This window comes from Felis catus, chromosome D1, assembly GCF_018350175.1.
Source record: "Felis catus isolate Fca126 chromosome D1, F.catus_Fca126_mat1.0, whole genome shotgun sequence".
Taxonomy (NCBI): Eukaryota; Metazoa; Chordata; class Mammalia; order Carnivora; family Felidae; genus Felis; species Felis catus.
In genome coordinates this window covers 62303905-62556360 of record NC_058377.1, presented here as the reverse complement: position 1 = coordinate 62556360, position 252456 = coordinate 62303905, and the positions used below count along the sequence as shown (strand labels likewise).

Sequence of the window (252456 nt, the reverse complement as noted above, 5' to 3'; positions counted from 1 at the left end):
ACACAAAACTAGAAATGTATTTGACCTTTTTTGAATTTCTAAAATAATGACATGGAAAATTATTGACCTAGTCAAAAAAACCTAGTTTTTTTGTTTGTTTTGTTTGATTTTTAAGAAGAGGTTATTTGAAACTACATTCAAGAGAGTCTGCCAGAGTTGTGTTCTCTTTTACTTCATTTAAGACCTCTGATTCTTCATCAGTTTATGAGCATGGAAATTCTACTGCATGACCAGAAAGTGTCATAGAGAAATAAAAAAAAAAAAATTTAGATACGGCCTTCTAAATCTTGTAGTTAATTCTATGGGGCACCTGGGTGGCTCAGTCGGTTGAGTGTCTGACTACGGCCCAGGTCATGATCTCGCGGTCCGTGAGTTCCAGCCCTGCGTCGGGCTCTGTGCTGACAGCTCAGAGCCTGGAGAGTGTTTCAGATTCTGTGTCTCCCTGTCTCTATGATCCTCCCCCGTTCATGCTCTGTCTCTTTCTGTCTCTAAAATAAATAAACGTTAAAAAATATTTTAAATCTTGTAGTTAATTCTAGCAAAAATACTGTAAATAGGACAGCATAGATATTCAAATATATTGGTTAGCAATATTCATATACTACAGTTAAATGTTTTGTATTTAGAAAATCTAAGAGGCTAAGAGAGCACACCAGGGCAATTGAATAAGGAGACATCAGACAAACTAATTGTCAAGCTAATCAGTATATTCAAAGCCTCTGACTAAATAAGGTAACAAAGCTTTAGTCATCCACATTCATAATAGAGGAGCTTATCTGTTGGTACTTTAACAAACAAAAATAATATCACATTCAGACATAAGTAAATGTAAAAATTAGTAACATTATTTACAGCAACTTGGACCTTTGGATGAAATAATCCCAGTAAGAAAAAAAAAATGTTCCTGAAGATTTTTGAGGAAGAATATATCACTTGCAAATATGGGTTTTAGTAACACAAGATAAAAATTAAAAATATCTGCTTGGCCCATCTAAGTTAGACATTAATGGTGTTTGGTGATATTTCCAGCTTTCCCATGAACTGTGAGATCCTGACCTGAGCCAGAGTCAAGAGTCAGACGATTAACTGACTGAGCCATCCAGCCACCCCTATTAAGGTTTTATTTTAATTTCAGTATAGCTACAGTGTTATATTAATTTCAGGTGTACAATGTAGAGATACAACACTTCCATACATCACCCTGTGCTCATCACAAGTGTACTCTTTAATCCCCATCACATATTTTACAACTCACATCCAGCATAAAATGTCTAAATCAAGGGGGTATTTGGTACCTCATTATTTTAAGGGATAAAGAATATGAAACTAGGGGAGCCTGGGTGGTTCAGTCCATTAAGTGTCCAACTTCAGCTCAGGTCATGATCTCACAGTTCATGAGTTTGAGCCCTGCTTCGGGCTCTGCACTGATAGTGCAGAGTCTGCTTGGGATTTTCCCTCTCTCTGCCCCTCTCCTGCTTGTGTGCTGTGCACACATTCTCTCTCTCTCTCTCTCTCTCTCTCTCTCTCTCTCTCTCTCTCTCAAAATGTCTTTAAATAGACATTAAAACGAATAAAACCTTAAAAAATAAAAAAAATTGCTCTTTAAAAGACACTCTTTAGGGAAGGAGAAAATAAATTACAGAGTAGTAGAAAATATGTACAAAACATATATGTCATGAAAGGCTTGTATCTAGAATATATAAAGAACTCTTAAAACTCAATAATAATAAAACAACCCAGTTTAAAAACTGGACAAATAATCTGAAGAGGCATTTCACCAAAGAAAATTATATGTATGGCAAATAAACCCATTAAAATATGCTCAGCATCACTGGACTGCAGGGAAATGCACGATAAAACACTATGGCAGCATTAGAACCCATTTTGGCGGTTTAAAAAATGTTCAGAATGCCAATTACTGGCGAGCACGTGGGCCATCCAACACTCTTATACATAGGGAATATCAATGCTCTCTAGCCAACAGCCACCAGGAGTATATTTATACTTTTTAAAAAAGGAAGGTTTATTAGCTGTTACAACAAGAGATACCACATGCAGTGGTGCAATGTTAGGGGTCTCAGTAAGAGTGTTTAAGGAAAGATTTGATATTGGATTTGGACTTGGTTAGGGGATATTTTTCTGAAGCAGATGCTTTCAGGGAAAGAACTAATTCTATTACTGGATATCAATAACTTTTATATAGAAACTTTTCTATATAAAGTGGAGCATGTCTCCACTCAGTGGAGCTCCGGAGCATGTCTCCACTCAGACATGCTTATAGAAGGGTTTATGTTTCACTCCATCAACACAAACACAAAGTGACTTTGCCTGATGTTTATACTTAGTGAAACTGTTTGTATTAAGTGGACATCATTACGGTCAAGATGTTATTATCAGGTCAGCTATCAGTTGACAGATATTAGAGCTGCTATTCTCTTTCTCAGAAGAAAGCCAGTATCTCATGATTCTATACTCATCCAGGCTAAACACAGTACATAATCTTTCTATGATGTCCTCAAATAATTTATGTTTCTCTTTTACTTTGCAGTTTTTATTGTGCCACCTTCTAAGCCTCTTCTAAAGGAAATTGAGTTAGAAAGTCTAGAAAACTCATTAGTTCCCTGCTTAACGTTGGCTCCATATATGTTAAAAAATTAGTTATTTGTGGGGCGCATGGGTGATTCAGTCAGTTAAACGTTTGACTCTTGATTTCAGGTCAGGTCATGATCTCATGGTTCATGGGTTCAAGCCCCACATTGGGCTCTGTGCTGACAGTGCAGAGCCTTTTTAGGATTGTCTCTCTCTCCTGCTCTCTCTGCCCCTCCCTCGCGCATGCTCTGTCTCTCTCTATCTAAAAATAAATAAATAAACTTAAAAAAACTTAGTTATTTGCATATTTATACATGGTTAGTATTAACTATGCAACCAGAATATAAGTTTCTTGGGGGAAAGATCTACATATACAAAACATTACTGACTACATACTTAATTTTAAATGAGTGCTTGCTTAATGGCTAACCTGACTTCTAGATCAAGTAAATGATATTTGCTGGAAAAGAGTGACACAATCATTAGGGGGTAGAACAGCTGTGGATAATGAGAGGGAGAAATTACAGACTGACTCTTGGGGGATTGATGGCGAAAGATTAGAAAGAGTGGGTTGGTAGTAAATGAGAAATATTTTCAAGCTGGGAAGTTAAAGGGAGAAACTTGAATGTCCCAAGGGATTCCTGTGCCCTGTGCTTTTTTTTCTGCCCATAAACCTGTGATGAGAACTTGTGAATTCATTATCTTTCATATTCTCATCCCATGTGAGCCCAGAAGAGCAGCTACTCCCCATCAGGAAGAGGATTTTTCAATCTCAGTATAAACTTTTCTCCTTGAACTACAGTTGTGATGCTGAGACACACTTGGAACAATTATTGGTCAAGATTGTAGCTTCTTCCAATACTGGCTGTCCCTGAGGCTGGTGAGTTGGGTACAGGTTTGGCTGCTATATGTACTTAAACATTTGGTTGGGAAGGTTTGAACTCAGGTCTATTAATTTAATCCCCTCACTAAATTGGCAATGCATATTTATATATGATACAAATCTTAATTTGGAGGACATATTTTACATATTTCACCTAAAATTTCTAATTGGTAGAATTTCAGGTACTTTTGCATATTTTAGTATTTTATCATTTTTTCATAACAAGCATACCCACTTTAATAATAAGGAAAATAGAAAACTAAGCAAATAACTTATTTTGTTGAGGTATTATTGCATTTCTCTTCTATTTTCTCTTTCTCACTCTCTGTTCTGTCTTGCTTCATTTCCCTCTCCCTCTCCCTCTCCCCCTTGCTCTGTTCTCTTTCCTCCTCTCTTGTCTCTCTTCCTCTTCCTCCCATTTCTAACTCTCTTTTAGCCCAATTCTACTTAATTTTATCATGTGATTGCTTATTTCATAATTTCTTTTGTATTTAATATCAAAAAAATTTGACACTCTCAATTTTTTCCCAAATCAGATCAATACATTTTCTATTTTTATTTCATTGTCACTAATGGTGAAGAATACCAATTGTTTAATACCTTCAGCTTCTGAAGAGCATGTATCTTCTTAAAAGTATGCAATGAATTTTTTTCATTCTGATTTATGCATTCTATACAGTACATGTTTACAGACATATTCACCTTTTATCAAGCAGTTTTAGCATTACATATATAAGCTGTAGGTAAAAAATGCAGAACAATTGAAAGAAACAATAGGTTTATTTAAAGACATCACTTTCCTCTTAGCAGAACTCACTCAGTCATCATTAGTGACTTTTCCAGCCTATCTTTTACTATTTTCCTAATACTAGGGCCTCGTTTGATAAAAGTAAGATGATACTCTTTCCCTCCACCACATCATGAACATGTCTGCATTTATTTAGCTCTCCACCTGTATATTTGGTATGGCTTGGGAGCGTGGATCTCATGTGGGTTGATATGAATCTGGCATTTGGCAGTGACTCCTGAACTAGTCCTGCTCAGTGGTGTGCAAAGGAATGATTCCGGTCTCAGAGGAGGCTCCCCCTTTACCCAGCGCTGCAGAATACCTGATAGAACATGTTGCTGATTTCAATACAGTTCTTGAACTTTTGTTGTTCATTCTATGCATGGATAAAAACCTAGATAGAAAGCATAAGCATCTCCTGGAGGTGACATGCAGAATGAGGCTCTTTTTCAGCAATTACTCTTCTACCTCCTGTCCTAATCTATTTGTCTTATATGAGCCTTCCTGAGTTCCCTTGCAAGTCTAAGGCATTGATTACAGATTTTACAAGTCTCTGACCTCATCCTTTTGGACTTGGAACATTCTAGTTGTTTAGGCACTCTAGTATAAATGGCGCTTTTATGTGAAAACAAGTTGACATTGTAAAAGACCAAATAATTCAGATTTTGGAAAATGTACCACTATGAAACTATTTTATTGATACTTTGTTAATGCCACAGAGGAGTACGTAGTCAAAAGTTTCCATGAGAAAAATAAGATACAAATAAAATTCTATTGCTTATTTCTGATTGTCATCCCCTGCTTATACCAAGCTTTCCCTGTAGCCTCTGCTTTGTATTCTTCCTTTGTTACGCCAGAGACCCATTAATTGACCCCTAGTCAGGAAAGCCTCTGATCAAAGAGTTATCTTTCTTATATATATTCAGAGTATCCTCTTATGAGGATCATGGTTTTGCTTCTCATTTCTCTATCCTTAACTGCTGGATACACTGTTTGATTTTTGTTCCCATCCTTCTAACCTGAGGACTTTTGACCAAGAGTTAAAATTAACAATTACCCACCTACCCAGTCTTTCATTCACAAATGTTTTGAGTGGCAGCTATCTACCAGATGTTGTGCTAGAAAAATAATGATGAACAAAACTTCCTGGCCTCCTCAGCAACTCTTCATGAAGCTTACAATTAAATGGGGACTCAGACATTGCTTAGGTAGACACAGAGAGCTGTGTAGTAGACTAAGGTCTTAGGAGAGAGTATTATAAGCCAGTCCACTGAATTCAATGAAGGCCTTTTTGAAAGTGGGTAACTAAGGTAAGATGTAGAGAATTGATAAGAGGATGATGCAGGTTCCTCCTCCCTTTTCTTCACAGCTGTCTTGAGGATCTCTCCTACAGCATATTCCCACCTTTACAGATTTCATCTTCCTCTCTTTTCTCTCACAGAATCATTTCTCTTTTATTCTCAAAAATCTACTTTGATTGTCTGTAATCCCAAGTACATAGTATATTGTGCAACATCCTAACTTCCTTGGCTTGTAAGAAGAGGTCCTTTCTCATATAAACACTATTTCATCCTCTTCAAAGGGCTATTCTTTATGGATTGTAATTAAGAGACACTCATCTTTGGTTCCCTGTTCTTTAGAGTTGTAATGTATAGCAATTATATTAGTAAAATATGCAAGAGATGTAGAGAATGAAGAAGAGGAAATTGGGAACAAACCTAGGGGTGCTTATTATGAGGGCAAAGTAGCTCAAGAAACGAAATAAAGGGCTAAACCCTTGAGACTATACGAAAATTCCATAAATACATGCATTTGGGCAGAAACCTATGAATACCAGATCTAAGAGCTGGTGACTGCAACCAAGCAGTCATTTTGAGGATGGAGACATGCTTCTGTGATCCAGACATAAAAGACATTCATTGATTCAGGAGCTAGAATCTGTCCTGTTTTTTCTGTGTGGCTGATGTGAGTAACAAGTGGTGTAATTTGTCTGAAATTTCTTTGTGAAACTGAAATAAATAATATTGAATGCTTATATAATACTATTATTTCTGAAATTGTTCTCTCCCTTCTAATAGCAAAAATAATAATGATAATAATAATAATAATAATAATAATAATAATAATGAATTCCCATTTAGGGACAAAGTTGGAAATATTATGGATTCTTTACAAATAAAATGAATCCAACTTGTCTGCTATGAGGAATAAGGGAAATAAATGGGGAGCCTGAATGGTTCAGTCAATGCTTTAAGCTTCAGCCAATCTTTCTATAAACGGTGGTTTTATATATAAGATTAATCAATTTACACTGACTTTTGTGAACTTGATGGCTTCCTAAAGCAAGGTCTTTATTTCAAAAACTAAAGAAAATGTCTTCATCCATTGATAACAAAAGTAACACACATTTAGAAAAAAAATATGCTTATATTTTGATGAAAGTTATTTATAAACAAGTTGAGGAAGAAACATAGGCCACATTAAGTAGCAGAAATAAAAGTTCATTGGCTGTAGGGGCGCCTGGGTGGCTCAGTCAGTTAAGCGTATGACTTTGGTTCAGGTCATGATCTCACAGTTCATGGGTTCGAGCCCGCATCAGGCTCTGTGCTGACAGTTCAGAGCCTGGAGTCTGCTTCGGATTCTGAGTCTCCCTCTCTCTCTACCCCCACTCGTGCTCTGTCTCCCTCTCACTCAAAAATAAACATTAAAAGGTATTTTTAAAAAGTTCAATGGTTGTAAGTGGAAATGCACAGAGGAGTATATTGTTCTAGTTAAACAAATGATCTATAACTTTCTTCTTCCTGTTATTATTTTACTGAACTATAGTTGATATACAATGTTACATTAGTTTCATGTGTACAACGTAGTGATTTGACACGTTTATACATTATGCTACGTTCACCAAAGCTATAGCTACCATCTGCCACCATAGTTATATACCCACAATTATATTCCCTATGCTATACCTTTTATCCCCTGGAAGGCTGTATCTCCCCCTTCCCTTCACCTATCTTGTCCATCCTCCCATAACCCTGTCCTCTGGCAACCATCAGTTTGTTCTCTGTACTTATGGGTCTGTTTCTGGTTTTTGTTTGTTTTTAAACAAATGATCTTAAAGGATGCTTCTGAAATCTACAGTATTGTCAGTGCTCACGGACTGTGATAATTTATCTGTGGGATATCAGTGTATACAGATCTTCTCCCAATGTATAATTAAATATTTTTAGTAGTTAGAGGCTAATATAGACTCATATCAACTAGCTTAGTCAATGTTCTCACTAAAATTAATTTAGATAATCACATCCAATATCTAAATATCCATTCATTTCTTAAGGAATATTCTCCTTCATTTGTAATATGCACGTATCAATGAAAGTAAAAGAGAGGAAAAGATAGGGAAAACATGATGTTTCTTCTGTATTCCTAGAGAAAATATAGTATTGACGTCTCTTTTGTTCTTATTCAATATTAGCAATTTTGATGAGGAGTTGAGGAGCCTTATATAAGATGAACAGAGTGTGACTATCAGAAGCCTTTGCCAGTATGTCTCTAGCCAATACCTCATGTTTTCACCCCTCATCTTTCCTGCTGTTGGGAATCCCAGGACTGGAAAATATGCAGCTCTGGCTTGGTGTCCCATTTGGTACAGTCTATCTGATTGCCCTCCTGGGGAATGGCATCATCCTCTTTGTGATCCAGACTGAGCACAGCCTTCACCATCCCATGTTCTACTTATTGGCCATGTTGGCTCTCACTGACCTGGGCCTCTCCACCGCAACTATTCCCAAAATGCTGAGCATATTCTGGTTTGGTCTCAATGAGATTGACTTTGGGGGATGCTTAGCTCAAATGTTCTTCATACACCTGTTTACAGGTTTCGAAACTTTCATGCTTGTTGCCATGGCTTTTGATCGCTATGTTGCCATTTGCCACCCTCTTCGATACAACACAATCCTTACCAACAGAACTATTTGTATTATTGCTGGAGTAGGAATGTTGAAAAATTTTGTTTTGGTGTTTCCACTTGTGTTTCTCCTTCTAAGGCTTTCATTCTGTGGACATAATATTATACCCCATACCTACTGTGAGCACATGGGCATTGCCCGTCTGGCCTGTGTCAGCATAAAGGTCAATATATTATTTGGATTAATTCTTATCTCTATGATACTTCTGGATGTTATTTTGATTGCTATCTCCTATGTGAAGATTCTACGTGCTGTCTTCAGACTCCCATCCTGGGAGGCCAGGCTCAAAGCTCTTAATACCTGTGGTTCCCATGTATGTGTCATCTTAGCTTTTTTCACTCCAGCATTTTTCTCTTTTATGACTCATCGATTTGGCCACAATATTCCACGTTATATCCACATCCTCCTGGCAAATTTATATGTGATAATCCCACCTGCTCTTAACCCCATTATTTATGGGGTGAGAACTAAGCAGATCCGAGAACAGGTGGTGATGATCTTCCTTTTTAAGGAAGTTTGACTCTAAACTCTTGTCTTGTAAAGAGTCTTCAAAATGTTTTCCTTAAAAGAGGGAAGGGTTGTTAAGCTTCTATAGAGCAAATGCTTTACAGAATATGATGTTAAACATAATGTTTCCTCACTTATGTGCAGTATCAAATTAAAGATGAGTTTACATAGCAGATAGTTGTTCCTAGACTAACTATAAACATTATTGTTAAATAAATAGGGGTCACTTATTTCTGTAACTCATTAACATCAGGATTTGGGGATAAAGTCTTAGCGCAACTCAAGTACTATTTTTTTTTCATGTAATATTGTTTAGTCTCTTTACAGAATTCACTGGTTATGGTGGAGGAATGTTGAGCTGCCAAGCACAGTCATGGTTGTAATGGGACTGACTAAACATGCTATAGGGTATGGGCTCCTGGAACAACAATCAAAGAAATCAAATACTGATTTTATTTCTCCCATGGTACAGTTGGCTTCCTTAATCATGTAACCGCAGGGAAGAAAATAATCAACAAAACACCATAGACATCAATGTAATACTCCATTTTTATAAGTTTTGAAATAGCAACTACAGCAACTACATAGAGTCAAATATTTGAAAGGACTCGTGGGACTTCACAGGGTATACTCATTTTAGGCTTTAAGTAAGGTCAAGGTAAAATATAGCAGGAAAAAGAAGCAGAACAGGTAAATGTAGAAAGATAAAAAAAAATGAGGCACAACTCCTAGGGCCTTTCCTAGGTTGTACAGAATGAACTTCATCTTTGTTGTGAATGATTAAAAATATGGAAAAACACTTTTGCTTCACCTAAGCCAACTCACAAGTTTAATGAGAATTTTTTAAATCTTACTAGTTGCATATATGTTGGCCTTACCCAATCAGTTAAAGGCTTGCATAGAACAAAGACTGACCTTCATAGAGCAAGAGAGATTCTGCCAGTTGCTGAGTATATCTATTCACATTATGCATTCTGGAACTAGAGAAAGAACCACAATAATGGTTTTGGAGACCCATTGATCACCTGACCTACAAAGTCCTTACTATGACTGTAAGGACTCCATAAAAATAAGAAATATGTATATTTGTTTTCAAAAGGAGTATACTTATTGTGATGAGCACTGGGTGTTGTATGGAAGAGTTGAATCACTATGTTATATACCTGACACTAATATTACACTGTATGTTAACTAACTGGAATTTAAATAAAAACTTTAAAAAAAGACAAAATACACTACTGAGAAAGTGCAAAATGCAAGTCCAGACGGGGAGAAAATACTTGCAACACATAGACAATGGTTTGTATGTAGACTATATGAAGAACTTCTACAGCCAATAATAAAAAGGTAAAAACCCAATTTAAAAAAAAGGAAGGTAAAATTATAATGGATATTTCACACACAAAAAAAATATGTGAATGGTAGGTAAGCACGTGAAATACGCTAATCTTACTGGTCATTAGGTAAATACAAATTGAAACCACATAGGATACCATTATAATAAAACTGCTGAAATTCAAAAGACTGTCCATACCCAATGTGCTATAACTGGAATTCTCATACACTTCTATCTAGGTGGGTACAAAATGGAAGAAAGACTTTGGAAACAGTTTTATAGTTTTAAAAATAACATTTAACATACACTTATCCTATGAACCAACAAGTATACGCCTAGGTATTTATCCCTTACTTGTTCATACAAAGACTTGTACATGGATATTCATAGCAGCTTTATTTTAATAGCTCTGAACTGAAAACAACCTGATGAATCTACATGATCTTAATTTTTAACACAATCACATAAAGGAAATAAAAACTTTTGATTTATACCTCATACATTATACTACTTGTGTACCTGAGACAACTAGTCAAACATATTTCAGTTAAGCAAGAAATAAACTAAAAATAGGAACACAAAATGGAATGCAAAATTAGCGAGCACTAACTAAAACAAATTTTTACTAATTCCATTTAAGTAAATATAGCCATTATAAATATTTCTAGACTATTGGATATAATTCACAAAATATTCCAATAATGAATGTTGAATATATAAGCTAAAAATATTTAAATATAAATTTATTCACTGAACATGCATAGAGGGTTTACATTTACTGTGTGAATATGTACTCTGGTAGTTATTTGGAGAGCTCTGCTGCAATGCCCTAGTCTAGGTCATTAATATAATCTTTATATGCTTACTAGTTGTGCCTGGAAACTGGACTTTTACCATGCTTATTTGCTTGGTGGTTACCTTTGTGTAGTACTATCTAAAAAATTTTTTTTAAAAAACCTGAAGAAGTAAAAATAGAACTCTTCCTACTCAATTAGAAGAAAGAGAAGCCATTATTAATATTTTTAAGTGTGTATTATATCTTGTAAATTTTTAAAATGATAATACAAGTACCATATTTTCAATAGAATTTATTTTTAGAGAAGTTTTAGATTCATGGAAAAATTGAGTAGAAGGTATGAATATTTTTCTTATACCCTCTGCCTACACACATGCTTAGCCTCCTGCATTGTCAACATCACTCATTTGTTATCATTGATGAACCTGCACTGACTCATCATTATCACCTAGAGTCCATAGTTTACATTAGGGTTCACTCACAGTGCTGTACTCTTTATGGGTTTGGACATATGTATAATGGCATGCACCTATCTTTGCAAAATCATACAGAATAGTTTCATGTCCTAAAAATCTTCCGTGTTTCTGTGCTATTCTCCTCTTCCCCACCCCCAGCTCATGGCAATCACTGATCTTTTTGCTGTCTCCATAGTTTTGACTTTTCCAGGATGTTATACATTTGGAATCATAGTATGTAGGCTTTTCAGATTGGCTTCTCTCACTTAGTAATATGCATTTAATTTTCTTCCATGTCTTTTAATGGCCTAACAACTCATTTCTTTTTATCACTGAATAATATTCCATTGTCTAGATGTGCCATAGTTTATTTATCCATTCATCCATTGAAGGATATCCTGGTTGCTTCCAAGTTTTGGCAATTATGAGTAAAGCTGCTATAAACATCCATATGCAAGCTTTTATGTGGACATAAGTTTTTAACTCTTTGGGTAAATATTAAGAAGTGAAATTGCTGGATCACATGGTGAATCTGTTTAGTTTTGTAAGAAACTTCCAAACTCTTCCAAACTGAGTGTATCATTTTATATCCCTACCAACAGTGTATGAGAGTTCTTGTTGCTCCACATCCTTGCCAGTATTTGGTTTTGTTCATATTCTGGATTTTGACATTCTGACAGGTATTTCATTGTCCTTTTAATTTGTATTTCCCTGATGACATGTGATGTGGAATATACTACATAGGCTTATTTGCCATCCTCATGTCTTTTTTGGTCAAGTGCCTGTTCAGGTCTTTTGCCCAGTTTTTGATTGGGTTGTTTCTTTTCTTATTGTTGAGTGTTAAGAGTTTTTGTATATTTCAGATAACAGTCCTTTATCAGATGTTTCTTTTGCAAATATTTGTCCCAGTCTGTTGCTTGCCTTCTCATTTTCTTCACATTGTCTTTTGCAAAACAAAAGTTTTTAATTTTAACAAACTCCAGCCTTATTGATTCTCCATTTGATGTTGATTCTAAAAAGTCATCACCAAACCCATGGTCAGCTAGGTTTTCTCCTATATTATCATCTAGGAGTTTTATAGTTTTGTGTTTTACATTTAAGTCTGTGATCCATTTTGAGTTAATTTTCGTGGGATGTGTAAGGTCTGTGTGTATATGATGATGAGGAGTTTGCACGTGGAAGAATCATTTTTACAAATACTCACCAAATTGTATAAATACCTCAAAGACTTTTGTTTCTCTTGTTCCTCCTCCCAGAGACCAGCTTTCATGCTAGTTTTATTTTATTTATAGCTATTTAAGCATGTTTCTTTGTCCTCCCACAACTATTTATAATTACATGTTATTGACATATGACATACTGTTAAAATTTTCTCAGTATTCAGTATTCCAAGTTATGTCTAGCCTTTGCTAATAAAAATTATAGAATAAAAAAATAATTCATGGTCAAAGAGGTTAATTTTATATCATTAAGAGGATATTTAAGAGTCACTGGTATAAGAATTTCAGGACCTAGCACAGAATCTGCTCTATAAAATGCACTCCACAAGGGTACAGCAATTAAATGCTCAGTTCCTGGACACTTCTTGACATATTTAACACTGGCATTTAAATGGATGGATAGGTTGATAAAGTGTTGAATGGTAGTATAAAAAATATGTGGTACAGATTATTATAAAGGAAAATTTGGCTGCATTATGAAATCTAAAGTAAGTTCCAAGGGAAGCTTGAGAAATCTCAAATATATTATGGGTAGGAGGGCAGGGACCATTTGACTGATTCCCTGCAGTCTGGTAACTTAAGGATGGGGTTGGCCTCCTGCACAGTTCCATAAAAATTGGATACAGCTAAATGCAAACAGATGAAGGCAACTGGTTTTGGTAAAATGATGAAGTGGTGAATCAAGCCTCTAACATGCTATATCAGATAAATTTCAAGCAGTGTTTGGACCTTAGAGCAGGACCAGATGAAGTTCCTTCAAATGCTGAAACTGTGGAACAGAATTGGGGACCAACTCTCTGCCTTGCAGGACTACTAAAAGAATTAGAATTAGACCCCAGTTGGGGCAGTAAGGAATTTAAACTTCTGTCTGTTCTTCTTCTTTTCCTAGTCTCTTTTTTTTCATTCCCCTCTAGTCACCTTCAGTAAATATGATAACCCATGTCAATAAAAATCTGGAATGATTGCCAACTTTTTCCCACTGATCACTTTGTGTTGCTGCTTTGATGGACCTACTTAACTTTGATGTGGCCTACGATCTGGAATCTTCATTTATTTTTATCCAAACTCCTGGATATGATGTATAGATCCTACCAGATACCAATATTTGTTATTATGGAATTATGGTAATTTGGACAGTAAATTATTGGCACATGGATAGAAAAGTAGATGAGTGAGCCAAGAAAAAGACCTATCTATATGCTAATATCTGATTTACAACAAAAGTGTCATGAAGTACAATATGGAAAAGAAGGACATTTCAATAAATTGTTCTGGATCAACTAGGATATTCATATAGAAAATTTAATACTTATTTCACATCAAACACAAAAATCAATTCTAGATAGATCATAGACATAAATGTAAAAATAAAGAAGTTATGGTATATCTATACAATGGAATATTAGCCATAAAAAAGAACGAAATCTTGCCATCTGCAACAACATGGATAGAGCTAGAAAGTACAATACTAAGCAAAATAAATTAGTCATCAAAATACAAATATAATATGATGTCACCCATATATGCAATTTAAGAAACATACAAATGAGCAAAGGTTGAGAGAGGGGGAGAGAGGAAAACCAAGAAATAGGCTCTCAATTACAGAGAACAAATTGATGGTTACCAGAAGAGAGGTGAGCAGGGAGATGGGTTAAGTAGGTGTTGGGGATTAAGGAGTACACTTGTCATGATAAGCATCAGGTATTGTATAGAAGTGTCGAATCACTATATTGTACACCTGAAAATAATGTTACACTGTATATTACCTAGAATTTTTTAAAAATTTTAAAAATGATATTGACACTAACTTGAAAGAATATTATCATGTTATTGAGTTCAACAAAGATTTCTTCAACAGGACACAAAGAACAAAAACTTTAACTGAAAATATTAATGAATTCAACTTCATTGAACATGAAAACTTGTATTCCTCAAAATTTCTATATGAAGAGTAGAAAGTTAATTCATATAGTGGAAGCAGATATTTTCAGGGGATATATCTAAGAAAGGATTCATACACAGACTTTTACAGCTTCCTAAGAAAAATATAACACATTTCTAAAGAAATGGACACAGACTTTAAATAAAATGATGTTCCACTAAAGAGGACATCCAAGTAGCCAATAGCTATAGTTTTTACAACATTATTAGTGGTAAGGAAATGTATATTAAAACCACAGCCAATAGCATTACATGATGCTAACAAATAATGGAAGCAAATAAACATACATACCTACCCCCGCATAAACACATATACAAAACCAAGAGTGCTGATAAGGATGTGCAGCAATTGGCTTATATGTAACAGGTGAAAGTGTAAAATCATATATATATATATATATATATATATATATATATATATATACATATATATATATATATATGAAAAACTGTTGGAGCTTTCTAATAAAGATGAAAACATACCCTCCCAATCACTTAGCAATCATACACAGGAATTATTACTGATTGCAAATGTCTGTCAAACAACATGTAGAGAAATATTAATAAGAACCATATTCAAAATAGTAAAAAATGAGATAAAACTCAAATGTCCATCCAGAATTATTAAGTAAATTTGGTACATTTATAAAATGGAATACTATACAACAATAAAAAGTAACAAGCTACAGTTAAATGCAATCACATGAATTAATCTCACAAACATAATTTTTGTTTTTAGATTTTTTTTTTAACGTTTATTTATTTTTGGGACAGAGAGAGACAGAGCATGAACGGGGGAGGGGCAGAGAGAGAGAGGGAGACACAGACTCGGAAACAGGCTCCAGGCTCCGAGCCGTCAGCCCAGAGCCTGACGCGGGGCTCGAACTCACGGACCGCGAGATCATGACCTGGCTGAAGTCGGACGCTTAACCGGCTGCGCCACCCAGGCGCCCCACACAAACATAATTTTTGTGAAATAAGCCATCACAAAAGACCTATATGATTTAATTACTATTAAAATCATAAAGTATACAATCTATAGTCGTAGATACAAAAAATGATGAACTCTGGAAGTAATCGACTGATAAAGGGCATGAAGTATTCTGGGTTGTTAGTAGTGCCACATATTTTCTTCTAGGCAGTGGTGACATATGTTCTGGGCTACCTACAAGGTGTGTAGGCACTCAGAAAACATTTTTGTAGGGACTCTGACCACATATACAATTTGAATCACTCTAAATCAGCATGCCAGTACCATTCTGGTAGATCAGCCTTTAGCAATCCCATGAAATAAATATTGCACCACCCAGTGGAGCAATCTGCTCTCCAGGATACCACCCTAGACTTGGGACTATTCAAAAAGCCTTGGGAAACTCTATGGGCATTTCCCCTGGAACTCTCTGGACATCTGTTCAAATGAATGAATGCAGAGTTCAATGAATGCAGATTATTGGGTTAGGGGTGTCCCAAAAAGGAGTGTCCTAAAGTGGAGAAACAGAGAAGGAGCCTGAGAGGGATACTTTGAGCTTGGGAAAGAGTAACTAGTTCCAGCCACTGGAAAGGGACTTAGACACTTTAAAGAATGGTATTCCAAAGTTCAGGACCCTATATATTTTATATGTTCATAAAAAATCCATCAAGTTGTATGTGTAAGATTCTTTAATTTTACTATGTGTATGTTGTACTTGAAAAATTTTTGTTAATATCTTCTAATATTTTTATTGCGATATAACTGACACAAAGAGGTTGTTGCCTGCTTTCTCCTCTAGGGTTTTTATGGTTTCCTGTATCAAACTTAGGTCTTTAATCCATTTTAAGTTTATCTTTGTGAATGGTGTAAGAAAGTGGTCTAGTTTCATTCTTCTGCATGTTGCTGTCCAGTTCTCCCAGCACCATTTGTTAAAGAGACTATCTTCTTTCCATTGGATATTCTTTCCTGCTTTGTCAAAGATTAGTTAACCAAACATTTGTGGGTCTAATTCTGGAGTCTCTATTCTATTCCATTGGTCTATGTGTCTGTTTTTGTGCCAATACCATACTGTTTTGATGATTATAGCTTTGTAGTAGAGGCTAAAGTCTAGGGTTGTGATGCCTCCCACTTTGTTTTTCTTCTTCAATATTACTTTGGCTATTCGGGGTCTTTAGTGGTTCCATACAAATTTTATGATTGTTTGTTCTAGCTTTGAGAAGAATGCCAGTGCAATTTTAACTGAGATTGCACTGAATGTGTAAATTGCTTTGGGGGGTAGTATTGACATTTTAACAATATTTATTCTTCCAATCCATGAGCATGGAATGTTTTTCCATTTATTTGTGTCTTCTTCAATTTCCCTCATAAGCTTTCTATAGTTTTCAGCATACAGGTCTTTTACGTCTTTGGTTAGATTTATTCCTAGGTATTTTGTGGTTCTTGGTGAAATTATAAATTGGACCAGTTTCTTGATTTCTCTTTATCTTGCTTCATTATTGGTGTATAAAAATGCAACTGATTTCTGTACTTGATTTTGTACCCTGCAACTTTGCTGAATTCATTTAACAGTTCTAGGAGTCTTTTGGTGGACTCTTTCGGGTTTTCCAGGTAGAGTATCATGTCTGCAAAAAGTGAAAGTTTGGGTTCTTCTTTGCCAATTTTTATGACTTTTATTTTATTTTGTTGTCTGATTGCTGAGGCTAGGACTTCTAACACTATGTTAAACAACAGTGGTGAGAGTGGACATCCCTGCTGTGTTCCTAATCTCAGGAGGAGAGCTCTCAGTTTTTCCCCATTGAGGATGATATTCTGTGGGCTTTTCATATAGCTTTTATGATGTTTAAGTATATTCCTTCTATACTGACTTTCTTGAGGGTTTTTATTAAGAAAGGATGTTGTATTTTGTCAAATGCTTTTTCTGCATTGATTGACAGGATCATATGCTTCTTATCTTTTCTTTTATTAATGTGACGTATCACATTGATTGACTGATTTGTGAATGTTGAACCAGTCCTGCAGCCCAGGAATGAATCGCACTTGATCATGATGAATAATTTTTATTTTTAATTTCTTAAGGAACCACCGTAGTGTTTTCCATCATGGCTGCACCAATTTACATGCCTACCAACAGAGCAAAAAGGTTCTCTTTCCTCCACATCTTCACTAACATTTGTTATTTCTTGTCTTTTGAGAATAGTCATTCTAACAGGTATGAAGTGATATCTCACTGTAGTTTTGATGTGCATTTATGTGATTATTAGTAATGCTAAGCACTTTTCATGCACCTGTTGGCCATCTCTCTGTCTTCTTTGGAAGATGAATTTTTTAAAGAAAAAAATTGTTAAGCACCTAAGATGTGAGCAGCAAGATACCATGAAGTAAACATTGGCCAAATACATATTATTGATCAAAAACTATAAAATGAGCATAGGATACTGAGGCTTAGCTGATAAGCCATGAGGAATAAGTGAAAATTAAAAAGTGCCAAAGTGCTTAATAATGAATGAATGAATATCTAAAGTTCATGAATCTGAGAGTAATTACTATCTATGGCATTAGATTCGACCTTTGAGAATATAATTGAGATGTATAGGAATTCACCCATTTAGAGGTATTATTCCTGAGCATCTTAAATTCCTTACCATACTGATATTTCTGTGAAGTCCCCCTTCACTGATAGAGATTGATAGAAATATAAATACATTTATATTTCTATAAGTTTTGCAGTATTGTGTATACATGCATCTACAGACAGACTAGTTCACTTTGAACAGTAAGACACTTATGGGAGATCTGCATAGATATGATGAGTCTGGGAAGATTCCACACAGAGTCAATCATAGGGAAATTTTCTCCTAATTCTTTTTCCTATGAGACCTTGAAACACCATTTATATTTTTATTTTTATACTTCTATGACTTATAAGTTTCTGGCATATAATAAAGTATCAATAAAACTATGGATAAAAACAAATAAGCAATTAAGAAAGTAAGGAAAGAATCCGTCACAACTACTTAATGCCTATAGTCCTTGATTTATATATATATATATATATATATATATATATATATATATATTTGGTAATGTGGCCAACAGAGTTAACTGTTTGCAAATAAAAAGAATCATTTTATTCCACATAGTCGTGTCCATAAGATCTGCTCTGTAGAGGTTATACAGGAAAGTAATAAAATTTTGTAACTAAGTTGTCCAAAGCTTTAGGTATTCCATAAATTTTCACAGTGATTGTTTGGACATTAATCCCATTATATGCTCTAGATGGGATATTTAGGGATATTATTAATGAAATAATACTAAGTTTAGAGTCTTTTTTTTTTCTGTTGCAAGATTCTGTAGTTGAGAAACACAATCTCTTTTACCTAGATTAAAATAAATATCTGAGACAGTTTATGTCAGCCTCTTTTCAAAAAGATGCTTGAAACCCTTTCTCGAATTTGCTTGGTCCTCACTCCATAGATGACAGGATTGAGGGCAGGTGGAACAACCACATATAGATTGGCAAGGAGAATATGAATGTATACGGGAACGTTCCTGCCAAACCGGTGAGTCATGAAGGAGAAAAAAGCTGGAGTAAAGAAGGCTAGGATAACACAGATATGGGAGCCACATGTATTAAGTGCTTTGAGTCTGGCATCCTGGGAAGGAAGGCAGAAGACAGCTCGGAGTATTCTCACATAGGAGATGACGATCAGAACCACGTCAACAAACACCAGTGATATAAGAATTAATCCAAATATCATGTTGACCTTTATATTGGCACAGGCTAGGCGAGCAATTCCCATGTGCTCACAGTATGTGTGGGGGATTACATGGTGTCCACAAAAGGGAAGTCTCAAGATGAGAAACACCAGAGGGATAACCAAAATGAAATTGACACCAAACACAACAACAAGGATGAGACCAATCGTTCTGTTAGTGAGAATCAGGCTGTATCGCAGAGGGTTGCAGACAGCAACATGGCGATCAAAGGCCATGGCCACCAACACAACAGTCTCCATGGCAGTGAATATATGAATAAAGAACATCTGGGTGACACAGCCCTCAAAGCTAATCTCCTTTAAATTAAACCAGAATATGCCTAACATTTTGGGGATGGTGGATGTGGACAGGCCCAGATCAATGGAGGCTAACATAGCCAAGAAGTAAAACATAGGCTGATGAAGGCTGTGTTCAGTCTTGATCACAAACAGGATAGTGATGTTCCCCACAAGGGCAATCAAATACACAGAACAAAAAGGAAACCCAATCCAGATGTGCATCTGTTCAAGACCTGGAACTCCCAGCAGGAGGAAATAGCAGGGGTGGAGCTTGGTATCATTTGAGGGGGACATCTTCTTTCTGTTCTTTTGGAATCACAGAGAAAACAAATTATCAAACATTTAAAAAGTCATACTATATCCCATAAAAGAATACAATAAATTTGGAGTGGTGATCAGCGGGAAATTGTGAAAGAGATTTCATGCTAGCCTTGAAAGTATAGATTCATTCAGACATTAAAAAATACTAACAATTCTGCTAAGTGTAGCAAACAGATTGAAGAAAATCTGATTTTATAATATTATTATTCTGGGAATGAGACAGACAGTATCCAAATAGGCAAAAAATAAGTGTGTGTGGGTATACATAATATGTATAGGTGTCATATATGTATATATTCACATATATATCAGGTAGATATTAAGAGATATAAATGACTTAAAGAAAAACAAAACATGATGGTTGGATAATAATGAAGCTGGTGTCACTTTAAATTTATCATGAAGGAAGTTCGCTTTAAGCAGATAAATGAATGCAATATGAGGATAATTTAGTGTAAAGGTAATAATGATCATTAAATAGTTTTTGTTTTTTGAGTATAGTTGACAAACAATGTTACATTAGTTTTAAGTGCACAACTTCTATATTCACAAGTGTAGCTACCATCTGCCCCCATTTCACCCCTACTACAATATCATTAGCCAAATTCCTTTTGTTGTGTCTTTTATTCCTGTGACTTATTTACTCCATAATTGGAAGCCTATATCTCCAACTCCCCTTCACCCATTTTGTCCATCCTCCTCCCACACTCCTCTCTTAAATATGTTTAAGACATGGAATGACACTTGGATTTGAATTCTGGAAAGGATACTCTTTTGGGCCTGTGGTACATGAATCGGAAGGAATAATAATTGCTTTTCTTTGATAAGGCTGTATATGTAATAAGGCCTCTAGGAAAGCTGGTGACTCTCTCTAGGGGATCAGGTAGCAAGTTTGTGAAGAGTAAAGAAGGAAATTGAACTCTTCCTTCTTATTTTCTTCTTTTTCTCTGGTATTTAGTTGGTGTGGTAAGCTGGAGTGAGGTACTGCTGCTTGGAAGGTTTCCCCAAGCCCCTCAGCTCAGTGAAACTCAGGTAAGATAGATCAAGGAAGTATTTATTTCCAAGAGCTTTCTCAAGTTTTCTATTGCAATTTCTATAGAAATTTACTCTAAAAATTCTGGATAGCAGAAACAAAAACAAAAACAAAATACACTTAAAAAATACCCTGGTTGATCTATACTTAAAAATAAAAAAAAAAAACTGAAATTAAGAAGAACCACGTAAGAGACTTTACTCCTACCAAAAATATTTAAACAATACCTACCTTATGCTCTTCTGTTCCTCAGCCCTAACCCTATTTCAGGGGTTTCTTGTTTGCAACTAGTTCTCAGACTTCTATCCCTTATTTACAGTGTCTGGATCCCAGAACACAGCCTTGAGCAGCACCACCTGTCTTAGCCATGACCATGGTTCTTTTAGCATCAGCCTACAGCAATATCTCCCTTTCTGACTTCATTGCATTTGTCATGCCTACAAAAGAACGTTTATACTTGCGCTGCAACAGACTTCCAAACCCCAGCCCATCTCCCACAGAGCCCTTAATCCCTAGGGTCTGGAAGGTTCCTCTTCCTGAAAAAAAGATAGTAATCCCCCAGTGGCTCTATTTCTGAACTATGGGATCTATGGTTGTTACCTTCCATTATTAGTCTCTACTCTGACCATCGCCACAGACTCTATCCCCCAGTTTCACCTCTGGCCTAATAGCATTAAACTTTTAAAAGGTGTTGACTTTGACTTACAATAACAGAATAAAGGTAATATAATTGGAAATGTATCACACAGCCTGGAGAAATAATGAATATAAAAATAATGCTAATGTCATGGCGTCAAAGTTGTAATGGATAGCAGTGAGGAGGAGGCCCCAAGGCCTTCTGAGTTATTCCTACTCTGGTTTAAATTAAGGAAGGTGGCTAGACAGTGTTCATGCCAAATCTTTCAGAACTGTGTAATCCAATGACAGAAATTGGAGCAGTAGTGGGTTTTTAGGTCCTCTGTTACATATTGCATTTTGGATTCATACACAGAGATCCAGTATCCCTCCCATGGGATCCAACATCACTGTGATGTGAAAGAAACAGCCCTATTTTGCCAAGTCAGAATTCAGAGTTAAGACATTCCTTCTCATGCTGTCTAAGCTTTATGTCCTTTTTGTTCAAATCTAACCACTTATTCCAAGGAGTGGCTTCTATTTGTCCTATCCAATTCCATCAGAAACCCAGGCCATTTAAATCCATAATACTGAGAGTCTCCTCACTGACACATTGAAGATGACACTGGTGGATGGTGACAAATATACTCATGAACACCACCAAGGTTCAGTTTATAAGGAATGAGTTTATTCAATGTGTTTATGTCATGATGAATAACATTCATTTAATTCTTCAGGGGAAGCAGGCACTAGGCAAATACAATTTGTCTTTGTATCAGCCTTTCCAGTGGTCTCTTGCTCCCAGACCTGTTGAAGATATAAAGCATGGTATAAAAATTAGATAAGGTTTTGATATTCTAATGCTAGTGAATTATCTTTGCAGTGCTTAAACTAGTATGCAGTAGAGTCTATAGTTGGAAGTCAGTGTCTGATTTGTCATTCAAGTCATCAGGTAACTCCAGGGTCCCAGGAGGAAATTTGGCATGTGATTCTCCCAGGGTCACATCTGTGGAATAACTGTTTGACAATTCTAATCTCTTAGGGGTGAAGTACAATTTTGTAATTCTTATTACCCTTATCTTCCAGATGCTGTGAGTTTAGTGATCACTGAGTACATGAGCTTTGACAATCACGAAGAGACCCCTTAAAACCCAGTGATTTTGCCATAAAACAGAGTTGCGAATATAATAAATCTCAATTGTCACTTTAATCAGGGAAAGTCACTTGTTAGCTCAATGAACTCACTTGGTTTCGCCTTGCAAATTATCAAGTACACAATGAGGGGAAGAAGAAGGGAAATCATAGTACCATACATGTACCATACACAGTAAACCTCTCTTCTTGTTCCCATTTAATGAGGACAAATAGCAGCCCAGCTATGGTGTGCTATCTGAGTGATGCTCTCAGTCTCAGGATGAGACGGGGAATTCACTTGTCTCTTTCCTTTGTTATGACCTATAGATTCAAGTGAATTTCATCACCAGTCTCTTCTACATTTGGATTTCTAAATTGTATTTTCTTCTGCACACTGGAGTTCATCTCCTTCCTCCACATCTAGACGCTAGCTTACCTTGTCCTTCAATAAATCTATGACATCTTGGTTAAGGCCCTTCTGAGCCATTAAAAAAAAAACAACTTTAGAATATTGCTTCTGTTTATGAGATATTCACCACTGCGAAATTGCACATATGGGAAAACAAGTCACCATAAATATTTGATGACCTTCCTCCCCATTCCGTTCCTTAACTTTGTTACTGTCACTTTGACTGTTCCTACCTCTAAAGTGGCTCTTTGATTTATTCTGGAGTAGTATGCAGATACTTTGTGGGGCCAGATGTCAGACTCTAGGAAAAGAACACTGACCCTTGGGCTGTGGGTTCTTAAATTATATTAAATTACCAATCCCTTGCCTGGGATAAGCAGATACCAGGATCCAAGATAATAAGATCAGCTAGAAAATTGGCTTCTACGTTTATTCTACCAGCTCACATTCATTAAATGGGGGAATAATAACTAGAGTGTTTAGGGAGCTTGCAGGGGGTGGAGGTGGAGATGGGTCCAAATAATGCTGATTAAACAGTATGTCACTTGGGAGACTTGACCACTCACCACTTTCTGCCACTCAGTATCAGGGGATGAGAATCAAACCCTTCAGGATCACCCAACGGCTTGCAGCCAAACCTTGTGGTAACTGATTATAACATGGCTGACAAGTGCCCTGATCTGCACATTAGGATACTACCAATATTAACAAGCTTGAACAGTGACTGTTTTCCATGGAACGTTTTAGGAGCCAACTATATTTCTGGAGGGCATCCATGGAGAGAATCCTTCAATTAAACCTAACTTGTAACTCCATTTGATTGTAGATCTCAAACGTCCTTAGTATCCCACTCTATCCGTATTATCTATGATACAGACAAATTCTTCTAGAACTTCTTTCAATATCTATTTGACTTTCCAGCTGGTGAAAGAACTCCCATTTTATAGACTAGCAGTTGTCCATCCAACTGTCCATTGTTCCAACCAATATTTATTTAGCACTTGATATGTTCCAAGAATTGTTCTGGTGAACAAAATCATGTTATTATCATGATTTCCTTTCTCTTTAGTTATTTCTATACTTTCTTGTACTGTGCTAAAGTGTCTGTGCTCAAAAGATTTTTATTTTTCTGTGTTTTTTTGATAAGAAGCTAACCCCTTGAACATTAATGTATTCATATTTTTAATTTTTACTGTAAAGATTAGAAACAATGTAGATGATTACCAACAAAGAACTATTTACATTTAATTACTGTACATCAATATAATGTGATGCTAGGTAGCTTTCAAAAGAAATGAGGAGACATGCATAAATTGGCTCTGGAAGGAATCACAAGAAACTGGTATCAGATATTTTTTCTGGGAAGAGATCTGGAGAATGGAAATCAGTGATAGGAAGTTACTTTATAAACTCCTCTGTGAGGATTTCTTTTTAATTAGTTTATGTTTCCTTGGTTTAGTGGGATATTAAAGTCCCCTGCAATTACCACATTCTTGTCAATAAGGTTGCTTATGTTTGTGATGAATTGTTTTATGTATTTGGGGGCTCCCGTATTCGGCACATAGACATTTATATTGTTAGTTCTTCTTGATGGAGAGACCCTGTAATTATAATATAATGCCCTTCTTTATCTCTTGTTACAGCCTTTAATTTAAATTCTAGTTTGTCTGATATAAGTATGGCTACTCCCGCTTTCTTTTGACTTCCAGTGGCATGATAAATAGTTCTCCATCCACTCACTTTCAATCTGAAAGTGTCCTCAGGTCTAAAATGAGTCTCTTGTAGACAGCAAATAGATGGGTCTTGTTTTTTTATCCATTCTGGTATCCTATGTCTTTTGGTTGGCACATTTAGTCCATTTACATTCAGTGCTATTATAGAAAGATATGGGTTTAGAGTCATTGTGATGTCTGTAGGTTTCATGCTTGTAGCGATGTCTCTGGTACTTTGTCTCACAGGATCCCCTTTAGGATCTCTTGTAGGGCTGGTTTAGTGGTGACGAATTCCTTCAGTTTTTGTTTGTTTGGGAAGACCTTTATTTCTCCTTCTATTCTAAATGACAGATTTGGTGGATAGAGGATTCTCGGCTGCATATTTTTTTTGTTCATCACATTGAAGATTTCCTGCCATTCCTTTCTGGCCTGCCAAGTTTCAGTAGAGAGATTGGTCACGAGACTTATAGGTCTCCCTTTATATGTTAGAGCACGTTTATTCCTAGCTGCTTTCAGAATTTTCTCTTTATCCTTTTATTTTGCCAGTTTCACTATGATATGTCATGCAGAAGATCGATTCAAGTTACGTGTGAAGGGAGTTCTCCGTGCCTCTTGGTATTCAATGCCTTTTTCCTTCCCCAGATCAGGGAAGTTCTCAGCTATGATTTCTTCAAGTACCCCTTCAGCACCTCTCCCTCTCTCTTCCTCCTCTGGAATACCAATTATGCATAGATTATTTCTCTTTAGTGCATCACTTAGTCTCTAATTTTCCCCTCATACTCCTGGATTTTTTAATCTTTTTCTCAGCTTCTTCTTTTTCCATAATTTTATCTTCTAGTTCACCTATTCTCTCCTCTGCCTCTTCAATCTGAGCTGTGGTCATCTCCATTTTATTTTGCAGCTCATTAATAGCATTTTTTAGCTCCTCCTGGCTGTTCCTTAGTCCCTTGATCTCTGTAGCAATAGATTCTCTGCTGTCCTTTATACTGTTTTCAAGCCTAGTGATTAATTTTATGACTATTATTCTAAATTCACTTTCTGTTATATTGTTTAAATCGTTTTTGATCAGTTTGTTAGCTGTCGTTATTTCCTTGAGTTTTTTTTGAGGGGAGTTCTTCCGTTTCGTCATTTTGGATAGCTCCTGGAGTGGTGCAGGACTGCGGGGCACTTCCCCTGTGCTGTCTTGAATACCTTGCATTGGTGGGCGGGGCCGCAGTCAGACCTGATGTCTGCCCCCAGCCCACCGCTGGGGCCACAGTCAGACTAGTGTGTATCTTCTCTTCCCCTCTCCTAGGGGCGGGATTCACTGTGGGGTGGCCTGGCCCATCTGGGCTACTTGCACACTTCCAGGCTTGTGGTGCTGGGGATCTGGCGTATTAGCTGGGGTGGATTGGCAAGGTGCACAGGGTGGGAGGGGTAGGTCAGCTCACTTTTCTTTCCGAGATCTACTTCAGGTGGGGCCCTGCAGCACCTGGAGGGAGTCAGACCCACCAGAGGGATGGATCCGCAGAAGCACAGTGTTTGGCGTCTGCACAGTGCAAGTAAACTCCCTGACAGGAACTGGTTCCCTTTGTGGTTTTGGCTGGGGGATGGGCGAGGAGATGGCGCTGGCGAGCGCCTTTGTTCCCCGCCAAGCTGAGCTCTGTCGTCTGGGGCTCAAAAACTCTCCCTCCCGTTGTCCTCCAACCCTCCCGCTCTCTGAGCAGATCTGTTGACTTATAACCTTCCAGGTGTTAAGTCCTGCTTGCTGTCAGAACACACTACGTCTGGCCCCTCTATTTTTGCAAGCCAGACTCGGGGGCTCCGCTTTGCCAGCGGGCTGCCCCTCCACCCCAGCTCCCTCCTGCCAGTCCATGTAGCGTGCACTGCCTCTCCACCCTTCCTACCCTTTTCTGTGGACCTCTTGTCTACTCTTGGCTCCAGAGAATCCGTTCTGCTAGTCTTCTGGTGGTTTTCTGGGTTATTTAGGCAGGTGTGGGTGGTATCTAAGTGACTTGCAGGACGCGGTGAGCCCAGCGTCCTCCTACGCCACCCTCTTCCAGCTTCGTGTATTTTTTTAGTCTTTATCCCCTAGACAATAGGATTCAGGGTGGGCAGCGGGAGCAGGCATGAGTTAGCCTATAAATGTGAACGCTGTGGGGGATTGTATAACTGCAAGAACAGTGGGTGAAAAAGGTGAAGAAGGGTCAGACATGGGTGATGTCCTATGTGGACAGATGTGGACAGTTCAGGTGCTGAAGGCCTTCAGACTTTGCTAAGAAGAAACTGACCACTGCCTGGAGGATCATTGTCTAGGAGACTGTGATGCACAGGATGTTGAAGTCCCCAATCACAAGGGCAACCATCAGACCATAGATTGCATTGACCTTGATATTGCCACAGGACAACTTGGCCATATCATGTGGTCAAAGTAGGTGTAGGAAATTATACTGCCCTTACAATATAATAGGCATTTGGTGAGTAATGTAAAGGGAATGATGAGTATCACACCTCAAAAAAAAGGTGGGAAACCCAGGCTTGGCAATCATAGAATTGGTAATGATAGTGGCATAGCACAGAGGATAACAGATGACCACATAGTGGTTCAGGGCCATGAATATGAGCACCCCAGATTCCATCCCTGTGAAGGTATGGAGAAAGCACATCTGGGTCAGGTGAGCATTGAAGCTAATATCTTTGAGATCAAACCAGAAGATACATAGCATTTTGGGTACAGAACTAGTACACTGAACAATGTCAATGAAGAAGAATAAGGCCAAGAAATACATGGGCCAGTGTAGGGACTCCTCCAGATGATTGAGATAGAGGAGCCCATAATTCCCCAGTGCAGTAACAAGGCACATGTGCACTTTATAGGCCAGGCAATCCATTCAATAGGAATGATGCTAGTGTCAGTGTAGTACAGTTGTAATCATCCATGGCGACCAGTTAAAGGGTATGTTACATTCTTCAACTTTGATGTTAACTTTGATGTCTCTCTGAAAAGGAACAGTTTAGGCAAATGTATATTGATTGCTTACAATGAATTAATTAGTATTATAAAATTTTTTGCATAAATCATCTCAATTATCTTAATTACCTCATGAGAGATATTTATTATATTAAATAAGGGTAATTATTATGGTATTATAGATGAGTAACTGATATTAGTGTAGTATCATTGACTATAAATCTTGAATACAGGATTCTTGGCTCTTTACCATGAAGATAATCTATCTACTGATAGGTAGATAGATAAATAGATGATTGATTGATAGATAAATAGATGGATAATAGATAGAATTTTTTTCTATACTAAATCTCTTAAGCTCTCGTACTCTGTTCCTAATTAAGCATTATTACATTCTTAGACCAATGAGAATGTATCAAATAGTGAACACTAGGATGGTTGGAAGTCTTTTTATTAGTGAACTTCCAAGTGAGTTATAAGGATTTTTCTATTTCTGTGTATGGATATGGGTAAGGAAATCTGTTTATCATCATGGGTACTAACTATTCTTCAGGTTATGAAATAGGAGATATCAAAGCACAGTAATATTCTTTTATTATTATTATTTTAGAGAGAGAGACAGAGTGCAAGCAGGGAAGAGGGGCAGAGGGTGAGAGAGAGAGAGAGAGAGAGGGAGAGAATCTCAAGCAGGTTCCATGCTCAGCACAGAGCCTGACACAGGGCTCAATTCCATGGCCTTGGGATCATGACCTGAGCCAAAATCAAGAGTTGGATGCCCAACTGACTAGGCCACCCAGGCACCATATATTCTTGGTTATTCTCCCTATAATGTAGATAGTTTTATCAGTAGTGAATAATGAAACTGAACTCATTAATTAAGGAGACTTATTAATGTTTTTACATGGCTAATACATGGAACTAACCCATCAGAACAAATTTACTGACACCACATCAGGTGCTCTCAAATCACTACAGCCACATTGCTCCTTCAGGATGTTATTTGTTTCCTTACCTTTCTCTTCAGCTTCATGTTGGGCTCTCAGTCTTGTTAAAAAACCTAAATGTGGGGCGCCTGGGTGGCTCAGTCGGTTAAGCGTCCGACTTCAGCTCAGGTCACGATCTCGCGGTCCGCGGGTTCGAGCCCCGCGTCGGGCTCTGGGCTGATGGCTCAGAGCCTGGAGCCTGCTTCCGATTCTGTGTCTCCCTCTCTCTCTGCCCCTCCCCCGTTCATGCTGTGTCTCTCTCTGTCTCAAAAATAAATACATGTTAAAAAAATTTAAAAAAAAAAAAAAACCTAAATGTGATTGAGCGCTTTAGATCTGCCTAAGACTTATTACTGAGTGTAGCAACATGTTGCTCACTATACCTTTGAATGAATTGAAAATTTTAACACTCCTTCTGTTTTCAGTCCCCAGTCCTTCTCTGTCTGCATCTATATTTCTTTCTTTCTTTCTTTCTTTCTTTCTTTCTTTCTTTCTTTCGGATGGTGTAACAATGTATGACATTGAAGAAAGCATCCCCAACTGGAAAATTTGCTCATAGATATCATATGTTTATTTGTGCACCACTAGTGTAAAGAAAGAACACTGGCCTAGGAATCCAATGACACTGATGAATATGCCTTCCAGAAATTGCTCCTCAGTTTTCTCCTTCCTCTGTCTTCCTCATGCCACCTCAATTAGTCACACTGATTTTTGTGTCTCAGGCTACACTGCCTCCTAGAATCTTTAGTAAAGTACCAAGGATACTGGCCATATATTTTTCTGTTATAACCTCAGAAGTGTTCTATTTCTCCTATCAGCTACAAACAGTATAAAACTCAAGGTAGAAGTAGAGTAGGGGATTTTATCTTAGAATGATTCATGGAGGAACTAATCAAATAGCCACCTGTTTCCTTTTTTTAAGGCCCTGCTATGTTTCCAACAGTTTTCTCCCTTGTTTTCTCAGTCCACCCAGGAAATTACTTACCAGTTCCCAGCTTCTCTCTCCAAAAAGAACTCTAATTCCCCAACCCATGTATGATGGCCACATGCATCTGTTTTTATCCTCCACAGGGCCAATGCCTCTATTCTTGTTCTTCAAAGGAAAATCCTTAGGGCCAATAGCATTTCTGTATTTCAGACTCTGAGTTTTAACTCTAAGGACCTCAACTCCCCCTGATTACACCATTTCCACACAGGAATCCAGGTTATAGGACTCTATGGAATTCCGGGAGATTGTGTAATCTTCAATTCAGTGAAAGTCAATGAGTTCTAGGTTTCAGAACACTGACTTTGTGTAAAAGCCATAATGCATGAATGCATCACTGGGTAAAGATAGCTTGCTATGTAGAGAAGTGGCTGATTAGTCTGAGGTGTAACAAAAAAGTTACTTATTTTTAAAATTCATATCTCTGCGCAGGGGAAATGAGTTATAATAGGGAACTAAAATCCTAAATCTTGTCACAGCAAAATCACACTTTGTGACCCTGAAGAACATGAATGCACATGACAAAGTTTGGGAAATGTATGTACTTTAATCATGGTATGGCAGAATTAACATCCTCACCCATACTTAAAATGGGTAGTGACTAATATCACTGTGTTAGGTAGGAGTGACAAGGCATAGCCCTTTTTAAAAATTTTTTTTTAACGTTTATTTATTTTTGAGACAGAGAGAGACAGAGCATGGACGGGGGAGGGTCAGAGAGAGGGAGACACAGAATCTGAAACAGGCTCCAGGCTCTGAGCTGTCAGCACAGAGCCTGACGCGGGACTCGAACTCACAGACTGAGAGATCATGACCTGAGCCGAAGTCAGACGCTTAACCGACTGAGCCACCCAGGCGCCCCAGCATAGCATTTTTTATATATGGTTATAATTATTCTACTATGAACAATATGTATTCTTAATATTTCAATTGAGAGATATAAAATGCTGCCATAATCAGTAATTTCCCCTCCCACATATATTTTCTCTTCCATTATAGAACCCCAAACTCCTCACTACCTTCCTCCACCTACAAGTAGAAATGAGATGAGGAACAGACGGACTTTAAAAACAGCTGTACCTAAAAAAAGTTTTGCAATATATGTAGAGTGCAGGGATTTGCTGATTTCTGAGAATATGAAAACTTTTTATGAAAATGGGGCAAGGAGTTAAGTATAAAGAAATATAACATCTGACCTTCATTTGGAAATGATTGATCTCTCTAGGGCAGGAAAAATTTTCCCTTAACCCCTCTTTGTTCTTTGATTGGTCTAATAATTAAATTAACGTGGAACAGATTAAGAGGAGAAAAATAAATTTAATTTCCTAAGTATGGGGGTTCCAAATATATGAGACCCACTGATAAGCAATTGAGGCTTACATGCAGTCCCAAGGTAAGGAGAAGCAGGTATGGGTTTGGGACTTCAAAGGAGATGAAGACAATTCACAGGAGATGAGAAGAGTCAATGTTTGGTAAACAAAAGTTTGCCATGCCATGCAAAATCTTCCCTGTGTAAAAAAAGTTGTCTTTGGCAATAGCTCTCTTTCTGGTGCTGGTCCCCTATCTAAACTCTTTTAGGCAGTTAAGGGGAGGCCAAAAGCTCTCCTTAAGTCTGTTAGGTCTTGATTGTCTTCAGGACCATAACAGGCATGTGAAAGAGGCACTCCTGGGGTCCCCTGTCCAGAACCCATCATCTCCAATATAATAAAATGCAAAAGGCAAATGTCAAGATGAAAGTCTGATAGGATTCTATAAGTGCCTTCTAAGAGATGAATGTGCTCAATTAAAATTGTATGCTGAAGAATTAATATCAGTATTTGAGAGTTCTTATCTTCATGAAATGGAATTTTTTAAAGTTTTAATTTAAATTCCAGTTAGTTAACATACAGTGTAGTATTAGTTTCAGATATACAATTTAGTGATTCAATACTTACATAATCATTAATCTACATCATGTGTTTAACCCATCTTCCTACCAACCTTCCTTCTGGTAACCATCAATTTGTTCTCCATAGTTAAGAGTCTGTTTCTTGGTTTTCCCCCTCTCTTTTTTTCACCCTATGATTATTTTATAGATCAGTATTAACATATGAACATTTGCAATCAATTCTGATGGTAGGGAACAGTAACTTTGAATCCCACTTTTACTTAAGTGAAATGTTATCACAGACAAAAAAGGATTCTCTTCTTACTAGTAGACCTGTGTGACCAACAAAAGGTACTAAATAATTATTATTATGTTTTTAATTTTTGTCAATAAAAATATAGAAATTTGTTTTCTTTTTTGTATAATTATATAATATCCTTAGTTTTGCCTCTTGGCTTGCAAAATTTAAAACATTTATTATTTTGGCATTGAGCAACACCCAGTTTGGAGAACTATGTAGAAAAAAAGTTTCCTTCTAATTTCAGAAGCTTTATTCTTCATTTTCTCTCTCCAGATGTCAATCTAGTATCAGCTTTAATTTTGTCCTTTCAAAAATAATCTATACTTATTTCTTTATTTTTTTACTGCTTTATACTTTTGAACTTTATTTATGTGTGAAATCTTTTTAAATAGTCTTCAGTTAATAGTTATCTATGTTATGTCCAGTCTTTACTAATACAAAACTCAGGCAATGAGTAGAGTAAAAATTTATCCAAATTCAAGAAGGAAAGGTCTTGGCTATTAGAGAGAAAAATGAAAAGTCCCTGAGCTCAAAGCCTTACCCTCAGAAAGAATAGTAAGCCTGTAGTAAACACTGTACATGAGGAAGACTGTTTTATTCAGTAATATATCTTGCTTCCTGTAACAGTATCTGGCATCCAGCAGGTACTCAACATGTATTTGTGGGGTGGATGAACAAATGAATGAATGAATAAATGAATGAATGGGTGAATAAATTCAAGTTCACAAAATATGTATAGACTTAATCAATCATAAAGTAAGAGAAGCGTGAAAATAAAAAGAAGATAAAGAGTTAGAATGTGGGGCACCTGGGTGGCTCAGTCAGTTAAATGACTGACTCTTGGTTTCAGTTCAGGTCATGATCTCATGGTTTTGTGAGTTCGAGCCCCACATCAGGCTCCACACTAGTAGTGCAGAGCCTGCTTGGGATTGTCTCTCTCTCTCTCTCTCTTTCTCTGTCCCCCTCCCCGCCTTGTGTTGTCTCTGTCTCCCTCAAAACATATTAATAAACTTAAAAAAAAAAACAAGAAAAAAAGTTAGAATGCATCATTGCATAATTGGTGAGGGAGATAAAATGGGCACTTAGGAAATCTTGAGAAATATATTCATACTTATTTGGTACTCTATTAGAAGACCTTAGGAGCTCTCTTACTCTTATTGTTTCTTCAGTCATAAAATCTTAGTATGAGTTTAGTATGAGTTTGACTTATAATCTAATACATCCTCCATTTTCAGTATAGCAAGACTGCTATGTACACATTTCTATGAAACTCTGTCTTTGTGATAAGTATTCAAACCCAATGTCTTTTAAGAGGTTAATTCTAGTGAGGTGTAATTTAAGCTAACAGTAAGTATCTGTGGAGAAAAAAGGGAGGAAAGTAGTAATGAAGAATGGTAGTTCTTTGGCTCAGACAGGCCGTGGTGGGTGCAGATGGATTGAACATCTATGCTTTCAGCGTTAGGGACTTTCTAGATTCTAGGATTCTAGGCTTCATATGATCATTACCTTCTGTTAACCTGAAAATAAAGAGCCATAATGAGAGGCAAATGAGCGATTACTTGGGATCAAAGATTTGCAATTCGGGGAGAATAGATTCGGGTAGAAACCCAAATAGCGTCTCACTAATAGAGCAAAAGCAAGGAATTTTTATAAGGAAAAGAAAGGGGCAATTACACGAGGTAAAGAAAAAGGAAACAAGTTGCCATGAGTGTTTTAACAGGGTAAACTACTCTGGGCTATACATTGACAGACTGCTGGTTTTACCTTCAGAAAGTCCACAACTGTTACTGTTGTGATCAGGATGTCTGTTCTCTCGCTGACTTCTCAAGCACTTGCTTAAAACAATTGCCATTTTGCCCAGTCCAGAAGTTTTGGCCCAATGCAAACCAAGGCAGGTAAGGTAATTTCTGTGCAGTACCTGCTCTGGCTATTTTTTTTAAGTTTATTTATTTATTCTGAGAGAAAGAGAGAGAGAGAGAAAGGGAGGGAGAGCAAGCATGAATGGGGTAGGGGCAGAGAGGGGGGAGAGAGAATCCCAAGTAGGCTCTGCACTGTCAGAGCAGAGCCTGATGCAGGGCTCAAACTCATGAACTGTGAAATCATGACCTGGGCTGAAACCAAGAGTCAGATGCTTAACTGACTGAAACACCAAGGCGCCCCTTGGGTTTTATTTTAAAATGACTCTGGTCATGCCATTTTCTCTTAGAAGGCAGTTTGAAGGGAAGTTGCAGCACAGGTATAAATGACCTATGGATATTTCAAACAGACAGACTCAAAAGGAGAGAGTCTGGCAGCAGTGTGTTCCTGAGAGATGCCATGGGCCATGGCTAAGGCAGGTGCTATTGTTCGTGGAAGTCCCTAAACTCAGGTAGTCAAGAGCTAAATCTCTAACCTTCAAACTCTCATTGGAATAATTTGAAGCTTTTGAGGCAAAAATAGAAGAATTCTGCCTCTGTAGCAAAAGTACAATGAGAGGTGTCATTTAAATTTCCTCCATGAAAGGCATAATTTTTAGAAGCTACTCTAGTTACATATGCAGTTGCCCTCCATCCTGTTCCCCACCAATAACTAGGAATTAAACTCATAATGAAACTTCTACTTTGTTAAATGAGATAACAACATTTTTGAAAGCTTATTTATTTATTTTGAGAGAGACAAAGACAGTGCGAGCAGGAGAGGGGCAGAGAGAGAGAATCCCCAGCAGCCTCCACGCTGCCCACACAGAGCCAGATGCAGGGCTCGAACTCACAAAACTGTGAGATCATGACCTGAGCCAAAACCAAGAGTTGGGCGCTCAACTGACTGAGCTACCCAGGTGCCCCACTACTCCATTTGTTTAAAAAGCCATCGTCCCCAATGTTTAAAGCGGAAGCACTGCTAAGCAAGATATTTTCTAATTCTTTCCCACTGCCACCCTATCTGTAGGGTCTCATTTTACTTGTAAGGCCCAGAGCAGCTTCAAAATACATGAAATGCTCTAGCCTCACTTTATTACACCATAAACTTGGGCAGCAGGACAAATTACCAGGAAGAGATAGAGATCAAAATGATCTTGTCCACTATACCTCCCACTAAAGGCTACTTTTTTCCCAGTCTGATGTCTGAATTCTGCCTCCTATTTTTCTTTTATTTTTCATTCAATCTGTTCTTCCTAAGAAAATGGTAGAAAATATCCTCAACATGACAAACAATTGAAACTGAGGAGTCATTGCTGTAAGAGTGATTTTGTCCTAAATTTCCTGGCAGGCTAATAGACTAGACTGGCTTATTGTATTCCGTGGAATCCAGAAGAAAGTTTACACAACTGTATTGAAGTCCTTCAAGCATCCCAGGGCAAGGAATCTGTTATCTTGTTAACTAGTGAGCAAATTCATGCAAAATAAGCCCCATTCATTTTGTCCCTCAAGGCATGGATAGCCAGTGAATTACTTACATTTGAGTGATGGGATTTGGAATGTGGGAGGAGGCATTATGAAATAAAACTTTAATTCATATTACCCACTTAAAGGCCAGGTATTGAAGATGAAAGAGTGGAATTTTAAGTGAACAAAAAGGTAAGCCAAAGGAAGGACGGGGCTGAGTTTTCATTTTGGAAGAAAAAATTGACAAAATTAAACATTTACATTCTGGAAGTACTAGAATTATATTGCAGATATGACATCCTACACATTCAAATAAAAAAGAAGTAATATTGATTTTAACATTTAAAAATGCTTTCTTATGACCTATCTTTTGTTTTTCCATGTTTTAGCCCCCCAAAATCTCTTTCCTGGACCCTGGAATATTAGAAACTTCAAATTGTCTTCATTTCTTGTTTTGTTGGTTTGTAGGGATTATTATTTCAACAATTATTTAACAATTTCAACAATTATTCAACAAAAATATTATTATTCAACAATTATTTGTTGAAATTGAAAAATAGAAACTACATAGCTTGACATATGATATCTTTAAATATTTAGTTGATTCTGAACTTCTTTTAAAGTTTGTTTGTTTACTTATTTATCTATTTATTTATGTATGTATGTATTTATTTTGAGAGATAGGGAGAATGCAAGCAAGGGAGGGGGAGAGAGAGAGGAATCCCAAGCAGGATGCACACTATCAGCATAGAGCCTAATGTGCGGCTCAAACTCACAAACTGTGAGATCATGACCTGAGCCTAAATTGAGTCCGTTGCTTAATTGACTGAGCCACCAGGCGCCCCTACCTGATTCCTAACTCCCAACTGCTATTGTGTTTGATCATTTATCTTTGTCATTGTTCCCACTCACCACCAACCACCTCCACCCCCCCCCCCCCAATTCCAAAAGAAGAAAGGTAAGATATCTCTTTGGAATGGCACTCAGATTCACAGCTCCTGTCTTACTAGTGGGAGTTCTATGGTTGCAAGCAATGTACACCTGAATTGGTTTTCGTTTCTGTTCATGGTAGCCACTGTTGACTTCATTCACATGTACTATCCCCAGGATGAGGGAGATCAGTTTTGAGGATTGCCGTATACAGATGATCTTCATTCATTCGTTCGCTGGAATGTAAATTGTTACATTGGTCATCCGTGGTTTTAGATCATTATGTTGCCATCTGCATTCTACTTTAGGAAAACCAGATCCTCACAGACAGAACTATGAATTTCATTAGGATGTATCCCTGAGGTTGAATTACTGGGTCGTGGGGTATGTTTAACTTCACTTGGTAAGTTCAAAATACTGTCCAAAGTGGAGTGTACCAACTTATACTTTGGACTTCACAGTATAGAAGCGTCTGTTGCTCTATTTTCTGATTAACCATGCTTATTGAAAAATGTTTCCATGTAGCAAATTGCTAAATATGTCAAAACGTGTCATTGTGGTTTAATTTGCATTTCCCTGTTACTAATGAGGTTTAAAATCTTGGTATTTCTTTCTTGGTCATTTAAATTTCTACTTTTAATAAGTGTCTGTTAATCAGTGAGGTCTTTTGCAAACTGACCTTGGGGTCTCCAGGGAAAATTCAGACTTTAAATGACACATCATAAACCTTACTGCCCTTATCTTGTCCCGAAATTAAAAACTATACATCCAGTATCTCCAGAGATAAATATGCGATGCTTCTAGTCAAGCCATAAATTAATTTCATCTTTCAAAACCTGTGTAAAAGCAGCACAATTTCTTCTTGATAGTCGAGATTAACCATCCCAGCTAGGAAAATGCCATGACATATCCATAATGATTGGGGGTAATCTTGCATTTTAATTAAATAGAATCACGGCTGTATTTTCTAGTAGAAGTTTATCTCTCTTGGAAACTCGGACCTCTAAGCTGCCAAATCCATAGTTATGGCGATACAAAAATATATTCTGGATATGCTAAAATTTTTTTCCATGTAAATTAATGGTAATTTCTTCTTTTGCTTTATGCCATTTCAGCTTACAAAAGATGTTATAGAAATGTTTTATTTTTGGTAAGTGAGGGAAACCTATATACCATCCTGAGCTAAGCAGAAGGGGAGAGGGAAATGAGGTCTCAAAGGGGAGGAAGGCAATTCACAGGAAGCTGAGAAGAATACATCTTTAGTAAACAAAGGTTTGCCACACCATGCAGATACATCTTTCCCATATAAAAAGTTATTTTTGGTCAGAGCTGTCTTCCTGGTACAGTCCCCCCTATCTAAAATCTTTTAGGAAGGCAAGGGGGAGGTAAAAAGCTCTTCCCGTGTCTTCTGGGCCTAGACTGTCTTTCAGCTCTAAATAATCCACATGCCAAAGAGGCACATTCTGAGGTGGCCTTCCCTGAACTCCCTCAGTTATGACATGTAATAGTAAGAAAGTTTACTCCTACACCCATCCCTTGGTTACTGGATTTAGAAATATGGCTAGAGAGGATATGACACCATAAATTGTCCTTATTCAAGCATATACCATATGCTGTAGAGAATAGCACCTCTCATTTGAAGATTTTTTCCCAGCTGTCAGCTTTCCTTATCATGCATAATCTATCCTTTTACAACTCTATTTGAAAAATGAGTTATTTGGACTCAGAATAGTATAATATGAACTCTAGGCACAAGTAGTGGTTCTGTGAGTAGTATTGCAGACAGTAAAGGCATATTTGTATTTGACATTCATATCTCCTCACATAAGGAAATGATACCCCTGCTATTACTCTCATCATCATGGAATCCACCAACAATTGGCTGGCCATTCTCCCATGGAAATGGTCTTGTATCAGAAGATCAAACATTGGTCTCTGCTTTTGGATGGTTGGGCATTCAGAAGTATCCATTAACAGATCAACCTGGATCAGGGGAATGCCATGCATATGAATGAGTATGAAGAAATGTGTGAAAATATTATTCATAATGGCCCAAACTTGAAAGTAACTTAAATGCCTATTGATGGTAGAATGGATTAAAGGAATTGTGCTATATTCACATAATGAATTGCTATGCAGCAATAGACATGCCTGAATCACAGATATGTGCAACAACATGCATTATTCTTATGTTGAGCAATAGAAGCCAGGCACACAAAAGAACATATACTATATGGTTCCATTTATATAAGATAGATAACAGAATATATCAAGCTAAACATTTAGGGATGCATGCTAAATGAAGAAAGTACACAGAGAAAACCATTAATATATTGGCAAAAAAAGTTAAGATAGTGGTTACTATTTGAATGTATGTGGAAGAAAAGGTAGTAAGTAGAAAAGTTGTGACAGTGGCTTCTGGGGGCTGGCAGTGTTTTACTTCTTGATCTATGCTGTAGTTGCATGAGTGTTGACAATTTATTAAGCTTAGTGCACTGTTTTGAGTATGTGTTACATTTCACTTATTTTAAGTAGTGAGGGTTAAAATAAAAGAACAATATGGAAGAACATATGGGATAATATTTTTTTAAGTTTATTTATTTATGTATTTGGGAGAGAGGGAATGCAAGTGGGAGAGGGTCAGAGAGCAAGAGGGAGAGAGAGGTAGAATCCCAAGCAGGCTCTGCACTGCCAGAGCAGAGCCTGACGTGGGGTTCGAACTCACTATCTGTGAGATCATGACCCAAGCCAAAGTCAGATGCTTAACCAACTGAGCCATCCAGACACCCCAGAGGATATTTTTATTTTAATAACCTCAGATGAACAAAAACTATCCTAAACTTACAATAAAACTGAGTAGCCATTAAAAGAAAGATCAATACATTTCACTCTTTAAAAAATTCCCAGTGTGCCTGGATGGCTCAGTTGATTAAGTGCCCGACTTCAGCTCAGGTCATGATCTCACAGTCTGTGAGTTTGAGCCCTGCATCAGGCTCTGTGCTGACAGCTCAGAGCCTAGAGCCTGCTTCAGATTCTGTGTCTCCCTCTCTCTCTTTATGCCCCTCCCCTGCTCATGCTCTATCTCTCTTTGTCTCAAATATAAATAAAAACATTTAAATGTTTTTTTTTTAAATTCCCTGTGACAAATAGCCACAAACAACATCCATAGAGAGACCCAAGGGCACAGAAGGATGTGTTTCATATCACAGGCAAAGGAATGAATACCTAACTAAGTAAACAGCTGTAGAAAATCACTTTCAAATTCTTAATAAAACAGCAAGTGAAGGTAAGGATAGATAGTGCATATAAAAATCAATCAATTATAAATATAAGGATGTATGGTTAATTTCATTCAAAAGAAGAAAACATGTAAATTACAAAGATATATTGTTTTACCTCTCCAAATGGCAAATATTTGAAAACTTGCTAAAACACTTTTTAGTGGATGTAGGAAAAAAGTTGATCTTGTCCTATGCTCATGGGGGTGTGAATTGGTATCACCTTCTGAAGAAAGAGAAGATAACCTATGATCTGAAATTCCTCCCAGAAATAATTTTTAAGCTTCATTTAAGCTAAAATGGATAAAATGAGATTTGTACAGTTCCCCCCCCCAACATTGTCAAGATATACTCCAAATGTAAAAGAGGAAAATTATCATGCAAAGATAAGAGAAGTTGTGTATAAAGAGATATGGCATATAGGAATAACAAAATATATTATAAAATGAAAAGGAGTGAAGCACTGAGTATACTACCATTTAGATTTTAAAAAGTCTACGCACATGGAAGAATCTGGAAAAACATGTAGGATCTGATGATGGTGGTTGCCTCCAGAGAGGAGTTTTGGGTTGTGAGATATTTTATTTCACTATACAGTGTTTGGTAATTTTGAATATTCAATTTCATTCCTGTATAAAACTGAAAGACCAGAATCTGTAAACTCACAATATGCCTCTTTGGCATAAAAATTACTTTGAGCTAAAAGCAATTAAGAAGTAAGCGCAGAATAAGTTTCCCCTTATCTTGAGGCAAGAAATAAATTCTTTAGGTGGAGACAGACTTCCCAGCCCGCAATGGCATCATAGGAACCTATAAACAAACCTTGTTACACTGTTACCTTTTTATTTACTTCTTCACCTTTTACTTCCCAGAGCCCAAACCTCTGTGTCAATTCTCCCCAAACCTATTGTTTCTTTGTCTATAAAGTATAAAAGCTTCCTGCTCTGGTCATTTCTTCACTTCATTCTCTTGTGAAGGCTCCCATGTACATGTAAAAATTCAATAAAATGTGCATGCTTTTTTTTCTGCTATACTCTCTATCAGTTTAATTTTCAGACCAGCCTAAAAAGAAACTTTTCCGTCCCTACAAAACAAAATATATGATCACTATCTAGAACAAAAATTATAAGTTGGGGGTATACTTATTGGCATGAAAATGTTCATACTATGTTATAAAATAAAATGAGAGTTTCATAATTTACAGGATAACTATATAATAAGACATGTCATATATGGATCATTTTGTTTTTTTGTCTAGTTGGCTCTTTGTCTACTTTCAGGTGGCAAATGAAATGTCCCTTTCTCAACTCTGAGTCTCCTACTCACCTTGTCTAGATTAAGTCCCTGATGAAATGCTTTCATTGCATCTATCATGTGACAGACTATCATTCTGGAGTTTGAAACACATCAGTAAACAAATAAGGTAAAGGTCTGTGTTCATGATACTAAAATCCTAAAGAGCAGAGTTGGGAAGGGCGTCAAAGAAACAGTAACATAATGAATAGGTAAGATGTATCATAAAATAGAGGTGCCTGGGTGGCTCAGTCGGTTGAGTGTCTGATGTTGAATCAGGTCATGATCTCGCAGTTGATGAGTTTGAGCCATGTGTCGGGCTGTGTGCTGACATCTCAGAGCCTGAATCTTGCTTAGATTCTGTGTCTCTTGCTCTCTGCCCCTCCCCTGCTCATGCTCTGTCTCTCTCTGCCTCAAAAATAAAATAAACATTAAAAAAAAGATGCATCGATATATTATCAAGATTGCAGTGGAGACGATGGTGGTTTAGGAGGACTCTGGGCTCACCTCATCCTGTTGATCACTTAGATTCCAACAACATCTGCCTAAATAACCCAGAAAACCACCAGAAGACTAGCAGAACGGACTCCGGAGCCAAGCATAGACAAGAGGCCCATGAAAGAGGGTAGGAAGGGCGGAGAGGCGGTGCATGCTACATACACTGGTGGGAGGGAGCCAGGCAGTGGAGAGGCAGCCCGCCTGGCAAGGCAGAGCCCCTGAGTGTGGCTTGCAAAAGCAGAAGGGCCAGACTCCGTGAGTTCTGACAGCCAGCAGTACTTAACATCAGGAGTGTTATAAGTCAACAGCTCTGCTTGGAGAGCGGGAGGGCAAGAGGACAATGGGAGGGAGAGCTGTTGAGCCCTGGAAGACAGAGCTCAGCTCTGTGGGGAACAAAGGCGCTGACCAGTGCTATCTCCCTCTCCCATCTCCCAGCCGAAATCCGAAAGGGAACCATTTCCCATCACCAAACTTGCTTGCACCATGCAAACACCCAATGCTGTGTTTCTATGGATACCTCCCTCCCACGGGTCGGCCTCCCTCCCAGTGCTTCAGGGCCCCTCCAACAGGAGATCACCTAGGGCAAAGTGAGCTAAGCCTGGCCCTCCTACCCCTGTGCACCTTGTGGATCCACTCTGGCTAATAAGCCAGATCACATCAAAGCAGCACCACAAGCCTGACAGTGTGCAAGTAACCCGGACAGGGGCCACACCACTCCACAGTGAGCCCTGCTCCTGGGAGAGGGGAAGATAAGGTACACACCAGTCTGACTGTGGCCCCAGCGGTGGGCTGGGGACAGACACGGGGTCTGACTGCGGCCCCACCCACCAACACAAGTTACTCCAGACAGCACAGGGGAAGTGCTCTGCAGTTCGGCGTCACCCCAGGGACTACCCAAAATGACAAAATGGAAGAAGTCTCCTCAAAAAAAAAATTCCAGGAAGTAGCGACAGCTAACAAATTGATCAAAAATGATTTAAACAATATAATGGAATAAGAATTTAGAATAATAGTCATAAAATTAATCACTGGGCTTAAAAAAAGCATAGAGACAGCAGAGAATCTATTGCTACAGAGATCAAGGGACTAAGAATTAGTCATGAGAAGCTAAAAAATGCTATAAATGAGGTGAAAAATAAAATGGAGGCAGCCATAGCACAGATTGAAGAGGCAGAGGAGAGAATAAGTGAATTAGAAGATAAAATTATGGAAAAAAGGGAAGCTGAGAAAAAGATAAAAAAAATCCAGGAGTATGAGGGGAGAATGAGAGAACTAAGTGATGCAATCAAATGGAACAATATCCGTACAATAGGAATTTCAGAAGAGGAAGAGAGAGAGAAAAGGGTTGAAGGTGTACTTGAACAAATCATAGCTGGGAACTTCACTGATCTGGGGAAGAAAACAGGCATTGAAATCCAAGAGGCATAGAGAACTCCCTTCAGACGTAACTTGAATTGATCTTCTGCACTACATATCATAGTCAAACTGGCAAAATACAAGGATAAAGAGAAAATTCTGAAAGAAGCTAGGGATAAGCAGGCTCTAACTTATAAAGGGAGACCCATAAGACTAGTGGCAGACCTATCTACTGAAACTCGGCAGGCCAGAAAGGAATAGCAGGAAATCTTCAGTGTGATGAACAGAAAAATATGCAGCCAAGAATCCTTTATCCAGCAAGTCTGTCATGCAGAAAAGGAGAGATAAAGGTCTTCCCAAACAAACAAAAACTGAAGGAATTCATCAACCACTAAACCAGCCGTACAAGAGATACTAAGGGGGACTCTGTGAGCGAAATATTGCAAGGACCAGAAAGTACCAGAGACATCATTACAAGCATGAAACCTACAGACATCACAATGACTCTAAACCCATATCTTTCAATAACAACAGTGAGTGGAATGGACTAAATGCTCCAACCAAAAGACATAGGGTATCAGAATGGATAAAAAAACAAGACCCATCTATTTTCTGTCTTCAAGAGACTCAATTTAGACCTGAGGACACCTTCAGATTGAAAGTGAGGGGATGGAGAACTATCTATCATGCTACTAGAAGTCAAAAGAAAGCTGGAGTAGCCATACTTATATCAGACAAACTAGAATTTAAATTAAAGGCTGTAACAAGAGATGAAGAAAGGCATTATATAATAATTACAGGGTCTATCCATCAGGAAGAGCTAACAATTATAAATGTCTATGTGCCGAATATGGGAGCCTCAAAATATGTAAAACAATTAACCACAAACATAAACAACCTTATTAATAAGAGTGTGGTAGTTGCAGGGGACTTTGATACTCAATTTACAACAATGGATAGATCATCTAGACACAGGATCAATAAAGAAACAAGGATCCTGAATGATACATTGGATCAGATGGACTTGACAGATATATTTAGAAGTCTGCATCCCAAAGCGACAGATATACTTTCTTCTCGAGTGCACATGGAACATTCTCCAGCATAGACCACATACTGGGTCACAACACAGCCCTTAATAAATATAAAGTAATTGAGATCATGCCATGCTCACAATGCTATGAAATTTGAAATGAACCATAGGAAAAAGACCTATGCTTTTTCAGACCACAATGCTATGAAATTTGAAATGAACCATAGGAAAAAGTCTAGAAAACTTTCAAAAGATGGAGGTTAAAGAATGAAAGAATGAATGGGTCAATGGGGGCAATTAGAGAAGAAATTAAAAAATATATGGAAACAAATGAAAATGAAAATACAACAATCCAAACGCTTTGGGATGCAGCGAAGGCAGCCCTGAGAGGAAAATACATTGCAGTCCAGGCCTATCTCAAGAAACAAGAAAATCCCAAATACAAAATCTAACAGCACACCTAAAGGAAATAGAAACAGAACAGCAAAGGCAGCCTAAACCCAGCAGAATAAGAGAAATAATAAAGATCAGAGCAGAAATAAACAATATAGAATCTAAAAGAACTGTAGAGCAGATCAATGAAACCAAGAGTTGTTTTTTTGAAAAAATAAACAAAATTGGCAAACCTCTAGCCAGGCTTCTCACAAAGACAGGGAGATGACCCAAATAGATAAAATCATGAATGAAAATGGAATGATTACAACCAATCCCTCAGAAATACAAGCAATTATCAGGGAATTCTATGAAAAATTATATGCCAACACACTGGACAACCTGGGAGAAATGGACAAATTCCTAAACACCCACACACTTCCAAAACTCAAACAGGAAGATAGAAAATTTGAACAGACCATAACCAGTGAAGAAATTGAATCAGTTATCAAAAATCTCCCAACAAATAAGAGTCCAGGACAAGATGGCTTCCCAGGTGAATTCTACCAGACATGTAAAGCAGAGATAATACCTATCCTTCTCAAGGTGTTCCAAAAACTAGAAAGGGAAGGAGAACTTTCAGACTCATTCTATGAAGCCAGCATTACTTAGATTCCTAAACCAGACAGAGACCCAGCAAAAAAAGAGAACTACAGGCCAATATCCCTGATGAATATGGATGCAAAAATTCTCAACAAGATACTAGCAAATCAAAATCAATAGCATATAAAAAGAATTATTCACCATGATCAAGTGGAATTCATTCCTGAGCTGCAGGGCTGGTTCAACATTTGCAAATCAATCAATGTGATACATCACATTAATAACAGAAAAGAAAAGAACCATATGATCCTGTCAATCGCTGCAGAAAAAGCATTTGACAAAACTCAGCATCCTTTCTTAATAAAAACCCTCAAGAAAGTCTGGATAGAAGGAACATACTTAAACATCATAAAAGCCATTTATGAAAAGCCGACAGCTAATATCATCCTCAATGGGGAAAAACTGAGAGCTTTCCCCGTGAGATCACAAACACGACAGGGATGTCTACTCTCACCGCTGTTGTTTAACATAGTGTTGGAAGTGCTAGCATCAGGAGACAACAAAAGGAAGTCAAGGGCATCAAAATTACCAAAGATGAAGTCAAGCTTTCACTTTTTGCAGATGACGTGATATTATACATGGAAAACCAGAAAAGTCTGCTAGAACTGATACATGAATTCAGCAAAGTCGCAGGATACAGAATTAATGTACAGAAATCAGTTGCATTAGTGTATTCTTATACACTAATAATGAAGCAACAGAAAGACAAATAAAGAAACTTATCCCATTCAGAATTGCACCAAGAATCATAAAATACCTAGGAATAAACGTAACCAAAGATGTACAAGATCAGTATGCTGAAAACTATAGAAAGCTTATGAAGGAAATTGAAGAAGATACAAAGAAATGGAAAAGCATTCCATGCTCATGGGTTGGAAGAATAAATATTGTTAAAATGTCAATACTACCCAAAGCTATCTACACATTCAATGCAATCCCAATCAAAATTGCACCAGCATTATTCTCGAAGCTAGAACAAGCAATCCTAAAATTTGTATGGAACCACAAAAGACCCCTAATAGCCAAAGTAATATTGAAGAAGAAGACTAAAGCGAGAGGCACCACAATCCCAGACTTTTGTCTCTACTACAGATCTGCATTCATCAGGACATTATGGTATTGGCACAAAACCAGACACCTAAACCAATGGAATAGAATAGAGACTCCAGAATTGGACCCATAAATGTATGGCCAACTAATCTTGACAAAGCAGGAAAGAATATCCAATGGAAAAAAGAGAGTCTCTTTAACAAATGGTGCTGGGAGAACTGGACAGCAACATGCAGAAGAATGAAACTAGACCACTTTCTTACACCATTCACAAAAATAAACTCAAAATGGATAAAGGACCTGAATGTGAGACAGGAAACCATCAAAACCCTAGAGGAGAAAGCAGGAAAAAAAACCTCTCTGATCTCAGCCGCAGCAATTTCTTATTTGACCCATCCCTAAAGGCAAGGGAATTAAAAGCAAAAATGAACTATTGGGACTTCATCAAGATAAAAAGTTTCTGCACAGCAAAGGAAACAATCAAGAAAACTAAAGGGCAACCGATAGAATGGGGAAAGATATTTGCAAATGACATATCAGACAAAGGGCTAGTATCCAAAATCTATAGAGAACTCACCAAACTCCACACCCGAAAAACAAATAACCCAGTGAAGAAATGGGCAGAAAACGTGAATAGACACTTCTCTAAAGAAGACATCCGGATGGCCAATAGGCACATGAAAAGATGTTCAACGTCACTCCTCATCAGGGAAATACAAATCAAAACCACACTGAGATATCACCTCATGCCAGTCAGAGTGGCTAAAATGAACAAATCAGGAGACTATAGATGCTGGCGAGGATGTGGAGAAACGGGAACCCTCTTGCACTGTTGGTGGGAATGCACACTGGTGCAGCCACTCTGTAAAACAGTGTGGAGGTTCCTCAAAAAATTAAAAATAGATCTACCCTATGACCCAGCTGTAGCACTGCTAGGAATTTACCCAAGGGATACAGGAGTGCTGATGCAGAGGGGCACTTGTACCCCAATGTTTATAGCTGCACTTTCAACAATAGCCAAATTATGGGAAGAGCCTAGTGTCCATCAACTGATGAATACATGAAGAAATTTATATACACAATGGAATAGTACGTGGCAATGAGAATGAAATATGGCCTTTTGTAGCAACGTGGATGGAACTGGAGAGTGTTATGCTAAGTGAAATAAGCCATACAGAGAAAGACAGATACCATATATTTCACTCTTATGTGGATGCTGAGAAACTTAACAGAAGACCATGGGGGAGGGAATGGAAGAAAAAAAAAAGTTAGAGAGGGAGGGAGTCAAAACATAAAAGACTCTTAAAAACTGAGAACAAACTGAGGGTTCATGGGGAGTGGGAGGGAGGGGAGGATGGGTGATGGGTATTGAGGAGGGCACCTGTTGGGATGAGCCCTGGGTGTTGTATGGAAACCAATTTGACAATAAATTTCATATTTAAAAATAAATAAATAAAAATTTTTTAAAAATGTATCTTAAAATAGAACTACCACTATAAAAAATGAGAGCAAGGTAAAGAAAATCAGGAGTACTAGGCAACACTTGCAAATATGGTCTTCGGGTCATCTTTGATTTGGTCCCATTGGAACAAGGAATTGATATTTACATTCATGGTGGGAGCAAGTCCAGAAGTTTCAATGTGAAGTATTTACTTGCAAACATTTGTCCTCAGGCTCTTTGTAGCAGTCATCTGTCAGAGTGAACCAGAAAAGAGGCAATAATAATGTTTGCTCAGGACACTCTCCTGTGAGGCACCTTGAAGAATCTGATGTCGGGCCTCTGTATTTTAGTATGTCATTTTGTCCAAAAAAATATAAAATAAATCATTTGAGGTAGTGCAGGGTCATCACGGGACTTTTCACTATCCCAGTCATAAAGAGTGAGCCACAAACCCTTAAGTTTTTGATCTCTTGGGAAACCACACAGTACATTATAGACATTACAATCAAAGACTCTGGAACCAAATGGCCTGAGTTTAAATCCATGCTCTGTTTCTTACTGGGTATGTGGCTTTCATTTAGTCATTTAACCTCTCTGTGCCTCAGATTGTTTATCTGTAAACTGGGCATAAAACAGCATCATTCTGATAGTTGTTTTTAGGATCAAATACGTATACAATTCTTGGAAAAGTACGTGGAAAATAAATGCTGGGTATGTTTCTTGCTGTTCTTACTATTTTCTTGAAAGCAATTTTTCTGTGGGGTCAAGCTGTCAACTCTTTGACAGAAAGTAACTCAGGAGGAATACATAAGGAATCTTCCCTTGGCTGGAATGACTCAAATGCTGGGAAGCTCTTGTGGGGTGCTGAAGAAGTGAGTAGAAATTGAGAAATGGACTTTCTAAGAATGAGAGAAGAACTTTGGAGAAGGAAGAAAGAGAGCAAGACAGGCTTAAGAGGCAGAGGTTATGTTGGAGATCTGAGGAGTCCAGGCAAGTGACAAATGAGGCCATAACTGCTTTCGGGTCAAGGGCAATTCTAAGAACTTAGTATCTCTCAAAGTTGAAGAGCAGTGGCTGGCCTACTGAGATCATGCTGAAACTCATAGGGCACTTCCGGGTGGTGCCTCCATCTGCCTTTCCAACCCAGTCTTTTGCTCTTCCTTCTTTCTTGTTTATCTCCCGTCACTGTGAAACATCTCTAGGCTCAGAATGGCGATGATTGTTTAGCCTCACTATTTTGCATTTTTAAAAATAATAATCCCCATCCACTCTTTCTTTTAAAATACTTACACACATATCAAGACTCAGCTCATCTAGTGCCTTCTCTGTAAAATCTTTACCTACCATCCCTAATGGCCGTTGATAAGCATTTAATTTTCATGAATTTTGTAATAATGTCTTTGTACAATGACCTTGTTACCATTTTAAAATAATGATTCAACTGCATTTTATGTCTTCTACTAGACTAGAAATGCATTAGTGTTCTTGTCTTGATTTATATTTTTCAGTGCATAACATGGAGTCAGTCACATAGAAGGTATCCAGAAAACCTTATTGGCTGATTTTGATGACATGTTTGGGAGATAAAATAAAATTGATTTTCTACTGCCTATATAATTGGAAAGATTTCTCCTCAAACTACAATGTTCAGAAGGAATCAGAGTTGAAACACATAGGTTATAATAATAACAACAATCTCAGTATAACTTATTAAGTAGTTAGTATATATTAGAAATTATACTAAAGTTTTGTTTTTGTTTTTTGTTTTTTGTTTTTTACATTAGAGCATTTAACCAGACAGATAAATCTTTGTGGTATGTTTCCCCCCAATCAATAGAAAGTATAGAAGCTGAAATTTAGAGAGATTAAAATAGCCTGTTAAAGTCTAATGACTAGAAATTAAGACACAAGATTTAAATTTTGGGACTATCTGAATACAAAATTCATGTTTCCCCCAAATCTTCCCTACCAACTTTTCTTCTTTCCATACTGCATAAATTTTTATCACACCTCTTCTTTCTTTCACTTACGATTCCTCTTGTGCATCCTTGGCCAGAGCCTAGCTTCTGAGCACCCTGAGGCAAGGGGTGGTCTCATCTTCATGAAAACTAAGGTATGACAAATAATATGACCTAAATAAGCTTCTCAAAAAATTAATGAATTAGTGAATGAATTATAACACATACTAGCAATTAATTCATTGCTTTTGTCTGTTTCGCTGAAAGATCAAAATTATATATCATAAGCACATCCTAAATGGAGGTTGAACTGTTGAAATGGGGGAAAAATAACTCCTAGACATGTCTTGAATAAAATATAGGGTATTTAAAAAAAATCATTTATCCAGGGGTGCCTGGGATTCAGTCGGTTAAGTGTCCGACTTTGGCTCAGGTCATGATCTCACAGTTTGTGAGTTCGAGCCCCGCGTCAGGCTCTGAGCTGACAGCTCAGAGCCTGGAGCCTGTTTCAGATTCTGTGTTTCCCTCTCTCTCTGATCCTCCCCTGTTTGTGCTCTGTCTCTCTATGTCTCAAAAATAAATAAACGTTAAAAAATTTTTTAAATCATTTATCCAATAATTAAAATTGGATTTACCCAATTTTAGATGAGAGAAAACATCTAAATCCAGCTTGTCTTTAAAATACTGGAGGATGTTGCAACACTGGCCCTATTACCCATGGCAATAACATGCTTCATTTGTGTAAATTTGTTCTTTACAGAGAGCACATCCTTGCTCCCCATCACTACCCATAGCCTCCGCTTCTCTCACACAATAGAACTTTGACACCAGATCTGCATCAGTCATCTTACTACCTGCTAGTTCTCACTAGACATGAGTCTGTGAACCCTATGTAAAACATAAAACTTGTAAAGAATGTGTATATAATTTTTTATTCTGCATTCTCTTCCTTGACAGATCTTTACAGGAGAAATGTTTCATAGTATATATTTGCAAAGCCTTCAGAGAATCTACGTATTAGAGGGACTCATGTGTTTAATACCATTTTAGTCACTTTTTTTATCCCCCCCCCCACCCACTAAACAATATGTCTATTTTCCAATTCATTTGTCTTGAGTAAAGACAACCTTGTCTCCAAGTAAAAACTTGAACACACCTTCTTGGATCTGCTTGGTCTTGACTCCATAAACAATAGGATTCATTGTAGGAGGTAGGAGCAGGTAAAGGTTGGCTACAATGATGTGAATGTGGTGGGGGATATTGTGTCCTCCAAAACGGTGGGCAAAAAAAGTGAAAAAAGCTGGAACATAAGTGATCACAATGGCACATATGTGGGATGTACAGGTGCTAAAGGCTTTTTGACGAGCATCTGCAGATGACAGGCTCACTACTGCTCTCAATATCATAGTGTAAGACACAGAAATACAGCAGATGTCAAACACACCAATAAGGAGAGCAACCATCAGACCATAGACAGCATTGACCTTGAAATTGCCACAGGACACCTTGGCCACAGACATATGATCACAGTAGGTATGGGGAATGAAGTTGCCCCGGCAATAGGGCAGACGCTTGGTGAGGAAAGTGAATGGGATAATGAGCAGCACACCCCTCAGGAAGGTGGCAAGACCGGTCTTGGCGATGACAGGGTTGGTGAGGATGATGGAATAACGTAAGGGGTAGCAGATGGCCACATAGCGGTCCAGGGCCATGAGCATGAGCACCCCAGACTCCATCCCAGTCAGCATGTGGACGAAAAACATCTGAGCCAGGCAGGCATCAAAGTCAATCTCCTTGAGGTTGAACCAGAATATGCACAGCATATTGGGTACAGTGGTGGTGCACAGGGTGACATCTGTGAAGGCGAGCAGGGCCAGGAAGTAGTACATGGGGCGGTGCAGGGCATCCTCATGGCTGATTAGGTAGATGAGCCCGCAGTTCCCCACGACAGCGATGACGTACATGAAGCAGAATGGCAGGGAGATCCAGGTGTGTGCAGCTTCCAGCCCAGGAATCCCATTCAAGATAAAGAATCCCGGGGTCAGGCTGGAGCTGTTTTCCCCACACATGACTGTGGAGAAGAGGAGAGCATTTTATGCTCTTTATCAGCATTTGCTTTCTGCATAGGAGAGAGAGAGGTGGGCTTAGAAACCACATAAGAGGGAGTAGTTCAGGTAATAATACTCACAAATGCCATGAACCTTGTCATGGTAGCAGCTTGTTATTTTTTTCCTCTACTCTAGCAAGACAGTCTTTGAACTGTGGTGTCTAAAAATAACTAAACAGTACTACTTGGAGTCTCATTGAATATTTTGTCTAAGTATCTACCCTCACTTTCTAAAGTTCCAGCACACCTCTTATATTCCTCCACATTCTGTGAACTGGGCCATAATTGTCTTCCAATATGCCACTTTTATTCTCTCCTCTCAGATTCTTTCTGAGTCTTGTCACTATGATCATGTGAGTATGTTTCGAGGATGACCCTAATCTGACTAGTTCTTATCAACAGGACTTTTGTCCTGCCTTGAAGATTATGAAGAGAGCTAATAATCCAGGTAAAGTCTTCCCATAATGTTCCCTATAACGTGCTTAAGGGAACACATTTTAGATACTCAATAAAAATATATATGAACAAATAATTGTTTGAATTAGTAAGAACTTAGTATCTGATATCAATATCATGCTTTTTTTACACAATGAAATTTCAAAGGAAGTTCTTGAGAAGAAACAAAGTTCTTCTGCTTCTAAATCATTAGCAAGTTTTATGGAATTTTTGTAAAAATTTTACTGAAGAGATGAATTCAATCAGATACCCCCAACTTCTAAAATGGCTTCTCTGCTTTTCCACATTTTCTTAAATTAGTTTCCAAGCCATTTTTAATGCAAGCTTTATATTTAGGAAGCCCTTGAAGTTCTAAGGATTACTAATTGTCTATAATGCTTAATGTAAATAATATTTCTTTTATTATAACTGGACAGTTTATCAGTAAAAAAGATAATACCATATTTTTGGATTGCTAATACTGGTAAAGAAAATAGAACTGAGGGATGGTTCAAGGAATTTACAGATTCAGGGATGTTTGAGGAAAGTTGTAGTTACCAAATGGTCAACTATTTCTCTCCATTGAAAAAAATAAAATGGTCCTTAAGCTCTGGGTGGGCACCTTTCCATGCAGCAAATCAATGCCGAACAATCCCCCATCCAGCAGGACTGTGTAGAAACTTGCAATACGATGACATGTAGCACATGGCTCTAAAGACACAAGACACAGATTCCTGTTACCTAAATCATCTGGAAATCACTCTTGTGTCCACTCCTATTGGCCAGGGTACATAGAAGTCACCACGGAAAGAGTATACAAAAGAATACAAGGTTCACTGGCTCATGGTCTTTGGCTCCTAAGGTGATTGCCTCTCATGTAAATAAACTCTTCTCGTGAGAGCGTTCTCCCAGACCTCTCCAGAAATGTCCCCCCATGGAGGAACCAACATTTCATTGCCCTAGACCAGAGAAATGTAAAGATTACAATCTCCCGTGTCCGCTGTCTTTTATGTGAACACCACACAATAAAATGAGTGGGTGACTGGAAAGTAAGAGTCCAGCAGAAGCCACACAGGAAGAAAGAGACTCATTACCCCTGCAGAAGTGAAAGGGAAAGAGGAATTCACTGCCCCTTGCTAATGTCTATTTTTAAAACTGTCTGCATATTCTAGGCCATTGTGTTCTTAGCCATCAATGTTGTTACCTTTCCTAAAATAACCATTTGTGAAAATTTCCCAAACTCACCTCGGTGTTAGGCACCATTCTATTCATGGCTGAGAATACTTAGGAGTTCTTCAAAATCTGGGATGACATCTTCTTACATAGGATTTTTGTTTCCCTGGAGAATCTCCAGTGAGATGTCCCAGGTAGACTGAGGCTCCAGAATTAGATGTCTCAGAGGGATTCTCATTGAAAGAGAAAACAAAACGCATTAAAGTTAATGCCTTTTCCCACGTGAGAAATGTGACCACCAAATGTGGTGATGAACATCAATAACTTCCCCCCCCCCCCCCCCTCAGGGCACTTGTGTGGTGCAGTGGGTTAAATGTCAGCCTCTTGATTTCTGCTGAGGTCATGATCTCCCGGTTCATGAGTTGGAGCCCCACATCGGGCCACGCTGACAAAGTGGAGCCTGCTTGGGATTCTCCCCCTCTCTTTCTACCCCTCCCCTGCTCAAGTTTGCTTGCTCTCTCTCTCTCTCTCTCTCTCTCTCTCTCTCTCTCAAAAGACATAAATAAACTTAAAACCTGTTTTTCTCTTATTACTAAAGAAATACGTCCTTTATGTAGAAACTCTGGAAAACACAGAAAAGTATTAAAAAGTTAGAAAATCACTTGTAAATCCAAATGCAGAGGAATAACCACCCTAAAAAGTTTTCTATACCTCAGGAGTGCCTGGCTGGCTCGATTGGTAGATCATGCTACTCTGGATCTCGGGGTTGTGAGTTTGAACCCCACCTTGGGTATAGAGATTACTCAAAAATAAAATCTTAAAAAAAAGTTTTGTGTACTTCATTTACTCATTTTATAGTTATTGTGTGTAATATTCAATAACTATATACTTGTAATATAACAATTAATATAGATGTTAGTCTAAATGAAGTGCCTATACTTGTAGTAATAAGACGTGGAGAATATTGCACCCCTCCTCCAAATCTGTCCTTTTCCTTTCCTTAAAACCATCGCTGCTTGTTCTTTTGCATTGTACCATGTCTTCCTGTACAATATTCAGAGTGTGATCAGCTCTCCTCCTTTCCCTTCTATTCCGCCCCTTCTCTCTCTCTCCTTTGTCCCTCTGGACTGTCCTCTTTTATGACCCCCAAACTCCTGGCTTTAACTGCAACCAGAGTTCTTATCACTACAGCAGGTTGCAGTACTTCACTTTTGAAAACTATACTTAGGCAAATGCCCCCCTCCACATCTACAATTTTTCTTCCCTGCACAATCAGCACCACTTAGTGCACATTAGCCTACTGCCCTCTTGCGATTTAGAAGTTTATGGTGTGTTGCAGTACGTGAAGATGGCATTGGGCTGGATAAAAATATCTTTGCATTGATAATTTAACATAAAGGTACCCAACTGGTAGATAGATGTGAATAATTATCTAGTTTCTACACATATTTATTGCTTCACAGGAACCAGGGGGAAACCCCAGGCCAATATCAAACCTCTTTCCTGTTGACTGGAATGCCTCTGACTCCTTATCTAAAATGTAGAATGTTGAATTCAAAATTCTCACATATAATCATCTCACAAAATAATTGAGTCAATCTTGTGCAGTCTTGTTCATTTTTCAGATTTTCTGTAAAACTTCTTTAAAAAAAGGGTTTTTTAAAAATATTTATTTATTTATTTTTGAGAGAATGTGAGAGACAGAGTGCAAGCAGTGGAGGGACAGACAGAGGGAGACACAGAATCTGAAGTGGGCTCCAGGCTCTGAGCTGTCAGCCCAGAGCCTGATAGGGGCTCGAATTCACAAACCATGAGATCATGACCTGAGCCAAAGTCAGATGCTTAATTGACTGAGCCATTAGGTGCCCTGAAAACAGTTTAAGTTATTTGAAAATACAAGCAGTGTCTTTGATATTTTTCTTTTCAAGGAAAAGCAAATTTGTTATTCATTGATACTAAGAGACAGAACTCAGGGAAAGGGTGAGATAAGATTCCAAGCATATTTTGGCTTAATTTTGCCAGTTCAATAAAAGAGAAACACAACTTGTGCTTAGTAGACACTTGTGGAGGGGTCATGTGGAATGCTCGCTGTTTGGGTCCCTCCATCTTTAAGGTTTGTTTTGTTGTTCCATTGTCTCAATCTCTGTACGTCTGCATATATGAGCAGTCTGAATGGTGGGCCAAATGGTTCTGGAGATGCTTCAGGAACAGGATAATTTCACTATGCAAGGTGACATATCACCTTGTCATTTCTTTCCATTTCCTTCCTTTTGGGAATATTACTATCTCTTAGTTTGAAAAGAATTTTGATTGAATTAAATTGAAGTCTAAGTGTGAGTACTCTATACCTGATACCTTGTTTCTGGAGCTAATCAAACTATGTGAGGTTGATGTGGGGGTGTGGGGCCTCTCCAGGCACATTGAGCTGTGCTCACAACTTGGACCTGGGCAGGACCTTGGGCAGGAGATGGAATTTGAAATGAAGTGTCTTCCACAATTTTTTGCTGTCTTTTCCTCTCCTGTACTTTAATCCTCTCTCTCTTTCTCTCTCTCTCTCTCTCCCTCCCTCCTTGCCTCCCTCCCTCCCTCCCATGAATACTGTATAGAACTTCCTTCCATCATGATCTACCTTATAATTTAAAAATCTCAACTATTCTGGACTGCTGGTTCTAGTTCAGTTGTGATTCTTTGTTTTCAGAGTTATACTGCTGTTGTTGTTTCCCTTAACCCTTTCTTTAACCCTTCCTTAACCCTTAATTTCCATTAATTTAATGGCATAAAATTAATTGGGGATTGTTACTCAGGTGCCTCAGATAAATGTTATTTTTTACATTTTATTTCTCCACATTTGTAACTTTGTGTTCAAGTTTTGCTTTGCTGCTATTGCAACAAATAGCACCCCCACACTCTCACCCCAAAACATAGGCCTAGTAACATGATTGCATTTAAATTTTAGTCTTAATCTTATGAGATTCATCCAGTCCTGCTGTTGTGTGGCTCATATTCCTCTTCTATATGAGGACAATTATAGCTATCCCATGATTTTGACTTAAAGTTCAATGAAATACTATACATGAAGCATTATTATAGTACCTGACCCAATATATAATTAAAAAAAAATTAATGTTTATTTATTTTTTGAGAAAGAGAGACAGAGTGTGAGCAGGGGAGGGGCAGAGAGAGAGGGAGACACAGAATCCGAAGCAGACTCCAAGCGGTCAGCACCAAGCCCGGGGCTCGAACTCGCAAACCGCGAGATCATGACCTGAGCCAAAGTCAGATGCTTAACTGACTGAGCCACCCAGGCGACCCCAATATATAATTTTTTAAATAGCAGTTTAGGAAAAGTGTTTTATTTTAGTTGCTTAAATAAAATTCCCCAATGAGTAAAATTTACAAAATCCAAAAACATAATTCCAAGATACAGCAACTTTACTGCTTTTAAGTCCACAAGTTACATTACATAGAGGCACTGTTATGTTAGTATTAAATAAAACAAAACAAAACAAAATGGGTTTTTCTTACAAATGTGAAATCACATTGCAAAATACATGATGTGAATAATACATTTTACAATCATTTCACTATATATAATGTAATAAAATATATTCAACATATTTGCAGGTAATATGAATATAATATTTATCAATATAATTAATATTTCCACCTAATTATCTATTTGTGTCCATTCCCTGATCACATTCTATTACTCCAATTACTTCTTGGGTTATTCTCTCATTCTTTTTCACTTTTCACTCAGTCTCACTCTTTCTGAATACTACATTTATCATTCACTTCTGTTACTTTTTTCTCTGGTATTTCCAGAAATCTAAATAAAATACTCCTTTCTTCAATGTCCCTGATCACTGTTTCTCCCCCAGTATTAAAGTCAAATAAAGCAGTCAAGCCCAGACACCCTTGACTGGAAAATTATATAGATTTTCTTTAAGTCTCCTTTCTTCTACTCATGAAGACTTTACTCAATACCTGCCACATATGTCCATTGTGTTTCTCAAAATTCTACTTGATATCAACTCCAAAGGGTACTTCCCAGATTACAATGAATTCCAATAATCATATTTACTCCAGCTTCATTTGTATGTACATGAATACATAAATAGAAATCCAAATAATTACCCAAGCAGCAGAACATCAGTAATAAATGAGCAGACAAGGAGGAATTTGTTCTCTAAGCTATACAAGTTTCACATAAATATGGCTTAAAAGGGATGGCAGTACCCTTGGAATTCAGCACAAACATTGTGGGCGAGTGTTTCTGGCTTCCCTGCACCTATGTAAACTGTCCATTCTTCTGGAGTCTCTCAGCTATCTGACCGTCTTTGTTCTTTTCTATACACTCCCACAGAGTGCCTTAGATGAAAAACATTAATCATCAAAAGTTTACTTCAAATTCTAGATTTTTCATTCTCTGAATTCATTCACCAGGACTAACTAAAGTTTACCTGTGTGGAAAATAATATTTTTTCCTATCGATTTTATTTTTCTTTCAAATTAAAAGTCTCAGATTAAAAGTTTTGTGATTATTTCATAAATATTATAGCAGAATATTGACAGGTAGTTTCTCCTGACATCATGGTTGTGAATTCTGCATCTATTCATTTCCTCCAGAATGTTTTTCTTTACCCTAATACTAAATGCAGAATTTTATAACATAGACTTAGCTCATACTCAAAATATCTTTCTCTGTAAAAAATAATTTGATCGCTCCTTCACGAATCTGCTTGGTCTTCATTCAGGGACAATTGGATTCAAACTGGGAGGCAGCAACATGTGGAGGTTGGCTATGAAAATATGAACATGGTGAGGTATGGAGCATCCCCCAAAGCGGTGAGTGAAGAAGTTAAAGAAGGCTGGGACATAGGTGATAACAATAGCACCTATGTGTGATGTGCAGGTGCTAAAGGCTTTGTGGCAAGCATCTGCAGATGACAGATTTACTACAGCACAGATAATCAGAGTGTAAGACATGCAGGTACAGAAAATATCAAATCCTGCAATCAGTATGACAGCTACTAGACCATAGATAGCATCAATCTTGAGGTTGCCACAGGATAATTTAGCCAATGACATGTGGTCACAGTAGGTGTGGTGGATGAGGTTTCCCCTGCAGAAGGGGAAATGTGTGATCAGGAAAGTAAATGGGATTGTGAGCAACACACTTCTACTGCAGGTGGCAAACCCAACCTTGGTAATCGCAGTGTTGGTGAGGATGGTAGAATAGTGCAGAGGATAGCAAATAGCCACATAGCAATCCAAGGCCATAAGCATGAGCACACCACACTCCATACTTGTCAGCATGTGGATGAAAAACACGTGCACAAGGCAGGCATTAAAGTCGATCCCTTTGAGATTGAACCAAAAGATACATAACACTAGGGACATGCAAAGTACATGCATTAGCATCTGTAAGGGACAGCAAGGACAGGAAGTAGTACATGGGCCGGTGCAGGACCTCCTTGTGGCTAATGAGGTGGATGAGCCCACAGTTCCCAAGGACAGCAATGATGTACATGATGCAGAATGTCAGGGAGATCCAGGTGTGTGCAGCTTCCAGTTTAGGAATCCCATTGAGAATGAAGTATCTTGGTGTCAGCCTGAAGCTGTTGACTCCATACATGATAGTCAATTGCAAAGCATGTTACTTTCTATACCAATAAAAATGTCCTATACAAGAAGATGGTAGTGACATTAATTTCATTCTGAGACAAAAGAAGAACAAGCATTTTGCACAATATAAATAAAATTTAGGAGAAAAATAATCTTTTTGTACACTGTTATTTGATACTACTGAGGTACTCCTGGGCCTCTTAATGAATCAAAAGGACACTAACATAGTGCATACGTTATAGCAGAGACCCGATCTCCTTTGATTTTATTCTGTAAAGGCTGTCTTTGTGCACATGCTCATATTCTAAGCTGCTCACTAGTGCTTGTTTCTGCTCCCTTGACCAATTTCCAATTTATCGTTCTGGTTTAAACAACACTCGTTCTCTTGACTTCTCACATAATCTCCTTCTTCCAAGAAGACCTTGAAGATGTGTTTACTGCATTATAATCAATTAAATCATATGAGCCCTTATTACATACAGATAAAATGTGTCTACTTATTACACACAGGTATGATAGGGCTAAGCATGATCTAGACTTTGCAAGTCTACACCTTTCAAGTTTGGATTTTCCAAGTCAAAATAATCAAAGACATGATTTCATGGGTCAAAAATTACATAATAGGTTATGACTTACAAATGATGGCCACAGTCATTTTGCACTATATATCTGGCTGTTTCTTGCTGGTAAATGTGAACGATTTAACTACTTGCATTTAACCAATGACATTGTTAAGTTCTGTGTAATCCTCACAATTTCTCTTGCTTCTCCCAAATTTCCATGTAGATAACCATGCTATATAAATATTCATAATTATTTTAGTTCCCTTTAGTATATTATGTTTAGCCTCAAATAACTCTGAAGATTATACTGGATAGGGTGAAAGGTTTTCTAAATAATTTGTTTTTGAAAACAATTAGCTTTCTACCTTTCTTTTATGTCTGGGAAGTTGTTTTAACCTGAAAGTTTTTTTTTTTTATTTTTTTTTTCAGCGTTTATTTATTTTTGGGACAGAGAGAGACAGAGCATGAACGGGGGAGGGGCAGGGAGAGGGAGACACAGAATCGGAAATAGGCTCCAGGCTCTGAGCCATCAGCCCAGAGCCCAACGCGGGGCTAGAACTCACGAACCGCGAGATCATGACCTGGCTGAAGTCGGACGCTTAACCGACTGCGCCACCCAGGCGCCCCTAACCTGAAAGTTTTTTGATTGAAATTATAACTTTGGGTCTCTTTCTTTCTGTTTTGTTTTTGAGAAAACTCCTCTTTATCTTATATTTTTAAAAGTTTTTCATGAGTTTTTGTTTGCAACTTGATTTATTCATTTTTCCTGCAGCAGTATATTGTATATTTCATTGCATTTACAAAAACTAATTTATATATTCCTTTGTTATATTTCAGTTTACCCCCTAAACAGTCTTTCCAAAGTTCTAACATTCATTGTCCATATTTCTCTCTCTCCATTGTGTGTGGTGGGGGAGGGGGTAGAAAAGAGAGAAATTTACCCTAAGGTTGTTTCTATATAAGTGGCTGGTTTGTGTGTTTTCACCCATTACCTTTTTTTTTTTTTAATTTTACCAAAACCTGTATCCCTGGGTATGTCTTTTTTAAAATATGAAATTTATTGTCAAATGGGTTTCCATACAACACCCAGCGCTCATCCCAACAGGTGCCCTCCTCAATACCCATCACCCACCCTCTCCTCCCTCCCACTCCCCATCAACACTCAGTTTATTCCCAGTTTTTAAGAGTCCCTTATGGTTTGCCTCCTTCCCTCTCTGTAACTTTTTTTTCCCTTTCCCCTCCCCCGTGGTCTTCTGTTAAGTTTCTCAGGATCCACATAAGAGTGAAAACATATGGTATCTGTCTTTCTCTGTATGACTTATTTCACTTAGCATAACACTCTCCAGTTCCATCCACATTGCTACAAAAGGCCATATTTCATTCTCATTGCCACATACTATTCCATTGTGTATATAAACCACAATTTCTTCATGCATTCATCAGTTGATGGACATTTAGGCTCTTTCCATAATTTGGTTATTGTTTAAAGTGCTGCTATAAACACTGGGGTTCAAGTGCCCCTCTGCATCAGCACTCCTGTGTCCCTTGGGTAAATTCCTAGCAGTGCTATTGCTAGGTCATAGGGTAGATCTATTTTTAATTTTTTGAGGAACCTCCACACTGCTTTACAGAGTGGCTGCATCAGTGTGCATTCCCACCAACAGTGCAAGAGGGTTCCTGTTTCTCCACATCCTCGCCAGCATCTATAGTCTTCTGATTTGTTCATTTAGCCACTCTGACCAGCATGAGGTAACATCTCAGTGTGATTTTGATTTCTATTTCCCTGATGAGGAGTGATGTTGAGCATCTTTTCATGTGCCTATTGGCCATCCAGATGTCTTCTTCAGAGAAGTGTCTATTCATGTCTTCTGCTCATTACTTCACTAGATTATTTGTTTTTCGGGTGTGGAGTTTGGTGAGTTCTCTATAGATTTTGGATACTAGCCCTTTGTCTGATATGTCATTTGCAAATATCTTTTCCCATTCTGTCAGTTGCCTTTTAATTTTGTTGATTGTTTCCTTTGCAATGCAGAAGTTTTTATCTTGATGAGGTCCCAGTAGTTCATTTTTGCTTTTAATTCCCTTGCCTTTAGGGATGTGTTAAGTAAGGAATTGCCGTTGCTGAGGTCAGAGAGGCTTTTTCATGTTTTCCCCTCTAGGATTTTTATGGTTTCCTGTCTCACATTCAGGTCCTTCATCCATTTTGAGTTTGTTTTTGTGAATGGTGTAAGAAAGTGGTCTAGTTTCATCCTTGTGCATGTTGCTGTCCAGTTCTCCCAGCACCATTTGTTAAAGAGACTGTCTTTTTTCCATTGGATATTCTTTCCTGCTTTGTCAAGATTAGTTGGCCATACATTTATGGGTCCAATTCTGGAGTCTCTATTCTATTCCATTGGTCTAGGTGTCTGGTTTTGTGCCAATACCATAATGTCCTGAAGAATACAGATCTGTAGTAGAGACAAAAGTCTGGGATTGTGGTGCCTCTCGCTTTAGTCTTCTTCTTCAATATTACTTTGGCTATTAGGGGTCTTTTGTGGTTCCATACAAATTTTAGGATTGCTTGTTCTAGCTTCGAGAATAATGCTGGTGCAATTTTGATTGGGATTGCATTGAATGTGTAGATAGCTTTGGGTAGTATTGACATTTTAACAATATTTATTCTTCCAACCCATGAGCATGGAATGCTTTTCCATTTCTTTGTATCTTCTTCAATTTCCTTCATAAGCTTTCTATAGTTTTCAGCATACTGATCTTGTACATCTTTGGTTACGTTTATTCCTAGGTATTTTATGCTTCTTGGTGCAATTGTGAATGGGATCAGTTTCTTTATTTGTCTTTCTGTTGCTTCATTATTAGTGTATAAGAATACACTAACGCAACTGATTTCTGTACATTAATTCTGTATCCTGCGACTTTGCTGAATTCATGTATCAGTTCTAGCAGACTTTTCTGGTTTTCCATGTATAATATCACGTCATCTGCAAAAAGTGAAAGCTTGACTTCATCTTTGGTAATTTTGATGCCCTTGACTTCCTTTTGTTGTCTCCTGATGCTAGCACTTCCAACACTATGTTAAACAACAGCGGTGAGAGTAGACATCCCTGTCGTGTTTGTGATCTCACGGGGAAAGCTCTCAGTTTTTCCCCATTGAGGATGATATTAGCTGTCGGCTTTTCATAAATGGCTTTTATGATGTTTAAGTATGTTCCTTCTATCCAGACTTTCTTGAGGGTTTTTATTAAGAAAGGATGCTGAGTTTTGTCAAATGCTTTTTCTGCAGCGATTGACAGGATCATATGGTTCTTTTCTTTTCTGTTATTAATGTGATGTATCACATTGATTGATTTGCAAATGTTGAACCAGCCCTGCAGCTCAGGAATGAATCCCACTTGATCATGGTGAATAATTCTTTTTATATGCTATTGATTTTGATTTGCTAGTATCTTGTTGAGAATTTTTGCATCCATGTTCATCAGGAATATTGGCCTGTGGTTCTCTTTTTTTGCTGGGTCTCTGTCTGGTTTAGGAATCTAAGTAATGCTGGCTTCATAGAATGAGTCTGAAAGTTCTCCTTCCCTTTCTAGTTTTTGGAACAGCTTGAGAAGGATAGGCATTATCTCAAGGATAGCTTGACAAGGATAGGCTTTACATGTCTTGTAGAATTCCCCTGAGAAGCCATCTGGTCCTGGACTCTTATTTGTTGGGAGATTTTTGATAACTGATTCAATTTCTTCACTGGTTATAGGTCTGTTCAAATTTTCTATTTCTTCCTGTTCGAGTTTTGGAAGTGTGTGGGTGCTTAGGAATTTTTCCATTTCTTCCAGGTTGTCCAGTTTGTTGGCATATAATTTTTCATAGTATTCCCTGATAATTGCTTGTATTTCTGAGGGATTGGTTGTAATCATTCCATTTTCATTCATGATTTTATCTATTTGGGTCATCTCCCTGTCTTTGTGAGAAGCCTGGCTAGAGGTTTATCAATTTATTTATGTTTTTCAAAAAACCAACTCTGGTTTCATTGATCTGCTCTACAGGTTTTTTTTTTTAGATTCTCTACTGTTTATTTTTGCTTGAATCTTTATTATTTCTCTTCTTCTGCTGGGTTTGGGGTGTCTTTGCTGTTCTGCTTCTATTTCCTTTAGGTGTGCTGTTAGATTTTGTATTTGGGATTTTTCTTGTTTCTTGAGATAGGCCTGGATTGCAATGTATTTTCCTCTCAGGACTGTCTTTGCTGCATCCCAAAGCGTTTGGGTTGTATTTTCATTTTCATTTGTTTCCATATATTTTTTAATTTCTTCTCTAATTGCCCCGTTGACCCATTCATTCTTTAGTAGGGTGTTCTTTAACCTCCATGCTTTTGTAGGTTTTCCAGAATCTTTCCTGTGGTTGATTTCAAATTTCATAGCATTGTGGTCTGAAAGTGTGCATGGTATGATCTCAATTCTTGTATACTTATGAAGGGCTGTTTTGTGACCCAGTATGTGATCTATGCTGGAGAATGTTCCACGTGCACTCAGAAGAAAGTATATTCTGTTGCTTTGGGATGCAGAATTCTATATATAGATAATTCTAAATTTATATATTCTATATATATCAAGTCCATCTGATCCAATGTATCATTCAGGGCCCTTGTTTCTTTATTGATCCTGTGTCTGGATGATCTATCCATTGTTGTAAGTGGTGTATTAAAGTCCCCTGCAATGACCACATTCTTATCAATAAGGTCCTTATGTTTGTGATTAATTGTTTTATATATTTGGGGGCTCCCATATTTGGTGCATAGACATGTATAATTGTTAGCTCTTCCTGATGGATAGACCCTGTAATTATTATGTAATGTCCTTCTTCATCTCTTGTTACAGCCTTTAATTTAAAGTCTAGTTTGTCAGATCTAAGTATGGCTACTCCCACTTTCTTTTGACTTCCATAACATGATAGATAGTTCTCCATCCCCTCACTTTCAATCTGAAGGTGTCCTCAGGTCTAAAATGGGTCTCTTGTAGATAGCAAATGGATGGGTCTTGTTTTTTTTATCCATTCTGATACGCTATGTCTTTTGGTTGGTGCATTTAGTCCATTTACATTCAGTGTTGTTATTGAAAGATATGGGTGTAGAGTCATTATGATGTCTGTAGGTGTCATGCTTGTAAGTGATGTCTCTGGTACTTTCTGGTCCTTGCAACAATTCACTCACAGAATCCCCCTTAGTATCTCTTGTAGGGCTGATTTAGTGGCAATGAATTCCTTCAGTTTTTGTTTGTTTGGGAAAACTTTAATCTCTCCTTCTATTTTAAATGACAGACTTGCTGAATAAAGGATTCTCAGCTGCATTTTTTTCTGTCTATCACATTGAAGATTTCTTGCCATTCATTTCTGGCCTGCCAAGTTTCAGTAGATAGGTCTGCTATTACTCTTATGTGTTTACCTTTGTATTTTAGGGCCTATTTATCCCTAGCTGCTTTCAGAATTTTCCCTTTATCCTTGTATTTTGCCAGTTTCACTATGATATTTAGTTTAGAAGATCAATTCAAGTTATGTCTGAAGGGAGTTATCTGTGCCTCTTGGATTTAAGTGGCTTTTTCCCCTCCAGATCAGGGAAGTTCTCAGCTATGATTTGTTCAAGTATACCTTCAGCCCCTTTCTCTCTCTCTTCTTCTGGAATTGCTATGATACTGATATTGTTCTGTTTTGTTGCATCACTTAGTTCTCTAATTCTCCCCTCATACTCTTATTTTTTTTCATCTCTCTTTTTCTCATTTCCTGTTTTTCCATAACTTTATCTTCTAATTCACCTATTCTCTCCTCTGCCTCTTCAATCTGTGCTATGGCCACATCCATTTTATTTTGCACATCATTTATAGCATTTTTAATTTCATCATGACTATTTTTTAGTTCCTTGATCTCTGTAGCAATAGATTCTCTGCTATCCTCTATGCTTTTTTCAAGCCCAGCGATTATTTGTATGACAATTATTCTAATTTCTTCTTCCATTATATTGCTTAATTGGTTTTGATCAATTCATTAGCTGTTGCTACTTCCTGGAGTTTCTTTTGAGGAGAATTTTCCTGTCTCATCATTTTGGGTAATCCCTGTGGTAGCTCCAAACTACAGGACACTTTCCCTGTATGTGGAGTGGTGTGGACCCTGTCTGGGCTGCTTGCACACTGCCAGGCTTGTGGTGCTGCTTTGATGGGATCTGGCCAAGGGCATATTAGCCAAGGTGGATCCACTGGGTGCACAGGGGTGGTAGGGGCAGGCTTATCTTGCTTTGCCATGGGTGGTCTCCTGCAGGAGGGGCCCTGCAGCACTAGGAAGAAGGCCAGCTGGTTGGAGGGATGGATCCACAGAAGTACAGTGTTGGGCGTTTGCGTGATGCCAACAATTTTGGTGATGGGAAGTCGTTCCCTTTGGAATTTTGACTGGGAGATGGGAGAGGGAAATGGCGCTTGCCATCGCCTTTGTTCCCCCACTAAGCTCTGTCCTTCTGGGACTCAACAACTCTCCCTCCCATCATCCTTTCACCCTCCCTGCTCTCCGAGAGCAGAGCTGTTGACATTTAACATTCTAGATGTTAAGTCCCACTGGCTATCAGAACTCACGAAGTCCGGCCCCTCCGCTTTTGCAAGTCAGACTTGGGGGCTCTGCCTTGCCCAGCGGGCTGACCCTCCACTGCCCTGGCTCCCTCTCACCTGTCCATGTAGCATGCACGGCCTCTCTGCCCTTCCTACCCTCTTCTGTGAGCCTCTTGTCTATGCTTGGCTCTGGAGAGTCCGTTTTACTAGTCTTCTGGCAGTTTTCTGGGTTATTTACACAAATGTGGGTGTAATCTAAGCGATCAGCTGGACGAGGTGAGCCCAGTGTTCTCCTATGCCAACATCTTCCCAAAATTCTGTCCTCACCCATTACATGAACAAGTGGAAACCTTTTGAAATGATGCCATAGAAACAGTATATCAATACATAAAAATGAGGAAAGCAATTTTCTTTCTAGAAAGCATGAAAAGATTAGAATTGATGGCTTCTTAAAGCAAATTGCCCAACTGTAAAATGAGCAAACCATGGAAACATTAAGTATACCATGGAAATTTTCACCACAACTTGGAGGATAATAAGCAAAATATATAGTGCATTCATAATTATTTTTAGTATTATTACATTATTTTGCTTTACAAAATAATTGAGACAAATCTAGGCATTCCATAAACCTTTAGGCTCCTTACATCTCACTCAGAGCAAAAGTGACATCCCTGTATTTATTTACAACATCCTGTACAATTAGAACTCTTTGGCATCTCTAGGATTGCCTCCCACTGCTCTAACCCTGATCCCCTCAGCCTCTCCGTGCCTACTGGATTCTTCTCAAATTCAGCAAGCATGTGTACAATCCATGGCATTTCCACTTGCCACTTTCACTGCCTGCTTTGTTATTTGCCAGAAAATACCATGCTAAATACCTTCACCAGTTCCAGGTCTGATCTCAGTGTCAGACCCAAGGTAAGGCTTTTCCTTACCCTAATCCAAAACCGCAAACCCTAGACCTCTGCCAAACTTGGCATAATCTCTTCCTCGCCACATTTTATGTACTCCACAGCAATTACCATGTTCCTTGGTCGCTCACCAGAATTTTAAAAATCTATATGCACAGGAATTGCTGTCTATTTTGTTCACTGCTGTGCCTCTTGCACTTAACATAGTAACTGGCACAAGAAAAGAGTTGTAGAATGAATGGATGGATGGATGGATTTCAAAATGTCCTTTTTGGTTGATCCTCTTGCTTGTATATAAATACCTTAACAAATTAGTGTGTGTATGGAAATATCAGAGTATCTGGAGTATGGGAAATATGGTTGCAAGATGCTTGGAATCCTAAAGATTTTGTTTGTTTGTTTCTTTTGTTTCTTTTTTTCTTTCTTTTTGTTGTGAAATTGGAGAAAATTAAAACTGGTTTGAGTACTTTCAGTAAAGGCAAGTAATTGCCTTTTGTATTATTTTGCACACTTGAAGGTCATACATATGATGAACAAGAAAAGTTATAGGAAAGTAGATTAGGGTTGTCGGATTGTTATTCAATCATGCAGATAGAAATCCCTAGTAAGACAAAAAGATTCCTGTCATCAGATGTATTAAAGCAAAGGGAGAATGACATATGTCACGAATGTTGTCATGGGGAAGTTGGGGTCCACTATCACTGGAATTCCTTCCAACTCTTGCACTAATTCATTTTCACTGCTAGAGATTTTACCACTTCCCAAGGAAGACTGTTCCATCCACAGGGAGAAGACATTATTATGCAGTCTTTTCCAAAGTTCTGATTTTGATTGCTTTTCTATTATTGTGCAGACATTTGCTTGCCTATAATATTATCTCTTTGGTCCTTATCACATGAGCACTACTGTGCCTAAACCACACTTAATTTTTCCCCCACGTCTCCTCCCTCATAAAGGCAGTTTGTGAATCCCTTTGGTTTCAGAAGTTTAAAGAATGAGGTAACTAGTCCTCCACATTCAGCCACCCTCTATATCCAATCCCTGCTATCTAGTTGCAGATTTTCTGTGCATCTTTATATATATTTTTCCCCCCTGGATCACCCACACCCACCCTGATGTTTTGAAATCTCCATTTGTAACTGGTATTGCTCAGGAAATTGTACAGCATTGGTTAGGAACACTATATAACAACTCTTAGTGGTTTCTCTGGGGGCTTTTCCAAGAAAAGGGGGAAAATGTTTCTGATGCTATACAGATAGATGTCCCATAGGTCATCTCTGATGGGGGAGAAGATAAATTTAACTTTGTTGAAACTAGATCTACACAGACATCTCCTGTTATCTGAATATGGAGTGTTCCTATGAAATGGTATGAAGCAAAGAAGCAATTACGATGTATTTAAGTGGAAAATTTTGTGAGCATTTCTGGACCTGTCTTGGGCTTTTCTGATATGTTAGGGCACATCTTGTTAATGGATGCACAAAATAAGTGGAGATAAAGCACAGATGCTCACAGACACACTTCAAAGCTGTGAGAGCTTGATGCTGACATGCTGAGTGTGGTTCCCAGGGAAGGAGCTTGGCAGGGCCACTCTGTCTGCTCAGGTGTTCATTGCCTCTGCAACAGGTCACTGTAAAAAGAAACACTGACTGCTAGTATTGCTTTGAGCCTTTTTTTATACAAGTGAAAATCTTTGATTTCTTTTGTTTATCAAAAAGAGTACCAATGTGAGTCTTTTGTAAAAGTGAGGTGGCATAACACAAACTTTCAAAAAGTGGGGAATACCTGTATTTAGAATATATTTGAGCCAGGAGGAAAAGTCTCAACAGTTAGCCTTAAATTTTATCAACTTTTCTCTAATGGAACATGTGAACTGTCTGGTATCCATTGCAATATAAACGTCGAACTATAACTGTCTTCCCAGTGTTTCTCAACTGTAGCCTCAAAACTGAATCGTGCACCTGCTCTATATACATAAGAAACCTGAAAATATATGTCTATACAAAGACTTGCTCATGAATGTCTGGAGCAGATTTATTCATAATAGCCCCAATCAGGAAATATATGAATATCTAATAATGCAAGTAAGTGAATAAAGGAATTTTAGTAAATCTATACATAGATATACAAGAAGTAAATTAAAGAGAATATGCCACCAATACTCACCAAGCTGGAAGCATCATGCTCCCTGATTTCAAATTATATCACAGATCATAGTAATCAAACCGTATGGTACTGGCATACAAGCAGAATAGACCAATGGAACAGAATCAAAAGCCCTAGACCCCTATCTTATGTCACTCACAAAAGTTAACTCAAAATGGATTAAAAACTTAAATGGAAGATGTGAAACTTTAAAACTTCTAGAAGAAAACATAGGGGGAATTCTTGACTTCAGTCTTGGCAATGAATTTTTGGGTATGACACCAAAGACATTGGAACAAAAAAGCAAAAATCAACTGGGACCGGGGTGCCTGGGTGGCTCGGTCGGTTAAGTGTCTGACTTTGGCTCAGGTCATGATCTCGTGGGTCGTGAGTTCAAGCCCTGCATCGGGCTCTGTGCTGACAGCTTGGAGTCTGGAGCCTGTTTCTGATTCTGTGTCTTCCTCCCCCATTCATGCTCTGTCTCTCTCTGCCTCAAAAATAAATAAATATTTAAAAATAATTTAAAAAAATCAACTGGGACTTCATCACACTAAAAACTTTTGTGCAGCAAAACGGGTTATGAACATTAAGAAGGGCACTTCTTGGGATGAGCACTGGGTATTATATGTAAGTGACCAATCACTGGAATCTACTTCTGAAACCAATACAACACTGTATGTTAACTAACTTGAATTTAAGGAAACAAATTACAAGAAAAAAAATCTACACAGCAAAGCAACAATGAAATGAAAAGGCATCCTGCAGATGGGAAAAATATATTTGCAAACCATACATCTGGTAAGGGGTTAATATCCAAAATATGTAAGCAATTTATATAATTTATTAGCAAAAACACCCCTAATGATTATATTAAAAATGTACAGAGGACTTAAATAGATATTTTTCAAAAAAAGACATACAAATGGCCAATTAGTACACAGAAAGGTGCTTAACATCCCTAATCATCAAGGAAATGTAAATCAAAACCACATGGAGATCACCTTAAATCTGTTACATTGGCTACTATTAAAACCAAACAAACAATATATAACAAATGCTGGTGAGGATGTGGAGAAAAAGGAGCACTTGTGTACTGTTGGTGGGAATATAAACTGGTGCAGCCATTGTGGAAAACAGTATGGCGTGCCCTCAAAAAATTGAAAATAGAAATACTATATGATCCAGCAATCTCACTTTTCATGAGATAAAATCTCTGAAAGAGATTGAATCATTATCTCATAGAAATATCTGCACTCCTATGTTCATTGTAGTATTATCACAACAGGGCAGGACAAGGAAACAACTAAGGTATCTATAGATGGATGAATGGATAAAGAAAATATATATATATATTTGATGGAATATTATTCACCCATATAAAAGAGGGAAATCTTGCCATTTGTGACAACAGGATGGGCCTTGAGGGATTATGCTGAGTGAAGTAAGTCAAGCAGAGAAAAACAGTATGATCTTATATTTGGAATCTAAAAACATCAAACTCATATAAACCATAAAATGGTGGATGCCAGAGAGAGAAGGGTTGGGAAAATTAGGAGATGTTGATCAAAGGTTACAAAATTGTTGTTATAAAAATAATAGGTTCTACAGACTCCAGTGTGCAGAATGATGACTATAGTTAACAATATTGTGTTGTATTCTTGAAAGGTGCTATGAGAGTAGAGTTCTGATATTCTCAACATAATAACAATAATAAAGTGGTAACTGTGTGAGGTGAAGAATGTTAAGTAACAGTGCTGAGGTTAACATTTTGCAATACATACCTGTATCAAATCATCGCGTTGTATACCTTAAAATTACGTAATATTTTATATCAGTTATATCTCAGTAGAGCTGAAGAAAGGTACCTATAAAAATCTATAGCAAATATCATACACAATGGTGAATTCTTTGAGGTTAATCCAGAGTTACTGTCTCAGCAATGGATTACACTTTGCTAAACATCCCAAACACTTTTTTCAGGGTGTGTGATAAAATTCTAAGCGAATTTTATCAACCAGCAAGCACAGGGATGTTATTAGAAATTACATATGTTATTATAAGCACTTAGTCAAATAAGATTTTTTCTGAACTTCACTATGCCTAATCATGTCCCTGATCACTCCTCCTGTTAAACATTGCACAAGAAGCATATTGTAGCTAGTGCCATGAGGCAAGCAATAAATGCAAAAACAACAACAACAACAATAACAACAACAACAACAACACACACACACACACACACACAAGAAAAGGAAAACAAAGTGTTCTTCATTCACAAAGGGATGCTATATGGGGGAGGGGCCAAGATGGCTGAGCAGCATGGAAGTTCTCTGCTTCTCTCCTCCATGAAATGCAGCTAGATCAGCACCAAACCATTTTGCACACCTAGAAAATTGATCTGAGGACTAACACAACAATCTGCATGATTTGTGCCACAGAACTCAGTGGGTATGTGGCGTAGAGAGGTGAACTGAGAGAGAGAGAAGCCGCAGAGGGCAGGGAGCTGTTTTTACGGAGAGAGGACAGAAAAAGGGGGGAGAGTACAGGAAAAACACTCCCCCCAAAAGTACCTGGGAAAAAGAGAAAGGGTGGAAATACCCACAAGTGACTGAACAATAAAGGGAGACAGGAGAAAAGAGAGGGTTTAAATACCATTAGGATTCTAGAAACAGGGGAGACCAGAGTCAGAAATTCCACAGCTCCATACATGGTGGTGCTCTGGTGGGAAGGGCGAATCCCCAGGAGCAGGCAGTGAGGTCTGAGGGGTCTGTGGGCCACATGGGGAGAAGCAGTTCCCCTGCTAGTAGGGTATTTGTTAGAGGCCCTATGGCCTCCCACAGGCAAAGCTCCAGCAGACCTGAGAACAGATGATTCCTGGTATTGGAACAAAGACACCAGGGTGTGGTGAAACCTGGCACCAGCTGTGTGTTGTGATTTACCATAATCCCTTAACCACTGCCACTACTGGATCACATGAACTCTTTCTGGGGCAACCCGGCAACTGGCCACAATCTCTGAGTCTCTCCCCAATGCAATCACACAAATGCTCCTGCGGGCAAGCTGATACCTGGACATTGCCTGGTCAGACCTTCCTCCTGAGGGTCGGAGCAGGTCCAAGTCATAGGGCCCTCAGAAGTGAGGGGTTTGGAAACACAGCCCCATCTGGGATAAAACTTGGGAGGGAGGTGCCTCCTGGCAGGCTAATGGCTTGGATGCAGACAGTGTAGAAGCAGGGAGTGGACGGAAGCTGAAGACAAAGGGAGTGGTGCTTGAATGCCAGTGGGTGAGAGCCCACAGTTCTGGTGCTAGAGACAGGGAAGTTGGGTGACACCATTTTCACCTCTCCTATGCATGAGCATACCCATGCACATGTGCTACACCAGTCCACCACAGTAATCTAAGAAGCTACACCTAGTGGAGAATGAAGACTTTACATCAAGCCTCATCCAACTGCATCAACCAAGCCCTAGAGGACCACCACAAGTCTCTCAGCCTGCTTTGAATACAGAATATAAACTGCTTCATACATTGACTTCCAGGGGAAATTGGATGTGGTGTCATGCAGATTTCATTGTGTTCACTGGTCATCTATTCAGGTTTTTTTTTCTTTTTCTTTTCTTAATCTTAGATTACAGAAAGAGAAAGAAATTATTTTTATTTTCTATTATTATAAAACATTTTTTTCTATTTTTTACTATATTTTTTATTTTTTGTAAAATTTTTATTCTATTTTACTTTCTTCATTTCATTTTATTCTATTTTATTGTATATATATTTTTTAATTTTTTAACGTTTTCTTACTTTTTTCTTTGTTTTTCATTCTCTTCTTTCTCTATTCTATCAAACTTCTTTCTTTTTTTATTGAATTCTTTAAATGTTTGTTTATTTTTGAGACAGAGACAGAGTGTGAGCAGGGGAGGGACAGAAAAAGAGGGAGACACAGAATCCAAAGAAGACTCCATGCTCCAATCTGTCAGCACAGAGCCCGATGTGGGCTCTAACCCACAAACCGTGATATCATGACCTGAGCCAAAGTCGGACATTTACCTGACTGAGCCACCCAGTCATCCCTCAACCTTCTTTTTTTAAAAAATTAACTAATTAGTTTGTTTGTTTATTTATTTATTTATTTATTTATTTATTTATTTATTTATTATTTTTTTAAATTTACATCCAAGTTAGTTAGCATATAGTGCAGTAATGATGTCAGGAATAGATTCCAGTGATTCAACCCCTATGTATACTATTCAGTGGTCATCCCAGTGCCCCTTGCCCATTTAGCCCATCCCCTCACCCACAACCCTTCCAGCAACACTCAGTTTGTTCTCTGCATTTAAGAGTCTCTTATATTTTGTTGCCCTCCTTGTTTTTATATTATTTTTGCTTCTCTTCCCTTATGTTCACCTGTTTTGTATCATAAATTCTACATATGATATTTGTCTTTCACTGACTAATTTCACTTAGCATAATACCATCTAGTTCCATCCACATAGTTGCAAATGACAAGATTTCATTCTTTTTGATTGCCGAGTAACACTCCATTGTATATGTATACCACCTCTTCTTTATCCATTCATCCACCAATGGACATTTGGGGTCTTTCCATACTTTGTGTATTATTGATAGTGCTGCTATAGACATTGAGGTGCATGTACCCCTTCAAAACAGAACACTTGTATCCCTTGGATAATATACCTAGTGGTGCAATTGCTGGGTAATAAGGTAGTTCTATTTTGAATTTTTTGAAGAGCCTCCAAGCTATTTTCCAGTTTGCATTCCCACCAGCAGTGCAAAAGAGATCCTCTTTCTCCACATCCTTTGCCAATATCTGTTGTTACCTGAGTTGTTAATTTTAGCTATTCTGACAGGTGTGAGGTGGTATTTCATTGTGGTTTTAATTTGTATTTCCCTGATGATGAGTGATGTTGAGCACTTTTTCATCTGAATGTCTTTTTGGAAAAGTGTCTATTCATGTCTTTTGCCCATTTCCTCACTAGATTGTCTTTTGGGTGTTGAGTGTGATAAGTTCTTTATACATTTTGGATACTAACCCTTTCTCTGTTGTTATTCACAAATATCTTCTCCCATTCTGTTCATTGCTTTTTAGTTTTGCTGATTGTTTCCTTTGCTGTGCAGAAGATTTTTATCTTGATGAGGTCCCAATTGTTCATTTTTGGTTTTGTCTCTGGAGACATGTTGAGTAAGAAGTTGCTGCAGCCAAGGTCAAAGAGGTTTTTGTCTGATTTCTCCTCTCAGATTTTGATGGTTTCCTGTTATGTTTAGGTCTTTCATCCATTTTGAGTTTATTTTGTGTATGGTGTAAGAAAGTGGTCCAATTTCATTTTTTTTCTGCATGTTGCTGCCTAGTTTTCCCAGCACCACTTGCCGAAGAGACTGTCTTTATTCCATTGGATATTCTTTCCTGCTTTGTCAAAGATTAGTTGGCCATATGTTTGTGGGTTTATTGCTGAGTTCTCTATTCTGTTCCATTAATCCAACTGTCTGTTTTTGTGTCAGTACCATACTGTCTTGATGATTACAGTTTTGTAATACATCTTCAAGTCCAGGATTGTGATGCCTCCAGCTTTGGTTTTCTTGTTCAGAATTGCTTTGGCTATTCGGGATCTTTTCTGGTTTTATACAAATTTTAGGATTGTTTTTCTAGCTCCGTGAAAATGCTGGTGTTATTTTGATAGGCATTGAATTGAATATGCAGATTACTTTGGGTAGTATCAACATTTTAACAATATTTGTTTTTCCAATCATTGAGCATGGAATGTTTTTCCATTCTTTTGTGTCTTCTTCAGTTTCTTTCATAAGCTTTTTATAGTTTTCAGTGTATGATTTTTCACCTCTTTGGTTAGTTTTATTAGATATTTTATGGGTTTTGGTGCAATTGTAAATGGAATCAATTCCTTAATTTCTCTTTCTATTGCTTCATTACTGGTGTATAGAAATCGGTATAGAAACCGATTTCTATGCATTGAGTTTATATTCTGTGATTTTGCTGAATTCCTAGAGCAGTTCTACCAGTTTCTTGGTGGAATATTTTGAGTTTTCCATTTAGAGTATCATGTCATCTGCAAAGAGTGAAGGCTTGACTTCCTTCTTGCTGATTTGGATGCTTTTTATTTCTTTGTGTTATCTGATTGCTGAGGCCAGGACTTCCAATAGTTTGTTGAATAACAGTGATGAGAGTGGACATCCCTGTCACATTACTGACCTTAGGGGAAAAGCTCTGTTTTTTTCTCATTGAGGATGATATTAGTGGTAGGTCTTTCATATATGGCTTTAAGATCTTTCTCTCTAAGTTTTTTTAATGGTGGTTCATTTTTGAGAGACAGAAAGAGACAGTGCGAGTAGGGGAGGAGCAGAGAGAGAGAGAGAGAGGATCTGAAGCAGGCTCCAGGCTGTGAGGTGTCAGTTCAGAGCCCAATGTGGGGCTTGAAGCCACTAACTGCAAGATCACGACCTGAGCTGAAGTCAGACACTTAACCAACTGAGCCACCCAGGTGCCCCTGGCTTTGCTTTTAAAATCTTGAGGTATGATCCTTCTATCCCCACTTTCTTGACAGTTTTTATCAAGAAAGGATGCTGTATTTTGTCAAATACTTTTTCTACATCTCTTGAGAGGATCATGTGTTTCTCATCCTTTCTTTTATTGATGTGATGAATCACGTTTATTGTTTTGCAGATATTGAACCAGCTCTGCATCCCAGGTATAAATCTCACTTGGTCGAGGTGAATAATTCTTTTAATGTATTGTTGGATCCAGTTGGTTATTATCTTGTTGAGGATTCTTGCATCCATGTTCTTCAGGGAAATTGGCCTATAGTTCTCCTTTTTAGTAGGGTCTCTGTCTGGTTTTGGAATAAAGGTAATGCTGGCCTCATAGAATGAGTTTGGGGGTTTTCCTTCCATTTCTATTTTTTGGAACAGCTTCAAAAGAAGTGTTAATTCTTCTTTATATGTTTGGTAGAATTCCCCTGAAAAGCCATCTGGCCCTAGACTCTTGTTTTTTGGGAGGTTTTTTATTACTAGCTCGATTTCTTTACCAGTTATGGATCTGTTCAAATTTTTTACTTCTTCCTGTTTCAGTTTTGGTAGTTTATATGTTTCTAGGAATTTGTCCATTTCATCCAGATTGACCAATATATGGACATATAATTGCTCATATTATTCTCTTATTATTCTTTGTATCTCTGCAGTGTTGGTTGTGATCTCTCCTTTTTCATTTGTGATTCAATTTTAGGTCCTTTCCTTTTTCTTTTTGATCAAACTGGCTAGTGGTTTATCAATTTTGTTAATTCTTTCAAAGAACAAGAGCCTGGTTTTATTGATCTGTTTTACTGTTTTGTTTTTGTTTTTGTTTTTGGTTTTGATAGCATTGAATTCTACTCTAATCTTTATTATTTCCTATCTTCTGCTCGTTTTAGGTTTTATGGTCTTTTTCCAGCTCTTTCAGGTGTAAGGTCAGGTTGTGTATCTGAGACCTTTCTGACTTCTTTAGGAAGGCGTGGATTTCTATATACTTCACTCTTATGACTGCCTTTGCTGTGTTCTAGAGGTTTTGGTCCATAGTGTTATCATTTTCATTGGCTTCGATGCACTTTTTAATTTCCTCTTTAACTTCTCGGTTAACCCATTCGTTATTTAGTAGGATGTTCTTTGATCTCCAAGTATTTGTTGTCTTTCCAAATTTTTTCTTGTGGTTGATTTCAAGTTTCATAGTGTTGTGGTCTGAAAATATGCACAGCATGATCTCGATCTTTTTGTACTTGTTGAAGGCTGATTTTGTTCCAGTATGTGATGTATTCTGGAGAATGTTCCATGTGCACTCAAGAAGAATGTGTATTCTGCTGTTTTAGGATGAACTGTTCTGAATATATCTGTTAAGTCCATCGGGTCCAGTGTGTCATTCAAAGCCATTATTTTCTTGTTGATTTTCTGTTTAGATGATCTCTCCATTGTTGTAATGGAGTATTGAGGTCCCCTACTATTATGGTGTTATTATCAATGGGTTTCTGTATGTTTGTGATTAATTGATTTATATATTTGGGTGCTCTGATGTTGGGGGCATAAATGTTTACAATTGTTAGATCTTCTTGGTGGATAGACCCCTTAATTATGATACAGTGCCCTTCTTCATCTCTTTGTTTTAAAATATAGCTTGTCTGAGGGGCGCCTGGGTGGCGCAGTCAGTTAAGCGTCCGACTTCAGCCAGGTCACGATCTCGCAGTCCGGGAGTTCGAGCCCCGCGTCAGGCTCTGGGCTGATGGCTCAGAGCCTGGAGCCTGTTTCCGATTCTGTGTCTTCCTCTCTCTGCCCCTCCCCCGTTCATGCTCTGTCTCTCTCTGTCCCAAAAATAAATAAACGTTGAAAAAAATTTTAAAATATAGCTTGTCTGATATAAGTATTGCTACTACAGCTTTCTTTTGGTGACCATTAGTATGATAGATGGTTTTCCATCCCCTTACTTTCAATCCAAAGGTGTCTTTAGGTCTAAAGTGGGTTTCTTGTAAACTGCATATAGATGGATCTTGTTTTCTTATCCATTCTGTTACCCTGTATCTTTTGATTGGAGCATTTAGTCCATTGACATTTAGAGTGAGTATTGAAAAATATGAATTTAATGCCATTGTGTTGCCTATAGAGTTGGAATTTCTGGTGTTGTTCTCTGGTCCTTTCTAGTCTTTGCTGCTTTTGGTCTTTTTTGTTTGTTTCTTCTTTTCTCCCTTCAGAGAATCCCCCTTAACATTTCTTGCAGGGCTGGTTGAGTAGTCACAAACTCCTTAGTTTTTGTTTGTCTGGGAAACTTTTTATCTCTCTTTCTATTTTGAATGACAGCCTTGCTGGATAAAAAATTCTTGGCTAAAAATTTTTCTGATTCAGCACATTGAATATATTTTGTCACTTCTTTCCAGCCTGACAAGTTTCTATGGATACTTTTCCTGCACATGTGGTCTGTCTTTCCTTGTAGGTTAACGTCTTTTTTTCCCTTGCTGCTTCATGATTCTTTCTTTGTCTGTATATTTCATGAATTTGACTATGATATGCCTTGTTGATGGTCTGTTCTGTTGAGTTCTCTGTGCTTCCTGGATTTTGATGTCTGTGTCTTTCCCCAGGTTAGGATAGTGTTCTGCTATGATTTGCTCACATAAACCTTCTATCACTTTTTCTCTCTCTTCATCTTCTGGCATTCCTATGTTCCTTTTTAATGAGTCACTGAGTTCTCTATTCCTTATATCATGGTCTTTTGCCTTAGTTTCCCTCTTTTTTTTCTGCTTCATTATTCTCTGTAAGTTTGTCCTTGATATTTCTGATTTGCTGCTCTGTTTCATCCATCTTTGCCACCGTGGAACTCATTTGAGTGTGCAACTCATTTACATTTTTACTTTCATCCTGACTAGATGTTACTTCTTCTATCTCCATAGAAAGGGATCCAATGCTTTTTTTCAACCCCAGCTAGTATTTTTATTATTGTGATTCTAAATTCTAGTTCAGACATCTTGCTTGTATCTGTGTTAAGTCCCTGTCTGGCATTTCTTCCTGTTCTTTATTTTGGGGTGAATTCCTTTGTTTTGTCATTTTGCAAGAAGATATAGAATTAATATAATAATAAATAAATAAAAATTTAAAAATGAAAAACAACACAGAAAAAAATGACATAAAAATGCTACATCCTAGGTGTGTTTTGGTCTAGCTGTTGAAAGAAGCTTAATAGAATAGAGGAAAAAGGGAAGGAAAAGAAAAGAAAAAAAGAAAAATATTTGAAAAATTTTAAAAATGAATACAATAAAATAGAATAAAATGAAACGATGGAAGTAAAATATAATTTAAAATATTTACAAAGAAGTAAAAAATTAACTAGAGAAAAATTAAGGAAAAAACTTTTCTATAAAAACATAAAATAAAATTTTTTTCTCTCTCTGTATTTGAGAATAAGAAAAGAAAAAGAAAAAAATGAATAGATGGACTAGTGAACAGAATGAAATATGATTGAAGTTACATGCAGCTTCCCCTGGAAGACAAAATATGGTCTGCAAACTAAGCAGGCAGAGACTTGTGGTGTTCCTCTAGAGTGTGGTTTTGCAGTTGGATGGGGCTTGGTGTAACTGCTCCATTCTCCACTAGATGATGCTACTTAGTTTATAGGGGTGGATAGTTGTGGAGTGTGTACACATGTACACATGCTCAGGAGTGGTGAAAATGGTATCTCCCAGCTACCCAGTCTCTGGTATCAGAACTCTGTGCTCTCGCATACTGGAAGTCTAGCACCCTTCCTTAGTCTCTGGCTTCCATCTATTCCCCACTAATACACTGTATGCAACCAAGCCATCAGCCTTCCAGATGGCACCTTCCTCCTGAGTTTTATCTTAGATGGGCTGTGTTTCCAAACCCCTCCCTTCTGAAGGCCCTGTGGCTTTGACCTACTCAGACCCTCTTAGGGAGGATCTCACTGAGCAATGGCCAGGTGCTGGCCACCACCAGGAACATTTCTGTAGCTATGCTGCTGCAGATGCCCAGAGACTGCAGCCCAGTGCCAGCCAACCCCAGAAAATTTTCATGGGATCCTGTAGCAGCAGTGTTTCAGGGATACTGGTAAATCACAACACACATCTGGCACCAGTCTTCACCCTTCATGTCCTTGTTCCCAAATCAGCAAATGTGGCTGTTCTCCAGGGTCCGCTGGGAACTTTGCCTGTGGGGAGGCCACACAGCCTCTACCTAATGTCCTCTCAGCAAGGAGACCACTTCTCCCCATGTGGCCCAAGAACCTTTTAGACCTAATTAATTATGCTCCTGGAGATTCACCCTTCCCACCAGAGCTCCACCAGGTATTGAGCTGCAGTTTCAGATTCTGTGCTCCCCTGTTTATAGAGATTTAATGGTATTTAAAGCCTCTCCTATCTCCTTTCTTCCTTTTTTGTTAAGTCCCTTATGGGTGTTTCCACTGTTTCTCTTTCTCTCCAGCTGCTTTTGGGGGGAGTACTTTTCCTTACTCTTCCCACTGTGTCCATCGTATCTCCCCAAGCAAAAACAGCTCCCTACACTCCACAGATGCTCTCTCCTCCAGTTCACCACTCTGTGCCATGTACCTGCTGAATTCTGTGGTTCAAGTTGTGCAGATTGTTGTGTTAATCCTCACATCAGTTTTCTAGGTGTGAAAGATGTTTTGATGTTGATCTAGCTAAGTTTCAGGGCTGAGAGAGGCAAAAAAACTTCCTATACTTCCCCGCCATCCTGGCCCCTCCTCTTCTGCATTTTTGATACGTTCTTTAGTCTTTTTAATCTAACCATAAACACTTCATTTACTGTTACAATTTCAATTAATTCATCAGCAATTCTGAAATTGTGAGACCGTTTCATTTTTCTGCATGCTATTTCTTCTCCCTTGTTTACCAGGACATTACAATAGGCACAATAAAATTATTCTGTGATGGTGTTGCTATCCCCTCTTTATTCATCTTCAACCAGAATTACATTTGTATATTCTCAGTGTTTTTCAACAAGCATGTATCAATATCTTTGTTTCTTTTCTCTCTCATTTTTGTCATATGTACACATGGAGAAGAGAATAATATTCAGATTTCTACATCAAATGTCACTTTCAAGCCAAGTTTAATCAGTGTTTCTCTCCTCCTAAGGGAGCATTCTTCTATTACCATGCTGCTAGTGCACAATATACAATTACCAGAAGTTACTGCAATCAGGGTCCACCATACTTAGAACCCACCTATGATAATTATTAGTAAAGATTTGTAGACTAAATGTACTAATAGATACCCTTATATATTTATCCCTCCCTTTCAATATCTACTTCCTGTGTGAATGTTTTCTATACTCGCAATTTTTCTCATTATGCTGAAGGTGGGTGTGTATGTTTTGTGGGGTTAAGCACAAAGATGCATTGAACGTGTAGCAAAAGACTATTGCCAGAAAATGTCTTTGTATGCATCTATCTTTTTTGGATCCATCTGTAGTGATATGTGTTGCATTGGTATTTCCTCAGCTTATCATAGTAATACATTTTTTTTTCTGTTATCTTGGGCTGGCAGTCATAGATATTTTAGTTCCCACTCAAAGACTGTAGTTGGGGTGCCTGGTTGGCTCAGTTGGTTGAGTGTCCAACTCTTGATTTCAGCTCAGATCAAGGGCTCATGCTGGTGGGATTGCCCCCTCCAGGCTCTCTGCTGAGCATGGGGCCTGCTTAGGATTCTCCCTCTCCCTCTCCCACTGCCCTTCCGTTGATGAGTGCACTTGCACACATGCTCACATATGCGTGCGCGCTCTCTCTCTCTCTCTGTCAAAAAAAAAAAAAGAAAAAAGATTGCATAGTGATTCCTTACTCTAGACTTCTCACATTGTACAGCCTTCACACATAGGCAAGAGTCTCAACACTGAAGTCATTTGAGTAAGTCTTTGTATTGGTTATGAGTTCTCATTTCCTCATTGCTTCTGTGATTTTCTTCATTGTTAAAATCTTTATTAGTTTATTTATTTGATTTTCGTTTTTCTCTAATTATTCTAAGTGTAATTAATTCAGTGTTTCCATATGTTTGGAGCTTTGGGGGAATTGTATGCTCCTGTTTATACTCAAACTGTCACCCTGACTAGAAACCCTCAAAATACCAACATAGTATCATCTAATAACAAACTAGCATTTTTATTGCAATATAATTTCAGAAAACTCCATGTTATGTATTGCAGTCTTCAAAATTACAGTGGAAGAAGAGAATAATTTTCTGCCAACTTTCAATGATGCACTTAAATGTTAATAAACGTGCATTTTACATCTACCAGTGGTGGTATAGGTTTGGATTGGCAATGAAATTACAAAACTCAGAAAGTTTTCATCCAGAACTAGATTTCCTTAGTGTATAGATGGGTATAGGGAATGGAAATAAGTATGCAAGGTATATTCAGGCCTGTTAAGTCCCCATAGTGATGTGAATGCAGGTTCTTAGTTCTCCATATTTTGCTGTGTGGGAACAGGGCCTGGTTACTAGACATAGGGCCGATGTTTGCAAATGACTTGATTGCTATGTAAGCTTTCTTTAAGCTATCAACTTCACTTTAGAGTCAAATTATAGAAGATTTTCAGCTCTGGTGACTAAGGCTGGAAAAAAAATTCTATAAAGTCAGCCAAACCCAAATGTTTATCAGTTTTGCTGGTGAATCACCTCTGTTTTCTGCTACCACTTCACAGCCATTTATAAGACTTATTCTATGTCTGCTTCAAAAATCTCCCAGAATTATCTTCAAAAAATTGATTTAAGATTTTATGGTTTTATTCCCTTGCTTATTTTCCCATCTTTTAATCACATTATATTGATAGAAATACATGAATATTATTCTCCTTGGTAGTGGAAATTCAATACAGCTTAGACAGACATGAGATCATTTATACAACTGAACCAAGTTAGACAAAATTACACAATCAAAGGAATAAAGGGTTAATGCAGTCACTAAACCATGTTTGAAGGGCATTAAGAAACAGACATTGAGATTTCTTTTTTAATGGGTTTCTACCAAGAACAGATAAATCCCCAACATAAGATCAGGAATTTTTTTTTTTCCAATGTGCATCCTATTTGCACTTTGTTCTACATGCAAAGCACATTAGGAATCTAAGCAAGTCCAGTGATTTCCAAAAAGGCTTGATATTACATTCATGTGAATTCCTTTTAAAAACTATGTCCTCAAGTTCAAGAAACATTTCCTTAATTATGTAATTAATTTTTATCATTGATGAGTTTTACCCCAAAAAAAGGAAAAATTCAGTTATCATTATAGTGGATATTTAATGAACATTGCTTTCTGCAGTGAACCAATTGGTTTTAAACTGACGCTCAAGAATCTCCTCTGAAACATTTGTTTTCCTTTGATTTTGCATATTAACTCATGAGTCTATCTCATAACTAAGATAGTTTTCTCTTTAAAAAATAACTTGATCACTCCTTCCTGGATCTGCTTGGTCTTGGCTCCATAAACAATGGGGTTCAGAGTAGGAGGCAACATCAAATAAAGATTAGCAATAAGGATATGAACGTGGTGGGGAATGTTTTGTCCCCCAAAACGATGAGTAAAAATGGTGAACAGGGCTGGAACATATGTGATCACAATGGCACATATGTGGGATGTACAGGTACCGAAGGCTTTCTTCCGAGCATCTGCAGATGACAAACTCACCACTGCCCGCAAGATCATAGTGTAAGACACAGAAATACAGAACATATCAAAGCCCCCAATTAGGAGGGCTTCCAAGAGACCATAGACAGCATTGACCTTGAAATTGCCACAGGACACCTTGGCCACAGACATATGATCACAGTAGGTATGGGGAATGAAGTTGCCCCGGCAATAGGGCAGACGCTTGGTGAGGAAAGTGAATGGGATAATGAGCAGCACACCCCTCAGGAAGGTGGCAAGACCGGTCTTGGCGATGACAGGGTTGGTGAGGATGATGGAATAACGTAAGGGGTAGCAGATGGCCACATAGCGGTCCAGGGCCATGAGCATGAGCACCCCAGACTCCATCCCAGTCAGCATGTGGACGAAAAACATCTGAGCCAGGCAGGCATCAAAGTCAATCTCCTTGAGGTTGAACCAGAATATGCACAGCATATTGGGTACAGTGGTGGTGCACAGGGTGACATCTGTGAAGGCGAGCAGGGCCAGGAAGTAGTACATGGGGCGGTGCAGGGCATCCTCATGGCTGATTAGGTAGATGAGCCCGCAGTTCCCCACGACAGCGATGACGTACATGAAGCAGAATGGCAGGGAGATCCAGGTGTGTGCAGCTTCCAGCCCAGGAATCCCATTCAAGATAAAGAATCCCGGGGTCAGGCTGGAGCTGTTTTCCCCACACATGACTGTGGAGAAGAGGAGAGCATTTTATGCTCTTTATCAGCATTTGCTTTCTGCATAGGAGAGAGAGAGGTGGGCTTAGAAACCACATAAGAGGGAGTAGTTCAGGTAATAATACTCACAAATGCCATGAACCTTGTCATGGTAGCAGCTTGTTATTTTTTTCCTCTACTCTAGCAAGACAGTCTTTGAACTGTGGTGTCTAAAAATAACTAAACAGTACTACTTGGAGTCTCATTGAATATTTTGTCTAAGTATCTACCCTCACTTTCTAAAGTTCCAGCACACCTCTTATATTCCTCCACATTCTGTGAACTGGGCCATAATTGTCTTCCAATATGCCACTTTTATTCTCTCCTCTCAGATTCTTTCTGAGTCTTGTCACTATGATCATGTGAGTATGTTTTGAGGATCACCCTAATCCGACTAGTTCTTATCAACAGGACTTTTGTCCTGCCTTGAAGATTATGAAGAAAGCTAATAATCCAGGTAAAGTCTTCCCATAATGTTCCCTATAACGTGCTTAAGGGAACACATTTTAGATACTCAATAAAAATATATATGAACAAATAATTGTTTGAATTAGTAAGAACTTAGTATCTGATATCAATATCATGCTTTTTTACACAATGAAATTTCAAAGGAAGTTCTTGAGAAGAACAAAAGTACTTCTGCTTCTAAATCATTAGCAAGTTTTATGGAATTTTTGTAAAAATTTTACTAAAGAGATGACTTCAGTCAGATACCCCCAACTTCATAAATGGCTTCTCTGCTTTTCCACATTTTCTTAAATAGTTTCCAAGCCATTTTTAATGCAAGCTTTATATTTAGGAAGCCCTTGAAGTTCTAAGGATTACTAATTGTCTATAATGCTTAATGTAAATAATATTTCTTTTATTATAACTGGACAGTTTATCAGTAAAAAAGATAATACCATATTTTTGGATTGCTAATACTTGTAAAGAAAATAGAACTGAGGGATGGTTCAAGGAATTTACAGATTCAGGGATGTTTGAGGAAAGTTGTAGTTACCAAATGGTCAACTATTTCTCTCCATTGAAAAAAATAAAATGGTCCTTAAGCTCTGGGTGGGCACCTTTCCATGCAGCAAATCAATGCCGAACAATCCCCCATCCAGCAGGACTGTGTAGAAACTTGCAATACGATGACATGTAGCACATGGCTCTAAAGACACAAGACACAGATTCCTGTTACCTAAATCATCTGGAAATCACTCTTGTGTCCACTCCTATTGGCCAGGGTACATAGAAGTCACCACGGAAAGAGTATACAAAAGAATACAAGGTTCACTGGCTCATGGTCTTTGGCTCCTAAGGTGATTGCCTGTCATGTAAATAAACTCTTCTCGTGAGAGCGTTCTCCCAGACCTCTCCAGAAATGTCCCCCCATGGAGGAACCAGCATTTCATTGCCCTAGACCAGAGAAATGTAAAGATTACAATCTCCCGTGTCCGCTGTCTTTTATGTGAACACCACACAATAAAATGAGTGGGTGACTGGAAAGTAAGAGTCCAGCAGAAGCCACACAGGAAGAAAGAGACTCATTACCCCTGCAGAAGTGAAAGGGAAAGAGGAATTCACTGCCCCTTGCTAATGTCTATTTTTAAAACTGTCTGCATATTCTAGGCCATTGTGTTCTTAGCCATCAATGTTGTTACCTTTCCTAAAATAACCATTTGTGAAAATTTCCCAAACTCACCTCGGTGTTAGGCACCATTCTATTCATGGCTGAGAATACTTAGGAGTTCTTCAAAATCTGGGATGACATCTTCTTACATAGGATTTTTGTTTCCCTGGAGAATCTCCAGTGAGATGTCCCAGGTAGACTGAGGCTCCAGAATTAGATGTCTCAGAGGGATTCTCATTGAAAGAGAAAACAAAACGCATTAAAGTTAATGCCTTTTCCCAAGTGAGAAATGTGACCACCAAATGTGGTGATGAACATCAATAACTTTTTTTTCCCCCCCTCAGGGCACTTGTGTGGTGCAGTGGGTTAAATGTCAGCCTGTTGATTTCTGCTGAGGTCATGATCTCCCGGTTCATGAGTTGGAGCCCCACATCGGGCCACGCTGACAAAGTGGAGCCTGCTTGGGATTCTCCCCCTCTCTTTCTACCCCTCCCCTGCTCAAGTTTGCTTGCTCTCTCTCTCTCTCTCTCTCTCTCTCTCAAAAGACATAAATAAACTTAAAACCTGTTTTTCTCTTATTACTAAAGAAATACGTCCTTTATGTAGAAACTCTGGAAAACACAGAAAAGTATTAAAAAGTTAGAAAATCACTTGTAAATCCAAATGCAGAGAAATAACCACCCTAAAAAGTTTTCTATACCTCAGGAGTGCCTGGCCGGCTCGATTGGTAGATCATGCTACTCTGGATCTCGGGGTTGTGAGTTTGAACCCCACCTTGGGTATAGAGATTACTCAAAAATAAAATCTTAAAAAAAAGTTTTGTGTACTTCATTTACTCATTTTATAGTTATTGTGTGTAATATTCAATAACTATATACTTGTAATATAACAATTAATATAGATGTTAGTCTAAATGAAGTGCCTATACTTGTAGTAATAAGACGTGGAGAATATTGCACCCCTCCTCCAAATCTGTCCTTTTCCTTTCCTTAAAACCATCGCTGCTTGTTCTTTTGCATTGTACCATGTCTTCCTGTACAATATTCAGAGTGTGATCAGCTCTCCTCCTTTCCCTTCTATTCCGCCCCTTCTCTCTCTCTCCTTTGTCCCTCTGGACTGTCCTCTTTTATGACCCCCAAACTCCTGGCTTTAACTGCAACCAGAGTTCTTATCACTACAGCAGGTTGCAGTACTTCACTTTTGAAAACTATACTTAGGCAAATGCCCCCCTCCACATCTACAATTTTTCTTCCCTGCACAATCAGCACCACTTAGTGCACATTAGCCTACTGCCCTCTATGCCCTATTGTGATTTAGAAGTTTATGGTATGTTGCAGTACGTGAAGATGGCATTGGGCTGGATAAAAATATCTTTGCATTGATAATTTAACATAAAGGTACCCAACTGGTAGATAGATGTGAATAATTATCTAGTTTCTACACATATTTATTGCTTCACAGGAACCAGGGGGAAACCCCAGGCCAATATCAAACCTCTTTCCTGTTGACTGGAATGCCTCTGACTCCTTATCTAAAATGTAGAAATGTTGAATTCAAAATTCTCACGTATAATCATCTCACAAAATAATTGAGTCAATCTTGTGCAGTCTTGTTCATTTTTCAGATTTTCCATAAAACTTCTTTGAAAATAGTTTTTTTTTAATGTTTATTTATTTTTGAGACCCTGGGATAGACAGAATGCAAGCAGCAGAGGTGCAGACAGAGGAGGACACAGAACCGGAAGTGGGCTCCAGGCTCTGAGCTGTCAGCCTGTGTGCAGCTTCCAGTTTAGGAATCCCATTGAGAATGAAGTATCTTGTTGTCAGGCTGGAGCTGTTGACTCCATATATGATAGTCAATTGCAAAGCATGTTACTTTCTATACCAATAAAAATGTCCTATACAAGAAGATGGTAGGACATTAATTTTATTCTGAAATAAAATATGAACAACAATCATAATTATTTTAGTTACTTTTGGTATATTATGTTTAGTCCCAAATAACTATGAAAATTATATTGGATAGGGAAAAGCATTCTTAATTTGTTTGTTTTTTGAAAACAGTTCCATCTACCTTTCTTCTATGTCCTGGTATGTGGATTTAACCTGAAAGATTTTTGCTTGAAATTATGACTTCAGGATCTTTCTTTTCTGTTTTGTTTCTGAGAAAAATCCTCTTATGTTTAAAAAGTCGTTCCTTAGCTATTGTTTGCAACTTGACTTATTCATTTTCACACAGCAACATATTTTATATTTTATTGCATTTATAAAAATTAATTTATATTCCTTTGTTATATTTCAGTCTACTCCATTAAACAGTCTTTTCAAAAGTTCTAATTTTGATTGTTTCAATTTTATCTCTCCATTGTGTGTGTGTGTGTGTGTGTGTGTGTGTGAAAGAGAGAGAGAGAGACAGACAGACAGAGAAAGAGACTGAGAGGGAGAGAGAGAGAGACAGAGAAAGAGAAAGAGAAAGAGAAAGAGAAAGAGAAAGAGAAAGAGAAAGACAGAGCAATTTAGCCTCAGGTAGTTGTTTGTGTGATTTTACCCATTACTTTTAACAAGTGAAAACTTTCAAGTGATGCCATACAAAAATATGTCAACATATAAAAATGATAAAAGCAATTTTCCTTCTAGAAAGTATGAAAAGATTAGAACAGATGGCTTCTTAAAGCAAATTGCCCCCACTGTAAAATGAGCAAACCATGGAAACATTAAGTATACCATGGAAATTTTCACCACAACTTGGAACATAATAAGCAAAATATATAGTGCATTCATAATTATTTTTAGTATTATTACATTATTTTGCTTTACAAAATAAATGAGACAAATCTAGGCATTCCATAAACCTTTAGGCTCCTTACATCTCACTCAGAGCAAAAGTGACATCCCTGTATTTATTTACAACATCCTGTACAACTAGAACTCTTTGGCATCTCTAAGATTGCCTCCCACTGCTCTAACCCTGATCCCCTCAGCCTCTCCGTGCCTACTGGATTCTTCTCAAATTCAGCAAGCATGTGTACAATCCATGGCATTTCCACTTGCCACTTTCACTGCCTGCTTTGTTATTTGCCAGAAAATACCATGCTAAATACCTTCACCAGTTCCAGGTCTGATCTCAGTGTCAGACCCAAGGTAAGGCTTTTCCTTACCCTAATCCAAAACCGCAAACCCTAGACCTCTGCCAAACTTGGCATAATCTCTTCCTCGCCACATTTTATGTACTCCACAGCAATTACCATGTTCCTTGGTCGCTCACCAGAATTTTAAAAATCTATATGCACAGGAATTGTTGTCTATTTTGTTCACTGCTGTGCCTCTTGCACTTAACATAGTAACTGGCACAAGAAAAGAGTTGTAGAATGAATGGATGGATGGATGGATTTCAAAATGTCCTTTTTGGTTGATCCTCTTGCTTGTATATAAATACCTTAACAAATTAGTGTGTGTATGGAAATATCGGAGTGTCTGGAGTATGGGAAACATGGTTGCAAGATGCTTGGAATCCTAAAGATTTTGTTTGTTAGTTTGTTTTGTTTCTTTTTTATTTCTTTCTTTTTGTTGTGAAATTGGAGAAAATTAAAACTGGTTTGAGTACTTTCAGTAAAGGCAAGTAATTGCCTTTTGTATTATTTTGCACACTTGAAGGTCATACATATGATGAACAAGAAAAGTTATAGGAAAGTAGATTAGGGTTGTTGGATTGTTATTCAATCATGCAGATAGAAATCCCTAGTAAGACAAAAAGATTCCTGTCATCAGATGTATTAAAGCAAAGGGAGAATGACATATGTCACGAATGTTGTCATGGGGAAGTTGGGGTCCACTATCACTGGAATTCCTTCCAACTCTTGCACTAATTCATTTTCACTGCTAGAGATTTTACCACTTCCCAAGGAAGACTGTTCCATCCACAGGGAGAATACATTATTGTGCAGTCTTTTCCAAAGTTCTGATTTTGATTGCTTTTCTATTATTGTGCAGACATTTGCTTGCCTATAATATTACCTCTTTGGTCCTTATCACATGAGCACTACTGTGCCTAAACCACACTTAATCTTTCCCCCACTTCTCCTCCCTCATAAAGGCAGTTTGTGAATCTCTTTGGTTTCAGAAGTCTAAAGAATGAGGTAACTAGTCCTCCACATTCAGTCACCCTCTAAATCCAATCCCTGCTATCTAGTTGCAGATTTTCTGTACATATTTATATATATTCTTTCCCCTGGATCACCCACACCCACCCTGATGTTTTAAAATCTCCATTTGTAACTGGTATTGCTCAGGAAATTGTACAGCATTGGTTAGGAACGCTATATAACAACTCTTAGTGGTTTCCCTGGGGGCTTTTCCAAGAAAAAGGGGAAAATGTTTCTGATGCTATACAGATAGATGTCCCATAGGTCATCTGATGGGGGAGGAGGTAAATTTAACTTTGTTGAAACTAGATCTACACAAACATCTCCTGTTATCTGAATATGGAGTGTTCCTATGAAATGGTATGAAGCAAAGAAGCAATTACGATGTATTTAAGTGGAAAATTTTGTGAGCATTTCTGGACCTGTCTTGGGCTTTTCTGATACGTTAGGGCACATCTTGTTAATGGATGCTCAAAATAAATGGAGTTAAAGCACAGATGCTCACAGACACACTTCAAAGCTATGAGAACTTGATGCTGACATGCTGAGTGTGGTTCCCAGGGAAGGAGCTTGGCAGGGCCACTCTGTCTGCTCAGGTGTTCATTGCCTCTGCAACAGGTCACTGTAAAAAGAAACACTGACTGCTAGTCTTGCTTTGAGCCTTTTTTTATACAAGTGAAAATCTTTGATTTCTTTTGTTTATCCAAAAGAGTACCAATATGGGTCTTTTGTAAAAGTGAGGTGGCATAACACAAACTTTCAAAAAGTGGGAAACCTGTATTTAGAATATATTTGAGCCAGGAGGAAAAACATCAACAGCTACCCTCAAATTTTAACACTTTTTTTTCTGAAGGAACATGTGAACTGTCTGGTATCCATTGCAATATAAACATCAAACTATAGCTGCCTTCCGTGAATTCCTCAATTCTAGCATCAAAACTGGAACATTCACCTGCTCTATAACTCAAAAATTCCACCCCTGGGTATTTACATAAGAAATCTGAAAATATATGTCTATACAAAGACTTGCCCATGAATGTTTAGAGCAAGTTTATTCATAATAGCCCCAATTAGGAAACAAAGGAATATCCAATAATGCAAGTGAGTGAATAAACGAATTATAGTAAATCCATACATAGATATACAAGAAATAAATTAAAGAGAATATATCACCAATACTCATGAAGTATCATGCTCCCTGATTTCAAATTATGTCGCAAAGCATAGTAATCAAAACCGTATGGTATTGACATACAAACAGAATAGACAAGTGGAACAGAGTCAAGAGCCATAGACCCCTATCTTACACCACTCACAAAAATTAACTCAAAATGGATTAAAAACTTACATGGAAGATGTGAAACCATAAAACTCCTAGAAGAAAATGCAGGGGACAATCTCCTTGACTTCAGTCTTGGCAATGATTTTTTTTTAATATAACACTGAAAACAGTGGAACAAAAAAGCAAAAATCAAGCGGGATTGCATCAAACTAAAACCTTCTGTGCAGCAAATGGGTGATGAGCATTAAAGAGGGCACTTCTTGAGATCAACACTGGATGTATATGCAAGTGATGAATCACTGGAGTCTATTTCTGAAACCAGTACAACACTGTATGTTAACTAACTTGAATATAAGTAAAAAAATTTAAAAAAACCCTCTGCACAGTGAAAGAAACAATCAACAAAATGAAAAGTCAACCTGCAGACTGGAAGAAGATATTTGCAAACTATATATCTGGTGAGAGGTTAATACCCAAAATATATAAGCAATACTCACTCTAAATGTCAGTGTCAATAAGCAAGCTTGTACAAGATGTATACAAAGAAATTTTCCAGGCTGGAAAGGAGTGGCAGAATATATTCAACATGGTGAATCAAAAAAATATTCAGCCAAGAATTCTTTATCCAGCAAAGCTGTAATTCAAATAGAAGGAGAGATTTAAAAAAAATTCCCAGACTAACAAAAACTAAAGGAGATCATGACCACTAAATCAGCCCTGCAAGAAATTTTAAGGGGGATTTCCTGAGGAGATAAAATATGAAACAAAACAAAAAAGACCAAAAGCATCAAAGACTAGAAAGGAATAGAGAACACCGCCAGAATCTCCAACTCTACAGGCAGCACAATGCAATAAATCCATATCTTTCAGTACTCACTCTAAATGTCAATGGACTAAATGCTCCAATCAAAAGACATAGGGTAACACAATTGATAAGAAAACAAGATCCATCTATGTACGGTTTACAAGAGACCCATTTTAGACCTAAAGACACCCTTGGATTGAAAGTAAGGAGATGGAAAACCATATATAATGCTAATTAATTAGCATTCACCAAAAGAAAGCCAGAGTAGCCATATTTATATCAGATAAGCTAGATTGCAGAATAAAGACTTTAACATGAGATGAAGAAGTGCATTATGTCATACATAATTAAGTAGTTTATCCACCAAGTAGATTTAACAATTGTAAACATTTATGACTCCAACATTAGAGAACCCAAATATATAAACCAACTAATAACAAACATACAGAAACTCATTGATAATAATACTGTAATAATAGGGGACCTAAGCACCCCACTTACAACAATGGACAGATCATCTAAGCAGAAAATCAATAAGGAAACAATGGCTTTGAATGACACACTGGATTGGATGGTCTTAACAGATACATTCAGAACATTTCATCCTAAAGCAGTGGAATATACATTCTTCTTGAGTGCACATGGAACTTTCTCCAGAATAGATCACATACTGGGACACAAATTGCCATCAACACGTACAAAAAGATTGAGATCATATTGTGCATATTTTCAGACCACAACGTTATGAACCTCAAAATCAACCACAAGAAAATATTTGGAAAGACAATGTATACTTTGAGATTAAAGAACATCCTACTAAAAAATGAATGAGTTAACCAAAAAGTTAAAGAGGAAATTAAAAAGTACATTGAAGCCAATGAAAATGATAACACCATGGTCCAAAACATCTGGAATGTAGCAAAGGCAGTCTTAAGAGGGAAGTATATAGCAATCCAGGTCTTCCTAAAGAAGGGAGAAAGGTCTCAGATAGACAACCTAATCTTACACCTTAAACAGCTAGAAAAAGACCAGCAAATAAAATCTAAAAACACAGAAAGTTGGAGATAATAAAGATTAGAGCAAAAATCAATGATATCAAAAACAAAAAAAAAAAAACAAAATAAAAAAACCAGTAGAACAGATCAATGAAACCAGTAGCTGGGTCTTTGAAAGAATTACCAAGATTGATAAACCCCTGTGCATTTTGATCAAAAAGAAAATGAAAAGGACCCAAATAAATAAAAAGAAGAATGAAAGAGGAGAGATCACAACCAACACTGCAGAAATACAAAGAATAATAAGATAATATTATGAGCAATTATATGCCAATAAATTGGGCAATCTGGAAGAAATGGACAAATTCCTAGAAACATACACTATCAAAACTAAAACCGGAAGAAATAGAAAATTTGAGCAAACCCATAACCAGTAAAGAAATTGAATAAGTAATCGAAAATCTCCCAAAAACCAGAGTCCATAGCTGGAAGGCTTTCCAGGGGAATTCTACTGAACATTTAAAGAAGACTTAACACCTATTCTTTTGAAGCTATTAAAAAAAATAGAAATGAAAGGAAAATTTCCAAACTCATTTTGTGAGGTCAGTGTTACCTTGAATCCAAAACCAGACAAAGTTCCCACTAAAAAGGAGAACAATACACCAATGCCCCTGATGAACGTGGGTGCAAAAATCCTCAACAAGATACTAACCAACTGGATCCAACAATACATTAAGAGAATTATTCACCAAAATCAAGTGGGATTTATACCTTGGATGCAGGGTTTGTTCAATATCCACAAATCAATCAATGTGATACATCACATTAATAAAAGAAGGACAATAACCTCATGATACTCTCAAGAGATGTAGAAAAAGCATTTGACAAAATACAGCATCCTTTCTTGATAATAACCCTCAAGAAAGTAGGGATAGAAGGATCATACCTCAAGATCATAAAAGCCATATGCAAAAGACCCACCACTAATATAATCCTCAATGGGAAAAAACTGAGAGCTTCCCCCCCAAGGTCAGGAACACGATAGGAATGTCCACTCTTGCCACTGTTATTCAACATAGTATTAGAAGTCCTAGCCTCAGCAATCAGACAACACAAAGAAATGGAAGGCATCCAAATTGGCAGGAGGATATCGAACTTTGGCTATTTGCAGACATCATGTTACTCTATATGGAAAACCCATAATATTCCACAAAAAACTGCTAGAACTGATTAATGAATTCAACCAAGTCACAGGATATAAAATCAATGCACAGAAACCTGTTGCATTTCTATACTCCAATAATGAAGCAACAGAAAGAGAAATCAAGGAATCAATCCCATTTAAAACTGCACCAAAACCATAAAATATGTAATAATAAAACTAACCAAAGAGGTGAAAAATCTATACACTGAAAATTATAAAAAGCTTGTGAAAGAAATTGAAGAAGACACAAAAGAATGGAAAAAGATTCCATGCTCCTGGATAGGAAGAAAAAATATTGTTAAAATGTTGATAGTACCCAAAGCAGTCTACATATTCAATGCAATCCCTATCAAAATAACACCAGCATTCTTCACAGAGCTAAAACAAATAATCCTAAAATTTGTATAGGGAACCAGAAAAGACCCCAAATAGCCAAAGCGATCTTGAAAAAGAAAACCAAAGCAGGAGGCATCACAATACCAGACTTCAAGCCATACTACAAAGGTGTAATCATCAAGAGAGTATGGTACTGGTACAAGAACAGACACTCAGATCAATGGAACAGAATAGAGAACCCAGAAATGGGTTCACAAACGTATGGCCAACTAATCTTTGACAAAGCAAGAAAGAATATCCAATGGAATAAAGACAGTGTCTTCAGCAAGTGGTGCTGGGAAAACTGGACAGCGACATGCAGAAGAATGAACGTGGACCACTTTCTTACACCATACACAAAAATAAACTCAAAATGGATGAAAGACCTAAAGGTAAGACAGGAAGTCATCCAAACCCTCAAGGAGAAAGCAGGCAAAAACCTCTTTGATCTTTGCCACAGCAACTTCTTACTCAACACATCTCCAGAGGCAAGGGAAACAAAAGCAAAAATGAACTACTGGGATCTCATGAAAATAAAAAGCGTCTGCACAGTGAAGGAAACAATCACCAAAACTAAAAGTCAACTGACAGAATGGGAGAAGATATTTGCAAACGACACATCAGATAAAGGGTTAGTGTCCAAAATCTATAAAGAACTTATCAAACTCAACACTCAAAAAACAAAGAATCTAGTGAAGAAATGGGCAGTAGACATGAATAGACACTTCTCCAAAGAAGACATCCAGATGGCCAACCAACACATGGCAAAATTCTCAACATCACTCATCCTCAGGGAAATAACAAATCAAAACCACAATGCGATACCACCTTACACCTGTCAGAATGGCTAACATTAACAACTTAGGCAGCAACAGATGGTGAAGATGCAGAAAACAAGGGTCTCTTTTGCATTGTTGATGGGAATGCAAGCTGGTGCAGCCACTCTGGAAAACAGTATGGAGGTTGCTCAAAAAACTAAAAATAGAACTACCCTACGACCCAGCAATTGCACTGCTAGGTATTTATCCAAGGGATACAGGTGTTCTTTTTCAAAGGGACACATGCACCCCCATGTTTATAGCAGCACTATCAATAGCCAAAGTATGGAAAGAGCCCAAATGTCCATCAATGGATGAATGGATAAAGAAGATGTGGTATATATATATATATATATATATATATATATATATATATATATATATAAAATGCAGTGGAGTATTACTCAGCAATCAAAAAGAATGAAATCTTGCCATTTGCAAATACGTGGATGGAACTAGAGGATATTATGGTAAGCGAAATTAGTCTGTCAGAGAAAGACAAGTATCATATGACTTCACTCATATGAGGACTTTCAGATACAAAACAGATGCACATAAGGGAAGGGAAAAAAATAATATAAAAACAAGGAGGGGGACAAAATGTGAGGGACTCATAAATATGGAGAACAAACAGAGGGTTACTGGAGGGGGTGTGGGAGGGGGGATGTGCTAAATGCATAAGGGGCACTAAGGAATCTACTCCTGAAACCATTGTTGCACTATATGCTAGCTAGTTTGGATGTAAATTAAAAAAAAAAAAAGAGTTAGAAAGCCATAGGATGTACATGCCCATGTAAACTGGCCAAAGGCCCCCAGTATAAGACAAACGGGGCAAAGGCTCCCAGTATAGAACAAACGGGGCAAAGACCCCAGTATAGAACAAACGGGGCAAAGACCCCAGTATAGGATAAAGGTATAGGAATAGGAAATCTCTGGGTGGAACCATCCAAGATTGGGTAAATAAGATTAGGTAAATGGGGCAAAATCCCCCAGTATAGTACAAAGGTATAGGACACTAGCAGAAAGCTCCTTTCACAGGAAGGAAGGGCCAAATTAAGTAAATAGGCAAATATGGCTATAGACTGTAGGTAGGCAAAGTTGCCCAGAGCGGAGCTAATTAGCAAAAGAAAGATGCCTTGTTTACATGCTCTGTCTTTCTTGTCCCCTAAGACAGTTTAGGTAAACAGAGTTGGGGTCTCATATCTGTTGTAAACAACCATCTGTCAGGAGCCAGGATTTTGTTTTGTATGACCCAAACCCCTAACACCACATTATCTTCAAAATCCCCTTTTCCCCATGCCCATGAGTTAATGTTCACGGTTTGCGTCTCTTTGTGCACATGCATCACACTTGTAAGCCTTCTGATTTTAATAAAAACAGAGCAACGACCCCTATCCGGGGCTCTTGTCTCCTCCCAGACATTAGCCTCTCTCATATTTTCAATCCTGAATCCTGCTCTCTTGCTGGACAAGAGAGAATTTCAGACCCAGAGTCTATGACACTCATCAAGATAAAAAGCTTCTGCACAGCAAAGGAAACAATCAGAAAAACTAAAAAGCAACCAATGTAATGGGAGAAGATATTTGCAAATGACATATCAGATAAAGGGTTAGAGTCCAAAATCTGTAAAGAACGTATTAAACTCAACACCCAAAAAACAAATAATCCAGTGAAGAAATGGGCAAAAGACAGGAATAGATACTTCTCCAAAGAAGACATCCAGATGGCCAACTGACACACAAAAGAGTGCTCAACTTCACTCATCATCAGGGAAATTCAAATCAAAACCAGAATGAAATATCACCTCACACCCAGAACAGCTAAAATTAACAACTCAGGCAATGACAGATGTTGGTGATGATGTGGAGAAAGAGGAAATGTTTGTCGCTGATGGTGGGAATGCAAAGTTGTGCAGCCACTCTGGAAAACGGTATGGTGGTTCCTCAAAAAATTAAAAATAGAACTACCCTATGATCCAGTAATTGTACTATTAAGTATTTGTTCAAAGGACACGAGTGTGCTATTTCAGACAGGCATATGCACCCCAATTTTTATAGCAGAGCTATTGACAATAGCCAAAGTATGGAAAGAGCCTAAATGTCCATTGACAGATGAATGGATAAAGAAGATGTAAATATATATATATATATATATATACACATACATATTATGAAGTATTACTCAGCAATCAAAAAGAATGAAATCTTGCCATTTGCAACAACCTGAATGGAACTAAAGTGTATTATTAAAATTAGTCAGAGAAAGACAAATATCATATGACTTCATTCATATATGGAATTTAAGATACAAAACATGAACATAAGTTAAGGGAAGCAAAATAATATAAAAACAAGGAGGGGTACAAAACATAAGAGACTCTTAAATATAGAGAACAAACAGGGTTGCTGGGTGGGGGGTTGGGCTATATGGGCAAGAAGCATTAAGGAGGGCACTTGTTGAGATGAGCACTGGTTGTTATATGTAGGCGGTGAATCATTGTATTCTCCTGAAATCATTATTGCACTATTTGCTAACTAACTTGGATGTGAATTTTAAAAATAATAATAACTAAAAAGAGATGCTATATAGTCCAAAATAATCCATACAAAATGCTAAAAATAATGGGTAAATTTATGAAGAACATTAAACACAAGATTACACATAAAGCTCATTTTTTTACAAAGCTTATTTAATTTTTATTCCCAATTTTTTCACCACCAATTTTGTACATGACATTGTGCTAAGCTTTGGAAAAGATATGATAGGTCTGTCTTACAAAAGGAATTAATTCTGAAAGTCTACACCATTTCAGATCTACTATGCTATGTTGTACCTATAAAAAATATGCCTTCAAAAGTCCTAAGCTATGATTTGGGACAAAATAATTCCTAAGACAATTCCCAATGGCTAAGCTAGGTTCCTTGGGACCCAGATATATCCGATTCCTAATTATCTTTTTTTCCTTATTATAAAAACACACATGGGAAATAAATTCTCCTCTGAGACTGTAGTAGAAATAAATGGGGCAATGAAGTTTTTCCAGCTCCAAAATTTAGAATATATCACACACACACATACATGCATGCACGAGCATACGCACATGCGCCCAAACACAGACACAGAATAGAAAAGTTCCCACCTACACCTGCCACTTTACGGTGTCAATATAGGTATTAGATTTGTCTTGCAGGACCAAAATCATCACATAGAAATGATTATGACTTGATCTGTGGATATGTCTTCAGTGTCTCGAAGAACTCCAGTAGCTTTCAGGGTGAGCAGATTTCTGAATTTGGGGTGCATTCTTATTAAAGGGGTGGGTGCTAATTATGATAGCTGACCCAGGAGGAGGCATAAGAGAGTTGCCATATAGGGTTATTCTCCTGACCTTTGAAAAGCCACAGTGTACCCCACTATAAGGCAAAAAGAAAATGATTTACACTGCCATGGGAGAAAACAAAAGAGTGATGACAGCCTTATTCCGTAGTTTTCTGTTTCTCGTCTACTGTTCCTTTTAGGGAATTGCTTACAGTTCATCTCATAGTTATAATCGTTGAATTATTTCACAGTTCACAGAGCTCCTAGATTTCATATACTCAGCCTTAATCTTTTAAAAAATAAAGATAAAAGATTTTATAAAAGACATATGAGGAGAGAAGAGTCAAGTTTATACAATCTTAGATTTCCAACAGACACATCTCTGAGGTGGCAGGGAGGTCACCTCTCATTTGTCCAGGAAGTACTATAAATTTTAACATTGATATTTTTTATCCAAAGAGATGGTTTTCCCTTCAACAGTCCCTCTATAGGACCATCTCCTGTATTTTACTACTTGTAGTTTTCCCCCTAAATTAGCACATTCCAGCCCAACATAGCCCTCGCCCTCTTTTTCAGACTTCCACATCTTATTTGCATCCATCATATGCTCATAACTTTGTTCTTATCTCCTCACAATCTACTATCACACCAAATATTCTTTTTACTCTTCATAAATGTTTTGTCATTCCTTATTCTCCCATGGCTTCCTTTTCTATGGGCTTTAAAAAATGTGTGGAACATCTCCTTTATACTAGAATAAATTAGTTTGGGAGACGATGTAGGCTGAGAAATATTTGATTCTATGGCTCCCTGAAATTGTGGTTTAGAAAGAAAATAAAGTGCTGTTCTAAAGGAAATGTCAATTGTTTTAGTTTCAGATGATGAGTATTTCCATTCACCCTAGGGTCCACTGGAAGAGACGGTAGCCTTAGCACATTAATGTCTCATAAGTTACTGCATTCCCAGTGATACTTCACCCACTATTTATGACGTTAGTGATCCAAAAGCAGAAATAGGTGGCCATTTGATGATATTAGAAGGGGATTACTATGTTTTTTACCTTTAATATTATGATTCTAGTTTTCTGAATTTAAGTTTCCTCCAAACCAAAAGGGGGCGGGTGTTGGACTAAAATTAGCCCACCAAAATCATTGTCAGGGTGTTCACCAGTTAAGACTGATTACCTTAAAGGTGAGTCCACAAGAACCTTTGAAAACTATTAACATTTCCGAATGGAATAGATATATCTGACTAAGATAATGAGCCCTTAGAACATGTCAAATATTTCTTCAATCCTTGATCATCCAGTTAGTCACTTAGTGGCCAACTCAGCCTGGAGAATGGACTGTAAATTATGATAACCAAAAACCCTGGACACATCCAGATTCAGCACATCCACTAAATTCAGTCAGTTCATCTTCCCAATATCTAATGTGTAAGTAATGGACCCAAACAGTGTATATGTCACAAAGTCAACATAAAAGATCATATTTAGTGATTGACCTACAAGAAAGACAAATTAGCATTTATGAAGAAGAAAATCCTGCTGGTGAGTTACTCTCCGGACCTTTCTTTTTTCCTGCTTACAGAGCAATTCTGTAACTTCTGTACTATGAACTTCCAACAGGTGTTATGTCATTCCTAAATGACACCAGCCTAACTCCAGTTTCATTCATCCTAAATGGCATCCCCGGGCTGGAAGAAGTACATTTGTGGATCTCCTTCCCCCTGTGTACCATGTACAGCATTGCAATCACAGGAAACTTTGGTCTTATATACCTCATTTACTCTGAAGAAGCCCTACACAGACCTATGTACATTTTCCTAGCCCTTCTATCCTTCACAGATGTGCTCATGTGCACCAGCACTCTTCCCAACACCCTCTGCATATTGTGGTTCAACCTCAAGGAGATTGATTTCAAGGCCTGCCTGGCCCAGATGTTCTTTGTGCACACTTTCACAGGAATGGAGTCTGGGGTGCTCATGCTCATGGCCCTGGACCGCTATGTGGCCATCTGCTATCCCCTGCGCTATGCTACTATCCTCACAAATTCAGTCATTTCCAAGGCTGGACTCCTCACTTTTCTTAGAGGTGTAATACTTGTTATCCCTTTCACTTTCCTCACCAAGCACCTGCCATACTGCAGGGGCAATGTCATACCTCACACCTACTGTGACCACATGTCTGTGGCCAAGATATCCTGTGGTAATGTTAGGATCAATGCCATATATGGTTTAATGGTTGCCCTCCTGATTGGGGGCTTTGACATCCTGTGCATCACAATCTCCTACACTATGATCCTCCGGGCAGTTGTGAGTCTATCATCAGCAGATGCCCGGCAGAAGGCCTTTAGCACATGCACTGCTCACATCTGTGCCATTGTCATCACCTATGTCCCAGCCTTCTTCACCTTCTTTACTCACCGGTTTGGGGGACACACCATTCCTCCACATATACACATTATTATGGCTAATCTCTACCTGCTCATGCCTCCCACAATGAACCCTATTGTGTATGGGGTGAAAACCAAGCAGATACGAGAAATTGTTATTAGATTCTTGTTTAAGGAAAAGGACAATTCTCACAACATTTAAGTAGAGTCTTCTTAGAAGTTAGAATTCTCTTATCCAGGTTGAGATAACCAAGTCTGTAGGGAACTCTACAAATGAAAGCAGTTATCTGGCCACAGGAAATACTTTCATGGAACTTTAATTCTCCTACCTCTGTTTATTTTTTTTATTTTTTTAATGTTTATTTACTTTTGAGAAAGAGAGAGAGAGGGAGACAGAGTGTGAGCAGGGGAGGGGCAGAGGGAGAGGGAGACACAGAATCCTAAACAGGTTCCAGACTCTGAGCTGTCAGCACAGAGCCCAATGCAGGGCTTGAACTCACAGACGGCAAGATCATGACCAGAGCTGAAGTCGGATCCTTAACTGACTGAGCCACCCAAGCTCCCTCTTCCACCTCTTTTTAAAGAGGTGGACACTATGTTCATGTAGACAAAGACTCTCTCTTCTGAAATTCCATGTTCTTCATAGACTTACTCTTAGGGGAGAGTGGTTGGGTCACTAGGACGGGAGTTGAACTTTTTTAAGATTTTAAATCCCTGCTAAAACATGAGCTGTGCTCATCAAAGTCTTTATCTCAGCATTCTCCAGCGAAAACCATTTGGAGTTCATTCCTCTTTCCCAAGTTCTTTTCTCCTGCTTTCATTCCTGAGTTTATCAACTGTATATTCAGCAGTGCATACATATGTTCACCAGAGAACTTTTAAAAGATGTAAGTTGCAGCATATTCATAACACACAGAATGTATGTCCATCAATATCCAAACTGAATAAATAAGTAATTGTGATCTATTCAAGTATAGTGTGGAGTGAGAGAGACCAAATAATATGTATTCTATGATTTCATTTAGATAAAGGTCACAAGCATGTAAAATTAATTTGTAGTCGTAGAAATCAGGATGATGTTTAACTTTGAGAATAAAGGCTCAGATAATGATGGAACAGAGTATGAGGGGTGCTTCTGAGGTGCTGCCACTGATTTAGTTCTTGATCTGAATGGCAATTACAGGGTGTATCCGCTTGGTGATACTTATGATGTGTGCTCTTTTTTGCATGAATATTATAGTTCAATAAAATATTTATTTAAAATAATATGTCTTGGGCACACTCTCTGATCTCTCGATACTGAAACATTTTCTTCCTGTACTCTCTGTCCATGACTAACAAAGTATATATATTTTGTTTTTATAGGATGCTAAATTTAGTGTAAATAATACGTATATTTGTACAAATTATGATCAAACAACACACACAAGAGAATCATAAAAAAGTAAAAAAAACTCCATCTTGAAAATCTCTTCCATTTAGTTTCTTTCCAGAGATAGCATCGTATGTGTATTTTTTTTCTTTTTGGTGATTTCTTCTTTTACTCCAAGCTATGTTTACACTTCAATTTGGCAACAAACTACCCTGTTACAGACAATGAGGATTGTAACTCAATTACAATGTTTATCACCTTTGTGTGATAATATCTGTGTGTGTGATTTATGTATGTGTGTGTATATAGTGTATACATGTATATACATGTACATGTATTTATATATTTATTAAATGTGTTTTTATAATTTCCTTCTTTCTATATTTCTTACCTCAATGTTTATAAAATATATTTATTTTATTTTATTTTATTTTTAATTAAAAAATTTTTAATGTTTATTTATTTAGAGAGAGAGGGAGAGGGGTGCCTGGGTGGCTTAGTCGGTTGGGCATCCGACTTGGACTCAGGTCATGATCTCACAGTCCATGACTTCAAGCCCCACATCAGGCTCTGTGCTGACAGTTCAGAGCCTGGAGCCTGCTTCAGAATCTGTGTCTCCCTCTCTCTGCCCCTCACCTGCTCACACTCTCTCTCTCCTTCAAAAATAAACATTAGAGAGAGAGAGAGCACGAGTGGGGGAAGGACAGAGAGAGAGGAAACAGAGAATATGAAGACTGTGCTGGCAGCACAAAGCCTGACATGGAGCTCAAACCTATAAACCATGAAATCATGACCTAGGCTCAAGTCAGACATTCAACCGACAGCCACCCAGGTGCCCCAAATCAGATATATTTTTGACTTCCTAGTCTTAAGATCATTACTACTGTTATGATTCCAGAAATCTTCTTAGATTTGTTTATAATTTGATTGTAATAGTTGAAAGCTAATAAACAGTACTTGAATTCCTATGATTATATGAATATTGATATAAATATTGAGTATGAATATGTATTACTTTACAATGAAGTCAGGATTACATTTCTTTCTATATTTTGTCCAATGTCACCATCCTTATTATTTTTGTAGGAGAATATTTCCAGCATCAATATTTTTCAGAGATATCTGATAATATATTTGACCCATTAAAAAATGAAAGGATTTCTATGGAAAAGGGGCAAGCAGACAATTAGAAAATAACTTTTATAACAGAAAAGAATGAATGATGGCAAAAATATTTAAGGAAAGGAAAACAGAGTTGCAGAAATCTCACAGAAAGAAAAAAGGCAAGGATATAAAATATGAAAGAAAAATAAAGACATATAGAAGTTCTGTCCAAGAGGGCAAAAGTCTAACTTTTAGGATTTACATTAGGAGAGAAAACTGTTCAGGCAAATGGAGAATTTATCCAAACAACTATGAAATAATATTTCCTATAACAAAATTAAAAATGTGTATTTTAGGAAATATCAAGAAATACCAAAATACCTAGAATATCCTGTATAAAAGATTCAAACCTGGACATACTACTGTGAAATTAAAGACTACAAATATAATGAAAAGATGCTTAAAATTTTCAGGTGGAAAACAAACATTAAAATAATTTAAAAAACCAATGCATGTTTACATAATTGGAAAGGATACCTACCAACAAATATTGATGTTGCAAGGTCATAGAGCAGTTTTCTTACTTATAAAAATAAATAATTATTAGAGTAGACTTCTGCTTTCAATTTAATAATCACTCTAATAGTGAATGGTAAAGTTATTTTAGATATGAAAAAATGAAGAAAGAAGATCTGCATAACAACTTTTCTTAGAAAGTTATTTGAGGATGGGGCACATGGGTGGCTCAGTTGGTTGAGCATCTGACTCTTGATTTCGGCTCGAATCATGATCTTGCAGTTAGTGGGATGCAGCCCCATGTTGGGCTCTGCACTGGCAGTGCAGAGGCTGCTTGGGTTTCTCTCTCTCTCTCCCTCTGCCCCTCCCCTACTTGCTCTCTTTCAAAATAAATAAATAAACGTTTTTTAAAAATAAAGTTATTTGAGGATGTACTCCAACAATATGAGAGAATAACCCAAAATATGCTAATACACCATGGAATTTGGGGGTTAGTGGTTTCAGTCTAAGAAAGGAAAATAAGAATTCCCACAACTCTGAATGAAGAAGATTGAAGATGAGAATAATTTCTTGTAAATCAAGTTTCAATGATTATTCTTGTGTTTGGTCACTTTCTTATTACATCACTAGAAACTTACAATTGTTGCCATGACCTGCCTCAAGGATGGTTTAAGTAGGTCAATTCTAAAGATCCTTATAGCTCCTTTTGCGATTTCTTACACATTATTTCTCATTCTCTCTCTCTCTCTCTCTCTCTCTCTCTCTCTCCCCATAACAAGATTAACCATCAGTTTTTTTAGACACAGTAAGAGCTAATTTATTCTAGAGCTTTACATGCATTATCTCTGATTTTGAATCAATTCTGCAGATAGTTATTATTCACTGCATTTTATTTTTTATTTTTATTTTTTTTCAATGTTTATTTATTTTTGGGACAGAGAGAGACAGAGCATGAACGGGGGAGGGGCAGAGAGAGAGGGAGACACAGAATTGGAAACAGGCTCCAGGCTCTGAGCCATCAGCCCAGAGCCCGACGCGGGGCTCGAACTCACGGACCGCGAGATCGTGACCTGGCTGAAGTCGGACGCTTAACCGACTGAGCCACCCAGGCGCCCCACACTGCATTTTATTTTTAAGGAGACTGAAACTTGGATGGATTCATTAATTTGCCATAGTCTACAAAGATTTTAGGTAGAAATCTGGGATTAAAACCTAGAAAATTCATGTTGTTGTTGTTTTTTAATTTTATTGTGTTGAGGTAAAAATATTTAACATGAAATTGATCCCCTTAACACATTTTTAAGTGTACAATATATTTTGTTGACTATATATACTACATTAAGCAGATCTCTAGAACATATTCATCTTGCTTAACTGAAACTTGTGAAGGTTATTTAGTTATTTCCCACTATCTGCTACCTCTGGAAACCACCATTCCACTCTTTAATTCTGTGAATTTGACTATTTTAGTTACCTCATAGAAATAATTTTTTTTTCAACGTTTTTATTTATTTTTGGGACAGAGAGAGACAGAGCATGAATGGGGGAGGGGCAGAGAGAGAGGGAGACACAAAATCGGAAACAGGCTCCAGGCTCCGAGCCATCAGCCCAGAGCCTGACGCAGGGCTCGAACTCACGGAACGCGAGATCGTGACCTGGCTGAAGTCAGACGCTTAACCGACTGCGCCACCCAGGCGCCTCTTGGTCCCACCAACTTCTGCTCCATCAGTGAGCTGATTGTTTCCTTCACTGTGCAGAAGATTTTTATTTTGATGAGGTCCCAGTAGTTCATTTTTGCTTTTGTTTCCCTTGCTCCAGAGACGTGTTGAGTAAGAAATTGCTGTGGGAAAGATCAAAGAGGTTTGTGCCTGCTTTCTCTTCTAGGATTTTGACGGCTTCCTGTCTTGCCTTTAGGTCTTTCATCCATTTTGAGTTTATTTTTGTGTATGGTGTAAGAAAGTGGTCCACGTTCATTCTTCTGCATGTCGCTGTCCAGTTTTCCCAGCACCACTTGCTGAAGACACTGTCTTTATTCCTTTGGATATTCTTTCCTGCTTTGTCAAAGATTAGTGGGCCATACATTTGTGGGTCCATTTCTGGGTTCTCTATTCTATTCCGTTGATCTGAGTGTCTGTTCTTGTACTAGTACCATACTGTCTTGATGGTTACACCTTTGTAGTATATCTTCATGTGGGATTGTGACGCCTCCTGCTTTGGTTTTCTTTTTCAAGATTGCTTTGGCTATTCGGGGTCTTTTCTGGTTCCAGACAAATTTTAGGATTATTTGTTCTAGCTCTGTGAAGGATGCTGGTGTTATTTTGATAGGGATTGCATTGAATATGTAGATTGCTTTGGGTAGTATCGACATTTTAACAATATTTGCTCTTCCTATCCTGGAGCATGGAATCTTTTTCCATTTCTTTGTGTCTTCTTCAGTGTCTTTCATAAGCTTTCTATAGTTTTCAGTGTATAAATTTTTCACCTCTTCGGTTAGATTTATTCCTAGGTATTTTATGGTTTTTGGTGCAACTGGAAATGGGATCGATTCCTTGATTTCTCTTTCTGTCGCTTCATTGTTGGTGAATAGGAATGCAACAGGTTTCTGTGCATTGGTTTTATATCCTGCAACTTTACTGAATTCATGAATCAGTTCTAGAAGTTTTTTGGTGGGATCTTTTGGGTTTTCCATATAAAGTAACATGTCATCTGCGAAAAGTGCAAGTTTGACCTCCTCCTGGCTGATTTGGATGCCATTTATTTCTTTGTGTTGTCTGATTGCAGAGGCTAAGACTTCCAATACTATGTTGAATAGCAGTGGTGAGAGTGGACATCACTGTCTTGTTCCTGACCTTAGGGGGAAAGCTCTCAGTTTTTCCCCATTGAGGATACTATTAGCGTTGGGTCATTCATATATGGCTTTTATGATCTCAAGGTATGATCCTTCTATCCCTACTTTCTTGAGGGTTTTTATCAAGAAAGGATGCTGTCTTTTGGCAAATGCTTTCTCTGCATCTATTGAGAGGATCATATGGTTCTTGTCTTTTCTTTTATTGATGTTATGAATCACGTTGTTTTGCGAATATTGAACCAGCCCTGCAACCCAGATATAAATCCCACTTGGTCATGGTGAATATTTTTTTAAATGTATTGTTGGGTCTGGTTGGCTAATATCTTTTTGCATCCATGTCCATCAGGGAAATTGGTCTATAGTTCTCCTTTTTAGTGGGGTCTCTGTCTGGTTTTGGAATCAAAGTAATGCTGGCTTCATAGAAAGAGTTTGGAAGTTTTCCTTCCATTTCTATTTTTTGGAACAGTTTCAAGAGAATAGGTGTTAACTCTTCCTTAAATGTTTGGTAGAATTCCCCTGGAAAGCCATGTGGTCCTGGATTCTTGTTTTTTGGGAGTTTTGGATTAAGAATTCGATTTCCTTACTGGTTATGGGTCTATTCAAATTTTCTATTTCTTCCTGTTTCAGTTTTGGTAGTGTGTATGTTTCTAGGGATTTGTCCATTTTTTCCAGATTGCCCATTTTACTGGTGTATAATTGCTCATAACATTCTCTTTTTATTGTTTTTATTTCTGTTGTGTTGGTTGTTATCTCATTCCTCTTTCATTCTTGATTTTAATTATTTGGGTCCTTTCCTTTTTCTTCTTAACCAAACTGGCTAGTGGTTTATCAATTTTGTTAATTCTTTCAAAGAACCATCTTCTGGCATTAATTTCTAGCTCTAATCTTTATTATTTTCTGTCTTCTGCTGGCTTTGGGTTTTATTTGCTGTTCATTTTCCAGCTCCTTAAGGCAGATAGTTTGGTTGTATATCCTAGATCTTTCTTCCTTCTTTAGGAAGGCCTGGATTGCTATATACATTCCTCTTATGACCGTCTTTGCTGCATCCCAGAGGATTTGGGTTGTGGTGCTATCATTTTCATTGACTTCTGTATACTTTTTAATTTCCTCTTTAACTTCTTGGTTAGCCCATTTATTCTTTAGTAGGATGTTCTTCAGTCTCCAAGTATTTGTTACCTTTTCAAATTTTTTCTTGTGGTTGATTTCGTGTTTCATAGCATCGTGGTCTGAAAATATGCATGGTATGATCTCGATCTTTTTGTACTTACTTAGGGATGATTTGTATCCAAGTATATAGTCTATTCTGGAGAACGTTCCATGTGCAGTGGAGAAGAATATATACTGTGCTGCGTTAGGATGATATGTTCTGAATATATCTGTTAAGTCCATTTGGTCCAATGTGTCATTGAAAGCCATTGTTTCCTTGTTGATTTTTTGATGAGATGATCTGTCCATTGCTGTGAGTGGGGTGTAGAAGTCTCCTACTATTATGGTATTACTATCGATGAGTATCTTTATGTTTGTGATTAATTGATTTATATATTTGGGTGCTGCCACATTTGGCAAATAAATGTTTACAATTGTTAGGTCTTCTTGGTGGATAGACCCCTTCATTATGATATAATGCCCTTCTGCAACCTTTGGTACAGTCTTTATTTTAAAGTCTAGGTTGTCTGATATAAGTATGGCTACTCTGGCTTTCTTTTGTTGACCATTAGCATGATAGATGGTTCTCCATCCCCTTATTTTCAATCTGAAGGTGTTTTTAGGTCTCAAGGGGTCTCTTGTAAACAGCATATAGATGGATCTTGTTTTCTTATCCATTCTGTTACCCTATGTCTTTTGATTGAAGCATTGAGTCCATTGACGTTAGACTGAATACTGAAAGATATGAATGTATTGGCATTATGATGCTTGTAGAGTTGGAGTTCTGTTGGTGTTCTCTGGTCCTTTCTAATCTTTGCTGCTATTGGTATTTATTTATTTATTTGTTTATATTTTTATCTTTTCTATCCTCAGAGATTCCCCCTAAAATTTCTTGCAGGGCTGGTTTAGTGGTCACAAACTCCTTTAATTTTTGTTTGTCTGGGAAACTTTTTATCTCTCCTTCTATTTTGAATGACAGCCTTGCTGGATACAGAATTCTTGGCTGCATATTTTTCTGATTCAGCACATTGAATATATCCTGCCACTCCCTTCTGGCCTGCCAAGTTTCTGTGGATAGGTCTGCTGCAAACCTCATCTGTCTTCCCTTGTAGGTTAGGGACTTTTTTTCCCTTGCTGCTTTCATGATTCTCTCCTTGCCTGAGTATTTTGTGAATTTGATTATGATATGCCTTGTTGATGGTCGGTTTTTGTTGAATCTAATAGGGGTCCTCTGTGCTCCTGGATTTTGATGTCTGTGTCTTTCCCCAGGTTAGGAAAGTTTTCTGCTATGATTTGCTCACATAACCCTTCCACCCCTATTTCTCTCTCTTCCTCTTCTGGGACTCCTATGATTCTGATGTTGTTCCTTTTTAATGAGTCACTGATTTCTCTAATTCTTAAATTGTGCTCTTTTGCCTTCATCTCCCTCTTTTTTTCTGTTTTGTTATTCTCTATAAGTTTGTCATCTATATCACTGATTCTCTGTTCTGCCTTGTCCATCCTTGCTGCCGCTGCATCCATCCGTGATTGCAGCTTAGTTATAACATTTTCAATTTCATGCTGGCTATTTTTTACATCTTTTCTCTCTGCAGATAAGGATTCTAATCTATTTTCAACTCCAGCTAGTATTCTTATTATCGTGATTCTAAATTCTGGTTCAGACATGTTGCTTATATCTGTGTTTGTTAACTCCCTGGTTGTCATTTCTTTGTGCTCTTTCTTTTTTGGTGAATTCATTCATTTGTCATTTTTAAGGGAGAAAAGGAATTAATGAGGTAGAAAAATTGAGATTTAAAAATATAAAAATTAAAAAAATATTAAAATTAAAAATTAAAAACACACACACAAAAAATCGAATAGATGATGCTAGATCCTAGGTGTGTTTTGGTCTGGGTGTTGAAAGTAGTTTGACAGATTAGAGAAATGAAAAAAAAAGGGGGGGGGGATAAAATAAAAGGAAATCATTTCAGACTTGAAAAAATGAATACACTGAAGTAGACTAAAATAAAATGATGGAAGTAAAGTAGAATTTGAAAAAATTACACAAAAGTAAAAAATATAGTAATAAAACAAAAAAGATATTTTTAATAAAAATTGGAAATAAAAATGAATTTTTCTCTTTTTGTATTCAAGACAAAAGAATTGTAAAAGAGAAAAAGAAAAAAGAAAAAAGTAAACAAAATTGAATAGATGAACCTGCTAACAGATTGAAGTAGGACTGAAATTGCTTCGTTTTCCCCTAGAAGTCAGTCTATGTATCTCTTTATTGTCCATAAATCAAGCTGTCAGTGAGACTTGTGTTTGAAGACCAAAGTTGGCCCATTTGGGCGGGGCTCTGTGTAACAGCTCTGCTCTCCACTAGATGGCGCTGCTAGCTTACTCAGGTGGATTGTTGCACGCTTGTAGGTGCATATGCGCATGCATGGGAACAGTGAAAATGGCTCCACCCAGCTACCCAGTCTGTTCTCTCGGATCAGCAATTGTGCCCCGGTCCTCTGTCTTCAGCTCTTGTCCACTCCCCGCTTTTTCATTCTCTGTGACCAGGCCCCAGACAGTACCTCTCTCCCAAGTTTTGTCTCAGATGCAGCTGTTTCCCCCGGCCCCTTACTTCTGAAGGACTGTGGCTTTGATCTGCTCCACCCCTCTGCAGGAGGATCTCACCAAGCAATGGCCGAATGGGCAATGGCCAAATATCGGCTGCACCCAGGAATGCCTGCTGGACCCTGTTGTTGCTGGTGCCACGAGACCGCGGCCAGGTGCCAGCCTGCCCCAGAAAAAGTTCGCGAGACAGAGTAGTAGCAGCATTTCAGGGTTTATGGTAAATTGCAACACACATCTGGCACCAGGCTTAACCCTTAACAACCTTATTCCAGCACCAGTGAATGTGGCCATTTTCTGGAGTCTGCTGGGACCAAGTGGCTTCAACAGTCTCTACCAAATGTCCTTCCAGTAGTGGAACTGCTTTTCCCGTGTGGCCCGAGAAATTCCTGGACCCCACTCTGTTCCTGGGGATTCACCCTTCCCACCAGTGCACCGCCAGGTATTGAGCTGAGGAGCTGCAGCCTTTGCGCTCCCCTTGTTTACAGTCTTAATGGAATTTAAAACCTCTCCTTTCTCCTTTCTCCCTTTTTAGTTTAGTCCCTGCAGCTGTTTCCAATTTTCCACTTTCTCTCCAGCTGCTTTTGGGGAGGGCTGCTTTTCCCGTATTCTCCCCCCCCCATCTCTGTCTTCTTTCCGCTTGCAAAAGCACCTCCCTTCCTCCTCCTTCTTGCTCCCCAAGTTCACCTCTCTGCACCGGGTACCTGCTGAATTCTGTGGTTCAGGTTGTGCAGATTGTTGTGTTAATCTTCCAATCTGTTTTCTAGGTGTGTAGGATGGTTAAGTGTTGGTCTGGCTGTATTTCATGGATACGAGACACACAAAAAGCTTCCATCATGATCCACCATCTTGGCTCCTCCTCTCTTTAATCCCATTTTTAGTTTATTTTTGTGTATTGTGTAAGAAAGTGTTCCATATTCATTCTTTTGCATGTAGGTGTCAAGTTTTCCAGGGACAATTTATTGAAGAGATTGAATTTCCCCATTGTATATTACCATCTCCTTTCTCATACATTAATTGACTATAGAAACATGAGTTTATTTCTGGGCTCTCTATTCTGTTTCATAGATCTATGTTTCTTTGTGCAAATACCGTACTTTTTTGATTATTCAGCTTTGTAGTATATCTGGAAATCTGGAATAGTGATAACACCAGCTTTGTTTTTCTTTCTCAAGATTGCTTTGGCTCTTCAGGGTCTTTGTGGCTCCATACAAATTTTAGGATTATTTGTTCTCGATTTGTGGAAAATATTGTTGGTATTTTGATAGGAATTGCAATGAATTTGTAGATTGCTTTGGATAGTATGGACATTTTAACAATATTCATTCTTCCAATCCATGAACATGGAATGTCTTTCCATGTATTTGTGTGTCTTCTTCAATTTATTCCACCAGTGCTCCATAGTTTTCAGAGTACAGATTTTTCACCTCTTTTGTTAAGTGTATTTATAGGTATTTCATTCTTTTTGGTGTCATTGAAAATAGTGTTGTGGGTTTTTGTTTTTAAATTTCTCTTTCTGTTAATTTGTTATTAACATAGAAATGCTACCAATTTCTGGGTATTAACTTTGTACCCTATAACTTTACTGAATTAATTTATTACTTCTAGTAGTATTTTGGTGGCATCTTTAGCACTTTCCATGTATAATATCATGCCATCTTCAAAAAGTGACAGTTTAACTTCTTTTCCAATATGGCTTCCTCTTATAGACCAATGGGTTTTAATGCAACAGAGGACTAAAATTTATTGATAAGCTTTCAGATTATACATTGCACTAATCTTTTTTAAAAAATTTTTTAATGTTTATTTATTTTTGAGAGAGAGAGAGACAGAACTTAAGAGGGGAAGGGCCAGAGAAAGAGGGAGACACAGAATCTGAAGCAGGCTCCAGGCTCTGAGCTGCCAGCACAGAGCCTGACGTGGGGCTTGAACTCATGAACCACGATATCATGACCTGAGCCGCAGTTGGACGCTTAACCTACTGAGCCACCCAGGCACCCCTACATTGCACTAATCTTTAGAAAACTATCTGTTGTTGATTTGATGTGTAGTATCAAAGAATATTCACAATTAACTAAAAGAGGTATTAAAATCTCAACTTCTTCTTCTTACAACTAGATATCTTTGTGATGTCATATTTGTAAATATGAAACAAAACAACATATTTCAACAGGTTTCATGAAGAAACAGATATGAGAATCTAGTTGTTGTCTATTAAGCCAGGGATTAAAATACTTGCAAAAATATAAAATAATATGACTCTTCTTACTATTTGTGTAGTCCAAAATATACTTATTTTCCATAAAAACATCTTATGGTACATAGATTTATTATTTGCTATTTTAAAATTAATACATAAAGTTTCAAAATTTTTGTTTCAATTTTCAACATATGTTTATAGATATGAACCACATAAACAAAAGCTCTTTAGAGTTTCAGTAAAGTTTAATAGTGTAAATTGGATAGTAAGACCAATGATTTTAAGAATCACTGATCTAATACATATGAGTAAATTCAGCTCTGTCAACCATTCTCATGAGGTCATTGTTATTATACCTCTTCTTTAAATTGAAATACAACTTATGTAGAGTACAGTGCACAAATATTAAGTATACTTATCTTACTGGCAGACCCAATTATAGGACATTTCCGTATGTAGTGGTTTCCATATGGTCACCAAAGATAACTACAATTTTGACTTCAGCATCATAGACTTCCTTATATTTTTAAAAATTTGTTTAATACTAATAACATAAGATATACTCTCTTTTTTTGACCAATTGAATGTTTTATTATTTATTTGTTTATTTATTTATTTACATGCATTACAATATTATTTTCAGGTGTAGAATTTCATGGTTCATCAGTTGTATACAACACTCAGTGCTCATAATGAGTACTCTCCTTACTACCCATCACCAATTTAATCCATTCCCCTGCTCACCTCTCCTTCAGTAATCATCTGTTTGTTCTCTATACTTAAGAGTTTGTTTCTTAGTTTGCCTCTCGTTCTTCCTCCTTATTTTACTTGTATGTTTCTTAAATTCCACATATGAATGAAATCATATATTTGCCTTTCTCTGACTGACTTATTTCACTTAGCATAATACTCTCTAGTAATATTATGGAATATATTCCTATACACACACACACACACACACACACACACACACATACATACCGTATCTTCTGTATCCATTTATCATTCAATGGATATTTGTGCTCTTTCCATAATTTGGCTATGGTAGATAATGCTGCTATAAACATCAGGGTGAGTGTATCCCTTTGGATTAGTACTTTTTATCCTTTGGGTAAATGCCCAGTATTGTAATTGCTGGATTGTAGAGTAGTTTTATTTTTAACTTTCTGAGGAAACTACATACTGTTTTCCAGAGTGGCTGTACCAGTTTGCATTCCCACCAACAGTGTAAGAAAGTTCCTTTTTCTCCACATCCTTGCCAACACTTGTTGTTTCTTGTATTTTTTATTTTAGCCATTGTTAAATGGTTGATATCTCATTGTAAGGTGATATCTCATTGTGGTTTTGATTTGCATTTCCTTGATGATTAGTGATTTTGATCATCTTTTCATGTGTCTCTTGGCCATCTGTATGTCTTTTTTGAACAAATGTCTGTTCATGTCTTCTGCCCATTTTTAAGTTGGATTTTTTTTTGGTTTTGAGTTGTATAATCACTGTGGTTTTTTAATTTGCATTTCACTCAGGACTGCTGCCAAACATTTCATTTGAATATTTCCCATTTAGATGTTCTCGTTTTGAAGTATCTAAATTGTTTGCAATTTTCCTATTGAGTTTTCTAATTTATTAACGTTTGTATTTATTAAATGTAGTCATTGCAAATTCCTTCTCTCTGTTTCTCTCTCTTTCTCTCTCTCTCTCTCTCTTTTTCCCTGTATCTATATCTCTGTTTAGTGCAGTTGTCAAATTTAGAGATAACATTTTTAACTGATGTATAGTTAATATATAAAGCAATTCAATTTTCCCTATAATGTTCCATGTAGTAACTTCTTGTTCCCCAATCCAAGTTATAAATTGTACTTAACTATTATCTTTGGTCTTTTTAAAACTGAAATACTTTTACTGAATTTCTTTGAATTTTATAAAGTTGACATTAAATTTTTTTTTAATAGAACAGCTTGTATCCTAGATAAGAATATTCCTCATGATTAGATTCAGATTATGCATTCTTGGAATATATTTACATATTTTGGCCTTGTCAGTGCATCAAAACACCAAGGGCATATGTTGTCATTTTATTCCACTTTGATGATGTTAGTATTGACATTTGGTTAAGGTTGTTGTGGTCTAACTAAGTTGGATTTAATACTTTCAGCAACAGTCTGCAAACCATTTGAAATTGTGAGACATTTCAGTAGAATGGTTTTAAAAATAGACTTTTTTTCTTTTAACATGTCTTAGAAAATGCAGCTAAGACACTAACTCAAGCATGACATTCTATGGAGTTGAGGTGTATGTGGTAGATGTCTGAAGTACATTACATGGTCTTCTGTCTTTGGTAATTAAACCACAACATTCAGAAGCCAATGGGTAGAAATAGAAGTCGTTATTGTTATCACTCCTGTTTTTTTCCCCCCTCAATTTAGTTTCTATTGGTAGTAGGTTCTAATTTCCAAGGATAGGGGATCTTTTCTAGCTGGCACACAGTGCCTAAAACTATGGCTGCTACATGAATATTTGTGGATGGCCCTGCCTATCGACCAGGAAGTAGAGAAAGCTGTAGCTCTAGTGGCAGAAATACTTGGTCCAGATGGGCATGTTTGGAGTTCAATGCAGACTCTAGGTGCTTCCGATGTTTGGTGATTATCAATAGGCAAATATAGTGGAAAGGGCAAAGAATAATACTGGAAAGGGCATAGAAACCTAAGGGTTTAGTCCCTTCAGGGATAAAAATGTATAAATTTGCTTTGGCATAAAACATAAGCTAGCAGAAGTTCTAACCATGGGAGAGGAGAATCTATAATAGGAAGTAGCTAGGAGATGATGGTTATCATTGCTTCAGTATCACCTACAGCAGTGGGTTTGTATATTGTCTCATTAACCTTCCTGTTGCAAGTTGTCTTTTTTTATTATTATAGAAATTGTGACTGGCTGCTAACTTGAAATACCATGAAAAGCTAGAGTTAATGTCAGACACCACTGGGTCTGGATCCTGTGGGTGGTAGAATATACTAGATGCTTCGGCACCCCTCCCATATCCTCTGGCCCTCAGTTACCTATAGTGTCATATTGAAAGTGATGACTCTGCTTGAAAACTACCACTAGCTAGCAAACAGTCAAATCCAGAAGTGACCAGGGATTAAGTTACCTAAGACCCATGAGTTGGAGTTGAATTTGGAGGACAAGTCCTCAGGTGTTCTCATCTCATGGTGGGAGAATGCTGATACATGTCCCATAACATTATCTTTAAAAAAAAACCCAGATGTTCTGAGCCCATGTACTTATAGTCAGTAACCTGCTTATTTACACACCTTGTACAGATTTCGTTGTCTTTCTTGTCTTATGTTCCCTGTCATCAATGTTTCCCAGTATCGTCTACCAAATAAAACCTTTAAGTCAAATTTTTACCTTACATCTGCTTCTGGGAGAACTCACCATGGGATAGTGTCTCTTCTAAAACAGACTATAAATGTGAGAAGCCCCTTCCCTAAAGAGAGATACTCAGTATTTATTTTATTTATTTATAATATGAACTAATACTAACAGGTTGAATAAAAGGGCATATTATCATCCACATTTTAGGAATGAAATTCTGATTTCATACAGATAATAGGGGGCCGAGTAAGTGTTTGGAAGATGATCTGTTCTGATACCAGAGACAAAGTTTTTAACTGGTGTACTATACATCTTCATCTTAAACTACTACCGGCTCTGAAGGAGAGAAAGGAAATATTGATTCAGTCATTTAATTTTCCCTAAGTTGCTGCTAAGGAAATTATAGAAAAGGTTGAACCATGAAGTATATGAGTCATATAGTAATTTTAGGAATTATGGATAACAGCTCTCATTGCAGTATAAGAACTAAAAAGTATTTATATATAAATTGCCTAGTTAATAATGAGGTGGCATTTGCATAAAGCACAAGAACAGGCCCAAACTAATCAATGTGGATAAAAGTCAAAAGAGTGGTTACTTTCAGGTTATTGACTTGGAAGGGGCACGAGTGGAGCAATTCAGATGCTGAGAAAATACATTTCTTGACCTGGCTTGTGTTCTCTTCATGCTAATTCACCAAGCTTTGTAGTCATGAATTGTTATTATCTGTGTCTTTGTTATACCTCAATTAAAATATTACTTTAAAAATAAGGTAGCAACATTTGGGTTTTTTTAGTTAATTTAATATTTGCGTCTCAAATTTTTAGCTGATGGCAACAATGGGCTAGGTAATACAGTAATGTTGACATACATTTATAGTGAAAGCTTATTATATTAATCAAAAACATATATTGAGAAGGTGCTTGACATTGTACCATGTGCTAACTTTGCAACTATAAAAATTTTACAGTCTTTTTCAAGGCAAAGTTCAAATCTAGATGTGGAGAGAGTCATGTAAAGATATTTACACAGGTTTTCAAGGTAATTTTAAAGACATGTCTCAGTTTCTAGTCAGTGCAGATGAGAGTTTTTATCTCTATCTTGTGAAAGTAAGAGACCTGCTTGGGGTGCCTGGGTGGCTCAGTCGGTTAAGCAACCAACTCTTAATAGTGGCTCAGGTTCTGATCTCATGCTAGTGAGATTGAGCCCCATGTCAGGCTCACACTGGCAGCATTGAGCCTGTGTGGGATTCTCTCTCTCTCCTCTTTCTCTCCTGCTCGTGTTCTCTCTCTCTCTCTTTCTCTCTTTCTTTCAAAGTAAATAAATAAATTTAAAAGAAGGAGACCTTCTTACCCCCAGATTTTTGCTAATTAATGAACCCAAACCTTTAACAGGAACACAAACCAAATAAATATTAATGAAAAAAATACTTGCCTGAAGAGAATAAGGTATGTTTTATTTTACACTTCGATAGAAAATGAGCTATATCATATCAGATATACATTATTTTTAAGCTTCAGAAATTTATTTTACTGAGTGACATTTTTTAAAAACTTTATTTATGTATTTTGAAATCAAGAATCCAAGGCTTAACTGCCTGAGCCACACGGGCACTCCTTCCTGAGCAACATTTACATTATTTCCTTATCCTGTATCAAGGGTTCCAGTGTACAAACAGACATTTTTGTTTTGGTATTCACTACCCTAAGGTTCCTAGCAAGCTAAAACATACTACATTGCTAATAGTAACTTATCGTTTGGGTGTACATCATGCTGAACTTTACATTTGCAGTCTATCTCTCTTGCTGAGGTTAGACACAATTCTACAGCTCCATGTGTGTTAGACAGGATATAGAGGTAGACAGACCTGAAACTTCTCCAGGTGGCTCCATGAGGTTCAGTGAATCTCTTAGGTATAGTCCTACAACTCTCAAAGTTCTTCCATACTACTAATATCTCCTGGAGCAGCTGCAAATCTAACACATCACAATGAGCTGGGTATTATGCTAATTGTGATATAAATTATAAGTCAATGGCTGTTAAATTTAAAGTGAAGAAAATGTACTTGCTCAGTCAAAAGTATTCATTTATAACTTACAGTGTACATCTTACATTATATTAAATGCTATTGATACAGAGATGAATAAGTCATTAATCTTTTCATGGAATGTTTCGTCCAGAGGTCCAGACAGTTGTACAACTGGCACATATGCTATAATATGAACTGCTGTGTTGTGAAAATTAAGAAGGTTCTTAGATAATCAAATGAAAGATCTTTTGACTTGATCTAAGGCAAGCCTGTGCATATCATTTAACTAGTTGATTAACAAAAATAATTAAATATCCCTTAATTAACAGATTACACTAACAGGTTACCCCTAATTCCTGCTAGTATTAGTGACTTTCAATACATTTTAAAGTCAAGATTTGTGATATTAACAAAGGATTGACTGAAGGACATCTGATTTCTTATATTCATTTATATATCCACAATTTAACACTTAAATGAAAAAGAATACGAGAGAACTTTATACCAGGATTGCAGTGAGGTCAACATTGTGCCCTTATGAAATTGCATTTACTGAAACTTCTTTTCTTGTTATTTCCTTAGTCCTATGAGGTACACTATGTGAAACAACAAACAGGAAAAATCCATTATTTTTGTTATAGAGATGCTATTGGGAGTTCCATAAGTTATAAAAGTGCTTATATTGATTAGAACTCATGCAAAATATCACCTCTCCCATCTCAATATCAGGAATGTTGAGCCCATCCAGAACAACTTGTTTTGATTAAGCTTTTGTGAAACTTATAATTTAGAACTTTCTTTTTGTAGCCAAAATGATTGAAGGAAAATTTAAATCCCAATTGTAGCAATTTTTAAGCAACATGATATGAATTTCTTTCTTTTTCTTTTGATTTTATAGTTTTGAGTTTTTATTTAAATTCCAGTTATCTAACATATAGTGTAGTATGAGTTTCAGAAGTAGAATTTAGTGACTCATCACTTACATATAACACAAAGTGCTCCTTACAAGTGCCCTCCTTAATACCTTTCACCCATTAAACCCACCACCCTTTTCCCCTCCAGCAACCCTCAGTTTGTTCTCCACAGCTAAGAGTCTGTTTTATGGTTTGCTTCTCTCTTTTTCCCCCCATTGTTCATCTGTCTCATTTCTTAAATTTCTTAAATTTCACATTTGGGTGAAAGCATAACTATAAATTTCTGTTTGTGAATTTTGTAATTAGATTATATTTTCTTATTCAAATTTTGCTTATGCCATAGTTCCACAAATTCCTATCTTTTTCCTATTTTATCACCAGCGTTTTTGCAATCTATGTCAATTCAACAGTTAAATGGGTGGTGAGGTAAATATATAAACAATAAACAGCAAGTGAAAAAACAGATTTCAGTTGCCTCTAAGATGACTTAGAGAGATCCCCAAATAAGATTGGACTGAGTAACAGGATGGCTTTAAGTGGATGAAGCCTCCCTGAAAAAAAAAAGTGAGTAGCCTGGTATAGAAGAATAAAAGGCTTAAAAACAAAAAAAAAATTATCTCAAACATGACCATGGTCTTTAGGTTATGATCATTGAGAAAAAATTTTAAGGGTAGTGTAACCATGGCATCAGCAATATTAGAAACAGTCCTGATACTTTTTCATTCATAATGTTTGCTATACATTTTATAAGCAATGAAATTATGAGAGTGTATCTACACCTCAATGTAAATTACATTAAATGTTTTTTTCATTTTGCGTCTTCAGTGCCTACTGTCCCCTGTAACATTCCTCCTCATTTTGGAAACTCCTTTTTCAACAATTTATCAACATGGAACCCATGAAAATCATGTTACAAATCCACAAACCCCAAAGTAGTGTAGCAATTCTAGATGCCCTGAATTCAAAATAAGAAAATATGAAGATGCTTTAATTATATACAGTTGTTAAAGTCTTGCCAAGTTACAAAGACCTCTATTAGTGTTGATATTCATATAAAGTTATTTTCTAGACACTTAGATTGCAGTATTTTAATAATCCATTAACAGTGTATTATTCTCATGATTTTTATTTCTTTTTTAAAATTGTTTCTTAGTGTTTATTTAGTTTTGAGAGACAGAACATGAGCAGATGAGGGGCAGAGAGAGGGAGACACAGAACCCAAAGCAGGCTCCAGGCTCTGAGCTGTCAGCACAGAGCTCGATGTGGGGCTCGAACCCACAAACTGTGAGATCGTGACCTGAGCGAAGTTGGGCGCTCAACAGACTGAGCCACCCAGGCGCCCCTCATGATTTTTATTTCTTGTTACTTTGGTATCCAAGGACATTATTTAGTTTCTAACTGAGTGATGCATGAAGGATATGGATCTTGGATAATGGTTAATTATTTCAGAAAGGATTTCCCAAAATAAATATGGACAATCAGAATGCTTCCCTGGACATTTGTAATGGGAAAAAATATTCCAATTGATACTGAAATGTATTGAACGAATAAATATGATTAATTTGGACAATCAGTATTTTCTTCCTTGTGAATTGAGAAATGGAGAAAGATATTTTTTTAAGTTTATTTATGTATTTTTATAGAGAACGAACAGGGAGGAGCAGGGAGAGACAGAGAGAGAGAGAGAATCACAAGCAGGGATTCCAACTTGGGGCTTGAACTCCTGAACTATGAGACGAACCATTAATGAACCCTGAGATCATGACCCCAACCAAATCAAGGGATATTAACTGACTAAGCCACCCAGGCACACCGCTGGAGAAAGACATTCTTAAACAAGAAAAAAAGAGTGTGAAATATGCAAAGAAAAGATAAACCTCCTCAGAGAGGTCTGAGGAAGGTCAAGTAGTATATTTCACTTGTCTTTCCCTAGAATCCCCGGGAATGTAAGAATCGGAATGGTCCCCTTTTCCAGTAAGATGTTTGCTTGAAACCCAAACATTTCAAAACTAATTGTCACCTGGTTGTTTTTTAAGTTCGTTACCACTAATTTGTTACATTAACTGAAAAACTGCCACAGTGCCCTTTTTCCATAGTACTTCTGTCATGCATAATGATTGGAAAAACATAAGGATAAATATTTGGGAAATTACCTAAGTGAGCCCCTTCTCCATGTTAGTTGCTTTTGATGTTCAACTTAAGAGCTTTATATAAGCCATGCCTGAGTTCCTTATTCTTGAGTGCATACACTATGGGATTGAGGGCAGGAGGAATGACATTGTGTAGTACATTGAGGAGAACTGGGACAAGGGGAAGCGTGATTGCTGCACTATGGGTGATGGAAATGACAACAATGACTGTGTAAAAGAACAAAATGAGGATGAGGTGGGAAGTACAGGTACTTAGGGCTTTGGAAGCAGCTTCTGCTGAGTTCAGTTTCAGCACTGAGTGAAGTATCAAAACATACGATAAAAAAATCAAAACCAGGTCACTCCCCATCAATGTCCATGCCAGAAATAGCTGGTAGATGCTGTTGATTGTCCTGTCATCACAGGATAAGCTAGTGACTCCAAGATTAGAGCACAGGCAGTGCTCAATTTGGTTCTGTGAGCAGTAGTGTCGCTGAGCAGCCAACACAGGCACTGGGATGGTAGCCAGGCTGTTTCTAAGTGCCATGAACACAGTTGCCTTGACCACAAAAGAATCAGTAACTATTGCTGGATAGCGTAGTGGTTTGCAAATGGCTACATATCTATCTATAGCCATGCAGACAAAGATACCTGACTCCATAACCACAAAACAATGTATGACATACATCTGAGCAAAACACTCAGGGAGACTGATGGCCTTGGCACTGAACCATAAGATGGCCAAAATCTTGGGCATGATGGTGGTAGCCAGTCCCATGTCTACCACAGCCAGGATCCCCAGGAAATAGTACATAGGCTGATGCAGTGTGGCCTCCTGACTGATGATGATCAGGATAAGGATGTTGGCAGTGAGAGCTAAGAGGTAGAGCAGAGCCAGGGGCAGGGAGAGCCAGTGCTGCCAGGTGTGAATGCCTGGGAATCCCATCAGAATGAACTCAGAGACCTGGAACTTAGAGATGTTGGAATGTGTGAGATCCTGGAACATCCTTCACTAAGGGAAAAGCGTATACAAAGTTACAATTCTTAGTATTCTCTCTGACAGTATTTTAAAAGATGTTACCCACCTTCATGTTTTTGAAATGCAGGAGTCTTCATTATTCTGATCCTGCCACTAACATTTATCGGACATTTCTTTTTTTTTAACGTTTTATTTATTTTTGAGACAGAGAGAGACAGAGCATGAACGGGGGAGGGGCAGAGAGAGAGGGAGGCACAGAATCGGAAGCAGGCTCCAGGCTCTGAGCCATCAGCCCAGAGCCTGACGAGGGGCTTGGACTCACCGACCGCGAGATCGTGACCTGAGCTGAAGTCGGACGCTTAACCGACTGAGCCACCCAGGTGCCCCAATCGGACATTTCTAATGACACGAACCATGATAGCACATTCCATGGCTAACTCTGTTAATCATCACAAAATCTCCATAAGGCAGGTCACATTATTTCCACCTTCTTACAATTGAAGAATAAGGACATTGGAATTACCAGAACCTTGGTCATTACCTTCCATCTTAAAAGTTATGGAGACTGACAAGATGAAAGCAATCTGGTAACACAGCCTGGCCTCTTAAACTTTATTTTGACAGAGTTGGGTTTTTTTAGGAACCAAAGGTATAGATTCAGAGTAGAGGTTTTTATGCAGATAAACCTTTTGGTAACAGATTAGGTGAAAGAATATAAGAATTATCCTTTTTAAAAGTTCAAGTACTCAAAAATTTGTGAAATAATCCTGAATATTATGTCATTATAATATATGAGGTAATTTAGTATATCCATGTTTAAACAGGAAAACTGATATCTAAAAATGCAAACAAGCTGTCTAAAGCCAAGTTACTCTAAAAGAAATATACCTGGAAACTCAGTAGTTTGTGTCCACTTGATTTTGGCTTTGAGTGACTTTCCCCTAGTGGCACATACTTTTGCATCTTAAAGCTGTCCAGCCAGTCACACTATAATGAATAAAGCAGATAGGAAAAAAACAGAGTTTAAGATAAATGATTTGACAGAAGTGTTGGTATAATCAAATTACACTGTAACATTCTTATTTTAATCATTTATAATATTTTAATTAAAAACTGAAAGCAGATTTTCATTATCTGTTTTTACCAAAGATGTTCTATTTATTATTGTTTTCAGTGTTTCAAATATCAAGGGCATAATAAAACACAATAATTAATGTTAATGTAGACTGGTGGATATACTAATCTCAAACCATGTAATGACATGCTGTGTGCTTATAACAGTGAAGAAAAATAAACTAAGTTATGTATTTGTATTAATATACCTATTCTTCATATCTATTGTTTTTATAACTTCTAAGGTTGAATCATATTTTTGCTAGCTTGCTTTATCTTTTAACTTTAGTTTGGGAACTATTCCTCAAATGTTATGCAACATTTGACTATTAAGTTACCCTTAATACAGAAGAGCCTTTGTAGGCTTACTTGAGATTCCAGGTGATGAGTACATATCATCAGTTGGTATCTTTTCCTTTGAGAGCTCTTATAGGGACTACTGCTTCTTTGTAGACATTCTTAGTGATCAGTGTTATATGTCTTTTCTCAGGGACTCTGAATTTGTTCAGAAAATAACCCACCAACTTACTTCCTGCAGGAATATATGACTGGTTGCTAGTTTGGAGTTGAGTAGTAGATGAACACTGGGTTTCTCACATTTAGTGTGAATATTGAATTCTACCCTCTCATATCTATGATGCCTCATCCTTGGCTTTCATCATATATATATATATATATATATATATATATATATATATATATATAGTATTTGTTAAAATTTCTTCTCAAAATAAACTTCCAGTCTTCCAGTCATCATAAGGGAATACTTAATATTAAGGATAGTGGATGGATTAAAAATACCAATATTTTTTTTTGTTTGCCAAAAAATCATGTTATTACATGTTTAAAGTTCAAGTTAAAAAAACAAAACAAAACAAAACAAAATCTTTCCAGGAAACTAGAACCAGAATTTGGAGGTGCTGTCCCCTGACCCCTTGGCCAAACCTTGCTCCATTAACTTAGTTTTATGCAATCAAATTCCCCAACAAGATTTGCATCTGTGCCTTGGAGATTAGTTTTTCCACCTACATTTCTCTTTTATCTTTATTCTCATGCAAGAATGAAAGATTAGATGCTTCAAAAAGCAACATTTTTTGGAAGTAGCAAAGCAGCACAAGGCAAACTAATTAATAAGAATGCTCCTTGAAGATGGTTCTGGTGTCATCACAGATCAGGCAAAACTAGAGGGAAAGGGCAACTAAGCTAACTTTTGGTGGAGATCAGGAAAGTTTTCAAAGAGGAAAAGACAAATGCTCTTAGGACCTGAAGCATGATTAGGATTCTGCCAGATCAGCTATCTGTTATAATGCTGTTTGCTCTTTCCTACTAAGCTCACGCTGGTAATTTTGGTGTTTGATTTAGCACCCCTCCGATCTATTTGGTGTCCTCCTACCACCGAATCCAGCTGCAATCATCACCTTCTTCAGAAGAACAACTGTTTCTCAGAGAGGAGAGAGACCCACCCCTTAAATGTTCTTGATATCAAATAATTGGAAAAGTGGCAGGCCTTGTAGGTAAGGAGTATATCTCCTGATGGACCAATCTCTTTTTTCTATTCTAACATCATGGTATTGTAAAAGCCTACTGACGTTCTTGAATCAGCCACAATTTAACCAAACCCTTAATATTTGTACATATTGTATTTACATTTGTATTTGCAGTGTCTAGCAAGGCATCATGCACATATCAGATATTACAGATGTTTTTGAGTAAATAAACAGATGAATGAAAATGATTTAAATTTCCTAATAGACTTTAAGAATTAGTATGCTGTTGTCCAAATATTATTCTTTGAAAAGCACAAAAGGAACCACCAGAAGAAACAGAAACTTTTTTTTCTGTTTACGAAAGAAACTTAAAATTGTAAAAAATTAAAAATCCTTTTTCATAAAATAGATTAAAGAAAGGAAATCCCAAAAAAAGCAAAGAAAAAAATAAAGCAGAGAAAAAAACACGCATTTAGGATTGGGCAGTAAAGGTCAATTAAACTACACTATTAATTGGTCATATTACCTAGTGATTTTATATACACGTATGCAATAAAAATATACATATATAATTTACATATGCATATATATATATATATATATATATAAAGCAATACACAAATTATGCACAGATATTTTGGGGAAACAAAATACATACTAACACATCAAACACATAAAACAAAATTTGGCCGGAAATATTAATGTCACACAAAATAGAAAACAAAAACAGAAGTGGGATAAAGGTCATCTTTGAGAAATAATAGATGGCATACAATTAAAGTTGATTGTACCAAATTATTTAATCACCAAAGGTTTAATACATTTTTCCACACAGAAAATACTGACAATATCGTTTTCACTTTATTAGTACATGGTAGAAAATTTTTGTTTTTATTTTTTTAAGTTTATTTATGTATTTTGAGAGAGAGAGAGTGCAAGTGGCAAAGGGGCAGACAGAGACAGAGAGAAGGAGAATCCCAAGCAGGCTTCAGACCACTAGTGCAGAGCCCGGTGCCAGGCTTGACCTCATGAACTGTGAGATCATGACCTGAGCCAAAGTCAGACGCTTAACCAACTGAGCCATCTAGGTGCCCTGGGGTAGAAATTTTTTAAAAGAGGAATTCGCTTAAAGATTTAACAACTTTTTGGTTGTTTTTCAATTTCCTGTTTGGCAACACTGGTGTAGACTAGAAGCTAATCACTGAAAGACTAACAAAAGCCTTGTAATTTGTGTTAATGACAAAATAATAAAATGAGTTTGCAGTATAAGAATCTGGATTTTTTTTCATACCAATATTGTCATCAAGTTTCTGTCCAGCTTATACATTTCTACTTAATGTTTGTATACCACATTATGTCTTTCACTTTTTTTTTTTGAAATTATCATTAGGGAATAGAAGTATTACAATTCATATATGGGTACAGATACATAATTACCTACCCATAAAAATAAGTGATTACTATGAAAATAATATAGACTTAGAAATATATTATTGATAGATATTTCACTAGGGTGTACAAATTGTTAAAACTGTTGAAAAAAATGGATCATTCCTCATTTCTCCCTCTCAGTATTTTTAACCAGTCAGTTGTTGACATTATGTTTTCATGCGCTGAAGAAAGTAGAAAAATTGGGGAAAGCTAGATACCCATAAATTAAGAATAGGAAGTATGTCTGAGATTAATTTTGCTCCTTTCTAAAGAATATGTTTCCTATATGTGATATAAATATCCTAGTTATGTTCCTCGTGTTTCTCTTTGATAGTTCTAGTGTTGGTTACTAAAACTGGTTTCATTTTATGAGACATTTAGGTCCATCTTCAATACATTTGCAAAACTTTTGGTTAAAGATATCGGTTAACACCATGTAATATGGTATTAATGACAAATTATATCAGACTTTTTCCAAAACAAGATTAAATGATTTTAATATATTGTACTTTAATTTTTCTGCAAGAGAAATGGACTGATATCATGCTAAGGGTGGGTGGGCAGGGGTATTCAAGTAGTAACATTAACAAAGGAGTATTACCACTACTAAAGTACAATTTTATATGGTCTCTTGTCTGTTCTCTTTTCCAAATCCTATAAAGAGTAAGGTTGTTTTCTCACTCTGTGTAATCTCATGTCACTGTGTCAATATGACAGTGAGTTCCTTCAAGAAGGTTTTGCTATCTAGAATGGAAGAAACACAGTCACAAATAAATCTCTCTAGAAATTAAGCAAGTAAATTAGAATCTCATTCTGAGACAATAGGAGGGCAGGTAAAAAGCAAGAGTATTTTGACCAGGACTGAAAACTATTCTCTAGTTATTCTATTTTTCTTGTCATGAAGGTAATTCATATGGGACTTCTAGAACCAATATTTCCTATTTATTTAGGAAAATAGCATAGATATTCATAATCATGTTGCAAATTTACACTAAATTGCAATGTGAGAATTGAGGAAATAAAAATTTTCAAGAAAACCCAATATTTTACAACACCTCTGCCTTCACATGGGTGGATGCAATCAAACCTGTGTTTCTGAGAATATAATAATCAATTCATAGGCACTCAAATCCTGTCTCTTCTTTATGAGAGCTTCCCTCCAGTTCAACTTAGAACTAAGAACAACAGCAAAAATCCTATTACTAGTCCCACTTTTTATATTCTTTTAATACCTTACTTCCTGGACAGCAAAAACAATGAGCTGAGTGCAATCTGGTCTAGATGTTGAGGGTATTGGTAAAAAAATTACAATTCTACAATATATGTATATGTACAGCTCTAAACCTCTAAATCCCTTGATATCTATGCTGTTGAACTGAATCCTTAAAGAAAAAAAAAAGGTGTGTTATATATCCCAAGGGGCTATTTTGCCACATTAGAGCATAGGTGCTGATATGAGACTCTAGTCAAACCTTATCTGAGGAGGAAAATGAATGGAAACTTTACCTTCTTGTCACCTATAAGATGATATATAAATAAGAGAGTAATTTTATGTGCATGTATTTGTATCTGCTTGTGTAAGAGAATTATATATGGGGAAGATTGGAATAAACACAGCAACATCTACTGAATGCCACCAATTTTAATATTGATTGAAGAGTTGTGTTTCTTTCTCTGTTGGACCAGTAAGATGCATTTGACAGTATTTACAATGTGTCAGAATGTTGTAATCACTCTCATACACGTTCATTCATATGTTTATTTGATTTATTTAAAAAAATAAGGTTGATGATAAATATTTTGGCATTGTAGAAATTCATCAAAAGTCCCAGTTAACTAGCTGATATATTAAGTTAGAAATATTTAGGTGCCCAATTTTTGAGATAATAATGATGAAGGAGATAACTTGAACTCAAATTAAAAAGACTACAGGTAACTTCTTATACATTTCTTAATAAATATTTGCTGTATACATTTTTGAAAAAAATTAGACACTATCATTTTAAAATATAAATCTTGCAATTTTCAATTGACATTATATAATAAGCAACTCAAACAAGATTATTCAGTAATATTATAATTAAATAAAAGTATTATCATACATAATTAAATGGTTTGTTTATCCATTTTTCTATTCTTAGACATATATGTTCTTTATATTACAGGATTGAAACAATAAGCACATATGTAGAGAACACTTTTGACAGTTTTATTTATTTTATTTTATTTTATTTTATTTTATTTTATTTTATTTTATTTTTTATTGGGTGAAATCCACATACCATAAAATTAACCATTTTACCATTTGAAATGTAAATTAAATGGCTCTGAAACCATCAGCACTATATAATTCCAGAACATTTCATTACCTCAGAAGGAAACTCAATAAGCATTAATTGTCCTGTCTCTCCTACCCTGCGAAATAACCAATTTGCTTTCTAATTCAGTAGACTTACCTGTTCTGAACACTTCACATAAATGGAATCATACAAGATGTAGTCTTTTGTGTCTGGCTTTTTCACTTAGAATGTTTTCAAGTTAATATCTATAACATCATGTATCAGTACTTTATACTAATAGATGATTAATTTTCTTGTGTGACTACATCTAATTCTCTTTTTCCATTTAAAAGCTGATGGACATTTGGGTTATTCTCATTTTTTTGGCAAATAATGCTACTGGGAACATTCATGTACAAACTTTTTTTTTTTCAACGTTTTTATTTATATTTGGGACAGAGAGAGACAGAGCATGAACGGGGGAGGGGCAGAGAGAGAGGGAGACACAGAATCGGAAACAGGCTCCAGGCTCTGAGCCATCAGCCCAGAGCCCGACGCGGGGCTCGAACTCACGGACCGCGAGATCGTGACCTGGCTGAAGTCGGACGCTTAACCGACTGCGCCACCCAGACGCCCCTCATGTACAAACTTTTATAGTAATACCTATTTTTAAGTAGTCTGGGTATATACTTAGGAGTTGCATTTTTGAATTATATGGTAAGTGTACTTAACTTTTTGTCTATTTTCCTGAGCTGTTTGCCACATCTCTTCCATGATTTTACATTCCCACCAGCAATACACAAGGATTCCACTGTAGCCACAAAATCCAACACTTGCTTACTTGATTAAGAAAAAGAAATTACAGCCATTTGAAAGGATGTAGGATGTCGTATAATATCACTCATCATCAGGGAAATACAAATCATGGTTTTGAATTGAATTTGTCCAATGACTAATGATATTGAACATTTCTTTATGTGCTTGATGGCACTTACACATCTTTAAAAAAATGTCTACTCAAGTATTTTGTTCATTAAAAATATATAAGTCACATTTAAAAGCAAATAGACAAATGGCAGAAATAGGTCTTATGTTTCAGTAAGCAAATAAATGTGCATGGATTAAACTCTCCAATTAAAAAGAAGAGAGTGGCAGTATCTGCTCTAACCACTTCCACTCAACACTGTCTAGAAATTGTAGCCAAGCAACTAGCATGGAAAATGAGATGAATATTCTACTTGTCCCTTCCTTGGATTCCTTGAGATAAGTGGCATCATTGTGTTATGATGAAGATCCTTCCTGACTTATAAGATTTGAAATATTAGTTTCACCCCCTTTTTGGAAGCTTCATTTACAAAAGAGATTCCTTACACTAACTGAAGTAGCCACAATGCCCATGTATCCTACTTCTTCAACCACGTATAATGATTGGAAAATATAATGGATAAATATGTGGGAAAATTACCTAAGTGAGCCTCTTCCACGTTCGTTGCCTTTGATGTTCAGCTTCAGAAGCTTATACAAGCCCTGCCTGAGCTCCTTGTTCTTGAGTGCATATACCATGGGGTTGAGGGCAGGAGGAATGACATTGTGTAGTACATTGAGTAGAACTGGGACAAGGGGAAACGTCATTGTTGCATTATGGGTGATAGAAATGACAATGACAACTGTGTAGAAGAATAGGATTAGGATGAGGTGGGAAGTGCAGGTACTTAGGGCTTTGGAAGCAGCTTCTGCTGAGTTCAGCTTCAGCACTGAGTGAAGTATCAAAACATATGATAAAAAAATCAAAGCCAGGTCACTCCCCATCAGTGTCCATGCCAGAAGTAGCTGGTAGATGCTGTTAATTGTCCTGTCATCACAGGATAAGCTAGTGACTCCAAGATTAGAGCACAGGCAGTGCTCAATTTGGTTCTGTGAGCAGTAGTGTCGCTGAGCAGCCAACACAGGCACTGGGATGGTAGTTAGGGTATTTCGGAGGGCCATGAGCACAGTTGCTTTGACCACAAAAGATTCAGTGATTATTGCTGGATAGTGTAATGGTTTGCAAATGGCTACATATCTATCTATAGCCATGCAGACAAAGATACCTGACTCCATGCCCACGAAGCAATGTATGACATACATCTGAGCAAAACACTCAGGGAGACTGATGGCCTTGGCACTGAACCATAAGATGGCCAAAATCTTGGGCATGATGGTGGTAGCCAGTCCCATGTCTACCACAGCCAGGATCCCCAGGAAATGGTACATAGGTTGGTGCAGTGTGGCCTCCTGATTGATGATGATCAGCATAAGGATGTTGGCAGTGAGAGCTAAAAGGTAGAGCAGTGCCAGGGGCAGGGAGAGCCAGTGCTGCCAGGTGTGAATGCCTGGGAATCCCATCAGAATGAACTCAGAGACCTGGAACTTAGAGATGTTGGAATCTCCGGGATGCTGGAACATCCTTCCCTAAGAAGGAAAGTATTCAGGGTCATTATTCTTAATAACCTCTCTAATTATTTTTGAAAAGAAGGCACTGAGGTTTAAGTTTTAGAAATGGAGAAGTCTTCGTCTTAATTATTCTGATACTGCCACTATCATTTATTGGAAATTTCTAGCAAAACAGTAAACATGGTAGTGCATTCTACATGTTGCCTCAGCCAATCATCCTAAAAGCTCCATAGGCAGGACACATTATTTACCTCTTCTCATAATTGAAGAATTGCACATTAGAATTGTCAGGACTTTGGTCATTATCTTCTGTCTGGTAAATCATGGAACCTGGAGAAGAGGAAAGTGCTCTGATACTTTCTCTAGACACCTAACATACAGAGGGAAAATAGAGATGTTTATGTGTTGAGACACTTAAGTCACAGATCAGAATATAGATTACTGAAGAGAACTCTGTTTTGATTCAAGTGCATGAGAATATTTTAAGTATTCATGAATACTATTTAATTTTATTTTTTTAACATTTATTTATTATTGAGTGGCAGAGAGAGAAGGGCATGAGCATGGGAAGGCAGAGAAAGGAAGAAATATAGAATCCAAAGCAGGCTACAGGCTCTGAGCTGTTAGCAGAGAGCCTGACGTGGTTCTTGAACTCATAAACCGTGAGATCATGACCTGACCTGAAGTCAGACACTCAACCAACTGAGCCGCCCAGGCGCCCCTGAATACTATTTAATTTTAATTAAAATGTGTGAAGTAAGTAAGTTACCCTTTTTTTTAGTGAGGAAACTGATGTCCAGAATTGTGAATGACATGCTCAAATGAAAGTAATTATAACAGAGAGAAATATGTTTCAGGTATCTCAGTATTCTTTAAATCCAGTTGTTTCTATTTTCCTCTCTTTAACATATTTTTTCTTCTTGGAGCTGTACACCTACTCACACTATAATAATTAAAGTGAATCTTTAATGAAAATGAGTTTGAGATAAATGGATAAATGTTTTTAAAACAAATGAATAAATTATTACCACATATCTAAGCAAATTCTTATGTTTAAGCCTTTCTTTATTTTAATGTAAAAACTGAAACAAATTTTCATGAAGTAATTCTACCAAATACGTGTAATTTATTATTTATTTCCTTGCAACAGTGGAAATATTAAGGACTTAATAGAAACAGAGAATATTTTAAAAATAATATGTTCAAAATTATAGTAGAGGATCAGTGTGGATTAGAATTGATGGATAAACTCACTGTAACTCATGTAAAAACTTTCCTTTACACTTTAGTGAAGAAAGGTAAATTAAAGCTGAAATTATATATACAAAGACATATATATATGTATATATTTTCTGCTTTATATCTGTTATTTTCATAAGATATTACTTTCAATTTTTTTAATTTTTATACCTTGATCTTTTATCTTTAATTTCGGATCTATTTGTCAAATATCTTGGAATCTTTGAGCATGAATTCACAGTTAATAAAAAGTCTTTGAAGCTGATGTGAAACTCCAGGTGATGATTGAGTCTCAGCAATTGGTAGGATTTACTTTGGTCCTCCTGGGGACCTCTTTGCTCCATTGTTGACATCCTTAGTTATCAGTGTTTATAGGTCTTTACTCAGAGACTTTTTTAAGAAAAGAATCCACATGGTTAATTCCTGGAGGAATATGTGATGGACATCCAGTGTTCTTGGACACTCTGGGCCTCACACTTAAAGATGAATATTGAATTCAGCCCTTTCATTCCCCCTTGCCCACATCGCAGTGGATGCATCTGCATGTATAGTACATGTTAATGTTTCCTCCCAGAATGACCAGGCATCATAAGATGATAATTAATGTTGTGTTGCATAGTGGATGAGTCAGAGATGTCAAGGTGTTCTTTATGCACTTTTCCAACCTACATTTCTCTTTTATCTTTATTCTCATGCAAGAATGAAAGATTAGATACTTCAAAAAGCAACACTTTTTGGAAGTATCAAAGCAACATAAGGCAAACTAATTAATAAGAATGCTCCTTGAAGATGGTTCTGGTGTCATCACAGATCAGGCAAAACTAGAGGGAAAGGGCAACTAAGCTAACTTTTGGTGGAGATCAGGAAAGTTTTCAAAGAGGAAAAGACAAATGCTCTTAGACCTGAAACATGATTAGGATTCTGCCAGATCAGCTATCTGTTATAATGCTGTTTGCTCTTTCCTACTAAGCTCACGCTGGTAATTTTGGTGATTGATTTGGCACCCCTCCAATCTAGTTTGTGTCCTCCTACCACCGAATCCAGCTGCAATCATCACCTTCTTCAGAAGAACAACTGTTTCTCAGAGAGGAGAGAGACCCACCCCTTAAATGTTCTTGATATCAAATAATTGGAAAAGTGGCAGGCTTTGTAGGTGAGGAGTGTATTTGCCAATGGATCAATCTCTTTTTTCTATTCTAACATGATGGTATTGTGAAAACCTACTGATGTTCTTGTGTCAGTCAGCTTAACCAAACCCTTTATACATTAAATACATATTATATTTATATTTATTTTTATTTTTATTTTTGTATTTGCAGTGTCTAGCAAGACATTGTGCACGTGTTAGATGTCAACAGGGGTTTGTGAGTGAGTGAATGACTAATGTAAAAATAACTCAAACTTCATAGTAGACTTTGAGTATTCTTATAGGCAGTCAAAATACTATTTTTTGTAGAGTATAATTTTTTGGAGAACAGTAGAGGAAGCTGAACTATAATGTGTACTTCATAAATTTATAGAAAACCTATATTTCAAAAAAAGTCCCCATCATAAAATAGATAAATCAGAAGAAACATAAAAAAGCAGAGAAATAATAAGGCAGCAAGAAAAACGAATGTTTTGGATTGGGAAATAAGGGTCAATTAAGTAACATATACTACATTTGGTTCACAACTCATAGTGATTTTATATACAAACTTATGCTATAAAAATATATGCATATATATAAATAAAAATATTTTTGAACAAGATGTGCAAAGCAAACCATACACAAAGTATGCACAAAGACTTTTGGTTAGCAAAAGTCATACATACACACTAAATGCATACCCCAAAACTAGTCCAGAGATATTAATGTCAGACAAGAATGAGACCAAACAAGCAAATTTTGGATCAAGATCACTTTTGAGAGAAAAGATTACATGCTTGACACAGTTCTATTCTCTATGATTCTACAAAGTGTTTCATTTGCAGTTATGAAATGATTTTCCATTTACAAAATAATAGAAAACTCTGAAATAACATTTTTCACTTTATTAAGCCACAGTGGAAAATTCAAAAGTGGGGAATTCACTTAAATATATTGAAACTCATTAGCTAATCTTCAGTTTCTTGTATAGCAATCATCTGCCATTTCTTGCATAGATTTAAATTGCATTTAAGCTCATAATTGCAACACTAACAAAAGCCTTGTAATGTACAGTACAGATAGAATAATAACATGAGTTTACAGTATTAGCATCTTCCCTTACCCACCAATATTGTCATCATTACTTTTGTCAGTCTTCTAAATTTCTACTTAATGTTTGTATACATTATATTTTTCATATTTCATTTCAAAATTATTATTAAGAAACAAAATTATAATAATTCATATGTATATGTATATATACATATATATATATGTGTGTGTGTAACTAATTACTATAGAAATGCAATAGACTTTGAAAGGCATTGACTGATGTAATTTGACCTGTGTCAAAGATGTTGAAAAAAATAGGATTATTTCTCATTTCTCCCTCTCAATACTTTTGAATAGTCAACTCTTGGCACCAGGTGTTCATGCAACAGGAGAATGTAGAATACTCATAGAGTGAGAACAGGAATTATGTCTCTTAGATTACGTGTACTCCATTCTTAAGAACATATTTTTATATCTGAGATAAATATCCTTTTTATGTTCCTCGTGTTTCCTTTGGATAATTCTACTGTGATTACTATAACTGGTATTATTGTCATATGAGTCATTTAGGTTAATCTTCAATGCATTTTTAAAATCTCAGCTAAAGGGACGCCTGGGTGGCTCAGTCGGTTAAGCATCCGACTTCAGCTCAGGTCACAATCTCGCGGTCCGTGAGTCTGCGCCCCACTTCGGGCTCTGGGCTGATGGCTCAGAGCCTGGAGCCTGCTTCTGATTCTGTGTCTCCCTCTCTCTCTGCCCCTCCCCCGTTCATGCTCTGTCTCTCTCTGTCTCAAAAATAAATAAAAACGGTAAAACAAAATAAAATAAAATCTCAGCTAAAGATCCGAATTAACTGAGTAATATAGTATTAACCACCAATTATATTAGAATTTTTCTAAAACAAATTTAAGTAATTTCAATACGTTATAATTTAATTTTTCTCTAAGGAAAATGGACTCATATTATGCTATGGGTGGGCAAATATGTAGAAGTAGTAACATCAACACAGGAATATCACCACTTATAAAGTACAATTTTACATCATCTATTGTCTACTCTCTTTCCCAAACCCCATAAACAGTACATTTGTTTCCTCACTAGACTGTCCTCAGGGTAACCTCATGCTCTTCTTTCAATATGACAGTGGGTTCCTCCAAGTAGGTTTTGTTACATAAAATGGAAGATACACATCACAAATAAATCTCTCTAGAAATGTAGCAAGTTGGATTACCATTCTGAGAACAAGGAGAAGGCAGGTAAAGAGCAAGAGTATTCTGACCATGACTGAGAACTATTCTCTAGCTCGCCACCGTTTCCTCGTATCATATGGGGTGATTCATACCTAACTTCTGCAGAACAGGACAGTGATTCCTATTTGGTTAGGAAGATAAAAGATATTCATTGCACTAAATTGTAACCTGAGAATTGGGGAAATAAACCTTTTTAAGAAAACCCAACCTTTGACAACATTTATGCCTTCAAATGGGTGGATGGAATCAAACCTGTAATTCTGAAATAGAAATCAATTCAATTCATATACTCTCAAAGACTCTCCCTAATTTATCTCAGTACTAACAAAAACAACAAGAATTTTGTCAGTTCCACTTTTGTGCTTTCTTTAATACCTTAGTTTCTGAACAGCAAAAACAGTGAGTAGAATGCAATCTGGTCCAGGTGTTCAGGGTATGGATCAAAAACATTATGATTCTACCATATATGTACATTCACAGCCTGAAAACTCTAAATCCCTTGATATCTGTACCATTGAACTGAATCTTTAGAGAAATATATGTGTTATTTATCCCAAAGGAATATTGCACAACATTGGAGATATAGGTTCTGGTATTGGAGTCAAGTAAGAGTGGAAGCTTTACATTTTCTTAAGTAAAATAAGTCTTTAAATTGTTATTAATATCCATTTTACTTAAACATCGTGTAAATTAAGGTGTATAATATGATAATTTGGTACACTTATATGCCGTAATATGATGGTCAAGGTAGCAATAATTAGCACCTATATGATGTTACATAATTATTCTTTCTTTTCACTGGTATAACTAACTAAGTTGTAGTCCCTTAGCCAGTTTGTTAATTTTAAATACTGTAAATCAAGGGGAGAGAAAAAAGCAACAACTTAGGCTGCCATGATTCTGACATTACGTAAGCTTTACATTCGTACTGTCTATAAGGTCATATACAAATAAAATAATAATTTTACATGCGTATACCTATATCTCTGTACTTGTGTGAGAAAAGTATTGGGTGGGGGATGGAAATGAAGGTAATTTCAATAAATATTAGCAATTTTAATATTTATTGAGAATTTTGTTTCTTTCTGTGAAAGACCTTAGGACCACAGTTGAAAGCACTTAAAATGTTTCAGAAAGTTTGATATACTCTCACATACATTCATGTCTTTTTTATTGGTCTATTTTCTTTGTTTCTAAGTGAGGCTGATGATAAATATTATGGCACTGTAGAAATTCATTCAAAGATCAGGCTTGTTATGCATACATATTAAGTAAGAATATTTAGACACCCAAATTTTGAGATATTAATGATGATGGTGATGATAGCAACATATCTGATTTTAGTTATTAATAATGTTAATTAGATAATAAGATTCATTCCTGTATATTTGTATTCATTGGAAAAAGAAAATTATTTTGGAGGAAGATAAATAGAACTCTCAAATTCCACAATTTAGGGGTAAATTTTGATTTCTCTTAATAAATATTTACTATATGTTTTGGAAAAAAGGTTTGGGTAGTACAATATTAACATATAAGTGCTGCCATTTTCAATGGACATGTAATAAGCATTAACAGGATTATTCAGTAGTATTATGACGACATAAAAGTACATCACATGTACTTATACCATTCCTTTAACCATTTTCCACTTTTAATCATATTTAATTTTTTTTATTTCACAAGCTATGTTACAACAAATATATATGGAGATAACACTTTTTGCACTGTTTTCGACTTTATAATTTTATTTTATTGAGGTAAAATTCACATATCATCTATTACCCATTTAAATCAATTAATGTGCATAATTAAGTGGCTTTTCGTACATTTCCAATGCTGTGTTACCGTCAGAAATATATAACTCCAGAAAGGATTCAGTCCCAAACAAAACCAGAAAACAAAACAAAACAAAACAAAACAAAACCTTCATAGTCATTAATCAGTACTCCATATTGACCCATCCTTCCAGTCCTGTGCAACAAATAATTTGCTTTCTAGTTCAATGGACTTATTCTGGACATACCAAATAAATGGAATTTTGCATACATGTACAACTGGTAGCTTTCTGTGTCTGGCTTTTTTCACTCAGCACAGTGCTTACAAAGTTCAGCCATGTAACAGGATGGATTAGTACTTTATCCTATTTAGGGATGAATAATAATACCTTGTATGAATATGCCTCAACCTGTTTGTCTATTAGGCTGCTGATAGACATTTCCATTCTTTCCTTTTTTTGGCTAATATTGCTATTATGAGCATTTGTGTATAAGTTAGTGTTATAACATTAGTTGTCATTCATTTGGGTATATACTTAGAGGTTGAACTGCTGAGTCATATGGTAATTGCGTTCAAATTTCTGGATAAATATCAAACTGCTTTCCACATCTCATGCATGATTTTCTATTCTCACTAACAATGTATGAGGATTGTAATATTTACACAAAATCTCCAACACTGGCTAATTTAAAAAATTACAGCCATTTTAGGGGCACCTGGGTGGCTCAGTCACTTGAGCGTCTGACTTCAGCTCAGGTCATGATCTCAAGGTTGATGAGTTCGAGCCCCACGTTGGGCTCTGTGCTGACAGCTCAGAGCCTGGAGCCTGCTTCGGATCTGTGTCTCCCCGTCTCTCGGCCCCTCCCCACTCATGCTCTGTCTCTCTCTCAAAAATAAACTTAAAAAAAATTACAGCCATTTTAGGGGATATATGGGGTCTATTGTGGTTTCATTTGAATTTGTCTAAAGACAAACAAGATGAGCATGTCTTTATGTGCTTGATGGCAATTGCACATCTTCTTTAGAGAAATGTCTATTCAAGTACTTTTGTCCACTTAAAAATATATATGACACATTAGAAAGCAAAAGACAAATGGCAGTATCAGTATCAGTATCAGTATCACTACTTACACCAATGCACGTCAATTAAACTCCAATTTAAAAAAGATTGGCAGATATCTGTTCTAACTACCTCAATTACACATTATCTAGAAGTTTTAGCTAGGGAAACCAGGTAAAAAAGTGAGATGCATATTCTATTCATCCCTCCCTTGGGTTCCTTGAGATAATAAGCATCATTTTGTTCATCTGGAAATCATTCTTGACAACCAATGTTTCAAATGTAGTTATCACTTTATATTTTGAAGTTTCATTTTCACCAGATTTCTTATACTGAGTAGTTGCCAGATTTTATGTTCCTTAATTCTTTCTGCAATATGCAGTGTTTGAGAATATATCGATGAATTAATATGAAAATTAAAAGTGAGCCTCATGGTCATGTTAGTTGTCCTTAGTGTCTAGCTTTAGAAACTTATGCAAGCCCTGTCTCAGCTCCTTATTCTTGAGTGCATACACCATGGGGTTGAGGGCAGGAGGAATGGTATTTTGAAGTACATTGAGAAGAACTGGGACAAGGGGAAGCGTGATTGCTTCACTATGGGTGATGGAAATGACAATTACAACTGTGTAGAAGAATAAGATTAGGATGAAGTGGGAAGTGCAGGTATTTAGGGCTTTGGAAGCAGCTTCTGCTGAGTTCAGCTTCAGCACTGAGTGAAGTATCAAAACATATGATAAAAAAATCAAAGCCAGGTCACTCCCCATCAGTGTCCATGCCAGAAGTAGCTGGTAGATGCTGTTAATTGTCCTGTCATCACAGGATAAGCTAGTGACTCCAAGATTAGAGCACAGGCAGTGCTCAATTTGGTTCTGTGAGCAGTAGTGTCTCTGAGCAGCCAACACAGGCACTGGGATGGTAGTTAGGGTATTTCGGAGGGCCATGAGCACAGTTGCTTTGACCACAAAAGATTCAGTGATTATTGCTGGATAGTGTAGTGGTTTACAAATGGCTACATATCTATCTATAGCCATGCAGACAAAGATACCTGACTCCATGCCCATAAAGCAATGTATAGCATACATCTGCACAAAGCACTCAGGGAGACTGATGGCCTTAGCGTTGAACCATAAAATAGCCAAAATTTTGGGCATGATGTTGGTACCCAGACCCATATCTACTACCGCCAGGACCCCTAGGAAATAGTACATAGGCTGATGCAGTGTGGCCTCCTGATTGATGATGATCAGGATAAGGATGTTGGCAGTGAGAGCTAAGAGGTAGAGCAGAGCCAGGGGCAGGGAGAGCCAGTGCTGCCAGGTGTGAATGCCTGGGAATCCCATCAGAATGAACTCAGAGACCTGGAACTTAGAGATGTTGGAATCTCCGGGATGCTGGAACATCCTTCCCTAAGAGGGAAAATATTCAGTCATTTTTCTTTTATTTTAAATGTTTATGTGTTTTTGAAAGAGAGAGAGACAGAGACAAGGAGAGGGAGGGAGAGAGAGAGAGAGAGAGAGAGAGAGAGAGGACAATTGAGGAAGAGGCGGAGAGGGAAACACAGAATCCAAAACAAGCTTCAAACTCTAAGTTGTCAGCACAGAGCCCAAGGGAGGATCAAACCCATGAACCACTAGGTCATGACCTAAGCCAAGTCGGACATTTAACGGACTGAGCCACCAGGGACCCCAGGGTCATTATTTTTAATAACCTCTCTGATTACATTTGGAAAAGAAGTTATCCATGTTTAAGATGTTGAAATTGAGGATTATTCATCTTCATTATTCTCATCCTGCCATTAGTATTTATGGACACTTCTAGTGAAATGAAAACTGTGATAGCACTTTCTATGTGTTAAGTCAGTTAATCATCCTAAAAGCTCCATAAGACAGAACATATTATTTACACCCTTCCATAATTGAAGAATTGCACAGTAGAATTTTCAGGACCTTGGTCATTATCTTCTGTCTGGTAAGCCACAGAGCCTGAATAAGAGAAAAATGACCTGATACCACAAGCTGGCCTCTTCACTTTGATTTTGCTATGGGGTTACTTTCTTTACAGACTGTTTGACTCATCCTTCCAGCTCTGGGCAACAAATAATTTGCAGGTATAGAATGAGAGTACAGAATGAGAGTAGAGATGTTTAGGCATTGAGAGAGTACAGAATGAGAATAGAATGATTAGGCATTAAGACACTTAGGTCATGGATCAGGTTATAGATTTTAAAAATTACTGCTTTTACTCAGGTACATGGGATTTTTTGAGGTATTCATGAATATTATTTAGTTTTAATGAAAATGCATGGAGTAAATTAGCATACCCAATTTTTTTTTGTGAAGAAACAAATTTCCAAAATTTCTAATTACTTACCCAAATCCAAGTAACTAGAACAGAGAGAAATGTGTTTCAGGAATCTCAGTGCTCTTTAAATCCAATTGATTCAAGTTTTGAGTAACTTTATCCTATTTCTACATACTTTTCCTCTTGGAGCCAAGTAGATCCTCTCACTGTAATGAGTAATACATGTTTTTGAGAAAATGAGTTTGAGATAAGTGTTTTAAATCATATTAATGAATTACTGTATATCTAAACAATTCCTTAATTCAATAATTTCTTCATTAAGAGGTAAAAGTGAAACAGAATTTTATGATGTACTTCTACCAAATATGTGCTATTTATTATTATTTCCCTTAAAACTGGACATATTAAGAACTTAATATAAAAATAGAATATTTGGAAGATATTGTGGTTCAAATTATAGTATCTACAGAAGAGCAGTGTATACATAGACATGACACATATATTCTTCCTCACCCAAGTAAACACATTCTATTATATATATATATATATCATAATGAAGAGTTGTATATTAAGAAGATATGTATTTATGTAAATATACCTGTTCTGTTTTATATCTGTTATTTTCATAAGATATTACTTTCATTTTTTTTAATTTTTATACCTTGATCTTTTATCTTTAATTTCGGATCTATTTGTCAAATATCTTGGAATCTTTGAGCATGAATTCACAGTTAATAAAAAGTCTTTGAAGCTGATGTGAAACTCCAGGTGATGATTGAGTCTCAGCAATTGGTAGGATTTACTTTGGTCCTCCTGGGGACCTCTTTGCTCCATTGTTGACATCCTTAGTTATCAGTGTTTATAGGTCTTTACTCAGAGACTTTTTTAAGAAAAGAATCCACATGGTTAATTCCTGGAGGAATATGTGATGGACATCCAGTGTTCTTGGACACTCTGGGCCTCACACTTAAAGATGAATATTGAATTCAGCCCTTTCATTCTCCCTTGCCCACATCGCAGTGGATGCATCTGCATGTATAGTACATGTTAATGTTTCCTCCCAGAATGACCAGGCATCATAAGATGATAATTAATGTTGTGTTGCATAGTGGATGAGTCAGAGATGTCAAGGTGTTCTTTATACACTTTTCCAACCTACATTTCTCTTTTATCTTTATTCTCATAGAAGAAAGCAAGATTAGATACTTCAAAAAGCAACACTTTTTGGAAGTATCAAAGCAACATAAGGCAAACTAATTAATAAGAATGCTCCTTGAATACTGACCTGGTGTCATCACAGATCAGTCAAGACTAGAGGGATGATATGGTTTTCCACTCACAAATTAATAGAAAAATCTGAAGTAATATTTTTCAATTTATTCATCCAAGTTGGAAAATGCAAAGTGGGGAATTCACTGAAATATGTTGCAACTCATTAGCTAATCCGCAATATCTTGTATAGCGATATTAATGTGCATTTAAGCTAATAATTGCAAGACTCTCAAAAGCCTTATAATTTGTATTATAGATAAAGGATAGTAGGAGTTTGCAATATTAAAATTTGATTTCTTACATACTAAAATTGTCACAAGTCTCTTTCTGTGAGGGCTGTAAGTTTCTCCTTAGTATTTACAGATAATTATATTTCATGTTTCTTTTAAAAATTATTGAGGTACAAATCTGCAACAATTTATATCCATGTATATATACTATGTATTTACACACACATAACATTTGATTACTGCATATGTATGATAGATTTGAAATGTATTATTTATTAGTATTTGATGAGTGTTACTAGTTGTCAAGATGTTGAAAATAGGATCATTCTTCATTTATTTCTCTGTTTTTTGAATAGTCAATTCTTGACTCAATGCAAGAAAAGAAAGTAGAAAATGAGCAAAAGCATACAAACCCATAAATTGAGTTTAAGAAATCTGTCTCTGATATTACTTGTGCTCCATTCTTAAGAATATATTTCTTCTATGAGATAAATATTTATTTTCCTTGTGTTTCCTTTTGATAGTTCTAGTGGTTATTACTCTAATGGTTTTAATATTACCTGAGAGATTTCAGTCCACCTTCAATACATTTGCCAAATTCTCAGTAAAAGCTCCAAGTTAATACCATGTAATATAGTAATAACCACAAATCATAGCACATCTTTTCCATAACAATTTAAATGATTTCAATACATTATAACTTAATTTTTCTGCAAGGAAAATGTACAGGTATATTGAAGTAGTAGCATTAACACACAAATATAGCTGTTTATAAGGTAAACTTTTTTATCATCTATTGTCTGTTTTCATTTTCAAACTCCATAGACAATAAGCATGTTTCCTCACTGGATGGTCCTTATTTTACAACCCTGAGTGTTCTCTCACTATGACAGAGGTTTCCTCCAAGTAGGTTTTGCTATCTAGAATGGAAGAAGCATAGTGACAAATAAATCTCTCTAGGAATGAAGCAAGTAAATTAGATTCTCATTCCAAGACAATGGGATGACAGGTGAAAAGCAGGAATATTCTGACCATGACTGAAAACTAGTCTCTAGCTCTTCATTTCTTCTGGTCATGGGGATGATTCATATCTCACTTCTGCCACAACAGGGTCAGTGATTCCTGTTTGGTTAGGGAGATAACATACATATTCATAATCATGAGGGAAAATTACACTGAATGGTACTCTGAGAATTGAGGAAATGAACATTGTAAAGAAAATCCAATCATTTATGGTATTAATGCCTTCAAATAGATGGATGGAACCAAACCTGTGTTTGTGAATTTATAATAATCAATTCATATATCCTCAAAGCCTGGCTCCTATTTATCTCAGTACTGACAAGTTTATTAAATCCTGTCACTAGTCTCACTTTTGATGTCCTTTAGTACCTTAGTTTCTCTGTAGAAGACAGATGAATGAAATCTGGTCCAAGTGTTGAGGTAAAAAACGTCCTGATGCTATGTATATGCGCAAGCCTCCACCTCTAAATCTCTTGATGTCTGTACTACTGAATTGAATCTTTAAATAACAATGTTGTTATGTCTCCCAAGGGTATATTGCACCATAGTAGAGACACAGACGCTGGTATAGGAGTCAAACTAACCTTTACTGAAGTAGAAAAAGAGAAGCTTTACATTCTTACCACTTATGAGATGGTGCACAAATAAGAGAATAATTTAATATGCATGTATATTGGTGTACTTTTGTGTGAAGAATTATGCATGGGGGGTGAGAATGAGACAGGAAATTTTAATGAAAGTTAGTGATTTTAATATTCATTGAGAATTTCGTTTCTTTTAGTGTCAAGTTCTTCAGGACACAAGTTGAAAGCATTTAAATTTTTCACAAAGTTTCAATCACCATCACACACATTTATGTGTTCTTTAATTGTTTATTTCACCTTAAAGTGACAATGTTAATGAATATTATGACATGTAGAAATTCAGGCTCAGGTTTATTACACCTACATATTAGGACAAGAATATTTTGATGCTGCAATAAATAATAAAAATTTGAGATACTGATGGTGATAATAGCAATTATAAAAAGTAATATCTGATTTTATTTTTATGACTTTTATTAGATAATGAGTAATGCTTATATATTTTTATTGATGGAAAAAACTAAAATGAGTTTGGAATAGATAAACAAAACTCATATTCTATAATGTAGAGGTAACTTCTAATACATTTCTTAATACACTTTTGCTATATATGTTTTTGAACAAAGTTTGGATAATACCATATTAAAATAAATTCTGCCATTTTCAATTGACATTATATAAGAATCACATTCAAAATAGGATTATTCATTAATATTATGATTATATAACATTACATAATATGTATTTACATAATTTTTAAACCATTTCCTACTCTTAGACATACATATTTCTTTATTTTGCTGGAAATGATCAACAAATACATATGTAGAGAACATTTTTAGCACTTTTTTCATTTAATCTTTTCTTTTCGAGGGGCAAAATTCACATACCATAAAATTACCCAGTTAAACTGTTTGAAAATGTACAATTGGGTGGATTAAAGTACATTCTCAATGCTGTGCAAGCATTAGCACTTTATAATTCCAAAATATTTCTGTTACCTCAGAAGAAAACTTCATAACCATTAGTCATTCCCTATTCTCCTGTCTCTCTTGCCCCTGACAATAACTAATACGCTTTATGATTCAATAGATCACCTATTTTGGACATCCAATAACTGTAGTCATGAAACATGTAACTTTTATGTTTAACTTTTTTCATGTAGCATAATGTTTTCAAAGTTCATCTCTATAATTGCATGTATCAGTATTTCATCCTTTTTATGGATAAATAATAATGCCTTGTGGATGAATATGTCTCAGCCAGTTCATTCATTAGGCAGCTGATGAACATTTGGGTTCTTTTGATACTAAGGGTTTGAACTGTTTAGTCATATGGTAGTTGTTTTCAACTTTTTGAGTAATTTTTGAACTGTCTTAACATCTCCTGTATGATTTTATATTCCCATTAGCAATGTGTGAGTACACCAATATTTCCACAAAATCTCTGACACTGACTAATTGAAAAGAATTAAAGCCATTTTTGTGAGAACAAACTGAGGGCTGATGGGGGTGGGAGGGACGGGAGGGTGGGTGATGGGTATTGAAGAGGGCATCTTTTGGGATGAGCACTGGGTGTTGTATAGAAACCAATTTGACAATAAATTTCATATATTTTAAAAAAATAAAGCCATTTTTGATCAGATTATTTATTGTTTTGGTGTTGAGTTATATAAGTTCTTTATACATTTTAGATATTACCCTGATTTATATATCATTTGAAAATATTTTTTCCCATTCAATAGGTTGACTTTTTGTTTTGTTGATGGTTTTCTTTAGTCTGTGAAAGACTATTTTGGTTCATTTGTGGTTTTGTTTCACTTGCTTAAGAACATATCTAGAAAAAAAGTTGCTAAGACCAATGCCAAAGAAATTACTGCATATGTTTTCTTCTATAAGTTTTATGATTTCAGGTCTCACAGTTAGGTCTTTAATCCATTTTAAGTTTATTGTGTGTAGGGTATAAGATAGTGGTCCAGTTTTATTCTTTTGCATGTAGCTGTCCAGTTTTCCAAACATCATCTTTTGAAGAGACTATATTTTCCCCATTGAATATTCTTGCCTTCTCTGTTATAGATTCATTGGCCATATAAGCATGGGTTACATTCTGGGTTCTCTATTCTGTTCCATTGATCCCTGTGTCTATTTTTGTGCCAGTGCCATATTGTTTTGATTACTACAGCTTTGTAGCATATCCTGAAATCTGATACCTCCAGCTTTGTTCTGCCTTCTCAAAATTACTTTGTTAGCTTAGGTCCTTTGTGGTTTCATGCAAATTTTAGGATTATTTGTTCTAGTTCTGTGAAAAATATTGGTATTTTGATAGGCATTGGATTGAATCTATAGATTGCTTTGGGTAGTGTGGACATTTTAACAATATTGGTTCTTCCAAACTATAAGTATGGAATATCTTTCCATTTGTTTGTATCATCTTCAATTTCTTTCATCAGTGTCTTATAATTTTCAAAGTACAAGATACTAAAAAAAAAAAACCTCTGGAGGGAATGCAAATTGGTACAGCCACTGGGGAAAACACTATGGTGGTTCCTCAAAAAATTAAAATAGAATTACCATATAATTCAGTAATTCCACGTCTAAGTATTTACTCAAAGAAAATGAAAACACAAATTCAAAAATATATATATTCACCCCTGTGTCTTTTTGCCATAATATTTACAATGGCCAAGATATGGAAGCAACCCAAGTGTCCATAGATGAATGGAGAAAGAACATGTAGTATATATATACAATGAAATATTACTTGCCATAAAAAAGAATGAGCTCTTTCAATTTGCAACAACATGGAAGGACCTAGAGGGTATAATGTTAAGAGCAATGTCAGCCAGAGAAAAATAAATACCATATGATTTCACTTATATGTGGAATTTAAGAAACAAAACAAATGAACTAATGAAGAAAATGGAGACAAGCAAGCAAACAAACAAACAAAAATCCAGACTCTTAAATACGGAGAACAAATTGTTTGCCAGAGGAAGGTAAGGGAGGAGGGGGTAGGGGAAATAGATAAAGGAGATTAAGAGTGCACTTATCGTGATGATAACTGAATAATGTGTTCAATCATTATATTGTACACCTGAGACTAATATAACACTGTATGTTAATTATACTTCAACAACAACAATAACAACAACAAAGAATTAAGGCCAATTTAGAGGATATAGTGCTATCTTGTGGTTTTGATTTGAATTCGTCTAATGACTAATGATGTTGAGCATTCCTTCATGTGCTTGAAGGAAATTGCACATCTTCTTTACAGAAATGTCTATTCAAGTCCTTTGCTAATTTTAAAAGATATAAGACACATTAGAAAGCATATATACAAACGGCAGAAATTGGTACTATGTTATTACTAAGCAAATTAATATGCATGGACTAAACTCTTCCATTAAAAAGAAGAGACTGGCATGTATCTGCCTTAGCCACCTCTACTCAACATTGTCTAGAAGTTCTAGCCAGGGCAACTAGGTAGGAAAATGAGATGCATATTTCACTTGTCCCTTGGAATCCTTGAGACAATCAGCATCATTGTGTTATGGTGAAAAACTTTTCTGACTACCAAGATTTCAAATATTATTATCATCCCTTTTTGTGAAGTTTCACTTTCACCACAGTTTCCTTATATTAACTGAAAGTTGCCAGTGTACATGTTCCTTAGTTCTTCTGCCATGTGTAATGATTGGGTAATATGATGGATAAATATGTGGGAGAATTATCCAAGTGAGCCCATTCTCAGGGTTAGTTCTCCTTGTCCATCTTCAGAACCTTATACAAGCCCTGCCTAAGCTCCCTGTTCTTGAGTGCATACACCATGGGGTTGAGGGAAGGAGGAATGACATTGTGTAATACATTGAGGAGAACTGGGACAAGGGGAAGCGTCATTGCTGCATTATGGGTGATGGAAATGACAACAATGACTGTGTAAAAGAACAAAATGAGGATGAGGTGGGAAGTGCAGGTACTTAGGGCTTTGGAAGCAGCTTCTGCTGAGTTCAGCTTTAGCACCGAGTGAAGTATCAAAGCATATGATAAAAAAATCAAAGCCAGGTCACTCCCCATCAGTGTCCATGCCAGAAGTAGCTGGTAGATGCTGTTGATTGTTCTGTCATCACAGGATAAGCTAGTGACTCCAAGATTAGAGCACAGGCAGTGCTCAATTTGGTTCTGTGAGCAGTAGTGTCGCTGAGCAGCCAACACAGGCACTGGGATGGTAGCCAGGCTATTTCTAAGTGCCATGAACACAGTTGCCTTGACCACAAAAGAATCAGTAACTATTGATGGATAGTGTAGTGGTTTGCAAATGGCTACATATCTATCTATAGCCATGCAGACAAAGATACCTGATTCCATGGCTACAAAACAATGTATGACATACATCTGAGCAAAACACTCAGGGAGACTGATGGCCTTGGCACTGAACCATAAGATGGCCAAAATCTTGGGCATGATGGTGGTAGCCAGTCCCATGTCTACAACAGCCAGGACACCTAGGAAAAAGTACATAGGCTGATGCAGTGTGGCCTCCTGACTGATGATGATCAGGATAAGGATGTTGGCAGTGAGAGCTAAGAGGTAGAGCAGAGCCAGGGGCAGGGAGAGCCAGTGCTGCCAGGTGTGAATGCCTGGGAATCCCATCAGAATGAACTCAGAGACCTGGAACTTAGAGATGTTGGAATCTCCGGGATGCTGGAACATCCTTCACTAAGGGAAGAAAACATTCGAAGTTACTGTACTTAATATCACAAACACTGTTAGTATTTGAAAAGGAGTTACCTGGGTTCATGATATTAAAAGGGGTATTCATCTTCATTATTCTCATTTCAGTACTAACATTTGTGTGATATTATTACAAAACTGGAATGTTGGTAACACATTTCAAATTAGGAGTCATTCAATCATCACAAATACTCTATAAGGCAAGCTGTAAGATTTCAACTTTCTGATAATTGAGGAATAGAACAGTACAGCAATAGGGTCTTGCTTATTATCTTCCATATTATGTCATGGAAGCTTGATAAAAAGAAAACCATCTCATGTCATAGTCTGGTCTTTAAGTTTGACTTTGCTGGTGGATTGCTTTCTTTGTAGACCAAATGCAAGTCTCAGAGTAGAGATTTTCATGCATGGAGTCTTCTCAGACGACAGATAAGGTTATAGAATATTATTTATATGTCATTAAAATATATGAGTTCAGTTAGTATATCAATTTTATAAGCAGTAAAGTGGTGTCCAGTATGCTACTTACCTAAGTCCATGCAACTATAAAAGAGATAACATGGGTTGGAAATCTCAGTATTTTCAAATCAGTTCTTTCTGGTTTTGTGTAACTTTCCCCTTTTGGACATAGTTTTGCTTCTTAAGTAGTCCAGACAGTCACATTATACTTAATAAAGCAGAAGTGAAAACAAAAACAAAACTGACAAACTAATGAGTATGGGATCAATATTTTATTCAGAAGTTCTGATAAATCAAATTACTCTCTATATAAGACATTTCTTTGACATAGTATTTTACTAATATTTTGTATTTAAAATGAAAGGAGATTACATTGTGTGTTCTTTCAAAATGTGTACTATTTATTTATTTCTTCTTAAGGATTGCATATATTAAGGATACAATATAAATAAAGAGTATTTAAAAATAATTATGCTTTAAAATGATAGTATGTACAGAAAGGCAGTGTTAATATAGTCTTGGTGGATATATTCACCTAATCCAGATAATGGCATTCTATACTCTGTACAACATAATTAACTAATTAAATGAAATAAGATGTAACTATTAATTTTTAATTGTTAAGAAAACATAGCAATATTTTTAACAAATATGCCAAATTTCAAGTTAAGAATTAAAAATACTTGAGATCGAAATGAAGAGATAAATGTAATCAAAGTTTTTAAAATTTCAAACTGATGCTATAGTAGCTTAGATATATACTATATAGGTTAAAAGTTCTAGTGTTTATGGTTTGGCATTTTGACACCCAAACCTGAACAGTGAAATAGCTTTGGGCATGCTATTTTGGGTACTGACAGTGAGATTCCTTCATCAGTTCAGAGCAATGGAATAATTTCAACTTCACTTAAAAGAACAAACAGAAAGACTGTTTCTAACTTCCCAAAGAAGGAGCAATAATGCGTGTCAGTGTCTAGTTCATTAAGTTAATATACATATCTCCCAAAGAAAGCAAAAGCAAGGGGTGGCTTAGTCGGTTAAGCATTTCACTTTGGCTCAGGTCATGATCTCACGGTTGATGAGCTCGAACCCTGCAACGGGCTCTGTGCTGACAGCTCAGAACCTGGAGCCTGCTTCAGATTCTGTCTCCCTCTCTCTCTGCCCCCCCCCCCTCCCGCTCGTGCTCGGTCTCTCTCTGTCTCTCTCTGTCTCTCAAAAAAAAATAATAAACATTAATTAAAAAAAAAAGAAAGCAAAGACATGGTATTTGTGTAATTTATATCATTTATAATGCCTGGCACTTAATATACACTCAGTACATATTTGTTATATGAAAGAATACTGGAGGAGGATTAAGCAGTTTATATGCCCATGATTCTTGAATTATTCGTGAGGAGGTTTGAGCTGTTAACAGACATAGTGACATATTCACATATGTTAAAAATGTAAAGGAATGATGTAAGGGAAAATGTAATGGAGAATGTTAAAAAATGTAAGGGAGAAGCAAATCAAAACAATATAGAGTTAGAAAAGAATAATGGATATTTTATCAAAACAAAAATAAAATAATGGATACTGGCATGAAAAAGACAATTCATATACATCAGTAAATACAATAATTATTAGAGTACATTTGCAGATTACAGGAGGAATTTTCAAATTCATTTTTTTTAAAAAACTTGTATTATTTCTAAGGGGCACTAAAAGTACAAAGTTGGAAAGTAAATGTATAGAAAGAATCAAGTATTCTTAAACAAAACAATATAATAACATCAGTATCAGCTATTTTTAAAGCATTAATGGAGTTAAAAATAACAATTATGCAGTGATGTATGGGACAATTTATAGGATAATATAATATTTGTGACTCACCTGAATCTGAACACTGAACCATAACTTGTAAGAAATTCAAGTAGAAAATTACAAATTTAAAGTTAGGGTGAGAAATGTGAAAATATATTTCTTGAAACAAATATGTAAACAATAATTAGTAATGATATAAGTCTGATAACAGTATTAACAATTTTGTACCCAAGGGTTTAATTATAAACCTACATGCAAAAATAGGAAATTACAGACTATTTTAAGTACACAATATACATCATGTTATGGGCCATAAGTGAGAAATAACAAAAAATTCTTATAGAGACAAAAGAATACATACATTTGGAAATATTTAGGAACAGTATGAACTTATAAATGTAACAAATATAATATAATATAATATAATAATAGAAATTGTAAAAAGGAAAGAATAGAAGAATAATGATGAACTTAAACCTTTGGGAATATGGTTAATACATTTGTAAATTTAATAAGCATTAATAAATCTGTAACTTCAAATGTATACATTACAAAACAAAAAAGTGTCTATGAAGTGATAAAGTAATCATACAATACAAGGCATTACAGCAACTAATTTCAGATTAAACAAAGAAAACAATAAAAATAAGAGAGCAAAGTAGTGGAACTGGATAAATGTAGTAAGAAGTCTCAAAAAATGAAAGCTATTATTTAAAGAGTGTCGTAAAATAGACACAATCTTGGGCATAGGGGAAGGGGAGGGGAAATATAGGCTTCCAGTTATGGAATGAATAAGTCACAGGGATGAAAAGCACACTACAGGAAATCTATTCAGTGGTGTTGTAATCATGTCATATGGTGACAGATGGTAGCTAGCTACACTTGTGTGAACACAGCATAACATAAAGACTTTCAAATCACTTTGTTGTACCCCTGAAACTAATGTAACATGTATGTTAACTATATTTTAATTAAAAATAGACACAATCTGGGTTACCTGGATGGTTCAGTCGGTTAAGCATCTGACTTCCGCTTAGGTCACAATCATGTGGTTTATGAGTTTGAGCCCCGCGTCAGGCTCTGTGCTGACAGTTCAGAGCCTGGAGCCTGCTTCGGATTCTGTGTCTCCCTCTCTCTCTCTCTCTCTGTCCCTAACTCTACTTGTGCTCTCTCACTTTCAAAAATAAATAAAAACATTTAAAAAATAAACACAATCTAAGAAATTATTCAACAGAAAACAAAAACTCAAAGTTGAGACATAGCATTTGGAAAAACTGTTTTCAAATATTAAAGAATATAGTGGTATACTTTATGAATCAAAACTGGACAGTCAGGAACTGTGCAATATTTTAAAGAGCGTAAAACTTACTATAATTGACTGAATAGATAAATAAATTGAAACAGAAGTTGGAAATGTGTAAAATATCAGAATAATATGCCAAAGGATCTAATATTAACTCTTAAATTATATCTTAAAATTTACTTCTTAGAAGATATAATTACTATCCTCTGCAGTTATTCAAGGAATTATAAAAAGAGGAAAACTTTAAAGCTGCTAGAATAAGACCATTTCAAACCGGAAAATACCTTGCAAAAAGAAATGTTTTAGGACTATTTTGATTATAAATTTCTAATATTTGCAAATCTAATCATGCAACATGTAAAATATATCTATCATACACAACCAAATATAGTTTATCATTAGAGATATATTATTTATAAATCATGACATTAAAACATATTATTTTAGAAATGTATGTACAGGGGCAGGGAATATATAGGATATATCTGTACACCTTCTGCTCAATTTTCTTTTATTGTGGTGTAACCCAAATTACATGAAATTTATTATCTTAACTATTTTTAAGTGTACAGTTCAATGACATTAAATACATTCCCATTGTGTGCAACTATCACCACTACCCGTTCCCATAATTCTTTTCATCTTGTAAAATTGATATTCTATAACTATTAAACATTCTCTCTTCCCTCAATCGCCTGGCCACCACCATTACCCTGTCTTTATTGTTTTTGACTACTGAGTATCTCACATAAGTAGAATCAAACAGTATTTGTCTTTTTCTGACTGGTTTATTTCATTCAAAATAATGTCCTCAAGGTCAATCCATATTGTAGCCTATTGCAGAATTTCCTCCCTTTTTAAGGTTGAGTAATATTCCATCACACACACACACACACACACACACACACACACACACCACATTTTGTTTATCCATTCACTGGTTGATGGCCTCTTGGGTTGCTTCTATATTTTAGCTATTGTGCATAATTCTGCTATATACATGGATTTATAAATATGTCTGAGACCTTACTTTCAATTTGATTAAGTATATATCCAGAAGTGGAATTGCTGGATCATATGGTAATTCTTTTTTTTTTTTTTAATTTCTTTTTGACCCACTGCCTTCTGCTCAATTTTGCTTTGAACCTAGTTGGTCTAAAACATAAATGCTATTAATGTTTTTAAAAATTAAAGGAAAATAAATATGGGTCAGGTAGGTCAGACAAGTATTTGATTTTATCTATTTATAATTTTAAAAAATCAACTTCAACTTAACAGGTATTTAAAAAAGAACTTTTGGGGCGCCTGGGTGGCGCAGTCGGTTAAGCGTCCGACTTTAGCCAGGTCACGATCTCGCGGTCAGTGAGTTCGAGCCCCGCCAGGCTCTGGGCTGATGGCTCAGAGCCTGGAGCCTGTTTCCGATTCTGTGTCTCCCTCCCTCTCTCTGCCCCTCCCCCGTTCATGCTCTGTCTCTCTCTGTCCCAAAAATAAATAAAACGTTGAAAAAAAATAAATAAAAAAAAGAACTTTTGTAATATGGTAAGTATTGTCTAACAAAGATCATTTATTTAATCAACAGGACAGAGATGCCCACTAGCTCAGTTCACATTCATCAATATATTAGAGATCCAAAGGCTAATGTGTTAGTAAAACACAAAAAATTACTTTGAAGAAAAACTGAGTAATGTATTCTTTTTTTTTTTTTTTGCATTTGCATTGACTTGGTGGGTTTAAGTTTTTATTTTAATTCCAGTTAGTGAACACACAGTGTCATGTGTTCTTACCGTGGATTATGTTTATTTATTTACTGACTTGTGCTAAAACTTAATATTTCTGGCCAGACATTTAAGAATAGCTGAGTGTCTTTTCAGTTACAGGGCTTCCTGCTGAAAGCTACACACCCGAATGTATTGTTCTTAGAGTTCAGAAAACCTTCAAATATTTTGAGTGAAATGTAGCTCTATGTGGCCCCAATGAACTTGGAAAATTACCTTAGCCTCTAGGATCCTCTCTTCTAACCATGAAATAAGATAATTCATTTCTAGCTCCTGGGTTTGTATTAACAATTAAATTCTGTTAAAATCCTTGCAAAATAGAAGGAGAATTAATATTTATGAGGTCAGTTTAAATGAGGCCGTTGGATGGCTCTTTCCTTACTCAGGACAGTAGCCATCAAGGCTTAATACCATGATTATTAGGAGACTGAAAGCTAAGAGAAACAGGAGTATAAATATGTTACAGAAACCCAAAGGAAAGTGATGACTTCTGATACAGCCAACTAAATCTTGAGTTTGGAAAATTTTCTGAAGAATCATAAGATACATAACATCTAATAAAAGAAAATTGACAAAACAGTGAATATGATTCTAAACAATGTCAGTACTAATATACTATAATATATATATTTTTACATATTACAGCATAGTGGTTATGGAAATTCCATCATTTTGTCCTATCAAGTTTGGTTAAATTTTCCAGGATTTATGTTAATTTGGCACCAAGTGATTTCATGATTTCTATAGAATCACTGGAGATTATTATACAGTTATGCTTATCACAGATGGGTCCTTCTTTTCTATAGAAGACATCCCCATATCTCTGCAGAAGATGAAAAGATTGGCTTTGTCCTCAACTATGTACTTACTGTGGGTGTGCTGTATTTGACTTATCTTAAGTAATGGCCTTCAGGATAAAGTACTGAAGATGAACTTCAGGGTTTTATGACCAGTGGAGAGAAACTCAGTGGCCTGTTCTGTGGCGAGAAAGCCAATTCCCTAGGGCTGGTAAGTCCCAAGTCAGTCTGAAGTCAGTCAAATCCAGCAATGTAATTAGGAACAAGTATTGAAATCACATCATTTAACCAACACCCTAATCTGGGTTTGATGCAGCTAAGCTTTTATTACATACAGGCATAAATGTATTTAAATATCTACATTTTAGCATAGCTTTCTCTTTAAAGGAAGCCTTTTGTAAGTTTTTTTTCCTTCATGCAAGCCAGTATCAGAACTACTTTATCTATTTCACAAAAAAAAATAGCAAACACTTGTCTAGTACTTCTTGTATGCCATAAGATATTCTAAACATGTTACATATATTAAAAAATTAATTCTCGGGGGCGCCTGGGTGGCGCAGTCGGTTAAGCGTCCGACTTCAGCCAGGTCACGATCTCGCGGTCCGGGAGTTCGAACCCCGTGTCAGGCTCTGGGCTGATGGCTCAGAGCCTGGAGTCTGTTTCCGATTCTGTGTCTCCCTCTCTCTCTGCCCCTCCCCCGTTCATGCTCTCTCTCTGTCCCAAACATAAATAAACGTTGAAAAAAAAATTAAAAAAAAAAATTCTCATAAGACCTCCATGAAGTTCATTACTATTATTTTCCCACTGTATACATGAGTAAACTGATGTGCATAAATGTGAAGAAACTGGCCTGTCGTCATACAGTTAGAATGTGGTGGAACTAAACTTGGAATCCAAGTGCTCATTACTTCCCATTCATCCTGTATACACAAAAAACAACCCCAACACTAGATTAAAATCTCTATTAGTCATTTTCACCTATTCTCAGGCCTATTCCAAATTCTATTTCTATATCAAAATGTTTCTTTAACCACGAGCATATTTCCCTTCTTAACAAAACCAGCAGTACTAAATTTTAAGACATTTCCCCCTTTATCATCAGCGCATCCTCTTCATAGTTGTACAATTTCTGAGTACAAATGCTCATCTTATCCAAATCTGTGCCTTGAATATGGAGCCAGATATGTGATACTTTGTAGATTTTGACTTTATAGGTTTTCAAAAAAGTCCATGTGCTCTTGCAAAATTGAATATTCTATTGTTGTGATTATGTATAAAATGTAAGTATAGACAATCCATTCATTTACTTACAAAAGTACCCACATTTAATGAGTATTTAGAAACTTTAACCATGTTCAGACATTTTCATTTGCTGGAAATTTTAAGCAATGAACCAAAGATCTTGAGTTTGAAGAAATTATTGTCTATCAAAGGTGAAAGTCACATTATTAATATAGTATAATAATATAATAACCTATATAACACAGCACAATTAATATAGTATTATGTACATTTCTGTATTATAAAAGAGCATGTAGAAGCAAGCAATTATAGAAGCATCAATTATACATGTGATAAATAATAAAAAAGGCAGAATACATAAATTTTGAGGTGGACTTTGGAGGGTGAGCAGGAGCACTCCAAAAAGGTAAAAGAGAAAAATAAGCATATTTCAAACACAAGGAATTGCGTATTCAGGAAGTAGGGTAAGATACACAGTGGTAATATGCAAGTTTGGTTAAGACACAGGGGAACTTTCAAATTAAGTTTCTGGGCAAGATGTTAGTTTTATTTTCTCGAGATGATACCAGTTAAGAGTTAAATTTAAAAAAAAAACCTAATAAGTATATAAGATAATGAGAAGAATGCTACATTTTAGAAGGTGTTCTACAAATAAACCAGAGGGTGAGAGGAGAGAAAGAAGAAGATAACATTTTCTGTAAATTAAACTGACTTCTTACCGAAGTCACAAGCACGGCCCGTTTTTCACCCCTCTCCACCAGTCCGCCTGCCCTAGCGGAAGAGATTGCTCCTCTTCCTGCTATTGCCTCCAGTTGTGCTCCTGGTCTCAGATACTTATCTCAGTATCTCAGATACTCACTTTTTATTGTTTATTTTTTGCTTTTGGGGGTCTGCATTTCAACTTTTACTGCTTTCTCCCTCAAACATTTAAATATGTTTAATTCTCAATCATTAGGAAGAAACTAATAGTCTCATTTGCTTCATAGATAATATTTTTATAAGTGTTGTTGTTTTCTTCTCTTTGTACCTATTGTTAATTCTACTGTAATACAGCTTCTTGTCATTAAACTTCCTTACTAATGAAATCCTCATAGAGACCGCAGCTAATGGTCTGTCAATATTCACACTCTTAGACCTATAAATTTGTACAGTCGCCTGTCTAATATCTTGGGCTCTCTTGCTTTGGTCAATGGAACAGTAGAAAACTAGATATAATTATAGGCTTGCAAAAATGCATATACTTTTCACCTCCTCTCTTGGAACCTGACCAGTAACATGTTACAAATGAAGGAGCTTTCCAGCTTGAAAGGATTTATGACCCATGTGGTAGAAGTGAGTCTCAAATGAGGCTGTCCCCCAGTCAGTCTCAACTCATCCAGCCAGCTGACTGCTGGATACATGAACAAACCCAGCTAGGATCAGCAAGATAATTCTAAGGTAAATTAACACAAGTCTCCATGTGAGTCCTTGGCTCATGGACAAAACTAATTTTTTATTGTGTGCCTCTGAAGTTTTATGGTTGCTTGTTATACAATTTTACTGTGACAAACTATATTTGACTCAGTCCTTCATCAGGAAACACTGCCTTCTTGGGGCACCTGGGTGGCTCAGTCGGTTAGCGACCAACTGCGGCTGAGATTATGATCTCGCAGTCCGTGAGTTCAAGCCCCATGTTGGGCTCTGTGCTGACAGTTGGGAGCCTGGACCCTGTTTCTGATTCTGTGTCTCCCTCTCTCTCTTCCCCTACCCTACTCGTGTTCTGTCTCTCTCTCTCTCTCTCTCAAAAGTAAATAAACATTAAAAAAAAAAAAAGAAAACACTGCCTTCCTTTTACTCAGAGCTGTTATACACCAATAATTCTTTTCACATCCCTATTCATTCCTTTCAAGAAAGTTGGATGGTCTTTTATTCTAATGCCCACTCTTTAAGTATTATTGTTCTTCAGAATTTGGACTGAAGTTTCTTTTCCTAAATTCCCTTTTGATAATCTCATCAATGCATTTATTTCTTTATTCAACTAATATGTTTTGAATATTGTGTGTATGCACTTGCACCTGAGCCATGCTTATAGTTACTGTGCTGAATAAGAAGAACAATGTTCCTGCCCTCACGAACAATTTGGGTAGAGAAAAAAATCAATTTTAAAAAAGCATATAAATAAGAACTTTTATGGATCTCGATGATATAGTAACTGGAGAAACCCCTTTACTAACATTGGAGCTTAAACCTGACACATATGAATAAAAAAGCCATGAATAACATGATTAACAAGTATGAACAAAGAAGAGATACAGAACCCTACAACAAAGAGAAAACACACATCTACTAATGAGACCACAAGATATGTACACATAAATCAACATATATTGGGTTCCAATGTCTCAGTCCTCTCAAAATTTACATCAATAAAAATATTATCTGACTATAACAGAAGAAAACTAGAACTTAATAAGAGAGGACAGTTTGGGGGCGCCTGGGTGACTCAGTCAGTTAAGCGTCGACTTCAGCTCAGGTCACGATCTCGCGGTCCCTGAGTTCGAGCCCCGCGTTGGGCTCTGGGCTGATGGCTCAGAGCCTGGAGCCTGCTTCCGGTTCTGTGTCTCCCTCTCTCTCTGCTCCTCCCCCATTCATGCTCTGTCTCTGTCTCAAAAATAAATAAACGTTAAAAAAATTTTTTTTTTAAAAAAGAGAGGACAGTTTGGCCAGAATCTAAAATATATGCTACTTAATATCTTGTAGGGAGAAAAAGAAATTTCATAAAAACAAATTATATTTAAAGAATTTCATGATAAAATGTGGATGACATATGTAAAAACTATATCCAAATAAGTTCCCCTTTTTTTATTTTTAACCTCTATCAAAAAGAAAAAAAACATTTTAACCATAACAAATCAGATATTTTATACAGAAATACAGATGAAGAACAAGTGAATTAAGCCAAAAACTAAAATAATCAGGACAGGACAGAATTTAATGCAATAAAAACAGGGAAAAAACTATAAAAAATATTGAAGATTAATGAAAAAAACTTATTCTAAAAATATTATTAATATAGATACATTTCATATATATCTGAGTTAGAGAAAAATTATAAATAAGATGCAAAGAAACCAAATTTGGGCCCCTAAAAGCATAAGAACCAAATAGTATGCACTCTTTAAAAACTTTTTACATTTTAAGCACTATATGCTAACATATTTGAAAACAAAAAATAACAGAAGAGAACTAAAAAATTTAACAGGGCAAAATTAAAGACAATTAATACCATATTCAAACCCTTTCAATCCACTCCATTCCCCCCAACAAGTAAATAATGCTGTAGGCCCAGATTGTTTCTGTTCACAGCAGAAGAGCAAATTTCAAGTGATAGATAATTTTTTAATTATGCAAAGTATACCAGAAAATGGTAAAATAAGAAAAGATATATAATTCAATTTGCCAAGCACTTACAATGTTAATTTCAAAGACATGTACTTTATAGAGATGATATGAAGAAACAAAATTATAGGCACAGTTTCTTCATGATTTATAACAAAAATTGTAAATAAAAGATTAACCAATAAGAGTGCATTAAAACTATGTAATAAACAAGAAATGTTTATCTCAGTGATACTTAAGTGATTTTATGCAGCTAATTGATATACCTCACCATATGAAAAAAAGAAACAAAGATCATATAATTATCTTAATATTTGTAGAAGTTATAGAAAGTGATTTTTATGGTTCTATACCAGTTTATCATAAAAACAGTAAAAAAAAAAAAAAAGAAAAGAAAACTTCCTGGCTTAACAAAAGATGCATACAAACAACCCCAGCTTGTATCATATTCAACAGAGACTCCATGCTACTAACATCAAGAACTACTACTGAGTTTTCACATCAGCAAATACGAATAAGGTATTTTATCAATTTCTGTAAACTCAGTCATCTGGAACACATTTCTTGTAATGTGATGTTTCATTTATGACCTGTGGTAATAAAATAAGCACTCTGTTTGTATGGAAAAAAAAAAAGAGCAAGGCAAAGATATCCTATGTCACCCCATGAAACTAGCGGTTGTTAAGAGTGTTCAGCAAAAGTGGAGAAAAGCATGACATTTTTAATGATTCTGAAATTAAAAATATATATATATTTCAAAACAGCAGGAATAAATAAATTAAATATATATACTTTTTTGGGAGGTAAATGAGAATTTAATGGGACCAAAGAATTGCAATTCAGGGAGCACAGATTCAGGTAAGAAACCCAAATAGTGTTCCTGCTTGTAGAGTAAAAGCAAGAAGTTTTTTATGGCGGAAAAAAGGGAGCAAATACATGAATTGAAGAACAGAAAGAAAAGCTTTTCCAAGGGTGTGAACAAGTTAAGCTACTCTGGGGTATACACCTACAATATTTCTGGGAGGTAATGTTAAATGAGATTACAGAATGACCTATTCAATTTACTTTGGAAGGCAATGATAAAATCACCAAAACTAATTCCAGGTGATGGTTAGAAAGACAAACTATACGGAAAGTGGTTTTGAGAAGAGAAAGTGAATGCTGACAATTTCTTTTATAGAAGGCTTGCTGTTACAGTGAGAAGTGAAAAGATGATACATGGAGAATAATTATATTTTGAGGGGTGGGGCAGATGTTTTGCAGGATTTTATAATGGGAGCAGTATAGGAAACTTGACATAATTAAATAAAACTTAATGAGTACCCATAAATTGAATCACTGGAAGAAATGTGTATTCTTGTTACTTGGATAGGGAGAAATTAAATTAATGAATTTACTCTGCATTATATTTAATTGGCATTATTTCTGTGAAATTCATGTAAAATTACTACTTTTGGGTCTATCCGCTAGTTATTAATTTGTAAGAAGATGAAGATGAAAAACAGTGTGAATTTTATTTCACAAATTTCATTCTTGAATGGAAAGAAGACAAAATAATTACCTTTTGTTCTTTCCTTATCCTGTGCTCATAAAATAATGTATACCGTTAGCCTTCTTAATTTGGCTAACAGGTATTTCCACCTCTCCACACTATTATTGAAGCCAATTTTGAAAAGAACTGCATATCCCACCAGTCTGTAAGGAAACAGTTTTGTTTGGGACACGCTAGGAGAGATGTGGTTAGGTGCCTAACTTATTTCCAAATTAAAAATGTAGAGGCTGAAACCTCATTAAACTAATGACCTTATGAACATTTCATAGATTCTCTGTCAGGAAAACAACATTGAGAAAATAGAGGAATTTTGGTAATGATGACAAAAATACAGCAATTCATTTAAAATATAGCAAATAAAGTAACAATATATTTTCAAACTGGAAATTCCAATCACTATTTGGAAATTGGACAAACTGGCATCTGGTTGTAGATGATTGCCTTCCATCAAACATCCATCAAAGCTGATTTCATGTCCCTCAGTTGTCTCATTATGTTTTTGTTTGTGGAAACCTGATTAATGATGAGACCAGTCCTTCACAGAGGAAGATGAAAACACATAGAAAATGTTGTGGGCATGACAGTGATATTAGGATTCTGAAGACACTGAGTGAGAATGAGATACTCAACACCCTCCGTTTTCTTGGCCCAAATGGTACTTTCAGGAAGGCATTATTAGATCCTGACAAAACAACCAACAGAAATATTTCTTTTATTCTATTTCCTCCTGTAGACTCCCTTCCCTTTCTCTTCTCTTCCTTTTTTCCCCCCTTTGCTTCTCTTCTACTTCACTCCTCCTTCCTTCCCTTACAAATATCCCTTTCATATGCTGTGGGATTTAATGTCCTTAGAACTTGAAAAGATCCTTATGACACAGTCTCGTATCTGTTTGGTTTTCACTCCATAGACAATAGGGTTCATAGTGGGAGGCAGGAGCAGATAAATATTGGCCACAATGATGTGGCAAGATGGAGGGATTGTGTGGCCCCCAAAGCGGTGGGAAAAGAAACAGAAGAAGGCTGGACTGTAGGAGAAAACGATGGCACAGATGTGGGCAGTGCAGGTGCTGAAGGCCTTCTGCCGAGCATCTGCTGAGGAGAGGCTGACTACTGCCCGGAGGATCATGGTGTAGGAGATTGTGATGCACAGGATGTCAAAGCCCCCAATCAGGAGGGCAACCATCAGACCATAGATGACATTGACCTTGATATTTCCACAGGATAACTTGGCTACAGACATATGGTCACAGTAGGTATGGTGTAGTATATTCCCTCTACAGTAGGGTAGCCTCTTGATGATGAAAGTCAAAGGAATGACAAGCAGCACCACTCTCAGGAAAGTAGCAAGCCCAACCTTTGCAATGACAGGATTGGTAAGGATAGTTGAGTAGCGCAGAGGGTAGCAGATGGCCACATAACGGTCCAGCGCCATAAGCATGAGTACCCCAGATTCCATCCCTGTTGAGGTATAGATGAAGAACATCTGGACTAGGCATTCATTAAAACTGATTTCCTTAAGGTGGAACCAGAAGATGCAGAGAGCTTTAGGGATTGTAGTAGTGCACATGACGAGATCAGTTAGGGAAAGCATAGCCAAGAAATAGTACATGGTCCTGTGCAGGGAGTCCTCATAGCGGATGAGGTAGAGGAGCCCACAATTCCCTACCACTGCCACAGCATACATGGAACAGAATGGGAAGGAAATCCACATATGCACATCCTCCAGTCCTGGGATCCCATTAAGAATGAATGAGGCTGGGGTCAGGTCTGTTTGGTTTAACATTAGCATGATCACGTTACTGTAATCATGAAACAGCTTATAGATTTTTGTGCGTTTCTGTTTTTTTTTTTTGTTTGTTTGCTGATCCTCCAAGATAGGGGAAAAATTCTTTTAAAAAAGAAGAGAAATTTTAGCCATACTTTCTCTCTCACTCTCCCTTTCTCTTTCTGTCAAGTGTGCATTTTAATATCAACCAAATATTGCCAACATGAGAGAATACTGAAACATAGTTCAAACCCAGAGTGTGTTTATCATTAATTCATTAATTTAATGATACATTCAAAATGAATATTTAGCACTCACTGGTTTCCAGATTTTGTGACATATATTGTGTCTTCACTATTTTGAAACAAAAAGGAATAGATTCAATATTCATAAATTCAATACTCAAATTTATAATGAATGATAATTATATTATGATCTTTCTCATGATGCTTTGTTAGCATATGTTATTTAAATGTTAATTACTATGCATATCTCTTTGAGTGTTTTCTTAGGGAGAAGTTCATTGATCATTTCTCCAATGAACTAACAGATATGGTAACAATGTTTTTGTTGTTGTCATTACCCTTATTGGTTATATTTATGCTATACTAAATACTATTCCAAGAACTTCACAAATATTAACTCATTTAATCCTCACTACAAGTCCAGGATGTATTTTTATTAATCTGCACTTTACAGTTGAATACATTGAGGCACTATTTAGATGATGCTTCTTCATGTCTGAGTTGCTGGCATGCAATATCAAATTCCTTTTGAGAATACTTTATTGTCTACAGCCATACCACCCTGAATATGCCCAATCTTGTCTGATAATACTTTATTTTTCTTGGTATTTGATGTAGATATCTCAAAAAATTTAACTTATTTTCAGAATTGTAAAACATTTTACTATCGTTACTTGATAGTTAAACACTATCAATGTTAGTTCATCTCACACCATCTGTCTGTTTCTGAGAAGTCTTTGTCCTGCTTCACTGAAATAGTTTTTTTCTCAGTTAGACACATAATTCTCATCTAGAAATTCCTCTTCACCTACCGTTTGTGTCTTATTGTTATTTGTAAATCTGATTTTTCTTCTTTCTATTTCCTGGACTGCATGAAAAACTTTTTTGGAGGAGTATCGATGTCTGAATATGGTTTAGTCTATTCATCATTTTGCTGGATTTAAAATTGGATTAAATGCTATTCTTCTCCCCCCCTCCAGTTTTTCTAAAAAACATTTCTATATGGATATCCTAGCTTCTAGTAAGATATTAAGAGGTGCGTTCCAGTTCTTGATCTTTTGTACATGAACTATTTCCCACTGGCATTTTTTTTTAATTTTTTTTTCAACGTTTATTTATTTTTGGGACAGAGAGAGACAGAGCATGAACGGGGGGGGGGGGGGGGCAGAGAGAGAGGGAGACACAGAATCGGAAACAGGCTCCAGGCTCCGAGCCATCAGCCCAGAGCCTGACGCGGGGCTGGAACTCACGGACCGCAAGATCGTGACCTGGCTGAAGTCGGACGCTTAACCGACTGCGCCACCCAGGCGCCCCGCATTTTTTTTTTATTATTTTTATGTTTTGAGGCCCTGAATTACTTAAGAACATTTAAAAATTTTTGTGCTTTGAAGTTAAATGGTGATGATAGAAGGGTGTGCTTGTGTATGTCTAATTGTGGAGGCATTTAATGGGGTTTCTGACACTGGAAATCTAACACCTTTGACTTTAGAAATCTACTTAACTTCTAATAATTTATTCCCAATATTTTTTCCTGTTATTTTCTACACATTTTTTAGTCAGATATTGGTTCTTCTGAATTTATTCTTTTTTTTTTCTTTCTTTTTTTTCTCTTTTTGCTAATTAAAATTGTTCAGGCTGAATCTACTTAATCCACTTTCTAAAAGTGTTCTGGAAGTGTTATATACCCCAAATATATTGTTTTGGTTGTTGTTGTATAATATTACAAATTTCTAACTTCCTATTTTTCTCTGCTAGTGTGAATGTATAAAAATTATGTGTGTGTATATATATATATACATATATACATATGTATACTTACATATATTAAAATTATATATGTATACAGATATATGCATATTTATTTTACTTCTCATCTATTATTTCTGTAACCTTTAAGTTTAATAAATTATTTTTATAGCCTACTTCATTTTTTATCTTTCATTTTGGAAGTGTTTCTCAATTGTCTTAAATTTTGACTTAATTCACACTTAATATGGAGTCTTTAGAAAGCTGATTTGAAACTCCAGGTGATAATTGAGTGTCAGAAATTGGGAATATTTATTTTGAATCTTCTGTAAGGACCTCTTTGCTTCATTGTTGACATCCTTAGTTGTCATTATTTATAGGTCTTTTCTCAGGGACTTGTAATATTTCTAAAAGAATCTATCAATCTACTTCCTGGAATGAAAATTTTATTGTTTGCCAGCATTCTTGGAGTTGAATAGAAGGACACTGCAGGTGTCACACTTAAATATGAATGTTGGATGAAACCCTCACATATTTTATAATGCTGCAGCCTTGGACTTCATCACACCTCACATATATGCATTGATAGGACTTGTTATTTTCTTCCCAGAATAAACTTCCGGTCATCCTAAAAGGATAGCTAACACTCCTTAGTATAGTGGATAAATCAGAGATATCAAGTTGTTCCTTATTCTGTTTTTCTACCTACACCCCTGTTTAATCTTTATTTATTCACACTGAATGATGAGAGATTAGGTACTGCAAAAAGGAACTTCCTTTTTTAGAAATAGCAAAGCAATCTAAGATGAGTATGTTATTGAGTGTTTTACCTCATTTGATTATTATAGATATAAGATAACCTTTATATATATAGATGATATAGATATAGATAGATATAGATATATGTTTTTATTTAAACTCTAGGTAGTTAGCATATAATGTAATATTAGTTTGAGTAGAATTTAGTGATTCATCACTTACATACAATACCCAGTGCTCATCACAAGTACCCTCCGTAGTACCCATTACCTGTTTAACTCATCCCCCCGGCCCCTTCCCCTCTGGCATATAGTTAAGAGTCTGTTTCTTGGTTTTCCTCTCTCTTCCCCCCTACCGTGTTCATCTGTTTTGTTTCTTAAATTCCACATATGAGTGAAATCGTATTGTATTTGTCTTCCTCAGACTGACTTATTTCACTTATTTGACCAGTATATGTCAAATTATCACAAGTTGTTGAAAAACAAGATCACTACTTGTTTATTCATCTAATATATTTGAACAGTAAACTCTTAATTCTATGTATACATGCAGTAGAAGCAAGTAGAAAATTTAGGGAAAGCACACATACCCATAAACTGGGAATAGGAATTATATCTCAGAGATCACTTGTGCTCTATTTTTAAGAATATATATCCTAAATATGAGGTAAATACCATATTTATGGCCCTTGTGTTTCCTTTTTATAACTCTAGTGTCAATGAATAAAACTAGCTTTATTATTACATGAGAAGTTAGGGTACTATCTTCTACACATTTGCAAAACTCTGAAAGATCCATCAAGTTTTTGCCAAGTAATGGTATTAACCACAAATTAAATTACTTCTCCCAAATAAATTTAACATTATTTTCATACATTATAACTTAATTTTTCTGAAAGGAAAATGGGCTCCTATTATGCTATAGATGGGCAGGTTATACTGAAGTAGTAACATCAACACAAGAATATTGCCACTTGTAAAGTACATTTTTATATCATCTGTTGCCTATTTTCATTCCCCGAACCCATAGATAATAAATTAATTCCCTCACTATACTTTTCTCAATTTAAATAAAACAAGTTTTTCTCTCAATATGATGGAGGGTTCCTCCAAATATGTTTTTCTATCTGGAATGGAAGAACCATAATTACAAGTAAATCTCTTTAAAAATGACGCAAGGAAATTAGGATCTCATTCTGAGAACAAGGGGAGGGCAGGTAAACAGCAAGAGTGTTCTGACCATGGATGAGAACTGTTCTCTTACTCTCTGCCATTTCTTCTTGTCATGGGGGTGATTCATACCTGAAGAGTACCAGTGATCCCTATTTGGTGAGGAAGATAACACAGATATTCATAATCGTGATGGAAAGTTACACTGAATTGCAACCTGAGAAATGGAGAAATAAACATTTTTCCAAGAAAACCTAATCTTTCACAACAGTTCTGCCTTCAGATGGGTAGATGGAATCAAACCTGTGTTTCTGAGAGTATAATAATCAATTGTTATATATGTAGAGACTCTCTCCTCTTTATTGTACTGCCTATAAAATAAAAAATCCTGTCTCTAGTCCCACTTTTGTATGTTCTTTAATACGTGGTTTCTGACAGCAAAGCAATAACCTGAATGCAGTCTGTTCCAGGTGTTCTGGATGTTGGTCACAAAACATCACGTATGTGATGTACACGTATAGCCCTTAACCTCTAAATCCCTTGATGTCTATAATACTTAACTGAGCATTTAAAGAATCATTGCATTTTTTCTCAAAGGGAGAAAATTATGTATATCTCCAGAGGATATTTTAGAACGTTAAAGACACAGGTGCAGGTGTAATGATCATGCTTAGCCCTTCGGGAGGATGAAAGACAGTGGAATATTTTCATGTTTACTAACTATATAATATTACACAAATAAGTGAATAATTTCATATGTTGTGTGTTTGTGAGTGTGTATATATGGGAGGAAATGAGAATAACATAAACTTTTCAAAATGAATATTAGTGATTTTAATATTTGTTGCAGAGCTGTTTCTTTCTATGTAGAACCTTGTAGGAGACAAGTTGAAACCACTTAAGATCAGAATGTTTCAGTCATTCACACATCCATCCACTTCTTTTATTTGTTTATATTTTTGTGTGTCTAATTGAATAGCATCATTGAATATTTAGCACTTCCCAAGTCAGGCTAACAGCTATGAAAAAAGAATCAGATACGATCTGCCCTAGGTTTTTTTTTTTTTAATTTTTAGTTTATTTATTTATTTGAGAGAGGGAGAGAGAGTGGGCAGGGAAAGGGCAGAGAGAGAGAGGGAGAGAGAGAATCCCAAGCAGACTCTGCACTGTCAGCACAGAACCCGATCCAGGGCTTGAACCCACAACCCATGAAATCATGACCTAAACCCAAACCAAGAGTCGGACACAACCGACTGAGCCACCCAGATGCCCCAGATCTGCCCTAGTTTTAAAGAAATTTACTTCCTCCTAACATAGATGATGAATATTATGGCATTGGAGAAAGTTCAGGCTTGTTATGCATATATATTACGTTAGGAATAATTAGACGCTGGGGAGGAACTAAGATGGCAGAATAGTAGGAAGACCCTATGCTTGCTTGCTTTATTCCTCAAACACAGCTAGATAAATATCAAATCATTCTCAATACCCAAGAAGTCAATCTGAGGACTGACAGAACAAACTGCACAACTAGACGGAAAGAAAAGGACACATCATGGAAGGTAGGATATGCACAGCTGTGATTTGGAGGAGAAACAGGTCATAGGTGTTGTAGAGGAGAGGAAGGCCTTGTCACAGAGAAAGGAAGAGAGAGAGAGACAGACAGAGAGAGAGAGAGAGAAAGAGAGAGAGGAAGAGAACCACACAGAGGATCACACAAGGAAAACTCTTCCCCAAAGACATTGACTGGGAAAACTAGAGGGCCTGAGTTTCTTGAGATTTTACAACCAGTGGAACTCAAAGACTGGAGTTGTAGTGATCCATGGCATGGCTGGTGTGGAGTCCAGGGGACACTGCAGTGCTCCTGTGGAGAAGGATGCAGGAAGCCTGGGAGCAGATGGCATGATGTGAGGATCCCCTGGGACACATTGAGAGAGATGGTTTCCCCTTTTTTGGAGTACATTTGAGAGGGGTGGCATTGCCTCTCTGGGACAAAAGAGCTGGCAGGTGCCATTACCCTCCCCTGCACCTCAGCATTGGAGCAACTAAGGTCAGCTAACCTGGACACTGGCTCTTTGCTGCAATTTACTCCAAACTCCACACACCTGTGCTTTTGTGCCACTGCCCTTCTTGAACAAACCTGCATCAGTCCCAGTGTGGCAAGACCCTCTCCAGAGGACCAGCACAATTCCCTACCATGCCAAGTCCGTAAAGTTTGGAATTTTAAAACTCAGCCAGCTTTCCTGGAATAGAACACAGGTGCATTATATTGCTAGGTGGACAGACAGCCTGGACACAGGGTGAAGGCATGGATCTGAGTGATGCCTGGGACACACGAGGGGAGATTGTTCACTCTTCTGAGAGAGCTTCCAGGACAATGGCAGACATGAACTCCCTTCTCTGGGGATGAGGGAGGGGGCTGGTACCATTTCTTTCCCCTGTCCCTTAGGATAAACTAACTTCAGTAAGCAGCACTGTGCCAACATTGATGACCTGAACTGCTTACCAACTCTGCCACCCTGTGCTCTGCAGGTGCTTCTTTATTAGGGCAAGTGTACCTGAGAACCAGAGCAGTGAGCCCCTCCCCCAAAACACTAACACAGTCACCCTCCCCACTGCATTGCACCAAGTCTACTGATCATAGAGTGCTGCAAAGCTTTAGATCTAGGGGAATAGTATTGGGCCTCTTTTAACAGGCAGACCAGAGCACACCTAGTTAAAACTCACCACTGAACAAGGTCCAAACACCCCACTGTAGGCAAGGAGAAACTCTGCAGAGGACTGACCTGAGAAAAAGAACAGCTAAAACAAAGCAGCAGAATGCACACAACATACACCAGAAACACTTCCTGAAGTGCCAGCTCTAGACAGTATATGACCCCTTCTTAATAAAACCATGACTTTCAGGAGCAGGAAATATAACAATATAACAGAGACCTAGACAAAAGGCCAAAATGGAGGAATTCATCCCAAAAGAAGGGACAAGAAAAGGTCACAGACAAGGATCTAATAAATCAATTATAAATAATATGCCTCACTAGGATTTAAAGCAACAATCATAAGGATACCAGCTAGGCTTGAGAAAACCAAAGGGAGTCCTTTACCACAGAGATTTTTGAAAAAACCTAAAAGCTCGTCAGGCCAAAATGAAAAATGCAATAACCAAGATTCAAACTGAATGGTTATAATGACCACAGGATGGAAGACACAGAGGAACAAATAAGTGATATGAAAGATTAAATTATGGAAAAGAGTGAAGCTTAAAAGAAGAGGGAAAGAAAAATATTAGATCATGCATGTAGACTTAGGGTACTCATTTACTCCATAAAGTGTAATAACATTTGTATCATAGGAGTTCCAGGAGGAAGAAGAGAGGGAAAAGGGGACAGAAGTTTTATTTGAAGAAATTCTAGCTGAAAACTTGCCTAACTGGGGAAATAAATAGATATCCAAATCCAGGAGGCATAGAAAACTCCCATCAAAATAAGCAAAATCAGGCCCAGACCAAGATATATTGTGATGTGCAATATGCATATATTAAATTTGCAAAATATAGAGATAAGAAAAAATCCTAAACACAGCAAGACAAAAGAAGTCCCTAGCTTGCAAGGGAAGAAAAATAAGGTTACCAGCAAATGACTCACAGAAACTTGGCAGGCCAGAAGAGAGTGGCATGATTCAATGTACTGAATGGGAAAACTATGTAGCCTAGAATACTCTATCCAGCAAGGTTATTATTCAGGATAGAAGGAAAGATAAAGACTTTCCCAGACAAAGTTCATGAACACTAAACCAGCCCTGCAAAAAATATTAAATGGAACTCTTAGGATAGAAAAGAAAGACCAAAAGCAACACAGACTAGAAAGGAACAGAAACAATCTCCAGAAACAATGACTTTATGGGTAATACAATGGTACTAAATTCATATCTATCAATAATCACTCCAAATGAAAATAGGCTAAATGCTCCAATAAAAAGACATAGGTTGTCAGAATGGATAAAAAAAAAAAAAAAACAAGACCCATCTATACGCTGCCTACAAGAAACTCTTTTTAGACCTAAAGACAGTTGCAGATTGAAAGTGAGGGGATGAAGAATGATTTATCATGAAAATGAACATCAAAAGAAAACCATAGTAGCCATACTTATATTAGACAAACTAGATTTTAAACCAAAGAATGTAACAACAGATGAAGAAAGGCACTATATCATAATAAATGGATCAATCCACAAGAAGATCTAACAATTATAAATATTTATGCCCCAACTAGGAACACTCAAATATGTAAAACAATGGATAACAAACATAAAGGAGCTTATTGATAACAACACAATAATGGTAAGGAACTTTAACACCCTATTTATATCAATGAACATATCATCTAAATAGAAAATCAACAAGGAAAGAATGGCTTTGAATGATACACTGGACTAGACGGACTTAACAGATATGTTCAGAACATTTCATCATAATGCAGCAGAGTACACATTCTTTTTTTTTTCTTTTAGAGAGAGAGAGAGAGAGAGAGAGAGAGAGACAGATCATGAGAAGGGGAGGGGCAGAGACAGAGAGGGAGACACAGAATCCAAAACAGGCTCCATCCAGGCTCTGAGCTGTTAGCACAGAGCCCAACACGGGGTTCAAACTTGGGAATGGTGAGATCATGACCTGAGCTGAAGTTGGATGCTTAATCTACTGAGCCTCTCAGGCACCTGAGTACACATTCTTTTTGAGTGCACATAGGACATTCTTAAGAATAAATCACAAACTAGGTCACAAATCAAGTCTCAACAAGTACAAAAAGAATGAGATCATACCATGCATATTTTCTGAACACAATGCTATGAAACTTCAAATAAACCACAAGAAAAATTGGAAAGACCATAAATACAGGGAGGTTAAAGAATATTCTACTAAAGAACGAATCAGTCAACCAGGAAATTAAAGAAGAAATTAAAAAATACGTGGAAACAAATGATATTGAAAACAGGATGGTAAAAAACCTTTGAAATGCAGAAAAGCAGTCATAAGAGGAAAGTTTATACAATGCAGGCCTACTCTAAGAAGCAAGAAAAATCTCAAATATGCATCCTAACTTTACACCAAAAGGAGATATAAAAGGAACAACGAATGATCCTAAAGTCAGCAGAAGATAGGAAATAATAAAGCTTAGAAGCGAAATAAATGATACAGACACAAACAAAAAACAAAAACCAGTAAAACAAATCCATGAAACCAGGAGATGGTTCTTTGAAAGAATTAATAAAATTGGTAAACCCTTAGCCAGGTTTATGAAAAAGAAAAGAGAAAGTACCTAAATCAATAAAATCATGAATTAGGAGAGATCACAACCAACCCACAGAAATGCAATTATAAGAGAATATTATGAAAAATTATATGCCAACAAATTGGGCTTTCTGGAAGAAACGGATAAATTCCTAGAAACATATAAACTAAGAGAGGAGTTAAGATGGTGGAGCAGCATGGGCACCCTGAGCCCATCTCATCCCTAAAACGTAGCTAGATCAGGATCAAGCCATTTTGAACACCTAGGAAATTGATGAGGATTAACTCAACAATCTGCATAACTTGAGCCACAGAACTTGGCAGGTATGTGGTGTGGAGAGATGAACTGGAGGAGAGAAAAGCTGCAGAGCTGCAAAAGGCAGGGAGCAGTTTTCGGGGATAGAGGACAGAGAGAGAAAGAGAAAAAGAGAGAATGCAGCTCATCAGGATCCCTCAAAAAATCATTCCCCCTGGAAGTAGCTGGAGAGAAAGAGAGAAAGAATGAAAACATCCACAAGGGAGTGAGCAAGAAATCTGTTCCCCAAAGCCATTGATGGGGACAGGGATGTCCACTCTTATCACTGTTATATGAGATAGTGCTAGAAGTTAGCCTCAGCAATCATACAACAAAAAGAAACAAAAGGCATTCAGATCAGCAAGGAAGAATCAAACTTTCACTATTCACAGACAATACAATACTCCATGTAGAAAATCTGAAGCCTCTGCCAAAAAAATTTCTAGAACTGGTACATGAATTCAGTAAAGTCTCAGGATACAAAATCAATACACAGAAATCTGTTGCATTTCTATACACCAAAAATGAAGAAATAACAGAAATCAAAATCAGAGAATCTATCCCATTTACAGTTGCACCAAAACCCATAAGGTATCTAACCAAAGTAAATTATCTGTATCTGAAAGCTACAGAAACTTTATGAAAGCAATTGAAAAGGACACAAAGAAATAGAAAAACATTCCATTCTCATGGATTGGAAGAACAAATATTGTTAAGATGTCAATACTATCCAAAGCAATCTATATATTTAATGCAATCTCTATCAAAATACCACAAACATTTCTCACAGAGTTAGAACAAACAATCCCAAAATTCGTATCGAACCACACAAGACCTCGAATAGCCAAAGCAATCCTGAAAAAGAAAAGCAAAGTTGGAAGCATCACAATTGTGGTCTTCAAGCTATATTACAAAGCTGTAATCATCAGGACAGTATGGTACTGGCAGAAAAACAGACACAGAGATCAATGGAACAGAATCAAAAATCCAGAAATGGACCCACTACTACATGGTCAAATAATCTTGTACAAAGTAGAAAAGAATATCCAATGGAGAAAAGATGGTCTCTTCAACAAATGATGTTGGGAAAACTGGACAGCAACATGCACAAGAATGAAACTGGACCACTTTCCTACACCATACACAAAAATACTTTCAACATGGATGAAAGACCTAAATGTGAGACAAGAAACCATCAAAATCATAGAACAGAACATAGGCAGCAACCTCTTTGATCTCAACTGCAGCAACTTCTTACTAGATATGTCTCCAGATACAAGGAAAATAAAAGCAAGAATAAACTATTGGAACTTCATCAAGATAAAAAGCCTCTGCACAGTAAGGGAAACAATCAATAAAAATAAAGACAACATTCAGAATGGGAGCAGATATTTGCAAATGACATATCTGATAAAGTCTTAGTATCCGAAATGTATAAAGAACTTATCCAACTCAACAACCAAAAAACAAATAATCCAGTGAAGAAATGGACAGAAGACATGAATAGACATTTTTCCAAAGAAGACATCCAGATGGCTAACAGGCACATGAAAAGATGCTCAACATCACTTATCATCAGGGAAAGAGAAATCAAAACTAATCTAAACAAATCCCAACTAATCTGTAGTGACAGAAAGCAAATCAGTGGTTATGTGGGTCCAGGGTGAAAGGAAGCTTAAACTACAAGTGGGTCTAAAAAAAATCTTTGAGGTAATAGAAATGTTTTGTATCTTGATTGTGGTGGTGGTTACATGAGTTTACACTGTGTCAAAACTCATCAAATTGCACACTTTAAATGAACACACTTTGTTGTCGATAAATCGTACTTAATAAAGTTGATTTTTGAGAAACTATGCCTGCATATTTTGATTGATTTTGAAAAATATAAATGTTTGGGAGGAGATAAACAGCATTCCTAAATTGTGTAATGTATTGTTAACTTATGATACTTTTATATATATCCTATATAAATATATACATATATAGCTCATGAGTGTGAATATACATATATATTCATATACATATATACATACATGTTAGCAATATGTGTTTTTGGCAAAAGTCTGGATTGTGGCATATTAAAACATAAATTTGGCCATTTTAAATTTATATTGTATAATTAATACATTATAATAAGGATGATTTAGTGTTATTAGGATTGAATAAAAGTTCTTCATATATATTTATACAATTAATTTAACCACTTTCCTATTCTTAGACATGTAGGTTCTTGTAATTTATAAGAAATAATATAAAAATGTATATGCAGATACTATTTTTAGTGCAATTCTTTAACTTCATTTGGGTTTTTAAATTTTTATTTATGTATTCATGCATTTATTTTTTTATTTATGTAATTTTAGAGAGAGAGAGAGCAGAGGAGAGGGGCAAAGGGAGAGAGATAGAATCTTAAGCAGGCTCCATGTTCAGAGTGGAGCCCAACTTGGGGCTCGCTCCCATGACCCTGGGATCATGACCTGAGCCAAAATCGAGTCAGACAACCCACTGAGCCACCCAGGCACCCCATTTGGTGTTTTTTTTTTATTTTTTTTTTTCAACGTTTATTTATTTTTGGGACAGAGAGAGACAGAGCATGAACGGGGGAGGGGCAGAGAGAGAGGTGGACACAGAATCGGAAACAGGCTCCAGGCTCTGAGCCATCAGCCCAGAGCCTGACGCTGGGCTCGAACTCACGGACCGCGAGATCGTGACCTGGCTGAAGTCCGACGCTTAACCGACTGCGCCACCCAGGCGCCCCCCATTTGGTGTTTTTTAAAGTAGAGGTTAAATTCACAGAATATGCAGTTAACCCCTTAGTCACTTAAAATCATACCTTTTAGTACATTCACAACGCAGTGCAAACATTACCACTATATAATTCCAGAACATTTCCAGTACCTCAAAAAGAAATGCCCCTAACCATTAGTCATTCATTATCACCCCATCCCTCAGCCTCTGACAACTAAATTACCATGTATTTCTATAGACTTACTTATTCTAGACATTTCATGTAAATGGAATCATGCAATATATTTTTGTTTGTTTTTTTCCTCTCAGCATGTTTTCAAAATACATGTATATTGCAGCTTGTACCAGTACCAGGAAATAACTAGTATTAGTGAATATTTGGATAAAATGAGATCCTCAAACTTTGCTGGTAGGAATGTACTACTGTGGGAAGCAGTCTGGTAGTTTTTCAAAAAGTAAAATATGGAAGTATGATATGGTCCAGCAATTCCTCTGCCAGGTATAGAGAATTGAAAACAAATGTTCTGAAAAAAAAATATATGTAAATAAATTTCCATAGCAACACTATAGCACAATAGCCAGATTGTATTAACAACCTAAATGCACATCAACTGATAAATGGATAAATAAAATGTGGTATACATACAAAAAATATTACTCAACCTTGAAAAGGAAGGAAGTACTGACACATGCTAAAGCATGGATAAATTTTGACAATGTTATTCGAAGAAGTCAGAGACAAGTGGCCATGAACTTTGCCACTATTAAAAAGTAATACAGGGTCACCTGCGTGGTTCAGTCAGTTGAGCCCCCAACTCCTGATTTTGGCTCAGGTCATGATTCCAGGGTTGTGGGGTTGAGCCATGCATTGAGCTCCATGCTGAGTGTGGAGAGTCTGCTTGGGATTTTCTCTCTCTCTCTCTCTCTCTCTCTCTGCCCCTCTCCCTCACTCACACTCTCTTCTCTCTAAAAAAAAAAGTAACATTGGGTTACCTGGGTGGCTCAGTGGGTTGGGCGTCTGATTTCGGCTCAGGTCATGATCTCGCGGTTCGTGAGTTTAAGCCCCGCATCAGGCTCTGTGCTGACATTTCAGAGCCTGGAGCCTGCTTCAAGCTCTGTGTCTCCCTCTCTCCCTGCCCTTCCCCCATTCATGATCTCTCTCTCTCTCTCTCTCTCTCTCTCTCTCTCTTTCTCTCTCTCTCTCTCTCTCTCTCTCTCAGAAAGAAATATTAAAATTTTTTTTAAAAAAGTAACACAGAATTCACTTAGTGAGATTCAGCTGTTTTTTCTAATTTCTAATTTCAGCTCTTCCTCTAATTTCTGAAAACCTCTGATTAGTAACGAGTTCTGAGAATGTTGATTCTTACAATTTTTCATTGCTTTTGTTAAGGACAGATGCTTTTGGAGTTTCAACTTCGCCATTTTGGTTCTCTTATCACTGTTTATTAGTTTTTGTGAGTAATTAAGTATTTATTTTTCTGGGACAAATGCCATTGATAAGTTTATGGTGTTGTGTATTTAGCTTTTTAAGAAACTGCCAAATGATTTTCCAGAGTGATTGTACCATTTGTAATTCCCACCAGCAATGTATAGCAGTGCATAAGTTATCCAGTTTCTGTGTATCCTTACTAGCTTTTGATTATTGTGATTTTTTTTTTATTTTAGCCATGGTCACAATTGTGTAGTGATACCCCATTATGATTTTAATTTTCATGTAACTAATGATTGACAATACTAAATATTCTTCTTTGTACCTATTTTTATTTTTTAATGTTTATTCATTTATTTTGAGAAAGAGAGAGCATTAGTGAGCAGGGCAGAGACAGAGAAAGAGAGAAAATCCCAAGCAGGCTCCACATTATCAGTACAGAGCTTGATGTGGGGCATGAACCCAAAAACCGGGAGATCATTCATTACCTGAGCTGAAATCAAGAGTCACCTGACTGAAGGGTCAACTGACCAAGCCACCCGGGTGCCCCTATGTATCTATTTTTCAACTGTTTATCTTTTTCAGTGAAACATGTTTTTTGGCTATTTTATTCTAAATGATTGGGATTATTAAAGTGTTGAATACATACACATACACACACAAAGACTAGTCCTGTTTTCAGATATGTGTTTTATAAATATTTTTCCCAGACATAGCTTGTCTTACATACTTTTTCAGAGTAAATTTTTTATTTTTAGAAAGACAAATTTATCAGTTTCTTTTTAAAGATTATTATTTTGGTGTCAAGTCTATATTGCTTAGCTATAGACCCTGAAGATTTTGTCCATAGTTTAAAAACTGTTTTAGAGCTTTGCATTTTGGGGCACCTTGGTGGCTCAGTTGGTTGAGCATCTGGCTCTTAATCTCAACTCAGGTCATGAAACCAAGGTTCACGAGTTAGAGACCCACATGAGGCTCTGCACTGATGGCACAGAGCCTGCTTTGGATTCTGTTTCTCCTTCTCTCTGCCCTACCCCCACTTGTGTTCACTTTCTCAAAAAATAAATAAATAAACTTTAAGAAAAAGAACTTTACATTTTACATGAGCCACTTTCAGTTCATTTTTGCATATAGGTACTATTATAAGAGTTGGTTCAAGGTTTGGTATTTTTGTTTTGTTTGTGTGTTTTCTATTTCTGACTTCTCTATTCTGTTGCATGGATCTATGTGTCTATCCTCTGCCAATACCACACTTTTTTAAATTTAAATTTTAGTTAGTTAACATGCAGTGAATGTTGATATAATGACTATATAATAAATCTTGAAATTGAGAAGAGTGTTTTTTTACTTTAATTATTTTTCAATTATTTTAGTTATTATTTTCATTTGACTTTCTATATTATATATGTACTAAATTATATATATACTTTAAAAATATATATTAATTATATTTAAATTTAAAATATTTAATATATTTTTTAAATGTTTATTTTTGAGAGACTGAGAGAGACAGAGCACTAGTGGTGGAGTGGCAGAGAGGGAGTCACAGAATCTCAAGCAGGCTCCAGCTCTAAGCTGTCAGCGCAGAGCCTGATGCAGGGCCTGAACTCATGAAATGTGAGATCATGACCTGAGCGAAAGTCAAATGCTTAACTGACTGAGCCACCCAGGCACCCCTAAAATATTTAATATTTAAATATAAAATATATAATATTTAAATACAAATATATATTTTTTAAGTTTTAATTTTTATTTATTTATTTATTTATTTATTTATTTTAATTTTTTTTTCAACGTTCATTTATTTTTGGGACAGAGAGAGAGCATGAACGGGGGAGGGGCAGAGAGAGAGGGAGACACAGAATCGGAAACAGGCTCCAGGCTCTGAGCCATCAGCCCAGAGCCGGACGCGGGGCTCGAACTCACGGACAGCGAGATCGTGACCTGGCTGAAGTCGGACGCTTAACGGACTGTGCCACCCAGGCGCCCCTGTTTATTTATTTTTGAGAGAGACATACCACAAGCGGGAGAGAAGCAGAGAGAGAAGGAGACACAGAATCTGAAGCAGGCTCCAGGCTCTGAGCTTTCAGAACAGAGTCCAATGTGGGGCTCAAACCCATGAACCATGAGATCATGACCTAAGCTGTAGTCAGATGCTTAACTGACTGAGCCACCAGGTGCCCATCAAATATATTTTAATATATGTATTAAATAATAAATAATATATAATTACATGTTATATATTATATATATAATTTAAAATAATCTTATTCAATATAAACAAAAAATCTTGATGAGCTTTTTGTAAGAATTGCATTAAACCCATATCAGTTTGGAAAGAATTGATATCTTTACATCAATAAACAATAAACAAGGTATGCCTGTCCATTTATCTACTTTATCTTTTATCTCATCAAGTCCTCTAAAATTTTGTTAGATTTACATCTAAGTATTTTCTTTTGTTCAGCATTTGTAAATATCATTGAATTTTTTATTTAATTTTTTATTGCTAGGTTATGAAGCTACAATTGATTTTTTGTGTGTGTTTATTTATTTGAAAGATAGAGAGATAGAGTGCAAGGAGGGGAAGGGCAGAGAGAGGGAGAAGGCCCTGCATTGTCAGTTCAGAGCCAGATGTGGGGCTCAAACCCACAATCTGTGAGATCATGACCTGACCCAAAACCAAAAATCAGATTCTTAACCAACTGAGTTTAGGATATTTTTTTGTAGATTCCTTGGTAGTTTCTTTTCTTTCTTTTTTTTTCTCTTTTCTTTTTTTTTTTTTTATTAAAGGATAGTTGACACACATTGCTACATTAGTTTCAGGTGTATAATACAGTGATTCAAGAAGTCTATATGTTATGATATGCTCACCACAAGTGTAAATATCATCTGCCACATTCCTCAGTAGTTTCTACATAGACAATCATAACATCTGCAAATAGGGACATTGTAATTTCCTGCTTTCTAATTTGTGGCCCTTTGTTTTCTTTTCTTGCCTTATTGCAGTGGCCAGCATTTCAATTAGTTTGTTGAATAATAGTGGTGAGACCAAATATCCTTGATACGTTCCCAGTATTAGAAGAAAACTTTCCATTCTTTCATCATTAAGCATAATATTAGCTTTGGGAGATTCATAGATGATCTCTAGCATATTGAGGACATTTCACTCTTCTTATCGGAGGCGTTTTTGTTTTTTTAAGAATAATGAATGAATATTGAGGACATCAGCACGATGGAAAAATAGAAAGCTCCAGACCTCATTCTCCTATAGGTAAACTGATTTAACAACAATATGCGGTCCAAAAAACCTCTAGAAGAACTTCAGAAGCCGTTTAAGAAGTCACAACACCCCACAGAAGCCTAAAGCCAAGAACAGGTTCATTGAAATAAGTAAGAAATATTGTTTTATTTCTTTTTATTTTGTTATTTTTATTTTTTGTTTACAGTTTTTAGTTAAATTCTAGTTAGTTAACATATAGTTTAATATTGGTTTCAGGTGTAGAATTTAGTGATTCATCACTTACATATAGCACCCAGTGCTCATTCCAACAAGTGCCCTCCTTAATGTCCAGCATCCATTTAGCCCATCCTCCACTCTCCTCCCCTCCAGGAGCCCTCAGATTGTTCTCTATAATTAAAAGTCTCTTATAGTTTGCCTCCCTCTCTTTTTCCCCCCTTACCCTAAGTTCATCTGTTTTGTTCCTTAAATTCCACATGGGAGTGAAATTGTATGGTATTTGTCTTTCTCTGACTGATTTGTTCCACTTAGCATAACACACTGTAGCTCCATCCACATCATTGCAAATGGCAAGATTTCATTCTTTTCTGATGAATGAGTAATATTCCATTGTATATATATATATATATATATATATATATATATATGTACTACATCTTTATCCATTCATCAGGTGATGGACATTTGGGCTCTTTCCATAATTTGTCTATTGTTGATAGTGCTGCTATAAACATTGGGTGCATATATCCCTTCAAATCAGTATTTTTGTCAGGTCTCTGAGTCAGGTGAGACAGAAACCAGTTTCTCTGGTGATTCCCTGAGAAGTTGGAACATTGGATGCATACTTTGCTTTTCTCTTTCTCTCTTATTTCTGTTGTTTAATTTCAATTATGTCAGCCTCCCAACCTGGAATCACTCACTGCAACTGGGGGGTGGGGAAGCTCACTGGCAGTTTTTCTCTGGGAGAAAAAGAGAAGAGAAAAGTATGCATCCAATGATCCCCCTTCTCAGGGGACAACTGGAGAAACATTTCTGTCTCACCTGATTCAGAAACTTGACAGCACCAGCATACTTTGGATGTCTTGGAACAACTAAAAACAATATAGAACTCAGTTTCTTGTTCAGTTGAAGAGAAATTGTAATTCTGTAGATATAAACTAGTACTACTCACCACAATCATGATAAGTGTCTAGCTCGTGGCTTCCACCTTGGGAGGGAAAAATAGAATGGAATATAAGCCCAATGGTCTGGTTTTCAGGGAGCTGCCTAAGGGACTGTTTTTTTTTTCTTTCCTGACTTGGAACACTGGCAGACTCAGGATACTTTGGATGTCTTTGGGGCCGCTGAAAATAAAAGAGAATTCTGTTTTTAATTTTAGTGCCTGAGTATGTCCTACTAGTAGACAGATACCAGAGGAAGCAAGAAATTGCAAGTTCTTAAAAAGAAACCAGCCAACCTTTATAATTGAGAAATTACATACCCAAGCCCAAGAAAATGCATCCCCAAAAAATGTTCAAAAGGCCATCAGAATTTCTAGTCATTCACTCTTATGAGGACTTTAAGAGACAAAACAGATGAACGTAAGGGAAGGGAAACAAAAATAATATAAAAACAGGGAGGGGACAAAACAGAAGAGACTCATAAATATGGAGAACAAACTAAGGGTTACAGGAGGGGTTGTGGGAGGGGGGATGGGCTAAATGGGTAAGGGACACTAAGGAATCTACTCCTGAAATCATTGTTGCACAATATGCTAACTAATTTGGATATAAATTTTTAAAAACTAAAAATAAATTTTTAAAAAACTAATTACTTAATTAAAAAAAAAAGAATTTCTAGTCAGATGATCAGTGAAGTCCTTTCACTATACAAAGAAAGTTCATGAAGACTAGGAAAAGTGGTTGCTTTTTCAAATGCGCAAATCACAACAACAACAACAACAAAAACAAAGCACAAGAAGAAAATAAATCTTCAAAATCTGACCCTAAAGAAATGGAGATCTATGAATTACCTGACAAAGTATTCAAATTAATCATTGAAAATAAGCACTGGGTGTTGTATGGAAACCAATTTGTCAATGAATTTCATACATAAAATAAAAAAAAATAATAATAATAATAAAAAAAGAAAAGAAGCTCAATGCACTACAAAAGAAGACAAACACAACCAAACAAAATCAGGAAAAATGTGAAAATACAATAATATCAACAAAAAAGAAACTATAAAAAAGAACCACAAAATATTGTGGAGTTGAAGAATACAATAATACAATTTAAAAACTCTATTACAAAGCATAAACATCAGTTTTGATCAATCAGAGAAAAGAAAGTGATCTCGAAGACAGGTCATTTGCTGTTATTAAGCCAGAAAAAAACAAAAAAGAAAAAGCAATAAGAAAAAAAGTAAGGAAAACCTCAGATATTTATAGGGAATAAGCAAAATAATCAGGGAGTCCTAGCAGGAGAAGAGGGAGAAAAAGGGACAGTGAGTTTGTTTGAAGAAATAATGGCCAAAATTTCCCAAATCTGAGGAAGAAAAAAAAAACCTCTAACTTCAAGAAGCTTAAAGGACTCCAACTAAGATAAACCCAAAAGGGTCCAAAGACACATTACAAACAAATTTCCAGAAACCAAGACAAAGAGAAAATCTTAAAAGTGGCAAGAGAATCCATCATGTTCAAGTGAGCTTCCATAAAATTATCAGTTGATTTTCAGCAGAAATGTTATAGATCATAAAGGAGTCAGATGATATATCCAAAGTGCTGAAAGGAAAAAAAAACCTGCTATCTGAGAATACTACCTGGCAAAGCTCTTTCAAAAATGAAATAGTAATAAAGACCTTCACAGATAAATGAAAGCTAAAGAAGTTCATCAATACTAGACCTATCTTGCTAAGAATTGCTACAGGAACCCGAAGTTAAAAGGACACTAGACAGCAACATGAAATTATATGAAAATATAAAGCTCTTTGGTAAAGCATAGATAAATACAGAATCTTGTAATACTGTAGTAGCAGCACATAAATTACTTTTAATTCCAGTGTAGAATTTAAAAGATAAAAGCACAAAAAATAACTATGAGACTGTGCTAATGGTACAAAATATAAAATAATGCAATCTGTGACATCATTAACAGAAATTGGGGGTAGGAAAGATGTATAAGAGTAACATTTGAATAGATTATTATAACAATATGTAATTTTATGCAGTCCCCACAATAGCCTCAAAGAAAATATCTATATAAGGTGCGCAACAGAAATAGGAAAGAAATCAAAACATGCCACAACAAAGAAATTAATGAGACACAAAGAAAGGAAATAAGAGAGGAAAATAACTAATTAAGGGACAAACAGAAAATAATTAACAAAATAAAAATACTAAGTCCTTTCTACCATTAATACTTTAAATGTAAATGGAATAAATAAACATAATGACAAGACATGGAGTAATTGAATAGATTAAAAATGCAAGATCCAACTATATGCTGTATACAAAAGACTTTAGATATAAAGATATAAACAGGTTGAAGGGAAAAGGATGGTGAAAGATACTTTTGCAAATGGTAACCAAAAGAGAGCAATGAAGTCCATACTTGTATCTGACAAAATAAACTTTAAGTAAAACTGTCATAAGAGACAAAGAAAGATGTTAGATGATGATAACAGGGTCAAATAATCAGAAGGATCTAACATTTCTGCCATTTTGTAGGTCCTGAAAGTATTTTTAGAAGTCCATTTTTATTTATGTATAACGTTTTTACAGTGTATCTCTTTGCATAGATTCTTTAATGGTTATTCCACATTTTATATTTATATACATAGCATCTCAGCCTCCTGATGTCCTCATTTGACCAGTTCAAATGAAGTATAAAAACTTTACCTCCCTTTAAATTCTTTTGCCCCCCTGAAAAAAACTGTTAGAGAGGGAGGGAGCCAAACCATAAGAGACTCTTAAAAACTGAGAATAAACTGAGAGTTGATGGGGGGTATGAGGGAGGGGAAAGTGGGTGATGGGCACCTGTTGGGATGAGTACTGGGTGTTGTATGGAAACCAATTTGACAATAAATTTCATATTAAATAAATAAATAAATAAATAAATAATAAATTCGTTTGCCCAATATCATTTGTAATTACCATAAACATTTCTTTAACATAAATTTAGAACCATATCAACAAGGTTATAATTTCCCTCCAATACTCTAACATAATTTAGAAATTGAAGATGAGAATAAAAGATTACTGTATTTATCTTTTTTCCCCCTTACTATGTGTTTTCTTCTTTCCAGATCCCAAGGTTTCTTCTTTTATGTAATTACTAGACATTGGCCATTTAGGAGTTTTCTATAGGAGACATAGTCAGATGACTAACTTATTTCTGAATTACAGTCCAGAGGTTGAAATCTCATCAGACTAATGACATCATAGTATATTTACTAGTTTCTCCATCAGGAGGACAATACCAAGAAAATAGAGAAATTTTGGTAATGATGAGAAAAACATATCACATATTTTCCAGAGGAAAGTAACAAATGTCCTTCAAACTAGAAATTCCAATCACTATTTGAAAACAAGACAAAATGGCACCTGTCAGCAGAATATCTCTATGATTTATTCATTTCTTTTGATAATTTACTTAGCTTCCCATTGTTTTTTGCTCACGGGAACTTGGGTTAATGATGAGACTACTTCTTCACTGGGGTGAGAAGGTGAAAAATTCAGAGCGTGCAGGGCCACATCAGTGACTTTGGGATTCTGAAAACATTTACTGTCCTTCTCAGGTCCTATCTTGGTCAAGAACAAAATAGTATTCTTAAAAAGGCATCTTTAGAACATGACTAAACAGCCAACAGAGTATTGTTTTCCTTCCCCTTAACCTCTTCTGTGAAAAATATCCCCTCTATGTGCTGTAGGATTTGATTTTCTTCGAACCTGAAAAGATCCTTATGACACAGTCTCGTATCTGCTTGGTTTTCACTCCATAGACAATAGGGTTCATAGTGGGAGGCAGGAGCAGATAAATATTGGCCACAATGATGTGGCAAGATGGAGGAATTGTGTGGCTCCCAAAACGATTAAAAAAGAAGCAGAAGAAGGCTGGACTGTAGGAGAAAACGATGGCACAGATGTGGGCAGTGCAGGTGCTGAAGGCCTTCTGCCGAGCATCTGCTGAGGAGAGGCTCACCACTGCCCGGAGGATCATGGTGTAGGAGACTGTGATGCACAGGATGTCAAAGCCCCCAATCAGGAAGGCAGCCACCAGACCATATATAACATTGGCCTTGATATTTCCACAGGATAACTTTGCTACCGATAGCTGGTCACAATAGGTATGGTGTATGATATTACCCTTGCAATAGGGTAGTCTCTTGGTGAGGAAAATCAAGGGAATGATGAGGAACACCGCTCTCAGGAAAGTAGCAAGCCCAACCTTTGCAATGACAGGATTGGTGAGGATAGTTGAGTAGCGCAGAGGGTAACAGATGGCCACGTAGCGATCCAGGGCCATAAGCATGAGCACCCCAGACTCCATCCCTGTGAAGGTATGGATGAAGAACATCTGGACTAGGCATTCTTCAAATCTAATTTCCTTGAGATGACACCAGAAGATGCTGAGAGCTTTAGGGATTGTACTAGAACACATGACAAGGTCAGTAAGGGAAAGCATTGCCAAAAAATAATACATGGATCTATGCAGGGAGTCCTCATAGTAGATGAGGTAGAGGAGCCCACAATTCCCTACCATTGCCACAGCATACATGGAGCAGAATGGGAAGGAAATCCACATGTGCATGTCCTCCAGTCCTGGGATCCCATTAAGAATGAATGAGGCTGGGGTCACATCTGTTTGGTTCAGAATTATCATAATTAGGCTGGTATGATCATTAAGATGCTTGTAAGGTTGTAATTTGCTTTTTGTTTTGTTTTGTTTTTTGACCCTCCAAGATTTGGAAAAAATAGAAAAAAAAAATCTTAGTTGTGCTCTCTGTCTCTTCTCTCTGTTAAATATTGTATTTTAATAATAAGAAAACAAACATTTGGAATGTCAGGAACTGTTTATTTAAACATTGTCTAAACTCATTTAAGCCATTGTTAATTCATTAATTTATCAGTTCATTGAAAATACATAACACCCACTATGCATCAGGTTTTATCACAGATATTGCATCTACATTACTTTAAAACAAAAGGATATAGATACAATCCCTCTAAACTTATAATCAAGTGTAATTGTGTTACACCCATGATCTATGTCATTATGATCTTTCTGATTGATATCTGATATAATATCTCATTTGAATGTTAATTACTATACCCTCTCCAGTTTAGGTATTTTCTTAAAGTAGAACTCATTGAATACCTTACCAGTAACACAACGGATATGATTAAGGTGCATTGTTATTCTTTTTTTATATTTTATTGTTTTATGTTTAATAATAATTTATATTTATGCCTACTATGTACCAGGTAAAGTTCTAAGAAGTTTATAAATATATTAACTCATTTTATCCTCATTAAAAGCCTAGAATGCATTTTTATTAATCTGCATGTTATTATTAAGTAAATGGTGGGTCTTTGTGGATGAGGTTTCTAAGGTCTGAATTTCAAAGACATTCTCAATCTCCTAGCTTAAGCTATAGGTAGTAAGAGGACCACTGATACTTTTTTACATGAACTATTCTTTGCTTTTCTTCATTTATTTGTTTTTTGGTTCTGAAATATTTAAGAACATTTTTAAACTTCTATGCTTTCAAATTCAGTGGTAGAAGTTATGATGATAGAGATGTCCGTGTGCATGTCTTTTATTGTGCAGGCACTTATTGGGCTTTTTGTGTCTGGAAATCTGCAACCTTTGGTTTCGGAAATTTTCTTGCATTAATTTTTGATATTATCTTCACAACCACATCCTTGTTATTTTACTACTGTTACTTTTAGTTAGATCTTCTGGGCTTATTCTCTTTTCTTTTTTCTCTCTTAAAACGTTTATATTGGGGCACCTGGGTGGCTCAGTAGGTTAAGCATCCAACTTCAGGTCAGGTCATGATTTCACAGATTGTGGGTTTGAGCCCCACATCTGGCTCTATCCTGACAGCACAGAGCCTAGAGCCTGCTGCAGATTCTGTGTCTCCCTCTCTCTCTCTCTGTCCCTCCCTCACTCCTGTTCTGTCTCTCTCCTTCAAAAATTAATGTTTATATTGGATATATTTTTATAATCCATTTTCTAGAAAAATTCCTGAATTCTATATCCCAAATATCTTGCATTGTTTGTTGTTGTCTAATATTACAAATTTCCAATATCACATTTTCTTCTGAATCTTGCGCATCTGGTGGTAATAAATATATATTTGAAGGTATACACATTACATATAATTTCCATATCATTTAAGTTTCAATTATTTATTTTTATATAGCTTTTTTACATTGGAGGAGTTTCTCACATATCTGGTGAATTTTGAATATTAAACCATACTGAAGAAAGAGGCTACAGAGGGGAGCACAGGTGACTGGCTCAGTTGGCTGGGTGTGGGCCTCTTGATTTCAGCTCAGGTCATGATCGCACAACTCATGAGATCAAGCCCTGCATCAGGCTCTGCACTGACAGCACAGAGCCTCCTTGGGATTTTCTTTCTCCGTCTCTCTTTGTCCTTCTCTGCCTCAAAATAAATAAATAAACATTAAAAAAAAAGAAGGAATGAGAATGAAGTTAACTTTGAGGCATATCAGAAGAGCTGCTAAGAGGAATGGACAAATGCTTTTAAACATGAAGTGTGGTTAGGTTTATGACAGGCCAGATGGGCAGAGCAGTGTTCTCTCTTGTGCTTACAATTTCCTCCTCTCATACTGATATTTTTAGCTTCATGATTTTGCAATCTTCTCTCCTTTTTGTGTTCTCCCATAACAGCCTCTAGTATAACACATTCCAGGAAGATTCAGCTCTCTCTTGGACTGTTTAGAAAGCCAACTTCTAAAGCCTCTTAATACAGTGTAATTAGCAAAGTACCCGGCTTACAGTAAGGAATGGATATGTTGATGGAATCAATAACTTTCACTATTTCAACATCATGGTATTATAAAAATCTTATTCTATTCTTGAATCATCCACAATTTAATAAAACCTTCACATTAAGACAGATTGTATTTTACACCTGCAGTCTATAGCAAGACGCTTAGTACATATTAAATGTCAATAATTTTGGAATAAAAGAGCAGATTAATGAATTAATGAATCATAGTCTGTACTTGATTTTAGGCATTATTAAATTAAATGCTGTAATATAAATATTATTACTTGGAAAACAGAAAGGAACTACCAGAGGAAAAAAGCTCATAAATCACCAGAAACCATTAAGTTTAAATGAAATAGAGAAAACAAAGGAAATCCCAAGGAAGCAGGAAAAAATAATGTCCTAAGTAAAATAAATATATTGGTTTGAAAAACAAAAATCAACTATTTGAACTACGCTACGAATTAGTCCTAAGTCAGAGTGATTTTTAAAAACAATATTGTATAGTTTTGAAGAAGAGGTATATCGGAAAGTAGACCACACACAAAGTATGCACAAAGTTTTTGCTTTTTTGCTTGTTTGTTTTGTAAACATGAAACATACCAAGAAACAAAATATACCAAAAAATTTTGGATAAAATATTACTTTGAGATAATGCAGAAACAAAAACAAGAAAATATTGAGTCAATATCACTTTCGAGTAAAATAAAAGGCTTGACACGGGGAAATTAAAGCTGGTACACCAAAGTGCGTCACCCACCTCTAGCTTTGGCAAAGTTTTTCCACAACCAAACATTGTACAGTCCTGAAATAATTCTCTGGTTCACTCTGTTAGTACACAGAAGTTTTAAGTTGAGACACTGAAAAATAAATAAGTGAAAAATAAAATGAGACACTTTAATTATATCACAGCTTATTAGCTCATCCTCCACTTCTCATTTCAGTGTCATTCGTTTGGCCTTCAAGCGGGCTAACAAAAGCCTTACAATTTGCATTTTGGAAAAAGGAAAACTGTGGGTTCACAATGTAAGTGTTGTGTTTCCACGGGTAACAAACTGCTATCAAGTTTCATTCTATCAGGCTTGTAAATGTGTACTTTACGCTTGAATAAAAAATATTTTTATGATTATTTTCACAGCTATCATTAAAGGATATTTTTTTAAAGTATAAAATTCTTATGTATGTATGTAAGTGCATATATGTTTATCTATATATGCGCATGTTTACCATTAAAATAGATATTGAAATTTATTTTTTATAAATGCGTGGCTAGGGTGTAATAAATTGTCATAAGTTGTTGAAAAAATAATATCACTACTCATTCCTCCTATATACATTCAAATGTCAACTCTTTACGCAACAGAAGGAGATTCATTTAGGAAAAGTATCGGTACATGTAATTTAAAAATAGGCAATATATTTTGGAGATTACTTTTGCTGTGTTCTAGAGACTATCTTTCCTAAATATGAAGTAAATATCCTGCTTATATCTTGTGCTTTCTTTCTATAGATGTATCTTTAATTACTAAAAGTGACTTTCATGTTACACAATAATTTTAGGTCCCATGTTTAATATATTTGCAAAACTGTCAGAGATCCACACTTATACACACGTTGTATACTATTAACCACAAAATAAGTAAGGAAATGTCCAAAACAGGTTTAAAATGATTTAGATATATCATAATCCAATTTTTCTAGCAAGGAAAATTAACTAATACTATGTCGTGGGTGTGGACAGGTATATTGGAAGAGGAACACAAGCACATATATATTATTTTTAAAGTACAACTTTGATATCAACTTTTGTCTATTACCATTCCCAAACCCCATACACAATAAATTTGCTCTCTCGTTATGATAGTGGGTCCCTCTCAGCAAGTGTTTTTATCTAAAATGGATGAAATTCAGTCTCAACTAAGTGTCTCTAGATAATTAACAAGAAAAATTAGATTCTCTTTCTGAGAACAAGGGGAGGGCAGGTAAGAAGCAAGAGTGTTCTCACCATGACTGAGAACTCTTCTCTAGATGTCCCCCATTTCTTCTTGCCATAAGCATGATTCATACCTGACTTCCACTACAACAGAAACAATGATTCCTATTTGGTTATGGAAATGGCCTAGATATTCATAATCATGATGCAAAGTTATGCTGAATTGCAATCTGAGCATTGGGTAAACATTTTCTAACCTCCCAGCCTCCCACAACACTCTTGCCTGCAAACATGATGAATGGACTCAAATCTGTATTTCTGAGAATATCATAAACAATTCATATGCATTCAAAACCTCTACTTTATCTTTCTGCCTAAAAAACAATAATAAATCCTCTAGTCCCACGTTTATGTTCCTTTAATACCTTAGGTTCTAAAGAACAGACAGTGAGCTGAATGCAATCTGGTCCAGGTGTTCAGGATCGTAGTCAAAAAACATATGATATATATACATGCACAGCATTCAATTTCTGAATCCCATGGTATCTGTATTAGTGAAATGGGTATTTAAGAAAAATGTCCTATCTATCCTAAAGGGATACTTCAAAACATTAGAGACACAGGTGTTTGTGTGGCAATCAAGCTAACCTTTATGAGAGGAGGAAAAGAATGGATGGTTTCCATTCTTACTGTATATGATGATACTGAATAAATGAATTTTTCATGTGCATGTATGTTTGTGCATACCCATGTATTTAATGGAGAGGAATTAAAATGAGCACAAGTTTTAATAAAAGTGAGTTATTTTAATACTACTGCAGTGGTCTTTCTTTTTGTATGAGGTCTTGTAGGATACATGGTAAAAGCACTTAGCACAGAATGTTTGTCACTCACATATCCATCCGTTTATTTCATTCACTTATTCGTTAATGTCTCTAATTAAACGACATCATTGAGTATTTAGACATCCCCACGTCAGAGTAGTAGGTCTTAAAAAGGGGTCAAACAACATGAACCTTGGAAATTTTATGTTAGATCAAAGATTTCAGAGACAGATAGTCACATATTGTGTTATTCCCTTTACATGAAATATTAAGAATAGGCAAATCCATAAAATAGAAAGTAAATTTTTGGATACCAGCAGTATGGGGAAGGAGGTGGCTGCTTAAAATGTATAGGCTTTTTGGGGGAGATGACTAAAATATTCTGGAATTAGTGGTGATGGTTTCACAACACTAGGAATGTACTAAAAGCCACTGAATTGTACCTTTAACATAATTAAAATGGTAAATTTTGCATTATGTGACTTTTACCACAATTTTTTAAAAAGTCACAAAGCTTTCTTAGATTCTTCTACTTTTTAGGCTTAATTTATTATTATTTATTTTGGGGCACAGTGTAGTTTTAAAGAGTTTAGCATAAATCTATTCCCACAGGCTTCTACACATAAGTTTACAAACATTTATATCTTAATGAATGATGATGTTACTTGAAAGACACATTATACCCAATGTAGGTTCAGTGAGTTAAAAACAGGCTATTCCCATATGCTTCAACACATAAGTTTATATACACTTAGACCTTAATGAAAAAAGATGCTGGTTGAAAGATGGTTTATACACAGTATAGTTTAATGAGTTAAGCATATAGCTATTCCCATATACTTCTACACATATGTGTGCAAATAATTTATTTTTTATTTCTTTTTAATTTTTTAATTTGAATACAGTTGAAACACAATGTTACATTAGTCTCAGGTGTACAACATAGTGATTTAACATCTCTATACATTATGCTATGCTCACCACAGATGTAGTTACCCTCTGTCACCATACATCAATTACAATATCATTGACTGTATTCCCTATGTTGTACCATTTACTCCCTATGTTGTCCCATGACTTACTCATTCCATAACTAGAAGCCTGTATCTCCCACTCTCCTTTACCCATTTGGTCCATCCTCCCACCTTCCTACCTTCTGGCAACTACCAATTTCTTTTCTGTATTTACGGGCCTGATTCTGCTTTTTGTTTGTTTATTCATTTGTTTTGTTTTGTTTTAAGATTCCAGACACGAGTGAAATCATATGTATTTGCCTTTCTCAGTCTGATTTATTTTACTTAACATAATACTGCCTAGATCCATCCATATGTCTCAAACGGCAAGACTTCATCCTTGTTATGGCTGCGTATCTTATTGTGTATATATACCACATCTTTATCTATTCACCTGTCCTTGGGCACTGAGATTGCTTCCATATTTTGGCTATTGTAAATAATGCTGCAATAAACAGAGGAATGCATATACCTTTTCAAATTAGTGTTTCTGTTTTCATTGTATAAATACCCAGAAATGGAATTAATGGATCATATGATATTTTTATTTTTAATATTTTGAGGAAATTCCATACTGTTTTTGCACAGTGACCCAGCTATTTTTTTTATTAAGCATTCCCCTAATTGCTGAAAACTTTTAATTAGCATCAAGAAGGTGAGAAAGTTGATTTTGACAGGGTTTTTTTTTTTTGTAGTTTATCCATTGTTTGTATTAGGGACAAACTTTTAATATTGTCATTTTGCCATTTTCATTCATGTTGCTCACAGTTTACTGCTTTTTTGTGTGTGAACCCAAGTATTTCTCTGGGATAAATGCTCAGGAGCGTAACTGCTAAGTTGTATGATAGCTCCAGTACTGTGTTTTTAAGACACTGTCAAAATATTTTCCAGAATAGCTGTCCTTTTTTATATTGCTACCATCACTGTATTTGTGATTCTGTTTTTCCATATTCTTACCAGAATTTCATGTTTTTAGTATGCTTTATTTTATCTTATGTCATGGTTGTATAGTGATATTCTATTCCAATTTTAATTTTTATTTGTATATGGCTAATGATATCAAACATTTTTTTATATGTCTATTTGCCATTTGTATATCCTTATCAATGAAATGTCTGGGCTTTTTTGTTTTTTTGTTTTTTTGTTTTTTGTCTTTTCTAATTGGATTTTTTTTACCATTGAGTGTGTGTGTGTGTGTGTGTGTGTGTGTGTGTGTGTGTTGGATATGTCCTGAAAGTATTTTTCACAGTCTGTAGCTTGTCTTTTCATCCTCTTAGTAGGGTCTTTTGCAGAGCAAAATTAAAAAAAAAATTCTAATGTGGTTTAATTTTCATTTATTTTTTTTCTATTTTGAGTTGTGTTTTGGTGTCAAGTCTAAGAATTCTGCCTAGTCCTGGATCTTAAAGTTTTATCCCATAGTTTTTAAAAATGTTTTAGAGCTTCAAATTTTACATTTAAGTTTATAATGCATTATTTTGAGTTAATTTGTGTATAAGGTATAATCAAGGTACAATCTTGATTTAGGTCAAGAGTGTTTTGGTTTTGTTTGCCTATCAATGCCTAATTCTTCTAACAGACGTTTTTTGAAAGGCCACATTTCCTTTATGGATTTCTTTTGTTTATTTGTCAAAAATCATTTGGGCATATTTGTGGGGTTCTATTTCTAGGTACTCTATACTGTTCCATTGATCTATGTTCTATGATCTGCTAATATCACAGTCTTGATTATTGTAGCTATGTAAGTCTTGAAATTACAAAGACTACTTCCTCATTTCATTATATATTTTCAATTTTTTTAAGCTACTGTCATTCCTTTGATATTCCAAATAAATTTTAGAAAACAATTGTCTATATCAACAGAAAATCTTGCTGGGATTTTCATAGGAATTGCATCACACCTGTGTATCACTTTAGGAAAAACTGGTATCTTCTCATCCGTGAACATTGTTTGTCTCTTCATTTAATTGGATTTTTAAAAATTTATTTTATTGGCAATGTGTAGTTTTATTAGTATATGTTAATCATTATATTATCATAATACATCTTATTATAATATATAAAGATAATTACCATTCAACCTTCTACTTCTATAAGCTTAATTACATTAAAATGCCTATTTTAACTGGAATCATATAACATTTGTTTTATGTCCTTGTGTGGTTGACTTATTTCACTTAGTATAATATATTCAAGGGCCATCCATGATATAGCATATGACAGCTTCCTTGTGTTTATGCCTGAATAATACTACACTATATGTATATACTATATTTCTTTACCTATTCATCTATTCATGGACCTTTAGGTTACTTGTATATCTTGGATATTGTGAGTAATGCTGCAGTGAACATGAGAGTACATATATCTCATTGAGATCTTATTTTCAGTCCTTTTGGGTAAATTCTCAGAAGTGAGATTTTTGGATTATATGGTAATTCTATTTTTAACTTCTTGAGGAATTTCTATACTGTTTTTTATTGTGGCTGAACAAATTGCATTCCCTCTGGCAGTGGGCATGGGTTCTAATTTTTCCACATCCTCACCAACAACTTTTTGTTTGATTTATTCTATAATTGACATCTTAATAGGATGTGAGATGATATCTCATTTTGGACTTGATTTGCATTTCTCTAATGATTAATGATATCAAGCATCTTTTCCTACCTGTTGACCATTTAGTACATCTTCTTTTTAAATAGGAGTGAAGAAAATCATACAATGTGTCATGCTTCTGAAGTAAAATAATGGAAATGTTTCAAGATATCAGAAATACAGAATTTCATTTCGTATTCCTAAGTCATACAGTTATATGAGCCCAGAGAGAGGCTTATTTAATTTCTTAAAATGGAAGCCACGGGTGAAATTGCAAAAGAAATTTCAGGTGATGGATGTGATGACCAAAAGGCAAATTAGTGGGAAAATTATTTCAAGTTGAGAAAGTAAAAGGAAAGAAGATGACAACTTGTTCTTTGACTAGGTCTTCAAGATGGCATGACCCCAGGTTGATCTGAGAACTGGACCTAGGAAATTGTAGGCTCCTCGTGCTCTTCCCTGTCTTTGGACTGTGCATTGTACTTGCCTTACCCACACCAGAAGCTCCCTTAAAGACATAGCCTCAATATGCAGCAATATGTTGTTGAGACTATCTGGATGGTATATGTGACTGAACCCAGTTAAGGTTTCCATATAAACTCTTAAGATTCTGGCAGGCAGGTGTGGAGAGCTACTCATCTTGTAACCACCCAAGACAAGACTTGTGTGTATGATACCTTCTTATTAACCCTGATACCTACCAATCTGGAGTGGTCTGCCTCTCTCTTCAGTCTCTCTTTGCCCTCTGTTTACAAAAGCCACTTTATAACCAACACTTGTTGGTTATAACAAGTTGGTTACAACTTTTGAAATCAAGGTAAGCAAAGAAATAGGGTAAAAAAATGGAAGATGGTTATATATTAGGGGGTGGTGTGGTCTGTAAGATTTTAAAAAGTGATATTGTATCTCATTATGGTTTTAGTTTGTATTTCCCTGATGATGAGTGATGTTGAGCATTTTTTCATGTGTCGGTTGGCCATCTGGATGTCTTCCTTGGAGAAGTGTCTATTCATGTCTTTCGCCCATTTCTTCATTGGGTTATTTGGTTTTTGGTGTTGAGTTTGATAAGTTCTTTATATATTTTTGATACTAACCCTTTATCTGATATGTCATTTGCAAATATCTTCTCCCACATTGTCAGTTGCCTTTTAGTTTTGCTGATTGTTTCCATCGCTGTGCAGAAGCTTTATATTTTGATGAGGTCCCAGTAGTTCATTTTTTCTTTTGTTTCCCTTGCCTCTAATTCAGATGTAAATTTTATAAAATAAAAAATTAAAAAAAATTTAATAAAAAAAAAGAAAAAGAAAAAAAATAAAATGTGAAATTGTAAAAGACTAATTAAGTAATTAAATGTAATTTGATTGGTATAGTTACCAAAATTGGGCAGAGACAATATGTATTCTTTAAGTTGAACAAAAATATATAAGAATAATAATTCAGTTTATTCTATATCCCTTAAATAATTGGCTTAGATCATGAGACATTAATATAAAAACACCATTTCCACCAGTCTAATGAACCAGACTTGTTCATTAATTTAAAAGAATCTTGAATATTAGACAGAGATATTTCATTGTATTTATTAGATTCACAATTGCAGATAAGAGGAAACAAGTTGATTTTGACCCCCTCTCATGCTGTTCTTATGAAAAATTATATTGTTTGTTACATTTGGTTAGAGAGATCTATCTACCCCAACCTCCAGATTGTGTGCTTTCAAAAGTCCTGTTGAAGAAAACTGCATCACAGATTAGTCTGTAGTGAAATAATGTGCCTGTCCTAGCTAGGAGAGATCTATGCAGCCACATTCTCTCAGATGCCCAGAGACTTAAAATTTATTACCTTAATGACTCCATACAAAGGATACTTTATAACTTCTCTTTCAGAAAGAAGTCATTGAAAAAACATATTAAGCAGTGATTAAAAATATACAGCACATATTTTCCAGGGAAAAGCAACAACTGGCTCTCAACCTAGAAATCATAATAGGTATTCAGAATCAGAATCACCTACTTCTACTTTATTATTTATTTATTTATTTATTTATTTATTTATTATTTTAAAATATAATTTGTCAAATTACTTCTACTTTATTTTTTAATGAAATGGGCTAATCAGGCTTTGCTCAAAGATATGTATTAATTATTAGACTCATTCTTCACAAGACTGAGAAGGAAAAAAATTCATGGAAATCTCAGTTGGCAGGCCAGTTGAGATTTTCAAAACATCTATTTAGAAATGCACCAATCAACAAGCTCCGTTTCCATGACCAAAATAGTCCTTCCCAAAACATTTTACACCTCTTGACTAAACAAGAGCTCCTCTCTGTCATGAAAAATGTTTTTTTGTTTGTTTGTTTGTTTGTTTGTTTTTTGGTAACTGTCCTTTATATGCTGTGGGATTTGATGTCCTTAGAACCTGAAAAGATCCTTATGACACAGTCGCGTATCTGCTTGGTTTTCACTCCATAGACAATAGGGTTCATAGTGGGAGGCAGGAGCAGATAAATATTGGCCACAATGATGTGGCAAGATGGAGGGATTGTGTGGCCCCCAAAGCGGTGGGAAAAGAAGGAGAAGAAGGCTGGACTGTAGGAGAAAACGATGGCACAGATGTGGGCAGTGCAGGTGCTGAAAGCCTTCTGCCGAGCATCTGCTGAGGAGAGGCTCACCACTGCCCGGAGGATCATGGTGTAGGAGACTGTGATGCACAAGATGTCAAAGCCCCCAATCAGGAGGGCAACCATCAGACCATAGATGACATTGGCCTTGATATTTCCACAGGATAACTTGGCTACAGACATGTGGTCACAGTAGGTGTGAGGAATTATATTCCCTCTGCAGTAGGGCAGGCGCTTGGTAAGGAAAGTGAAGGGAATGATGAGGAACACCCCTCTCAGGAAAGTAGCAAGCCCAACCTTTGCAATGACAGGATTGGTGAGGATAGTTGAATAGCGCAGAGGGTAACAGATGGCCACATAACGGTCCAGGGCCATAAGCATGAGCACCCCAGACTCCATCCCTGTGAAGGTGTGGACAAAGAACATCTGTACCAGACATTCACCAAAGCCAATTTCTTTGAGATGACACCAGAAGATGCTGAGAGCTTTAGGGATTGTACTAGAGCACATGACAATATCAGTTAGGGAAAGCATAGCTAAAAAGTAATACATGGGCCTGTGCAGGGAGTCCTCTAAGTGGATGAGGTAGAGAAGCCCACAATTCCCTACCATTGCCACAGCATACATGGAGCAGAATGGGAAAGAAATCCACAGGTGCATGTCTTCCAGTCCTGGGACTCCATTAAGAATGAATGAGGCTGGAGTCCAGTTTGTTTTATTCAGCATTAGCATGATCAATTAGGCTTAACATTCATGTGTGTTTTCCTAGAGTAGGCATAAAAGAGAAGAAAAATATAGCTTATATATACTGCCTCCCTCTCACCTCAACATTTTAAAATTCCATAGTGCATTTTAGTGATCAGTCAAAATTTCTAAGGTCCAGGGATTAGTTTTTATTGTCTATTTGTTTTGCATTAAGTCATCTGTTCATCTAACAATTTCTTATTAAGCAACTCAAGTTCTCACCACTGACACTGAATCTTCATTATTTTTAAAATATTTCCATCCTCATAGATTTATAATTGAGTATAACTCTGTTAATGACTTCTCTAAAGAAATTTTTGTTAGAATACCTTACTTACCTATTAATAACTATATGCATCTCCCTATTTTTTCCTAACTTTTCCCCATTTTTTCCTAACATTAGCAATGGGACACATTTCAGTTGGGTTCTAGTGGGAGACAACATAAATGGAAATTTAATATTTCTAATCACACATCAAATTCATTTCTCATCCAAGAGAAAAATTAATTAATCCAAATTCCCTACTTACAATTAAACTTCATTTTCAAGTTAACTAAATATTTGGGGTAGATAAATGGTATCTCCTTCTTTCATTAATCTCTTCATTTCTCATAAATATTTACTGAGCTCTTACAATGTGATCCTGTGGAGAATAAGACACAATTTCATCCTTTAAAGAATTGAGAGTTTAATGGAGAGACCAAGTGCACAGAAATAATCACAGTAAATGTAATAATTACAGTAAGCATAAAAAACTGAAATAGAAGTATGTACGTTGTCTTAAATAAGCAGTATGTTATTAAAATGGATGTGTGTTTTTGTTGGTGGGGTATTTGGAGGAGGGATTGGTGATTGTCAAGAAGGACCATGTTGAAGAGAAGGCGTTTGGTATTTATTTTGAAGGAAGACAAGTTGTAAGGGAGATACATTTGCAAAAGAAATTCCAGAGGAAAAAGTCAATAAGTACAAGTATAGAAATCAAAACAAACACATAAAGAAATCAATAAAAAGAAATCAAAACGATCAAGTCTATGAGAATTCACTTGTATGAAAGGAACAAATGATAACCTGGACATTTGCCCAGGAGCTAGATCATAAAGAATCTTGTAATGATAATAGCGAATTCCTTGTTAATGGAAAGGAAATACTAAAGAACTCACAAGAATCCAAAGGGTCAGGAATTTACTCCAAGGTGCTTTAAAAACTTATTAAGCAACGAGAAAATCAGAATCTTCCTCCTACCCCTCATGGGAATACTCTCTACCTCTACCACCACCACCTCATCCCCAGCAATGAGGGCAGAAGGATATGAAAAACTTTGAGATATTGTGGTCTTTGCTCACTAGGTAAGCAAAATAAGAATTAATGGAAGATTGAAGCTGATTAAACTTGCAGGTAATCATTTATTTAGCAGACTCCACAAACAAGCAATTTATGTAAAATTTCTGTTTCCTGAAAGGAAAGGACCTCTGGCCAAAGTTGCCAAACAACCTGATTGGTTTTCTTTAATCACCTTCCCAGTAACCCTATAATAACTAGAAATAGGAAAAGGTGCATATGATTTTCCATAGAAAATTGTCAACTAATATGGTAGAAATTTCACCAATTTATTAGGCAGAACACCTGGACCCCAGAGCTGATTTTTGTAATTCACTTAATCTCCTTGAGGTGTTTTTGATCTTTCAATGTCTCTAAGATCATGTCAGTACAATAAAAGTAGGGTCTTGGTGAAATACATGGATTTTAACCCCATCTTTCCAATTCCTAAAGGTATACATGTGGACAATTTATGTAACTTCCTTACAAATAGATTACCTATCCTTTTAAATACTGATAAAAATATTATTGTAAGAAATACAGAGTCCAGAAACCAGATACTGAAACACACATTAAGCCACCTAATTAATGACAGAGGAAACAGATTAAGAACAAAAATTGCATTTTCAAGGGTCATCTGGCTAGCTCAGTCGGTAGAGGTTGAGACTCTTGATCTCAGAGTCGAGAGTTCAAGCCCCATGGTGGGACTAGAACTTACCTTAAAAAAAGATATTTTCAGTATTATATTTTCAATATTATTGAGTCAATGGATGTGTGTTGAGAGAAAAAAGAAACACACCTTGTTCCCTAAATCATATCATACACAAAAACAGGTTTAGAAAAATATAAGAGCTAAATGTGAAATATAAAATACACATCCTCTTTGGTATTTGGAGTAGGGAAAAATTTGAAAACAACACAGCTGACCACTGCCAGCATGAAGCCCGCTTGGGATTTTCTCTTTCTATCTCTCTGCCCCTCCCTCTCTTTCTCAAAATAAATAAATAAACATTTAAAAATATATATATATATACCACTAAATTGAAAACTGAAAATATTTTTATGGGATTACAATTGCACTTTTTGGAAAGATGTATTTTTAAAAAATACTAGATAAACATTCCTTTGATAAGCATTCCTTTTATACTCCTCAATCTCCTTTTTATCTGTATAGCTGTAGTCACTAAAACTGGCTTTATTCTCACACAATAACTAGTTCCCATTTTCAATATATTTGCAAAACTCTTCAAGATCCAAATTAAATACTTAAGTATTAACTACAAATTTAGGCAGTTTTATCATTCAATCAAAATAATTTTGATACAACAGAATTCAGTTTCTTCCACAAGGAAATTTGACTTATATTATGCTGGCTTATAGACAGAATTACTGGAATAGTAATATTAATACATGACTATCAACAAACTTATAAAATGTAGTTGATATTACCTGTAGTATATCCTCATTCTTCAACCCTATAGGTAAGAAAATTTGTTTTTATATCCATGTTTTTCTTTTCATATGAGAGTTGTTTGGTCCATGTGGCTTTTACTACCCGGACACAATGGAATAAAGTCATAGCTCAGTCTCACTAGAAAATAATAAAGGAAAATTGCACTCTGATTTTGAGAAACAGGGGCAGGACAGGTAAGAAGCAGGAGCAATCTGGTCATTGATCTAATGGTGGAGAACTATTTTCTAACTGTTCTTCCATTTCTCATTGTCATGAGAGTGATTCATGCCCAACTTCCACCACCACTGAAATAAAGATTCCTATTTATATAGAGATATAACACAGAAAATCATAATCACAATAGCATTATGCTGAATCTTAATGCCATAGTTTGAAAAATACATATTTAATAAAAACACCCAATCCCACACAATATTTCTGCATTCAAATTGTGTGAATGAAATCAAAGATTTATTTCTGGAAAAATAATAAGCAGTTGATATATACACAAACCCTCCTCCACTTTATCTTACTGACAATCAGAAAGACAGAAACAAATACAGACAGGAAGAAAAAAAGAAAGAAAGACAAAAGGAAGGAAGAAAAGAAGGAAAGAAAAAAAGAAGAAAGAAAGAAAGAAAGAAAGAAAGAAAGAAAGAAAGAGAGAAAGAAAGAAAGAAAGAAAGAAAGAAATCTTGTCACTAGCCCTTCTTTTGTATGTCTTAAATACCTTAGTTCCTGGGTAGCAAAACAGTGGGCTGAATGCAGTCTAGTCCAGGTATTTAAGATCTTGTTAAAATAAATCACAACCCTAGAATAAATGTGCATGTGCAGCAGCCTATCCTTAACTTCCTTGATATTTGCACTATTGAACCAAGACTTTAAAGGAAAATGTGTGTTATGTGTCCCAAGGGACCATGTCAGAGTATTGGAAACACAAGTGTTCGTGTGGGGATCAAGCTATCCTCTGTGGGAGGAGGAAAAAGAGCTATAACTTTCCATTCTTAGTGCCCAAATATTGATATATAAATAAGTGAATAATCTCATATGTGTGTGTTTGTGTGTTAGCATGTATGTACAGGAAGGTAGAGACTGAAAATGAGCACAAGATATTTTTACATAAAAGTAGGACTTGATATTTATCACACATTTATATTTTATTTTCCCCCCTCACTGTCCTATGGAAAAATAGATCAAAAGCACTTAAGCAGAGAAGTTTTTCATTCACACACTAATTCATTTTATAATTTCTTCTTTTATTCATGTATTATTTCATCTTTCCTTTGATGACTGTTTATTGAAAACTTTCTATTTTCTAAGCTATGGTAGGAAATATGTAAACATGATCCCTGGTTTATTTTTTGTTTGTTTCAAGATTTTATTTAAACTCTAGTTAGTTAAAATATAGTGTAATATTGGCTTCAGGAATAGAATTTACTGATTCATCACTTACATATAAGTGATGGCCCCTGGTTTAAAAGCTTACTTTTAAGGGAGACAAATGATGACTCTTATGGCAATATAAAAAAGAAAGTCACCAAAAGATTAGGCTTATTACACCCACATATTAAGTTAGGAAAATTAGATCAATATAAAACCCTGAAATAATCATGACGGTAGTGATAATTTTTAAAAACATAACTAGTTTTAATTTTTTATCTATTTAAAATAGATAAAAGTAATACCAGCATACATTGAATAATTTGGCAAAATCGAAAGGTGTTTTAAAGGAGATCAAAAAGCACTTATAGTTCTACAACCTAGAAAGAATCTGGTATATTTTTATCCTGATTTTAAAACTACATATATGTACATGTATTGATATGCATGTATTATGTATGTTTTAACAAAAAAGATGATAATATACTATAACATAGGCTGGTATTTTTATCCAATATTATATAATTAGTCATTCCAAAATTGAGTTATTTTGATTGAATAAAAGGTCATCCAACAAAACTAAAAGGCAACCATAGAATGAGAGAAGATATTTGCAAATGACGTAACTGATAAGGGTTAGTATCCAAAGTCTATAAAGGACTTTTCAAACTCAACCCCCAAAAAACAATAATCCAGTAAAAAAATGGGAAGAATTGGAGTTTCTGGTGGTGTTCTCTGGTCCTTTCTAGTCTGTGTTGCTTTTGGTCTTTTTTAATATTGTTTTGTCTTTTCTCCCGTCACAGAGTCCCCCTTAAAATTTATAGCAGGACTGGTTTAGTGGTCATGAACTCTTTTAGTTTCTGTTTGTCTGGGAAACTCTGATCTTTCCTTCTATTTTGAATGATGGCCTTGCTGGATAAAGAATTCTTGGTTGCAGATTTTTCTGATTCAGCACGTTGAATATATCCTGCCACTCCTACAGCTTAAGTTTCTGTGGACACATCTGCTGCTAACCTGATCTGTCTTCCCTTATAGGGTAAGGACTTTTTTTTCTCTTGCTGTTTTCATGATTCTTTCCTTGTCTGTGTATTTTGTGAATTGGACTATAATATCCCTTGTTGATGGTAGGTTTTTGTTGAATCTAATGGGAGTTCTCTGAACTTCTTGGATTTTGATGTCTGTGTCCTTCCCCAGATTAGGACATTTTTTCCACTATAATTTGCTCATATAAACCTTCCCCCCTTTTTTTTCTCTCTTCATCTTCTGGGACTCCTATGATTCAGATATTATGCCTTTTTATAGGTAACTGAGTTCTCTAAGTCTTGTATCATGCTCTTTTGTTTTTCTTTCCCTCTTTTTTTCTGCTTCATTATTCTTCATAATTTTGTCTTCTATATTTCTCATTCACTGCTCTGCTTCATCCATCCTTGCCATCATGGCATACATTTGAGATTGCATCTCAGTATAGCATTTTTAATTCTTTTAACTCTAGAGATTTAATGCTTTTTTCAACTGTAGCTAGTATTCTTATTATCATGGTTCTAAATTCTAATTCATACATTTTGCTTACATCTGTGTTGATTAAGCTGCTGGCTGTCATTTGTTCCTGTTCTTTCTTTTGGAGTGAATGCCTTCATTTTGTAGGATGAAAAAATTAACAAAATAAAAAAATACAATTAAAAAACTAAAAATAGGGCACCTGGGTGGCTCAGTTAGTTGGGTATCTGACTTTAGCTCAGGACATGATCTCATGGTTTGTGGGTTCAGGCCCCACAAGGGCTGTTCTGACAGCTCAGAGCCTGGAGCCTGCTTCCGGTTCTGTGTCTCCCTCTCTCTCTGCCCTTGCCCTGCTTGTGCTCTGTCTCTCTATCTCAAAAATAAAATAAACATTAAAAAAATAAAAACAAACCGCAACATCAAATAAAGGAAGCTACATCCTAGTAGTGTTTTGGTTTTCTTGTTGAAAGAAGCGTGATAGAGTAGAGAAAAAGGGGAAAGAGAAGCAAGAAAGGAAAAAAAAGTAAGAAAAAATTTTTAATTAAAAAATTGTATAATAAAATAGAATAAAATGGGGCTCCTGGGTGGCTCAGTTGATTAAGCAACCAACTTCGGCGCAGGTCACAATCTTGCAGTTTGTGAGTTTGAGCCCCATGTCAGGCTCTGTGCTGACAGCTCGGAGCCTGGAGCCTACTTCAGATTCTGTTTCTCCCCCTCTCTCTCTACTCCTCCCTTGCTCACGCTCTGTGTCTCTCTGTCTCTCAATAATAAATAAATGTTTAAAAAAATAGGATAAAATGAAATAAAGAAAATGAAATGGAATAAAAAATTCGAAAAATAAAAATAAAGTAAAAAATAATAAAAAATTAAAATTTAAAAAAGAAAATAAAAATAAAATTTTCTATTTCTGTATCCAAGAAAAAGAAAAGAAAGGGAAAAAACAATTTAAACCAAAACAGAAGCAAAAAAAAAAACCCAAGAAAACAAATGAACCAGCAAACAGAATGAGACCTAAATAAAGTTAAATTCAGTTTCCCCTAGAATTGAAACTATGAAGCTCTCTATAGTTCATATATCAAGCAGGTGGAGGGACTTGTGCTTGTTTTCTGGATGTCTTGGAGGGCGCAGGTGGATGGGGCTTGGTGTAACAGCTCTGTTCTCCACTAGATGGAGCTGCTTAGCTTCCTGGGATAGATCAGTGTGGTGCACATGCCCATGCATGTGCAGGTGCGTGCATGTGTACATGGGAAAGGTGGAAGTGGCTTCTCCCAGCTCCCTAGTCTCTGGCATGGGAACTTCCTGCTCTCATCAACCCACCATAAAGCAGCCCTTCTTTGTGTCAGGACTTCATCCACTCCCCAACTCTATCCTATTCCTGTCCAAGTCATCTGCCTACCAGGTGGCACTCCCAGAGTTTTATCTCAGATGGTATTGTGTTTCAAAACTCCATACTTCAGAGACCCCCTGCAGCTTAGACCCATGCTGGTTCTCCGGGGGAGGGTCTTGCTGAGCAATGTCTTGTGCTGTTGCCCAGTGGTAGAGGGTCAGAGATTATGGCATGCACAACACACAGTCGGTGCCTGGTTATACCACACTCTGGCTTCTTCGTCCCAATACCAGCAAATCTGGCTGCTTTCAGGGGTCCCCTGGGACTTTTGCCTGTGGGGAGGCCATATGGCCTCAACTAAATGCACTCCAAGCAGGAAAACCACTCCTCCCTTCATGGCAAGTGGACCCCTCACACCACACAAACTGGAACCTGAGGATTCACCCTACTTCCTCACCAGAGCACTGCCAGACACTGAATTCTAAAACTTCAGACTCTGCACTCCTGGGAGAAGTGAAACCCCCTCCTTTCTCCCCATCAGTGGCTTTGGGGAACAGATCTCTTGTTCAATCACCTGCAAGTGTTTTCACTTGTTCTCTGTCTTTCTCTCCAACTACTTTCAGGGAGTGTTTTTCCTACACTCTCCTGATGCACCACACTCTCCCCCATTCTCTGTCCTCTCTTCCCCAAAACACCTCCCTACCTCTGTGGCTTTTCTCTCCCTCAGTTCACCTCTCCACACCACGCACTTCCAAGCTCTGTGGCTCAAGTTATGCAGATTTTTGTGCTATCCTCAGATCAATTTCTTAGGTGTACAAAATTGTTTTGTGTGAATCTAGGTAACTTTCAGGGACGAAACAACCTGAGGGTCTCCATGCTGCTCTGTCATCTTAACCATAAAGGGTTTCATGAGTCCTCTGGAAATTGGGTATTTTTTTCTATCAGCATTTAAATGAAAATAAATAAATTCAAGTTTATGTGGGAATCCAGAATTTACTTTTAATATTTAACTGTAAGATGAGTGACAGTATATGGTATGGAATAGAACTATTAACATGTGGTAGGCCTGTGCCCCAAACTAATCCTCAATTTTTATGAGATAATCCATAAAATATGCCAGCTACTTAATGATACTCTAATCATAGGATCAGTGGAAACAAGCCCAGATCATAATGAGATTCATGACATATTAAGGTAAGCCTTATTTTTGCTCTTCATTGGTTTTAGCATCATAGAAAAGAGAAGAATGTTTCCAGGGAAAGGTTTTTCACTGGGATAAATATCCTGGACCTGCCTGTTGCCTTACAGACTTCTTTATTTCTATCTGTAGATCTGCTTCTCACCTCTTCATGCTGCCTACATCCTATTAGTCATGGCAGAGGAGTAGTTGCATTAGATGTGGTGGTGGTTTAAGTAAAGCTCATGAGTCATTCAGAGTCTCAGCAAGAGACAAAAGGTACACACAAATGAGAGTCTCAGGAGAATTAAATGAAGTTGCCATTAACTGGCTTGTAGTTGAGGTGAAGGAAACAAAAATGGATGTTGAAAAAAATAGTGGAGACCAACATAATGACTTGATTGTGCTCTTGTCCAACATAGGGAAGAGAAGATTTTAAAAATATTCTTGGGTAAAACCATACAAGCTATAGCTATTGCAGATGGGCTACGTGGCGAATGCTTCATTGGCACATCCAGCCAGAACCCCAATGTCAAAGTGGGCTAGGAGAAGAATAAATAACGAAACTCTCTTCTTGCACTCGAATCTCCTGCCAGTGATTCCCATTGGTACAATTTAACCTGGTGCTGGGAAAAAAGGAGCCCAGGCTACACAGTATATGAGCTTAAGACCTTTAGGGTATAGAACACTGCAGAAAGGGTGGATAGCAGATCTGGAAAGGCAAATGGAACAAAAGATAGGTTCTTGTGTACATCTATATTTCTCTTTCTCTCATTCTCCCTCTGTCTCTGTCTCTGTCTGTCTCTGTCGCACTCTCTCTCCACCTTGTATCTCCCTACTCATCTGTATCCTTTGAGTTATGTTTATCCAGGTTTGGTCATATGGCCCTGTTCTATCCTAAGCCACATCATAGACTGATTGGGCTTTGCTCATCTGAAGTATTTTCTATTCCTCCCTCTGCAGGCACATTACTGGAATGACACTTGTTCAGACAGACAGACGTTGCTCCTAAGGAATGGTTATCAATAAACAAACATGATCTATAACTCAAGTTATAGATCATTTATTTCTTTGGTTGTGTGTGAGTGTGCTTTTGTTATTATATTACATTTTAATTTAGGAGAGATATAAATATTATATTCTAGTTTTTATTCCATTTGATTGTTTTGGTAGAAAGTCTTTCCTACTCTCAAATTTATCCAACTCTTATCAATATTTTGGAGCTACTGTGAATATTTTTTGTTGTTGTTGTTGTTGTTTTCAGATGGTTTTACAATGTGAAAAAGATATCTCAAAGGCATTCATGTTTCCCATCATATTTGAAATTAGCTGAAGTTCATGTACATCATGGAGAAGGTCTCTGGTGCCTTGTTTTCTTTTCTAAGCTCAAACAAAACACCTTTTGGAAGCCTGCCCTAAGTTCTTTAGTCCTAAGTGCATAAACCATAGGGTTGAGGGAAGGGGGGATGATGTTGTGCAGCACATTGAGTAGAACTGGAACCAAAGGGACCTTAGTTTCTGCCAGATGAGTTACTGAAATCACTACAACAACAGTGTAGAAGAATAGAATAAGGATGAGATGGGAGCTACAAGTGCTCAGAGCTTTGGAGGCAGCTTCAGCAGAATTCAGTTTAAGTACAGAGCGCAGAATCAAAATGTATGACAATATTATAAGACCTAGGTCACTCCCCATTCCAAGCCATGCCAGAACCAATTGGCAGATGCTGTTTGGCCTCCAGTCGTCACAAGCCAGGCTGGTGACCCCAAGGTTAGAGCACAGACAGTGCTCAATCTCGTTCCTGGAACAATAATTACGCTGGGCTGCTAGCACTGGCATTGGAAGGGAAAGCAAACCGTTTCTTAGTACCATGAACACAGTAGCTCTTAAGATTAAGGTCTCGGTGACAATTGATGGGTAGCGAAGAGGGTGACAAATAGCTATGTATCTATCAAAAGCCATGCAGAGGAAGATACCAGACTCCATGCCCACAAAGCAGTGAATGGCATAGATCTGAGCAAAACACTCAAGAAGGCTGATGACCTTCGCATCAAACCAGAAGATGGCCAAGATCTTGGGCATGATGGTGGTGGCCAGGCCCATGTCCACCACAGAGAGGATGCCTAGGAAAGAGTACATGGGCTGCTGAAGAGCAGGGTCCTGGCAGATGGTGACAAGGATGAGGATATTAGCACCAATTGCTGAGAGGTAGAGTATTGCCAATGGTAAAGAGAGCCAGTGTTGCCAGCTGTGAATGCCTGGGAGTCCCATCAAGATGAACTCAGACACCTGGAACTTGGAGCTATTAGAGCCTTTCAGAGATGCAGACATTGTTTCCTAAGAGAAAAAAAAAGATGGGTTTCAACATTGCTTTCTTTGAGCCATATTATCATCAAACATTATTTTTAACCTATCTCCACGTAGCATAATTGGTGCTGTAACCAAATGAACTCTGTTGTACATCCCTTACTGTAATTTAAGATAAAGTACCATGAAGTTCTGGGGGTTTTATAGTAGAAATTAAACTTATAAGGAGCAATTATCACGGTTGACTATCGAGGGACATTCAGCATGCATCTCAAATCTCTTTTTGCCTTATCCTTATTTATTTCAATTCGGGACCATCGCAGCATTAAGGAGAGCACTTGTTGGGATGAGCACTGGAGGTTATGTGTAAGTAATGAATTACTCAATTCTACTCGTGAGACCATAATTACACTATGTTAACTAATCTAGATTTAAATAAAATTAAAAGAAAAGAAAAGAAAAAAGAAAAGGAAGGAAAGGAAAGGAAAAAAAAGGAAAGAGAAAAGTAAAGAAAAGAAAAGAAAAGAAAAGAAAAGAAGAAAAGAAAAGGAAAAGAAAAGAAAAGAAAAGAAAAGAAAAGAAAAGAAAAGAAAAGAAAAGAAAAAGAAAAGAAAATGGGACCATCACATAAATAAGATTCTAGTTTTTTTTCTTTTGAACTTTCTTCATCTCTTCAGAAATTTTGTGGAATCAAGTGGATATGTGTTTTCTTCATATTGTCTCAACACTGCATCAGATTTTTATTAACTGACAACAAGGAGACTTTTTAAATGCAGAATTTCGAAGATGAAATTTTGTAGTTTCACCATTTCTAGTTGCTATAGATGTCCATTAAGGTTTTATATAGCCTCCACAAATTTTATATCACAGACTTCAAGGATTTTCAAACTTAAGTATGATGCAAATTAGAAGAGGAATAACTTTTTTTAATATTTGACTTTATATCGACTTCTAAGAAGATCACAAAAGACTAGCTTGAAAAATTAAGTGATCATGACTGAATTTGTTGATTTAAGGAGTGACTTAATAGAGACAAATCTTAGAAATTTGTTTCTAGTTTAGTCCTAGAGAATCTACAAAGGCATACAAATACAGGAATTAGACACAGGTAGTCTAATTTTGATTTTATTAACAAACAAGAATTACTTGCCCATATATTGAAGAAACTGTCATTGTATATTCAGATTCATCATGGTCGAAACTGGACTCATCTTTCTTCCCGCTGGTGTTTTTCATGTACTTTTTATTCTATTCAGGATCCCAACCAGCCAAGCCTGAAAATAACAAACCAGCCTTTTCTTTTGGCCAACAATTGCTCCCTTCTCCTGTGGTTTCTTCCTCTTACTTCATCATGCAGCCCGTCTCCTGAGTGTTGCTGCTTCTGAGTCTTACCTGCTCACTCGTGCCTCATGCTTCCTTCCTTTGCTCAGCCATCTGAAATTCCTAAAACTGGTATTCTCTCGCTTAGAATGATCCATGCCCTCACCCTTTCTTTCAAATAGTTTAAATTCCTTCTAGCACATAAGGCAGTTATGGATTTATTTTTTATATAATTACTTTTAAATATAGAAAAACAAATCTGAAGAAATATTAAAATTCTCTCATATTATCACCAACCAAAGAAGATTCATGTTAACAACTAGATGCATTTTTTTTCTCAGAAATGTCTTGCCTGCTGTTTAGATAAACATGTACCGCCTAATTATGGGGAAATCATCCTTCTTTAACGGTAATGTAATTTGGTGAACACGAAAATTATCTGTATGTATTCGCAGATTTTAACCAAACAGACACAAAGAGGCTTGGAGGTGAAAGTAGTTTGACTCTGGACTTTTAGGTCAGAACTCCTGAGGAGTTCAACTTCACAGCTCCATCTCGAGAACTTGGACGTGTGTGACCCACTTGACTGTATGGGGTCTGGGTTTTTTTGTCAAATACTCACTTATTATTATATATCATCATATCAAAGACACAGCCTTGTATCTTTATGTTTTCTCTTGATTGATATTAGTGTGATACAGTTAAGAGAAGGAGCAGATTTGAGTTCACAGAAAAGAAATAAGTATTTTCCATTTTTTTTAGCACTTAAAGGTTGGCAAGACATGGAGTGTGATCCTGCTACGTAAGACAGTTAATATATTCATCCTGAAGACAATCTAGCAGCTGTTTTAAAAACGAGGTCACTTCGAAATCACCACACAAACCCTATCTTCTCTAATTCTAGCCCTAATCCCTTTGAAAAGCTTCTCCAAGCCTTTATTTCCTCCTAGGACAGAGAAAAGAGTAAATCCCTTGTACAAAATATTGCCAAAACAACATAAGAAAAGATTAAGGATGAGCCATTGGAATAAACTTAAAAACATTTTTTAAAAAAAGGGGTACCAGGGTGGCTTAATTGGTTAAGCATCTGACTCGGTTTCAGCTCAGGTCATGATCTCATGGTTTCATGAGTTCAACCCCCGCCCCCCCCCCATTGGGTTCTGTGCTGGCAGCACATATCCTGCTTGAGATTCTCTCACTTCCTCTCTCTCTGCCCCCACCCTGCCCCCCATCATGATGTCTCTGTCTCTCTCAAAATTAATAAATAAATTTAAAAATAAGTTTTTTTATTTAAAAAAAGGGATGCTCCATGGGATGCTTTGGGATTTAGCCAGTGTGAGCATGCCAAGGTTTTAGTACTTAACTGTGGTCAGGGGCAGAGACTCATAGTCTGATGTCCTGGCAATGGCAGGAGTTTTTCACTGGGAAAGGTTTCCTACCTGGAGCCTGCTTGAGATTCTCTCGGTCCCTTTTCTCTGTCCCTACCCCATCATTCTTTCTCTCTCTCTCTCTCTCTCTCTCTCTCTCTCTCTCTCTCTCTCCCTCTTTCTCTCTCTCTCTCCCCATCCTCAAAATAAATAAATAAACATTAAAAAATGATTAAGATATTACTGGGATGCCTGGGTGGCTCATCCTACTCTTGATTTCGACTCAGGTCATGATCTCATGGTTCATGAGATCGAGCCCTGTGTTGGGATCTGTGTTAACAGTGCAGAGCTTGCTCGGGATTCTCTCTCTCTACTCATCCCCCACTTGTGCACTCTCTCTCTTTCTCTCTCTCTTAGAAACTAATACACATTTAAAAAATGAATAATAGATGGATAAATGAATGCACAAATAAATACACAAATAACATTTACACTTGCATTTTATAATTAGTAGCTATAATCTAAATATTATTACTTGGAAGGCATAAAAGTAACTACTATAGGAAAAGCAATAAAGAACAACTTACTGAAGACTATTAGGAAAGACAAATAAATAAAGCATTCCCATGATAAACTATGGAAATAAAGGAAATACAAAGAATGTGCAAAGAAAAAAAAAGATGACAAAAGTGGAAGAGACATATTGGTTTGTCAGTAAATATAAATTATTTGAACTACCCATTAATTTAATTATAACTCTAATTAACTTTAAAACTTACATATGCATTACAAAAAAGTATATCAGAATGAAAGCTATACACAAAAGTTTAAAATCTGTATTCTTTTTAAGTAAACAAGATGTCAAAGAATTGGGGAGAATATATTAATGTCAGGAAAAGAGAATTCAAAGCAAAACTTGTTGGTCAATATCACTTTGGGAAAATAGAAATCTTGACAGTGTGTAATTAAAGTTAATTGTATCAGATTATTTCATTTCCAGGTTTGATACAGTTTCTTTACAACCCACACCATAAAAACAATTAAATTCACTTTCTCAGTTTATTAATACAAAGGGAAAGTTTTAAAATGAGGGCTTCTCAAATTTACACTTAAATCATATGTCAGCTTGTTAAAGTGACTTTCAATTTTCTGTGTAAGAGAAATGTTTTGTTCATCATTTTAAATTTTAGCTTTGGAATTTCAAGGAATGTATTAATTTTCATTTGTATAAAAACCACAAATACGACCTTTGCAATTTAAAAAAATGTTTCTCTGAAGAACAGAACTGCCAAGAAGCTTTTATCTTTAGACTTAGTAAATTCATAATTTATATTTATAGGTAACATTGTATACTCTAAGTTTTGTTACACATATGTCATTAAGATAAATATAAATTTAATTTTTTAATGTTTATTTATTTTTGAGAGAGAGTGAGACAGAGTGTGAGTAGGGGAGCGGCAGAGAGAGAGGGAGACACAGAATCTGAAGCAGGCTCCAGGCTCTGAGCTGTCAGCACAGAGCCCAACACCAGGCTCAAAACCAGATACCATGAGATCATGACCTGAGCCAAATTCAGACACTTAACCACTTGAGTCACCCAGATGCCCCAAGAAAAATATAAATTTAAAACAAATTATACACACACAGTTACACTTGTAATCAATAAAAGATTTATAAAATTATCTTTGAATAACTTATTAAAATTGAGTGTAAACTAGTCTATAAGGATCACTCTTCTTTTCTCCCTCTATCCCATTCTAATACATTGGACAGTCTCTCTTGAATGATTGAACTGTGATGTTCAGTCATTGGTTACTATACTTGTATTGTAAACAGCAGGTGCACAATGCAATATTACAGCTTCTGAAGTTAGAGTCTCATAACAAGAGTGAACGATATGAGTTCAGTGTCTTGATTTCTACCCAGAAAGAACTGCTTGGGTTGGAGAAAAAGTTACTATGTTTTTTTATCCAAGTATATTTCCTTACATCTATTGCATTTTAACTATATACCTGTGTATAAGAGGCAGGTAGAGAAAACAAGAAAAACATAAGTACCACTAGGTCTATCTGGGTGACTCAGTAGGTTGAGCGTCCAACCTTTGATATCAGCTCAAGTCCTAAACTCTCAGTCCTGAAGTCAGGCTGGGAGAGGGGGTCTGCACTGATGGCTGATTGCTCCCAGCATGGAGGCTGGTTGGGATTTTCTCTCCCTGCCTCTCTCTCTCTCTCTCTGTCTCGCTGTCTCTCAAAATAAATAAATATTTTAAAAACTCATAAGTACCACTAAATTGAAAACTAAAAATATTTTTCTGGGATTACAGATGCACTCTTTGGAAGGATGTATTTTATAAAAAATGCTAAACATTCTCTTTACACTCCTCAATTTCCTTTTTATCTGCATAGCTTTAGTCACTAAAACTGGCTTTATGCTTACACAATAATTTGGGTCCCAACTTCAATATATTTGCAAAACTCTCCAAGATTTAAGTTAAAGAACTAAGTATTAACTACAAATTTAAGCAGTTTTCTTTTCTCAAAACAAATTAAAAAAATTTTTGACACATCAGAATTCAATTTCTTCCACAAGGAAATTTGGCTTATATTATGCTGGCCTGTAGACAGGGTTACTGGAATGGTAATATTAACACATGACTATCACCAAACTTACAAAATGCAGTTTTGATATCACCTGCTGTCTCATTCTTCAACCCTAGGTAAGAAAATTTGTTTTTCCACAAGACCATCTTTATTTTTTTTTTAATTTTTTTTTCAACATTTATTTATTTTTTTGGGACAGAGAGAGAAAGAGCATGAACGGGGGAGGGGCAGAGAGAGAGGGAGACACAGAATCGGAAACAGGCTCCAGGCTCCGAGCCATCAGCCCAGAGCCTGACGCGGGGCTCGAACTCACGGACCCCGAGATCATGACCTGGCTGAAGTCGGACGCTTAACCGACTGCGCCACCCTGCGCCACCCAGGCGCCCCCACAAGACCATCTTTAATTGTTTACATCCATGTTTTTCTTTGCCTATGAGGGTGTGGCAAAGGCACACCCATGTGCTTTTTGCTACCCAAAAACAATGAAGTAAAGCCATAGCTCAGTCTCTCTAGAAAATAATAAAGGAAAATTGAACTCTGATTTTGAGGAACAGGGGCAGGACAGGTAAGAAGCCAGAGTGATCGGGTCATTGATCTAATGGTGGAGAACTATTTTCTAACTGTTCTTCCATTTCTCCTTGTCGTGAGAGTGATTCCTGTCCAACTTCCACGACCACTGACATAAAGATTCCTATTTAGATAGAGATGTAACATAGATGATCATAATCACAATAAAGTTATACTGAATTTTAATGCCGTATTTGGAAAAATGCATATTTAATAAAAACACTCAAACCCACACAATATTTCTGCATTCAAATTATGTGAATGAAATTGAAGATTTATTTCTGGAAAAATAATAAGCAATTGATATATACCCAAACCCCTCTCGCCTTATCTTACTGCCTATTGAAAAAAAAAGGAAAGAAAGAAAGAAAGAAAGAGAGAGAGAGAGAGAGAGAGAGAGAAAGAAAATTCTGTCACTAGCCCCTCTTTTGTATGTCTTAAATACCTTAGCTCCTGGATAGCAAAAAAGTGGGCTGAATGCAGTCTAGTCCAGGTATTTAGGATCTTGTTAAAAAAAATCACAATCCTAGAATGACTGTGCATGTGTAGCAGCCAATCTTCAACTTCCTTGATATCTGTACTATTGAACCAAGACTTTAAAGGAAAATGTGTGTCATGTGTCCCAAGGGACCATGTCAGAGTATTGGAGACACAAGTGTTGGTGTGGGGATCAAGCTAAACCTCTGCGGGAGGAAGAAAAAGATCTATAACTGTCCATTCTTAGTGCCCAAATATTGATACATAAATAAGTGTATAATTTCATATGTGTGTGTTTGTGTGTTAGCATATATGTACAGGAAAGTAGAGAATGAAATATGAACTTGAACTATGAAACTTGAACCCAAGTTAATTTTTTAATTTATTTTTTAATGTTTATTCTTGCCAGAGAGGGAGACAGAGCACAAGTGGGGGAGGGTCAAAGAGAGGGAGACACAGAATCTGAAGCAGGCTCCAGGCTCTGATCTGTCAGCCCAGAGCCCAACGCAGGGCTCTAACTCATGAACTGTGAAATAATGACCTGAGCTGAAGTCAAAGCTTAACCAACTGAACCACCCAGGCGCCCCAAACACAAGTTATTTTTAATTAAAACTAGGACTCGATATTCAGCACACATTTATGTTTCCTTTTTCTCCCGTGTCCAATGGAAAAATAGATCAAAAGCACTTAAGCAGAGAAGTTTTTTTCTCATTCACACACAAATTCTTTTTCTAATTTCTTCTTTTATTCGTGTATTATTTCATCTTTCCATTTGATGGCTATTTATTTAAAACTTTCTACTCTCTAAGCTATGCTAAGAAAGATGTAAACATGGTCCCTAGTTTAGTTTTATTTTTGTTTCAAGATTTTATTTAAACTCTAGTTAGTTAACACATGGTGTAATATTGATTTCAAGAGTAGATTTTAAGAGAAGAAAAGACAATTATGGCAATCTAAAAAATATGGGGAACAAAAGTTTAGACTTATTACACCTACATATTAAGTTAGGAAAAAAATAGATCAATATAAAACCCTGAAATAATCATGACGATAGCAATAATTTTTAGGAAAATTACTGATTTTAATTGTTTATCTGTTTGGGGCGCCTGGGTGGCGCAGTCGGTTAAGCGCCCGACTTCAGCCAGGTCACGATCTCGCGGTCCGTGAGTTCGAGCCCCGCATCAGGCTCTGGGCTGATGGCTCAGAGCCTGGAGCCTGTTTCCGATTCTGTGTCTCCCTCTCTCTCTGCCCCTCCCCCGTTCATGCTCTGTCTCTCTCTGTCCCAAAAATAAATAAACGTTGAAAAAAAAATTAATTGTTTATCTGTTTAAAATAGGAAAAAAAGTAATACCGACATACATTAAAAACGTGAGAAAAAAGAATGGAGATCAAAAAGCACTTATAGTTCTCCAATTCAGAAGGAATCTGTTATATTTTTATCCTGATTTCAGAATTATATATATGTAAATGTGCTGATATGCAGGTATTATATATGTTTTAACAAAAATGATGATAATGTACTGCAACATATACTGATATTTTCATCTAATATTATATAATTAATCATTCCAAAATAGGGTTATTATGATTGAATAAAACATCATTCAACGGAACTAAAGGCAAAGAATGGAATGAAAGAAAATATTTGCAAATGACGTATTGGATAAAGGGTTAGTATCCAATGTCTGTAAAGAACTTATGAAACTCAGCACCCATAAAGCAAATAATCCAGTGAAGAAATGGGCAGAAGAGATGAATAGACACTTTTCTAAAGAAGACATCCATATGACCGACAGACACATGAAAAGATGCTCAACATCACTCCTCATCAGGGAAATACAAATCAAAACCACAAAGATACCACTTCACAGCTGTCAGAATGGCTAAAATGAACAACTCAGGAAACAACAGATGTTGGTAAAGATGTGGAGAAAGGAGAACCCTTTTGCACTGCTGGTGGAAATGCAAACTGGTGCAGCCACTGTGGGAAACAGCATGGAGGTTTCTCAAAAAATTAAAAGTAGAACTACCCTGCAGCCCAGCAATTGCACTACTATGTATTTAGTAGGATACAAAAATGCTGATTCGAAGGGGCATATGCACCCCAATGTTTATAGCACCCCTATCAACAATAGAAAATTTATGGAAATAGACCAAATGTCCATCAACTGATGAATGGATAAAGATGAGGTGGTATACTACTCAGCGATGAAAAAGTGTCTACTACTCAGAGAAAGACAAATATCATATGAATTTACTCACATGTGGAATTTAAGAAACAAAACAGATGAACACAGGGGAAAGGAAGGACAAATAAGATAAAAACAGAGAGGGAGTAAACCATCAGAGACTCTTAAATACAGAGAACAAACTGTGGGTTACTAGAGGGGAAGTGGGTGGGGGATGGGCTAAATGGGTGATGGGTATTAAGGAGGGTACTTGTTGGGATGAGCACTGGGTGTTATATGTAAGTGATGAATCGCTGGGTTCTACTTTGGGAGCCAAGACTGTGCTGTATGCTAACTAACTTGAATTTAATTAAAAAATAAACAAATAAATGAACTGTGAGATCATGACCTGAGCCCAAATCAAGAGCCAGATCCTTAACCGAATGAGCTATCCAGATGCCCCTTCTCCTATGCTCTCATGTCTTATGTTCTGGTTTCCTTGATCAAGCACCCTTAAATTCCAATATCTTGACTCCTGTTAAGACATACTATCTTTCTCTTGCAACTCACTCATAGTATAATCACAATGAGATTTAACCTTAGTTACCAGCTTGGAAACCTTGAGAGGGTAATAACCGTACCAGAAGACACACATCTTCATTGAGGTGTCTTCCTTCACCTTCCCGCATTAAGGTAGCACTAGCTCTTACAAATAAAGGGGTAGACCAAACTCTTTAATGATTCAGAGATATGCAGAGCCAAATCCTCAATGGGCATCCATCCAGAATCCACATCCCATTTTTCAGAATCCCAGGTTTTCCAGACCAAGAACAAGTCCTTAGTATAAGATACCTGTCTTGCTGAGCATTAAATGACTATTGAGTTTTGCAATTCCATTTTCAAGGCCAAATTTACTCCTCAGCTATGTTCTTTTTTTTAAATATTTTTTAAAGTTTATTCATTCATTTTGAGAGAAAGAACACAAGCAGGAGGAACACAGAGAGAGGGAGAGAGAAAGGATCTCAAGCAAGGTCTGCACTGTCAGCACAGAGCCCAAGGTCAGGCTCAAACTCACAAACTGTGAGATCATGACTTTAGCCAAAATCAAGAGTTGGACGCTTAACTACTTGAGCCACCCAGGCACCCCAACTGTGTTCTTTTTAATTCAGGGTATAAGAGTCTCTGCAAACACTTTGAAATCTATCACACTCAAATTTACCCTCTGTTAACTGTCTTTGTCTTCTCATCATTGCTTAACACGATCTTCAACTTCTACAATAATAATAAATGGGGTGGGATGGGACAGATTACTTACACTTTTCACAAAAGAGGAACAAAAAGGTGCCACTAAACATGTAAATAGGCACCAACTTCTCTAGTCATTAGGAAAATTTATGGAAATTGAGTCTCTCATGACATAGCAATACATATCAAACTAAATCACTGAGATGAAAAAAGACTAATAATACCAAGCATTGGTGAAAACATGGAACAACTGTGGGTAGGAGTGTAGATTTAAATTATTTTTGGCTTATCTGCTAATGACGAATTTATGTATGACCATCAGGTCCATTCCTAACAAAAATGCGTACATAATTTTATGAAAACACATCCATAAGAATGTTCTTTGTAGCATAATTGTAATATATTAGTAATCTAAAACTGGAAAATGCCTAAATGTCCATTATTGCTAGAATGCGTAAATAAAACCCCACAATGAAATTCTAGATAACAATGAGAATAAATAATCTACAACCACCTGCACATATGGCTAATGTAGAGAGCTCTTATGAAGTGCTGTGAATATTCTTTTTCCATATATGGTCAACAGGTATGTGAATTCCAGGTTGTTAGGATTCCTCAAACTGCAATTGTGAAATTGTACCTGTATATTATAATTTATCAAGAACAAAATGAAATATATTGCTGAGAAAATGAAGGAGATAGTGTGGTAAAACATGCTACAACATTTCAAGTACTCAATACCTATATTTGTATATTCTTTCAGACTGACTGCAATTTTGGCATGTTTTCAAAAGTAAATGCCATGGAAAGCAACTGAGTTTGCCACTAAACAAATTCTCTTCTATGTGCCATCAGAGGAAATATTAATTCTACCCTCCATCAAAAAATTTTGACTATTTTAAGATCATCAAATAGGGGAAATAGTCACATGGAAATTCTGCAACATATATGATGTCAAGAGAGGACAGATGAGATTTGCCAAAGGTAACATGATTTGGAATAGCAAGGAAACACAAGTTGAACATGTGATGAGCATGGTCTTCAAGGGCCTCTTCTCATGTCGTTGCAATCTTAAAGTTATACTTGGTGGCATAGGAGCACATGGGTATCCAGGCTCATCTCAGGAGAAGCTTCTAAGAGAAAAGAACAAGTACTCTTAGACCTGAAGCATTAATAGGATTCTGAAGGATGGAAACGAAAATGACAGTGTTGCCTCTTGTTGCTATTTGCTATTTCCTACTCACATCTCACTGATACCCTCGGTTTTGGGACACAAGGTCCTCTGTCCTTTTGTTGCTCCCTGTCGGTCCCCCTCCAATGTAGGTAATTCCTATTCATTCTTCAAGGAAAACCTTCAGAAAGACTCAAATGTCCCTTGGATGTGATAATAGTGACACATCCTCTAAATAATCTTTAAATAATGTTGTTACAAACAGCCATGATTGGAGGTAAGGAATTGATTTGTTTGAAGAATTATTCTTTCATTTTATTTACCTCATGATACTATAAAAATCAATATAAATGTAGAAGTTTCCAAAATTCAATGAAACTTGATATTGAGGGCATTTTGTACTTATAATTACATCCTCAGTGTCTAGCAAACCATACGGAACATATAAGATACTCAATACATTTTTTTAAAATAAATAATAGATGGAGGGGCACTGGGTGGCTCAGTTGGTTAAGTGAGTGACTCTTGAATTCAGCTCAGGTCAAGATCTCATGGTTGTGAGATCGAGTCCCGCCATCAGTCTCTGCACTGAGCATGGAGCCTGCTTGGGATTCTCTCTCTCCCTCTCGCTCTCTCTCTGCCCCTCCTCCGTTCATTCTCTCTGTCTCTCTCTCCCTCTCTCGAAATAAATAAATAAACACAAATTAAAAGATTCAGATATTACTGGGGTGCATGGGTAACTCAGTTAAGCATCCTACTCCCGATTTTGACTCAGGTCATGATCTCATGGTTCATGAGATCGAGCCCCTCATGGGCAAGGTAGAGCCTGCTTGGGATTCTCTCTCTCCTTCTCCTTCTGCCCCTTCCCCACTCTCTGTCTCTTAAAAATAAATACATAAACATTAAAAAATAACTAATAGATGGATAAATAAATAAATAAATAAACAAATGACATTTTATACTTGAATTTTATAACTAGTAAATTATCACCAAAATATTATTACTTGGAAGGCATAAAAAACTATTACAGGAAAAAGCAATACAGGACATCTTCCTCAAGATTATTAGAATAGATAGATGAATAAAGAATTCTAATGATAGAGTAGGTAAAGAAAATACAAAGAAAGTGCAAAGAAACAGTAAGATGACAAAAGTCGAATATATTGATTTGTCAGTAAACATAAATGATATAAAGTGCACATTAATTTAAATATAATTCTAATTAAGTTCTAAAATATATATGTAGTACAAAAGAGTATATCAGAATGAAAACTATATACAAAAGTTTAAAAACTGCCACACACACACACACACACACACACATTTATTTTAGGTAAACAGAATACCAAACAATTGGGGAGAATATATTAAGATCAGAAAAAGAGAATTCTAACAAAACTCTTAGGTCAAGGTCACTCTGGGGAAATAAAAAGCTTGATAGTGTGTACTAAGCTAATTGTGTCATATTGTTTCATTTCCAGCTTTGATAAGGTGTCTTTACAACACAAACCATAAAAACAATTATTCACTTTCTCAGTTTATTAATACAAAAGGAAAGTTTTAAAATGAGAGTTTCTCAAATTTACACTTAAATCATATGGCAACTAGCTAAAATGACTTTTCCATTTTCTGTTTAAAGTAAATGGTTTATTCATAATTTAAAATTTTAGCATTGGAATTTCAAGGAGCGTATTAATGTTCAGTGTGTATAAAAGCATCAAGTATGACCTTAGAATATAAAAAATGTTTTTCATTGAAAGCCAGAATTGCCAATAGGCTTTTATCTTTAGACTTAGTAAATCGATCTGTATCTTTTGGGTTCTGTTTATCGAAGTCTTGTCATCTTGCCCTATTCCATCCCAAGTACCATCATAGACTGATTTGGCTTTGTTCATCTGAAGTATTTTCTATTCCTCCCTCTGTAGACACATTACTGGAATGACACTTGTTCAGTCAGAAAGACATTGTTCCCGGGGTACAGCTATCAATAAACAAGCATGATCTATAACTCACGTCCCAATCACTTATTTCTTGGTTGTGTGTTTTTGTTATGGTAATTTTTATTCGCGGGGAGAGATATAAATCATAAATTCTAGTTTTTATTCCATTTGGTTTGGTAGAAAATACTTCTCCTCCAATATATTCAGCTCTTGTCAATATTTTGGAGCTAATTGGAATGTTTTTGTTGTTGTATCCTTATGCTTTTACAATGTGAAAAAGATATCTCAAAGGCAATTCACTTCCCCCTTCATATTTGAAATTCTACTATCTGTCTTAGAAGGAGCTGAAGTTCATGTACATCATGGAGAAGGTCTCTGGTGCTTTGTTTTCTTTTCTAAGCTCAAACAAAACACCTTTTGGAAGCCTACCCTAAGTTCTTTAGTCCTAAGTGCATAAACCATTGGGTTGAGGGAAGGGGGGATGATGTTGTGCAGCACATTGAGTAGAACTGGAACCAAAGGGACCTTAGTTTCTGCCAGATGAGTTGCTGAAATCACTACAACAACAGTGTAGAAGAATAGGATAAGGATCAGATGGGAGCTACAAGTGCTCAGAGCTTTGGAGGCAGCTTCAGCAGAATTCAGTTTAAGTACAGAGCGCAGAATCAAAATGTATGAGAATAGTATAAGACCTAGGTCACTCCCCATTACAAGCCATGCCAGAACCAATTGGCAGATGCTGTTTGGCCTCCTGTCATCACAAGCCAGGCTGGTGACCCCAAGGTTAGAGCACAGGCAGTGCTCAATCTCGTTCCTGGAACAATAATTACGCTGGGCTGCTAGCACTGGCATTGGAAGGGAAAGCAAACCGTTTCTTAGTACCATGAGCACAGTAGCTCTTAAGATTAAGGCCTTGGTGACAATTGATGGGTAGCGAAGAGGGTGACAAATAGCTATGTATCTATCAAAAGCCATGCAGAGGAAGATACCAGACTCCATGCCCACAAAGCAGTGAATGGCATAGATCTGAGCAAAACACTCAGGAAGGCTGATGACCTTCGCATCAAACCAGAAGATGGCCAAGATCTTGGGCATGATGGTGGTGGCCAGGCCCATGTCCACCACAGAGAGGATGCCTAGGAAAGAGTACATGGGCTGCTGAAGAGCAGGGTCCTGGCAGATGGTGATGAGGATGAGGATATTAGCACCAATTGCTGAGAGGTAGAGTATTGCCAATGGTAAAGAGAGCCAGTGTTGCCAGCTGTGAATGCCTGGGAGTCCCATCAAGATGAACTCAGACACCTGGAACTTGGAGCTATTAGAGCCTTTCAGAGATGCAGACATTGTTTCCTAAGAGAAAAAAAAAAGATGGGTTTCAACTTTGCTTTTTTTGAGCCATATTATCATCAAACATTATTTTTAACCTATCTCCACGTAGCATAGTTGGTGCTGTAACCAAATGAACTCTGTTGTACATCCCTTACTGTAATTTAAGATAAAGTACCATGAAGTTCTGTGGGTTTTAGAGTAGAAATTAATCTTATAAGGAGCCATTATCACGGTTGACTATTGAGGGACAATGCAGCATGCGTCTCACATCTCCATTTGCCTTATCCCCAGTTATCTCAATTTAGGACCATCACATACCTAGGATTCTACTTTTTTTTCTTTTTGAATTTTCTTTATTCCCTCAGAAATTTTGTGGAATCAAGTGGATGTGTTTGTTTTCTTCATATTTGTCTCAATATTACTTCAGGTTTTTATTAATTAACAACACGGAAAATTTTTTAAAATACAGAAATATGGAGATGGAATTTTCTAGCTGTAGTATTCAGGTTGTTATAGAAGTCCATTTATGTTTTATATAGCCTCCTCAAATTTTATACCACAGACTGTAAAGATTTTCATGCATAAGTATGGTGCAAATTGGAAGAGAAATAACTTTAAAATTTTTTTAATGTTTATTTATTATTTTGAGAAAGACAGACAGAGTGTGAGCAGGGAAGGGGCAGAGAGAGAGTGAGACAGGGAATCCGAAGAAGGTTCCAGACTCTGAACTGTCAGCACAGAGTCCAATGCTGAGCCCGGACTCACTAACCGCAAGATCCTGACCTGAGCTGAAGTTGGATGCTTAACTGACTGAGACACCCAGGCATCCCTAACTATTTTTTTTATATTCTGATTTGTATGGACTTCTGAAAAATTCAGAAAAGGATAGCTTGGAAAGCTAAATGATCATGACTGAATTTGTTGATTTAAGGAGTGACTTAATAGAGACAAACCATAGATTTTTTTTTCTAGTGTAGTCCTAAAGAATCTATAAAGGCATATAAATACAAGAGTTAGACACTGGTAGTAAGATGGTTTTTGTTTTTATTAACAAACAAGAATTACTTGCCCATATGTTGAAGAAACTGCAATTGTATATTCAGATTCATGTTCAAAACTAGAGTCATCTTTCTTCAGAAGCTGGTGTTTTTCATGTACTTTTTATTCTGTTCAGGAGCCCAACCAGCCAAGTCTTAAAATAACAAGCAAGCCTTTCCTTTTGGCCAACAATTGCTCCCTTGTCCTGTGGTTTCTTCCCCTACTTCATCATGCAGCCTTTCTCCTCAGCAATGCTACTTCTGAGTCTTACTTGGTCACTTGTGCCTCTACTCATACTTCCTTCTTTTGCTCAGCCATTTGATCTTCCTAAAACTTGTATTCCCTTGCTTAGAATGATCCATGCCTTCACCCTTTCTTTCAAATAGTTTAAATTCCTTTATAGCACAAAAGGCAGTTGTGGATTTATTCTTCATATAATTACCTTTAAATATAGAAGGCCATATCTGAAAGAAATTAAAATTCTCTTGTGTTAGCACCAACAAGAGAAGATCATGTCAGCAACTAGATGTATTTTTTCTTCAGAAATGTCTTGCCACCTGTAAGTTTGGGTAAACATGTACCCCTTAATCTTGAGGAAAATCTTCCTTCTTTAACAGTAACGTAATTTGGTGAACACTAAAATCATCTACATGTGTTTACAGCAAATTTTAACCAAACAAACACAAAAGAGGCTTGAAGATGAAGCTACTTTGACTCTGGACTTTTAGATCAGAACTCCTGAGGAGTTCAGCTTCATAGCTCCATCTTGAGAACTTGGACGTGTGACCCACTTGACTGTATGGGGTCTGGTATTTTTGCCAAATATTTATCATTATATATCCTCATATCAAAGACACAGCCTTGTATCTTTGATGTTTTCTCCTGATAGATATTAGTGTGATACAGTTAAGATAAGGAGCAGATTTGAGTTTACAGAAAGGAAATAAGTGTTTTCAATTTCTTTTAGCACTTAAAGGTTAGCAGGACATGGAGTGTGATCCTGGTACGTAAGACAGTTAATATATTCATCTTGAAGACAATCTAGCAGCTGTTTTATAAATGAGATCACTTCTAGGTCATCACACAAACCTTATATTCTCTAATTCTAGCCTTAAACCCTTTGAACAGCTTCTCTAAGCCTTTATTTCCTCATAGCACAGAAGAAAGAGTTCATCTCTTGTGCAAAACAACATAAGAAAAGGTTAAGGATCAGCCTCCATTGGATGCTCTGGGATTTAGCCAATGTGACCATGCCAAGGTTTTAGTACTTAACTGTGGTTAGGAGCAGAGTCTCACAGTCTGAGGTCCTGGCAATGGCAGGGGTTTCCTACCCGGAAAGAAGACACAACTCTTTGAGAATTAAGCTTTCACATGAGGTGAGGATGTGTTTTCAGCTCACACATGGCATAGAAATTATGAGATTCTGGATTTTATGGGGAGTATTAAACAGCTCAGTGATCTAAAGATAATAGATTTCCCTTGGAGACATGAAGAGAGAACAGCCCATAGAGAAAGCAGAATTCCTAAGATATTAAATCCCAAAAGGTTGGAAGGGAGATTGATTCAGAGACACACTTCCTATCGATGTAAACTGAGAACTTAACATAAGCAGAAAAATGTCTTCATTTATGAAATCAAAATAGCCCTATACAAAGTGGGCAACTTTATTAGTGTTTAAATTGTTCTTAAGTACAAAATTTCAGGGGATTTTAAATTCTGTGGTTATGCTGTTATGCTTAAAAAATAAACTGTTAAAAGAGAAAGTATTTATTCACCCCATATATATCTATTGAGTTCCTACTGTGTTTACAAAATATGGCAGGCATAAAATCGTCAATAAAACTGCCATGGTCCCTGTTCTCATGGAAACAGTGGCCTAGTTGGGGCAACGGGGTAAAACACTAAGTAAAGAATCTAACAAATCTACCTATAGACTGGGAGAAGTGCTTTGAAGCAAAAGCCCCCAGAAATATGAGAGCATATAATGGGGAGAATTAATTTAGTCTTGGTGTCAGAGAGGGATTTCCAGAAGAAACACCGGTTTGTGTCAAGGCCACGTGTTTGAGAAGGACTTAACTATGGTGTGGATTTGGTAATGGGGAGGAGGGGGAGGCAAAGGAGCCCAAGAACTTTAAGATGCTGAAGTGAGGGGATCACGTGAAATTCAAGTAATAAAAGAGGATAAATGTGGCTGGAGCACTAAGAAGTGACAGAAATGAGATATGGTGTGAAACAGAGTTGTTGAGCTGACAGAGGCCAGAGACTTGCAAGCAAATTTACGCAGGGTTATAAGGGACCACTGAAAGCTTTTAAGGAGAATTAGGACCTCGCAGCAATGTGGACACCAGATTAAGTGTGGCAAGGGTAAATATAAGTAAATCAGTTGAGTAACAGTAATCCCAAAGGAGAGATGACTTTATCTTGCACTAGGATAGGGGCAGTGAAGATAGAGAAAAGTGAATAGATTTAGAAGGTATGTTGAAGATAAAATTGATCACTTTTATGACCAAAGAACATTTTTTTTATTTTTTTTAACTTTTTTCTTTAAAAAATTTTTTCTCTCTTTTTTTCCTTGAGTATAGTTGATAGAAATGTTACATTAGGCTCAAGTGTACAACATAATGATTCAACAAGTTTATACATTGTATTATGCTCACCAGAGTGTAGCTACCATCTGTCACCATACAGGGCTATTACTACACCTCTGACTGTATTCCTTATGCTGTACATTTCATCCCCATAACTTATTCATTCCGTAACTGAAAGGTGTACCTACCTTCACTTTCACTGTTACTCCCCACCCACCCCCCGCGCTGCTGGCAACCATTAGTTTGTTCTCTGTATTCATAGGTTTGAATCTCTTTTTTATTTGTTTATTCATGTGTTTTGTTTTTTAATGTTAAAAAATATTTAAAATATTTAAAAACATTTTTTAATGTTCATTTAATCTGAGAGAGAGAGAGAGAGAGAGAGAAGATCCTAAGCAGGCTCATGCTAACAGCAGAGTCAATGTGGGGTTCGAAACCACGAACCATGAAATCATGACCTGAGGCAAAGTTGGACCTTTAGCCAACTCAACCACCGAAGTGCCCCTGTTTTGTTTTTTTAGATTCCACATATATGTGAAATCATATAATATTTGTTTTTCTTTGTCTAATTTATTTCACTTTCACCTGTTGTAGCAAATGGCAAGATCACATTCTTTTTTGAGGCTAATATTCCATTACATATATATTTTTATTATAATATTATTCATTATATATATATACATATATATATATATATTTACTTCTTTATCTATTTGTAATCGATGGACACAGGTTGTTTCCATATCTTGGCTATTATAAATAATGCTTCAATAAACATAGGGATATGTATATCTTTTAGAACTAGAATTTTCATTTTCTTCATATAAATACCCAATAGCAGAATTATTGGATCATATAGTATTTCCATTTTTAATTCTCTTCATAAATATCCAGTAGCAGAATTATTGGACCATATGGTATTCCTGTTTTTAATTATTTAAGAAAGATCCATACTCTTTTCCACAGTGGCTATACCAGTTTGCATTCCCAAAAACAGTGCACATTTTTTCCACATTCTCATCACCACTTATTATTTCTTGCTTTTTAGAGTCTAACCATTATAATAGCAATATCTCATAGCGGTTTTAAATTTCCTTTCCCTGATGGTTAATGATGCTATGATCTTTTCATGTATTTGTTGACCCACTCTATGTCATCTTTGGAAACATGTCTATTCAAGTCCTCTGTTCATTTTTAAATTGGGTTATTTGGGGGATTTTGGTGTTCAGTTGTGTAAGTTCTTTACATATTTTGGATATTAACCCCTTATTGGATATATCACTTGGCGAATATCTTCTCCCATTCAGTGGGTTGCCTTTTTGTTCTGTTGATGGCTTCCTTCACTATGCAGAAGGTTTTTAGTTTGGTTTAGTGTAGTTTCTTTTTGCTTTTGTTTCCCTTGACTTAGAAGACAGATGAAGAAAACTGTTGCTGTGGCTGATGGCAAAGGAATGACTGCTTATGTTCTCTTCTAAGGGCTTTATGGTTTCAAGGTCTCGTAATTAGATGACCAAAGAACAATTCTTTTTTTTTAATGTTTATTTTTGGGGGAGAGCATGAGTTTTTTTGAGAGAGAGTTATTTTTGAGAGAGAGAAAGAAGGAGACACAGAATCCGAAGCAGGCTCCAGGCTCTGAGCTGTCAGCACAGAGCCTGACATGGGGCTCGAATTCACAAACTGCAAGATCATGACCTGAGCCAAAGTGAGATGCTTAACCGACTGAGCCACCCAGGCACCACAACCAAAGAACAATTCTAGTGTTTGTTATATGCAGTGGGATGGCACCTGATGTTATTCACATTCTTAAGGAAGATTGGAGAAAGACCAGGTTACAGGAGAAGAGAATAAATTCAGATTAGGTCATGACAAGCATATGGTACATTTGAAGCATGCATGTAAAGATTGTTTATCAGCACATAGAAAAGTAGTTGAGAGCAAAATAGCAATTTTTTAAACTATTTTACATCCCTACCAGCAGTGTATGAGGGTTCCAATTTTTCTACATTCTTGCTAACCTGATTGTTACTGGTTTTTTTTTAGTATAATTATTCTCTTGGATGTGAACGGTATCTCATTATAATTTTGTTTTACATTTCTTTAATGACTAATAACGTTGAGCACCTCTTCATGTTGCTTACTGACTTATTTCTATCTTCTCTGGAGAAAGATCTATTCATACCCTTTGCTTGGTTTTTAACTGGTTTATCTTTTTATGACTGAGTTTTAAGAGTTCTTAATATATTTTGCACACAGGTCCCAAAATAGCATTTTGAGGGAAAAAATTGGAGGGACCAATATATTAACTGACAATTGTTGTAATATAGAATATATTCTCCTGGATTATTTGTTGACGTACAATTTTCATAGTAATCTCTAACAATCACATGTGTTTTGTATGGTATCAGTTGTAATGTCTCCTCTTTCATTTGTGGCTTTGTTTATTTGATACCTCTTTCTTTTTTTCTTAGTAAGTTCAGCTAAAGGTTTGCCAATTTGTTTATCTTTACAAAAACCTAGGCCTCACTTTCATTGATATTTGCGATTGTTTTTGTGGTCTCCATTTTATTTAGCTCTACCTTTTGTGATTTCTTTCCTTCTCCTTGTTTTGGTCTTCATTTGTTCTTTTTCTAGTTCCTTGTGGAATAAAGTTGCTTTTGAGATCTTTCTTTTTTCTTAATATATGCATTTAGTGTTAGAAAGTTTCCATCTAACCAACTTGACAATAAATTTCATATTAAAAAAATAAAAATAAATTTAAAAAAATAAAGTTTCCGTCTAGAAATTGCTTTGGCAGCACCCCCTAGTGTTTGTGTCTTACGTTTTCCATTTTCAAACGAAAAGGAAGAGTCTTTTGAGTCTTTTCAATATTAATGCCTTTTTCACTCTTTTAATTTTATTCTACTGCTTGGACCTCTAGTACAATGTTGGATAGAAGTGGGAATGGTTGACATCTTTGTCTTGCTATTATCCTCAGGGAGACATATTTTCATATTTCATCATTAATTGGGATATTAGCTGTAGGTTTTTTGTGCATGCCTTTTATCAAATTAAAATTTCCTTCTAAATTTAGATTTTGCTGTGTTTTAATCATGAATGGATATTTAATGAAAACAAATATTTTCTTACTCTGTTGTAGTAATCTTATGATTTTTTCCTATTTAAATCTATTTTGTCATATTTAAGTTGATTACTTGTGTGTGTTCTCAGCCAACCTGCTTTGAGTTCCTGGAATAAATCCCACTTGGTCATAATGTATTACAACATCCAACACTCACATTCACACATGTACGCACATGCTCATGGAAATTTTAGGTAACTGATTTCTTTCTTTCTTTTTTTTAATGTTTTATCTTTTATTGAGAGAGAGATAATAAGCAGGGAGGGGCAGAGAGATAAAGGGGCAGAGAATCCAAAAGGGCTCCATGCTGACAGCAGCAAGCCCAATGTGGGACTTGAACTCATGAACTGCGAGATCATGACCTGAGGCAAAGTCTGACACTCAACCAACTGAACCACCCATGTGCCCCATGATTCATTTTCTTAATAGATGTATGACTACTGTAACCTTATATTTCTTCTTAGATCACTTGAAGTGGTTTGTTTTGTTTTGTTTTAATGTTTATTTATTTTTGAGACAGAGACAGAGCATGAACGGGGGAGGGTCAGAGAGAGGGAGACACAGAATCTGAAACAGGCTCCAGGCTCTGAGCTGTCAGCACAGAGCCTGATGCGGGGCTCGAACTCAGGGACCGCGAGATCGTTACCTGAGCGGAAGTCGGCCGCTCAACCCACTGACCCACCCAGGCGCCCCTTGAAGTGTTTTTAATACATGTCTGTCTCATCAACATTTTCAAATCTATTGGGATAAGGTTGCTCTTGACACCTTCTTTTTGTTTATTTTGGTAAATGTTTTATATTTGCTTGAGAAATAAAACTATACTTGAAGCTGTTGGATGTTGTTTACTTAACAGGGCAATTGGCTTAATTTGCTTATGTTCAGATATTCTGTACTATTTAGATTTTTCTAATTCTCTACGTTTCAGTTGCTGCAACTATGATTTCACTGTGGATTTGCCAATTTCCCCTTCTAGTATTATCCACCTCTTTGTATATATTGTTATGTATCTATAATGATATTAAGCATATACAAAGTTAGGTATATTTCCTGTTGGATTGCTACTGTAATCATGGTGTTAGGGAACCAGGCTGGAACGCTGGCAGAAAAACCAAGCGGCACTCGGAGATCTTGGTGGATTGAAGATTTATTTACACCGGCGGGCTCAGAGGAGACCGTTTCTCCAAAGATCTGAGCGCCCAGTGCAAGCGGGAAGGGTAATTTATAGTTGTCAGCCTCCATATTCGTGGGGGGCGGTTCGTTTGCCCTGGCAAACAGGGCAAAAAGAACCCAGAAGAGGGGACTCCAAGCTAGAGACCAGAGCATGTTTTAGTCCTGTCAGCTATCTTATGGTGTAAAACTTTATTTATTTTCCCAACAACGGAATGTTGCATTTTATCACTCCTAACATTTATTGTGTTAAAATCTACTTTGTCTGGTCTAGCCACACAAGCTTTTTCTCATTTTATATATGTGTGTGGATGTTTAATGTCTTCTAACAATACTAAGTTTTTGAGGATATTGTCTTAATTTTCATTTCACTTCCTTTCATTGACTTGCTTTGTCAACTCATACTAATGTAATACTGCCATCGTTTTTGTCAAGTTTTCCATGTTCCTATTGTCTTTTGTATCATGTTCCATCTGTTCTTTTCTTTGTTCCTCTTGCCATTTTTGGACCAATAAAATAGGTGTTATTACTGTCATTATTGTATTTTTCTTCAGTGTTAGTTTTGTTATGCATTCCAGTATTTTGTTCTGAGCTTCCATCAGGTAATCATTATTCTAAATTCTGAATAACATACTTACTTTAGTATTTTGTCTCAGCTTTAGTTTATATGAATAGGTATTTATGCTATGTTTTTTTTGAAGGATTTTTCATTAGAATTCTGATTTGTAAGTATTTTTTCAGCACTTCCAAAATATCATTTGTCTTTTGGCTTCCATTGTTTCCACTGAAAAGTTGCCCAGCAGTCTAAAGGCTGCTTAATCAAAGGTAGTGTGCAGAGATTATGACTCTGCAAACACACTCCACTGTGTATATTCAGAATAAAATATCCCCAGTTCCATAAGGGCCAGGGTGTGTGTAGGTGTGCATGTGAGTAAAGATGCTCAGCATAGTGTTATTTGTGGTGACAGAGACTGAAAAAACTTAGATATACATAATCAGGGAATGATTAAGAAAATAGTGTTGGTTGCATGCTAGGAAAGTCTATAAAATAATCACAAGCAAGATTTGAAGCATATTTAATTTTATTAAAAATACATTTTTAAAAATAATTGAGTTAAGGGGCGCCTGGGTGGCACAGTCGGTTAAGCGTCCGACTTCAGCCAGGTCACGATCTCGCGGTCCGTGAGTTCGAGCCCCGCATCAAGCTCTGGGCTGATGGCTCAGAGCCTGGAGCCTGTTTCCGATTCTGTGTCTCCTTCTCTCTCTGCCCCTCCCCCATTCATGCTCTGTCTCTCTCTGTCTCAAAAATAAAAATAAACGTTAAAAAAAATTAAAAAAAAATAATTGAGTTAAAAGTAAGCAATGTAATATTTTAGCACAATGAAACAGATGTAAGTTCCTAAAATAAACATTCAGTAAATGACCTCATAGTCACATGTTTAAGAATATATGTCAAACACATGGAGAATGTCACTGGATGATAAGCCTGAAGATTACGAGTGAAATAAGATCAAAGTAAAAACAAAAAGCAAAACAAGAAAAAGACCTAGAAATGACAGAGTGCCATTAAGAAAAAAGGTACCAGGAAGTTTAGTTCACATTGAACTTGCACCAGAGTTCCCGTGAATCCATTAATGAATTAATAGTCTGGCAGCCATTAGCCTACAATGGCATTTATGGCTATGTTTGCTGGAATGCCCAGGGAATGAGTGCTAAGAGAAGAGATTTGAACCCAGGGATAGGCTAACATAAAGAAATCCAGAGGACAAGAGAAAACAAATGGAACTATATGAAGTGTTCTGTGAGAAGGAAGAACGACTTCGAATGTCTGACGTGTTGCAGCATTCAAGAAAAGGGAGGGTTTCTAGATGGAGGGACTAATCAGTTATATTCATATTGTTGAGAGTTAGGGCAAGATGGGCATGGAGAAGGACCTTTTGGCTTTAGGAACATGAAAATCATCTGTGAAATTGACAAAAGCAATTTCAGTGAAACGATGAGATGGAGGATATTCTAAAGAAAAAGCCAGAAGTGGTTAAGCATTACTTCAAGATGTGTATGTAAGTAGAGGTCATAAATACTGGTAATCTTTAAAGAAGATTTGCTATCAAGGTGGACAAAGAAATAAAGTATGAAAAGAGGGTGACTTTGTGATAAAAGTTTACTTGTTTTATGCCTTTATTAAATGAAAAATACTAGAGGTTAATTACAAACTAATGGAAATTAATGAGCATCAATTACCAGCATCAGAGGAAAGTAATTCTTGGAAGTTGGGCAGGAAAATCGACTTTGCAATCTTCTCTATGTGCTCTGTGACAATGCTATAAAACTATTATTATTTGTAGCTTCTTACTTCATGTTAATTTAGAAAGAACTTGAATATCACACAGAAAATATTAGAGCCATTCTCTTAGTTAATTATCAGCTCTAAATAAGAAAAATAACTATTGTTCCCCAGAACTCTGTACTTCTAGAAATACATTTATTATATTATATTATATTATATTATATTATATTATATTATATTTTATAACTGTCATTATTATTATATTTCATATTGTTCTATCATTCATAACTCCTTCCAAACTGTGCATTCATTGAAAACCATCTTTAAGAAAACAGACAACCCACTAGTTGGGAAGGAAGCAATTATGTGAATGTCTCATTCTAGGAGAGATCCAGTCAGATACTAGGTCACCAAGTTTTTCATAAGACCCCAGGATCTTACATTTCATGATACTAATGACCTCAGAGAACACTTTCCAGTTTCGTCTTTTATAAGTGACTGAGAAAACAGAGCACTTTTGTGAATAATGAGAATGTATAATACATATCTCCCAAGGTTAAATCATAATGATCAAACTGGAAATTTCATTTACAAGTAAAAAACAGAACAATTTGAGTCATCTAGACCCAGATCATTAGTTTCATGTGATTCAGTTTTCTAGATAATTGGCCCAGCTTCTCATTAGTATTTTTCTTTTTTGGAACCTAATAGTACCAAGACCTCAGCTACACAGAAAACCTGCCAGTAAAAAGCTCATATGGGGGTAATGTGGAATGAAAAATTACTTTGGTATTCTGCAGAAAATTTAATGGGAATAAATTATCCATCATGCTTACCTGGAAATATCATATATCTATTCTGGGAAAGTCTCCTGCCTAAACAACAGAGAGTAGCATTCTTTCCCTTTTCACCCAACCCAGGCTAATATTCCTTTCATATGCTGTGGGATTTGAGGTTCTTAGAACCTGAAAGGATCCTGATGACACAGTCTCGTATCTGCTTGGTTTTCACCCCATAGACAACGGGATTCATCGTGGGAGGCAAAAGCAGATAGATATTGGCCACAATGATATGACAAGATGGAGGAATTGTGTGGCCCCCAAAGCGGTGGGAAAAGAAGGAGAAGAAGGCTGGACTGTAGGAGAAAACAATGGCACAGATGTGGGCAGTGCAGGTGCTGAAAGCCTTCTGCTGAGCATCTGCTGAAGAGAGGCTAACCACTGCCCGGAGGATCATGGTGTAGGAGATTGTGATGCACAAGATGTCAAAGCCCCCAATCAGGAGGGCAACCATCAGACCATAGATGACATTGACCTTGATATTTCCACAGGATAACTTAGCTACAGACATGTGGTCACAGTAGGTGTGAGGAATTATATTCCCTCTGCAGTAGGGCAGGCGCTTGGTAAGGAAAGTGAAGGGAATGATGAGGAACACCCCTCTCAGGAAAGTAGCAAGCCCAACCTTTGCAATGACAGGATTGGTGAGGATAGTTGAATAGTGCAGAGGGTAGCAGATGGCCACATAACGGTCCAGAGCCATAAGCATGAGCACCCCAGACTCCATCCCTGTGAAGGTGTGGACAAAGAACATTTGGACCAGACATCCATCGAAGCTGATTTCCTTGAAATGGAACCAGAATATGCTGAGGGCTTTAGGGATTGTACTAGAGCATATGAAAAGGTCAGTTAGGGAAAGCATGGCTAAAAAGTAATACATGGGCCTGTGCAGGGAGTCCTCTAAGTGGATGAGGTAGAGGAGCCCACAATTCCCTACCATTGCCACAGCATACATGGAGCAGAATGGGAAAGAAATCCACATGTGCATGTCCTCCAGTCCTGGGATCCCATTAAGAATGAATGAGGCTGGGGTCAGGTCTGTTTGGTTTAACATTAGCATCATCAACCTAGGATGATCATTAATCATCTTATAGAATTTGTGGGTCCTCCTAGATAGAGATAAGAGAAGAAAACATCTTGATCATAGTCACTGTCTTCATTTCTTTTGCCCTTTTCCCCCAAGATACATTTCAATGGCCAAACAACCAATTTTTCTGACTTCCGGGGAATATGAATATAAACATTATTTAAACCAAATAGATAACTTTATATCTGTGCATTTTTTAATTCATTCATCACCGTAGGCAACAAATACTTTTTATTGCTTAATAGCTGCCGAGTTCGTTAATAGACAAATGGCATCCATTTATAAAGGACAAAGTTTGGTTATTATTTTTTCTGAAGCTATTTTTGTTTAAATATATTATTTAAATACCGATAACTATACATATACTCCAGAAAAATAAACACAAAAAATCATTGGACTTGAAATAAATCACATTTTGAGAAAAAATATAGTAAAATCTTTTGCATGTGGGCATTAGGAAGTTGGAGATGGGGCTAGAAACAGAGCCCAATCATGACACACTCTATCAATTTCTGAATAGGAGGATTCTTCTAAGGAAATAGCCTGAGGGTCACCCTGTTTCTCAGATATCATATTGAAAAGTACAGGTGCCAGAATTCTTTAAAAATTACTGAAATATATTTCAATTACTATTATTTGGAAAATACAAAAGGAACCTCTGAGAATAAAAGCAGAAGGTAAATGCATAAATCACTGTAAAAATACTAACTAAACAAAACATTCCCATTATGAAACAGAAGGCAAAGGATTCCTAAATAAATCAATAAAATGTTAATGTGACAAAAGACAGATAAAATACATTGATTTGGACTATTAGGATAAATTATTTAAACTGCCCTATATAAGTGGACATAAATCTGTTAATTTTATAAAAATGTATATCGGCAGTACAGAAGGTCATATGATAAAGAAAACCAAACAACAAAGTAAAATAATGTACAATCATCAGAGAAATACATACAAAATTTGGAGTAGACCTATTAATTTCACATGAAGTAGTAATTAAAGCAAGAAAAATTGGGTCCAAATTATTTCAGAAATTCTGAGTGGTTCTAATGATAGGATGACTTTAATGTTGACTAAATTAAAGTTGATTGTTTTAAGCATGACACTTCTACTCCATCTTTGACAAAATATCCATAACTTAAATCATGGGATGCACAGAAATCCTCTTATGCAACTTATTAGTATATAGTTGGTATTAATATGAAAACTTTCCAAATTAACACTTAAATCTGATGAAAGTGCCAGTTTTCAAATTAATGCCAATTATTTGGTTTTAAGGTAATATTTTTGCTTTGTTATTAATCTCCACTAAGACAAACAGTCAAAATATGATGGTCTTGATTACAGAGAGACTAGGATATCTAGGCCCCCTAGGACTAAAACTACAACCCCGAGTTTACCAGTGTTTTCAATGGATTTAGAAAATTGTTTACAAATGGGTTTACAACATTCAAAGAACTATTGTATATCATTTACCAAAATAAAAATTTAAATATATATAGCACAGATAAATATGTTACAATACTGGGAACATAACTCTTAGAGGGCATGTTTTAAAACAACTTCTGGCACTTTTGTACTATTATTCTCTTAAAAAAATACATTTAGTCTGTAAAATTATAAACTCTTACTATTATGGTCATCTGTCTGCCTCAGTCTGTATCTCCTTGTGCCTCTAAATACCCACGTCTGCAGCTTCGTCTTTAATGTAAGCCAATCTTGACAATTCCAGACAACGCTTAATTCCAGGTCTTAATATTTCCCCTATAGCTTACTATAAAGTAAACTTCTGTATGGGTTTTTCCATAAAGATCACTTTAATCATTTAGGAATGGCTTTATTCTTACAGTAAATTTTAGGTTCTGTACAGGTTCAATTCATTTGCCAAATGCCCTGTTAGTGATATAAGTTTAAATGAAAGCAACCCAGTATCAATCACGAAGTTAATCTATTGCTTTAAAACAAATTTAAATTTGTTTCCAACAGTCTAATTCAATACCTCTTTCCAGAGAAAGGTACTGATATTTAGCTCTGGGTGTATAGCCAGTGCTTCTGGATGTTGCTACACCTCTCTCACCTTTCATAAAGTACTACTTTATCTACCACTCATTGTCAATCCTCATTTCCAGAATTTATAGGCAGTGATTTTTTTCTCCCTGTTTTGTGCTGATCTCAGCCTATGGATAACCAGTATTGTGGCTGAACTGGTCCTTGGGATTCTTATGATGACTGCAAGATACCTTCAGCAAAAACCATCAGAAAACTTTGAAAGACACAAGGTTTATTACTTACAAGTCCTAGAAGTCATGGCACACCTGGGGCCACACAGAGACATCAAGGCAGGGGTGGGAGAAGTGGTGGGCCTGGTGTTCTAACTTATATTGGAGTTGAGGGTGACGCCTAGGGTATCTCAGGCTCACTCTTTATCAGTGAATTTAAAACCTAAGAATGGGAATTTAAAGCACAGGGAAAGAGAAAGAAAATTTAAAAAGTGGTCCAAAAGGTCAGTTATCAGAATCAATCAAGATCTGTAAAACAGAGGAGGTGCGGGATTATCCAGTCAAGTGGCTGGTGATACGTTTATCTGAGATAACATCTTGGAAGTGGGTGCCTCTTTGAAATGGATGCCTTGGCAATCAAAACTTAGCATTACAAAAAAGAAAAGCCAACTGTCAGGACTCACACTACATCCTCCATTAAAGCATTCTCAATTCTTAGCACATGACAATAGGTTTCTCCTGGTAAATAAAACTACAAAATATATATTGGCCTAAAATATATTTTGGCATAAGTAAGAATTTACGGAGTCTACCTCAAGTAAAATCAGACACTCATAAGGAAAAAAAGGAAGGCAGGTAAGCAGCAAGAGAAATTTGAACATAACTCTCATGACCTAGAATTGCTCTCTCTATATTTCCCATTATTCCATGACCTGGCGGTGGTCCATTCTTGGCATGTATTCCTGTATGGTTAAAAGAGTTGTTTATATAGATGCATGGGCATTATGAACACCTAAATGGATTTTTAAGCCAAAGGTGAGAAATAAATATTTCCATCAGCCCCCACATCATTGTCTTGCACCACCTGACTTGAACTTAGGTCAATAGAAAAAAACATTTATATCTGTGGGGAGGAAAAAAGCATTTAGTATCAATCTTAAATCCTTTTTCCTCTTTACATCTATGTCTAAAATGAAAATCATCCTGTCACTAACCCTTAAATTTAATAGTTAAATACCTTAAGTTTTGAAAGGAAAAACAAGATAAAATATATATGGTTCGATTTTCCAGGAACTTGGTTGTCTAAACATCACAGTCTCTGGGCAAGTTTTTAACTCTGGATTTTCTTGATATGAAGACTATTGACCTAAGCCTGAAGAAAAATGAATGTTATATACCCAAGTACCTCAAGGGAACATTTCAAAACATCACAGACACACTGCTGGAACTGGAATCGAGCTAACCTTCAGGGAGCCCAAATGGTTTTACTTATTGATAAATAACTAAACATGTATATGTGTGTATGTGTGAATATATGTGCACATGTGTATGTCTATATCTGAACATGTGTGTATGCATGTAAATAGACAGCCGGATATAGATCAGAAATGAGATATTTTAGTAGAACCTAATGATTTCACTCCTGCAGGGATTTGGCTCCTTTCCCTATGAAGTTTTGCAAAGACCCCAAGGGAATCAAGTTGAATATATTTAAATTATGTGATTTAAACTTTTTAAAATATAACTTTTTAAATTTTTTGAAAAAATTTTAAAATTCCATTTTGAAACATACTTGTCTCTCCATCGAAGTAACATTTACCAGCGTTTAGATTTTTTTTAATGTTTTTAATGTTTACTTATTTTTGAGAGAGACCCAGAACACAAACAGGGGAGGGGCAGAGAGAGAGAGAGACACAGAATCTGAAGCAGGCTCCAGGCTCTGAGCTGTCAGCACAGAGCCCCATCGCAGCTCTAACTCACGAACCATGGATCATGACCTGAGCCAAAGTCTGATGCTTAACTGACTGAGCCACCAAATTTTTAAATTTATTAATATGAGCATATGCCCAGGTAGTGCTTTAATAAGAAATGGGAAATTACATCATTACACATATATTGCTATTTTTATAATTAAGAGTGTACAAGTAGCATATTAAATGTTCTTCCAAAAGAAGGTTTCTAAGAATGTAGTGTTTATTAAATAGATTAGTAGAATTTATTTATTTTTTTATCATTTGATATCCAGGGTTTTTTATTTAATAAAAGTGCTACAATATATATAATGTTCATGAATCATAAATCATCTTATTATTTATCTGAAACAAATTTCTAGTAGTGTATGAGTTTTCATTCTATCATGCCAAGAGCAAGTTTATCTTCTGAATATCCATACTAATTTTATTGAAGAAATTGATATGTCAATGGCATGTGAATTTACAGTTGCTGAATAGCTAAAGATATTGACATTTGATTTTCAGTTTCTAACCTTATTGTGCTCAGTTTTGAATTTTAAAAAAAATTTTTAAATGTTTTATTTATTTTTGAGAAAGAGAACACAACCGGGGGAAGGGCAGAGATAGAAAGGGACAAAGTATCCATCCAAAGTGGGTTCTTCATTGACAGCAGTGAGCTCCATGCATGGCTCAAACTCATGAACCATGATATCATGACCTGAGCTGAAGTCAGATGTTCTGCAGACTGAGCCACCCAGCTGCCTCTCAGTTTTGAATTTTTTTAATTATTTCTTCCTTATGGACCTTCCTTTTTGACCTAATATAATTTCTTTAAGAACAAGAAGGAAAACATCATTAGCATAGAAGAAGAACTAGGATTGTGTGATATCGCAGAGGTCACAGCACAGAGATTCTGGAGAAGAATATATGGTGAATAATACAGCTTGTTGTAAGGAGGTCCATTAGAAAAGATTACCAGTGGCTTTGATGGCATATGCTTCACTGGAAACTTTAACTTGTGGTTGAAATCAGATTATAATGTAGGAAGGAATAGGAATCAAGAAAGCAGAAATAATTAGTTCCAAAAAAAATATTTTCCAGACACTTGCATAAAAAAGGTCACTAAGGTCAAGGAAAATTTTGCTATTGGGTCACGTACCAAGAAATTTGAAGAGGTGGTGAAAACAAAAAAGAAGTGAGTGATAATCTGAACTCCAAGGAGCATATTTTGAGAAGCTTGCTTGATCAGAAAAAGGAATTCGTAATAAATACATACAGTAATAAAGGAGGAAACAATGGCTATAGATGCCAAAAGTTCATGTGAGATTTGGGTTGGAGGTAGTTTACTTCTAAAGCTTCATTTTTTTCTTTATGGAAAAAAAATCTTTCTTATAGGAACATAGAAACATCCTATGTTTCTTACGGGAACATAAAACACAGAGTACAGAATTGTCCCAGAGTTGGGGTAAAGGTTTGTATGCAGGTACAACTGTAAATGCGAAGCATGAAATTGAAAGTCAGCTGGTGTTTAGACTTGTACAAAGATCTTTAAAATCTGTTAAGTATATCTCAATTTGAGGATTAGAATGATAGCATAATTAAAATCATTGCCACCCATGCATTGACAATCCTCCTATAGAACAATGTAATGATTTCCTTTCCTTTGAAAAATAGACAGTTTTTAGCATATTGTATTGAAGTCTAATATTTACAAACTATTTATCCCCACCTATGAGAAGTATCATTCATATTTTGAGGAAGGGAAGCTTTAGAAACCTGTTCCTTAGTGTTTAGCTCTCAGGACTGATAATCTCCAAAGATTGGAGGGCCTATGAATTTCCAGCTGGGGTTTTGTGTCTCCTCTACCTAACATTGTGGGATGGCTTTCTTTTCCTTCTAAATAAATGAGTGCGTTAATAGCTAAGACTTCATAATCTGATTGGTTTGTATATGTGACTGTCTTTTATAAGTTTAGAGATAGAAGTCAACAACCTCTGGGAGGCCCTTGTAAGACTATGTAAGAATATTTGGACATTGATTTTCAGGGAATAATACCCAGGTCAATTGGAATTAAGATGGCTTCCTAGAGGGTGAAGACAAGAATGTATCTGTGGGATTAATATTCGGAGTTTAGGAATGAAGGGCTCCTCCTCACCTATCCTTTACTCTCATCCATAGAGGTCCTAGTGTTCTGTACCAGAGCATTCTAAGTGTCAGGCCTGGCTCTTCCGCTTGCTAATATTGCAGGCATTGGTGAGTCCCTTTCCTCCTCTTGGTTTCAATTTCTAATGGAGAAAATATAAGATTCATGCAAAAGCATGTAAGTCCCTGGCAGGTGTAATTTCTTTACCTGTGGCTGTGTCTCCTATTTTCTTATCCTTGCAGATGGTAACACACAACTATAACCTGAAGTATGAGGATAGAAATCCCTGCCTGATGTATTAGGAGACGGCCAGAAGGTAAGGGAAGTTCCTATGACTAGGCAGAGGCTCTTGTAACCTAAAGTGGAAGAACCTCCCCAGATTATACTTCCCTGGATGGCAGTTAGGAATGCTGAACCAACTGACCTCCTCTCTGATTTATTATTCTTTGAAATGGTATAAAAGTTACTGTGGAGGATATCAGTGCCATATTAAAACCTCTTACCAGTCTCAAATATTGAAGGCTGTTTCTTGAAAATCTTTTCTTCTGGATGAAGTCCCTTCTATACTACTGGATCACTCAGGTACCTTGACCCCAATTCCCTGACCCCTTTGAAACACTCTGACAACCTTTTCCCGGATTTCTTTGGTCTTAACTCCATATACTATAGGGTTAAGAGCAGGTGGGAAGAGTAGATAGACATTGGCCAAAAGAATGTGAATATGGAGTGGAACGTGGTGGCCAAAGCGATGGGTAAAGAAGGAGAAGAGGGCTGGTGTATAAGAGATTAGGATGACACAGACATGGGAACCACAAGTCCCCAGGGCCTTGGACCGAGCTTCATGGGATGAGAGACGAAGGACAGATCTTGCAATAAAGACATAGGAGAGACCAATGCAGAACAAGTCAACTCCAATGACCAAAAGTGCTGCTGTCAGCCCATACACACGGTTAGGCCTGGTGTCTCCACATGCTAGCTTCACAACAGCCATGTGTTCACAGTATGTATGTGGAATGACATGGCTTTGGCAGAAGCTCAAACGCCCAATGAGGAAGGGACATGGGAGCATGAGCATGGAGCCCCGCACCATAGCTACCACTCCAATGCGGGCAATGATGGTGTCAGTGAGAATAGTGGCATAGCGGAGTGGGTGACAAATGGCCACATAGCGATCAAAGGCCATGGCCAGCAGCACAGTGGACTCCATCATGCAGAAAGCATGAATGAAGAACATCTGTGCAAGGCAAGCAGAGGCTGAGATGTGTCCAGCTGCACACCAGAGGATGGCCAGTAGTTTGGGAACTGTGGAGAAGGAGGCAGCCAAGTCAATGGTTGAGAGCATGCACAGGAACAGGTACACAGGCTTGTGCAGGGCTGGCTCGGTGGCAACAACAACCAAGATGGTGATGTTGCCCACAACTGTGGCTGTGCTCAGGCAGCACACAGGGAGTGAGAGCCAGAGGTGGAACTGTTCCAGACCTGGGACGCCCAAGAGGAAGAAAACAGAAGGGTCCAGGTTAGTGTCATTAGGAGACTCCATGGTCTGGACAAAAGTTCTGGGCATCTTCTCTGGTCAGAAACTCCACACAGTATCACATTGCCTGAAGAGACAACAGAGAGCAGAGATATGAATGAGTTTTGAGTGATACCAACTATATAATGCTAGGCAAGCATCATCTGTAAATGGGGATAAGAGTAATAGCCCCTAGAGTTCTTAAAAGAATTGTATTGGTTAATATTTGTACAGAACTTTGAATAGTATTTGATACATAATACTTGTTAAATTAAATAAATGAATATGGAAAAAGGCTTCAAACAAGGATTAAATAAATCAGAATTATCTTCTCATTAAAGACTATTGTCAGGGATGCCTGGATGGTTCAGTCAGTTAAGTGTCTGACTCTAGACATGGGTTCAAGCCCCACATCGAGTTCCATGCTGACAGTGTGGAGCCTACTCGGAATTCTCTCTCTCTCTCTCTCTCTCTCTCTCAATCTCTCCCTCTGCCCTTCCCACACACACTCTCTCTAAATAAACAAATAAATAAACCTAAAAAATACTATTGTTGACAAAAAGTATGGACGTCATTCATTTTTCTCAGGATATAACACACACACACATACACGCATACACACACTCACTCACACTCTTTTCTGAAATATGCAAAAAGATATGGTGAGACTATCAGTCCAGAACACAAACTGCCAACACAGTTAACTGGATAAAGTTGGGTATGTTTATTGTTTAACTTAGAAGGGATTCTGGTTTGGGACCTAGGGTAATTATTTCTTGGTAATTATATCTTGGTAATTATTTCTAATCTTAATATTATCATAGTTGTTTCCACTCTTTTCATTAACCAAGAGAGAGTTTCACATACTCCTGATCAACCTACATTTGTAATTCTGTAAGATGCTCCATCCACCCTCTTATGTCTAGTTTCCATTTCCCAAGATGTTCAAGCTAACCCTTTTTGGACTTCATCCTATTTCTGAAACAAAAACTTCCAACCTTTGACAGTCCATTCCACTCTTGGGTTAATCCTTCATTCACATTCTACCTGTGGTTCTTGTTGATTTCAAAGAAAGGATGCAGCCAAATCCTCAATTTCACTCTTCTACAATGTCAAGAAGTGATTTTGTAAGACTACTTTGACTCATGCCTGATGATGACTTATCCCTTGTTGGGAAAAAATCCTATACTACTTTCCTTTTTCCCACCTTTCCCACACCTCCCCTCCCTAAGAGTACATAGCCTACAGTGGGGAGTACTTAAGCTCAAAAGAACTATTCAGAACATGTGAAATCATGATGGGATCAAAACAAAAGTCTTGTCATTAAGATAAAAGCTGGGAAATGCTTTTCACTGGAAGCTTTCAAAATGGGAATAAGAACTTTACTGGCCATAAATTTGTTCTATGTATTCAACTACAAATATTTAATGTGAACCTCTTCTTTAACTAGACCTATGCTATACACTGGATAATCAGTTACTGTAATAACCAGTATAAAAAAGCCACTGATTCTAAGAAATTTATGGAGTTAGAAAATAGTATCAAAGAGGAATCAACTCTTTGTTACAACTCTTTCTTGCTCCTGGGGTGTGTCTGTCAGATGAGAATAGAAAAAACTCTCCCATTCCTTAATGGACCAAATACTTCTCCATCTTCTGCACAGACTATCCTTCACTACCATTTAGGTGTGTTTAAGAGGACCCTCCCCCACAAAAAAAAATTTAAAAATCACCAGATAGCCCAAACATGTTGGTAAACAAAATCAACTATTTGTTTTCTGAAATAAGGACTAACAGAAGGAGAGGAAGCTGGTGACAAATGCCATGCTAATCACAGATCAGGGCCAATAAACCACATGACCTCTACAGAAGAAAGATAAATGTGGCTTGTACCAGCAGGTGGATACAAAGAGTCTTATCGGTCACAAAGCTCTGTGAGCTTCTGCCTAGGAGACAGAGACAGCAAAGATCTAATTTTCTAATCAATTTGACCAAGGGTCTTATCTTCCCTAAGGGAAAATACATCAAGGTGAAAGTTTGGACTTGTGTAAAAATATGACTATTATTGATGTTGATTTGAGATCTCCACCTAATATTCAGGCAAGACTGCAGTCCGATCTCATGCTTGTCTTGACATATTCTTTGAAGAGGTAGGATATTTTAGAAGTGTAGGACCTTGGAGTTTTTAAAGCAGAAAGATGTGGTGGTCAAAAAAAATTGTGGACATTGGAATTCATGAAACTTCTTTGTACTTACCCCTTACTTCCAGTGCTTCCTTGGAAAAGTCAATTTTCTTCTAAGATCCTATCGTTTTCTCATCTGTTTTTTTATAATGACAGTTTTAAGATTATTTAAAAATGTATAAAGTACCTAGTACAGTTTTTAGCCCATAGAAGGTATCATTAAACATCATTTACTATTATCATTGCCTTTGTTTTAATACAAAAGTGATCTCATCTCCAATACAGAATTCTCACACAGTTTCCTAAACCATGTGAAATCTAGTGTTAGCTTGAACATTTATGTAATAAGAACTGTTCAATTGTAGAACAAGCTAGCTGATAAAATAAATGTTTTTTTACAATTTTTATCTATATGCTTTCTGGGGTCACATGGCAATCATTAGGGGACTGGAAAATAGCTCCCCTGGGTGCTCTCAGCTCGACTGGATGTACCCAGCGCTGGTTTTTATGACACAGATTTGTTTGAGGAGCTAAAGTGGATCTCTGCTCAGTTAACTGTCTCAATAAAAATAATGAAGCTGGAGTCAGAGGCAGAAGCAACAAAGCCTTGCTCACTACACTACCCAACCACTTAGTTTATGCCAGACATTCCTACAGTTTCAATTGTCTCACAAATTCACTCACCCATAGCCAGGAGGCTTAACTTGATGATTCTTCAATGAGCTTCCTTCCTGTGTTTTAGGTCTCAGACCCTATGCTTTGTGACTTTTCTCTTGTGAAAGCTGGACTGGACACAGATTGCCACATTTCACTTGACTAGATTGGCTCCTAGGTGATTGATGTATGTGAACATCACTTGCAGTTCTTGTGGTTTCTTTCAAAGGATCTTGACTTTACACATACCAGCCCCTTCATAGGACAGTGCACTCTTAGCAACTCACCCATGTTCATCACTGCCCCATCCATTTCATAGGAATGAGTCTGTAGACTCACAGCATCTCTTGTATAAAATAATTTATGATGTTGATAACTATGTATGATCATTCACACGTCAGTGTGAACCTGTCCCTCTGACTCAATCTCTAATCCAATTCTTATTGTGACATTAAAGCCAATGTCCTTAGTAAGATAAAAGTCCCAACATCACGATTCAGGGGGAAGACTAGAAATGGAGAAGACTGTCCATGCCTGAAACCACACCACAGACAAAAGGCTGTCCCTGTGTCTGTACAAGAGCATGGCTAAGTGTGGGCTACTTCTGCCCATTGTGAAAAAGCTCAAGGCCATGAAAAAGCTCAAGGTAATTGTTTTAGAACCCTAGACCATGAACAAGTTTAAGGTAATCATTAAGGTCCAGCTAATTCCCCTGCCCAATTTCTTGCTGTTGATACAGTGTCTATCTATTTCACACACATTTCCCTCATATGCTTAGTGGGTAATTATTTCCAGTTAGTAATTTCAGGAATATCACAGTAAATGTCTTGAACTTTCTTCACAATGCCTCTCATTTCCCTGGTCTGGCTAACATGTCACTTGCTTCTTCCTTCGCTGGCAGCTCCCCCACTCTGTTCCTCATTCCAGCTATTTGGCCTAATGCCAAACTAAAACTTCTGTTGTAGGAATCCCATTAACTGAATCTCTAAATCAGACCACACAAGGATGTTATTCAGCAAAATCCCCTTTCCCAGTCTCTAAATATTCTCCCTGCTTTGAAGCAAACTTCTCATCACCAGTTGTATAGATAAACTTCTCTTAAGGGCTAAGAAATCCCTTTTCTAGACTCTTTCCTTAGCCCAGACTCACATGACTCCGGGAGAGCTGAAATGAAAAGGTATTTGGAAGGTGGTTTGGAAGCATCCTCAGAAGATTTAAAGAACATTACTTGTCTCCCACCCTCAACTATCTGAATGTTGGGCTGAGAGGCTGTTATAATGATGAAACCTATCTTAAAGCACCCCCAGAGATTTCAGTAGCTTGCACTGGGTTTATGCCTGGAACCATCTAGGGAATTTGTATGTTCCATAGGAAATTGAGTATCTAAGCTTTTGTCTTTTGGTTGACCAGATGAGAATATGGAAGTGAAGGCAGAGGCTTTTCTTAAAGAGGCAAGGAAGGAGTATTTGTAGTCTACTCTCTTGGGATTCTTTCTCTATTTTTGTTTTGTTTTGGTTTTAATTCAACACATATTAGTGTTGGCACTATTTATCTAAGGGCACCTAACATTTTAGAGGCACTGAGGCTACAGGGACTGTGGGTATCTGATCTGGATCCCTCTCTGTTGCCATTGTGGACCCATTCCCCAAGGATCACAGGACATGCTTTTTTTCCTGTTCCCCTCAGTGATTATCCCTGGCCCATTCTCTATGTTTACTCCTTCCTGGGACTCCACTATCAGAAAAAGTTTACTGTGTATGTCGCAGACTAGCCATTGTCACACAGCTGCAAAGCGACTGGCTTTGTGAGATGTCTTGTCATATATATATATATATATATATATATATATATATATATATAAAACCCGTGCAAGAGGTAGCAAGCTGGTAATGGAACTCAGTAGGAAATTACACTCATATGTAGAACATATGAAGGCAGTTTCTTACCATATGAAGCGATTTTATTGAGAAGATTTATACATGAAACATTCCCAAACCTCTGTCTCCTGGTGTCCTTTGCTGAGAATCTACATTCATTGTGTTTATCTCAGTAAACTGTGTTGTCAAAGAGCTTCTTTGCATCAAATCCACAATCCAGTTTTCTCTGTGTCTAATTCATTCTTGGCCAGGACTTCCATACACAGTGAATTTATCTGGTATAGCCTCACCACTCATATGCTTTACTCCATCGTGCCTCACAAACTTCTTTTAGATCATAAACAAGTGTCTTAAACTCCTCTATCCAGAAAACCAGCCCAGCCATCATTTAGGACTCCAAATTATGGAGGGAGACTTCCAAAAATTGTCTTTGCAAAATTATGGTCTCTGTCCACAATTTACTGCAGGACTTGGCCTCTTCTTCATCTTTCCAAATACTCCCCTGGTTATTTTCTCCTCTAACCACACCATATTTAAATGGATCTATCTTTCCTATGGGCAGTTCCCACAACTGGACCAGATTTAAATTCTGGCCAGCTGCATACTATTGATCCTACCTCCTAAGACTCTCTAAGCCAGAAGCATTTGCACTTTAGTGTGCTTCAAAATTACCTGTAGCTCTTATTAAAATACAAGTTGCTAGCCCACATTCCCCAGAATTTCTGATTCAGTTAATTTGGAGCAGAGCCCCCAAATTTGCCTTTCCAATGGCTTCCCAATAAATGCTGATACAGCTGGCTAAGAGATTCCATTTTAAGAACCACTGATCTAAGAAAAAGAATATTTACATTTTTTTAAAAAATCTCAGTTGGGTTTTTCTCCCCAAGTTGCTATGTGGTCTGTACTCCTGATGAGTTCCATCAGACAATATAGCTACCACAAACATCTTTAAATAAATCACCTTAAAAACCTAAAGCAGAGCAGGCTTGCAGCAACTTTCCTTTTACAGAAACCTTTCCTGAAACATCTTATTTGTCTACAACTAAAAGTGCTTCCAAGAGGCCTTCAATTCATTACACTCCTATTAGTAAAAGGAAAATAAAAATAAAGGAAGAAATAAACATTTGTAATGTCTTTATCATTCCCTCAAAGAAGTCAGCAAGTTCTGAGGAAAGTCCTGGGTGGTGCATTCTGTAGAGGCTATGATAGATCTGTGGTATATCAACTTGGGTAGGCTAAACTAATTCCCCAGATTTCCCATTCTTACATGTTTCTAGATGGAGTGGGCCACTAGACCTAGTCTCTAGTGAGCATAAGAAGATGGAAGGGAAGCAGCAGCCATGGTGTATACATGCATGTCCTAGCTATTCAAACACTCATACAAGTGCTACTGCAATGGAATTTCATAGATGTAGTAATACACCCCAATAAGTTGACTTTAAGTTAGGGGAAATTATCCTGAGTGGGCTTTTCTTAACCACTTGGAAGGTCTTAAGGGGGCTTAGGCCTTTCTACAAGGAAGAGAGATTTGTACCGTGGAAAATAGTTTCAGTCCATGCCTGACCATCTGCTTTATGGATTTCAAACTTTCTGGGCCAGGCCAAGCACTGAATAAGCCATTCTCCTGAAAAGAACTATATCTGCATCTGTATCTATCTATATCTATATCTATATCTATATCTATATCTATATCTATATCTATCTATATCTATCTATCTATATTTATAATCTTACTAGTGATTTTTTCCTCGTTGAAACTTGGCTGATACAGAAACCAATGTTTATTTCATTGTATTATTGATGTATGTCTTCCAGGAAGTTAGGGTTTGGGAAAAGGAAAAGGACAAATTAAATATGTGATTAAAAAGAACATCACACCATGATCTTGGATGAAAGACTTGATACCCTAAAGATGTTTAATCTCTTCAAATGAATCTATAAATTAGATGTAAGCCCAGTTAAAATTCCAAAAGAAATTCTGTAGAAATTGTCAAACATTCACATTTATATTGAAAAATAAAAATGTAATAGCCAAGTTTACAGTAGCAAGCTGAGGACACTTGTCCTGCTAGATATTAAGAATTATTAAATAACAATTATAAAATAATGAAAATCCCAGAAACAGACCCACACATTTGTTTAACACTTATTCCATTAATAATCAGAAAGGATAAGATGTACTAATCAGTAGTTAGAGTTGGCTATTAATATATTTTAAAACATAATGAATATGACCATTTCATGACCCATAGACAACAAAAATTCTAGATGGATTAAATTCTTAAAATATTGCAGGCTTATATTTTGATGACCCTGGGTATTAAGAACAGTAAGACAAAAATGTATATATCATAAATGACACTGCAGGAGAGGAAGAAATTCCTTTGTCTTTCAAGATTGTGCTAGCTGAACTAAGAATCAAATCAACATGAGACAGGTTAATAGGAGAAATCAAATTTCATTTTGTGTGTATGGGAAATAGACATGAAATACCAAAGACAGTCAGGCAAAATGAGGTATATGTGTCATCCTGAACTAGAAGAGGATAGTGGTCTGGGACTTAAAAAGCAAAAGAATGCAACAGGAAGATGGAAAGTAAATATTTGATAAACAAAGGTTTGCTAGACCATTCAGAAACAGCAGGACATAGAGAAAACTTTGATCAAACAGGCCTGGCTAGATTCCTCCCCATCTACTACACCTAGTTCATATTATTATTTAATTATAATCTACACTGATAACTCTCCCTGGAGCAGGTCCTCTACCTAAATTCTTTTAAGCAGTTGTGGGGGGAGGTCAAAGTTTCTTCTTGAGTTTTCCAGGCTTTCATCATTTTTAGTTCAACATAATCTGCATGCTGAAGTGATACATCTTGGGGGCAGACAGCCTTGGCTCCTACTAAGCAATTGAGACCCTTCTTTTCATAATTTATGTTAGCACAATATGGAATAATAGAATTCAATAGGTTAGGAGAAAACTACTGAAACAGATAAAAGTGACAATATATTTATAAACTTAAAATAAAAATAACTCTAGGGAAGCCTGAGTGTCTCAGCTGATTGAGCACCTGACTCTTGATTTCAGCTCAGGTTGTGGTCTCATGGTTGTGAGATTGGGCCCTGCATCAGGCTCTATGCTGACAGCAAGGAGCCTGCTTGAGATTCTCTCTCTCCCTCTCTTCCTGCTCCTCCCCGGCTCACTCTTTTAAAATTTTTTTTTATGTTTATTCATTTTTGAAAGACAGAGAGAGATAGACCACAAGCAGGGGTGGGGTGGAGAGAGAGGGGGACACAGAATCTGAGGCAAACTCCAGGCTCTGAGCTGTCAGCGCAGAGCCCGATGAAGGGTTCGAACTCACAAAGAGCGAGATCATGACCTGAGAGGAAGTCAGATGCTTAACTGACTCAGCCACCCAGGCACCCCACCCCTGCTCACTCTTGCTCGCTCTCTCTCTCTCTCAAAATAAATAAATAAACTTAAAAAATAAGTATAACTCTACATCAACTTTTAGAGACTAATAACCATTTAAGAAAATAGGAAAAATACACAAAAAGAAAGTTCATATAGTTAATAAGTTTAGAAGGAAAATGCAACTGTAAATAATAAATAGATGCCATTTCATATGCATCAGATTAGCAAAAATAAGCCACACCAAGTGCTAGTAAGAATACAGGGAAATGAACACTCTCAAATGTTGTGTGTGGATGTGTAAAATAACAGAAATATTTTGGAGAAAAATTTAACAATATGTAGTAAAGGTGAAAGTATGCATACGATTGAGTAAAGCAACTCTGTTTCTTTGTACATATTATATTGTAAAATATTTCAACATTGTAATACCATAGAACTTCAAAGAAAAGTTACAGCACTTTGGTTTAAACGAATGAGGCCCCTCATAATTGGAAGCAGCCCAGCCTCCATAATAGTGTTCCATTCCTACCTCTGCCCCATGCCTAACCTCCTCACTCCTACCGCCACTCTCACCCCACTCTCATTCCCACCCTACTCCCACCTCTACCCAATTCCCAGCTTCCATTATGACTGAGGAGATCAGTAGCTTGGCATACCTGTAACTCATTTACTATCACAAAAGGCATATTATGGCAGATCAATTAGGACACTAATGGAGAAAATCTCTTATAAAAGGAGACATAAAATGTATGTTTTTTTTTATCTGTGATAGCAAGAGTTAAAACATTCACATGAAAATTTAAGACAATTGCATTACTTTAAAAGGATGGCATACTATTTTTCAATTTTATTTTTAATTTTTTTTATTTTTTTTTATTCTCAAGTTAGTTAACATACAGTGTAGTATTGGCTTCAGGAGTAAAACCCAGTGATTCATCTCTTACATATGTCACCCAGTGTTCATCCTGAAAAGTGCCCTCCTTAATGCCCATCACCCATTTAACCCACCCTCCATTCCCCAACCCCCATAAACTCTGTTTGTTCTCTTTATTTAAGAGCCTTTTATGGTTTGCCTCCCTCTCTGTTTTTATCTTATTTTTCCTTCCTTTTCCCTATGTTCATCTGTTAAGTTTTTCAAATTCCATATATGAGTGAAATCATATGATACCTATCTTTTCCTGACTTATTTCACGTAGCATAATATGCTTCAGTTCCATCCACACTGTTGCAAATGGCAAGATTTCATTCTTTTTCATCCCAGAGTAGTATTGGATGGAATGGTATGTTACAGATAGAATACAGAGCTACATTATGCAAAATACTGCATGAACAAGGTTATACAGTAAGCCTTCTATGTTTAAACACACTTACAAAGCCAGACAATACTTTTTAACAGCTCAGTTCATAATTATTAAAGAAACAAAGTGTGTGAGGAGAAAATATGCTAAAATTACATCATTAATTGAGTCTCAGTTGAGAAAGAGGACTGAAAGCAGAGATGATGAAGTTCTAACAGTGAGAAACTATAAAAATCCCTTGATTATTATCTAGAACAAAATTTAAATACTAAACAAACTATATATTAGCTTTGGATGTCTTTTGTCATGATAATGCCGCATAACAAAGCAATCCAAAACTCAATGGTTTATGTGGTAGGCAGAATAATGCCCCCACACCCCTAAAAATGTCCAAGTCCTAATCCCTGGAATCAGTTAGACTACACGTTAAAGGACAATTAAGGTTGTAGGTGGAGTTAAGTTTGGTCAATAGCTGACCTGGAGATGAGGAGATTATCCTGGATTATCCAGGTGAGCCCAGTGTAATCAAAAGGGTCTTTGTAAATTAGAAAGAAGTGAGAGAGAGAGAGAGAGAGAGAGAGAGAGAGAGAGAACCAGAGAAATTACATGGTGAGAAGGATCTACTCTTGCTGGCTTTGAAACTGGAGGAATCAAACCTTAAAGGCAACCAATGGAATCGGAAAAGATATTTGCAAATGACATATCGGACAAAGGGCTAGTATCCAAAATCTATAAAGAACTCACCAAACTCCACACCTGAAAAACAATCCAGTGAAGAAATGGGCAGAAGACATGAATAAACACTTCTCTAAAAAGACATCCAGATGGCCAACAGGCACATGAAAAGATGCTCAACGTCACTCCTCATCAGGGAAATACATATCAAAACCACACTTAGATACCACCTCACACCAGATAGAATGGCTAAAATGAACAAATCAGGAGACTACAGATGCTGGAGAGGATGTGGAGAAATGGGAACCCTCTTGCACTGTTGGTGGAAATGCAAACTGTTGCAGCCATTCTGGAAAACAGTGTGGAGGTTCCTCAAAAAATTAAAAATAGATCTACCCTATGACCTAGCAATAACACTGCTAGGAATTTTCCCAAGGGATACAGGAGTGCTGATGCATAGGGGCACTTGTACCCCAATGTTTATAGCAGCACTTTCAACAATAGTCAAGTTATGGAAGGAGACTAAATGTCCATCAACTGATGAATGGATACAGAAATTGTGGTTTATATACACAATGGAATACTATGTGGCAATGAGAAAGAATGAAATATGGCCTTTTGTAGCAACGTGGATGGAACTGGAGAGTGTTATGCTAAGGGAAGTAAGTTATACAGAGAAAGACAGATACCATATGTTTTCACTCTTATGCGGATCCTGAGAAACTTAACAAAAGACTATGGGAGAGAGGAAGGAAAAAAAAAGTTAGGGAGGGAGCCAAACCATAAGAGACTCTTAAAAACAGAATAAACTGGGGCGCCTGGGTGGCTCAGTCAGTTAAGCATCCGACTTCGGCTCAGGTAGTGATCTCGCGGTCCGTGAGTTTGAGCCCCGCGTGGGGCTCTGTGCTGACAGCCCAGAGCCTGGAGCCTGCTTCAGATTCTGTGTCTCCCTCTCTCTCTGCCCCTTCCCCCGTTCGCTCTCTGTCTCTCTCTGCCTTTCAAAAATGAATAAATGGTAAAAAAAAAAAAAAAAAAAAAAAAAAAAAAAAAAAAAAAAAAAACCACGTTAAAAAAAAAACAGAATAAACTGAGGGTTGATGGGGGGGAGTCGGTGATGGGCATTGAGGTGCGCACCTCCTCCTTGGGATGTTGGGATGAGCACTGGCTGTTGTATGAAAACCAATTCGACAATAAATTTCATATTTAAAAAAAATGAAAATGGAG

At 36.5% G+C, this 252456-nt stretch overlaps 16 protein-coding genes and 2 pseudogenes across 16 annotated transcripts; 2 read left to right on the top strand and 16 right to left on the bottom strand.

Moving 5' to 3' along the window:
* Positions 1-7242: 7242 nt before the first annotated feature.
* Positions 7243-9741, top strand: LOC101097415 (olfactory receptor 52E8-like). The gene has a single exon (XM_003992879.2). The coding sequence runs from the start codon at positions 7803-7805 to the stop codon at positions 8742-8744; it is 942 nt and encodes a 313-aa protein (XP_003992928.1). The 5' UTR covers positions 7243-7802; the 3' UTR covers positions 8745-9741.
* Positions 9742-18859: 9118 nt separating this feature from the next.
* On the bottom strand, positions 18860-19798 carry LOC101097169 (olfactory receptor 52E4-like). Its single transcript, XM_003992878.2, has one exon. The coding sequence runs from the start codon at positions 19796-19798 to the stop codon at positions 18860-18862; it is 939 nt and encodes a 312-aa protein (XP_003992927.2).
* Positions 19799-26798: 7000 nt separating this feature from the next.
* Positions 26799-27571, bottom strand: LOC101085570 (annotated as a pseudogene).
* Positions 27572-50151: 22580 nt separating this feature from the next.
* On the bottom strand, positions 50152-51176 carry LOC101085313 (olfactory receptor 52N2). Its single transcript, XM_003992909.6, has one exon. The coding sequence runs from the start codon at positions 51115-51117 to the stop codon at positions 50152-50154; it is 966 nt and encodes a 321-aa protein (XP_003992958.4). The 5' UTR covers positions 51118-51176.
* Positions 51177-57441: 6265 nt separating this feature from the next.
* Positions 57442-58401, bottom strand: LOC101085068 (annotated as a pseudogene).
* A 23505-nt stretch (positions 58402-81906) lies between these two features.
* LOC101096913 (olfactory receptor 52N2-like) lies at positions 81907-83518 on the bottom strand. Its single transcript, XM_011286570.4, has one exon. It carries the CDS (start codon positions 83457-83459, stop codon positions 82497-82499), a length of 963 nt encoding a protein of 320 aa, XP_011284872.2. The 5' UTR covers positions 83460-83518; the 3' UTR covers positions 81907-82496.
* Positions 83519-99374: 15856 nt separating this feature from the next.
* On the top strand, positions 99375-100705 carry LOC101084823 (olfactory receptor 52N1). The gene has a single exon (XM_011286644.2). The coding sequence runs from the start codon at positions 99674-99676 to the stop codon at positions 100634-100636; it is 963 nt and encodes a 320-aa protein (XP_011284946.1). The 5' UTR covers positions 99375-99673; the 3' UTR covers positions 100637-100705.
* A 20003-nt stretch (positions 100706-120708) lies between these two features.
* Positions 120709-121744, bottom strand: LOC101084569 (putative olfactory receptor 56B2). The gene has a single exon (XM_019812942.2). The coding sequence runs from the start codon at positions 121666-121668 to the stop codon at positions 120709-120711; it is 960 nt and encodes a 319-aa protein (XP_019668501.2). The 5' UTR covers positions 121669-121744.
* Positions 121745-129412: 7668 nt separating this feature from the next.
* On the bottom strand, positions 129413-130428 carry LOC111556653 (putative olfactory receptor 56B2). The gene has a single exon (XM_023239722.2). The coding sequence runs from the start codon at positions 130394-130396 to the stop codon at positions 129413-129415; it is 984 nt and encodes a 327-aa protein (XP_023095490.2). The 5' UTR covers positions 130397-130428.
* A 7613-nt stretch (positions 130429-138041) lies between these two features.
* Positions 138042-139298, bottom strand: LOC123380275 (putative olfactory receptor 56B2). Its single transcript, XM_045038131.1, has one exon. The coding sequence runs from the start codon at positions 139292-139294 to the stop codon at positions 138335-138337; it is 960 nt and encodes a 319-aa protein (XP_044894066.1). The 5' UTR covers positions 139295-139298; the 3' UTR covers positions 138042-138334.
* Positions 139299-146213: 6915 nt separating this feature from the next.
* LOC101083797 (putative olfactory receptor 56B2) lies at positions 146214-149574 on the bottom strand. Its single transcript, XM_045038130.1, has one exon. It carries the CDS (start codon positions 148014-148016, stop codon positions 147060-147062), a length of 957 nt encoding a protein of 318 aa, XP_044894065.1. The 5' UTR covers positions 148017-149574; the 3' UTR covers positions 146214-147059.
* Positions 149575-161168: 11594 nt separating this feature from the next.
* Positions 161169-162134, bottom strand: LOC101096667 (olfactory receptor 52N4-like). The gene has a single exon (XM_011286571.2). The coding sequence runs from the start codon at positions 162132-162134 to the stop codon at positions 161169-161171; it is 966 nt and encodes a 321-aa protein (XP_011284873.2).
* A 21790-nt stretch (positions 162135-183924) lies between these two features.
* On the bottom strand, positions 183925-184890 carry LOC101083542 (olfactory receptor 52N4-like). The gene has a single exon (XM_003992903.2). The coding sequence runs from the start codon at positions 184888-184890 to the stop codon at positions 183925-183927; it is 966 nt and encodes a 321-aa protein (XP_003992952.1).
* Positions 184891-195778: 10888 nt separating this feature from the next.
* On the bottom strand, positions 195779-196744 carry LOC101096411 (olfactory receptor 52N4). Its single transcript, XM_003992876.4, has one exon. The coding sequence runs from the start codon at positions 196742-196744 to the stop codon at positions 195779-195781; it is 966 nt and encodes a 321-aa protein (XP_003992925.3).
* A 9509-nt stretch (positions 196745-206253) lies between these two features.
* On the bottom strand, positions 206254-207237 carry LOC101083291 (olfactory receptor 56B1-like). Its single transcript, XM_003992902.4, has one exon. It carries the CDS (start codon positions 207235-207237, stop codon positions 206254-206256), a length of 984 nt encoding a protein of 327 aa, XP_003992951.3.
* A 13191-nt stretch (positions 207238-220428) lies between these two features.
* LOC105259990 (olfactory receptor 56B1-like) lies at positions 220429-221412 on the bottom strand. The gene has a single exon (XM_011279814.3). It carries the CDS (start codon positions 221410-221412, stop codon positions 220429-220431), a length of 984 nt encoding a protein of 327 aa, XP_011278116.3.
* Positions 221413-232528: 11116 nt separating this feature from the next.
* On the bottom strand, positions 232529-233494 carry LOC101096164 (olfactory receptor 52N4-like). The gene has a single exon (XM_003992875.5). It carries the CDS (start codon positions 233492-233494, stop codon positions 232529-232531), a length of 966 nt encoding a protein of 321 aa, XP_003992924.4.
* A 6600-nt stretch (positions 233495-240094) lies between these two features.
* Positions 240095-241186, bottom strand: LOC101095915 (putative olfactory receptor 52P1). Its single transcript, XM_003992874.4, has one exon. It carries the CDS (start codon positions 241184-241186, stop codon positions 240197-240199), a length of 990 nt encoding a protein of 329 aa, XP_003992923.4. The 3' UTR covers positions 240095-240196.
* Between the last annotated feature and the right edge of the window lie 11270 nt (positions 241187-252456).

Bases quoted from the DNA above. Each gene is read 5' to 3' on its own strand.
- LOC101083542 (XM_003992903.2), bottom strand. From the start codon at position 184,890: ATGATAATTCTGAACCAAACAGATGTGACCCCAGCCTCATTCATTCTT.
- LOC101083797 (XM_045038130.1), bottom strand. From the start codon at position 148,016: ATGTTCCAGCATCCCGGAGATTCCAACATCTCTAAGTTCCAGGTCTCT.
- LOC101096913 (XM_011286570.4), bottom strand. From the start codon at position 83,459: ATGTGTGGGGAAAACAGCTCCAGCCTGACCCCGGGATTCTTTATCTTG.
- LOC101095915 (XM_003992874.4), bottom strand. From the start codon at position 241,186: ATGCCCAGAACTTTTGTCCAGACCATGGAGTCTCCTAATGACACTAAC.
- LOC101084823 (XM_011286644.2), top strand. From the start codon at position 99,674: ATGTCATTCCTAAATGACACCAGCCTAACTCCAGTTTCATTCATCCTA.
- LOC101084569 (XM_019812942.2), bottom strand. From the start codon at position 121,668: ATGTTCCAGGATCTCACACATTCCAACATCTCTAAGTTCCAGGTCTCT.
- LOC101083291 (XM_003992902.4), bottom strand. From the start codon at position 207,237: ATGTCTGCATCTCTGAAAGGCTCTAATAGCTCCAAGTTCCAGGTGTCT.
- LOC123380275 (XM_045038131.1), bottom strand. From the start codon at position 139,294: ATGTTCCAGCATCCCGGAGATTCCAACATCTCTAAGTTCCAGGTCTCT.
- LOC101085313 (XM_003992909.6), bottom strand. From the start codon at position 51,117: ATGTGTGGGGAAAACAGCTCCAGCCTGACCCCGGGATTCTTTATCTTG.
- LOC101096164 (XM_003992875.5), bottom strand. From the start codon at position 233,494: ATGCTAATGTTAAACCAAACAGACCTGACCCCAGCCTCATTCATTCTT.
- LOC101096411 (XM_003992876.4), bottom strand. From the start codon at position 196,744: ATGCTAATGCTGAATAAAACAAACTGGACTCCAGCCTCATTCATTCTT.
- LOC101097415 (XM_003992879.2), top strand. From the start codon at position 7,803: ATGTCTCTAGCCAATACCTCATGTTTTCACCCCTCATCTTTCCTGCTG.
- LOC111556653 (XM_023239722.2), bottom strand. From the start codon at position 130,396: ATGTTCCAGCATCCCGGAGATTCCAACATCTCTAAGTTCCAGGTCTCT.
- LOC101096667 (XM_011286571.2), bottom strand. From the start codon at position 162,134: ATGCTAATGTTAAACCAAACAGACCTGACCCCAGCCTCATTCATTCTT.
- LOC105259990 (XM_011279814.3), bottom strand. From the start codon at position 221,412: ATGTCTGCATCTCTGAAAGGCTCTAATAGCTCCAAGTTCCAGGTGTCT.
- LOC101097169 (XM_003992878.2), bottom strand. From the start codon at position 19,798: ATGTCCCCCTCAAATGATACCAAGCTCCACCCCTGCTATTTCCTCCTG.